Source organism: Scomber japonicus, chromosome 1, assembly GCF_027409825.1.
Source record: "Scomber japonicus isolate fScoJap1 chromosome 1, fScoJap1.pri, whole genome shotgun sequence".
NCBI classification, from domain to species: domain Eukaryota; kingdom Metazoa; phylum Chordata; class Actinopteri; order Scombriformes; family Scombridae; genus Scomber; species Scomber japonicus.
The window spans coordinates 9,941,708-10,230,065 of NC_070578.1; the positions used below are offsets into that span (position 1 = coordinate 9,941,708).

General features: G+C 39.3%; 1 protein-coding gene across 4 annotated transcripts; it reads left to right on the forward strand.

The window, feature by feature from the left end:
• Positions 1 to 52,183: 52,183 nt before the first annotated feature.
• ntrk3b (neurotrophic tyrosine kinase, receptor, type 3b) lies at positions 52,184 to 229,942 on the forward strand. Of its 4 annotated transcripts, none has more exons than XM_053316269.1 (17): positions 52,184 to 52,425; positions 90,815 to 90,889; positions 94,021 to 94,092; positions 128,765 to 128,833; positions 139,779 to 139,933; positions 140,575 to 140,717; positions 142,639 to 142,780; positions 151,826 to 152,128; positions 152,785 to 152,799; positions 155,829 to 155,884; positions 157,323 to 157,425; positions 191,840 to 192,028; positions 203,593 to 203,723; positions 209,573 to 209,745; positions 211,282 to 211,525; positions 227,010 to 227,168; positions 229,757 to 229,942. In XM_053316269.1, the coding sequence occupies exons 1-17, from the start codon at positions 52,184 to 52,186 to the stop codon at positions 229,940 to 229,942; spliced, it is 2,457 nt and encodes an 818-aa protein (XP_053172244.1). The 4 variants fall into 4 exon arrangements, with proteins under 4 accessions (XP_053172244.1, XP_053172252.1, XP_053172228.1 ...); XM_053316277.1 differs by lacking the exon at positions 152,785 to 152,799 and adding an exon at positions 154,520 to 154,531; XM_053316253.1 differs by lacking the exon at positions 152,785 to 152,799 and having other exon boundaries at positions 151,826 to 152,164.
• The last annotated feature ends 58,416 nt before the right edge of the window (positions 229,943 to 288,358 follow it).

Sequence of the window (288,358 nt, forward strand, 5' to 3'; positions counted from 1 at the left end):
TTTTGAGAATTTGGAGGCAGGGATGAAATACACAGTTCACTCCTTTGATTGGCCACTTTGAATACTGACCATGACCTTTGATTGGCTGTTTGGTAAGACCACTGACAGAAAGACAGGTAGCTGCCTGAAAGAACAAATGGACACATTAAGAATGATTTTTAGCAGCTGATTCTGTTTTTTACCATCTACACTTATGAAGCAGTTTTAAGCATTGTAGCTAAATTTAAAAGCTGTTTAAACCCACGTCTACATTTGTGAAACCATTATTTTGCTCATGAAAACACTTCTAAATCAAAACCCATAGACTTGTCAAATCTAGACTAGATTACGAAGGAGACACCAGAGAGTCATTAAACCACAAGCCCCATGCTCACAGGATGCATTTGTGCACACAGAGCAGAAACACTCTCTCATGAGGATGTTTTTCTGCTTGCAGATACTGCTCTTTTGCTTATATCATGTGTACATGCTGAGTTTTGAAACTAATTAATCAGAGATTCAGGTGTTATGCTAGTAGCAGCTATTATAGCCTCAAACCACTAGCCTCAAGCAGAGATGAGCAGCGGCCTGCAGAGGCCTGGTAACCTCACATCTTTCTAACGCTATAGATTTTTTAGCTATAAATATTCTTCTTTTTTTATCCTGTATTCTTCAACCCCCACAATGCTGGAAGTGTTTTTTGTGCAGCTCCTTCTGGAGCCACAAAGGACTTTACACGTTTTTCACATACTCAGTATTTCATCCCAAGACCTCTTAAGTGACTTTGATGTGTAAAATGGGTAAGATCAGTTGAGTTCCCCTTTAATTATCATCTCTGTGAATTAGTTAATTTGTTGGAGACATTCTTCCCATGTAGTCTCACTTCCATTTTTTTTTGGGTGCACTCTTGCTTGATAATACAACTTCCCAAATCCCATGATCACTGTATTTTTTTGTATGTCATATTGCTCAGCATGTCATGTATGTTTGAGTAAAGCAGTAAGAAACATTTACCTAATGTACACGTATTATCTGCATGATGAAGTTATGTATGTAATGTCTGATTCAGTGACACATTATGTGTGTGTATGTAAGGTATGTGCATTACAAAATATAAGGCATGATAAATGCACTGCAAATATATCTCTGCTATTTATAACAAAAAAGTGTCATATTCTAAGAAAAGCAGTCATTGACACGTTTCCATTATTGACTCAGACTTGTGACAGTTTGGATCATCACCAACATCATCAACACCAAGCCAATGTGTATGGTATGGTTTATTTCCATACTGGTAAGTTAACATCACATTAGCTAATGTTATTTGTGGCTATTTTATCAGAATTAAATTACATAATTTGAATATTAAGTGAATTCAAGTAATCTGCAATTTTGACTTCTGCGACTTATTCCAATGTTGATCAACCACATTAAATTAAAACATCATACCTTTCTGAAATCCTTGAGATGTTTTCTAACCAGACTAGAAGAAGGATTGTGGATATCATATCTATGATAGAAGACATGCCACACCTGTTAGTGTTCTTTGTGCCAAACAAATCTGCTTGAAATTGATAATTTGGGACAGGGATCTGTGGCACTTGTCTCAAGCTTTAAAAAAAGATAAACCACCCAGGTCATTAGCATCTTGTGGCAGTGTCAGTGGGAACTGACAATGATAATGCTGAAAAGGGGCATGAAGGGGGTTTGGCCTCAGGAACAAGGTGAGCCAGCCATGGCATTTGAACCAGACCTTTGAGAAGACTGGCAAACACATGGTTCTGTCTAGCCTTTTTTCCCTGCTGTTCCTAGTCATTGTCCTCCTCTCCAGCCTCCAATGATGCTTGAGGCTCTTGAAGACGGCCTTGTCTCCTGGCTGCAGGTGGTGTGTGATGGCGACCAAGGACATAGCCATCGTTGTCTTTCATAAGGTTTTAAGAACTCCATGTTATAAACATGGGAGTTGTGTCCATCAAGCAGAGAGAAGCAGTGGCATAAATATCGACGGTGCATTGTTTTTGTGAATGAAATAGCTCCGGGCTCGTCAGTAAGGTAGGCTAACGCTGAGTGGCTGGTATGGGAGGAGGAAATGACAGTTTGTCCAATCACCTTGATAGCTGTCAGTCATGATGACGTGACATGAGTTGTTTCTCCTTTCAGCAGGAAAAAAAAGAAAGTGGATAAAAGTTGACTAGAAAAGGTAGTGTCATGTTTAGCAAGCCCAAACAAAAGAACAGCGCACAAAAGAGGAAGGAAAGAAAGAAGCAGGATGAGGGTAAAGCTAAAATGACCAAATTAGACACACTTTTTACTCAAACCCAGGCAACCCAGGCAAAAGCTAACGTCCTACCGGAGGCTAGCGGTAGCTTACCAGCTAGCTGCATAAATGAAGCGCCATTGACCCTACCGCAGCATCCCGCGTCCCTCTTCTTCTGACTCAGTGGCTGTGGCTGTGCGTGATGCCATGATGTTGCACTGCTGGAGAGAAGAATATATGGCTAGAAGTTTAACTGAGTTGCTATTGTTAACTAAGTGCCAGATAATAGGCTAGCTGGCTAGCTAACCATACCATCACTTTAAACAGGCAGGAAAACTGCAGACTATAGGCTATGCTCCTACATCTTTTTAGTTTTTTATTTTATAACTGTATACAACTTCAGATGTCCCTAAATGCACATTTTCCCCATTTTAAGGACTTAAATGACTGTCTCAGTTTACCCAAAGCATGCTGTCCCTCATTAGTAATCATATTTGATAAAGTGGGACAAAAAAACAACCTAAGACAGGAGTTATGGCACTGTATGATGTGGGTTGTAATATAATGCACTGACAAAATGTTCAGTTTCTTAAAAGAAATTACTATCCTGGAAAACTTTATCATTTATATTTTTTAATAAAAAAACGTATCTATAAATTATGATTTCTATGGTACGTGATCACTGATGCTGTTTGTATTATTAATCCGCACTTGGATGTCTGCAGCAGACACACTGGTAGAGTGCAGTAATGGGAAATGTATAATAATGTAAAATACAACACAGCATAACAGTGGTAACTAACTGGATTTAAAGATTTTCAAGCTTTTTCACACTTGCAAAAGGGTTTACTCTGGTGTTAAATATAAAATGAATGAAAAAAAGAGAGATGTTGAGTGCTAACAGCAACTGACATGCATCTCGTCTCGGTTTGCAAGGTGATGTAGGCCGATGAATAATTGAAACTGTGGATGTACAGCCACAAAGTGTAGCACTGGGCCGGCTGTGATAGAGCCTGGCTGAACAAACCGAGAACAGCAGGAGTGTTTTAGCAGGCTGGCTGCCGCTCTGTGATGCCACCTCTAGTCTGGCAGGGACAGATCGCTGTGTAACGAGCCTCATTAGAACACAACTCCATCGCCACATCAAAGGTTTCCCTTTTTATACCAGGAGTGGGATCACAATCCTTGGGATATTTCAGCACCTACTCCATCCCCAAACCTTCACATCTCCCTCTCTGAGAGCAGGAGGAGGCAAAGTCAAAGTTTTGGGTCATTTTCAGATCTCTGCTGCTGAGTAGCGGAGGCGGCGCTGATTAATACAGAATTATGATAATGATCTGGAGGATAGAGAAAGGGCAGATGAGGCTTCTTATTATCTCTCTTGCTCAGGTGATGATGGATCCAGGCTCCGCTGCTCTCTGACATTGGGAGGAGACACAGACAGACGTTTTCATTTTGTCAAGTCAGCAGCAGGCCCAAAATCAGGTGCCTGTGTTTCTTTCTTTTTTCTTTTTTTTTTTTTCCAGGTCGCCACCGTCCATTTTTTGGTCAGGGCATTCATGCTGGGTTGTAAATATCTCAGGGAGGAGAGTGTGACCTCGTTTCCACCTGATCTCCCCCAAATACACACACACACACACACACACACACACACACACACACACACACACACCTCCTCCTCTGTTCTGCATTACTCTAATTGGAGCGCAGCATATGCAGGCATTGCCAGACACCCCCTTCTTTCTCTCTGCCTGTCTCGATCAGTCTCTCTCCTTCTTTTCATGTCAAAGTCACATTTTTGTCTCTCAGTCATGTCTCTGTCTCTCTTTTTCTGACAGTTTTCAGTTGAATTGAACTGAATTCTACTTAACGAGCTGATTTATCCGGCAATTTGTTTAAGATTTTTGTAGGATTCTGTAGGGGTGGTTTGCTCGTAGTGAATATCTATTTGTGACACAGATTCTTTTCCCTCAGATCGGAGATAATGCTTTGCAACAGGATGTCAACCAGATGGATTTTCTTCCTCCAAACAATTATGTATACTATGTTAATACTATGTTGTCAGGCACTATGTTTTTTTTAGTGTATCCATGATCATTTATTAAGTAAGTTCCACAAAAACAGCTTGAATATAATACGAGTTCATGAAGCTCCGAAACATCAATGCAAACTTTTCAGAGTGATCGAGCTGCCTTGGTCACCCAATTCATTTTTTTTCTGACTATTAGGTAAGGTCCAAAGTACATATCAAAATTCTTGAACCTTCAAATATGAAAAGAATTGTAACTACACATCTAACCTCACATCTTGTTATGTTACTCCTGCCTCTCCTTTCTCTTCTCTCTGCTCACACTATCAAACCTTTTTTTGCACCTCTGGATGAAGCGAAAATAATAGAAAACCAAGCAAAACCACTACTAACTCTCCAGCATTTAGGCTTACACACTACACTCACCACAAACTTTCCTACATACAAATACTATAGAGAATATTACAGGGAACACTATGTATGGAAAGCCTTAAGAAGTACTTCCACCACCAGAATCAAGAAATGCTCTAGATAACCTCAGTGCAGATATAGAAGTATATTCAAGTTCAGTTTATGCTGTGGTCAAACACTGCTCATTTCCACATGAAAACAGGAAAAAGGTCAAAAGGTCGATCAATGTCGGTCAATGGCAGTAAAACTCCCATTGGCCCAAACAATGTGGGTTTGTTAATATTTCTTCTTAAATCAATCACAACTGTCAAATAGGACCACTAGGTTCACCAGACCCCTTAAAAATATAGTTCCACTGGGGAAATCATATTGCATTTTGGTTAATGAAACTTGCTGTAGTTGATGATAATACTTATATAATATATATTTTACTTTATATTGTAGCTGTTCTAAACATTAACCTGGAATGTGTTTAAAATACAACAACAAATACATTGAAGCTATAACTTTGATTGGGTGTGATTGATGACCACTACTGTTTTACTCTGCCTGGCCTGTCTGCTTGCCTTTTATCTCCTCTGTTTTAGGAGGTAACCAAGCAGAGTGGAGGTCATCAGTCAGATGTAGTTCATATGGGCTGTGGGCTGGGCCACCTTTTAAAAGCTGGCCTGCTCAGTCTGTCTCTCTCTCCCCCACCAGCAACATTCCTTTCTTTGTCTGTTTTATTTGTTTGGTTACTTTTTTAGAACACTTTTTTAACATTTAGTTATTTGGACGTGACTATTTCATACCAATGAGGTAGCAGCCATCAGCCAGTTGTCGAACTAAGCAACTAGCAAGAAAGCTATGGATATTCAATACGCCTGTGGATGGAGTCAGGATGAGACCAAATATCGGTTTCTTTCCCCACTTTGAAAAGCAAGCAATAGTCCATGCAATAGGGCAACTTCACATTTGACTACCAAACAAGAGGAGGATGTGATGTTTGGTTGTTACATCTCAATGTGGACACTGTAGATGCATATTAATATCAGGTATAAATATAATCCCCACTGCTTTAAACTACTAAGAACATATATATTTTGGGTGTGCAACATCATTATCCAATATTACAGTGAAATATGTTGAGGAAAAAAAGGAAGAAAATATCCACAATCATATATAATTATAATCATAATATAATTCTTCCTAAAATACAACCAATAACTAAAACCAATGAAAATTTTGCAAGACAAAATGAACTTTTTTTTAAATGATAAAGATCCTCTATGCTCTGTCTCACTCTTTCTACATCTCTCCCCCTCTCTTTCCAGATGAAAGTAGTTGCTGTAGTCATTTCGTTGCTGTTTAATGAACATATTTCCAGTCCACCCACATGCTTATTCAGAGCTGCCCACATCAAAGAACCTAGGAAGAACCTTGACTGGTGCTGTGATGAAGACGAGGCCTACCACTCCGTTATGCAGTTCTGCCTCGGGCTTCAGTTTCAGTACCTGGGAGTTCCTCCTCTTAATGTCCTTCTTCCTGACAGAGAAGAGGTCCTCGGCCACAATTACGATGGTATGCTAAGAATTTAGTAGCTCAGCAAATACAAATTTAAAACTAGAGGTCAAGTAAACTGTTGTAGTTGATATTTGTGGTGCTGGTTATAGAAAGGGCAGAACCTCTACCTTGGACTAAAGTACACTGTGCATAAATGTAAAGCAGATATAAAATATGTGCACACCCACTCCAATTTTCTAGTTTACAATGTTCTGATGCCTACCTTACCATGAACCCTCCAAAACAGAGCAGTTCTCCACTACGTTCAAGTTTTAACCTGTGACATTTTTCTATCAGTACATACTTGTAATTATATTTGCTGTTCGCTCTATTCTGAACAGGTACCAAAAAAATCAGTGGTACGCAGTAACAGCAATGAAGTTTAATCCCAATACAACAGCAAGAACTGAAGTGAAGTCCATACCTGGCTTAATCAAGGAGAACTCTAAGAACTTACCTTTATCCCCAGATGTCCCAGGGGGAAAAAATAATGGAATAATCACTGAGAGGAAATCAAGCAAACTAAAAAATTTAAGTGACTGTCTCAGAACTAAACCCACACTTTGACATAGCCATTGTCTTTCCAATATGAGAAGCACTTAAAAACTAGATGGGACTGAAGAAGCTGCAGATGCTGCTCTTAATCAGCTCAAGACAGTCTGATTATGCTCAGCTCAATCACTAGAAACATCAAACATTGACTCCAAACTGACCTGTGTAGTCACAAGCCTACCTGCTGATTTTTCTTCTTTTTGCTTGTAAATGAATACTGATCTGATAAAATGAATTCTTCTGACACAAAGCTGCACATTTAATATCAGCGGAACTGGTTACAGTGCCGTCTTGCGAGTTTGCTGTGGATATGACGGCTGTCAGAATTGTCATCAGCAGAGCTCAGGATTTTAAGTGAGGAGGTGGTAGGAAACTCACACGTTCCTCAGGAGTCTGTCATGCTTAGCGCTGATTTCAGAAATAGGAATAAAATACCGTCTGTCTAAAGCACCAGAGGGGCAGATGGCATTTTTTATGAATCACCTTTCCAACATGTTCATGACCAGATGGTCCAGTGGCTCCATAAATTCCACAACAGGAATGGTAAAACTGATCTAGTGTGATTCTTGTGAATTTCACAATATTATGTAGCCGATAAATCTTCTACAGTAAAATGAGTGCTGTCTGTCTGTCTGTCTCCCAAGCAGTTGGTGGGAATGCATAGGGGGATCAAGAGCTACACAGTAAATACGATAGAAGTGTGACACCCTCTGTTATAGATACTGTGCTGTTTTCATCTCAGCACTGATCACTTATTCATTGATACAACTGTCTTAGATATTGTTTCAGATATCAGTTCGTCAGTTGCCTACTCAGGTAACTCCAACATCATGTTCAGCACATCTGGTTTGCACACAGTCAAATGTAGCGCATCTTGTACAAGACAGCAGTGTTCCGTGTTGACATTCACTTCAGTTGCTTTGCCAAATTAGCTTCAAGGATAGTTAGTGAGCTAATAAAGCCAAAAACCAACTGCTTGTTCAGGTTAACTGAAGAAACTCCAGCTACAACTGAAAGTGTTGCAGAGTACAGAGGCTCAGAGAAAGGGGGTTAAACTGTGCATGATCCTGCCTAGGCTATTTGTCCTTCACATTGTTAATTCTGTAACTGCAAGATTAAAGATGGATGAATGTCTGCACACTGCACCCCTGCAATGTAATGCCCCCCCTTTTCTACTCCCTTTTTTTTTTTTTTTTTTTTTTTTACATTTTTTCTTTGGTCCAGCACCTGATTTTATTGGATATGTGCCTTCCACACTTTTTGATAACTGTAAGATTAAAAACAAAATGAAAATCCAGCAGCTAGTACCTCCAAAAAAGCTCACAAATCAACGTGTTATATCTCGTGTTGTATCCCGTACAACAACCAAAGTGTAAAAACTTACTATGGAGAGTCATTTCTACTTGTTTTTTGTTCTTTAGGTGGATTGTCAACTTCAAATACATCCATCCACATTCGAGCCTGAATCTCGAAGACATGGAGAACCTTTAGCAACAACATTAGCGGGGAAAAAATGGCAACACAAATGATGGCTGTTGCAAATGTAACATTCAGAGCAGGTGGAAGCATTTTAGAACTTGACCATGCTTAACATATAATATGCATAATATGTCCTCTTTAAGGTACAAATAAATATTTTGGATTTAGTTATTCTGCTCAGAATCCATAATATATTTTCCAACACCCACTTCCCCCTACCTGCCGAGACAAAAACCTAGCCAAGGACAGTCTGAAACTCTGTTAGCTGTCATCCTCGGCTCTGCTGGCAATTGCTTATCCCCACGAGCAATGCCTCAAGTGCCTCAGCACTAAACATATGTGTAGTGGACAAACCAGGGTGCTCTTTCTGCAGTGAGGCACCAGCAGTTTTACAAGTATTTCGGTTACTCTCGGAAGCTGTAGTTAGAACATGATGATAGTGACAACCTTTCGTGCCAAAAAGGGTGGATTCAGAACCAGCCCTCCCACCCCTGACGAAAGAGGATGACACAAACAATGATGCTCTCTTGTCCATTTATGCTCAGGCAAAGTTATTTTGTTACTCCAGCTCTGCTGATAAGACATGATTTTCCCTGCTAAAACTGCAGGAGCTGAAGACTGTGATAAAAGCACCTGCAGCTTGTTTTCCTGCTACCCTCCATGCCTCAGCTGTTGATAGGGGGGCCTAAAGACAGGCGATAGGAGGGAGACCTGTCTTCTGTATCCCAACTAACATTTGGGAGAGGTTGGAACCCCTGGAACTGAGTTATGTTTTATTCTTTAGGTGTTCTAGTGGTCATGCCATGTAGGGTTTATTTACATTTAGATTCTTAGTTTGGGATTGAAATAAAAGTAAGGTCTGAGGTAGAAATGGAACTGTCAAATACACAAACACAAATTTGTCCAGCATTATTAAAAAGGAGATTACTGATCTTTCCTTCAACCTGTTAGGAGAGAACAGGGTTGGTAGTCACACTTTTATTTTACATGGAATTCCTCATAAACTGTATCTTTAATAGATTCCCTTTTAATGTGTAAAGGAAGCCTTAAGTGTCAGGTAGGAATTGAGTGGTCTTACTGTCCTTAAGCTGATTCTGTCCAGAAGATGTGGTCCGTCAAATATGTCTTGTGCACTTGTGACAACCGTCCCCATCGTGAGGGTTGATAATCACACACTACGGGGTTGGTTGTCCAAGGGACTGACATCTACTGTGACAACCAATCCTGTCTCCCCTACATATTGTCTTGGTTGGATAGTGCAAGGTCTCCCCCAGGAAATTGGTTTGAAGATGTTGTAATTGGCTTATTTATTAGGCCACTACTGTGTGTTTTGCAGTTTTATTTGATACTTGAGAAATTCCAGTAGTTTGATTATCATAATTGTGCAATACATAACTCAAATATTTGTAGATATTTGGGAAAGGAGATCCTGCAAAACAACATTACACTATCTTTGTAGTATATGTTTACCTTTGTTGAAGAAGAATTCTGCTTTATATGACCTGATAAATAATAAATGTTTATTACTGCACGTGAATAGGTTGTTTGCTAGTTAGGTAATGAAATAGCTAGCTTAGTTAGCTAGCAGGTTGTCCTGTAAATGGGTCTATGTGGGGTTAGCAAAAAAATAGCTTAACCACATGACTATTTTCACTTTTGGTTTGACTGAGTGTTTGAAAGGATTTATGTAAAATGTGAATTGATTGGGAAAGAGTTAAGAGGCTTGCACTGCTTGCCCCAGTATTGTTTCAGAGTCACATTTTCCCAAAATGCAACAATATAAGTGATGAGGACAAATTCAGAATGTTGATGAGAATAAGACCCAGACTGAAAATGGCAATCAATTATCAAATGCTGCAGGAAACTAAAGCTAGAAACATGGCAGCATAAATAGTAGACAAATGAAAGATGAAGATTAGGTGTCTCGCATTGTAGAAAAGTTTACAAAGCTCACTTTGATTGTATCCACTGTCTGGGTCTGCTATGTGCGGCTTTGTATGACTCTCTTTCAACATAAAACAAGGAAAGTATTTGAATATTCAGCTAATTGGATGTACAATAGTTGTCTGCTATAAGAAAACACTTTTTTGTGAGAAGATAAGACAATGATGTTGAAATTTAAAGATTTTAATTTTGTTGCCATTCTTCTTGTCTAGCCGGTGAAAATTATTCAGCAAGTGTTAACAGACAGGCATCTTTTAATTTGTGTAGGAGCTTCTTAATGTTTGGATTATTCCTCCCACCTCACATCTCAGAGGAGAAGCATAATTAAGTAAGTTGCTGCACACAGTACATGCAAAACTGCACGTTGTTCCTGTGCAATTGTGTGATTAAAATTTAAAATTTGACACTTGCTTGACACAAATCAGGAGCACAAAGTAACTCTGGTTGTAATGATGCTCTATTACAAATACAATGTTTTGTTGTGAAAAAAGAAAAGCCTGTAAAGAACGTGTAGAGTCAGACACTGACACTGACTACATGGAAAAGAGGGCAGTAAAACTCTAATCTGTTAACACTCATACTTAAAAACATTCATTTTGTCGTTAATGAAAAGATGGGTGTAGCATGACTTATAGTTGGTGATATTTTGTCCTGCCATGCTGGCTGCCAACAAATGTGAGGTGAGACCACACATACACCTCCACACTCATGCACAAGCATAATTTCTGATTCCTTGGAGCCTTCATTTGGTTATTATATTCCTTAGTCTCTATAAAGCACATGTTTTGCCAACCTTAAAGACTTACAATATTTCAGTCAGAATGCCTTATTATCACACTGGACAATGTAGCCAGCTGTGCATGTATAACAACTTTGTATTTTGCACAAATTATGATATCTTATAGGGAGACAGCAGACACACAGCAGACAAACAATATCAAGATTTGATATTGTCCTGGATTTAACCTCATAGCTGTGCAGGTTTTGCATGAGCAATCACTTCTATACAAGTTTTAAAGCTCTCTTAGCATTTCAGTTATCAGATGGATTTTGCTCTCAGAACTGTTTACTTGTGTGTGTTTGTGTATGTGTGTGTGTGTGTGTGTGTGTGTGCGTGCATGTGTGTGTGCGTGCGTGTGTGCATGTGTGTGTGTGTGCATCAATGAGTCCATTCAAGCTGAAATTAGCTGCCTGAAAAATATGATTTCAATCACATTGCGTTGAAATTAAATCAGTGTTTCAACCTCTATGTGTGTCTGTGAGCACTCTCCCTTATTAACATCTGTATTCCCTAATGCCTGGTATTGCAGAACAACTTGTTTTGTTTTCTCCTTTCAACCCATGGCATCCAATAGTACTGCAGTGTTCTAGGCTGGATATTAGCAGCCGTGCAGATAACATCCGCTGACACAGTTACCATGACCTAAGTAATGACATTCACAAAAAAGCCAAGGCCTCTGCACTCTCTCTACACTTATCAGGCATGAATTAAAGTAGTTTCCAAGTACTTTTCAATGATGGTGCAAATTGGAGTTGTGAGGTCTCTGTGTGTGAGTCAGCAGTGCTGCACGCACTTTAGCCCAAGCCAGTCCTACTGAGTTGGCTGCCATACAATCCCTCCTAATATAATAGAAACCAATTAACTGAGTGGGTGGCTTTACCCAAATCTTGATTTAAAATGGAGCTTTATTAAAAAGAGTTACAATGTGGCAGCATGCTTAACCTGACTTGTGGCAGAGATATGATAAGGAATGTAATCCCTGAGGCGAGAGCTGATTAGCTTATCCAGTCAGAGTCACAGCTAGTGCAGAATGAAAATGGCTGCCATCTTGGGAAAAGTAAAATCTGTTATTTAATGTCTTGACAATATATATATATATATATATATATATGTGTGTGTGTGTGTGTGTGTGTGTGTGTGTGTGTGTATATATACATATAAAAACAACAAAAAAACAAATATATATGTGTATATATATATAATTATTATTTTTTTGTTGTTTTTTTTCAAGGGCCTGGAGAAAGACAAGTAGCGTGAGAAAGAGAAGAGAAGTCTTCTGAATGAGAATATATTATTAATTCATTAAATCATTCTGTCTGTTGTGTCTCTCACCTGATTTCTCTTCTAAAAGCACAACAGGTTCCAGCCTGCAAATCTGAGATGGGCTTCCTTTTATACAATCTCTTTTTCTCTTCTTTAAGCACTGCTGATTAACCACAACATGACCAGCAGCAGTAGAGTTCAACTGAACTCCACATGTACTCTTTTCACTGAGATTAAGCCACATGCTAACAGCATTCCTGTCAACACTGGGCTTTGAAAATAAGGGAGATTACAATTTTTACATTACATAAAGGGTTTCCTCTCTCGCCTCCAGAGATGGAATCATCAGGTGCCTGCACTGCCTGTTCTGCTGTAAACCAATGTGTTCTTTGTGGCTTCTTGGAACACTTTAGTTAAACAGTCCCAGCATGGTTACATCATGTTTCCCCACCATAACCAACACTTAGAGTCCAGTTACTGAGGTCAAAAACCTTTTAACAGCTTAAGAAAACATCATGTTAATGTTGTTGAGTATTGGTAGTACCTGCACACTTTATAGTTTCAATCTTGTGCTTTGACTTGCTGTTTAGTTTACATTTGGATAACAGATGGTGTCTTTAAAACTATTTACCAGAAGAGTAATTGATCTAGATACACGTGTTTAAGTTCATTAAAAGTTTAACTGCTTTAAATTTGTTCACGTCTCTCCATCACCGGACAGCTGTTTCTCTTTCCTTCTTAAACTTTTCCTTTCAATTTAGTTATTTATTTTTTTCACATTGTTTTTTCTTTCACCAACATTACACCATGCAACTTCTTCCTCGCCTCTGTCTCCTCCCGTCCTAATTCCTTCACTCAGAGTGAAAATGTTAGACACTTTTCTTTTTAAAAATCAGAGATTGAGCATGAAGCAGAACTGTAACATGTATGGTGTTAATTAATTACAGTAGTTGTGGACAAACTACACACAGTGAGAATGAATCAGCAGTCAAACTATCCAAACTATTGAGCAACGCTAACCGGAGAGTTAAAACAATATTGTCAGTTATGTTAAAAAAAAAAGACTAGCTCCACTTAATGCTGCAGAGTTTTTGTTTGCTACTTACTCTGTGATTCTTTTTTTGACTTTATAATTTGAAGCCGCACATGTCAGTTAATGCCTCAGTTGCCTCAGTGTCTCAGACAATGATACAATGAAACTGCAGTAAGAAGCTAGTTTTAGACTGCATATTGAAAGACTGCACTCTTGGCCTATATCTTCCTTCAGCTCTCCGCTCACCAGCTTCATACTGCCAACTGTCTCTGAAATAAGTGGTCTCATTCATAAATCCAAGTCATCTGGTCACCTGTCAGTTAGACCCTCTACCTAGCCACCTGGTCAAAATCTGTCTACCTGCCCTGTCCGTGTTAATTATTGACATCATTCATTCCTCACTGACTTCTGGTGTTGTTCCATCATCACTAAAGACTGCTGCAATAACACCAACACTCAAGAAACCTGGCGCTGATCCGAATGACTTGAACAACTTCCGTCCCATCTCAAACTTGCCATTTCTCTCCAAAATACTTGAAAGAAATGTTGCAGCTCAGGTCCACACTCATCTGTCTGATAACAACCTCTATGAACAATTTCAGTCAGGCTTCCGTCCCCTCCACAGCTCTGAGACAGCCCTAGTGAAAATCACAAACGACCTCCTGATGGCATCTGACTCTGGAATTCTCTCCATTCTGGTTCTCCTCGACCTGAGTGCAGCTTTTGACACCGTTTCTCATCCTCCTGGACAGATCAGCCTCCATTGGAATCACCAACATCCCTCTGGCTTGGTTCAGATCATATCTCTCTGGCTGCACACAGTTTGTTCAAATCAAGAACCTGAGATCCGGCTCCTCTCCAGTCTCTAGTGGTGTTCCCCAGGGCTCTGTCCTTGGCCCCCTCCTGTTCATTATTTATCTTCTGCCTCTTGGTCACATTCTCAGGAAATCTGACATACAATTCCACTGTTACGCTGATGATACCCAACTCTATCTTTCCACTAAGCCTACTTCCACTCTGCCACCCATAGCTTTATCCGACTGCTTACTGGAAATTACTCACTCAATTTTCTTAAACTCAACGGCGAAAAAACTGAGGTCCTCCTCATCGGTACCAGATCAACCTTAGCAACACTCAACACTTTCTCCATGTCCATTGACAATTCCACTGTTCCTCCATCCCCCCAAGTAAAGAGCCTGGGTGTCATCCTGGACAGCACACTATCTTTCGAAGCCCACATCAACAACGTTACTCGGTCTGCATACTTCCATTAACGTAACATCAATCATCTACGTCCCTCACTTTCAACAACCTGCACCGCTATCCTGATAAACACCCTGATCACATCCCTTCTGGACTGCGGTAACTCTCCTCTTTGGTCTTCCGCGGAAATCTCTCCACAAACTCCAACTGGTCCAGAACGCAGCCGCTCGTATCATCACCAGAACTCCCTCTATTGAACACATCACTCCTGCCCTGCAGCAGCTTCACTGGCTCCCTATCAAATCCTGCATTGACTTTAAGATTCTACTCCTCACGTTCAAGATCCTTCACAACCTGGCACCATCATATCTCTCTGAACTTATTCACATCTACACACCTTCTCGAACTCTCCGATCCTCCTCTGCCAACCAGCTCTTCGCCCCATCTGCCAACTTAACCACCATGGGGTCCAGAGCCTTCAGCCGATCTGCCCCCCGCCTATGGAACTCTCTCCTACCAGACATTTGCACTTCAGACTCTGTCTCCAATTTTAAATCCCGCCTAAAAACGCAGCTATTCAGACTCTGTCTCTCACTAACTATGCAAATCTTCATTCTTGTTTATTTATTGTACTAATGCACTTTGTAGTCACATTCATATTTATTCCTTATCTTTGCACTAAATGTTACCTGATTTATATTGTTTGATGTACTGTTGTTGTGTTATATGTGCCTTGTAAGGTGACCTTGAGTGCTTTGAAAGGCGCCTTTAAATAAAATACATTATTATTATTATTATTATTAATGTATAATAATTTATAATACATTATGTTTGTTGCTATGAAACATGCCCTTGCTTTTCACACAGTGCGGGCCCTTTATTTTATCCTTGCCAGATCCCTCAATGTCAATCAAACAGTGAATGTAAAATGTAATGTAAATGGAGCTGTGGTAGCAACCTCCAGCTGGCTTGTTTGACTTGGCTAGCCAGCGCTATGTATTGTAGGTACAGCCATCTTTTACTTTTACTCCTGCAGGCTTCCTGTTTGCCTGCTCCTTGTCAGTGTTTATCTATGGATTACACCTTGTCTGCTAGTCTGCATGTCGCACTCCAATTGCTGCCTCCTCTTCTTGCTGAACAAGCATCTCTCTTGGACGGGCACTGCGGTGCAAATGAGGAAACAACATCTTTTTACACAGAGTAGGATTTATAGGAAAGGTGTTATGGATTTAGACCTTTTTTTCCTCCTAAAATATAATTGTGTTCCCAGAAATTGGCAGTATTATGTTAAACCTCTTCTCTCAAGCTGGAAATTGAAATGTGTGCTTTGGAAAAGGATGTGTGGCTCCTTCTGCAATGTATAGATTTCTGTTGTAGAGGATACCGGAAGAGGGCTGATGTCACTTGGAGTGGTGTTGCTTTAACCTACCAGCTCAGAATCCCTTGGAATTACATATTGGATGTTTCTGCACCTCATGTTTGCTTTTGTATTAATATTAATCATGTTAATAAATGTCTCTAATATCAATGATACCGTACTTGCTTTATCACAGATATTGCCGAAAAAGGTTTAATTTTGTAGAATCAGTGAACAGCGAAGGCCACATTTTCAATCCCTGGAACTGTGTCCAGCTACATGTTAAAGTGCCCTTGGGCACATAATTAAACCATAAACCATACTTCTTCATTGATTATTAGCTGCCCTGGCCATGAACTTGTTATATTGAACAGATCACAACTACACAATGTGCCCTGTAACATCGTCTGACCTGTGGTTGCTTACCGTAAATGAAATCACCATTTTTTTGTCTTTAATTCTGGGTTCTTTTAAACATAAGTCTTTGCTTTTTTAGTTGTATTTATTTATTTGTCACAGAACGTGTACAGAAAATAAATTAAAATAAGATACAATCACAGTAGAAGAAGCGATATTGCAACAGATTTAGCTTAGATATTTCACTCAAAACCATGAATGCCAACCTCATGGTGGTGTTAGATGAAGAGTCAGTTATTTGGATTAATAACTTGGGACCCCAAATATTTGCACCACATTTTATTGCACTACAATCTTTGTTGATATTTAATTAAAAAAAGAAAAAAGAAAAAAGAAAGTATAACAATATAACTATCTCTGAGGATATTTTCACTTGTCAAAATGGGAAAATCACAGATGTGAAGGTTGAATGCCATTTTGATGCTTGAGTTCCAGGATCTAGGTATACATGGTGTCTCACTATCACACTGTCATGACTTACTGGGACATCTGAGTAGAACTGAACCATTATTTGTATTATTAGTAACGCCTGTGCTTTTTAGTAACGCCTGTGCTTTTCCTACTATATGAAAAATCAGACACAGTGGTATTGCTTTCCCTTGAGCTAAAAATGCAGCAGAGATATATCATGGACCTCTGCAATGTATCCCTTGAATATTACAGTATGCTAATTGGGTGCATATTATTACTTCCAATAAAGCCTATCCAACAAGCTACCATGACATCCTTTGTCACTTCTGCTGGTCAAGAAAAAAAATCAAGCAATTGCTTCTGGCGATGTTTAAAATGTGCAGCAAGCACTCAGTAAAAATGCTACATGTACATGTCATCTTCACATCTAGAAAGTGTTTCTCGAGTCAATTCACTGAGCTAATATCTTCATCTAAGGCAAGAGAGTTTGGGCTAGCAGTTACTAATGATTTTAAGGACTCACTAATTATGAGACCACACACACAGAGAGACAGGCAAAATAGTTCAGTCTTTGATTCTGCTGCTACTCCTCCAATATGGTGCAAATGTATCTTATACCTATTAGTTAAATACCTTCTGAACACACCTTGACAAGCCACCATTAGACTCCAATTTCAGTTATCTATGTAACAAGAAGTCATGTCACCTCTGAATGGGTACGGTCATGACTTTCTCATTCCAAGCTGTAATGTCTATTTATTCTCCTCTTTCCATTTGGTCAGATTCATTTTGTGAACACGCACCTAGCCCGCACTGGATAATTGATCAGTGGCTGATATAGGACAGGATAATGACAGACTGTCTGATAGAAATCAGTCTCTCCTGTTATTTATATTTTTTCTCCTTGATACGTTCTGATAGGAATCTACTAACATTGTCTGGTTGGTGTAGATAAAAGAGAAATACACACATCCACACAATTCTCTCAAAGGAAAAAATAAAACACTTCTTCAAAATCAAACTGTGTCAAATAATAGTTCACATTTACAGACTGGCAGCCCATTACTTGATGAGACTTCTATTTGACAGAGGCTTTATGCTGCTGACATGCACCTTGATGCACAGGGGGCTAATTGCAGAGAAACACGGTGAAAGTTGCATTTAGACCACCTGCTACAATGTAACTATACAGAAGTATCACATGCCAGCTTTCTGAACATACCAACTGCCAGAGTAGCAGGCCACTGCTTTATTTTGACACTTCTCCTCCAAGACAGCCATCCATTAGCAGACTTGCCATGACAGCTCTTTGATCTGGAGGTGCAAGAAATATTTAATATTTAAAATTGGTCATTAAGCTGACGCTGTGAATGAGCTTGACCTCTACATTACAAGACAGCTGTGAGTGCAACAATAATGAAAAGAATAAGCTTCACTTTCTGGATAATCAACATGAAAGGGAAACAGTATGAGGTTTTAAGGGTCTAAGACATACAAGTGTTTTGTTAAATGTAATAAATATCTTTATATGATCAAAAGCTGTGAAACAGACAGAGAAATAGAAGTTAAGCAGGGAGGTTAGACATCTGTTTGCACAGTTGATGTCTCATATATGAGTCTAATAAATATACTGACACAAGAACTTCATTTTACCCTGAAGCAAAACACTGGTTATAACATGAAGTAAATTAGCAATGGTGTGGTTGCCCAGGGGTAAGAGGAACAGTGCTGTGAATGCTGAAATTCTCTGATGAAGCTGCACATGGGCCAAAAAGATTGCATAATGTTAAATATTAGTTGAGTGATAAACACTGAATCTAATTCACTGTAGTCTTGAGCTTTTATTTTATTGTCTGCATATTTAGTTGTTAAAGGGATTTGAAATTTGAAATGTATTACTATGATCTAAAATCACAATTGTCTGTCTGTCTGACTCTGTTGAGATGCCTCATACAAGATTCTCAGGGATTATTATTGATGAGAGTTTGACTTGGAGATCAAATTGACTTGGCAACCTGATCCCTTCGGCCCTGTGCCCAGTAGGCCAGTTGGGAAAACCATCCGATGGTTCTTTGAAGTCACACCAGGACTGACAAAAGCTTGCTGGTAACAGAAGAGATGCACTGTGTGAGAATTGCAGGCATGGGCTTATTGCTAAAATATTCTTCTCATTTAAATCTTTTCTACACAATAAGGTTTTAATAATACTTAACTCTAGATTTAATAATAATTAAAAAAAAGAAATACATATCGGCTACCATATTTCCTCTGATAGTGGTGGTCGATTCAAATGAGATGTGACTGGTTGGTGGTATGATCCTCAGCTCATCCTTGGGCAAGATGCTGAATCCCAAATTGCTTCTGTTGGCAGATAACATGACAGCCTCTGTATAACTGCACTTTAGTGTATGAACGTGTGTGTGACAGGGTGAATGATGACTTGTGTCATCAAATGCTTTGAGTGGTTAGTAGACTAGAATAGTGCCATATAAATGCAGTCCATTTACCATTTAAAGCTGGGTCTCTACTAACAGCAGGGGGTGTGGTCGACAACCCCAAAAACGAGTTTGAGAAAAAAATGGATAAATCCTTGGTGCTTGTTATACAATGTGCTTGCCAGTTAAATAGTTACCTGGCTGTAACTCCAGTTCTCTTCTAAGTATGTGTAGAACCCTCTAAGATAGGCTACATTTCCAGTGTTTTAATTTAATAAAATCAACAATATACATGCTATTTCACTCATGACTCATGACACGGTATCATTTAAAGATAGAGATGAAGACACATTTTAATAAGAGCATATATCCATTAGCATACTACCTGCATGCTACAGCTAAGTGGTGCACTGCCAAAATGTTTTGGGTTGAACTCAAGTGGCAGAATTATTATTCCATCAGAGTAAGTGGATTACCGTAATTACCAGTAACACAGCCAACAGAAGCAGATCTGAAAACAAGGAGGCTGTGCACTAAAATATGAACAATATACTTATAAAACAGCATTATTTAAAGAAAAAGGCATCTTTAATCCATTGCAGTTGAGGTAAATGAAGGGCTCGACAACTATTAGAAGAAATACGGTATATATTGGATACACAGACTTTTATTGCTGGAAACAAAAAGAAACAAACAACACAGAACAAAAAACTCATCTGAAGGAAGCCTGACTTACATGACAATAGTGATTCTTTGAAAGCAGGTATCATACACTAGCTGTACAATGATGGACATCTCATTTTGTAAAAGTTGCCCCACCCTTGCCGGTTTGTCCTGTCGCTCTCTGTGTTGAAGTGTAGCAAAGATGATGGAAACCACATTCTTACCTCCACACCTGTCTTACTAACGACTCTCAAGTTGTTATTTCACGATGCCTCTTTCTTTTCCATGACTCTTCCTGACTTTAGTTTTGTAGAAATCACTGCATCATCTGAAAAAAGTGCCATTTTTCACCAGACATTTGCTGAATTTCTTTTCCACTTTGGCTTGATCCCCAAGAGAAAAAACATTTTATTCACTTTCCACCAGCAGAAATGTACAAGAAATATCAATGGGTAACTTATGGTTTGAGAGACTTTATAATATCCAGTATTCAAACATTCAAGAGAAAATATCAATAAATGTGCAAATGCAAACACCCCTTAAACACACTGGAACACTCTATTTGCTTGTCTCCTTAAAAAGACAAAGGCCTATTCTGGGTCTTTGGCCTTTATAATGCTCCCTCTCATTTCTCCACACTGTTGTTTGTCCTCTCAGCTTCCTCCCTGCCAGCGAGCGCTGCCTCTTCCACTCCCCTGTTCCTCCTGCTATTCTGGCCAAGCTAAGCCACAACTGTCCCACATGCCATGTCTGCTGGATGTGTGAAGAAAGCTCGGAGGGAGCGAGGCGAAAACGGACCTCTTAAGTGAGTCGGACCCAGTCAAGCGGGACGGCTGGAAATGTCTTCCTCTTTGATTCCCCAGGGAACGGAGACGGAAAACAAATGGAGTCTGACTCGCTTATTTTCTCAAGGTCCTGGAAGTGACCTGCCGCTGCTGCGGAACACGGGCTGGAGCGCTGATGTGCGCCGCCTGGCCGCCGAGCTGTCCAGCAGTCTGTCAGCCAGATACAATGGAAAGGGCCCCTCAACCCTCACCCCTCCTCTATTCAATCCCAGCCACAGACCACAGCACAGCCTGCTCAGTGGCACTGCTGACAACTCAGTCGCCCTGCTCACACAGTGACGACCTGGTGAGTAATTGGTCGATAGAAGTCGTCAAGAATCGACTTGTGTGGCTTTGCAGGCAGTGATGACTCACTGTGTACTCGCAGTTACTCGCCATGCAGTGGATATAGGTGCCAGAAAAAATATGAGATCCTGAGGGAAGAAACTGATTTTCACAGAGACGTAATAGCCAATGAATAATTAATCCAACAATAACAGCACACATGAACTCACATTTATCTAATCATACCACAGTGGGAATGTGTACATAATAACAATATTATCTGTCTGCGGTGAGGCTGCCAGCAGGCTCGGCCCATTTGGCTGGAAGCTAACAGAGGAGTTTGGCAACCAGTTATCGCACCGCTGCATCTCACAAACTGGATAGCTGATTCTGGCAGATGAATACAGGATTTTAACACGTCAGAGCTTTAAGTCTGAATTCAGCATTGTGCTAATAATCCAGATCCTAAGGGAGACTGAGAAAAAAGGGAACAAGAGTTACTGATATAGGTTCAAACATGCTGTTCATGTTGTATGTACATAAGTGGAAACAAATTTTTGCACTACATACTACATAAGACGCAATATTTGGTACATCAATACACGCATCAATACTGACAACAAAATGTTTTTTTGTCAAACTTGTCACCTCATTCACAGACAGATGCTTCAGTGTCTTGTTCAAGGACACTTTGATGTGACACATGGCCATGAATCAACAAAGACTGGCTCAAGACACTATTGAACATGTGTTTTTCAGGTCACTGTGCTGCCTTGCCAACTTTGCCTAAGAAACTTTGAAATTTAGGAATGAACAGATACTTAAGCCAAAATTTAGTAGGCAACTAAAGCATACACAACGCAGTAATTGTTCAACATTTAATCAAACTAACAAACATCCTATTTTCAAACCCACATTGGCTGATTTTTGGCCACTTGGGGGCAGCAGAGAGAAATTGTGAACATAAAATCACCTTTTATATTGGTATGGACATGTTAACCAACAGCTGGCTATTGGCATTTTTTTTGTAAATAATCACAATTTTAGTTTTTGTTCACAGTTTAGGGTAGTTAATGTCAAAAATGCATATATGGTTTACAGAAATCAGGTGTAAACACAAAAACAAAGAACACCACAAAAAACTAGCTCTACGTGGAGAACAAAGTTTAGAAAAAAACAGAAAATAACACTATTCACCTGGAGTCATGTTTTTGCCCACCTGGTTGAAAGTCCAATATTTACACTTCTTTGGCTTTGTTTCTGCCACATCTTGAGGAATATGTCTGGTGTATTAGCTGCTAAATGCGGCACTGTTAGCTATTTGCTAACCTTGTTCCGTTTTTTTTTAAAGCTAAAAATGTGTTTGCTGCATCTGGAAACAACACAGATGAAAGCAGTGAGAGTGAACCAAAACAGTGAAGTTGTGCCCATAAAAATCAAAACAATGAGCTGAAAAGACACTGAAACACTGAGGAGAGCTGAGGACTGCAGAGTTAAGTAATAGTTATCTTTACTATGAACCAACCTACTGTTCACTTACATATAGTAATTTGATCCATTGTTAATGAAGATGTTTTAGCATTTTTAGACCTACAGAGGACTCAAAACCTCTCTGGTATCAACATCCTGCGCTAATACCCACTGTTCCCCTTAAACACCTCTCCCTACAATATTTGTGTGGTGAATGCTAGTGAACATATTCCAGGAACAAATTTGGTAAACACATGCATCACCATATGAACCTATTTTTTTGTGACAGTGTTTATTAAAACCTTAACTGCAAAAAACAACATAACAATGCCAACTAAAAAGCTAGCAGCCAAGCTACCAAACCTTTATATCTCACCAGGTCACCTTAAGCACAGTGCTTTTTTCCAACTCCATCCTTCATCCTTTTATACAGATACAAATCAACTGTTTCACCTCTGGAGCTGCCGGATGTGACCACAGTTTTATTTGTGACTGTGGAGAGGTTTACCATTTCACTGCTGGCTGCAGAGCAGCTCTACTGACTCACTTAGATGTTAAATACATTGCTTAATGGCACCTTGACAAGAGATGGGTGCTTGATGAGAGCATTTTGCTCTCATTTTTCCAGCCCAAATTATCCCAGCAGGTCACATCTAATACAAAACCTTATGCTCACAAACCCCAACCATTTCCAAAAGCTTTCCACTCAAATTACACAGCCAGCGAGTTAATTGCCATCTAGAAATAACCTTTTTTTTTTTTTTTAATTTCTTTCCGCAGTAGCCTCCAGGAAGCATGAAAAGCAGTGCAAATCCTGCAGTGACAGGAAGTGTATGAGGAGAGTTTTGACTACAGCGTCAGCAACACTCAAAGTGATGTTAGTTTGATAGAAAAAGAGTTTTTCAGGTGTACAACACCACTCAGCCACTATGGACATCTGCCCATTCTCCAAATACATCAGAAATCAGGATTGCACTATTAAAGATTCCCCATGTTGCCATGAGCTCGCTGCTCAACATTTTTTGAAAGATGAGGCATGTCTAATGATCTACACGATCTGGTCCTAAAATATAACAAACTCTTCAAAGTACAGAGTCTCAGTGGCAGGATGGACGGCTGGGAAACTGAATAATTTTTAAAAGAGCTTTCAAGACCTTCTTTTGATCAGCAGTTCATTTTCTGAGTCTGTTCACTGTTTACACAGCTGTGTTTGTAGTCACATTCCTAATCCAAATTTAGCAGCATCATCAAAATTCAAAACACAGGATGCTCACTTTCAAATTGACTGACAGGTCTTTCAATACTGAATCTAAGTTATTTCATTATTATTCATCAACACTGTACTATTATTCAACTATTTCTTCTCTAGAAACCTGTTGAAATCTTTTTTTTTTGTTCCTCTGAGACTGTCAGTCCAGGCAAAGACACTGCTGCTGTCACTGGCTTAAACAGAGTGAATGAAGCTGTGGTGTCAGGGCTCTGCTAATTTGAAACATCTAAAAAACCTTTGTGCCTTATTCAAATCTATCAATGCCTGTGATGTAATTACATTTAAATAGGCTTGAGTGATAAATTGAATCTCTATACTGTTCTGCCCCTAACCAAACTTGATTAATCTATTTTTAATCAGTTGGTGGCAGGGAGGTGCCTTGATGTTTCATTTAACCGAGGCTGACGGCTGCCTTTGTCAGATGAGTCTTGCTCAGACACCTAGTATTGTCTGTGCAGGGATACTAGTTAGTGGTGGTAGCAATGGGAATTGTGGTGTTGTGTGTGAGGGTGTAAGGGTGTCCAACATACAGTGACAGGGCAGATCTTGTTCCCCCAAGATCTGCCAGATCTTTAAGGATGATGGCAGTAAAGCAGCTGCTCCTTTCAGTTACTTAAAGTAGGCGGGTGAGATAAAAGTCCAGCTAAGTAGAATTGCTTCTAATTATAGACAATAGACACAGACTCATTCCCCCAGCGTCTTCCTCCTCCCAGTGGCCATGCTGGGAAGAGGAACACTTAATGCTGCCAAGTAAATAGCAAAGTAAAGTAAAGCCCATTGAATATATGTCTCGAGATGTGGCAATGCTGTGCAACACCAACAATAAATAATACTTACATTATCAAATAAAGCCTTCTGTTTGAAATCAAACCCACTATTTCACATCCTGAACTAAAACTGAAAGCACCCATGTCCCTGTTTCAGTAATAGTGATGATCAACCATTCAGCACATGCAGTAGATCACTGGAAATACCAGGGGTACTCATCTGTATTTTTGGAAGATGTCAGCATTGCGTTCTGTGTATTTGCAAAACTCTGATCGGGGTCGGCCCATGGTTGAGGAGCAAATAAGTGTATAAATATATTCAATTTACTACTGTATTATTGAAGACTAACCCAGAAAATATTCACATTTTAAGAGGCTGAAACCAGTGAATTATGGTTTAATAGAAAAGTTTGACATTTTAGGGAATCAAGTCAATTTGTCAAGTCAAGTCAATTTTATTGCTGACAGCAGCAAGGTAAAACTTCCCTTTAATAGGAGGAAACCTTGAGCTGAACCAGGCTCTATGTGGAGAAATCTGCTTTGACTGGTTGGGTTGAGAGAGATAGAGGGAGGAGGAGAGGGGAGGGAGAGACACAGCAAAAACAATAAAAACAATAATAATAGAAATATGACTAATAATTATGGAGTCAATAATAGAGACAAGAAAGCACACAACTACAGGGAAGATGCTGAGTTAGAAACATACATTAATGGTACATGAATGTGTACAGATGGACATAAACACACTCCATTAGACACAGCTGGTGTGTCTGTTGCTAGCTAGCTTATAGCTAGAACAGTTGGTACTTTGGCTGTTTGGGATACATAAACACAAATGGTCCAGGGGTCAAATATGTGTGAATAGGGTGGAAATGTGTTTGCTTTCTGTCTACACATCTTTAAGGTCACCGATTAATGCGTGTCATTTTTGTTTAGTCTGTACAAGACCGAAAGATTAAGTTGTGGTATTAGGCTGCCTTGGAAAATGTGCAGGATTACTTACTCTGCCAGATGCAGAGGACAGATGATGGACACTTTTTTGTACAGTTTAAACAAACAGAATACAATTGTGTTAATTTGTGTGCTTTAAAGGTGCTGGTTGGTGGATTATTTTTCATTTTGGCCGTGGGCAGGTATTGAACTACCTAAATAATTTTTGCAGCTCTACCATTGTAATTGCATTCACTTCCACTTATTTAAATGTTTAGATGAGAATGTTGATGCTAAGTGAGAAATCTGATAAATATCCTGCCTAACATGATTATGTGAATATGTCAGCGGATAATTATAAATTGCGGTTGTTTCTATGTGAACCTGGGTCTTTTGAAGAAGATATTTTTGATTTTAAGACTACAGCTGGTCCACATGACTGTAGTGTACTGTAATAGTCCTTAATGATATAAATCCACGTACAAGACATAAAAAAATCCGACAATTCCTCCAAGAATCATGAACTGTCATCACTCTGAGAGGATTACATCCTTCTCCTGCGTGACAGAGGCACTGAGGGGTATAAATCTCAGGTCAGGATGACAATGTGTAATGCACCATAACTAATTGACTGTAGCATTTTGAATGGCAGGAGCTGAATGGGTTTGAAAACAGGAAACTATAGAAACTGTTGTGGAGGGATGTAGGATGTATTTAGCTTCTCAACTGCTGGACGTGTTGGCTGCATCCAACAGAGCTGGAGTGGCTGGAAAATCACACCAACAGATGAGTTGTGGGGGGGGGGGGGGGGGGGGGGAGAAAAAAACATTCATCCCATTCTGTCATTGTGAAGTTCTTCTCTCCTTTTTGTTCTATCTTATTCATCTTTCCTCTCACTTGCCTCCTTTTCAATTCTCCTTTGTCTATCTGTTGGTCCTTGCTTTCATTTCTTCCCCTCTTTTGTCAAATGAACATTTTCATTGGCTCTTCTTCATTGACTCTGATAGTATAGTGTACAAATATTTGTCAGTAAACAGAGCATCTTCCAAAAAACAATTCATACAGTAGGGTATAAATTCATATTTTTTCTGATCGTACAATAAAACATCATTAAATTTCTGCTCTACTCTATGCCGACGTGGGCAGTACACTAAATTCTTGAAAGAAAGGACAGCATGATCTGTCCTTCAAAACTAGAATTAAAATATAAATGAATATATTAGAAATTTGTATCAAGGGCAGATGTGTTGTACCTCCAACCATTCATATCAGACCAACGGTAAATTGAAGACATTTTTGACAGAAATGCTGCCGCTCCATGCTTGTGTATGCTGCCCTTTCTTATTGTAAATTAAACAAGATACAATAGAGTGGAGGACAACAAGAACTGAATGAATGACATCAGCCACACTTGAGAAATTGCTCTGGACTCAAAACATTTCTGTCTTGTGCATAGATCAGACTTTGCACTGATTGAATGTGATGAGTTCCTCCATTAGTCTTGAGAAGCACAGAGGAAAATGGACTCCTTTAAGTCTTTAAACAAATTATGATCTTGCTAATGCAATATTTAAATCAACTTTATCTTTGATGGAAACATGAACTTGACCAGATGGAACTATTCCTTACTTCCTGCTCAACACAAGTTCAAGTAGTGAGTCAACAGAACCTTCCTGATCTACCTTGTGGTTTTATAACTCTTTTATTATTGCTTTTTGTCACCATTGTTTAAGTGATCCTTTCAAAGCTGTGACACTGCCAATTACGTCCAGTCTTGAGGTGTTATCCATTGGGAGCAGCCTGCTACAACAGTCATCTTCTACTTGTGGCCGCAGAGCAGCTCCCTAACTAGCAGCTAGAGGTTAAATACCTTGCTGATGGGTGTGTCGGTGGTAGTTCAATGAGAAAAGAGTGCTTCTCAATCTCAAAGAAAGAAAGAAAAAACAAAAATGAAAGAAAGGAAGACAGTGAATACTTAATTAACGTCCATGGTAAGTGTCAGGAATATTCACCTCATTTGCCCCCACTACATGTTCTCATCAGCTTCATTATTTAATGCTATAAAGCCTCTTTAACACAGAGTCCAGTCATTTTCTATTTATACGGTGCCAAATCACAACAGAAGTTATCTTAGGGCACTTTTCACATTGAGTAGGTCTAGACTGTACTCTTTAAATTATAGAGACCTAACATTCCCCCATGAGCAAGTACTTGGCAACAGTAGAGAGGAAAAACTCCCCTTTTAATGGGGCGAAACCTTGAGGAGAAACAGGCTCTAGGTGAGAGGCCATCTGGCTTGACTGGTTGGATTGACAGAGAAAGAAAGAAGAAGAGAGACACACAGAGAAGCACAGCAACAACAACAATAACAATAATAGAATATGACTAATAATAATAATAGCAGGTGTGGGCGTCAAATAGGACCATGGTGGCACATGGTCCATAGCCACTCTCCATGGAAGCCTGCGATCCATAACCAGTCTTTGTCGGTCTACAACCATTATCCATAGAGACCTGCGAGACGATAAAGTACAAGATCAATATGGAGCTTTTCCACTATACAGTTCTAGTACTACTCGGCTCGGCTCGACTTGACTCGGTACGGTACCAGGAACGATCTTTTCCATTACTTCATAGTACCTACTCAACGTGGACGGGGTCGTCATAGCACGGCTGCGCGAAACTGCCGTGACTTTGTTTTATACGCAAAACAAACACATAAACAATGGAGGACATGGAGGCAGTGGTATACTTGGTGCTCGGCCTGTGCCTTTTGTCTCACACAAAGCAAGAGAAGAGAGCAGAATCTCTGTAATGCTGTTACCGGTATATAAAAATTGCTGGTTTGATTCTTGTGTGGTATGTCTCGCCCATGACTCTTCCAGTGACTCTCTGACCAATCAGTGGCCCTGATCATGTGTGTTGACGACACATTTTAGTATCGGCTCGGCTCGCTTAGAACCTCACCAGAGCAGTTACTAAAAAAGTACCAGGTACTATCCCTAATGGAAAAGCAAAAAAAACAAATCGAGTCGAGTAGCGCTAGATCTGTATCGTGGAAAAGCGCCAATACTGAAACCCTTGCTCTCTAGGCAGAGCCCTCTACAAGACTCTATGGGTAATCGCAGTTGCCTAGTGAAATGTGCATGTACATAGCAGGCCAGCAGGACATGTTGCTGATTATGTGTGTTTCAAACAGTATAAAAGGCTCTGCTCTGGTTGCCAAAGTTACACTGTAACAATACAGTTAGTTTGTCAATAAACACAATGTCCCCAGTCTGATAATGGTGATTTTTATTTGAGGGTTACTGTCTCTTTTCAGTAGGTAGTTAATTTGTTTACCTCCCCTATATATTTATATATATATTTTTCTTTCCTAAGATGCTGAATCATACCTACAAAATAATGAGAATGGCAAGACCAACATTCTTAGTCTCAGTTGTTCACAGCAGATAATATATATTAACTAGAAATTTTCAGAGTCCTCACAAAGATAGAACTCCCTCACACATACACACAGGTGTAAAACTCAAATTGGTCCTTTATATATGTATGTGTGTGTGTGTGTGTGTGTGTGTGTGTGTGTGTGTGTGTGTGTGACGGAGTACACATACACACACACGCACTCATAAACATAAATGCCTATCAATAGGTTCATGGGCCACACACAGGGAGAGATGACACAATGATTGAGCAGAAGCCATTACTGCAGGTATAAAGGTACTGTCAGTCTCATTTATAACACCACTGCAAAATGAAAAAAGTACAAACAGCAAGGAAAATAAGTTTATTGGCTATTCCGTATAGTTGTGGTAATGTAGGCAATAGCTTATATTTTTTCAGAATGAATGCTCAAGCAGATACTGAAAGTTTGTATACTTGTATTATTATATTTTTTTACATTATTTTTATAACTTTCAGGGCCAAATAGTCTTGCCAAAATAAACAATATAAAAACAGCAGGATCTTAGTAAAAAATAACACAAGGTCCCAGTGTTTTATCAAATTAATGTCACATAGGGAAGAAACAAAAGACAGAACTCAAACACATTCAGGTGCATTACTGAATGAGCACAGGTTTGCATTTTGAGTTTGAACATGAACCAAATTGTATTATGTTATAACTTATATGCTTTGAAAATGGCATACAATACAGTTATAGCAGAATAAACAATATAACATATTAGTGTAATTCACTAAGCTACATAAATCAATAAAGTTTTACTAAAGCTTCTTCTAGTGGTCTAGAAGACTGTTGTCATTCCAAAACATTCACACATCGCAACATGACAATTGCCATTTTCTAAAATGCTACCATGCATATAAACTACAGCTTCTTCTCAAAACTCATGAAATAAATTACTTTGGATCTCATATTATATACTGGATCTGGTACTGACAAGACTGCCGAAGCTTTGAATACGGTGGATTCTTTCACCCAGTTTTGCATGTACAGTACAGTATGTGGCTCATACACCTGTTGACTGTCTGTACTGTTAGAATAAGCCTGTGCAAAAGCTGCCTGCTTGTTGCTGTAAGAATTCATGCCTATAGAAAACAAGAGTGAGTAAGTCATGCATTTCATACAGACAATGGTACTTTATGATTTGGATGAAAACTCTAAAAATATATGCTAAGTAAATAAGTGTAAATCGTGTATGTATATAATTGTATGTGCATAGTTTCTTTTGGATAAGAACATACATATGGTATCTATCATAGTTTTCTAATCATAGTTTTAATTCTATCTCATAGTTTTAATAAAATTACATGTTATCATACTCATTTCTTTATCATGACTTGACTTCTGACTCCACTGCTATTAAAAGTGCTTAATTTCACACGTTTCCTTAATTGTGATAAATGTGTGGGTCACAAAATGATTAAAAGGGATTTTTCTTTCTCTGCTCTTGGGAAATGTTGTCACCTTTTCAGGGCTCAACAAAGTTACAAACAACCATAATTAGTCTTATTAGTGACAATTTGTATTTATGGATATATTTAAGGATATATCAGCTATTTTAGAGTTGTGAATTTAAAAAATACAAGGGCCCCTCTTCCCGGTCTGTGCTGAGAGTCTAGCTCAGAAGCTCCTCTGAAATAACATGTTTCTCTTTTAAATAATCTAGCAGTGATTTATCAGTTTGTTTTTGGCATTTCTCAGCTGCCTCTGCAACTCCTCAACTCTAGCTTGAACCTCAGCTGTTGAATATTTCACTTGATCAGGGTCAAGGCCATAATGACTGCAGCTCACCCACTCACTTCTCATTTTACAGTTTGTTATGGTATAACTTGTAACATCTTATAACACCTGTGCATGGGAGGTAAATTGATGAGTTTCTACCAAAGTTTAAAATTAGGATGTGTCTACAGTAAGTCATCTTATTTTTAACACTATACTGTTATTGTGGTGTATTGCAATAACGAAGCAGCTGCACACGTTTAACAACCTTTACTAGCAGACCGGGGCGTCAAGTACAACACAGTTAACATGTGGGTCTCAGATACCTTACTGAGCATGCGCGGCACAACAACTCAAAAGTACGGCAAGTCTATTAGGCCAATCAGTAACAAGTGAATATTATATTACTGTAATATATCACAGTTATGGTGAGCTTAACCCTCCCATGCATCATACTTCCTTTTTTTCCACATGAATCACTTTACTATCAAATATGAATAATTATCAAACCACTAAGACTTGAATACAATAATAGAAAACATATTTATTTCAAAGGCTACGTTCACACCACAGGCCTTAATGCTCAATTCCAATTTATTGCTCAAATCCGATTTTTTTTGTTTGGGTGTTCATATTACACTTTTAAATGTGGCCTCCTGAAGTGACCCGCATGCTCAGTTGATCATTAATGACGTCACTCACAGAACGGTGCTTACGGGAGCGAACATGGCAACAGCTGGTGAAGTTACTGGTAGTCTCATTTATGGTCCAATGTTAAAAACGGCAGCCGGCAAATTTGTGAGCGGGAGATGTTAAAAAGGAAGAAGAGGAGAAAGAAAATTAATACTTTAATGATGTCTTTATGCGGAGCATTAGCTGTGTGTTGCTGTGTGTTGCTCCAGAGTAACATTAAAGTCACATTAAATGCGACCTGACTGTTCAGATTGCGGTCGCATTCAAAAAAATCCGATATGTATCTGATTCAGTACCACATTTGAAAGTGGCCTGAATCGGATTTGGAAATGTCAGATTCAATGCAACTTGTGCTGTTCACATTGTCAGAAACAAATCAGATATGGGTCACATTTGAGCGAACAAATCGTAGCCTAACTGAGGATTTCCACCGGGTCCGTCCGCGGCGTGGAACAGCTGCGCTACGATTTAGCTTCGTCCTCTGCCTGGTGTCAACTCACACTGGGAGCATTACAGCAGCGCAGTGGAGCATACTCTGGGAGGAAAATCTGCCTTTTAAAATGACGTTGCACTGTTAATACAGTAATTACGGCAGCCCAATCAAATCCGAACGAGTGTCTTTAGTCTACCGTAATTACTGTAGTAGCAGCACAACTAAACGATTTTGTAAACTTGCTCAATTTTGGTTGATTTGGTAATTTTCTTTGATTGTTGTGCTTATCTCATGTGTCAGTAGCTACGTAGCTAGATGGAGTTTTTATCTGTCTGTTTTATTCCTGTTTGTTGCTGAAATACGATCGGGAGGCTGCACAGGTTGTTTTATTTTGAAAGACGGAAGTTTTATTATGCCAATTCTGTGTCTGACTTCCTGTCTGGTGCGAGATAGAAACGGTTCCGTCAAAAATAGAAATGCTGCATATTGATAGCGCTGTGGCGCGGAGAGCCGCTGCTGGGACGCTGCTGAGACGCTCCCGGTGGAAACACTCTCATTGATTATAGTGGTACCTATCAGCTCCGGTGACCGTGGCACAGCTGTAACGCTCCATTGACGGACCTGGTGGAAATTGGGCTTAAGAACCCGAGGTTAAAACACTTGTCTCCTGATTAGCACTGATTGCTTCTACCAACTGCACACCTGGTGACCCAATAATCACCAGAAGAAAAAATGACCTGAGGGGTTCAAGGGCTACTCAAGACAGAGGACATTTCAACAGCTTACCAATCTTAACATTTCTCTGTAATGCAATAGTTATGACATACCAGCAATATTTTAGCCACTCAAGACTCAAAGACTAAATACACTCAAAGAAACAATAAGTGAACACCACATAGCAGGGTACATAATGTTCCTATGAAATCCAACACTTGGCAGGTAAGTGCAACACAACACAATCCAAAGTATATTGCTAAAGTGCTGTGGATAAGAACTGCCTTGTTGCACTTACTGAGGTTGATGAGTTTAGTGGTTCAGGAGATCCAGACACAGGAACAGGACCATCACTCGCTTCGCCAGCTTGTGTTGATGTCCTAGTTGTTATGGCTTTATCGGGCACCTTCAAATTAAGCATGAAATCAATACTACAAAGATCTAAAATGGACACTTACTTTCAATGTCTGGTTTAGTGGTAATTCCAGTTATGCCAGCAGGAAATCATTTGTATACTCATTACTCAGTTTCCACTATATCAGACGTTTTCAAAGTGCACTGTAACACTAATAATCTTACGACTTGAAAATACATTAACCTTGTTCAGATGGTCTAGAAAAGATGCAAAAACTGAAGGGATCACCCAACATGCACAATTTGCCCACTTCTGTCAAAATATAGCTGAATGTGGCAGCCAGTGCATTTAGGTAGCAGCACAAATGAGTCAGTGCTAGCTCCTTGCACATCACCCAATATGATCTTAAAATGTAAAGGCCACTGTATGGTAAGATCATATTTAAGAAATGGGTGAAATTAGTGACCTAAGTGGCTTGCTGTAGTCGAGGAACTGAGAAATAGAGAAACATATTGTTGGTCCCCTGTTGTGCTTAAAGTTAAGAAGAAAGTTCCATAAAGCTCCATAAAAGCTTTTCTTCAAATCCTGCGGTGTTCTGTGCAGTTGTCTGAACCAAGAGCTAAGAAATATTATCATTACCTTAGAGTAACATAAAAATGAAACAGGGTTGCGGAATCAATAATTCTGCTATGAGCAAAAACACATGATATGATGACAGAGCCAGAGAGCGAAGGATAATCAATGAATAGCCACAGAAGCCAAGGAGAAGAGCTCCCACATGTTGAGTGACTGTAGTTTGGCGGTTTTTCTCATGCTGCCACTAACTGCTCCTCTATGACACATCCCTCTCACAATTTTTGTCATTGTGATTGATTTACTTCAAGTCGGCTCTCATTTAAACATTTGAATGATTTTTGCCTCCTCTGGAGATTTGCAACCTCTTTTGCACAAAGGCCAGTCCAGGAAGAAATTAGAAATGTGACAAACACAAAATAATTCAATGTGTAAGCGCTGAAAAGACATCAGTCTAATAGTCAGCCAGCAGGGTCAAGATGGCATGCCAACAGAGATCTCGTATACAGTCATTTTGGAGTCTGGAGTTTATTCTGCTAACAGCCACAGTCCAGAAAAGGGTTTTCTCTAGCCACATAGGACTCTCTACTCAATATAACAACACATTTCTCAGCTGTGGGTGAGCCATTGGGATTTAAATGGTTGTACTACTAGTTGTAAGGAAGAATCTTTATCTTAAACATCACTCATGAGAGCAAATAAAACAGAACGCACATTGCTGTAAAGACCAAGCACTAACATGAGCGTGATATAGAAACCACTGTTAAAGCATTGTCTGCACTTACAGTATGGGCTATTTTTAACCACTACTTGTCTTGGCGTCCTGTGGCTTTCTTCATTTCCTGCATCATGATGACTGCATGCTACTGTATGTTATCAGGGTTCCATGTCAGAAACTCTCAAGTACTAATCAACTCCTGCTTCCACTACATCACCTACGACTGTAAACCTTATTCCATCAAACACTCTTAAGACAATAATATCTGTAAAAAGCGAACTTGTTTCCAGTATCTTGTTAGGAGATATCAAAGTTGCCAAAGAATATGTTACTATGTATTTTGGGGCTACTAAAACGAAAGGAAATTTAACCTGACCACTGCTGCGATTTCAGTTACTGTCAGTCAGGATGTGTCTTTTAAAGAATAGTTTGATATGACAGAAAACAGGGTGAAACTCCTAGTCTGGTTCTTTCCAAAGACAACATTTTCGCATACCAACATTTTTTGTTTCACAGGGATAAATAAATAGTGTAGGACTATTTAATGGACAGTCACACACTGTCAAAATGGTATTTCATTGGTAATTAAAATAACACAATAATTTGAATGAGTCTCATTCAGATTTATGTGTCTACTTTGTGGATCATGTCAACTTGAAATTACACTTTTATTTCCATAACCTGCTGTTCTTATTCCAGTGCAACTGTATATATATATATATATATATATATATATATATATATATATATATATATATGTACCCACGCCTATATATGTACCCACGCCTTTATGTACCCACGCCTATATATGTACCTATATGTACCCACGCCTTTTCTATGAGGCTAGAAGAGCAACATTTTGCCATTGACTGTAAAATTTGGCATCGAAAACAAATCCTGGACAGAAAAAAGAAACACTGGCATTGAAATACTTGTATTGAAAAAAAAAATACAGACATAAAAAAATACAGTCTCACAATTTTATTATCTATTATTGTTATTATTATAATTATTATTATTATTATTTTTTGTGTGTTTTTCAATGTCAATCTTCAGATTTTTTTTCTTCATGTCTGTTGTTTTTCAGCCTATTTTATGCTGTCTTTTTTCACTGTCACTGGTGTTCAGTCTTAGTTTTATGTTTTTCTGTTTCACCTGTCAGTCACTGTTTTGGCATACAGGCCTACATTGCCCAGTATGCACTTTGGTCCAATGAAGATTTCTACAGGCCTTGGCATCATAGCGGTATTTTTGAGTCACACTTGTAATTTTTGCTCAAGGACTGTACATTTTTTTATTTAAGTTTCAATATTTTTTTAAGGCAAAAAAGTACCCATAGAGATTCCCAGTATGTGATCAGTTTGTGCTAACCCTAACCCTAACCTCAACCCAAATCTAATGTCTGTTTGTAAATCAGCTGAAAAGTTTTTAGAGTTGTGAGGAGCCTGTCTGGTCCCGTGTACAACATGATCTGATGAATTGATCTGTGCAGCTCTTTGGTTATTTTCTGCTGGCTCTAAATTCTCTGTTGCATTTAGATGAATAATGTGATGAAAATCTAACACATGAGTTTGTCTGAATGTAAAGTGAATCTTCATGTTTTTACTAGACAGATAATCAGCCCTGCTCAGTGTCCCCCAGCTAGCCCCCCTCTCTCTGTAGATCCAACTGGAGTATCAACCCCTGGGTTGTTATTCAGGTTAAAGTGGGAAGAAGCAGCAGGTCTGTTTGGCAGCTGAGTGAAGTGGAGCCTGCAGAGGAAGTACTAGGACCGTCTGGGTGAAACAGTCCACAGAGGGAATCAGCCAGGTGGCCATATTGGCAGAAATGTTCATTTCTGGTCGATGCTGATATATTATTTTAAAGCCTTTATTGACTGATACTGATGATGTGCCGATATTATCACGCATCCCTCCAAATTAGTAATCCATCCCAGTTTGAACTGCCTTTAAATTGGACAAATCTATTTTAAAAATTAGGGCATTGATTAAAGAAACTAACAAATTAATTACATCATTTGCTGTGATTCATCAGGATTAATTGTTTTTTTTTTCTTATAATTTAAACTTGGATATTTAAGTTAATTGATATTAAAATGTAAAATAAACAATGTAGAATCAACACCAAGGAACTAATTCAAATATTCTTATTTGAAAGCATCTTTTCAACGAAACACAGATTCTCTCCTGTGAACTACATATTTTCAATACAACCATCAAGGCCATTGACTGTCAGCTTGAAAGGCAGATTTCTTTCTTCATTATTTCTAACAGAAATAAAACAAAACTCAGGCCTTTAAAGTGCCAGTTGAATTTCAAAACCATAAAGCCCATTAAAAAGATATCAGCTTAGAAGTCAAAGCACTAATATAAATGATAATTAACAGTAATAAATGTATTTCATGTTCAGGTGCCAGTTGAATTTCAATAAGGTCCACAATAGTTCATGCAAATATGAAAAAAGAACAAAGATCTATTTTGATTCACTGTGGAAGATAGAGAGAGAGAAAGAGAGAGAGAGAGAGAGAGAGAGAGAGAGAGAGAGAGAGAGAGAGAGAGAGAGAGAGAGAGAGAGAGAGAGAGAGAGAGAGCGAGCTCACAGAGACCTCTTTTCCCTTGCTAAAATGTAGCCATTGCTATTTAGCCCCCTTCCTGACATGCTACCATGACATGGTACCAATGGATGCCTTTGGTCACCTAGAGTCATATGATACCAGTATCTTCACTCTAACTTTAAAACTGAACCTACTACAGCCTCTGAAAGACAGTAATGCATTAATTGTGTTAGTATTTATCTGTTAAATACAGTATAAACCGGTGTATAAGTCACACTGGTGTATCAGACACAGTCTATTTAGTGGGGTGTGATGCTGGGAAAAACGCTTTTCTATTAAAGACTGGTTTATTAGAATGCATCAGTAGCTATTCATTTATAAACACATGTATACTTTTTACTTTTATTTGAAACACAATCAAAACACACATATTACACCTGAAACAGTGTGTTGGGTTAATGGTTAATGATCCGGTAATGATTTGCTTAACTGAACTGCACTGGTATATTAACTCCCGAAATACTTCTGATCAACACACAATCATTTTTCTATATAACATACAGCAGTAATGGATCTATTTTCATTAGCTGTTGAAACAGTTGGAGTAAACAGTGTGTGCTTGACACTGCTGTATATATCCAGGCACTCCAAAGAACAGTGACAGCGAGGAACAGATAAATTAAAAAGCCTATATATATATAATATGCCTACTGGAAATACTCTCTTTTCAACCAGTATTCACAGATGACATTGCAGCAACCAATAATGCTGTCAATGTACATATGGGCATGTTTGTTTTGCTTTAAGGTAGACTTGAAAAATGATCCACAAAATATAAAAATATTAATATTTATACAAACACAGTGCCACAGTGATGATGATGTTTGAGCAGCACACCTCATTGCTCGGTGTGAGTATCCCAAAACAATGGAAAATAAATAAATAAATAATAATAAATAAACTGTGTGTGGACCAGATGACCATATAACAAAATTCATCACAAGCTGATGTCAGCTCGGGCTGAAAATAGAGAAAAATCATTGGACAATAAGTGTTAAGAGCAGTCCTAAGTAGGTGTTTGGCTCACAGGGATTACTCCTACATACTATTTACCGTCTTATTTGACACATCAGCTACTGAACATCTGACATTATGGCATTATATATATGAATGAATATAAGAAAAAGCCCAATTGGTCCTCTTTAAATAATTGACTCTTGATTTTTCCCAAATCATTTCGATACGACCAGTAAAGCCCTGTCCTTGTTTTTCCAGTGTTGTGCTTCATTTGGAGATGCAAGGACTATGGGAGGGTGTTTACAAGAAGATATAAGGTGCTGAAGCATTACAACCTGAATCATACATACTACAGATGGGGCCATTCGTATCCCTGCATTTATTTAAATTGTACATGTCGATGAGACTTGGATTACCCTACTGAGTCATTCATCAAGGACTCCAAAGCAGCATCCACATTCATATGTTGCATTTTTGATTATAATCATCTCCCTACAGAAAGGGAATATTTTCAACACATGTTTCAGCATCTTCAAAATAAGTACACTTCAAAAGTCTTAAATACAGAAAACACTGTTACAGAGAATATCTTGTGCCAGTGTTGCCAGTGCTATTTCAGATGCAGAAAGTGCAGAGAGCAATGTATTCTTAAATTCTGCTTTCCACAACAGGATCCTGAAAACTTGGAAAAGAATATTGACCTTAAAATTGCTTCTATCCATATGTTAGAATTGACTATTGCAGCTGTAGTTGAGCTTTTGTAGGAGTTAAACTATTTGATTGGTTCTCTTTCTCTGCTATTTATTCAAAAGACTATTAGCCAAGTATTACAAGCTAATGGATGCCAGTTTGACCAGTCAGTTGTTGAAAAGCTAGGTAGTGCACTCTATGAGATAAACACTGTTAAAAAAGCAATTGAAAATATAAGTCCACTTTCCAGTGCTTGGAGGTGCACAGCTTACTGTAAGAGCCACTTTAATGTAGTGGAACCATGTACTTGACCGAAAGTATAGTAAGTAATTCAAATATATTTCAATTTTAAATTCTTTGAAGCAAATTCTTCACTGCTAGACAATCTCAGATTAACTGGGTACTGTAGATATACAGCCACGGAGAATTTGTCCACTCATAAACAAATCTTTCTTTTATGGTGCCTTCTTCAAAGGAAATATACTGTTGTCTAAGCAGGAAAGCACTTCATTGATATTATACACTGATAAGTTTGAAATATGAAATCCCCCTGGGAAGAGGAAGCAAAAAAATTGTGGTTTGAATTGGATGCTGGATAATTTACCACCAGGCTGTAACTCCACTTTGTCCTGGCTGCTTTAATCAATTTTTTGCTATGGGTATGAGAAAGTGTTAGAACCTGTAATTAATGATCTTGTAATTTTGGAACAGAGTGGGATATTGGTGACAAAGTTGGGCAGAAGAGTAAAAGGTACAGTTAAGTGTGTGGTTGCTGACAACCTTGGTGCACAACCTTGGATTTGTTGAAAATGTCTTAGAGTCATACATATGTAGATTTTGCACTGCAGAAAGATCAGAGTTCCAGACTAGAGACATTAGAAGTAAAGTCTTTACTTTGGGAGCCAAAAACATTCATGCAGATCATTTAGGAATCCTTGAGGAAATGTATTGCCCAGTTATTATGATGTGAAATCAAAGTGTATTTTGTCAAAGCACCTCTCATATTTTGATATTACCACTAGGTTTCCTTCAGATATCCTGCACCACCTTTTTGAAGGAGTTGCTCTTTTTGAACTTACACTTTGCCTCAGTGTATTCATAAAAAACAGTATTTCACAATATATACATTGAATGAAGGAATATCATCTTTTAACTGGGCTCACAAAACTAAAACATGTTGTAGCCCTCAGGTTTGGATCCAAAAAAACCTTTTTTGGGGGGATACGCACATGAGAACTGAATCTAATCAGATTATTGCCTGATTTGATTGGGTGGAGAGTTTAACACATTTAACAGCAGATTTAAAAAGGCCCGAAGAACATTGTTGGTTTTGTTGTCAGTCCCGTTCATATCGATGACTCCACTGCATAACTTTATTTTAAGTTCTGTGAGCACAGAATTAGATTTCCCAGACTGACCTTAAACCATGTTAAACCGTGTTTTGAAGCACTATGAGCGAGTAGAGGAATTCTTTACTTCCTGTTTCCCTCCTGTAGGTTTTCGTAAGAGTCATAATATTAAGGAGGCATATAACAACTTCTAGTGTTTGTTTTTGATTGATATCTTTAATATCATTTGTATTTTGTTTTTGAATTCATATGTGAAATTCAAGATGTTTATTTGTTGGCTTCAAAACATCTTATTTCACTCAATGGCCTTTGTGTCCTAAATGTCCAACCACACAGCCTTGGCCCTAAAATGACAAAATGTTCAAGTGTTGCTATTTACAGTTGCCTTTGAGTACCTTATTGTGTTTCAGTACAGGTCTTAGAGAGCTTTGATTACCCAAAGAACAGAATAGCAGATGCAATTACCATTACAATATGCAAATGTATTATGTGGTGTATTATGTACTATTCTGAATACATTTGTATGCATCAACAGCACATGACCTTTGTTATAGCTTGATCACTCAGTGAAAGATGCAATGGCAGCAGAACAGAACACAGACGACCCAGATGACATGTCAGTGATGTCTGGCAACACTGCAGGGAACCTTTCAGCTACTGCATCTGAAACATATACCCGAGAAAATGATGGTGAACATTGCTCTCCTCTCAAGTCCAAACTGCTGTTCCCTTTGCAAAGAGAGATGCCTGTTGTGATCCGGTTTTGTTCCAGAAAGCAGGTTCAATAAAGTCTCAACTGTGTGTATGTTACCAAAGCCATCATCAATTAAGCTCCAATACTATGATTCACCATGGCAACAGGTAAATAAAAGGCAGAACATCCATCATGGATGTAGAGATATTAATGCATGTGAATGTGAACTGTGCACATTTATCTGGAGTCAGAGTGAAGGAAAATGTCAACACTTTCACACAAATAACATTTTATTCAGTTGTATTCATTAGTTCATCATTTACCAGCCTTACATATTCTAAATGGATGATAAAATGGTGGAATCTGACTGTGTATCAGGCTGTAGCTACATCTGATGGAGGACAAAACACAGGAAGCAGCAATTGAAAATAAAAACTAGACATTCAAATTTAAAGAAATATAAAAATCCAAGACAGAGACATGACTGTAAGCTCACAATCTGATACAGTATTAATGTATTTGGTGATTTGCATTTGAAAAGACTTCAAGGTTAAAAGACGCAGCATTCAATAACTATTTCTGCTGCTTCAACAAATGTAGTAATTTAAACATTATCACTGAAATGCTTTTAAAACATATTAAGACTATGCACCATATTTAAAAAAAACTTACTTTCAAGCTACATTCTGCAATTGCACCACAATCCTGCTCACTCAGAATTATTAACATATAATCTCTGGTATTGTAGGAAGGATGTTCCATCAGTGCGATCAATCATGTCAAGGGTGATAGAGATAATTATTCATTGATCCTACGTGTTTAAAGCTTCGTACTGGCTCTGTAAGTTTAAACTTAGATCACACGTGCAATAAAGATTTCAGTGCAGGAGCTGCTCTAACAAACTGACAGCTGTCTTGTGTGCATAGAGTCACAGTGTTATAAAAAAGAACTTTCACTCATAAAAAGCACATGCAGAGGTTTTATTCTGAGCTGAGAGTGAATTCACGCTGTGTAATATTTGAATGTGAGAGCGAAAACTGCTGTTCATAGACATGATTAATGTTCATAAAAGCAGTAACTGTAGATAGTCTTTGAGTGACAAACTAATATCCAACCAGGATTTTGATTCTCACCTCTGCTAATTAATGTGCTTGAATACATGCTTTGATACAGACTGAATTAACAAGGAAATTAAACTCTGTAAAAGGAAGGAAACAGAGAAAAAGTCAAGGTTTATAGAAGAAAATCAGGTTAAAGTCACAGAGTCAGTTACCATGGAAACTAACCCAGAGTTTAAGTTAGCTGTCTTTCAGTAACTGAAAGCTCAGAGTTGCCAGTTGCCAGAGCTGCTTGCATGTTTGGGAATCAAGTAGCAGAGGAACTGAGGTTGATTGAGACCAGACAGACAGACAGATAAGATTCAGGAATGTGACCAGCCAGTTTCAATGCCATTCTCATACCTGCCATCACTACTATGTGTAGGTGTGTCCCACTGCCCTATTTACAGGCTCCTCCTACACATATGCCTTCACTGTCACTAACTCACCACCACCAGTACAAACCTAGCTCCTTAGCTTTTATGGAAATGTTAGATGACTAGATGTTAGATGATAAACGACTCTGCTTCTTTAAAAAAAAAAAGTAATTTATTTTCTGATTTGCAGTATTTTTCACTCAGTCTGAAAAAAAAAGTGTAGTCTGAAGCTGCAGCTTACAAGGCCTAACACATTATATTTCAACTAAAAAAGTAACTTCAAACCCCAAGCTTACATATCCTATACCCTGTCCTTCTATGCCAGTCTCTCCTTCTGATTGTCCATTTCATATTTGTTCAATTTCACAATGTTATTTTTAAAATTAATTTAAACCTGTCACAGATTCTGCTAGTGCTTCCTGCTCCTCTTAACCCCCACCATCCTGCTTGCACACACCCCTCTGCCCATTGTCCAATCAGCAACTGCCAGTTGTTCCCGCCATTACACCGTCCACACCTATTTACAGTACATTGTCCGTCAGCCTATCAGTTGCCAGCCTGCTTATTGTGCAGCACACCTGTGTCCTGTTTGCTCATTTAGTCCTCAGTATTTACACCAGTCAAGTATGCCGATGCTGTTTGGCAGATTGGTGTTTGAGGTCCTGCCTGCTTTGTATCCAGCTTGAGTATATGTATAATAATGATGTTTTGGGCTCTTGAACATACGATCATGGTCAGGTGGTCCAGACATCATTATTATATAAATAATCCTATGGGTCTTGAGAGATTATAGCTCCTTCCCTATTCTTTAAATCTTCATTACCTTGTCAGGGCTGAACATTTAGTGGTGCAGAATATTTTCCACCAGTTGGCAACAATGCCAAAACCATTCTCCAACACTCTGCAGGCTTGGGAGAGTCTGTAGTTGAATATCCTCTGATCATGGTCCATTTGGCACAAAGGAAATAGTTTCATTTGGTCACAACTGAGAGGGTACACGTCATCCGTGACCATCAAATATGGAGCTTCAATGGCTGAACCTGGCAGTGGTTCTACAGAGGGGGTGTTGAGAAGACCATGGTCAGATGCTTAAATTCAACTGGGCATAGATTCCGATACCTAGATTGATATGTTGCATCAACAATAACCATCATCTGCATGGAGAACTGACATCTGTAATTGAGGAAGATGGCTCCGCTGTGTGCTGTTGGCTATATGTTGATGTGTTTACCATCAATGGGACCAAAGCAATGGGGAAACTGCCACTTTTGGAAGAAATGTTCATCAATTTGCCTCCACTCTTCCTCTGGTTTTAGAATCTGAAACTAAACTCACAAAAGTGGCCTGATGTTAAGTCACATTTTAAGTAACAACTAATACTCCTTCCATGGTCACAGCTATATATTGAAATGGGCTTCATATTGGTAATGTGAAGTAAAAGGTTAGTTGTAACTATTTCATTGAATTAAAAACTTCAACATCAGGTTACCAAAGGGGCCAATGATGTTGGACATATACGACTTATAAATGCTGGAGGATATATGACAAAATGCAGTAGCTTTATAGGGTTAGGTTTGTATGGTCATAATCAAGCTTACCCTTAAAAACTTCTCCTTAAGGGTCTGGAGGATGGGATGATTCTCCCGAAAGAAAAAGGAGAACAAAAAAGACATTCATTACAATTGATTACAAATGAGTGATTCAAGTTCAGTCAGGAAACTCCCTGGCTGATTGGACTACTCAATAGTTCACATTTACAAGTGAACGCATGATCATTTACATACCCTACTGTGGCGCCATGTATCATCAGGATTTTATAGCTTTATTCATACATTCCCCAACTCCACTTGCTCAGATCTGCCTTCATGTATGATTGTGGGATTATCTTAATACTGACTAAAGACTATGCACACATATGCAGTAATAATCCTATTATATCAGTATCCAAGTTATCCTGACTGAAGTAAAGATACAGAGAGTAATGCCAGTCATAAACCTGTTGCCAAAAATTTCAGTGTCATGGCAAGTCTCTTCTTGGCAGCGATGCTGAGCCTCATTTTTGTAACCTTCTTGGTTATCGGGTGCAACTCCTCTGAGCAGGACCTCAAATTCCTTGGCAGTCATTCTGAGGAGAGACCCTGAATCCCATTCTGTCCTCTACCTGTCAACACTGTAATACAAATAAAGGCGAGGAAATTTAAGGCAGGGCAGTGAAAGAGTGCATGACGCATATGCTGTTCTTCTGGCCAGGACTTGACAGTAACCTTCGTACAAGCCCGTACAAGTAAATTTAATGTGGAACAGCATCTCCAGTGGAAGGTCAGAGAATGTATAACAATGACATTTCTAATGATCATAAGTTTCACTTCCCCCTCCAATTGTGTACAAATAACAACACATTAGCTTGTAGCTGTAGCTTGCACTAGCCCTGTTTAAGAATAAAACTTTATTTCCGATTAACCTCCAGCTTGCAATGCAAAATGTATAAGCCACACACACACTGGTTTTGTTTTCTGAAGTCACGTTTGATCACGTGAGTTTCTATGACATACCAAGAACCTCAAGTCCCTTTTGACTGAATCATCTGGTGTGTGCGTTCTTATGACTCAAATCTAAAAAAATCTGTCGTTATGACTGTGATCTCCACATTTTAAAAATGAATTGGGGCTTGACAACGCTCTAGTGCGCACCAGGCATAATTCAATCTAAAACAACAGTCCTACAATAATTTCCCCTTATATTATTATCCTACATCAGGGAAGTAGACAGCCCAATCAGAAATTAGTCATTGGAACTCCTTGAGGGTATTTGCTTCACATGTTGAACCTTACTATCTGTGCTTGAGCGCTCTTCCCAGACTGCTATGGCTGGTACAATGCCTGCAAGACTGAAGGTGATTTTGGGGGAGAGCAAAACTGAAAAACTGACTCAACCAAGTCACTAGATGACCTTCTTGGCAAAGACTAGTTTTGGGCATTACACTGACCCAGATTTTGGCAACATCTTCTTCAATCTGAATCCTACCAATCAACTTGAGGATTTGGAGACAATCAAGGTGATCCACCGGTAAAAAGACTGAGACCAAATCATTTCTTTTTTTTTTCACTTGAGTCTTATGACTGTGTGTCTTTGGCATCAAATCACACAGTAATCCTCTCATCCCCTGAGAATGTGTCATCTGGAACACAACAGTGGCCAACACTTTCCAATTCCCCGATTTTCATGACATGGAGCTGCAGCTAGTGAGGGGGAATTCTAAGCTCCCGAATGAGGTCTCATATCCTGAATAGATAGACTTTTACCGATACAAGGCCTACTCAGAGGATAGTTGTCAGATATTTCTGTACAGTTGCAGAGGCCTTAATCAAAATGCAGCCTTGTTTAAAAGAACCTGGCTCATTCAGTGGCTACTACACTTGGAAACAGCGACTGAAGTGCGAGATGAGAAGCTGCAGGTCTCAGCTCAAATTGCAGAGATGTCCAGAGCTCGCAGTAAAATCCCTGAAATGTTAAGATGCTTTCCCTGCTAAAGAAGTGAGGAGCCAAAAGGAGCTGAAACTAACTTTTATCCATTCTTCCCTACTAATGACACTCTGGAAAGCCTGGAAAAAGAGGCGAGAACTTCTAACAGAGATTGGGATAAGTAACAACGAAAGGGTCACTGCAGACAAAATGGCTCGTATGTTTGCCTACAGATGACAGGAGGTGGTAGAGTAAGATCCCAGCATGAAGGACAGATGGCCTGCACTGTTCCAACAGAAAGAGGTCATGATGGAACTGAAGTGATTAAAGTCTGTATCTCAGGTTTTGTTACAGTGAGCTTTTATGAATTGGTCATTATTTAGTATGGTTGAGATTAAATGTGCTCATTGAAAGAATTTACATTTTCGGTTTCCATATTTGTTATACTTTTTGGTATATTGACATTTTTGCCATTGTACAAGTATGCTTCAGTGGCTACTTTGTTAAAACTGAGATTGCATACACGATGAGGCCAGGTGCATTTTCTTTCATTCAGGATACCATATCTACTTTCATTGTTTTCTGTTTTAAATCAATGCAGATTTACAGTACAGAGTCTCATGGCTGTTCCTCTTAAAGAGACATTCATTGCCAAAGGAGGAGCAGCATGCCCCAAAGACTGCTGACACCATGGACACTTTAGACCAGGTAGATCAGTATAACCAAACAAGACCATGAATTTCCTTGGTGGCTCAGAGGGGTGTCACAATTTATTTGTATGCTTTATAGATACATTAACATGGGCAGACCAATACTGATTGTGTCTTTCATATGCTGGGAATATTTTCCAACTATCACACAGGCTACACTGAGCACACATCCCTTTTTCTTTTGTATGAAATTCTTGCATGTGAATGTCCATAAGTTTTCAAATAAAGTAAGTGTTGGAGTTTAGCTGTGACAGTAAGGACATCTGTCTTCAGAGATTTGGAAGAATAAAATTAATCAAGATGATGTCGTCCTAGACTGAGGACATTCATCTTCGGAGGGAGTGTGTCCTTAAAGTCCTCATCATCTTATCGGGAGAAGAGGCAGACTTCCTGATCAAGGAATATCTTTTAAATTTTGACAGTAATTTGCATCTCAGCACATTTTGTTAAATGGACACACACAAACAATTGTCTAAGATTCATAGTAATGCTGTTCTCAACTGTAGTAACATAACACTGTAACACCTGAAGCCTGGTTGGACTGATTATATGTTATATTTATAATCTTGGCCTTAATGGACATAATGTATAGCCTAGCAACAATACACAACATACTTGATCAAATACATTTTTTGTAAAGTAATAAGAATTTGCCTGGCCGAGGTGATTATACAGATGTAAGGGACCAGTTTGACATTTTATGGAAATCTTTGTCTCGCATACTGTTAGATGATCAGATTGATGCACCTTTCCCTGCTGGATGTGGTGTGTGGTAAAACACAGCCAAGAAATAGTTCAGCACATAATTGGCACATCAACCAAAAACTAGCACATTGTGGCTAAATTACCCAAACACAAAGTACAGCGATGACCAATCATGAGATGTGACGCCAAACGTGTATGAAATTAATGAAGTGTGATCCCTTTTGGTATTATTCAGTAAAATCACAATGAGTTTGTAGTCATTGACTTCAGTAATTGTGCAGCCTTTGAAAAACTCTTTCATAAACTGCGGTGGTACATATTATTTTTGTATTCTGTTTAAGGTAAAGCATCAAAATAATCAGTGAGGAATCACAGATTAGGACTCAGCAGGCCATTGATGTTCTGGTCCAATGGTTAGTGTATAGTTATTACATAAGTGCAATGGGGTGCCAGTGATGTTTGTGTTTGTGTCATTTACCCTTCAGTGGGACTCTGTAGCAGATGATGCTCAGAGGGACAAGGACCGGCTCACCATGGCAATGTTTGTCATTTTCAAGGAGGGGGATGGACTGCAGGATCCACCTGAAGACATTGGCATTGTCATTGAGAGCATAGAAGTGTTGCAAGAACTGATTCAGTTGCCTCAGCTTGTGCCCTGCTTCTAGGTTTAAAATCTGCACTCAACCTAGCTTATCCAAAACCTCTTCATTTCACATTTGAAGTGCTCCAGAAAATCAACATGCAGATTGAGCAGCACAAAATGTCCCCCAAAGTCCAAAATCTGTATGGCAGACTTCAAAGCTGGCAGTAATGACACAATACAGTGTACTTCTCCTCTGGGCCAAAATTGGCCTAGTGCCACTTTGTGGAAGCACAATGGTGTTTAGACATGGAGCATGTAAAAATTAAGCCTCTTCTGGATGTTGGGTCTTTGTGGTGCTCCAAGAGAAAATCAAGAGATACAAAAATAAATTCTGCATACCACAATGAGAAGTGCTGTTATTCTGATTTTGTTATTGGTTTTTCCAAACAGGGTTGCTTCTATTTGTAGGGAAATGTTACATTTCAGTTTTGATGTGCTACAGAAAACAGTTACAGTAACACAGTGTCTATAGAACAGAAGCTATGTTAATGGTTAGAGCTCACAAGGGTTAGGGTTAGTGTGCAGTTAACATCACTGCTGACAATTTACAAGAGCATACTATACTGTAGCATGTAGTATGTACGTTTTCCTTTCTTCCAGGAAGCCATTCATTCCAGTGAGTTTAGTATTAATATAGTAGTATGAAACATGAAGGGGCTTGAAAATTACTGGAAGTAGACATGCAATTTTTTTTCTTCTCGATTAACCATTTCAACTATGAAATATCAAAATTTATAAATAAATAAATATAAATAAATATTTCCCAGCAGTAATAAGCAGTAGATTAATCAATAATGAAAATGATCCCTAGTTGCTGTACAAACATTAGGGCAACAACTCCAGTCATTTTCATTCACAATTATTCTGCTAATTATTATTTTTTAATTATTCTGTATATAAAATGTCAAAATATTGAAAAAAGTCCACCACAGTTCCCAGAGCCCAAGATGACTTCAAATATTCGGTTTTGTCCAATAAGCAGTCTAAATCCAAACACATTCAGTTTATTATCAGAGAAGACTCATAGAAGTAAAAAGTATTCATGTGAGAAGCTGAAACCAGATTGTTTTTGGTAGTTTTGGTTACAAAATATGAACAATTACTCAGTTATCAAAATAGGTGTTAGATCATTTTTCTGCCAGTTGAGTAACTGATTAATTGTCTAATCCTTACTGCTTTACATTGAAGAATGATCCAAATATAAAGCCAACAGGTTCCGTAGAGTCACTTTCTGTTGCAGTATATTGACTGTATTGCCATGAAGTGAAGGTGGAAGTCTAACTTACATTACACACTATGATTATCAGATTTGTTTCAGCTGATTTAAAACTATAAAAGAAGTACATTTTATATTTTTCCTCTCCAATGTTCCACTGCATAATATTCCCTGCTGTAGCTGGTGAAAGGAGTTTCTGTACAGGTATAGGAACGACTCTAAAGTTGCAAAAATTGGAAAGTTGATATTCTTTAATTGTTAGATTAATGCAAACTGCTGATTTAAAATCTAAATGAATTAGTACATGTTACTTAAAGCATTTATGTTAATCTAATGTGTTAACTTTATTTGAAAAAAACACTGAAGTAATTACAAACAATAGTTGTCTAAATGTATTCAAAATAACATTTTGTCAGCATCCTTCTATCTGTATAATGAAGTAGATGACATGACACTAAAAGACAAACATACACATAAAACCACAAAAGAAAGCATCATGGTGTGGTGCACCATGATAAAATCATTCATTTATTCACAATTTTGCATTACCATTTTTCAGATTTGACTATTGACGCTCTATTGAAAAGCATTTCTAGTATTTCAGGCCTGTGAACATGAACATGAACATGCAAAAATGCTTCTCTCTTCTATCTACAGAAGCAATTTGTTGGGAAAGTCGGGAGCTTTCAGTCTGAGTCTGTGCTGTGGCTCTGTGACGCAGACTTGCCTATTGCTCCTTTCTCTGGTGTACAAGAGATCTGAGAGTGTGTCGTCTTTTAAGTCGCTCAGTTTGGAGAGATGGCAGAACACTCCCTCCACATAATTAGCCCTCAACAACTCCATGCTCCGCTCATGCAGCCCTTCATCTTCACCTAGACCCTTTGAAGGCTGTACAGTTATATTGGGTGTTCCTGCCTGACTCTAGCAGACCAGCAGAGCTGAAGGAAGGTGGATGTCATGGCAAACAGGTATTTCCAATTGGACGATCAATGAAGGATGATAATTGAAAAAATATGATGGAGGCTCCAGGGCAGATGGTTTGGTTTCAGGTTGGTCTTCCCAGAGAGAGGTGCAGTGACGAATGGCAGCCAAAGCAATGGCAGCCTGTTTGAAAGGGTAAGTAAAGATAGCCTGGAAGATCTGAAAGGTGTCATGCTCAATGAGATGTTTCATGACTTTTTCAAATTTCATTAATGGAAATATTTCAAAGACAAGGACGAATAGAATGTCACAATAGGATGTAGGGACCTGTGGAATCTGAAGAACCGATCACATTTAATATTGCTCGGGGACGACACTTGAAAAGACCATCACTGAAGGGTTTCATACCAGTTTAGTTTTTAAAAACTGAAACTTCAGCTCAAATTAGGCCCAGAGGACTGTGGCAGGTGGTTCTTACTATTAGCCAGCTCCCAAAAGAATCTGTGTTAAAGGCAGAACTGAACTTACAGAAGAACTTTACAGAATATTACATGTGAGAAAATTATTTTAATAAATTAATTTATAATTCTTTTAAAGTACATTTTCTTATTAGTAATAATTAGGAAATATATTTAAAAACAATGGGTGAAATAATCCAAAATGGCTCCTACAAAATTGAAACATCTGTAACCAGCACAATTTGATTATTTAAGTTTAAATGCAGTTTAAAAAATAGATGTATTTCATGGGATATTGATGTATATACAGTAACTGAACTCTGAAATAAGTTTCTTAATGTTTTTCTCAACTAGATTGATTTAATTTCTTACTGCTTTTGTCACATCTAGTCTTTACCATCTTGAGTCCTTTTGTGATTTCATTATCTTGTGAATCCAGATGCCTCATAAAGTAACTGATATTAAGCAGTGGCTCATAATGGGACATGGAAAAGAATATTTAAATTGAGTGAGAATCCAACTAGTCGTATCTTAACAACATTATAGCATTGGCTCATATATTCACTCCACTGACTGCTATCTACTCAAGTGTTTCATTTTTTACTGGCATTCAGGTGTTATTAGCTTTATTTCTATTAAAAATTGAATAAGCATACTGCAGGAATTTGCATAATGGCCTACTTTCAGTGCAGAAAAATGGTCATTATAACTAAGTTACTCACAGCAAATAAAAAGACAACAGCGAGAGGCCAGTGGGAATTTGAAGGGAAATAAAAACAGTTTTTAAATACAGTGAACAAAGTATATGAAAGGTTACCAGCAACAGTTATGCACAGTACTGTTTAGTACCTGCACATTGATGTGAATGTTATACATTAATTTAATGGAGAATTTAATGTTCAAATTAAAATAATGTGTTAAACATACTTTATTAAAATATAAAAGCATAACTGCAGGTGCTTGCCGGGTCTTCCAGATAACCAATATAGGAACAACATCAATTTAATCTGATGACAGGTAGCCTCAAACTGTCTTGACATTAAATCACATTCCTAGAGCTTCCCAATGAAACTGAATTTCCATCATTGTCTGAACCTTACAGAATAATGCTTACAGAACCTGCACTTTAATGTGAAAATATACTGTACATACATCATTCTGCACACTGAAGCTCAAACATCCAGCTGACGTGACAGTAAGCAAAAAACATTTTGAAGTGTAGGAGACTTTAAAAGGGTTGGATCGATACTTTTACACCACTGATTCCAACTCTAATAGTTAAATGTATAAATAGTTGGGGTGAGCATCATTATGAACGGCCTATATTCATGTTAAATAATGTTCTCCCATTTTTCCACCACTGGTTCCAGCTCTGATTCAACATATAGAAAAATTCTGTGAAACACAAATATATTAAATCAGCAATTAAAAACACAACATTAATATTTATACTGAATTTAATTAGTGCTCCAACCATCTGTCAAAACCTGTAATAGTGAGAAAACATACAATATACTGTCATATGGAATGCAGGTTATTAGACTACAATGATTTCACAGTGGACATGACCACACATTTTCATTTACCTAATGGCATTTTAGTTTTTATTACTACTATATTTATCTTAATGTATATTATTATATTATGGTATTACTAGTTTGCTCTCGATTTTAATCACTTAACTTTAATATTCTTTTCCCCCTTTCTTTCTTTAATTATGTTTGCATTTGAATCTTTTGTCGTGCATTTGATCGTGCAGTACAGCAGCCAGCACACAGTATACATGAGTAGAGTTGTAATCACTGTTGATTGCATGCAGTTTCCGCAGGTGTCAGTATGACAGTAGCCGGTAGGAGGGACTTGATGCTCCAACTTCTCATTTTGTGTCTCTCTGCTCTCCAGCCAGTCGTCCTGGTCCTGCTTGGAGAGAGACGACGACATCAGCAGCAGCAGCAGCAGCAGCAGCACGGCATTCCGGGGGAACACCATGCATCTTAGGCTGAAAAGACGAGCGGAGCCTCGCATTACTTCACGTTCTCATTTTTGATTTACGTTTTTCCTTTTTGTTACGTCTTTTCCCTTTCTTTTCTTTTTTCTCCCCCCTCACCTCTCTTTTCCACCCAATCTCTGACGCGCAAGGACACTACTGCATCCATCCACGGCAGAAACGCTCACATAGAGCATCCTCTGTACAGACGCACCACCGTCCTCCTCCTCCTTCCTTCCTTCCTTCCTCCTATACTCCTCCTCTCTCCTCTCCTGTTCTATTCTAACCCAGAGGACACCGGGACCTCTTCTATCCCCCTTTTTACCCGGAGACATGGATCTATGGTTTTATTCGATCCGGATTTGCTGGTGGAGGGTTTTGTTACTGATGAGTGTTTTCCAGGACTATCTGAGCTCCATGCTGGACTGCCCGCCGACCTGCAGCTGCTCTCAAACAGAGATCTATTGCAATAAGTCCGACAACGGCAGATTTTTCCCTTTACTCGCCCTGCAAGATACTGGGAGCAATGGGACGAATGTTGACATAGCAGAGTTATCCAAAAACATCTCCTCTATGTAAGTAGATGCGGATTATTCCGTGCGTTTTTTCCTTCATAAGTAATTGATCACATCCTCAGTGAGGCAGCGGCTGTTGCTTTCATGGCACTGATCTGACTTGTTGGTTAATTAAAAAAAAAAAAAAAAAAAAAAAATCTTTTCACTTTTTGTACTTCTATCAGTGTGTTAAGTGGCCCTGTATGATAACACTGTCTTTTATTAGATGTGTTATGGGCTGGTAAATGCGCTTATCCTCTCTCATGTTCATCCCCTGCACTATAAGGCGAACCCCTTTGCAAAAGCTGCCAAACGTCGAGACCAACAACTTGATCTTGAAATGTGGGATTCTTATTATTATTATTTTTCTTCTTCTAGTTGGTGCGTGTGCGTGCGTGCGTGTGCGTGTGTGTGCGTGTGTCCCCATAAAGTTGCTCCTCCGCAGCGGCACCGCAGGCCTTACATGACCAAAATGACAGAAGGATGTTGCGGAGAACCTCAAATCACCCATTCACTTGATTCCTGTCTCCAACTGTTTCCGACAGATTGTGCTAAATGAAACAGAAAGAAATGGTGCAGTAAGGTCAACCAGCTACACCTCAGCCCCGCATCCTCAGAGACCGATGCGACCCGACAAACTTTATTATGCCCAGATGATGCATTGCGTGGTGTGAAAGCGAGAGAAGGGGTGGAGGGAGGGGGGTGGGGGTTGGGGTTGATGGTAAAATTAAAAAAAAAAAAACGTCACTTGTGGCTTTCCTCTTTTTTTATTCCTACAGAATTGGACGTGTATAGCAGGATGCTTGGGTTTTTATAGCATAAAGGGCTTGCTTAAAACAGAGGAGCTGTGATGACGGCAGGCTCTCCAACCCCCTCCTCCTCACCCACACACCCACACACCCCCAGAAGTACATTTTCATTCTGCATCCTCTCTCTCTCTCTCTCTCTCTCTCTCTCTCTCTCTCTCTGGCATCGATCCTTCCTGCCAACAACATCAAAGGTTTCTTTCTTGAAAAGTCAGAAAAAGCAAAGCTCGGGCCTTAAAATAAGACCAGTGGTCTCGATGAGGCTGATTTGCATATAAAGTAAACATCTCCCATGAAGCGCTGGAATTCCCTGCACGGCTTCCTCTGCCGGCTTACGCCACAAAGGACTTTTCCTCCCATCAGCTTTTGGTATCCCGTTTACCCTTTATCCATTCGAGGGAGACAACAACTTATTTGGTGATACGGTTCATCGCTTTGCCGTGCCACTAGAGGGTAGCCTGGTACCCTTTATACACTGGGAGCCAAGCGCTCCTTACAACACTGGAGTCATTTACGTGACTGTTTTATGAGAGAGACTTCTCAGTCCAGTCAGGCACAGAATGAGCTCCAGTTTAAAGCAAACAACATTAAAAGCAAAGGTCGTTAAGGAGATGAAGGGTCACAGGTCACAGCACCTTGTTAGTGATTAGAGTGACCCCATGATGACTCTAGGATTAAGATTTCCTCTGTTCAACATGTTCCATCCACATGTACATTTATCTCTCCTCTGATCCAGTGACATCCATATGTACATTTTCTACTTTATTCAAACTCACTAAAATAGTGTGTTTGTAAGAAGCGTACAGTCGTCCATTGATTGCCTTTTTGCCTTTGAGAAAATCCTAATGCAATTGACCCGGGACTAATTGTGCATTTCATGGCCCCTCGCCAGCAGGCTGGTTGTTTTCTTGCTGCTCAGCATGGACAGCGACCTCCACCCAGCACCACCAGCAGCTCAATGACAGCCTATCAGAGACAAAACCTCCCAATGTCACATCAGCTGACACATTTGATACTGTTTCAGTCATTCAAACCACACAGAGATGATCAATTATTTGCCTACAATCTGATTGACTACACATTTTCAGTTTTGAATATAGCAATTATGTAGCTTAAAAGCTGTACTGTGGCACATAATTAGCAATATTTACAAAAATGCCTCAATACAACAGAGAAAGGTTTAAGCATGTGTCTCTGTAATTATATATTGTATAAATTGCTTTTTCAAGTCTGATTAATAATAGTTGTTCTGTACCTGTATCCATAGAGATGTAGAGGAGTTCATCATTGACGATACACACAGTACAAATCGTCCTTGGTCCCCTCAGTAAGGCGTTTTTACTAACAAGAAGTCTATTTCATTCATCACATGGGAAACAGAATGAGATGGGGACAATTTGTGGAGACAGCAAACTAGAGCGAGGGCTCCTAGCAGGAACTGTGGGAGGATTGGCCAGCCAAAGAAATCTGCCAAGTCCAGATAATAGTTTTCCAGTTCTCTCACATTAGAGATTCATCGCAAGAGGCATCACTGTTTGAAGTGGATAAGATAAGGCCTTGCTGTGATACTTGAAGAAAAAACGGTTTTCTAAGAGCAGCTGAAGCATTTGACAGGTTTGTGTAAGTGCGGCTCTGACTGCAGGTGCAGGCTTGTTTGCAGAATCCAATCAGCATCTCCACCTCTGGTGGTGACGTTTGGCCTCATTTTCTTTTCCTTTTTTTTTTTTGGACCTTTGAGAGCCTGGTTTGTAAGGAGAGAGTGAAGTGTCAGGACAATCTGTACTGTCATCACTGTGTTGTAAATAGCTCAATGCCCTCAATATGTATCCTCATCTTCACTACTCTTAAGTACAACCATCCATTCAAACCTTGTGTATATGTATTCAGTAGCATACAGTGCATGCATTCATTGTGTGAAACTGGTGCAAAACATTGAACTATTTAATCAGATTGTGAGGCTGCAGAAGGTATATCTTTGATGTTGATAGTAATAGTCAATCTGTAACTTGGCTTTATTTCCTATGGCAATATAGCAATAAAATGGTAAAATAATGTTATATTGTTTCAACTTGAGACTTGTCTGTAGTCAGTTTTTTTATTAACAAAAAATTGGAAACTACTGAGCTCCAGTCGTGCAGAAAGATGATTTTTTTTTTTTTTTTTAAATCTTGTGCGCACAAGATTAAAAAAGAAATCTTTGGGGAGTTGCAAACACCAGACCAGCCATCAGCCAAGAATTTGGTAGAATCTGTGCTAAGCATTTCTAGAGAGTTACAACATCGCTTATACACATCCACAGAATAAATGTATGTTACATTTCATAATGTCTGTTCCACTTATATTCACACTTTGTACATCTGACATGAAATCAGTTTAAGCACAAGTTTACAAGAGCCATATTTCCCCAGGAAAGCTGCACTTATTCATGTACTGTTAGTGCTTATATTGACATTATTGGTGCTTTAAGCTGAATGTCATGCCCACATAATCATTCTGTATTTATAGTCTGTCAGTTATATTTAAAGATCCCAACCAGACCAGATATGTTTTAAGACCTATAGAATACTCTTCTTTGATAAGTATTTGTGTCTAATATGTTTTTTCTCCACAAATGTCTTGAAGTCTGATCTTGAAGTAAACAACAACAGATTAATTGACTTTATACTGTCAAACTCTGTACATGCATATGTCTACACAATGCTCATGCAAGTGAAGTACCAATAAGCAAAAACATGTTGGAGTGGAGGCAGACTGTAAAGATACAAGCCTCAATTTCCTTCTCAGTAAATAGTTTTGATATTCTAGTTATGTGTGGTGTTTGTCTTTGCTGTTGCAGTCATTAGGAGACACTACTCTATGCCTGTGAATTTGAAAATTAGGAGTCTTCTATTTGCCTTTGAAAAGAGAAGCCTCTTCCCAAAGTATCAGAATTCTGATCATCTTTAATGTCAAACGTTCCTTCAATCAAAGAGATTTATATGAACTTGTAAAACTGCCATCTGTTTATCCGCAAACTAACTGAGAGCTCCACACTTCAAAATGGTTCACTGTTTATCTACTTTGCCAAATACTGCTTGAAGTTTATCGTTTAATATCTTTAAAATCTTGATCATCCAGTCTATAAAAGTCCAAGGACTTAAGCCATCCTTTAAAATACATCATAATATCACATTTACCATGAAAACTGTGTTTGTATATATATCCTTCCCAATGTCACAAACAACATAACGTTCCTGGTTATATTTCAGTAATGCTGAATCAGACACTTTTTTAATAAAGGAATGCTGACCATGCTATCTGAACACAGTTTCTATTGTACTATGCCATTAAATATAATCATAGAATGGAGGCTTATATGATCTTATAGGATAGGGTGTTGTGAAAAGGAACAAAAGAAAATGAAATCCATCCATCCATCCATTCATCCATCCATCCATCCATCCATCCTCTCTTTTGTCATTGTATATTTCACCTTTAATTACACTCAAAAATGACCTGAACATTTTGTGCCTATACAAGCTACTTTCCTTCCTTAAAATGTTGTTAGAGAAGTTTGTTTTCCTCTCTTTTCTTGGTCAAATTTTAAAACAGCTGCTCCACTTGAAAGTATCGATCCTTGGACAACTTGAACTACACATTTTATTTGAAACCTGCCAGCTTGCTGATGCTGCCAAAGAAACCTGTTTCATACAGGAATGTTTCCAAGGTCTGCTTAGGTGACTTGTGTGGGCTGCGAGTGTCCACCAGGTTCAGACACTGAGCATTACTGCATTACATAAATTCAGTGTTTTCTCTACCTCTTAAAACTGTGCAGCCCACACACTGTGTGACTGTGACCAATAGCAACCTCAAACTCCAAGTATCTGCTTTATACTGTAGTCCTTGCATAAGGCTTCTGAATGGGAATAGGCATTTTTCACCGCAAACAATTTTAACGTCATACCGGAGAAAAACAGGAGTATAATTAATAACATGACTCACGCCTGCTTTCTGTTTACGTGTGCAGGTTTCAGGGCCATCATATTGTGCATGCTGGCTCGCTGGCTTTGCTTACTGGGGAATCTAAATGGAACAGAGCCATTGTTCATGTTATTAATAACACCTGTGATGTAAATGCAGTGACAAGTCAAAATGTCTGCTGTGTAAAAGGTGGACAGATAATATAGTGATTGTGTTTAGGTGTCTTTTAATTACCAGGTGGGGACGGTGTCTAAATACTCATATATGTATGAATCCTGGTTTCCATGCAGGTTGTGTTAGCCAATGTGACATACCTATTTTTCCCTATTTTTCTCCTGATTGGTCATTGCTGTTAGTTTGATAGTCTATTTATGTCTCGTGAATTATGTGCTCAAGTGCTGACCTTCGACTGTAACCTTCACTCTTTTTCACTGTGGCACTTTTTTGCTCTTGAAATCATTCTTTTTGTAGGTTAAGAGCCTTTTTGACACCCATGACTCCTCACAAGCAAATTCTGAGACACAACGTCGTCAGGGTTACCCTTCTAAGAGTTTACAGCCATTGTACAACTGCCCCAACTTTGTCTGGACTTTCATAGGCAGTGTAGTTGTCCATATGATGAGTAAAAAGATTGACATGAGCCTCTAGAGCGCCTGAATGGAATATGAAGACAAAACATAGACCTAAAAAAAAAGCTAAAGGCATTAATTTAATTGCATCAAGGATCTTTTTTTTTTTTTTTTTTTTTGCTAAATGTGCTGTAAAATATGTTTATTGCACAGCCTTGGGACTCTGTTTTAAGAAACATTCATCAAATAAATTGCTGATTAAAGACGCATTTGAGGAGACATACAGTGTTCTAACAAAAGAGACAATCCAAACACATGTTCATCATTTTTATAGTGTAATCTGGTTTATTTTTTGCAATAACACACTTGCAGACAGATTCTTAAGAATAATGATTTAATGTCTATGTTTGTGGAAAATAACAGATACCTTCCAGGGTTTTTCCAGGCCCAGTCATCTTGAACACAGTCAGAGGAGTTTGTTCCAGCCCGTATAATCTGAGATGTCAGATGGATGTATAGAGTGGTGTATTCTCTCCATACACACGCATTTATACACATTCATTCTCACTTGAAACCCCCCCCCCCCACCCCCCATCCTCTCTGTGGGTACAGCATATTTATTTATTTCACCATCACCTCCCTCTCCCTGTTCTTTATCCATTTCTTTGTCTTTGTTCTTTTCTCCGCTGTGTGAAGTTTTGATGTCTGTGTTTCTGATGCCCGGCTCACCTGTATCTGTTTGTCATCTTGATTTATTTTTCTTTGTCACCTTGATATTTCTCTTTTGTCATTGCCATTTTATTTCTTTCTTTGTTTTTTCCTTTTAAGGGTGAGATGTTTTTACAAGCCTGTTGGGGTTTCTGCATGTGATCTGCAGTTTTCAGCATGTTTGTATCATTTGAAAGAGCATGTAAATTATACCTAAACCTCACTTACCCTCTGTTAGCTGATCATGAAGAATATAGCTCAGAGCTTTACTCCTGCCTGACATCAGTGTTGGTTATCTGCTTTGTATCTAAGCAGATATGAAGCAAAAATCACACTTGCTTATTTTCTTACTACATTACTGCTGCGCTCTTATTGTTGGAAACGAGTCTGTCTATTGATTTTTTGAATAAAGCTGGGTATTGTTTAAATTGGTTTGATATTACACATACACACTATCTGAGTTATGGTATAATGATAAGAAAATAATACCATTGAGAAATATCAACTCAAAATAAAAACATTTTTCAATGTCCTCTTACCCATTTAACAAAAAATTAAACTTTCCTAATGGTAAAAGCCTAAATACAAGCAGCTGTACAATACATTTACTTATGTAAAATTGTCAAAAACTGGGCAAAATGTAGATTTCAATTAGGAGCTGTCTCATAAAACACATAATAAGCAACAACATTTGGAATGTGGCCAGATATGCTCTGCCAATTTTCAGCACTTGACAGTTTTTCCATGCACACAATAGTTTAATACAGACAGAATTAGTCTGTACCAAAACAAGTGTTGAGGTTTGACAGCCAGCTTTATTTTGTAGCTTTTAGAAGTTGCAAAGAATAATTTGGTTAGAGGCAACAGGTTAGATCAGACAATATCCCAAATTGCTAAACCAGATACTAAAATAACAACAATATTTCACAAAGTCTATGTGTACAGCCATGGGTGCCTTGTTATGTACAAACAGGGGAGCGAACTTGAAAAGACATTTTATACCATACCATTTTCTGCTTTTCTACCTTACCAAACCTTTTGAATGAACCTAAACTGTAAGCACATTATTGGAAACCAGAGGGACTGTTTGAATAACTAGCTGTTGCGCTGTGCTGCTCTGTCCTGTCTGTCTGTGTGCTGTCAGTGTCCTCTTTTCACGCTGCGACGTTTTCAGTTATGAATTTGTGGTGTAACAGTTTGAACATGTGGCATGAAAGCATGCGAAAAATGTCAATTGCTTGAATGGGTGTGCAATTGCTCCACTTGCTCCATTGCTGAGGTGCCTATGTTGCTACAGGACAGAGGCAAAAGGAAGTGCATTTTTGATGATTACCATTTAATGAAGTGACTTTTGGTGGAGAGCTTGATAACATGAAAATTCTTCTCGTGCTCTGATATTCTCAAATGTTATATATTGTCTAAACCAAAGTTTGACATTGCTCTATCATTACCGCAGGAGGGAGATGGAGAGGCAGATAAGGAGAGAGATACATTACTTATATGTTTTTAAAAGCATGACAGATGGTACAAATGGTTTCAATGGCCTCATTTAGGTGATAACTGCATTGAGTAAAATAAAGCATGTTGTGTTGTACAAATACCAAGGTTTAATCTTACCATCAAAATTCAAAACACTAACTTGGAAGTTAGTATCACAATAAAACTGACCAAAAAGCATTTTAACACATAGAGTGAGCAGCAGCAGGAAACCACTAACGAGTAAAACAAGGTGACATATTATAATATAAATATTATAATTATATATAATATTATATTATTATGTTTTTGACTAGGATCAGGCAAAACATACATAAATCATGACTGTCAGTTTTATATATATATATATATATATATATATATATATATATATATATATATATATATATATATATATATATATAAGTACACATATGGTCAATTTACCCTTTTAAAACAACTAGAAAGCACAGAGTGGATACTGCCAATGCTGCACAATGCTTAATTAGCTATTTGTAAATGTTTTAATCTGCATCTGGCTCTACATCAAAAATACACAGAGATAGACCATTTTGAGACAAGATTTTTTATTTAATAATCATGATTAAATAGTGAAAATGTTTGGAAATACCCCATCGCTCAGTAACTCATGATCCAGTCCCCCCCCCCCCCCCCAAATTGCATATTATTACCAGGCTTCAAAACTAAATAAACCACAAAACAATTGAGTCTGAAAATGTAACCCCTTGTAACATTTGTGCAGGTTTTCACACTAAAGGCTGCTTTAAACCATCAATGCTGTGCAAGTTACAAGTCAGCTGTCTCGTGTTTCGTGATCTTCTGGCACAATTTAGTAAAGGGCCCCTGGTGCAGTGGAGGAAAGGGAAGCATAGAGTCTTTGGTGAAGTGGAGTAGTCCTCCCTCAGAGACGCCATTAGGGCTAATGCATATGCTATGGGAGATGGAAATATTTAGATCACATTCAGTTCTGTAATATTTTAGACATGCACTGACTTTAATAGTAATTTATATTAAATGACTGACTAAAACTTTTGTGATGGCTTCCCTTTGATTGGCTGGTGGACTTTCATGGAACCTTTGCAGAACCTTATGTAAGAAACTGCAGAACATACCTCATGTTCACTGGTGCTAGTTACCTCTCAGCAACCATTTTGGTTGTCATGCAGTGCTGCCAGGAGAAGCAGCAGATGATGATGCAGGCTGTAACATTCAGTTTTATTGAAATTGTTTTAGTCCCAGCTTTACTATCATTGTGGAGGCTGTAGTTTGTGTTGCTGCTGATTAGTAATGCTTTATACTGAGAGGTGTTTCTAATATTTCGTCCACCACATGTCAATTACTGCAGGGTTTCTTTGTTAGTGGCTCTAATTCTTAAAAAAGATCACAAAATAGTTACCTGCTGTACATCTGGAGGAAGGAGAAGTCAGTGTGTTAAAGTGCAAAGTGGAGGATGAGGGAGTGAAACGCCTACAGTGAGAAGCTCTGATGCTGTGAGGACAACAGCCAAGTATCCTTCACTGATGCTGTAGCTATGATCTCCAGTTTAATGGCTCCCTTAGATCCTGCATAAACAAATATTTTATAATATTTATTTGTAACATTACTTATTCATGCGTGATGGAGCTGCAGAGTTTGCTGTACTTCAATACCAACTTTGGTGTCTTCACAAAATAACACAAGTGATTCATTGCACATGCCACTGAACCTCCATCATATCTGGATTTCCTCGAGGAGTGGAAGATGTAGTCCAGTACAAGTGGTTGACAATGTCTGGCCTCCAAAGCTTCAGATCCTCCACTCCAGCTCCTTCATGCCTGTATCCAACTTAAACTACAATAAGAATAAGAATAGTATTACTACTACTACTACTACTAATAATAATAATATTAATAATAATAATGATGATGATATTAATAGTAGTAGTAGTAGCAGTAGTAGTAGTAATAGTAATGATAGTCTTTATTTATATAGCACTTTTCAAACACACAAAGTGCTTCACAAGGCAAAAACAGAACACATTATATAAGAGTAGAGACAGCGAGAACAGAACAGTGCTAAGGCAGAAGCAGTAAAATAATAGATTACAGAGATCAAATTAAGTGTTAAAATCAATTAAAAAGAAATAAAAACAACATGAATCCTGTAAAAACAGTATGTAAATGTAAAATATATGTGTAGAAACACACACACACACACACACACACACACACACACACTCCACATTAGTAGAGTCCAGAGTTTGGGAGCCCTGATGGCAAAAGTTGTATCTGGGACCAATGATCACATACAGGCTCATAGAATATTAAGATGTCTATTATAGTCTTGGGATATAACAGTATAACAGTGCAATGTCATATACACACTGCTATGCTGGAGAATATGGCAAAGGACAATCATTAATAACTGTGGTACAAAACAAATGCAACCCAGGTTAGGTATGAGAGGACCTCAGAGACACCACTGCTCATTACTGCAACATCTCCCAAAACCTTCTGTCACAGCTACATAACAACACGTGAGAATAAAAATTACAAATGTTTTAGCTGAGCAAACAAAGTCACCGAGCTATGTAACTAGACACCAGGATCCTGCGTTAGATAAGCAAAGTTAATAATTAACATCATGCTGTGTCAAACAATAACCGTGTTTACAAAATAGTATTATCCCTCATCAACTGGTGTTTTCACAGGTTCATTTTGTACATCAAACACTACTTCTGAATTCAAGATGGCATGGTGACTGATTCTGAGGACCTTTTATGTTTTCAAAATCTTCAAAATCTCCAGTGATGTACAACTGGTGCAGAGGTGCTGCTGGAAGGTGAAGCAGTTGAACTAAACCAGATATCAGCCTCACATGGTCCTGGGTCATCAACATCTAGTCCTCAACTTCATCATATTGCAAATAACACAACCCTCCTGTCTATAATGAGTCTGCACACAACTGAGTTCTTCTGTCACAGAGGCACCAGTGTAGGGAGAGCCATTTCATTGAAAACTCCACCCAAACTACACACCACCTATCCACTTATCTTGTGTCTCAACCAAGTGGACATAGCACACAACCATACTAGCTAGAGGTTCACAAATAATGTTATTTTGCACTGTTCCTTTTTTCTTGTTCATATTCTACCTACTACTTCCTGCTTCTATCTTCTTCTTCTTCTTCTTCTTCTTCTTCTTCTTCTTCTTCTTATTCTTCTTCTTCTTCTCTAGTAATGTTTGATATAGATGTTCCTTTTGACAGTTATATATAGCAAAATCTTTTCTTAAGTAGTCCAATACGATACAAATATCCCATCAGCTGTTTTTATTTTAGTCCATTTATCCAGGTTGAGTAAAGTGTGCAGAGTAAAAAGTGTTTCTCCAGCATCTCCCAGGTCTCCGAACAGGTTCTTTCTTTTGCAGTGAGTAATACCTTCACTGGATGAGGATGGCTCTGTCTCTGAGTCTCCACAGTTACATTTGCCATCTGGATGTTTCCAATCAGAGCCAGCCCACCTCTAAGACCTCAATGCTCAAGACTGGACAACTGAAATCTTTTCTTTTGTAGGCAAAATTGCAGTTTGCTTTTACCACTCTTTTCTGTATGGCAAAGTAAGACCTTCCCTTATTTTCTTTTTCCAATGTAGTCTGCCACATTTCTTTGACTGACTATGATTGAACTGTATTCTGACAGTCCGTGTAGAGCAGTGTCTACTCTGTCCTTATGAGCAGCGGCCTTTGCCAAGTAATCTGCTTCGTTTCCTCGTTTCCCTCTGCACTCATGCGTACTGGTACCCAAATAAAATCCACCTCACACCCTGCATTGTGAATTCTGGATAATGTTTGATATCTGGTCTAGACTAGGATTTGATTTCTCTTGTTGTAGTTAAAGCTGCTGGTGCTGCTGCTGAATCACTGCATGAGACTGAGTTATGTGGTTTATTGTCCTCTACTGTCACAATATTGCCAGCATCTGAGATTCTATGTCTGCTTTTAATTCTTAATTCAAGAATGGTTACTCTCTCTCTCTCTCTGATCCTTTGATCCATCTGTATAAATCTGTAAAAATGAACTCCATTCTTGTTACAGATGAGATTTAACTTCCTTGACTCTATTTCCTGATTTATTTCTTTTGTTATGACCAACAGACTGGAGGGCACACATTAATATTAATAACACCAATTTCCTCTGCCTTAGATGATTGGATTGGTGGTATCTTGTACCTAGATAGATGGTGTGCAGTTTGGGTGGAGTTTTGAACAAAATGGTTCTCCATAGGAATAAAGTTCATCTATTCAACCTGCATATAAACTGTATGAATAGCTGCTACTTCTTACTGTTGAAACCATGCCCTAGCCTGAAATTTGTGTGACCTGTACAAACATAATTACGATGATGCAAAACTATAGAAAAAAAATTCAAATTCACTAAATGAGAAGCGCTCAGACTCATTACACTAATTACTTATTATAGCGTACTGCAGCTGTGATGGGGAGAGCAACTCCCTTATGTTACGTAATATGACGTTGTGAAAAGAAAAAAAAAAGCTTAAGGTCACTGCTCAAAATACAATATAATACATATACTGTACATATATATATATCTCATACATTAACATTTCACAGTATAATTTTCATGCTACATAAACTGTAAATCCAGTAAGAAATTCAACCTGCAAGAGCTCTCTAAAAGGAAATGTCTTCAGGGGCTGCAGTACTTTCTAATGCAGGATAGATGCAACAGGGAACAGTATTTTCATGGCAGCCATTGTAGTTTAAGAGCTATTTAGATTAATTAATTAATTATTGGTTTGTCCTAGGCTATAGATATGCATGAGACTTTGAAATGAAGCCGTCTGCTTTTGGGTTGCAGGTGATCTTGACAGCCTTCAAAAACCCTCACTGAATCTCCACTCCCATGCTGCATCAGTGTCATCAACACTAATGTCATTTAGCCACCCAAGACAGAGTTGCTAACACATGTCCTACCAGTTGGCCGTTACCATACAGACCCCCTGCTGCCTCCGCATTGCGAGGCTCACCTCAGGCAGTGCACGACGGGCTCCTCTGTTATAAGCATATCATCAAGTTTGCATGAGCCTGTCTTTGTGGAAAGTAGGTCATGGCTGCCATCTGAGAATTAGAAGGAGAGAGCGGCGCTTCGTTCAGATCCTTCTGTATGCAGGGATGCTGTGAGAAGTCCCGGCCATGTGACTGACCCAGCTTCTCCCACGCCCCCACCACCTCAACTCCTGCATCTGCAGGCAGCCCTCGCGCCTTTAAGATGCATACTAATGAAGCACCTTCCCCCCCTTTAACAATCAAAAGATGCATTGAGGATCGAGGGGTGAAAAATACTGAAGGCTCTGCTGTTTTAGCCAGGATTAGAAAAACCCTTTAAAGCCTTGCAGTGGCATTCCAGGGGCTTTCTGTTGACATTTTGTTGAGCTTCTGCTTTTATATAGCAGATTACGAGTCAATGTCGCTACTGGTTGCAATAATTTATCATGTCAAATTTTGGAGATTGAAGGGAACAGAAAAAAATCATGTATCTACCTATTTAAACTGCAATTTGTTCCATGGTTGCATGACAAACATAAAATAAATCTGACTGAATCTGACTGAAATGTTTGCCTTGTGCATAGTAAATCAGTTTACATCTATTTACATGGATTGCCTTTTGCTGTTTTTTTTTTCTTTAAATAATTCATCACCAGTAAGTAACAGTTATCAAGTACTGTACTGCTATCAGATACGTATTGGAGAGCTCAAGGCAGACCATTTTATGTCTAATCGGGAAGCATGAGCTTTACTGAAGGTTTAATACAGTCAATCATGTTTTAACATGGTATCTGTTGGCTTAATGAAGCCACTCTGAAGCAGCATTATAGCTAATTCCTTCCTCTGTATGATATTGATGGATGATGCACAGTGTCAGGCGTCTGTGTGATGGTGGCGGCTCGGGACCGTTCTTCCTCTCTTGATCTCTCTCTCTCCCTGTGTGTTCCTCTCCGTCGGCCCATCTCTCACTTGCACACTTTTAATTTCCTCAGTGATAACCTCTCCCCAGGTGAGGATGTATATGTCTGGCTCTCACAGGGTCCATCACTGCCGCTGACTCCCACTAGACATAACCAACACAAAACCCCACCTTCCTCCTTTATCTCCCAGCCCTAATAAAGCTCCTGATTATTATTCATGTGGGATGTTTTGTGTTTCAAAAAACATCAATCATCATGTATTATCAAGTAGGATGAGTCACCCCACTGTCCTCCATGTCAGCGATGACTGGCAGAGCTGTGTGAATAATGCAGCACTCTCAGTTCTCACCGAGGTTCAGCCATGTTCTCCTACACGGCATGCATTTTGATGAATGCTATTTAACGTATTCTCTCTTCTCTTTTGTGTAAAAGGAAGCGCTTATTTTTAAATCAAAGTACAAAGTTCTACCTCAGAGATTGTTGTTCATGTCTGTGCATTTTTTCATTCATCTGTAGTTCCTGTGTTGTCTGTTATTGCATGCATCAAAATCTCTGCTTCAACATGTCTCACTGTGGCCTCACATGGCTTCTGCTGTCTGATTAGTTCAGGGTCACTGGGGGGATAGTGCTGATCCCAGCCTCGCAGTTGACTATTACTCTCATTTTGTCATTCATTTTGTAATTTTTTGACCAGAATGCAACAACATTTGGGCAGCTCCTAAATAGAAAAACACTTTCTTGAAAAAAATGACAATTATGTTTTTGGTATTTTTCTTCTGCCAAAGCAAAGCACTACATCACCCAGATAACATCTGCCCTCTCTTGGCCTCATCCGTCCATCGGTTTTCTATCTGTACAAGCGAGTGAGATCTGTTTGAGGCAATATGTGTGCTGATGTTTGGGCAGTAAACATTCATGATGAATTCATGGCTATACAATCCTGGCTGTTTAGATTTGACTGCCAACACCATCAGGGTTGAGGACAGAATAAAGCAACATGGCACAAATGTACCTTCATATTTCCCAGAAAGCAGAATGATATATATATTGGCCCTGAGCGCCATTGCATCCTGTATTTATTGATTACCTCAGATGGTCTGATATCTGTATTTGCTCTGTTCTGAGGACTATTGGTGCGTATTGCACTACATCAAAACATTATAGACCTGGCAGGCCATTCAGCTATACTCACCGATCATTCTCAGTGAACCGAGGACTCTTGGTGGCCGTGCAGGAGTAGAAGGCACTGGCAGGGATTTTTAAGACCCCGACAGGGCTTTGTGTGGAGGCAGATGAGAACACATTAAAAGTAAATGGTCCACCGGGACTCAGCTCTCTTTCCTACTGGCTCCCTGTTGGTGCAACGACCTTGCTGCTCCAGTCAGAATATCAGAGTCACTTTCCATCTCCAAAAAACTCATCATTTTAAGAAGTACCTGACATCATCCTCTTCCTGCTGAATCACATCCTCGTCATTCATATCTCCCTCCTCCAAACCTTTTTTATTTATTTTTTTAAACAACTGTACCCTTTCATAGTGATTTAATTTTTGTCCCCATCCATTCATGTGTACTCCACTTATGAAGGAGTACACATGAAGGAGAGCCATGAAATTTCTGAAACATGGCAGCAATAGATAAAGGAGACCTATTATGCTCATTTCCTGCTCTATATTTTTATTCTGGGGCTCCACTAGAGTAGCTTTGAATGATTCACAGTTCAAAAAACTCTTTATTTATCTTATACTGGCCCTTTCTGTAGCCGCTCAGTACAGACTTTGTTTCTAACAGGCAGTTTTAGGTCCTGTGCCCTTAAGGCCCCCCTCCTGACTGTGTTCTGATTGGCCAACTTTCTGAAAGCTGTAGCAGAGTTGTGTTAAGTTGCAGCTGATGCAAACCCAACAATTCCTGCTTTCTCGCTTCATATTAAAAGCTTTTAAATGACTAAATAATAGGAGACTTTTATTCTGAAGAATTTACAGGAAATTAAACACTCACTGAATTAGAAGAGCTTTGTTCGCAGACATATTGACATCATCATATTGAAATATATATGTTTAGCATATGAATAAATCAAGTAGGAACAGCCACAGCGATGATGTTGTTTGATGAAGATCTGCAGACAACCAGCACACCTCCAACAGGTAAACAACTTATTTTACTTTGTCCTGCTGTGAAATGGAAAAACACTCACAGCGTGCTAGCTCGACTCGAGTTACGCGTGACTACCCTAAAAACAATAGAAAAATACTGGAGCAATGAACTTTAGGGCTGTGTGTTGAGCACATGACCATATAAAGAAATCTGTCACGAGCTGACATCAGCTTGGGCTAAAAGTAGAAAAACAGTGTTCAGAAGAGTCTGGAGCTGGTGCTTTTTAATCACAGGAATTACTACAACATACATTCACCTCATTTGGCCAAACCCCATGTTTCTTTAAACATGAACATCCGACTTTGTTACATTATATATGACTAAAAATAAGGCATAACAGGTCCCCTTTAAGTGAAATAAACATAAATATTATTAATAATATAAACATAAATATAGTAGTTTTCCTGCCATGAGTTGGTACCACCCTCTATATTTCTGTTCACTATCTATCTATCTATCTATCTATCTATCTATCTATATATCTATCTATCTGTCTGTCTATCTGTCTATCTATCTATCTATCTATCTATCTATCTATCTATCTATCTATCTATCTATATATCTGTCTATCTGTCTATCTGTCTGTCTGTCTATTGAACTGTATTGCAAAAGGCTAATATTGGCTAATTGGTTAGCCTATTTGTTTTGTTCCAGGTTATTCAATAGTAAAATTTGCTTACAGTTTAGTTTTTTAAGGGCAAGAAAAAATACATTTGTGCCATGCATTGATCTCTTGCTTGAAGTACTCAATATCTTTGCTTGATGAATAGGGATGTTTTGTTTTGAGATCTATTTCTTGAGCTGACTTGGCATTATTGCTGTTTGTGACATTTCCCCCCTGAAGATGAGGTATCCTCTCCACAAAGACTATGCATATCCTGTCTGTTTCTTTTCCTTTGGTCTATGTCCAGCCCTCTAGTTGCTATTTAAGCTCTGTACCTGGAAAATGTGTGTGCTGGGAAAGCATGTTGTGTTACTATGACAACCGCCAACCTGAAGAATAATCATCTCAAGATATACATCTATACAGGTCTGCACATTTCTTCTCTCATTTACACCTGGCAGTACTACAGTACTTGATCCAATGACTATGTATCCTTGCATATATACTGTATGCACCAATTTGGGAGGAACTGATCCAATTCTTCAGCAGCTTTCTTTTGTTATTTTTGTATTCTGGTTGTGTGGTTGTGGATTCTTGTTCTGGGGAGATCTTAATCTCAACAAGACAATCTGATCACAAAAAAATGAAATGCATGTGCTATAGCTACTAGTTTTAGCTGTGGTGCATTTAACAGTGTTTTTTTTCATATTTTCAAAGTTTACTTCCATTTTGATGGTGTTGAAACATCATATACAAATATAGCCAATGTTGTGTCTTGGTTTTTAATTCGTAAGGGGTTTTATTTAGGGAGCTGTAGCTCTGAAATCTGCACTTTGTAATATGCTATTTTTAATGTCTGTGTTAGTAATCTGGGAATCACAGTAGTTATCCCACTGCATACTAAAAATATGAGGTGAAAAGGGAGTGAGCGTAGTGCTGATGAAGCCGAATGGACACATTGTTGTATCTGCTGCTCATGACTCAAATATTCTTCAGGGATGAAAGAGGCTGTGAGAGAAGTGGCTTCAACATGAGGATGTCTAAATTGTTAGACTAAATTAGCCTGCTTTTCACAAGATATGTTACTAGGGGACTTGGGACATTTGCATTTACAGCTTAGATTGTTCATACATTTTTAACTAAAAATTCCAGCACAAATTACCTTCCAGACAGAGGTCGCTAATGTGGTGCCAACTGAACCATCATAATATGTTTTAAGCATTCATTTGCTTTCTTTTTCTGTCTTTTGGGGGAGAATTGATACTGAAATGTTAGAGAGATGGTTTTACTGCAAAATTCTGCATTGCTAAATAAGTAACAGACACATTTTGACCTTATTCGGCCATAATCGGGACATGGGAGATTTCAGCATATTTCATCATCCTGTATTTCATGCACTTCACGAAACACTGAGTATAGTGTATAATTTATTAATCACACAACGTCCCCACATTATATGAGTCAATGTCAACAGTCAACAGGGCTAAACAACAACAGCGGTGAGTACGTCATCAGGAGAGACACCTTTGGGAGTCAAACTAATTTGACTCTTTGGGAAAAATTAGCCTCCAATGTGGCTAATTGTGTTTGATGGAGAAACTGTTGAGGTGATTAAAGTGAGTGTAATGGTGTCTACATTTGACACTGTGAACTATAGAGGAAGCCGTCACCTGTCAAGCATTACTAATGAGTTTATTGTTACTGCAGATTGGCTTTTGGAGTGGATGTTTAAGGGTTTTCATTTATTTTCTAAACAATTACTCCACTTTCAATACACTCTGATGTATGTGTATATAGTTATGACTCATGGTATGTTGGAAAAATATGAACAAGAAGGTGATGAGCAGCTGCAGTGGTTTTTGTCTTGAGGTAAACTAATGAGACAAAAAGGATATGTGTCCTCAGGTTATTCTGTCTGGCTGGATGGATTAGGAATGGTCTCACGGACCTTCATTTTGATAAAAATCCAGTGTGTGTATGAGATGAAAAAAAGTGTGTGTGTGTGTGTGTGTGTGTGTGTGTGTGTGTGTTAGAGAGAGAGAGAGAGAGAGACAGAGAGAAAAGCAGTTACCTAAATGGAAGCTGGATGAAAAATAGCAAACAAATCAAATATTCAACAACATTGAGCTCTATCTCTCTCCTGTCTTTCCTACTGGAGGTAATTGGTTGACACTGTAGACTTGTGTGAGAGCTGGAGTATGTGAGGACTAGATGTTATTACATTTCACATCTCAGTCAGTAAACAAGGAGACAAATTTGTTAGAAATTTAACAAGAACATTCGAAGACTTCCCTTTCTCCTTGCGTGTCAGTAAATCTGAGAAAGCTGATATTTATTGATTTGCCGAGACAGAGAGAGAGAGAGAGAGAGAGAGAGAGAGAGAGAGAGAGAGAGAGAGAGAGTATTGTGAAGGTGTAGCTTTTCATCTCTTCTATATTGTGTAATAAAAGGTTTCCTCTGACAAACAGTGACGATGTCAACTGCATCAATTTTTTTTAACCCTTTATAGCATCAACCTCTATTTTTTGGCGTGATTCACCTAGATGAAACACATCGCTGACAATTTTCGATGTTTTTCTTATTGTCAACAAATCCAACAATGAATTGAGTGAATTGTGAGTGCATCTAAAGCCTGATATATCTTATTCCTCTGTGCTGTAGACTTCTGTTGTCCAAAAACTATCAAAAACATGTCAGTGAGCCACACAGCTACACTGTTTTCTTTCTAAGGAAGATTTCGGTCATGATTTCAGTCTCAGGAGAGAGGTTCCTTGTACAGCAGATGCTACAGACTATGTGCAAGAATGCTCCACAAGCTTTTTACTACATATCATGACCTCTTTAGTATGTGCTACATTGTAAACTTCTCAAAGAACTTCAGCACAATGTCAGGAAATTGTGAAATGTAGCAACACAAGGTAGCAGGAAATGCAGGAGGTAACTTTCATTGAACTTAACAAATAAAAGCACTAAATTACTGTTTTGGAAAGTTACATTATACAGCAGGCAGTAAAAGGTTAACAAAGCAGCTCGTCAGATGATCGATACATCATCTTGCAGAGGGTCCTCCTGCATAATAAATAAATCCATCTCTTTAAAAAGTGAACCTTAGCATGGCAAATAAAGTCTGCATATACCTCTGATCTTAACCATCTATCCTTAGGGTGAAATTTGAAATAGATTAAACCTTTGAACAAAATACGCTTTGATCCTTTGTTTTGAAGAGAAGACTGCGCTGATGATGTCTGGCTGTCTCTCGTCTTCTACCACCACGATGTTTTACCCCCGAAAACATTACATCTTCACTCACTGTCACCCGTGTTAACCCGTGTTTGTGTGCTCATAAGAAAAACACAACAAAAATAACTTGCTTTATTTTGACACCTGGCTAAATATCACTGCGCCTGAATCTAATTCCAACTGTGAGCCTCGTTCCTTTGCTGCAGGTGTAAATTCCTCCTGTCAGAGTCCCCGCTCGACGCGGAAATGCTAATTTATCGGGAGCTCTAATTAGCACGAGACTCAGGTGAAGTGTCACACACATGATTCAGCTTAACCTTTTGCTTTGATTTCCCTCAGGCCTGATTTCTGGTGTTCACAGGAAAACAACTCTGTTTGCCCTTTTGGTGCTGCAGCTGTGTTGAGTATTGTTTTGACTTCATGTTCTCCGTTTTCATGAGCTTCAACTTCCACACGTTTGTATTGAGATCTTTTCTAAATGAGTGTGTGTGTTGTTTCTCAGCATCACTGCTCTCTGACTAACTGAACGATATCTTTCTTAAAACCCTGATTGCTTTTAAATCGACTCCTTTCTCCTTTCTGAATCACATCCTTTTTCACTCTGTCCTGTTATGCTGTGGTCACACCAAACTCAAAGTGAATTTTCGCCTATTGTTACTCGTGCAAGTTTGACTGTGGGATCATTTGTGTTTATTCGCCCGAAACAGCCATAAGCTAGCGAGCAGCAGCAGGCAAGGACTATGTCTCTGTGTGTGTGTGTGTGTGTGTGTGTGTGTGTGCATTTGTGTTCAGTTCAGACTCTGACAGAAACTCAGGAACTCTGGGTCTTTTTGTTATTTCCCTCCAGACTCTCTCCTTTCCCTCTGTCTGTACTTCCATGAAATACACACTTCCCCTCCAGTCAGCAGTCAACATGGACGAAAAGAGACTAATTACATTATAACACCCGACAGTGGAGGTTGGCACCTCTATGCTTGCTGCTGTAGACGGGTTGAGAGGTGAGAGTAAAGATCAATCCACTTTTTAATCCAAAAAGTTTAAAAAATAAACTCTGAGCTGTCCTCCCTGCTGGTAAACGGCTCCGGATCAGAGCCGCATCCCAATGCTATTCCTCCAGACGCTCCGGCTCTGCTCCCGGCTCTCTCCTCCACAGCTCCCCGGCTCTCAGCAGCTGTCTGTCAGTGAACAGCAGCTCCATCCTTCTGGTCCTCCACCCATTACACACTGCAAAGCCCCACAATATGTTCAAATCTTTCACTCAAGTTGGATATTTTCATATGCCAATGACGTGAATTTTATGTAATTCACATCACCTGTGCAATGACTTTGTATTTGAACGTACTATTACACTCACCACAACAGGAAAATCTGTGAATATTACTACTTTAAACTTCTTTAAACTAGGTCAACTATCAAGTAGAAATGTACAATTATTTTTGAATTTTGTAGATTCCACATATTTCTCATATGGAAGTACCAAAAATAAAGTTAGTGAGCAACAGTATTATCTTATTTTATTTATAAAATCTTTTTCTTCAAACCTGGATAAATGGATGCACCCACTTTCAAAAGATCATAAAACAAACCAGCATTCTGGAGTCAGTTACATTTTGTGGATCATTTTAATTTAATTTCTGTCAGTCTCCCTGATGATCCCGGTCATCCCAGCGGTCATGCTGTCTCAGCCTCCCCTGGCTGCAGGCTCGTCTCTCCTGGGTGAGGCAGTTACATCTCTCATGGTCATTCTCCCCTCTATACTGTTTTGTCTGATTCCACAGCACTGTATTCAGCTTCATAAGTTCTAATAGTGGCACCACATCCCTGCTCTGACATTATATTGTAAAGCTAGTTGTTTGTTTGTGTTTTCACAAAGAAAGTTTGTGTGGCAGGCTGCTCGAGGTGTTGTTGATTCGACTGCACAATATTCAGTCTTGTATCATGAAACTAGTTTTCTTCCAAATATACTGAAATTTTGAATTATTTATTAGTATGAAATTTTGTGTCTGCTTTTCCCTGTTGGTAAGGTAACATGGGATGGGAGTGTTTTGGGAGACCCACGCTTTACCGTCCTTGAAGGCACCACTGCTGAAAATAAGAAAATGTAGTTCATAATCTGACGCAGATCTCCATTGTTGGACTGTTGAATGATACGATTTGCGTCACCCAGCAGATGTTTGCTGGTAAATGAGCAGGAAGCTCTGGGTGCAAGCAACATGGAGGGAAATTAAACATTATTAATTTTCATCCATCATCTGAAAAAAATTGTTATGCACACAGGCCTTGTACTAGTCTGAGTCTTGATGCATTTTTATTTTTACTTCCTGGCAGTTGTTTGCATATTACTGTAAATGCAGCTCACTTCTGAGAAGAAAATAAAGTGTCAAAAGCAGGCAAACACCCAACTCCCCCACAAACCAAGTGGACTTATGTTTTTGTAGAATATTAAACAGGAATATAAATAGGGTTTTGGGATGATTCATATATATAATTTTACCAGCCCTCTATTCCAAAAAATTACATTCATATTCAACAATTCATCATCACAGCTTATCAATGGCCAGTGCCAATGCAGGAAGTAGAGTACAGCAAAGAAGAAAGTAAGGATGTGGAGGTCATCTCAATAGCTGGGTGTGGCTCTGCTGTTTGGTGGAGCTCTCAGTACAGAGTAACCCATATGAACATAATATCTCATTTAACATCAACAATATGTGATAACACATTAAGGAGGAAGGTTAGCGTGGTGGAGGGACACTGTCAGGTTAAATTGTCTGTGGTGTACTCCTGCATGAATCTGATAGGATGTTACCAGTCATTTAGCTGTAGATGAGTCAGCTAACTAATGCTATGCTCCAAAAGGAAAGCAAAAGCTAGCATTAAATGGTAAAAAATGTAATCTGGGGTTTTGCCAAATTGTCTGATATCAATGTTCTTGTGTGGCTCATACAATCTGGCAACTTGAAGATCACAGTTTGTATTGCTCATATTATTTCACATACAATTCAATTTCCAAAGCTGAAATGGCATTTTATCAGATTTGCTTGGTCACAAATTATGCACAACACAATCAGTCTATCATAGGCATGATGGCATGTAGAAGGTAGACTACCAGTCAGCAAGGGTAAAAAATATGAGATCCTGAGCCGCGAGGAACTCACACACAACTGGCTGTAGCAGACTGTGAATTTGAGCAAGCTGTAATATCTGGCAGTCTGTCTGCATTATAGTGATTCAGTTCATTTTAAAAAAGGGGGCAAAGAAGTTTTTTTTAAAACTAGCAGTAAAATCCTAACTATTGTATTCTGGATGTGTTCTCACAATTAAACCATTGACCTTGTTGGGACTCCCAGGGTAAAAGTGACATCACATCTCTTAAACATACCTTTAATTTGAGCTGGGTTTAGAGCTGGATCATTACATTTCAGTCTTGTTGCTACAAGAATGTAAGTATTAATGTTGTCTGAGTTAGTTTAACACAGTACCATCCTGTAGGGCATGCATAAGGTAGTCTAATTAATTTCTGTGCTCAGTTTTCTCCTACAAAGCGAAGGAAAAAAAATAATTATGATATTTTAATGAATCAATTATACTCCTCTGGGATGCACGGAGGGATGACTTGGTGAGGAGCTGCAAAGCGAACATAAACATTCAAAGGAAAAAGAAGGTCATTATAAATTCACTACAATCTTCTTATTTTAGTACTTAGTAATAAAGTTGCCAAGTTAGAGTCATGTTTATATTTTATATTTTAGATGTGTAGCTAGTTATGCTGAGAAGGTTTAAAAGGCAACAATAAAACAGGATCACAAACACAGTAAACATCCAGTTCTAAAGAGGTCAAAGGTCAGAGCAATGGGTGACAAAACAAAGCAGATAATGGAATACTGATAGGTACAGAAATAAGAACTGAACAGAGAAATGAAAGAATCTTTAAATGTCAGTTTTCACAGTGACATGGAAGATAGAGACTCATTTCTTCCTGGCAGAGTGCAGCGGAGTGTATCTCAACCCAGTCCCAGTAATTAGTTTCTTTTTTTCTTGTGATGGGACTGACTGGACTTGATAAGGAAGGTGAAAATGTTTCATGTCACCAAATGTCTGAGTGTATATCAAAATGGGACTTCAGAATAAAAAAAAACAATGCAGAAAATTGGTAGAATCCCGAAGTATAGTTTTAAGGACCAGTGGGATATCCTGGCAGGAATGGAACATAATATTAATACGTATGTTTTTAATTAGTGTATAATAACCCAAAAATAAGAACCATTGTGTTTTGTTACCTTAGAATGAGCACTTAATATCTACATAGGTAGCGGGTCCTCTTCCACAGAGTCCACCATGTTGTATCACCATGTTTTACGGTAGCCCAGAATGGACAAACCAAACACTCGCTCAAGAGAGGATATTTTGCCTTTTTTGCAAGTGTTAGAGCCTCTGTAGGTTCTCCTCCATGCTTAGGCAACTTCCACCACTAGATTCCACTAAATCCTGCACCTTGGTAAAACTTTTAGCAATGCATAATGACAGCGGGCTTGAATGCTAGACTGTTTGTTGAACTTTTGCTTTTTGTAAGAGGTTGTTAGACGTTACATTGTTGCTGGGTTACAATTTAATTGTGATAATGGTTCTTTGTGTGACAGGATCATAAATGAAACCTGGTTACATAAGCTGTCCTGAGAATAACCTGGTGCTATTAAAGAGAGGAAGATAGCAACTTTGAATCATATTTGAACATTAGTGATTGCTCAAATAGCTTCCTCTCTGAGTGCAGGACATGCTGAATACAGATAAACTCCAGAAGTGTTAAAGACACACACATCTAACCCAGATAATTTCTCTGTTTCATAATTGTGATTGTAGTAGTGCCTATGTCACATAGTCTCATACAGTAAAAGAGATTCTTATCAGATGCTATTAAAGCTAATTATACTATTTATACCCGCAGGATTAGGTACATCCTTGAGACTCTCTTTCAGGACTGTGAATTGATCTCAGTGTTAGATGGAGAATCTGGACATGAGCAGAATACGTATATCATGAAACCACTACAGTGCTTAAAATACTAAGACTTTTAGTATAGCCACTTCACTGGTGTTTATTTACCTGCAGTTGAGATGGCGCTGTATTCATGAATAAATCCCCTCTGACGTTAAGCAAAGTCAGGACATTTAGAGTACATTTAACTGATAATTGAGAGGTGAGGTAATTACAGAGCAGGGTTATTGATCGGGGGTGGGGACTAACGAATCTGTCAAGCCTGGCCTGGTTTGAAAAGATCAGATGAAGATCTAAAGTTGCTTAAAGGTTATCTCAGCGCGTTGGCAGGTGTCTGGAGCATACAGGCACTTCACTCCCCGGCCCTCAATCCAAACCTTCACTCATATTTCAATTCAATTCTAAATTTCAAACTTCTCCCCCTCCACAATGACACCCAGCCTTTTGAGAGTGACTTTAAAAAGAGGATGAACTCTGAGCTTGGCTAGTCAAATCAATCTAGTCACGGTAGCGGTTCATTACTGGGAGGGCTGAGGAGCTCTCCGATCAGCCTTCTAATATCACTGTGATCCTCTTCTCTTTTCTTACCTAATTGAATTCTCCAGGAGAGATGCCCCTCAGCTGCAGATTTATCATATTCTGAAATTGGAGGAGACTAGCTCCATGAAGGACGTGCACAGAACATTTAATCCACTCCTCATGCTTTAAGCCTGGTGCCATGATCTCTGCCAGGACATGAGTTATCCCACTGTAGACCACTGGCCTTCAGAGAGGTGTCTTTATTCAGAGTTGCCCAAGATGAAGAGGAACAGCATCTGCAGGAGGTGCAAGCGTCCCATTTCAAATATGCTGCCTGTCATGTACAGTATGACCACTATTCGCAACAGATGGCATCATAATCTGTAATCAAAGCCCCTTAAATGCAGCTCAGTGCACAATATGTCTCTCTTCCACATTCTCATCACCACATCTTTCTTTCTCGTCACCTAACTTTCACTCTGCTTGTCTACTTGCCATCAGAATAATCTGCCCTCAAATCTGAAATTGAGTGTACTGTACCATGTAGCAATTTTTTTATAATCAGGAAAACATGAGCATTTATATTGCTTTTTATATGTTGATTGTATTGTCTTCACTTGTTGTCTTGTTGTTGTTTTGCTTTAATCGTGTGATGTGTTAAACTAGAGGACCGCAATGGAAATAAGCCTTCAGGCTTTATTGCGTTTTCATGCCCTGTGATTCTTGGTGTACATAATGACTGCTGTGCAGTGTTATATGTGGTTTTTAAATAATCAAATAAATCAATTAATTAATTCATTCTAGCAGTGTTTATCACTGAGCCTTTTCCTTTTCCTCTCTACTTTGTAGTAATGAATGGTTTTGACATCAAAGAAAAGATAACAGGGAGGATTGTTTTTCAAAGCCACCTCATCACCAAGGTGGATGAATGTAGGATGTGGTCTTTTTAACATAAAGATTGAGTGTGGATCAGTAGGTGAGTCATAAAGAGGAGAATGTTATAGAAGATAGTTGCAGGCGATGGAAATCTACAGCCGACATTTTAAAACGTTGAGCATCATGCTGCAACAGCACACCTACAACTTCTCATGTTGACAAAACTGTCTCTATAATTTAACTTTATGGCAATAAAATCCTGCCCTGTCCTGTCCCTTCCTGGCCTTTCCTGTCCTGCTCTGTCAAGTGCTGTCCAATTTTGTGCTTTCTTTCCTGCCCTGTTGTAACCTTTAGTATCATATTGTACCCTATCCTGTCCTATCCTATAACCAATGCCCAATCCTATATCATGTCCTACACTATTTTATCCTAAATCTTATAACCATTATCCCATCCCATCCATTCCTATCCTATGTCCTATACTAAATACTATCCTATATTAGATTGTGTATCCTATCCCATCCTATCCCTTAACTTATCATATTATAACTTGTATCCTATCCCATCCCATCCTATCCTACATCATATTTCTTGTCCTGCATCCTGTCTCCTATACTATCCTACTTCCTATGTTCTGTCCTAAATCTCATCCTATCCTATAACCTGTTTTGTCATATCATATACTCCCCTGTAGGGGGCGCAAGAGAACATAAGGGGGAGGTGCAGCGTGAGAAAAAACAAAGCAGAGCAAGTCACTGTAATCATCTGCTAAGCAAACTTCAGCGATGTGGCGGTCTAAATGGATTTTAGTAGCTTCAGTGAGAGAGGAGACAGTCTGGGTGAGCAGAAAATGGAGAGTATGACCATGATTTAAGTAATTGAGACATTTAGAACCGTAAATACCATGACAACCAAAGCTTCTTCACTGCTGCTAAACAGTGTTCAGTACTCTGAAGTCTAGCTCAAGCTCAGGATATTTAAAAGATAAAAATGTTTGAAACGGTTTTAAAAGGTATAAAGATAAAGATAAAATGTTTTTAAAAGGTGTTCAAAATAAAGATAAAAATGTTTAAATTGTTTAAAAAATGAAGATGTTTATAAAATAAAAACTTTAAAATATTTAAAAAGGGCAACTATAGATGTTTAAAAACTAGATGTTAAAAATGTTTTTAGAATATATATAATGATAATACTAACAATATTAATTAGTGTGTGGGGGTGACTGGGGGGGACGGCTGTTTAAAATGATGTTCTCTGAAGGGAGGCCCACCTTCCCACACTTTGAAAACCCCTGCTATTAACTATCCCATCCTACCTTCTTTATCTTATCCTATCCTACAGTATGTCCTATATCCTACACCATCCTGTCATATCCCCAGTTCTATTCACTCCTTCTTTGTCCTACTTTTCTTCACTGCACAATACCTTCCATATTATAGTATGAAATTTAACCATATATACTTTACCTTTTATAGTCTTGCTTTGAGATTGTATTGGAACCAGATCAGATGTATATCACTCCGATAATTATGCATGTCTCCAGATGGGATGCATTTTAAGAGCACCAAATATCTCTGTGCTAAAGGTCTCCCACATTTGCATGCAGTATGGTGTTTCTGGCAGAAACCCAGTGCTATACGATCACTTATTTGATTAAACATTATCATGCTCAGCAGGACAGTGGAGCTCTAAAAAGAGTTGAGAGATAACTGCTGACTGTAGCAGAAAGCTGCATGTGTCTAACCTCCATCGTCTTGTTTCTCATGGGCAGTAGACTTGAACCTGATAACTCCTGTGATCAGGATTGCTTTGTATGTTTAATATGTTTTCCTGTTTCACCTTAGGTTTTGGATTTTCTTCATTCTTTTTCACTCATTAACAGATGTAAATCTAAGAAGCTGTGCTGTGGAATAGTTTCATTTATGATTATTTTTGTACACAATGGTAACAAACAGTCGCTATTCACATTACATTACTTTATTAACACTCGTGTTCTCGTGTTTTTTTGCAGTTTCACCAAAATGAGATATCCCACTGTTTGACAAATAGCAAAAATGAATTGTTTAACAGCAGGAATTGTAAATTAATTGATATGCTTTTATGATAATATTTCATCAACAGTTCAGTGGCTCAAATTAATGTATCAGGAGACGTTTGTGAGAGTTTTCATCAGGTTTTTCAGTCTCCCTCCTCAAATAAACACCTTTTTTTTTAGTAACTTTTAACAAATTAGTTTGGGTGTGACATCCCACAAAGTAATAGTTTTGATTCACTCTCGCCATTCTCATCGAGTACTAATCTTGCAGAGGCTGTAGTCAGCGTGAATATTCTGATAAACCTACTGCCCAAATCAATGCTAATGTTGCTCTGTGTGTGTTACTTGTAGATCCAGTTCGCTATATTGGTTGACCGATATTATCAGCCGATATTGGTCTATCACAGATATGTCGGTATCCGTAAATATATGTTGTCGGATATGCACCAATATTCTTTTAAAGTTATATAGAACACATTTAATGAATATGTATAATTTTTCTTAATTTAAGTTTAATGTGTATACAATTTTGATTGTTATTAATTATTTTTAATGATTCAATTCCCAGTGAGGTTTAGTGTTTCAGTCATTTTATATAATGAATATTGTTAAACTGTAAAATATCATGCCCCCAGCCTGTTGGTCGAGCCCTAGTTACTTGTTCTGCTGACCTCAAGTGGCAAAAGGAAAAAAAGAATATTGCTGCTTTAATTTCCCTGCTGTCATGAAGACAAAGCTTTCACAGCCTCCTCTAAATGACACACAGCACATACATTTTAAAATGAATTAATGTGACACTTTAAGGGTGTTGCAGCAGTTTGAAAATGGCCTGCATTTAAGATTTAAATGGTGTAATGATAAGTGTGGGTTGACAGTGTTGATGAATGCTGCTTATTATCCAGCACAGATGGAGGTGTGCGGTGTTGAACGTGGCATCCGTTGATCTGCAGATCCATTGCCTTCTGAGCTACAGCTGAGTAACTCCAGCACGGAGTCAGCTGAATCTGGAGAGGATCATAGCCTAATGACACTTGGCAAAATGGCACGCTCATTATAGTCATTTTCATTTTGGGCAGAAATGTTTGAGCTTAGTCATGTGCGAAGCGTTGATACCTTTCAGAGCACGGACCAGTGCTCCCACGACGTTTAGCCCTGCCAAATCTCTGCTGTGGATTGGCTGAGCCTAGGAGCGAACAGTGACACTCAGAAGCTTAGTTTCTACCCAAGGCTGGATCGGTAAACCGGTGACACAGAACAGTCTGGGGGCAGCCGTGGGACGGTATCCTGGCTGGGAATATTAGCAGTGTTAAAACACTCTGAGCTGATGGCGCTGGCACAGCTTCAGAACAGCATAGCTCTCACTCACACAAGAAGTGAACTGAATGGTAAACTGGCAGAGAGTCATTTTCACTCTGCACATACTGTTTAGTTTTAGTGAGGAGATAAAAGAATTAAATCACACTTAGTAGAAAGGTGGTAGTAATGCTGAGAATATGCAAAGCTCTCTTAACAGAATGAATAGTCAAACATAGCTTGACTTTGTTTGTTTGTTTGTGTGTGTGTGTGTGTGTGTGTGTGTGTGTGTGTGTGTGTCTCATGGTTTAACTTGTGTCACATAGTGTCACATAGTGAGCCTGCAGACCCATGATTGCCTCATAATGATAACAACATTAAGGAATACAGGTTGTTTTGGAGAATAAAGACTAAAAGTGCTGGCAGATATTAATAAAAGCCACTGTGCTCTCTTAATATACATTCAAGATACAGTTACTACCCACACAGTCCTCATAGTGCTCTGTTAAAAGGACTGCATGGTGGTGGAGCCTGAGTAATGGCCATGATTACAGAGTCCAGCGCTTAGTAGAAGCAACTGTTTTTGCTGATCTGTCCATAACTCGGGCCATCCCTTCCCTTGAGCATCACTCCCTGGAAAAAACCTCTGATAACTAAAAGCAATCAATTGAAATTTCATTCCCGCTATTTTTTTCATTTTGCTTTGGTATCGAGCTGAAGTCCCTTTGCGAGACGACTCTCTTCTCCTTTCTCCATTTATCTGCTCCCCGTGTCCCAGTTGCTGGCAAGAATAAAAAAAAAAAAAATTGGGCTTCATCCTTTAGTATTGAATCCATCGTTTCTATGCGGGGGGAATCATTTTTAATAAAGCTGTAATTTGGTCAATTTTGCCTGTCACTTTTATATCGATATCATATTCTCTAGCTCGCAGTCTCTGCTGTTAATGTAATTGAGACAAATTGTCACAATTTGCCAGTTTTTCATATTTTTTCTCAGTAAAAAGTGAGCGCTGGAGAAGAGCACTGAGCCCATCTGTTTCTATGATGTCTCTTGCTGCCAATATGAACACTGAGTCATTATTTTATTTAAACCTTTATTTATCAAAGGTAGACTCACTGAGCATGCATGCTCCTTTAATGTCTTGCGACCAATGGGGAAAATGTGAGAGGAAAGCAAAGGGAGCAATTCCTTTTTCTGCTCATATGTTTCCATGTACAGCACCCAGTGTTAAAAGTGCTCTTGAGCAAGGCACTCCACGAGCTTCCTGACATTCATCATGGCGTCCAACTGCCTGAATGCGAAGGGCGGGGCTCCAAAATATCTCTCTCTGGAGGAATAAGGTTGAAGATGAGGGAACGAACCACCCCAGTCTGCTTTTGCATATTAATACTGTTGTTGGACGCCATTTTGTAAATCAGATTCTGATCAACAGATTGAAGGTGGATATGATTTCATAGGCTCATGCATTAGGAAGGAAGCTGGTACATCTGTTTGCCTGTGCGTGTGATTGCATTTGCATAGAAGTAACAGGCGTGGGTTTGTCTTAGCGAGTGAAGCTGGGGAGAGAGAGAGATCTCGATACTTGAGTCCCATTTACAAGCTCTGAATGCCAAATGTCCCCTATGATCGGTTTGGAGGATGATTTGTTCCAGCCTACCAGATGCAGCAAATGTTGAAGAAAATAGCCTCCTTTCCTGTTTTTTTCCTCATTCTCTACTTCCTCTGTGTCCTTTTCCAATACATTCTTGGTTTATTCTTAATAATGCTGGAAACACTTATGAGTCAAGCATTTAAAAAAAAAAAGAAAAAAAAGCACACAAAGAAAAACAGGTTATCTGATTGATGTTAGGTGTGTGCTTTAATCTAGAGGAGTGCTACTTCACCATTGCGTCCCCACTCTGAAGTGTTTGGGCCGTAGAGGAGTGCTGCTCTGCCTCTATAAAAACAGAGAGGGAAGCAGAATGTAGATCAATATCCCGGGAACACACCAGAGACATTCTATTTTATTAAACATTTTCCCATTAAGGTGGCGGCGCGAGTGTTGTAGATCATCCCAACAAAGTCGTAAATCACACACAGACAGCGGTATTGGAAACAATGGGCAGAATCACAGAAGATTACCAAGAAACAGAAGATATTCAGTGTTTTTGTGCTACTGGGGCTCCCATGTATCTTGTTCATATTACCACACATTTCAGTCAATGGAATGGTTCAGAGGGAGCATCAAAGTCATATTCGTCACACCTACAGCACATCTTCATGTTACAGGTGTGATTTTGTGCTGTTGACTTTTACCATCTGTTTCTAATCTTTTTCATAAACAATGAGTGTCTGGTCTTCATGTATCATATAGCGACCCCTTAAAACCATGTTTGTTGTTGGTGGTGAGTCCAAGTGATCTATGGAAGCAATATTTGTATTTTAATGACTGTGTGTGTAATGTGAAAGCAGTCGTTCTTGTGGTACATCAACAGGAAGTGTTTGTTTTTGGTGTGAAAATGCCCCCCAAAAAAGCTACTTGTCCAACAAAGTTAGCAATTAGCCTCCAGATTGTCTACAGCGCAACATGCTAACGTTATCTTCAGCTATCTTGTAGTTCACTTCAAAAAAAGCAGCAGTTACAAAAAGTAATGACTAAATAATTATCTTTTGTGACATAAACATGAATTAAATTAACTTTCTGTACCGTCACTTAACGTTAGCATAGCGGTGCAGCTAACCCCAGCAGTAACAAACGGCACTGGCTGCCTAACACACACTGCAGCACTAAACAACACTAAACCAACTCTGATGTGAAGAAAATAACTTGGTGCTCAATATGTCCCACCTCAACAACCCTGTGTCTGCTCAACGTGTTGGACAGTGATGTACAAGGCACTACAAACAGAGCTAACAATGGAGCAGACAGGCTACTCTCCACTGCTGGAGATATAATGCTAACGTCAATAACAACGGAGCACTCTGCTTACACCCCCCGTTTTCCACCCCCACGCAGGAGACTGTGAGATTACATCATTTACTAATTAATTAAAGCAGTCAATTTTTGGCTCTGGACAATTTATTTTACATACCAGTTATGTTTCATATACAGCATGCAAGGCCATTGATAAACAGTGGAGATAATACAAAAACAGTAGTGGTTACTGAAAACCTTTTTCCCCACACAGAAATGAATTGATGGAAGAGAATCAGAACAATAAGCAGAATTGATAATGGCATTGATATCAATAAAATCTTATCAATTCCTTTCCCTAATGAAGAGCAGGGTGTTTCCCTCTGGAGCTGGTGGAGACCAAACCAGAGCTAAAAGGATATGAATATGTGACTTAAAACAAATGTGTTCCTAAATAGACTCAAATTCAGACTTGTGTTTTGCTTGCTCAAAAGTTTTGTAACCAATAGACTTCCCTACATTAATAACAGCTGCTGAAAAAGAACAGAGTGGTGCTTCTTGCTGGTTCTTTATTTTGTCTTATAGTTTGTGATGTTCAAATTGGCACCCTCCTCTTATTTCATATTTGATTTCTGTACTGTTTGTATCTGTGCTCACATATTAAGTAATGAAAAAGTGGAGTTTTTGTCACATACTCACAGAAGCTCAGAACAAGATAGCAGGTAGGGGTTCAGTGCGTAGCCCAGGGCCACTTTGACACAACAGATGGCTGTTGCTGGGATCGAATCTGTTACTGTTTGGTTCCAGGGTGTTCTCCTCAAGCACTGAACCACCCTGCCACCCAGTTCAGATTGTACTTTGTTGGAGGCCATTTTCGAAAGCAGATGGAAGGTGGCTGTAATTTCATAGGCTGGTATGCTAGAGAGCAAGCTGGCAAATCTGAGTGTACAATTTGTTCGGATCATATCCTCTATATCCTGTGTACTTCCCAGTTATTAATCAAGTCATGTTATGGCGAATCTATTACGAAAAAGCACTTTAAGAGAACTGTCATTTCACAAAATAGTGTACAGAGAACAAACAATTTAAAGACAGATAAAAGAGAACAGACATAAATAAGACCTTAATTCTAATCAGGTTGTCAAGAAAAAAAGACTAACACCCCATGTTTGCCTCCGCTCAGATCTTCTCACTTCTGTGTAGTATTTATTTTGACAAAGTAGTGATTTACAATTATTGTACTGTCTCACTCATTTTAAGTCTGGATGAAAGAGTGTGTTTGAATGCCTGGAATGAAAAATGTTAGCGTCTCTATTACTTTTCAAATTAGGTTGATTTTATTTTTGCACCATTTCATTTGTGCATCCTCCAAGGATCGAGGTAGAACAGGACAGATTGAATGCTTATCATAGCATCTTTGTTATTCATATCCATCTTTTCACAGCAGTCTAATCCACATGCATATTCAATGTGGCGCGGACAATCAGAGGTTCAGAGCAGACGACGTGCTCGGGTCCACGGGGAGGTGTTGCCTGCTTCCTCCGTGCTGTTTGTTGACAGCAGCTTGATGCAAATTGCGATAGTGCAAAATGATATCACGTACGCACAGAGTGGTGCTGCAAATGAAAACATTTTGTGCTAAATTATACTTTTTCATATCACAATATTGCATCAATATTTGACCAGGGTATACAATGTAATTGAAATGATGTCTCATTGATGCAGGCTGATCAAATAGCTTTCAATATTTAATTATAATTGATGCCAAATTCCTGTTAACTCTCCAGATGAGGGAAGAAACAATGTAATACTTACAAAATAATTCAGTGCATCAGGTGTGAATCAAACTAAACTGTTAACATTTTACATGGACAAGGTCTGATTCTGCACATTAGCTCTTTTAGATTGTAAAGTGCTTAGCTGATTCATTTTTAGACATTATTTGTTGTGGCTCTTGACAACAGCTTCGTAACTCGAATTGTAACATTTTAATCGCTAGTCTTTTATTGTTTCCTTTGAATTCTGTGTCTGTATACTTTTTTTTTGCAAAATGCTGAATTCTTTTATTGGGAATTCTCTCTTAAAATAGATCCATTGTTCAGCCCATGAACTAACTTGTCAGCTTTTATAGTTTGTGTTTGTCTTGTTTTTATGCTTCTTTACTGTTTTTTTATCCTCGTTGTGGGACGGCAAAAACCCTACTGGAAAGCACTTTCTAAACTGAGCATGGCCCAGAGCTGCTAATGCTTTACAATGTGCTGCTGTATTTGTTTTCTAGTTAAAAATAAAAATAGAATGAAAAAAAAGTTGTGGAAACGGAGGCATCTGAAGCTCCACACTGAGATCTTTATCGTTGTAAAAGAACTATGCGATTGAACAATATAATGGTATCTGTATTGTTTCTTAACAATTTCTCAGTTTATTGATTTGTTTTTCCTGTCAAAAAGTGTGAAACCATCTTATTTAATAACCGTAAAACTCTCCAATTCTAAAATTCATCTCTCTCAGGTGCTTCTGGAATTCTAAATCCAGTGAGCCGCTTTCTGTTTCCTCAGGAAGTTTATCTTCCTTATACCAGATTGATTCATCCTGATCAGGTCAATCTGAGGGGCTGATGTATCAGAGAGGCATGAAGGAGATCAAGAGACAGACATTCAAAGATATTCAGCCAGACACCAACTGGTGACATTACATTTCATGGCCGTATCTTAACCCAAAACCACAAGCGTGACTTGCATTATCAGTATTCAATAAAAGAGAGTTTTATAGTTTTTTGAGAAAACTACAACAAAACTTTAGCTTTTAAATTACTTCTGTGACTAGTCTATGACAATGTGTGTTGTAGTTTCCACTGTTTACAACATTTTGATCATAAACTATTATGAACAGTATAATGGTAACAAATAATATGAACAAAATATGGTGCAACATCCTTAGAGGCTGGATAATTAAAGACTCCTCCGTATTGTGCTGTCTATGAAGACTCTGTATTGAAATATGTTGTTTGAACATTTTTCACTTTTCATGCTACTTAATCTAGGTTTAATTCATTTGTGTTACACTTACAAAAGATGGATGGATGATACTTTTTAAAATGATAGATGTGTTTATTTCACTCAAGTCAGAAGTTCATAATAAAATCTAATGTTTAACAGCATTAAATATATAGCCCTACATGTATGACCAGCATGAACAGGTTTCCATCACAATGTAAGATCCAATGCTGATTCTGACTATAAAAACAAACTGATTGAGTATGAAGAAGTTCTACTACAATAGGTTAAATCACAGCTGTGCCTGCCCCTCTTCTTTCGAGTAAAGACAGAGCCAATAGGAACATATTCTGCTGATGACTGGCACTTCAAATAGCCAGTGATAGTTTCCACAACATGGACATTATGTCAATTTATATAGTTTGTTGTGCTGTACTTTTAACATAAACTGATTTTCCACCATAGCATTTGTTGTGACCTTTTTATATGCACAAAGTTTAGTTTCAAGAAAGGATCAAAGCACTATAAATTGTCTATGCTTCAGTTACTCCAAAGCAGTGGTTATTTGATGTCTCTAAATGGCCTTTTTTGCAAGACGCCTGGAAATTCCCTTCTATAAACATGTATAAAATATTCATTTTCTGTGGTATTATTATTGAATTTGAACTTGGACTAGGTAAAGCTCTATGCTGCGTTTTCCAGCTAATATATCACAGCTATAGGTCATCTGCAGGCATCTGTTTGCAAAAACATATTCAGGTGGAAATAAAATCCTTCCACTTCACTGTGTTCAAACCTCTATTAGTCAATGCCAGAACTACTGGGATTCTGCCTATTGGGGAAAAAGTAGAGTGTTACTTTCCAAAAGACACCAAAACCATGCATGTACCCCTGTTTCAAGAACACCTTTCACTTTACTTTATGCCTTAGATAGGTGTTTTAGGCTAATTTACAGGAATTTAAAGGAATGTTGAGTTAGGTTTACAGTCTTGCACACTCGGCCATTGTTTAATGCCCACTTGAGGGCTGAAAATGTCAATCACCTAACACCATCTTCACAAAATAAATCAGCAACCCTGTTTCTTGGATAGAATAACCTCACTCCATTTGCCATTTTTTTGGAAGTGCCATGCAGAACATTAAACCTCTGTGTGCTGACTTCCCAAACACTCTGAGTCTGTCCTCTCTGTCTGTCGCTGGGGCAACACAGCAGTGCTGTGAATAAGCAGTCCATCCTGTTTGCTATCAGGTCGCATTAATGACTCAGCTCCCAGCCTTCAGTATGAGCTGCCATCAGTTCAACATCAGCTATGTTACTCTGTTGGCATGAAGCAGTTACAGCCGCCACACATTTTCTGGAACACATTTGTTGACACTCAGATGCATTTTTGTATGAATGATTGTATGATTGTGTCTGTGATTGAGTGGTATTATGTAACACTGATGCACTCCCTGATTTTGCTGTATTCACCAGTAGTGTCTGCAGTTTGTTTATGCATCTTGGGCGGATTGGGTACTATCCAATCTTGAAAAAGCTAAGTGTAAATGCATCCATGAAACATTTGAGATGTACTGAAATCTAATTTCTCAGATGCATTCACCAAGATGTTTAAAGGATGTAAATTGATGAAAATGCATGTTAGTTGGCTAGCTGTTATTGCTCATTGGTAATTGTTGCATTATCTCAACCTTCTGTCTGAACTGGAGTAGGCCTGGTACTTATTTCCATGTAGCCTGTGAAGACAGATGGCAATCAGATCTGTGATCTTGTCAACAGAGACTCACATACTGTATGTGGCTGAGTGTAAATGAAAGTAATCTCATCTGAAATACTTGAAATCACAAGCGTGAATGGGCGCAAATGTTGTTTCCTGGCAATGGTAGCAAATAGGTGCATTTTGACAAAATGACTATACAAGGTAAACAGCAGCAAAATGTGTGAAATCAGACCAGCAGGGGAGGGGAACAACTGAATCTCGTTAGGGTTAGGTTTAAGACTAAAACAAACAAAGCTAGTGTAAAAATGCTCTCAGTCAGTGGTCCACCTGGACAAATCGTGTTTATTTTGCACCGATTTCCAATCTCCCAAACCATTTGGCATATCCAAGCTCAATTTTACCGTGACTCAGCTCACATTACGGTCACAGTCGCTGGTATTCTGAATATAATCAGAACTCTTAAAATCATTTACTGGAAAAAAAAAACATCCCCAAACAGCCACACTCAGTGTTCTCTTACCGCTAACTGCTTCCACCTGCCAGCCTTCATAAAAAATAATTGACAACCCAGTAGCCACCAATAAAGAAACGCACAGCAGAGTTTCAACACTGCTGGTTACATTTGGCAAACCTGTTTTCTCCTCTCCACCAAAGCAGATGATGCACCCTGGAGCACAGCGCTCAGATAAACAGAAAGTCTCAGATGCTCCCTCATCATTGTACATTAGATGCACAAAAGCCAACAGATATGGTAGATGAGCGCACAGTTTGCCAATACCAGTTGCAGGAATATAAACCTCTGATCACAGAGCCAGTACTGAAACATGAAAGTATTTTAAGTCTTACACAGCAAGACTGTGTATGTATTCCTCTGTGCATGTAAATAGATTAGTTTCTCCATGTGTCTATGTGTACATAGGTTATCTCCTTCCAGATGAACAGCCAGCTGTCATCCTGCCACATAGAACACCTCTGTATGTGTCTCGCTGATTGTTTGGTTCTTAGCATTGATTCAAAATGCGACATTTTGAGTGAAGTTCTCTTTAGCGTTTAATCATATTTCCCTCCTCCCAAAACAAAGCAATAAAGTCTTTGCCATGTCCTCTGCTACGTCTCCTCATTTCCTCGGCTTAATTGAAACCGGTGTGCCCTGTGTGTGCGCCTATTTCATTTCCAAACCATAACAAACAAATCATTGACAAATGCTCTTTTTCCTAAAGCTAATTTAAAGCACCAGCTTTCTGAATTTTATCCCACCACAGAGAGGAGTTTTTTCCCTACGAGTTAAACAGTCTGCAGTATTTATTTGGTTTGTCCCCCCGCACACTTCCCCTCACATAGATTAAGCTCCAGAAGCTGCCTCTTGGCAATTAAATCTATCAGAGGGCAGCAGAGAGTGCTCTGTCAGAACTGTTCCAATAATTGCAATTTAAATGAATATGGATTCAAAAAACTTTGACAACACACAGGCAGCTTCAGTTTTGAAACTTGGGACTGGAAAAAAAAATCTCGGCATGTCTCCTGGTTTGTTTTTCTTCTTGGATGAACAGGAGCCTCTCATTTACTATTCTCTTTCTATCTTGTTTACAGACACATAGAGAACTGGACAGGATTGCAGACTCTGAGAGACGTGGATATGGAGCTCTATACTGGACTACAGAGACTGTGAGTATTGACACTGTTATCTGGCAGGGAGTGAGGGGATACCAGTGACAGACACTTCACTGTATTTCAGTCCAACTGTGTCTCCAGATCTAGAAAATGACAGTGTAACCTGCACCGCTGTTAATCCCTGTTTTCCATTAGGCCATTGGTTTTTCTCGTAGAGATGAGGGCAGTAATTCAGCTTACAACACAAGTGGCTGCAGCTGCAGCATCACCAGCAACACATCAGGATTTAGTGTCCGATACCTCTCGGAAAGTGACACAATCCCAGCTAATTCTCTGAGGAGATGACAAGGTGTTAGTTGGGCTGTGTAGAGAGAAGAGGGAGTGAAGGGTATGTTTCTGATCCTAACACAAGCTGATGTTTAAACAAGCTTTTAATTCTCGACAGTCACACGCCAGTGGAACATCCCCTTCGCTTTGCTTAGCCACTGATCAAATAATGCTAAAAAGCAGCAGGGAAAATTGAATTAGGGGTCCCTGCTGTAGCGTTGTGGGTTTTTTTAATTCTCATCTCTTCACTTCTTAGAGCAATGTTACGCTCCTTTCCTGCTTTGCTACCCTTCACTATGAGGCCACATCCTTTACATTCCTCTCGCCCCCGCCACTCCTCTCTCAGCTGCTGCCTCCAGACCTCCTGTTATTTTTTTGTTGTTTTTTTTTCCCCTCTCTGCAGAGAACCGTATTCTCCTTTGCCCTCCAAAGTCAGAGCTGGCCTCTCCCCTGATCCCCTTGATCCCTCATCAGGGAGGCCAAGTGCAATATCTCCACCACCAAATTAGCATTTTTCTCATTACCACCGCCTCTCTCCTGCTGCCTTGTCTGGGGACTCTGGCTCCTCCCGACTGGAGTCGTGCCTTCCCAGGGAAGCCTGTTACCTTGTGGGGTTGTTAGCAGTATGGAGGGATAAGTGAGCCATAGTTACTCTAGGATAGCTTACATTACCTCATTTTACATTTTAGCTCATTCTTCTGTGTTTGATGGTGATTATTAACTGCAGTAATCCATGAAAATAAATATTGAATTGTTAAATATATTATATAACATTATATAACATTACATTCATCTCCACAGAAAGAAGCACACTAGGCATTCACTATGTTTATTCTTATATCTAATTAAGTTCAAAATAGAGAATCTGCACCTTTGTAGTCATAAGTTTAATATAATTACTGTTTATTTTGTGCTATTATACACAGATTGTAGAAGTAATAGGCTAACTACTCAAACAGTAAATACACGTTCATTTCAAGTAAAATGAGGCTGCATTTTAAAATGAAATAAGGATCATATTGGGCCTTAGATCATTCCTATTTTCTGTGGCTTCAGTTTGGATTTGAGTGGATATATTTGCTCTACAGATTTGTGCTTTGCCTGCAGTGGCACTTCACAATCGCCACAGTCTCAGAGCAGATAGATGAGACAAACAGATTTTGAACTGCCTGTGGAAACATTTCCTTCATTTCACATTTAGCTACAGTCATTGTGTTTTGGGCTCTGAGCACTTCCAAAACGTGGGTGACCTACACTTAACCATGTACCTGAACGCCTCCTGTGTAGACACTCTCTGTTGATCTTCTAAACATGCTGCTAACACTACGCTTTCTGTCTAGACACAGGGTCATAGCGTCCATTTTTGATTAAAAGCTCTGTTTTCTCCATCTACTTTTCTCTCTTTAGAGCACTTTTCTCTGACTCCTGTCAAGCCTCGTCTCTCCTCTCTCTCTGACATGCTGCTGGAGTCAGTCAGCAGAGCCCTGAACCTCACAGTTTATTAATATTAAATCTTTTGTATAATTAAATGTAATATTAATTAGAAGCATTAATCAGACAAGGCAGACAAATAGTTGTAGTAGCAGGAAATGAACTTATTTGCTTACATGGGGAATGACATGCAACTGCATCTACTACATCTAACATTTTACATTCATAACAGGTGAATATTTTATTTCTTCCTATCAAAATGAATTGTCAGGGAAGATGAATAGTTCAGTTAGTTGGATTTTTAAAGTTTGGAGTTCAGAAGCACCACTCGGGTAAAATATATGCTTTAATGAAGAGTTCTGACCTTTCTTTTGACTCTGTGAGAGTTTTGGAAAACTAAATGACACAAAGACATTATTTTTTCATGTACCATAACTACTTTAATCAAATGTGATTGGATCCAGGCTTTTCTAACTTTAACATAGAATTTAACATAGTTTCCCATTTTTCTGGCGAACTCCTCCGATAGTTCTCAAGGACTCTCGGAGATCCCAGAGTCCCACTTTGGGAACCTTTTGGGGTGATGAAACGCCACATCACTAGTCAAACACTGCAGTGGCGTGATCAGACTCCTGGAAGCTAATCGGCACCAACAGCTGGGTATAATCAGCACACTGTGTTATGAGGCGCTCACCGATGATGTCAATGACTTCTTTATAGAGAGACATCTGTGATTACACGATTAGAAGTCATTACTATTGTAGCTTCGAACAGTGGTTCCCAAACTGGGGCAGTGGGAATTCCAGGACTCCTTGAGAGGATTCCACGTGGTCCCCTGCAAAATGAGGATTAGTTTAATTTCACAGTTATTTTACTCCATACAAGTTAACACAATGTAGGGATGTGAAAGAATGCACGGCATAATCAGTGGTTTCACTCGCTTTACAGTAAAGACACACAAGTTCACAAATCTTTCATCAAATGGCGGTTCAAAGTGAATTTCTATTTCAAGCTGAGCTCCGGGGTGTCTACATGAGGATTGAAGTAAAAGTTGGAATTAAAGTTGGAATTGGAAGAGACAGAAACTATCCTGACTCGTTGCAGTAGATTAATGAAATGTACCAGTTCTGCATTCTTTCCTTACTGTGAAACCACCATTTTGTGTATTTTAAACTGGTGTATTTTTTTTTTTATTTTTTTTGCCCTATGGATAAACATTTTCTAACTGCCAAAGACTAAAGAGAAGAACCCTTAATATTGAAAGAAGGGAAATGTAAAAAAAGTCCCTACATGCAGTTATATGATCATAAGGCTGTGCTGCTATGTGCATGTGTTTGTATGTGCCCACGCCAGGAAGAAAAGACATGTCTTTGTTGTGTCGATCTGTTCACGGTTTCATCTGTGTTTTTTTATCGTTTTTTTTTCAGAACAATCATGAATTGCAACCTGAAGGTGATCCAGGCTCGAGCTTTTGCTCAGAACCAACACCTACGCTACATGTGAGTAAATATTCTATCTTTAACAGCCATGTTTCCAATGCCTTCAAAAGATTTATTATGATCTCTAATACTTGACAGCGTGCAGTATATGCTATAGATGAGTTACTGTTGAGCAGAAGATGATGTCGTTGATAGAGAGTGGCTTCAGGAAAATTGTGGCGGTGCCATTACTGTCGCAACAGCCGCACATCTTAAATGAGACATCCATTATTTGCCTTGGATAATTGGATTCCTATCTGCCCCGGTTCTTTGTGCTTCAGAGCAACATGCCGAAGACGCAGTTCCATTTAGACTGCACTCGCCAAATGGACAATTTGTCCAGGAGGCCGCGCATCAGAGAGCTGGGCGAAGAGCAAAGTAATTTCTTTAACAAAGGCTGATGTGTCACCGTATGACAGCCTGTTATTCCCCAATTTTCCAGGAGTAAACACGGTGAGGAACTCAGTCACAGTCTTTTACCTGAACACGCTGCCATTTGCAATTTCCAGTTGTCGACTGAGAGGCATTTTAGTCTCTCTCTTCTACCGCAGATGACTGCTGTTAGGCTTGAATCTGTGCATTTTGCACTGTGTGTGTGTGTGTATCTTTGTGTGTGTGTGTGTGTGTGTGTGTGGGAGGCGATAGCAAGTAATAGCTCATAATGGCAATATTAAAGTAAATGCAGTGTTTGTTGACTGAGTCCGTCCGAGAGAAAGAAAAGAGTATACTGATTATCAGATTAACTGTACTGTGTGTTGTCTTACAAGTTGACTTTTTGTGAGCCTGTGTGTGTGTGTGTGTGTGTGTGTATGTGTGTGTTCGTTCGTTCGTGTAACTCTTTAAAAAATGTGGTGTTGCTCATCTCTTCTTTTTTTAGTTGGGTGAATGGAAAAGCTAATCAACTCATCACGATTTAATGAAAGTTATTGAAATCCTTTCTTAGCTTTAATTTTCTCTCCTGATGATGGATTTGCTAATACATTACTGAAAACACATAAAATGATTTTAAAGTTCTCACCTCATCCTGCTGCTTAAGATACATAATTGCTGTGCTGTCATCGGGTGCTCAAAGTAGACTTTTGAAATATGAAAACGATATGAGGAAAGATCAGAGGTGGAGATGGATGGATCCCCCTTTTTCCTTTTGTACTTACCTGTTGTGTAACACTAAATAAGAGTGCAATGTTCAGACCTCCGGTTAGCAATTAATATAAGTATATATTATATAAGTCTTTAAATTAAGTTTGAAATAAAATTGTGTAAATTGAGTTTCAGTGGATTTAGCCTCCGCTGCATTTTCACTCTTCCGACATCAAGGCACCCCGCCCCCGACAGCCAAAGACAGACCTCTATTGTGGTGTCGTTAAGGCAGGTGGACGGTTGCTAGGTGACGCTGAGGATGATGATGTCAAACAAGATTAATTATTGTACCTAAGTCTAGCCTTAGAAGACCGACCTCATTGATGTCTGTGTCAGACAGGTCTGCTCAAAGCCCGTGCGCCATCAGACGCTGAACCGGTCGGCCCTTTTGTGAGGAGAATTGAAGCTATTCTCTTCATCACACACTCAGGTCAAAACAGGCTCAATCACACGCGGTAAAGATATTATTAATCCCATGTGCTCTAAATGTGTTGACTGTAATTACAGCGACGTCCTCCCTAATTACACTCTTTTCAGTTAATATTCCTCTGCTCTGTGTTTTATGGCATGTGTCGTGCATGTTTTGTGCTCTTTTGATTTGTGACATTTTTTGGTGTAGCTCGCCATGCTATCAAATATTGATACGAGGTAATACTGCAATAATTCAACCAAAAAAAAAAAGCTTTTGCATTAACTATTCAGTGCACCATTTTAGACCTTTCCTTCAGTAAAAAACAGAATGCTGTGTAAAACATGCTAAAACAAACAAACACAAGTGCAGCTTACAAGCTCTGAGACTAAATCATGTACCTGATTCATTAGAAATGAACCCAGCTATATTTAATCTATTTTTAAAGCTTTGTGTATCTACTTAAATACACTAATCAAGGAATCAATGCTGTCATCATAGGGTGACCTCTAAGGGCACGTTATATTTTATTTGAGCCCAAAATAAACCTGATTTACAGTTTACCGTAGCCTCAGAGATGTAATAATCAGCAGGAGATTGGTGCATAAAGCCCCATAAAAAAACCCACTGTGCTGTTGTTATGTCCTAAATTAAGTTTGGTGTCTTAACTCTCTGTTGAGACAACAGAGACGAGATCATCTAATTGACATGAAGGTAAATATAAATTGTGCAAGGCAATACAAATACTCCAGCGTTCAATCTGTGTCAAATACACTCATGCCACAAATATTTGATCAACACTCGGAATTAATTTGCTTGCAAGAAGCAAACATGAAATCAACGCCGTATTTACTTTTTAAACACCTAGATAATGCTTTTCTGTTGTGTTATATAAGCAGCATGCAGCATATCCAAGACTGCAGCTGCTACAACTGCTGCTACTAGCAGCAGCCAGTAATCAGAGTCAGAGGTCACTGCACCCAGACACACTCAGACAGTAAAACATAACCCTAAGATGATGACAGTTCATCAGGGTAACACCAGTTCATCTATATATTATCACCACTCGTTTACCGCCTTGCCTCTTTTCCATGACTGCCTCTGCTGTTCCATTCTCACCTCCTAAGTGGAAACAGAGACTGTCGTGGACTATCTGGGAATTCATTGATTTTCTGCATTATTCCTCTCCCTCATCTTCACCACTGCACTATGCTGTTATGTTGTTATATAGGCTAGTAAAGGTGAGTGAAGGTTCTTAATAACATAACATGTCCAATAGCTCCAAAGAGAGCTCCTTGATACTGCCCAAATAAAACCACATTTGTATACTTAAACCTGTATTTATTGACCTTTTTGTTGTGCTGTCAAGAAACACAGCATTGATATACCATCACCTTATAAAGCTGACGTGGTGAACATGTTAGCAGATATTAACATATCCAGCAGACACGGAACAATATCGACATTCATTAAGAGTCGTGTTTGTGTCTGCCTGATGAATGTAAGTCCAATATTCAACCAGCAACTCCTGGGAAAAATACCTGGCCTTTTAGCTAAATGCTCCACTTTGATCAAAGGGAGTTGCTAACAGGGCAGGCAGCCTATAATGAGTTTATCAGAGCTTTTTTTCCCCCCACTAAAAACAGCTGCCTTCATATGGAAATGGAAGTGATTAGAGCCATCAAAACAGTGAAGTTGCAGGTCAGTAAACCAAAGCAGTGAACTGAAAGACATTATAAGGCTTTGTAGAGCTGCAGAGGAACACCTTTTGCATTGGATTATTGGTAGAATAAAGATATTGATGAGAACAGTTTGAAGGTTAAGCCTTTTCACTCTTATTTGCTTATTTTTTATGAATAGTCTCCAGAATAAGTAAATATAAGTAAATATTAACATGTTCATTGTGTATGTAAACAGTTTTTTTTTCTCAGAAGGTTGTTACTGTACTTTCTTTCAAAAGATAGTTGGTTCAATATGGTCAGAAAAAATGTGCTTGCTAATGTAACCGACAAATTATTGACTGGAAAGTTATTTTATTGAAGTTAATAGAAAAACTTTTCTGTAGTCAGGCAATTTAGAAGCATCTCAGTGGGATATCTGTCTTAAGGAAGACACACTCATCAAGTAAACATATTACTGTGTTTGTCTCAGTGGCCCCAGAGCCTCAGCAGCAAATCCCTCCTCACCAATTGTTGTGGCTGGAGAAACGGATGAAACAGCATACGTACAACCTCTTAAGTACCATAATGGGACATTAAAGGAGCAAGCAGTAATATTTCGCAACATCACCGCTACTGAGTGCCAGTGAGTTTACATTTAGTTCATGGGCTGCTGAGATTTTAAGACTTCTAAACAAACAGTATTGTCTATACACCATATTTCAATGCATGCCCAACTCTCATCTCCCTGAACTACATTTAATGAGTGTTTAACTTTGTTGACTTCTATTTGCACGCGTGTGAAATAACAGCCACCAGAGAGTAACGGAAATGGTTTCCTTAGCAGTTCCACGTCTTAATTCGACACAAAAGAACTTATAAGTATGTTTCCAGTGATAGCTTTTCTCATCTAGAGATTTTATTTTATTAGAGGAGTCAGTCTGTGCTAGTGCTCTAGTGTGTTTTCTGCTGTTTTCCATTAAATTATACTAAAGAGCCCAATTTACTGATTGTTCATGCAGTGGACATTTTGTAATGTGGCAGTATAGTATATAGAGCCGTGTATAATTACTTTAAAGAACCAGTGAGGAACGTTTATGTGTGTATGTGTTAAGACAACAGTATTATAGGCTGTTTTGAATTTCAGTTAAAGTCAGTTATCAGTAGCTATTAGTGAGGGTTGAACTGGATTATCTGGTTGCGGCCTTATTACATCACTGCTTCTGTGGCCTGGACCAGCTGAAGGGTGTAGACAGACATAATTAACTTGTTTTAATGTGACTGAGTGGGTATAATTAATATGGTTGTTTATCATTTCTTTATCATTTCTGTTTGTCCTTTACTTTTAGTACAGGTAAATTGAAATTGCTTGAGTGACTTGACAGAAACAAAACATTAAAAAGGACCAGATGGCTGTTAAATATAAATGCTCATTTAGATAGTTTTACATTCAGTTGAAATATGAGCAAAGCTGATAATGATCTACTTGTTGAACACATGACTTTCTTTTCGTTGTGTATTTCTGTTTTTGGCATTATCAGCTACATTGTATGATGAATGCTCTAGCTTCCCAAGTCCTCCTTGGTTTAGTCCAGGCAAATAGAAAGGATTCGGTTGCAAAGCAGAGTAGCTCTTACCCCACAATTTCTCTCGCCTACACTCCTTCATCTCCTTTAATAGTCGCTGTGTCTGCAGATGTAGCTCAGTTTTCCGCAGTCATTGTATCAAAAATTCGTTCTCTATGACATTTGATCGGTAGTGGGAATTCACTTCTATTGCTGAATGTGATGATGGAGATAGAAAGGACAAGAGCTCTTATGAAACATCTTTAGATAATAGTAATTGTATGAAAGCTTTAATTCCCCTGAGAAGGTTCTTAACTGAGGTCACACACACACACACACACGTCATATTTCTAACACTTGAGAGGACAATACATTCACTTACATTCATTTCTTAGAGGTGTCTTTTGTTTTTTCAACCCAGTTTAAATGAAACCACGCCCACGTCCGTATGTTGAAAGCCTTGAAGGAACCTCAGATGTCTGAATGTCTGGGTGCATAGTGTTACATTCAAGTTTCACACAGGGAATAATGTACAAAAACAAACTCATACAGTAAGTTAATGCCATCACATCCGTAACCCAGATACAATAGAGTAGAACAACTACACATATTGTATACAAGTGGCATTTTTTTTATTGCAAATGCTTCTTTATCTAGCTTGTTTTCAGTCATTTAGGTTGTAGAAGGTCAGCATAGCTCTGGTGGATGGCACATACAGCACAATGTCTGCATTTCTAAACTGTTTAGGTTTTGGTTGACCTTTACTGCAGGATCATAATGCTGAAAATACAAAACATGCTAAATGTTGTGAGAAAATATGGTAGAATGATGATTGTGACCTGAGAAAAATAACAAATGAACATAACAATAACTTGGAATGACTTGAAATTAGATTTCATAACAAGCTGACATAATGCATTAGGATAGCATATATCATATTAAAATGTTCATCAATGAAAGATTGAAGATCTTTAGTGGGGCACACCCTTATAGAAACAGCCGGCACCTATAAAATATACAAGATGGGTGTACAATTTATTTGAATAGTTTCAACCCCATTGCCAGTTTCTATCAAAAACAATGACTTTGGCAGCATTAGACAACCTGTACTTCATGAGTGATACGATTGACACAATTAACAGATAGTGAATTAAGTCCTTTCATTTGCTGCCATGCAAAGTAGCTAACATTTCTAAAGGCCTTTTAACTGACTGCATTCCACAGTTAGGAAATAGTACGCTAGCTAGCTTGTTCTTGTGTCATATTATGGCCTGATAAACAGTAAATTCATTGAATTCAGAGCCCCATGTCACTATTTTCCAAGCTACATATACTATAGCCTCAATGCTTGGCTCAGCCTAGTTCATCAGAATTAATGTTTCCCATTACTGAACACCAGGCACCCACTGAGCATACAGTTAAGAAATAGCAGGCTAGTTAATTCTTGGTCTGATAAACAGTAAATGTATCTGCTGGAACTGTATTAGCGCAGATTCCGTGGCAACGTAGTCGTTGAGGCTTCAGTCATATAGAAGTGGGCATGGTTTCATCTAAACTGGGTTGGATGATGCTTCCTGGAGCCTTACCTTAACCTCAACCATAACCACCACATGCTTAACCTTCTCTTATCCTAACCTTAACATACCCCTAAAATTATCTCAACTTTAAACCAAGCTGTCACCCTAAAATTAGTGATTTAGGTTGAGGGGACTTTTTGACCCCATTAGTAAGGCGAGTCAGTATGACATGACTCTGTGAAATTAATATGAGGGGCACCACACACACACCTGTTATCATTGAAAGGTCTATGTTGCATTATAAAAGTAAAGGGGTCATTAAGGGGTCTGGTGGTTGTCTGGTTCTTAACCTGTGATAAGATAAGGTAAAGGTTCAGGGTCTTGGAAAGGGCAGTACATGTTTAAGTGTTAGTTGATCATTTGTGGTTCAAGACTCCACTTTCTTGAGTCCAGGGGGATGTATGACCCTTGTGTGACATGTAATGCATGTTGGGTAATAAGTATGTATATATGCAAATGTTTTTTTTTGTAGCAATTTGGGTTAGGGTTAGGGTTAATTTCGCTTGTTGAGATGAGCTGATATCACTTTGTGTGTTTTCTGTCTCCTTATTGTACAATATATTTTTTTAATCGTCAACCTGGTAGTGTTTTGTGTATTATTTCATCTTTGTGTTAAGTTTTTTCAGACAATTTCCATGACAGCATCTCTCATATTCTGCACTCACAAAGTAATTGAACTGCTGGGCATCATCTTTTTGTACTGCTGTGGAGATTCATTTAACAGGAATTAAGTGTGTTATCTCAGCGTGGCAATGGGACAGTACTAGGTTAGCTATTATTTATTGCTCATTGTAGCCTACTCCATTTCAGTCTTACTTGTCACAAACGCCTGAGAAGAAATGATAGGACCTTGCTTTGCTTGGTCAGGCAGAGGAGTCAGGTTAAAATATTGTCACACAATGCAGGTGTTAGGGTGTGCCAGCAGTTTAAAATGTATCACTCCCTCCCAGCATCCAATGTTTTTCTCTTCTTATGTGTATTTGGCCTTTAACCTTTCCCACAACCTGACCTGCTTCACTGATAGTCATATCAAGCTTGTGGCTTTGACCTTAAATATATAGTTTGACACATTAGGTACACAACCCACTGAACATTAGTACATTTATTGGCTTTCTTGCTGAGAAGTAGAGTTAGCTTAGCTTAGCATTAACAGTGGAAGCAAGGAGAACCAGCGCATGTACTGTAGCTCTGTCCAAACATAACAAAATCAATGTACCAGCATCTCTAAAGCTGTTATACCTGATTTGTTTAATTTGTTAAGTAATGATATGTAAAGATGACAAGTTATGGTTTGGGAGTTGGGGAGTTATTGCCAGAACTATTTCTTGGCGAGGTGCAGTGACTTTCTGGAGTCTTGTCTTACACAAAGTTTTCCTGCCCCTCTTAAAAACTACAACTTGATATATTTTACAAAATAAAATTATACAAACAAGATATCACATGTTAATTCATTAGCATTAGAGTTGCTGGAAGGTGCATTTTATTTACTTTTGAACAGAGCCAGGCTAGCTGGTCCTCCGTGCTCGTTATGCAAAGCTAACTGTCCTTGCTGTAGCTTCATATTTAGCATCTAGACAGAGAATGGTATTGATTTTTTCATTAAGGATCACATTTTCCAAATATATAACTACACCTTTCAGACTTGCTACTTGTTTCCAACATGAGGTAAGGTGACTTGTACCTGTGATTAACACTATAAGACAATAGCCAACTGCTGGCTAGGTGGAGACCTGTCAGTGTAATTCCAATAATCACTTCCTGTTCTGTTACTCACTTTGATCTCTCCATGTGTCTGGGTGTGAATACCCAGTGTTCATGCTTTGCCTCTATGACATTCACTTCACACACATTTATCCTGCACACAAAGCACCTGGTGGAAATGAAGTCTATCAACAAAGACGCCACTACAAGGTCTTCGGCTTTCAACTCATTTCTGCCACTGCTAGGTCCAGTTTTCTATTTGATGCTTCTGGTCGGCCGGGGCGTCGTGCCTCGTGCTTGTCCCCGCCTGTGTCAAATTAAAGGTCAGCGTCTGGATGGTGAGGCAACTCTTCTCTTTATTCCAGTGCAGCCGAGGGAGAGGCCCAATAAATCTGGAGGGAACGTTGTCACTGGGGAGTCGCAAAGGTCACTCCCCACAGGGAGAGGGAAGTGGAGAGACTCTCTCTCATTAAATCTTCCCGGCTACGTTTTTTTTTTCTTTTCTTTTTTTCCTAAATGTCACTTTCATACTCGGGTCAGCTGGCTGGCTAGCCTGAAACCACCTTTAATTAGAAGTCAGATTATTCGCTGTTTACCTTGTCAAGGTTTTTAAATTCTCCGCTATCCTGTCAGCATTCCTTTAAAATAGACTTCCTTTCATTCCTCCTCCACTATGTACTTTTGAAAGACTTACTCCTGCAGTCTTGAGGTAGCCTACTCACTTCAGGCGGTGGCTGACTGGGAGATGAAACGGAAGCGGTTACCCAGATGACACCTGCAGTCTCGGAACTGATCCGGCTGGCGCTTCCACAGGCACATAAAAATAGAACGGTGATCTCCAAGGTGTAAATGAATGCTAAACCCTGTTATATTGTCTGTGTCAAGCATCTCACATTAATGCTCAAGGCAGTCAGCTGAAGTTTTTACCCAAAGAGAGCACGTTCGGTTCAGTGTAATGCTCGAGGTCATCTCAACCAAACATGACTGTCTTGACTCGTCAGCTGAACTTTTGACCTTTTTCGAGTCCTGCAGTCATAATGCTACCCTGACTAAGTTAGACAGGTGCATTTGTCAAATGGGCATCAAAAATGTATTTTTTACCTGGAAAAACTGGAGGGCCCAGTTTATCACAATTGAGGTAGTTAGAAAAGTCTGGAGAATTGCCTTCTGAAACCTAGACAAGCTGGTGAGATTGGTGAGGAAGTAATGACAAAGATTATATCTTAATCTACACAAGAGCTTAATACGCTCAATTGTACTGAAGAGCTTTTATGGCGAATATACTATATGTAACAGTCTGAAAATGAAGTAGCGAAAGAGCATCCATGTTGAACTAAATAGCCTTTATTAACAACTACTGTACCTACTATTACTTGAGTTGTTTCAGTCTGTCAGTTAGTGTCTTGGAGTGTTTACTTTCATTTTACAATGTTTGACTGCAGAACCAAAGTCGTACGATGTCAGTTTCTGATTAAACACCTCTTGGGGTACAGCTATAGAGTGAAACCCAGGTGATCTTTTTTGATAGACAGCACACATTAACTTCTCTAACATTATCAGGTAATTACACTTCCCGAAATCGTAATTCATCAGTGTGATTAATTACTCACAGAAATTCTTGTCATTTACGATTACTACTACTTTATTCAAAATCTACTACTATTCTCCCAAGGGGAGAATATTTCTATCTCTCTGTTGGGATTCCTGAAATTATACTAATATAGAATACATTAAAATATATTTTTAGCTGCGTATGCTAAGCTGTAATGGTGAATCTAGTAGTGTGGGCTAACTTAAATGTTTTCTTCTGTGGGAGTCCTCACATGACTTTTGATCCCTTAAGAAATGCATAGCCACTGTTTATTTCTCCTCATCCTGTCTTTTCTCAATTTAGCATTGCTCTGGAGGAGTTCCTCCTACACTCAGGCTGTACCCTTTAGAGACCAACGCCGTTCATTCCAGTGAGCTTCTTTTTCCATCAGATAATACAAATGCATGATTAAGTAGGGTGCACACTCTACAGTATATACAGTACAGGTGCTGGATGCACATAGTTGCATTTGCATTGCTTAGCAGAATCCATCTTTGAATCAACAGTAATTCAGTGGAGAATGTTTCTTGCCCACTGTGCTCTGTGTGGGCGCTTTCCGAGTGTTAAATTGGAAGTTGGCGTTGCTCCGCGGGTAAAGGTTGTGTGGACCTGATTCCCTCCCACAGGCCGGCCTGCAGCTTTGCTCTGCCAGGGCTGAAGCCATGTGACTGCTAGAGATAGCTGATGGGGAGGTGAAGGGTACTTCAGGATCTCCCTCTAACATTAGATTCCGTAGTAGACCGCCCCCGCCATTTTTCAAACCTCACCACCCACAATGCACCACATGAAATCACTCTTCAATGTGGGAAACAGACCATAGGACGTGCTGTTTCTGCTATAGCAGGTAAACGTCACTGTCACTGTTTGATAACAGTGACAGTTTAGCTCTCTGGTTGCCATTATGCAGCAGGGGTAATGTGTTTTTCCAAGAGGGAAAAAAGGGACTTTTTGATGAAAAAAAACAACTCACTAACAGATTAGACGTGCCAGTTAAACAGGGCACATAGCAAGCCTTATTTCCCAGACGTAGATGTTTGGGAGAGCAAACAAGCAGTTCAAATTGAATCAGCACATTCATAAATTCATACTGAGTTCAAATTTACATTCCATCCTTATGCTCTGGTGCTTGGATGTGCATGTGGTTAATCTCACTGTAAACACTAACACGGAGGCTTGCTACCCTCTGATAGTAGTGTCATGGAGCATGGTATCTGCTGGCTGTGTAGACTGCAGGGAGAAACGCTCCGCTGCTCACCGGCCGACTATCTGCCACGGCTTGACCACTGGGACCCTCGCTGGTTGTGAATGGAGCACATCAGTCCATGGTCTGGGGCTATAGTGGTTGTATTTATCTATAGAATGAGCTCTGAGACCAGGCAGAGATTGTACACAATTTAGATTGGATAGTGTTCAGGGAGTAAAGCTCAGAATACAGCAAGGTTGTAAAGCGTGTTGGCATGCCCACCGTAATACATATACTGTACTTCAAATTATATTTCATCTCGTCTAACCCTAATCTATAGGCGTGAGGTTTTCTTATGAAATTACCGCTGTCTGTCCTCCAGTCCAAGTTGAAACATATTAGGGCTTTTACCGTGTGGGCGTGATGTGTCTGTACTCTGTATTCTGCAAATAGATTCATTTAGCACACTTATAGTATAACTTGATATGTGTTAGTCTGTCATTATTGTTAGAAATTCTAAGGTGCTAGCCACAAAATATACCATTTTTTTGCACAATTGGTTTCTTCCTATTTCCTTTGAATTTAGACTTCGGCACAATAAATTGCCACATTTGTTCCAGAGAGAGGAACTTTTCTTTTTGTATTGTATTGTGGTTGTTCAAATTGAGACTTTTTCTTCTTTTTTTGGGGAGAAATTGTTCAATAACTACTCATGTACTCAGATACTCAAATACACTCTACACCAGTATAACATGCAGTGATTGTCTGCTGTCTGTGACTTTTAAAAGACCCTGATATTTTTCTCAGTAGCTGGCTAACCTTACCTTCTCTTGCGACACAATAAGATTTGTACTTGAGGTGCAGAATAGAGAACTTCAAGAACCTCTTTAATAAAGCCTTTTGCCATAAGATGTTAAAGGTAGAGTTAGTCAGTCTGAAAAAAGATTGTTGACATTTGAACTTTACCACTCCAAGTAAAAATATGGTGGAAACTAGAGCTATGTGTCAGTTGCAGTCACTTCTGTATCCCTCAAACGTTATCATGAAAAAAATAAAAAAGACAGTGGCTGGACAAACTAGCTGGACGAGCTGACTGACAGCAGAAATTTACTGAAGCAAAATAGATGGGAAGTTGGCTCCACTGGAAGAAATCGACAGTGTTTGTATTTATTGATTCATTGATGCAGTTCAGTAAGTCCAAAACATATACAGCTGGATATTTGTGTGATTTAAACAGCTGCCTGGTCAGATTACGCTCCACTACACATGACAGAAACAGACTTAGAGTGGGGCGTCTGTCTTGGATTCATTGTTGTTGGATACATTTAATAAAAAGCTGAATTTGACAAAAAATAGTGTATTGAACAAGCTTTCTCCAGAATCACTGACTCTACCTTTAGTGGATAATTTTGTGTTTTAAAAACTAGATCTTATTTTCATCGGTTTGGCCATCCTTTTTATTGGTTATGACAACACTCTATTCGCCAAATTAATTGCTGAGATACATATCTGGGAACATAACGTTGCTAAAATTAAATATGATAGCACAAAAACTCGATGTATACTCGCCAACAGTTGAAGCATATAATTTACTTAATTTTGAGGTAAAAAAAAAAAAGTGAGCACATATTTAATGTCACTAATATCTGCTCTTGGAAAGTTTGCACAGCTAAAGCATACAGTAGTTCAACCCAAACGTTCTGTCAGGAAACTGTGATGATAATTCTACTGTTTGCCTTTGTTTTCTCTTCCACATAGGTCTAGATAACTAGGGGGTTTGTTTAAAGCTGATATGACCACTTGTGTTTCTTGCACTGCTCAGAACACAAGAACTACTTCAGTGAGTACAGTGAGACTGCTGAAGCGATGTCCAAACCTTTGAAAATAAGATCCAAGCCATAAGAAACTGCAATCCTTTAATAAGCTCAAGATTTATTGCTGTGGGTTTGTTTCGGGGGGGGGGGGGGGGGGGGGGGTTCTACCTTGTTTTGCTCAAAATTCACTTAATGCATTTTTAAGGCCAAATTACTAGATGGAAGTAAGCTACCAGTGTGTATTTCAGTGTGTGCGTTTCTCAGTGTTGCTTTGTAGTCTTAATTACTCTTCTAGCTTCACTCAGTCAACGTCCTGACAAATTGATGTGGGAGTGATGTATGGCTATGAAATGCCCGGGCATATTTTGCATGAACATTGTATAGCAATGCATTGCTCATGATGCACTGTCCTCTAATGACAGATTGTTATATGACACCAAGTCAAATTTTGATACGAGATTGCAGGACTGAGCTAATGAGAGAAAATCACAGAGAGAAGAAACCTGCTCAAAAGACACAGCCCTGAAAAGTGGGTGACAAAAAGAAGGGTGTGAAAGAAGACAGACAGGTAGAGAGAGAGAGATGGGAAAGTCAGAAATAGAAACTGTGAGACATTGGCTGCTGAAGATAACGACAGGGAGAGCGAGAAAGAGAAATTAGGCATGAAAGCACTACTAAGGGAGAAGGAGGCCTTCACCTCGAGGCCCATTCTGAGAGACAGAGTAGCTGGGCCGTGCGGGCGATCTTTACATCCATAATCACAGCAATCTAACAGAGCCTAATGCTTTATGACGGCTGTGCTGGTCCTGAGACGGCGGTGGGTGGTTGTGGGTCGTGGTGAGCCACAGGAATAATGGCCTCAGTTAATCTGCAGTGCAGGACATTCAGTCTCAAGGGACACCATGTCAACTGGCGTCACTGGATCGATAGCGATTGTAACACTGAGCTTTCTCCTACCGCCTCAAGTTCAAACCTCCCACCGACAGTTCACTGCATCCTCACCTCGCTGCCTTTGCTTTCCTGATGTCGCTTTTGATCTCTTGAGTGTTGAGGAACCAAAGGGAGGAAGAAAAAAAAATGATCGAGGTGAGACAACATTTTCTTTACCTGAGTTGACAGAGCAGCTAAAAATAGTTGCTTTCATCTCAGTGAAGGATTGGTTTTAGGCAGTGTGCAAGAGCTTGTCTGCGGTGCTCGGTCCTCTTAGCCAAGATGCTGGAGTGCTTTCAAGTTGCGGTGTAGGGGTCGAACATGCAGTGTCATCATGCTCCACTCTCCCAGTGTTAGCTAGCTGTGTGTCTGTCAGTGCCTGAGACTAAAAGCTGGAGCAGCAGCAGCAACAGCAGCTTTTCTTTGAGGCAGCCAAATCCCGCAGGCCAGATGAGGTTCTCTGATTCCTGAGGCAGCACTTTTCCCTGGCCTCCCTCCCCTCCGCTCGCTTCCATCTTCTTCCCTCCTCTCTCCACTCCTCCCTCAGCGCTCACTACTCACTCAGCAACCTGTGAGCTGACAGACAGTTGTCTGGCTGAGGCCTGACATTCGGTGTACACAGAGCCAAGCCCTCCGACACAGATGCTGTCAATCAAACGACACTGGTGAGAAACCCTCAGATATATTTGGACAATGGGATGAGGATTTCAACAGCACAGATTGCTGTTTACTGTGCCACAGGGGTCTGAGGATCGGGCCTTTTCTCCCCAGCCTTGTGGCTCTGCCGCCTGGCCTCTGGATGGAGCCTCTGGCCTCTCGCGCACTGTTGCTGTGTGGTGCTGTGTGAGTGTGGCGAAGGGCTGATTTCCCTGTGACAGAGACAGATAGAGGAGACTGACAATGATAATGTGAAAAAGGAAATACGTTTTCTTTTCCCCCTATGTATCCAGGGAGGATGATAAGATGGCTGTTTGGAGCAGTGGAGTTACAGTCTGTTTTTCATCTTCACACTACTGCTCTGAAGATTCACAGAAATCACAGATTTCAGGTTTTAATGATGCAAAGTGCGAAAACATTATTTGTTCTTAATAGAGGTAAAATAATCTATTGTTTAGTTAATGATGGAAAATGAATTCAGAACAAATTTAGTAATCAATCGATCCTTGAAGTGATTTATTTCTAACAACTTTATTTGCTGCTTATGTGATAATTAACTTTAATATCTTTGGGTTTTTGACTTTTAGTAGAACAAAACAAACAATCTGAAGATGGCACCTTGGGCTTTAGAAAATTAGAACAGGCATTCACTATCTTCAGACATTTTATACGCTGAATAATTGATTAATTAAGAAGATAATTGGCAGATAAATTGATAGTGGAAATAAGCGATAGTTGCAGTCCTGAGTCCTTGAATTTCACAGCTTCAGTAATGATCTTCCTGTGCAACATGCCATATTAAAAGGTGTTTTTGCAAATTGTTTATGGTTGATTAGTGATAGCGTGTGTGTATGTTATCATAATGACAACATTTAAAATGCGATAAAGAGGAGTGTGTCCTCAAAGCCAGCAGAGCGTGTACAGATTATTGAGAACCCACATCAAACAGTTTTACAGTCTAGATGGCTATTGATCTTCAAACTAGCTTGTACATTTCAGAGAAAAAAAATCCTGCATTTGAGCTTGATATCCCGGACACTGAGATGAGATAGCTCGAGTGAGTGATAATTTTCAGAGGTGCTAACTCCCTGCTTCTCTCCAAATGTCTAAAAGACTCTGAAGTGATGTTAGCAATCACAGCTTAAGACTCACTGAACCCTTTGATAATCAGTAGGGCCTTCTCTCATAAATGTCACCATCAGTGCTGCACACATACACACACATACGCAGACACAACCTCTGTGCTGTCGTTATCATTGTCCACATCAGACCTTTTTAATTCATTTCATTTGCTTTACTTCTGTGTTCTGATTTTATTTATTTATTCAAAAAAAGTGCTTGGGGTGTCAAACAATTTATATATATATCTCAAATATACAACTTTAGGTACAGTTTAGACATGACAGGAAATGAAGGGAGAGAATAGAGAGTGACATCCAATGCCAATGATTTGAACAGTGAATATGTTGCTTCTGTCTTAACTAGCAGGCTACGAGAGCATGCCTAAATACACAAACTCAGAAAAAAAAAGCTGAAGATGTGAGTGAAAGCAGATTTGCTTCAATTCAATTCAGCCGTGATAAGAATATTTATTTCATAGGCTACACTGAATCAGAAATGCCTTTGGAAAAAATGGCTTCTGAACAAACAGCATTAAAGATGGTGGGTGATGAACTGTATAACTTTTTAGTTGGTCCCTAAGGAGGATGAATTTTTCTCTAAAATGTTGTTGACTGCTTGTTGTTTACCTCAATTCTGGAGTCAATATCATTTTTTGTATTTTTTGTAACTGTGTGGATGCTTGTCGATGTAAATAAAACAGCAAATGTAGCTTCAGTAACCAGGAGGAGTAGGGCCCATCTGAAATAATATTAACATTCTCCACTACTGCTAGTGTGACTTAGCTTTGTGTTGCGTTAGCCTTGTATTGGCTGCTGCTATTTGTAACTTTAATCACAGTGCTCAACTTCTTAAATGAGTAGTGAGGTTTGAGATGCCACCAGCACATGTGTGTTAATGCACGATAAAAGTTTCACGCAGTGTTATATGTGATAGTCCTTACATTTTTTCAGTGTGGACAGCTTGAAGCTGATAGTTGATTGGGGAACGTAGCTAGCTAGCATGAAATGACTCACTGACCCGCATAAGAAGTGGAAGTTATAACCAGTTTGCTGATTGATTAGAATAATTCAGTTCAGTTCAAATATTCTAAGACTGACTGTGAAGGTTTTATCTCTAAGCTAAGCTATCACGTAGCTATCACCTACTAAGTTTAGCTAGGCCTGTACAAGCACCGTTTATAAGGTAAATAGCTTAGCAGCCTTCTATTAGCTACATGGTTATCACTTCATAATACTTTCTGTGATTTTGCAGCTTTTTACTAATCTCTTAAGCAGACAGTAACATACTGTGTATCATGGCTGAGCTGCTGACAAAAATGCTCTCAGTCACTAGCGAAAGGAGACCTACTGCTAAAAGCTACTGATTCAGTCACCACCTACTGGTTTCAGGATTCAGTAGGCTATAATCAGGTCAGTTGGAAGATTCAGTGTTAAAGATGTGTTTGTGCTGAATGCATCTGACACACATAAACGAGACACAGGCGTGCAGAGACAGGCCTATTTGCAAAGATCAGTCTTTGACAGCTATATCATTTATTTTCTGAATTTCATTCAACACAGATGCAAATCTGGGGCTGTGTATCATTGAAATTGAAGCTCTGAATCTTATGTTTTTTTAACCACTTTGATGTGAGTTTTACTGGAAAATATAGATTTGTTGTTGTTACATATATGCATACATTTACATGTTACAAATAAACTCACTCAGGACTTGCGTATGAGGACCAGTCCTCTGCATCTCCTCTGGACAATCTGCTCTGTCTTCATTCAGCTTTTGATACTGGACCAAATTTTCCAGGTGCAGATTTAATGCAAACCATTCGGCTTTGGCTGTAATTAAATCTGTTCTGCTAATGATCCAATTAAATCTGAAGAAGTTAAAGAAAGGCTATGGCACTTTAATTAAGTCATGTCAGTGGAGAGTAAAACATTGGCATAGCCCTGCCTGGCTTCACAGTTGGCTTATTGGCTAACTCAGACTGAAGAGGATTGCTCTGGCCTCTGGTTTGAATGGTGTTCCTGTGTGATAATACACACCAGCTTCACAGTCCCTCCCCCACAGCTTGAAGCCTCTTGCTTCCACGCTCTTTTCCACTAATCCTATAGATGCTCAACACATTCATTCCTATTTTTATTTTTATTTTTTTGACTGTCCTCTGTTTGACACCATGAATGCTGTGTTATGGCTTACACTATCCAAGAAAAAGAAAAAAACAGGTCACTATAATATATAACATTAGATACTGAATGGACCTTTTCTCCTAATTTCCTGTTTTCATTAATTCCTCAAGAAATTCACCCAAAAGGAGATGAAGCACCAATGTTGTCGTGACCTGCATGTTTTAAAGATGTATTAACTGCTTTTAGTGAAGGAAAATAACAGAAATTGAGGTTACAGTACTGTACAGGTTACAAGTGTGGTTTTTCACCAAACTCACAATATTTGGCTAATTAAATCAACTCAGGCATTGATTCTGCACTTGTTCAAAAATCATTTTGTAGTTTTTTGGGTTATTTTGGAAAATGAACAAAATTTGAGATCTCTTCCAAAATCAATTTCTATGTCTGTTACCTTGTAGTCTCTCAGTTCCCTCCCTCTCTCTCTTTCTCTTAGCTTCCTCTAAATCGAAAAATCCATTAGTGAGCTCATAGTTATCAGTGAGATTGTTGCATTTAGTGGCACAGAAAATCAACTTAGCCAAGACACACAAAATTATGCCTAATAAGGTATTTGGCAGAGTGCTAGCCAATGACCTAGGGGCTGCTGGGAGGCTGTGCTGTCTGAGCTGTCTTCACCGGGCCCGGTTCTGCATGGCCCCTGGCCGTCTGTCTCCAGTGGGGTGATGGGAATTAAGGTCTGGCAGCCCCGGCTGGGTCAAGGTGGCTTCCTGCTGTCTGAGACTCGCAGGGATGCCCGGCTCAGTGCCAGCCACGTCACCACTGCCAGTTTAACAGTACCATCTGCCCCTGCTCCTCCTTCCGCTCAGCCAGCCTCGTCAAAACAAGTCAAGATGGCAGCCCCAGGTGGCTGTGTATGACAGCTACGGCATAGGGGATGCTGGGAGTTGCTGAGAGCTGCTGTGCGGTAGTGGCAATCATCCAGGCAGGCCCAGGCTGATGTTATACCATATAAACACCTCAACACCTTCTCAGCTGCGAGACAGCAATGTATCAACCTGCTGCCCCTCCAACAGACAGATCCCTGGTTGGGGATTACAACTTAGCTTTGGATCAGCTCAAAGGGCTGGCACACTGCCTGCACTCTGCAACTTGGGGGTAGCCACAGTTTGATTTCTAAGCTGCTGTTTGTCTGTTACAGTGTTCCTGTTTCCTGGTGTTTAAAATATTAAGCCCTGGAAAAACCTCAATGATCTCTGATCTTAAAGCAGCAGATCTCAAGCTGGGGAGAGTAAACCTTCAATCCATGATGAGATAACTCTGGAGCTCCTGTGACATGGTGACAGAACCATACGATCTATATACGATGTGTGTGTATATATATATATATATATATATATATATATATATATATATATATATATAATGTATAAAAATGCATCAATGTAAATATTTATTTATGGCACTGCATTTAGAATTCATTCCTCAACGTGTTCTCAAACTAATCTTTATTTAGCATTATATATTTCTGTATGTTTCTTTCATATCTGCTTAATAGTTGAATGCTCCCTATGGACTATATTTAATAGGGAGCATGCTTAACATGAACCATATGGTTAACTTTAATGCTGCGATCCCACCGGGCGCATGTATGCCACCTTTTAGCTCCAACATGGTTTTGTTCCATCCTCCACATGGCGGCCTACCACCAGGGGGGCCTTACGTAAGCAGAACGTTTTGACTGCCAGCAAGCCATCCGCCTTTTAAATTCATCTGCACTGTTACTACAGTAATTACAACAGCCTAGTCAAAGCAAAACGAGTACCTCTAGGCTACCGTAAGTACTGCAGTAGCAGCGAAACTAAATGTCTCAATTTTGGTCCTTTGCTCAGATGTTGTGGATTTGGTCATTTTCCTTCCATTCCTTGGAGTCAGCACAGAGTATTTATTTTGAAAATTGACTGAATGCTCTATGCTGTTCATGTGTTTGACTTTGTGCCCAGCTCGATCTGCTGTTTGCAGCTTGACGCAACTTCTGTTGAAAATAGTGTATGTTTAGTGGAGCAGACCAGAAAATGCGCCTGGTGGGATCGCAAGCATTGACTAGAGTGGCGGCAATCAGCTACAGCGGAAATGTCAGAGAACTTAACACAGATGCGTCTGGTGGGATCAAGCCGTAGGGTTCATAGCTGGCTCCGGTTGAGGGATTCATTTACTAAGAAACTGTATTCAGATCAGATTAAATTAAATTGTCTGGTGCGAGAATACAATAGTGGTAGTGCAGTTTAATTAACACTGTGTATTTGCTCCAGTTTGACCATTGTGAACCACTGCACCAGACAATTAAGAAGAAGAGGAAAATGAAATAAGTCATATTTAATTTGAATTAAATAAGTAATATAATCCATAATAGGTCATTAATACAGCTGTTAGCTTTCATTACCTGAACAGGTGGAAATCAATATGCCTTTTACTACACTGAGTGAAATTGATACATCACTTCCATTATGACCTGGCACAAGATGTATTATGCACAGTACAGTATCACTTCTTTTAACAATTGCATGCACTGAATAATAATAGTTTTTTTTTGTGTCTTAGACCTTGTAATAAATCTTGTGATAGATTAATTTTTTCCCACAGAGTTTTGGCATATTTACGATAATTAGCTATTGTAGTGATATGAACAATGAAAGTAGGCAGCTGCCTCCATATTTGCATTAAACAATCTTAATAGTTGTAAAGCTGTAAAAAATACATATTGAGCACAGCAGTACAAAATCTTCACCCAGCACTAACCAAGTGACCATCATCTAATTTGAAGAAAGTGCAGTTGGTGGTGCAGTGTGCTTCCTAATGACCATATTTGTGGATATTTATGTTTATTACTTTTTCATTATTCAGTTTGCAGTTTCATGACTGATCCATGTTTCTCAGATGTTTGCAGGTAGAGAAAATTCAACATTTTGACATAAAATAGAGAATTAAAAGTGGTCGCCAAAGTTGTGAAGAAGTCAATTATCCTCATAGCTTGTGAAATAATTGTGTTAATACTGAATTGTCAGGTTTATAACTTCCAGTCATAACTTAAAGTAAAACAGTTCCAAAGAATAATGATAAATAACCTTATTCTTGTGATAGTTCTGCTGTTTTAGTCTGCACAAAGGGGGGTGTGAAGTTGACAGCTTCAGGTGTGAGATAAAAAGGCTGAACCGCTGCCGTAAAATGCTAAATTTCCTCACAGGTGATGTCATCATTGTCTGCTCTTTTCATCTCACATCCCCTCCGTCTTTCACCCTTTCTGTACTCCCGTCGAGCTCAGGTGGAGTTTAAACCCTGCGCACCTGAGTCAATGTGATTAGCTCCACTTCCCATCATCTATAAACCATCGCTCATTACCGGGAAACGCTGAGGAGACGCCACTTGGCCAAAGCCGTCTTGATGTGTGATGCATGGCAAGGTGATGGTGTTATTGTTGCAGGAGTGCAGTGTGATGAAAGGATAAATGGATCCTCCAGGCTAATGGAGGGAGGCGGCCCAACCTGCAGCCCACTGAGTGGAGCCAGCTGTAACTGAACTGGGAGGAATCTCTCCGGCTGGGCGGCAGAGCTGTTTTTCATGTTCTGAATGTCGCCGGGCTCATTTCTGCCGCCGAGAGCGGGAATGATTTGGATGTCACCTGCTAAGGTTATGTTTCTGAAACACGAGGTCCTTCCACCTGAATTTATCATTGTCATTCAGCTCACAGTCTCTGTGCCTCACTCCCTCTGCAGAGAGGCTGCCGGCTGTGCAGATGTTAGACATGACAACACGCGATGTGCTGACAAACAGCTGCTGTTCACCAAATCTCTGCCTACATTTGATTTTTTTATCATTTTTAAAAAATCTACTCTATTATCCTTTTATGACCAATTCTCAGTATTATGTATTATGGGAGCTGGTCAAGTAATTACTTCCAACTGACTGCCTCTGGAATATTATTCATTTAGATGCAGTTCCTTGGTGAGTTTTGTAAAAATGCCTCCCGTTGGATTAGTATGATTATTTCTCTTAAATAGAATTCCAGGAGTGCTGCCTCACTTAAAATACCTGACACTATCTCATTTTCAGTCAGCTGTGTGTTTCTCACAGTGGGTTAAATTAACAGTACCGCTACCAACAGTGCCTCCGCTTGTGACGTTTCATTTTAATTTTATCACTTGTCCATCAACTTTAACCTCAATGTCAAGCCTCCCTAACCTGAGCTCCCCCCTTATAATTTAATGTGTATGCAGTCGCTGTCAAGGTGCAGGTGGCAGCCTTAACTTTAAGATAACAACACATTATGTGAGGTTGCTTAGACAGTAAATCTTCATTCCCCAACACTCTTACCTGCATTTCCATAAATTTGCATCATTGTTGTGTTAGTAAGTAGGGCATTGGAAAGTTGAGTGTCCTTGAGGCCAGTGTTTTTGAGCTGTCAAGGAGAAACTGCTCTTCGGATTTAGCTCTTTTTATTTCTTTTTCTTCTTTTTTTTTAATGAAACAGGAAGGAAAGGAGACAGTCCTTATTTCATGCATCAGATTCTACTTGAAGGCGCTAAAGCATGTCCACTTGACAACCTTGGGTCACTGTTTTTCTAGCGGTCTTGCTCTTGCATGTTATATGCAGTTAACAAGCTGTTTGAACGCCATATATTGTAAGACGTGTGCATTGAGCAGATGCTTTTGAAAAACACAAATACGCTTTCGGGCATCACTATAGGACCAATCTAATATTGAAAGCCACTTGAGCCTGGAATAAATACAGCTACCTTGTGAAGAAATGTGAAGTGTCATTCATGACCCACACCTTTATATAATGACTAACATCTTATTTATGTGATGTCTGTCTGTCTGTCTGGCTGCGTCTCTCAGTCTGAAATCCGTGTTTTGTTTCCCGGAAATGCTTCAACAAATTTAATTAAAAAACTCTGTATTTCAGTATTTGCTGCAGTTGGGCTTCTGGTTTCCACAGTAACCGACACACACACATGGGATCTTGAGGTGCACACTCAGAGGCTAAACTTCACTACAGCTATGGAAAGAAAGCTTCTTTTGAAATTAATGAAAGCTTCTCCATTACTACAAAGTGCTGGCAGTATGCTGCACTGGTAATGTGCTACACTGACACTACATTTCTGACCGAGCACAAGCCTCAATAGTTGACGCATGCATTCATCTTCTTACAGTACTTTTAAATAACTAGATAGAAGTTGCTTTTAGTGTGTTGATGATGGACACAAGTCATAAAATTAACACAGGCTTTGATGTCAATTTGACTAAAGCTGACATATTTTCAGAATGACAGACTCCAGAAAGGTGGATCATTTACAAGCTATTGCTGTATTATATATTAGTGTCTGAGATTTGGAATATCCTCTCTAAAATAAAAACATAGTTTGTTCTACTAAATACAGCAGTAATAGAGTGAATTTAAGTAGGCTACACTATTAATTTCTAGTCCTTTATTAATAATATTTTTATTTTTACCTACTTTCTTCTTCTACATAATAACTTTTCAGTTGGAAAATTGTACTTATCTGTCATGACTAGTTACTTATTCTACATCAAATACGAACATGATAAACATATAAAATAAGACGCACTGTTGTGGATTAAACTCAACAGTTATGAAGTAGGAGAGTCTGGCTTCACTACATCAAATTCTCTACTTGACTGTTTTGAGTGAAATAGCAGACAGGAAAACGTAACAATTAGCTAATGAACATTGCTAAGCATTTAGCAGCTGGAGAACCAGATATTTTAGTTGCAATTTTAAAAAAAACCCAGAGCTTTAAGGAAAATAAATACTAGACATTCTGTACATATCCAGGTGGACAGAAACATGACCCCAAATAAATGCTAATGTTGCTTTTATCTGCTGGATGTGTAAATAAGCAACTTTTGGCTAAGTTCACCATATTAGCTTAAAATGTGCTACTATGTTAGTCAGCTATTACAAGTTTAAGTAGGTTTTTCTGATGAGACTTTGGTATCTTTATGTAAGCAGCATTTTAAATGCATGATTTTTAATTCCTGTGGTGTAATTCCACAGTGGGATTTTGTTATTTTTATTCCCGTCATCACATTTATGTAATAAATGCCCAATCACGTAATAACTTGCTAATAAAGTGTTAAAATTTCTGAACCAATAACGTAAAACCTTGTTACGTTATTGGCTGGTTATTGTTCCTTATTATGTTATTGGCTGCTACAGACCATATGTTTACTGATATATGCAGATAGAAACAGATGAAAGGAACATTAGCATGTCCACCCAGGTGTCATTTTTAAATCACTGGAGATCAGAGAGGGAGCCGATAAATACCTGAGACTACTGCAGTCATTCTTTTCCACTGAAGACAAAAGCCAGATGTTAGTGGGTATTAGTGGGGTTTTTTTGTCAGTGGGAAAGGGGCTTGAGTTACCCCCCAATGACAAACAAAGCTACAAAATTAGATTTCTCCAAGCCAGTCCTCTCGAGGAAGTGTATTATTAGTTCAGCAACTCTGCAGTGAAAACTTGGGTTTCTTCAGTAGTTCACCCTGCAGCTTCTGACAGCACTGGATTCCCCTGCTTCACATCTAGATGATAAACACTTTGATTGCTCAATCCTTCAGTGCTCAAAAGACTTGTGTCCATTTTCTTGCAGCTCCCAAGGCTGCCGTCTGCGTTATTGGTGGGGAGAAACAATCATTGTGGAGACAGAAACAAAGACTGGGCCTGTGGCTCAGTAGTAATGTTTTAATTATCTGAAACAATGTTTAATCCAGTCCTTGGGACAGTGGAAGTACAAATGGGCACAGCAGAAGCCCAGTGTTACACTCTGGTCTGTCTGTCTGCTTTAGGCAGCAGTGGATTTGGATCCAGGTCCGCCTCATATGAATGCCTCGATCACTTCTCAGAAACCTCTGGATTATGACTAAAAAGCACTCAACTGGTCAGGCTCACAGCTAGGGATTTATGGAGTCCTGCTTTGGGGAAAGGTGCCAAAAACACACAGTCATCTTAAATTTATTCCCCTTGACTACGCTCAGTCTTTATTTTCTGGAAGGAAATTACTGAAACCCATTACCAACATTTAAGTAATTAGAGGACAGAGGCTTCAGCTTCATTATTACCTCTGTCTGAAGACATTGGAGAGTACTTTTCCATTACGGATGCTGACGCTTTACAGTGTAGCAAACAAATACGAATATGGAATGTATTTACAATGATCATGCTCTGTTGACTTGCCTGCTTGCGAGAAAAGCACTCTCGGAAAAACAAGGCTGGAAGAGAGGCTGAAAATGTTTCTTGCAGTTGTCTGAAGAAAAACACTCCCGGGTGTCTTTATTGGTGTTTTAATCAACTCTAACATTTTATCGATTTGAGCAAGAGGCATTTCATAAAGCAGGAGGCCAGAACAGGTTGGCAGTGTGTGCCTTCAGCTGAACAAGCATCAAACTTTTCTCCATGGGAACCTTGAGCCCCCGGTTCACTGTCAGAAAACTCCACCGTGGCCCACGACTCCATCTCTTCCATCTGTGCCATCTATTCACTCTGCTTCTGCTTGTTTCTCTCTTCGCTCTTCATTGTATTTCGTGTAAAACTCGGTGCATATTTCATCTCCGTAATTAACAAACGCAATAAAAATCGTGGCTAAAAGGTTCGAGTCTACCTGTGGCAATGCTGTCAGCCCGGTGGCAGTTGTGTCTGCTTGTCTAATTAGATTGATGACAGTTTTCATTACATTACTCAGTCTTTATTAACATCTCCATCCCTATCTGGAAAAATAATCAGAATCATGGCTTAAAGGCTTAGTTCTCTGGTGTCTTGGAACATTGACTCACATCTCTCCCTTGCAATCAGCAGCGTAGATGGATGACTGTGCACAATATTGTTTTGCATTAATTACCACTGACAAACTGAAACCACAAATGATATTGCAGGGATGTACTAGAGTTACTAATGTCCGTACCGTAACTGTGGCTAACCTAACTTAAGGGATCAGTGAGCCTTCAGTTCTGGCTCGCAACCCTTGTTACACCATTACATGGAGACTAATTTGTTGGTACTATTAAGGTGATAGAGGGATTCATAAAAAGATACTGGAAAGACAGGATTAAAGCTTTATTAAAAGTTATCTTTCTAAGTCACTCGCAGCTGTTGCGGGAATGAAAGTAAGAGATATTATGGGTATGTTATTAATGTTGAGTCACCAAAACGCCAGTGTTTACAGAATCATTATGGGGCTGGAGATTAACTTGTTTATTTTCAGATACTGAATCACTCAGGTAGCTTTTTTTTCCAAAATGAACACACAGTTTACCAATTTTGAATGAGGAATATGCATTATTGAGTCCTTTTTTCATATCAATGAGGGTCGGTCAATGTGTCCTTTTGGTTGAAACTGAAATATCTTAATTACTGGATAGATTGCCATGAAATAACTGTGCCCAGAGGATGAACTCTACTGGTACAAGATGTGGTACACACATCCATGTTCCCATCAGGATCAATTTTAATAATTACATTTGAAATCTTGGTCCATTATCAGGCCTTTGCTGCATGTTCCACCCCCCTCTCTCCCATGTTTCCTGTCGGTGTACTGCTAAATAAAAGCGTCTATGCTAACAAAATCTTTAAAAAAAAAGAAAAACATGCTAAACTACAGTAAGACAGTTATCATTGTGAAAATAAATACTATCAGATAACAGTAAGCATGTTAGTGGCACTATTATGTTCACATTAGCATTTAGCCCCGAGCACCGTTGTGCCAAAAGTAGGCTACAGCCCCACAGAGCCGCTATTCTGCTATTTGAGACAAAGAGTTGCATCCGTGTGAAATGCAATCCGAGTGAAAAATTCAGGGGGGCTTTATGAACCCACTTCGTACAGAGTCAAGAGGAAAAATGAAAGGGAATGGATGGAAATAGGAGAAAGAACTAGCTTCTGTGGTGCTCTGAGATCAATCAGAGGCTCAGCTGTCATACAAATACAAAGAGTCAATGCCTCTGTTTCTACCCGACATCTGTGCAGTTGGTCCATCGGTTACATTTTTCAAGTGTTCTGTGTGAACATACCTATAGTCTTGCTGAAAATTGCCTCCAAAAGGTTTTATTGAGCTTCTGCACCACTTCACACTGAGTTACATCCACTGTAGAAGTTGTGCAGCACAACCACTGCGCAGTCTGCTATGCTGTTTAACATCAAGAGCTGCTATTATACTTTTTGACAAGCAGTTAGGATCATTCTAGCAGCTGAGGGGTGTGTGCCTTGCTCAAGGGCATTCTAATAGTAGCTAGGTGCTGCATGTTATTTAACCGGTTTTGGATGTGGAGGAGGAATAAACAGGTTTAAAAGCAGATGAGAAGAATTCTGCTGCAAGATTAACACGACACATGCATACACATACCACAACCAAAGGATTTCTCTGAGATTAAAGAATCGACTATTTTTATCCCCCCTTTTCCCCAGAGCCAACCTTACCTATGCTTGATGCAGATTTGGGGCGAATAATATTCTCGATTATAATGAAGTGGTGGCTGTTTGAAGTTTCTCCTTGGCTGTTTTGATGAAATGAATCCCACACAGTACCTCCAACGCAATTTATGAGGCTCACTCCCCTACTTTGTATTTCCAGTGATTGAACTGCTTAAGGAGGGAGATTTGGAGCACATTCATTATAATTCGTTTATCAATAATACTATACAAGCTCACTGGCTCACTGAAAGACATCCATCACTGCATCATGAGATATATATATCTTTTTCTTTTTTCATAAATGATTCAGATTGGTTCAGATGTTTTGATAGGACACAAGGCTTAAAGAAGAAGATGAATACCTGGTATATGTTTTTGATGCTGTTGAGAAGAGGGCAGCCAGTAACAGAGGGTATACTGGTTTGATCCCCAGCTATGACAGGTGATTGTTTTCTACCTGTAAGCAAGCCCTCAATCTTCTCCAGAGGCAGAACTGTGGTTGGCGCTGCACTCTTTTTTTTTTCTTTCTTTTTTTTGCTTCCCGTGTCTGCAGCACATGTGCTGAATGTGTAATTAGAGGGGGTAAGCGAGAAGACAAACTCCATTTGCTTTGTGCAAATTATTCATTTTTAAAATGATGTCCCATGTTTTTAACATTAATAAATCATTACCTCATTGATGTTAAGACATTTGTGTTTAATTACTGTAAACAAACGAGAGCAGCGGCCTGCCAGCTTTTGCACAGCGTTTTACACAATGTGTCCCCCAGTTTGACAAAGTCATCTGGATTTTCTTGCAACATAAAACAGTGCTGCTTCGTAGCACAATCAGGAATGAGAAATGTTTTGTAGATAGTGAAGTGAAAAGCTGGTCCTCTTCTGTAAGGCAAAAGAAAAAGAAAAAAGAAAACCCTGAGGAGATGAGTTGGCGAGGGGCTTCCTATCACATCAAATAAGCTTGCATCTTATGCAACTTTATGCAACCCTGTGGGCAGACAGCCACACCTGGCAACTGTGGTGTGGGTGAGGTTACGGTTTATAAGAAGATGAATGTTAATTGCTCTACACTCTTGCAATCCACCGCACTTCAAATACGGCACACTACTGAATGCAGTGACACTGAACCTTTGCATTGGACATACTGTACATTGTGAGGCGCAGAACTGTACAATATCAATTTCTTATTACTGAATTTTTGATTGTTTGATTATAAATGTATAATCAAGTTAATGAAGTAGTAAAAGCAGTAAAAAATCATTACATATAAAAAGGTTGTACGGTTAAAGACAATTAATTATAGGTACAATAATTATAAGTACAACAATCAACAGTGACTAAAAAAAACAGAATGAATTCACTGTGATTAAACAATCCTTCATTTAAGCAGTGAGTCATGATAACTGGCAGTGAGTGTATGTAGGCTATAGGTCAGGTATAGTCAGCCGTTTACACTGGAGGTCTTCCTTCCAATAAAGCACAGTGGTAGCTCATTTCTTTAATTTCAGGTGTAGTACTCGGTGCAGACACTCAAGTCATTATAGGATGTGTTCGAGAACCATCAGTGTAACTTTTGTAGCGCACTATTGTCTCCTATGACAGTATATATGTAGGGGATGATTATTATAGTTAATAACAACTAATGGTTATATGTATACAATAAATATTACATTTCTGACCTTGACGAAGTGGTTCAGTTGCTAACTTAAAGAGGACATATTGTATTTTGTATACACTGTTATGATATTGCATTGCCAAAGGTCCAAAACATGAAGTTATTGTAGATGTTCTTCCAGCCAGTCAAAAGCTCAGGCTTCAGCCCTGAATGCTTTGCCTTTTCGATGGTGTTATTAACTTGCAGACGAGCTGACTTTTTTGCTAAAGTTATTATTATTTTCCATGACTTGTTTGAAATATGTTTGTATTGGAGTTGTTGACATTTTGAAAAAAGAAAAAGAACAAGTAGTGAAATCCTTCTACTAAGGTTTGTGTCATGGTTTGTTGATGTGGCCTCCTGAGATATCTATACTACAGCGCAGAGATACACCAGTACACTACCAAATTAAAAATAGACACGGAAAGACCTGGCAATGTGTATATTATATCCTCTGTAACCAAACCATCACCATGGTTACGTGTGAGACATTTACATCAAGGAATTGATCATTTATTGCGAGTGATAAAAAGAGACAGATGCAGTTGACATGTGACTGCTCTTTTACGGACTTCTCAGTGAATCTGAACAACTGTATTGTAATGAGAGTGCATATCCTCCACATAAATATCAATTAAAATGTTGTATATAGAAATCAGAGAGAAATAAACAGTATGCACACATACATCACCATACACCAACACTTACAGTACATGCAGTAGCTCCAATAAAAGATGTGTAAAAGGTCATAGCCTCCAGGTAACACCTTAAAGCACTAGAAAAGTTGCCCAAAAATGACTAAAATATTGCACATATGCATTCCCAGCCTGTAACAGAGTCAGAATATGCATTTCAACGTACAGTTAGTTCTCATATCACCATATGTATTCAGGCAGGATGCATGCGGTGGGTTTCGGCTGCAGAGATGATGGCGCATTGGACTAGTGGACCGTGAGATACATACTGTAGTTACGCTGGGTGGGATGAAAAGCATGAAATAAGTTCTGAGCATTATCAGGCAGAGACATGCAGGAAGCTGGAGTGCTGCAGACTCACGCAGACCTCCTAGTACTGTAGCTTATACACTGTATTTTCCACTGTTGAGTAACCTTTTCTTCGTGACCTTCCAGCTATAGGACGGGCTCGAGGTTGCGGTAAGTTGTACTTCGGCAAATTAGAGGAGAATACCTTTGGTGATGAGCGGAGACAGCTTTGATGTTGTCAGGCACCGGATAGTAAACATAAATACACACACTTGCTGTAAGAGAAGTTACAGAATAATATGTGGCAAAATTCGCCAACCCTCCTCATAATAAGAAATATACATGCATTACTCCTCACCCCTCCTCTCTGTTGGAGAACTTTTTCCTCTTTGATGCTCAAGGTTTTTTGGAGAGTGAGTTTCCAGGTAAAGGTGTTCTTTTTTTGGCTGTTTGGATGTACAAAAGAACCCTAAATGAGAAGTGAGAACTGCAGGATGAATCACCATTGTGTTGTATCAGTCAGCAATAGAGGGAAAAAAAAGGCTCGGATTATTAAGAGTCTATTTCTCTTTTAACTATTCTAAAACATACCATTGTCTTATTTTTTACATACTTTACTGCTAATTAGTTTTCCATTCCAGACAAGAGATGGCCTCGATCAAAGCAATTCCTTCTCTCTTTATGTTATTATTGCATTTTTTTTTGGTTGAAAAAATGTGCGTGGCTGTTGTATGAGAAAACCCTTCCTTTTTTTAAAATGTCAGCCTTTTTCAGGAGTGAAGAAAAAAAACGATTTCTTTATAGAGTGACACGGGTGATATATTAAAGTGAGACATCATTATTTGAAAGCTGTATTTTTTGGAGCCAAAGGTTCTCTGAGACATTTCAGGAAAAAGAGACAATAAAAGTTACAAGTGACAAAATACTGCAAAAGAAACAACAGAAATTAGTTAGTCGTTGCACCAAATATTAGCCGTCTCTCCTCAGCCTTGACAGATGATGACTCGATTTCACAACGTCCACATTGCTGATCCGTTGCGACACCTCCGCTCAGTGGCTGTCTGTTTTTTTTTTTTCCTCGGCATGGTCCTGAATGTCAATCTGCAGCGCTCCCCCGCACTCAGACAGTAGCTACCAGTGATGCTGCACTAATTAGCCAACCCTCTCGAGTAGCCAAGCCTTCCCAATGGCATCTGTGCCAAACAGAATTATTAAAGAAGGAGAGAGGGAGGGAAGGAGGTGGGGGGGTTGCACCTCCTCTGCAGAGGAGCAAACACCCAACTTCAATTTTAGCATTCACTTCGTCGCCCTCTGGCTGAGGAGCCGATGCTGTCATCAATATTAACACCTAGATACATCCGTCGGTGTAGCGCGCTTTTTTTTTTTTCCTTTTTTTTTTTGTACCCCCAACCTAATGAAAATTTCATGTGAATCACATAATTATAATTCCTTATTCAAATGAGCACTGTCTGAGGAACGGAGATGATTTGTGGCTCAGTGACTGAAAAGCTATTGTGTGGATGCTGATGCTGGATCTGTTTTACAATGTGGTCAAAGTAGAGGAGGTCTGGAGGTGTGTGTGTCAATATATATGTGTGTGTGTGTGTGTGTGTGTATGTGTGTGTGCAGCAGTAGTATATGTCCTTCCAGTCCTGGACAAACGGAGCCGTCGAGCTTATAAATAGATTCAATTTCTACACCGCTAATTTTTTTAATTTAATAATCATTGCCCCCCCTGGCCCCCCTCCCTTTTCCACAGCACTTGGCCTTCTTCACCTCCTGTCTTTTGGCATTCTGTTAGCTTTGATGGCTTATTTGCTGATTTGTTTATATATTTATTAATTCATTTACCCCCCCACCCCCCCCCCCCCCCAAATCCAGACCCCCTCTCAATCCAATTTTAGCTGACATTTCTTGTCGAGATGCGAAGGATGACCTTTGAAAACAGAACACTTCCTACCAGAGATGTGAAGAAGGTCTCACTCTCAGGCTCAGAAAACACTCCTCCTCTACTCTTCACGTATCTCTGTGCAAGGGCAGAGGGAGGAAAACAGATTCACATTTGTCAATTAATTGAAAGGCTTATGAGGATTAGCACTGTTACGACTGTGTATGAAATAGATAAGTATACGCTACTTTCTTTATGTACATGTATTTTGTTAGCTATTTGCAATATACTCACATACTCACATATTTCAGACATCTCCAAAAAGCAATAATCTGATGATTATTTATCATTACTAACATCTCAGTCAAACAAGCATGTCAGTGATGAAGGGAGCGGTAAATAATTATGAAGTTAAAGGAATCGCTTGATATTCAGATAAATAGGCTCATCCAATTTCTTGCTAGGAGTCAGATGAGAAGATCGATACGGCTCTCCTGAGAGCGGTATCAGTCTTCTCATCTAAATCTGGGGCCAGAGAGTGAATGAGCCCGTTTCCCAAAATGTCAAACTATTCCTTTAGATGTATCTGTGTGGCTTAGTTAACACAAATTAACCAGTTTCATTAGTGTTCTTTGATGTTTTTACGGCTACTGTTTGTATTCTAGCCAGCTGTAGTAGGCTACTGAATAAAGAGGATGTAGAATTTCAATATTTTCATGAGTGAATGTCACAAAACATCACATACTGGTGTGATGAACATATCACATAATAAATTCCTACTACGATTCTTACATGTAGTATCAAACTAATGATCTCCTATTTAAAAGAAACCTTCAGGAGCAGCTTGGGGTTCGGAAGTTTGCCCAAGGACACTCAATCTTCCGATTAGTTGATGGCTCGCTCTACCGCTCTACAGCTGCCCCATTAAAAAAAAGTGTAAATACTCAGCAACAAAACATAGTTGAACAGTACATTTGATAGTGTTATGGTCTTTTCTGTTGAGGGTTAGCATTTTTCATTCTTCTTTTGGGGCTCCAGCTGCTGGCGCACAGTCAAGAAACACTTCAGGGCTCTTTGAAATAGTTCTAAGAGTCCTCAAGGTGGCTCTAAGGGACTGTGTGGTGTTCGGGGTCTCTCTCTTTTTCTTTTGGGATTAAACTGCACAGAAATGATCCTACTTGATTGACTATACTAATTGAAGGATTAATGGAAGCTTTCACTTTGATTATTCGACACAAAATCAACAACAAAACCTTCAGTGGAGGTTCTGTGGTCTGATTAGTGTCTATTTGAGTGAACTCTGAGGTCTAATGTATGTGTATTTGGAGATCTGTGGTCTAACGCTTGCCTATTTCAGGGTTTTGTCATTTGACGTGTGTCTATTTGGAGATCTGTGGTCTAAATGTGCGTCTATTCTTGGGGATTTGACGTAAATGTTAAGTGCCCTGCTCCACATCACCTAATGAGCTGCTGTTTGCTCGCCCACCTTCTCTCTCTCTCTCTCTCTCTCTCTCTCTCTCTCTCTCTCTCTCTCTCTCTCTCTCTCTCTCTCTCTCTCTCTCTCTCTCTCTCTCTCTCTCTCCTTCCGGTAATGTCATTCTTTCAGTGTATAATACAGTCCCTTTGGGACCGCAGGTTTTCTTTGGGAGGGGAAATTTCATGCAGCATCTTTACATATTCTCACTGAGAGTATTCACACATTTCAAGGTGACAATATTTAACCAGTGTGTGTGACTTCATGCAAGCAAGTGGTTGCTCCAGTGAGAGTTTTTACCTGTGCGTGTGTGTCTGTGTGTGCATGGTTTCGTGAGTGTGCATGAGTGTGTGTTCCTGCAAGTGTGTGGGGTGTGTGTGTGTGTGTGTGTGTGTGTGTGTGTTTGTGTTTGTGTGTGCATGTGGGATTGTATGTGTGCGATATCACAGGAAATAAGAGAAACCTGCAACAGCCTTAGCTCCTTGTTGCCATGGCGACACTTCTGGTTACAGGAGTATCTAATAGGTCTTCCATACAAATTAACGTACTTCTGCGTGTGTGTGTGTGTATACTGAATATGCATTATATGAATATAGTCATATTCATTTTAAAAATATACTATGAAACAACTATTATGTTTCTAATAATAACATATTGCATAGATCAGTATTATTAATTGTATTTTTGTTTTTATCTCTACCACATCTTTCTTTACACATTTCATACATATATAAATTAAACATGTAGTCTGCCATGTTTAATATGCCCATATGTCATATTCTTATATGTATTACTGTATTCTTTAGGGATTGGTAGTGTTTCATTGTCTGCATTAAAAGCCAGTCTTATCTCACTACATGTTTATTATCTTTTGTGTCATTTAAAGACATTAGTATGCTCGAGTAGATGATTCCTTGCTGCTATAATAAACTGTGAGGTGTGATTTTAGGTGGTGTGTTCAAAGTGACAGTAATGTGTGAAGAGTGAGTCATTTAGTAAGTGTCATCCATATCAAAGAACACGAACGGTCGTCTTCTCATGATGTTATGCATTAAATTGATGCCATATGGGCTGATAATAGGACTTGATGGTGCACTTCTTGACAAACTGCTTTGTTATTGCCCCGGCAGAGATGTTGTATTTCTCAATAAACGTATAGACAGATGCCTCATGTTCATATTTAAACTGATTCAAGGTTCTGGTCAAATCGCTTGTAAGTCTCTGGCTATTTACTATTGAATTTAATGGCTTTCTGAGCCGGAGGGGTTCCTTAAGTCAATTGAATTATTTGACTTGAAAGCGGTCAACTTTCTTTTATTGAGTTGGCTGAGCCCTGAAGCTCCACACAGCCTGGTCTGTTTCCCTTTCTTTGTCAATTGTACTTTGCTTAGTTCCATCCATTAATGCAGGCCTGTGAATTCACTTCCTTATTTCGCTCCTTATTTCATTTTACTACAGTTATAGATTCATATCATACTGCAAATATAAGTGCGCAGTGATGCAGGCTGCGACAAATAAACGCGAAGATACCGAAAATTAAATTTTACCTCGAAAGGAAGAAGAAAAAGTATCAGAATGACCCACAGAAAGATTTGCTAATTGGGTTTCTGAAACAGAATGACATCAAACCACAAGCGAGGAAATGGTTGGAAAAAAACAGAGCAGAAATGACGTCAAGCGAGAGACATGAAGCAATTGATGTAAAATAATTCACTTTAACTTGTCTTTGTTTTCTCTTTCCCCTACAGAAACTTGTCAAAGAATCCTCTCACCACTCTGTCATGGCAACTCTTCCAGCACCTCCAACTCTCAGAGCTGTAAGTCTTTCTTTTCCCTGTCTGATCTCTCTCGCTGGCTTTTGTTTGTATTTTATTAGAGCAATTTATCATCGCTCCCTGTGCACTATCTGCCTCAATACAAATAGTCTTCTCTGGATTCCATTATAATTCCTGTCTTTGTTGTACAAAACCTCTAATTTGTCTGAGCCATGTAAAAGACTGAACCTATAGGCAGCATAGTGGCACTGTGATCTTATAAGTCATTTGTTGACTCAATTAACACACACAAAGGAAACGTAATGGGCTGTTAGGAGGAGGGAGTGTGACCCCATTTTCTTGTTTGTCATGAATATTTTAGCAATCATTTTGTTTATGAAAAGAGTTTGCTCTTTCACGACCAGTGGAAACATTGCAACGTCGACCCGCTTGTAATTTACACATCATTACGCCTGTCAGCACTGTCCATCATTTGAACCTTCACTAAGCTCTGAACGCAGACGCCGCTTCCTTTACGCCTCCCGGCATACGAAGCCGATGTATAGCAGGATGTGACTATTTCAAGCAGGCCTCCTTATTGTGCTATTTTCAGAGGTAGAAGCAGGGCAAGTCTTCTGAGAGCACGGCACAATGCTGATCTGGGGTAGTCCTGCTTCTGTAGCACTCCAAGCAGCGGAGTGGAGGGAAAGCCCCGCTGACATTGACAGCATAGTTTTGCATTTTGGGCACTTAGCTTCCGCTGTCATCCCGAGCAAAACTAATCCCTCGCACATGCAGGACCCACTGATAACACAGAAAGCTCATTCTTATCCATCCTGTGTAGGAAGTAATTCACACCAGACCCCATACCAGCGTTACACAAGTGTCATCTCACTATGGGCCCTCATCAGAGGCAGATGGGTCTCTGAATCCCTCATTGTGTCTGTTATTGGGTTGTGAATTTCATTATTCACTGGAATGTAAAAACTTTTGTACTTTTGTTGTCTTACCAGCTGTCCAATTCGCCTTTTTTTAGAAGCTAGTTTGGCATTTAGTTTCTCTTATTGCTGCCACTGCTGCTGTAGTGTTTCGGCTTTGCATCACATGCCTCAATATGAACTGCAATATACTAAGAGGTGGACAAAAAAACTGATCTTTTATACTGATGTTAAGTAAGATTAGTATTCCAAATTAAAACAAAATATATTTCTGTACTTCACTCATTTGCAGTGTGGCTGAGTTAGAAAAAGGTTACATCTCATGTACTTCAATGCACCAATCAGGATTTAGCAGTATCTAAATCAGAATCTGATGGTGGGTTGTTTGGTTACTTTCATTAAAATCCAATCAAACTACACCCACTCTGTCCTGCTGAAACACAGCACTCAAACAGAGTTTCTGAGGGTTTAACTGTTAATAATATTCATTTAGTCTTAGAGAATATTCTCAAGTTTTGAAGTTTTGAAAGTTTTAAAGGTGCAGTGTGTAGAATTTAATAGCATCTAGCAGAACAGACTTGTCAGAAATGGAATATGATATTCATAAGTATTTTTTAATTAGTGTAATAATCTCATGGAAATAAGAATCATTGTCTCTTTAACAGAGGCCACCATGTTGCACCACCATGTCTCTATAGTAGCCCAGAAGGGACAAACCAAACACTGACTCTAGAGATGACCGTACCCCTTTTTTCACCGTAGGTTCTCCTACATGCTTGGAAGGGGAAGGTGAGGGGAAGTGGATTCATTTGGTTTAAATAACTACAAACTACAAAGTAAAGACAAGCTATAGCTGCCAAATAGAAGAAGAATTTTAGAGAAGTCTCTCAAATGTGATGAAGCAGAGTAATATTATACATAGAAATACTCTAATACTAATACTATTTGTAAATTACAAATACATTAAAATGTTAGTACAGTACTCAAGCTCATTTACTTCCCTTTTCATCGAGATTATTGTATAATGCAGCTTTAAATCACACTTTTATACAAGTAAAACAAGATGAAAAGTAGAATTAAATGACCTTAAATTCCTCGACAGACTACATCACATTCAACACACTAAAATAACCAGTGCAGATCCTTCCCTAAACAAATCACCCTCACAGCTCACAGAGCAGGATTTGCTCAGATGTGCAATCCTCGTTCTTCTTAAGCAACCATTTTAGATGCGTACAAATGGTGTCTTTGTTGTTCTACATGAAGAGCACGACCAAGGCCGTGCCAGTGTTTCCATAGTGAATGCTGATGAGGAGCGAGGGTTTATGTCTATTCCATTTGGTGTGTTTGGTTAAGAGGTGTCAGTTGGAGTGGCGTGGCGGCACAGACGTGGGCCGAGGCGTTATGCAAGAGGGAAGCCATGTGGAATCAGGCCTCGCTAATAGGAAATGAGTCACTCTATCATGGGCAGAGTCTGCAAACGTGGTCCTGACATCATTACTCTCCTCACTGTCTACGTGCTCACCCAAAACCATATTAGCTCGGTGAGTGCCAATCATTCAATCATGCCAAATGAAGCATGCTCACTGGGTGGCTATAGCCTTTTAATTATTAGAATAGTACACAATGTAGTATCAATGATAAGTGCTCGCCCGTACTGCTGAACCACGCTGATATTATGTAAATACAGAAAGATCAAACCAGCTGAAATAATTTCCGTTTTATGTGACGAAAGGAAAGCATGGCCCTTTGCCATGACACTGCCGCTACACCGTGTTATCTCAACCACTCTAGGCACTGTTATTGAAATTCTATTTATTTGTGTTGAACAATGAAAGAGTACAATTTTCAAAAGCGCAACACGGTGACAGTGACCTGAAATGGATAGGAAAATTCACAAATTGTCTTCTTTTTTTTTTTTTAAAGCCTGGAATTACAGCCATAAGCATTAAAATAACAACGTTCTCATTGATGAATTCATTGAATATTTCATTAAGGTCCATTGCATCCACGCTACCCTTTAATTGCTTTTATAACTTTTTTTGTGAAAATGAAATGAAAATATTATCACAGGGGAGGGAAAAACTGTGTGTGTGTGTGTGTGTGTGTGTGTGTGTGTGTGTGTGTGTGTGTGTGTGTGTGTGTGTGTGTGTGTGTGTGTGCGTATGCAGAAATTACAATTAAGAAAGGAGGCAACACACATCAAACTGTTAAGGCAAGACAGAAAAGTGAAGCCAGGATTGATTCCCTGCTTGAATCACCATTTAACAACATCTAGTTTCAGGGTCTTATTTGCCAAGTTTGGACTGAAATGCTATATTTGCTGCGTCTAAGTACAACTTTAAAACGAATTAATTAGGTGTAAAAAAAACAAAAAAAAACGTGTTTGACTCAATCAGGAGAGTCGTATCACCTCTAAAGAATCACTGGACCATTTATTCAGCTTACTTTAACATGAAGGCAGGAGTTTTGTCTTCACATCTAACTGGATCAGCCTCTGAGTGTGTAGTCCGATGATCACTCCAATCAAATCACAATTACAATCAGTCAACCTGTATGATGAGGCAACACTTTAATGGGAGGGGAAAAGTGAGTCTGTGTGTTTTCTTTCCAAACCAGGCACTTCTTATCAAGCCTGGTAAAGTGTAACAACAAAACAGTTTGCTTTGTTTTGCAGGTTGGTTGCACAGATCTTTCACACTCTCCTGCAATATCTTAATATCAGTAACAATGGCAATACTATCAGTAAAATCTCAATAATCTCACGTCTTTTGTGGCTCCTGTGAAAAGGCCCCACCATCACATTGAAGCTTTACAATAGAAGTCTGCTGTGTGCTGCCACTGGATGAGACATAGATAATCGGCTCTGCCTCTTTGTCTATGTGCCCTTTAGCCAAAGGACCGGAGCTGCTGCAGTGTGGTGCACAGCCCAGCCAATCATGAGCCTGAGAACAGCAGCGGGGTGAAAGGGGCGGCTAAATGCTGAATCTGCCGCTGAGGCTTCCAGGCTGATATTATTAGAGATTATTTGAAGGGGAGTTAGCGGCAGTCACTGATACTTCTGTGTTGGAGGAAGCTCATTCTATCTGGACCACAAAAACAGGAAAATATTCTCCTTCTTTAGCAACTAAAGCGATCTGCCTGAGGCAGTGTGCATCCCAAATCCCTTTATTCTGTTAGTGCTTCTTTAATCCCAGCTCTCTGGGAAGCAGGGGCCGACGCAAAGTCAAACATGTACGCCTCTCACTGCAAAATGGATTTTTCTTTGAAAATATAAGAAATATGAATAGATCAAACCTGTAATCTTTTGATATGACTGCCAATGGATTAGGATGAATTAAACATTGCATTTCTAAGGGGTGCATGACAGGTAAATTACAAAATTTTAACCTTCATTTTATTAGGGTCCAATGGAACTCAGGGCAAACTCTTACTGAAATACATGACATTTACACAGAGTCTTCAAAAACATCAAAGACTGACTAGCGACAGGAACAGAGTGGATTAAAATATTAAATGTGGTAGAATAGACTGGGTTGGGAGCAGCACACACGCTTAGACAATAAAGAGGTCACTAGTTTAAAACCCAGAAATAAAGAAGAAACCCTCACTTATCAGCACTGTTGTCATGGAAGCAACCACATATATCAATGCAAATACAATACAAGGTCAGGGCAGATTTTGGGGGGTAAAGGGCACTCTGTCAGTCATTTTGAAGGAGGCAGACACAGATGAAGCAGACACAGATTCCTTTTTGTCCTCTGTCCCCTAAATACTACACTTCCTCCTGTGAAAGTCTTAACCTAAAATAATAATGATCAGTTTCTTTTCAGATACCAATAATCACATAACTAAGTAGTGTTTCAGTGAAGAAATGACTAAACATTTTGCTATGATTGTTGTTTCTTACAGTAGTTTATTCTTGGAGCCTTTAAGATGAGCTCTGGTGTCAGCAGAAGTTTAAAACCAGAATATATAAGTTTATTTAATATGCAAATGAATTGATTAATTGAATCCCTGCAAGATAATATGTGTGCTGTAACATCAAGTACAACATCACGTCTTTCTGTTATTTTTGTATGTTGTGTATATTTTTGTTCACAAAATAATCTGCCATATTTGATGAGGTTTACATACTTGTACGTTCATAGTTTATAATAATTACACTACTCCAAGTACTGTAGGGGATACAATATGCACAGTGTATCAAATGAGAAAGTACAGAGGGAACACACACACACATACACATACACACCATGTACAGCGTTTCTGTTGCAGTATGATGCTACAGTGATTTCATCAGCTGAAAGCAGCTGTAGATGGCTTAATGGTTAAGACCTCTCTGTTATTGTAACATAACTCAAGCTCTGCCTTAATCACACTACAAGTAATATGTGTCGAATCCGTGTCTTTTATACTAAACTCTCTAACTCTGATAATATAACTGCTAACTTTTTTTGAGTCATTTTGAATGCAGCCATCTAACGACTTCTATAAATGTAGCTAAAGCTGCAGCACCGCCTCTGTGCATTTGTGATAAGAAGCTGCAGCAGGGCAGGAACACAGACTTCAATTAACACCAAAACGGACACCAAAGTTTCACTGCCCCACAACTGCATCAACACAGCCACCAGTGCACCGCTTCACACACTTCAACTCCAGCAGGGCTTGCTTGGAGTCACAAAATGACCAAACCATCAAAAGTACAAAAAGAAACAACCGACTAACATGCAGCCAAGTTTGTGCTTTTGCCTGCTGCACTGGTGTGAAAGTATAGCTTTTTGGCTCATATTTGACCATATTTGAGAACCAGCATTGGCATTCATTTGGAGTTGTATTTTTTTTTCCACATGAGGAATGTGAGATCAATATTTACTCTCTTTTCTAGTTCTGTTTTTGGTGTTGAAACATGAATAAAACATTACAGAGAGCTGTGAGACGGAGCCAAAGTACATTTGAAGGCCGTCAAACAAAAACAATGAGCTGAAACACGCAAAATCACATTAATACACGCTTTATTAAGACACTTCACCTTAAATCTTGAATGGAAAATTAGAAATGGGAACAAACCTAATCCTCTTTATACCTACTCCATACTATACAGTAGCAGAGGCTCATGTATAGGGTACATTGACAAATTCACAGCATAAGAATATACCATAAATGTCAGACTGTGAATAGATATACACCCATCACTCTTCATATTATCAGACATTGTGCACATAGAGTATGAATAAATACACAAAGCACCTTTCAAAACATCTATCCTTTAAAAATAAGCAAAAAAATATATATCTGAAGAGTTCTTGAAAAAAGAGAGGAAAAAAAGCCTTAAGCCTCTGCTCACTTTGTCCATTTTTCTTACCCGGAGCCTTCCATGACCTGACTCGGGTGTCCCCTATCCTCTACATGATTGCAGTGCAGGTGGTTGTTGTCGATAAGCCAAAGTCAGGTCTGGCTCCTCAGACAAATTATGCCATAGTGGTTTGGAGAAAAAAAAAAGAAATAAAAAGTCAGCCAGTGAGAGAGCCTGGAGGGGACGCTGACTGGCCAAGTGGCTGCAGTCTCGCTCAAATGCAACAACGGGACAAAAAAATGGTGATTTATATATTCTCCTGCGTGCCCCGCTTTATCCATGACACAAGCAGAGAAGATATAGCATGAGGAACGATGGAGCTGGTCCAGGAGACAACCAGGAGTGTGGTGAAGCGATGATGCACACTTAGTACAGTGTGGTAAAAGCAACTGTTTAGCAAATTTAGCTGGATCAGGAAAGGGGGGAAAATGCTTATGTTGTAAAAGCTCCTGCTGACGAGAGGAGTGTTAAATTTGACATCGGTTTGAGTCGACTCTTGGTCCCCCCCCCTGCATTTATCCCCACTGATTGAGACATAATATTCTTTCTCAAAACTGTAATCTCTCTGACTCCCACAGTTCAAAAAAAAAAAAAAAAAAAAAGGCATAATTTGACGATTCTGAGAGGTAAAGCAGCAGTGATGTACAGTAGCAAACATGCAGTATATAAAACAAGACCGGTTCATGACTACATCTGCTCACTCAGCCTCGTCGCCTATGAATAGATATCCAGCTGTCAATCAGCTGCTTTGAGACTCTAGGAGCCAATCTGATGGTGTGACAGCTACATTATCTTTTTCCCACACTAAAATAATGATGATGACAGTAGTGGCCGCACTGTTTGATTGACAAGTGGTCTTTGGGAAGTGCGATGCCGGGGAAAAACAGCAGCGATGAATGTACGGCATGAAAGATGGAGACAGAAAATAGAGTGATGTGAGAAAAAAAAAAGATAAAATAATAACAAAAAGGCAATGAAATGCCATTTAACATCTGGATGTGTCGTACAATGTGACAAACGGGGTGCTTACAGTAGAACCACCAGCTACACATCTTCTCACTGACACACACACACACACACACACACACACACACACACACAGACAAAGCCAGGCATCACAGGCTACACAACACACAAGTCGCAGCCGAGATCAGGAGCACCGTGGTATAAATAAGCCAAATAAGGCGATTTATTAAACACACAGGATTTAAAAAAGCTAAAATAATTCCCGACAACTGTATAAGGAGAGGAAGCGGTGCATTCAAGCTGAGATCAAAGTGTGTGAGCAACAATGCAGTATAGCTTATCGTTGCTTGTGATCCGCAGCTCCTCAGCCAAAGCACCTGTGTGTACATTTCCCAGAAAAACAGCCTCCGGTGGTGATCATTACCTCTCCTCTGGAGTAGCGGGGTGGATCGTTAGCCAGCTTCAAGGAAACATCACGCTGTTAGCTCTCTGTATGTGGGGTCACACTGCTGTTTGCTTTTGTTCTTTTCGAAGTCTAATCTGCTCTCCTCCAGACATTTATCAACTTCCAGCCGTCAGTTTTTCCTCTTGTTGCTTTACAGCTTGTTTAGATGGAGCTGTAAAATCTGTCTGCGTACTCATTTCAAAAGCAGCGCTGTAGCTTCCTTATGAGAGTACTTTATCAAGTGCTGTAGCTGTATAGATGAATAGTGGGTAATGTATGGGAAAGGTGGTGTTTTTCTTTTATTAACAATTACCATAATTAGAGTATAAAGGGGGAAAGCCTGGGCCACCTTATAGTAGTGAGCTTTGATCCCTCGTGGTTCAACTTGCTCAGCATAAAACGAAAAGCTATAAGAGCAAAATTCTCCTCGGCACTGGCATGTATGGAGCCACCTGCGCATACATACATACTGTACATGTAGAGATTTCACAGTGCACATGAACGTTAATACATGTATTTCAGAAGTCGTCTGATGCTCTTTATTGTGTAAAATGACATTTCTAATTGCAAATACATCATGTATTGTTATTGTCTGACCTTATAGATGAACAGCTACATTCTGTAAGAGATTATACCTGAAAATGAGTCATGTTCTGAGCAACATATTGCTGCTTTTGTTCACAATAAAAGGTACATGGGTGCATTAATATGTTATGGTGTCCCAAGGCCACATTTTTCTGTTTCACTGCTGCTGGATGCAAAAATATTGCAACATCTGTGCCTGTAGCCTCCAAGTTCCCATTAAGCACAGTACAAATAATAGTACAAATAATGCATAGGCTGTGGTGATTTGATTACATGTAATTTAATTGAGGATATTGCATCATGTAAGAAGAAAAGTAGATCTTAAAAAGGAGCCCCTCTACAAAACATGGCCAAAAAATGAGCAGTTAATACAGAGCCCTGCTTTACTTGATAGTGTACTTCAGTGGTGCACATTCCATAATATTCAATAATTAATCACATTACCAAAAACCAGCTGATATGCAGTGAAGCTTTGGTTTTTGTCAGGCTGGGATGTGCAATGGTTAAATGTCTCCTCCTCCTCTCAATTTCCTGCAGTTAAAATTACCACCTGCTTTATTCTTCTATTATTTTAGGTGGAGAGGATTTTTTATTGCCTTTTCAAGAGACTATATTTAAAACAATGCAAATATGCCTAGACACAATTACTGTAGCGTGTTCACTTTTAGAGTTTACCTTATTGAGTGTTTCCCCTATGCAATTCAATGAAAAATAAACACACCTAAAAGATAGTTGTGGTAAACTGCAGCTGGAAATGTTATAATAAATTCAAGTTAGCCTGAAATAGAAACTAGACTTTCTCTTACTGATGAATTTATTTGAGGTTTGGCTATGATCATTAGACAACATTTGCATGATTGACTGCAATCATAGTGCATCTGTGCAAAATAATTGGTAATAATAATAACGATTAAGATAAATAGCTTTTCTGCAGTAATTAAAGACAAAAGCAGTTCCTAATGGACAGATGTGGTGTTTCTCTTTCTTGTAGCAGAACGAGATGCTCAATAAGGAAGCTGTCACATATGAAAAAGGCTCTGCCCTAACTACAGTATCGGATCCAGTGAGCTCTTCATAATAAGCCAGATCCACCTGCGGGAATCTATTCTCATTACTTCATACAGCATGATGGAAGTAGCGCATACATTATTCATGCCTTCTGCAAAATCTTATTGACCTCTGTCAAGGACAATTGGACAGGCATTCATCTTGACAAAATTGGCCAATCACAGCCTCCAAATTGTACATATGCAAAAATGCAGAGGTGGAGTACAATGTTGAATAATGTGACTCTGGGTTTCTCACTCTGCTGTGAGAGTGAAATGTATGCACAGAGGAGCTTCATGGCGTCTGAGCCTAATAGCACCTGCCTGCTGCTAACACTGCCTGAGACTGATTGCCCCAACACTGATTCGACCTTTGACCTATTCACATTTGAGCTATAGAGCTAGAACACATCTGAGGAGACTGTCATATATGCCAGATTGTTATACATGAGCTTCCACTATCATTATATTCCTGTTTTTTCTTGGTTATTATTCACACTGTTAAGCATATACAGTATATTGTCATTGCTAACATTGTCAATACGTTGCAGGTAATGGTGATACTTAACATAATGTCTACGCAGCAACAGATTAGCAGAGGAGTAGCTTCAGTCCTCTGTTAGTGTCTACATGTGATGCGTTCAGGCACATATTGAGTGTAGGTCCCCTGTGTTTTGGCAGTGCTCAGAGCCCAATAATCACTTTATCCTTCTTATCATGGTCAGTTTCATTATATCCAAGTGGTTACAAGGGAGTGTACAACAATCCTTATTGTGCTGATCTGAGGTTACTACTTTATTATGACAAAAATATAATAATTATTGTATCATTACTTTTTGCATTGCTGAAAAACTCATCATTGCTGTTTAGCTGCAATGTTAGAGATATCTATGCATACAATGCTCCACCTGTTAAACACCATCCTCCAGTATGATTTGGGGATGGAGCCTCCATCCTATATGCCTTACTTAGGCTCCTGCACCACTTCATCTCCACTTCATTCACACTTACACTTCAAAATTTTGCCATATAACGGCAGACTGCCATTTGAACCACTGCAGCTAAAACAGTCCTATTATATTAACATAATGGCATTTCAAGGTCAGACTATAGTCGGGATATAACAGTTTTGGAGGAGGCGTATTTGTTTATCTCTATAATAATATTCTATACTGTGAACACACAGGTGCACACATGCAGACAAATATGCCAAATAAGCTGAATTCCTGTATGAGTTCTGTTTTTGTTTTTTTGGTGACAAATGGAACAAATGTAGATCAGAATTCCCGGTAAATACCAGGATATCAATTCCTGCTCTCTGCTGTGTAAAAGGTTTGCTGTCATGTTGAATATTAATATTGGCTGCTACAGGTGAAGAGGCTTATATTGGTTGTCAGCCTCAGAAGAATGCTACGGCACTGCTGATATTGATTTTTTTTTTGTATGTTTTGTTTGTTATTATTAAAGCTGTTTATGTTGCAGAAGATATGAACTGAATTGTTTTAGTAATACTGGTGTCACTGCTTCTATTATTCCTGTGTTTTCTCCAGATAACAGTGTGGAGAGTGTTGTTTGTATCTTAAGTCGGGCAGTCTGGTTTGTCAGTGTAATTGCTGATTTTGTTGGGGTTTTTTTCTAATTACTTGATTTAAAACGTGTGTTTTTTTTCAAGGCGTCTGGACGGCGTGGTGTTTGACTGCGGCTGTGATATCCGCTGGATCCAGCTGTGGCAGCAGAGAGGAGAGGCTGGGCTCCACACGCAGGAGTTGTACTGCAGGAACGGTGCCTCCAAGATACGACTGCACAACATGTACATCCACAACTGCGGTAAGAGGAGGAGGAGGGAGGAGGAGGAGGAGGAGGGGAGGGCAGGAAAGAGCGGAGCGCAGTGTGTTTTTAAAAGGAGGAGAAGGAAAATAAAATTAAAAAAAAAAAGGTGGAAGGGTAAAAAAGGGAGAGGAATCAGCAGAGGGGAGAGCAAAGAAAGTGAAGAGGCGTTAAAAAAAACAGAGAGCAAAGAGACAGGAAAAAGCATGAAGGAAAGGGTTAAAGGTGAAATAGAGAAAAGAGGAGAGGAGTTGGAAGATGAGTTGAAGCGGGGAAGGGAAGAGGTGTGACAGAGTTCGTAGGGTGAATCTGATGTGAGGAGCTGTGTGTTGATTCTGACAGAGGCTGTAGACTCTGCAGTACTATCTCCCAGTGGTGACTCATCCCTGTGACATCTTGTGTGTGTGTGTGTGTGTGTGTGTGGGAGTTTGTGACTGTGGCTGTGTATGCCACTGACTCTTTTGTTCTCGTTTAATTACATTAATGAAAAGTGATTAATTGATTTGGTGTGAAAGTATGTCGACACAGGCAGTGACAGGCATGTACTAATATGAACATACACTGTATCTGCATGTGTGTGTGTGTGTGTGTGTGTGTGTGTGTGTGTGTGTGTGTGTGTGTGTGTGTGTGTGTGTTTACAGACTTGCCGGAGATCAGCGTGAGCCACAGCAGCGCGTTAGTGATGGAGGGCGACAATGTGACGGTGAGCTGCAATGGATCCGGGTCACCGCTGCCTGAAGTGGACTGGACTGTCAGCGGCCTGCACTCCATCAACACACACCTGGTTAGACACACACACACACACACACACAACAAAACACAACAGCATGTGTTTGTGTGCAATGTATTGTCACTCAACTGTTTTTTTGTGTCCAGATCCTTTCTAAATGTCCTCTTTACTATTGAGCTGATTAGCTAGAAGGCCCATTTTGATCCATAATCTTAATCAGAGAAGAAGAGGAGGGGGAGGGGGTGGGGTCTCATAAAGTATACCAAGAAAAGCAGGGCTTATTGTGTAAAGCTTGTCTTGAATGAGCCTAATAAGATAAAGCTAACTCAGAGGCACAGTAATGAGATCAGACTAAATCGAGTCTGATTTAAGAATGGCTCGTTGACGACTTTGAAACACAGACCTAAGACATCAAGCAACGGTCAAATCCATTCACAGTGAGGGGAACTGACATGTAAAGCCTTCATGTTCGAGGCTATACATTAACATAAGGAACATATATTATAGAAGCCAAAATAATGAGACAAAAACCACTGCAGCTGGCAAAGTAAAGGAGAACTTTTGGCACTTTTGCAGATCTTAGTTAGCTCAGATCTCAGAACTCAAAGACTCTACTCTAGCTCACTCTGTTAGAGCACTCTGTTTGTACTGGTGCCTTTATTGGACTGAGTCACGTGTCAATGATGTGAACTTTCTAGGTATCATTAAGTGCTGGAGGCTGATTCATAAAATGCAGTCTGAAATAAAATACATTTATTTTACAGGACACACATGAAATACGTGGGATTATCACTTTAATGGGTCTTGGTTTGCACAAGTGACATAACAGCCTTCACAGTGTGGACATATTTTTATTAAGTGACATTTAAAGAGAGGATAGTGGAAATGCTACTAGCTTTGATACAGCAGTCACGTGTAAGTGGTTCCTTAACTTTATGTTAATTTGCAGTGCGTTTAAATGCATATAGTGTGTGGTGACTGTACTGTGAAGTTACTGTAGAGGAGGAAAAAGATATGAGTGCATGTTTTAATTGCTCAGTACTGTAAGTTAGTGCAGCTTTTGCCAAAAGATGACAAATATGACAAAACTGACTCATGCACAGAGCAGCACTTTGAAGAACAGTGTTTCATTGATGCAGGTTGATTATTTTCATGATGAGACTTATTTAAACCTGCTTTATGAAACATTATATCCTGAAAATAAGCTTGAATTAATTGAAATAAGCCTAGTTTAACCAGCTATCTTGCTCTTTGGGGATCATAACTGATTTCTAATTAGCATCATGGTGATCTTGCTCTGTTCAAATATAAACCATTTTAGCAAAAGGCCTGGGTCAAACTAGAAGTGTCCAATGTCTGGCTCTCTGAGACAAGCTCCAGGGATGTCAGAGCAATAAGACAGCAGGGATAAACAACAAGAAGGGAGGAACATCATTTAATGAAATTGCTGTCTATATTTGTCATCTGTGTCTTTTAAAGTTTGCAGCGACTTTACAGATGAGAGTTAGTTCAGCCTCAGGCTCGATGTTTAAAGGTAGGGTTAGATACTCTAGCTCATTCAGATGAGTGAAGCGTTGGGGAACCTGGCCAACTTAAGGCAAGAGTGGAAGAACAAGTCTTGTGTTTGGCTACTTGAGGTGAAAAGTTGTAAATGTGTTAGTCCTGTCTCTATTCCAATTAGCGCCACAATTCACAATATATCACTCTCAGGCTTTAAGACTTATTAGCTAGCTTTTTTCTCCTAACACAGCTGCTGCGATTGTAGCCCAGATCACTAAAGTGATTAATTCTCACTGGTAGTGTACAGTTATTCAGTCTATTCTGTTTCTTTGTGGAATGAAATCAATTAATAATGAACTGATTCTTTTAATTAAGTGATTAAATATTGAAACACCAGTAATTTCATTGCATGTGATGTATATCTATCATGTACCTAAACATGTTGTATTATATTTCTGTGTCTGTCTCTTTATAGTCTAACGTGTACTGGCCAAACATCCACTCCATCAACCTGACTCTTTTCAACATCAGCCGAGATGACAACAACTTCCAGCTGACCTGCATTGCAGAGAACGTGGTGGGGATGACCAACTACTCCATTCAGCTCAACGTACAGTGTGAGTTGGATTCTGTTTCTGTGATTAAACCGTAAGGGGAAACACTGCAGAGGTGGGAGGAGCGAGGTGACATTCAAGAACAGAGTGGACACAGTAACTTATGAACAATGGCAGAGATTTTAATCTTACACTACAGGTTCTCAAGGGGAACGACCTACTTTCACCTCGTGTACCTTGATATATAAATGTATGCGTAAATATTGATGAAAAGACATGCTCTGATTTTATATTAATGGTATCTGTGTGTTATGTGAAGGTAAGAATGTTGACATAAAATATTTTCTAATTATGATCTAATTTAACCTCCTTATTTGTATTAGCTATTTATGTTTATTATTATGAAATATTTTGGCAGGTTGGCCATTAGTTTGTATCTACTGTAGAGTAATATCACCAAGACAATATTATGAAAGTATAAATAAAAGTCATATAAGCTCCAGTATAAATGTAACTCTTTTTCTTGTTTTAATATCCCTGGATCTAATTAATGTCACAGTTTTACACTAGTTTTATTTAAATCCTGGTTTAACAGTCAGTTGCAGGTCTTTGTTTTTGTTTAATGACCTTAACATATTTCTGTATATAAAAATAACCAAGGCAACACAACATCTGTTGCCTTGAGGACCAAGACCAGAGTTTATTAACTGACTGTTAACAAAGGTACTGATCCTCTTTCGAAAATGCTAGAGTGGCCTCTTGCTTAGTTCAGGGTGAAATGTAGTTTGAAAATCTGTGCTGAGTAACAGTTGCAATCACTTGCACTATAACAGAAATATCACAATTATGATATGATTAATAGTCATGTGTCTCAGGGTTTAGATCTTGTTTACTCAGTTATTGTGGAGCAAGGAAACCAGCCAGCTTGGTATGAATCAGTCTTATTACCATATGATGGTGATCATATGGAAATTAGATCTCCATATGATCACATGGAGATATCATAGCTGCTTGCTTTCACAAACCAGAATGAACGAGTGCTGTTCGCTTGACTTCTCATTCATGCTTATATCCTGGTCATTGGGAATAACAGCATTTACATTCTTCTGTGGTCTACAAAACAACATGGTGTGTGATTCATTTTCTCTCTCCAAACGCTGTACAACAACAAGCTTCTCAAAGCCATAAGCACTGGTTATTAATAACAGATTAATTATATGCATACCTCTATGATGGGACATCTCCAACAATATAACTGCAGTCAGCAAGAAACAACAATGTCGTTTGCTCTGAAGGATGTAGGTATAATCACAACTTAATGTATACAGGCTGCCCCTGAGTCTCCTCTCATCATCCAAAGAACAAATCCAGTTCCCTTTCTGTTCAGAACCACTTCAACCTATAGAAAAATGAACACAGTAAATGTGAGGTGTGAATGAGTACAGTATATACACCAACACCAGGAAATAAACTAACACTCTATTCATATTATACATAGTACTGTAATAGTGAATATTTTCTCATTTCAAGTCTCATGAGGGCTGCATTTAGAAATCGAAATACATAACAGAGAGCTTTTAAAGAAATATGCATCCTGAAATAAAGTGGGTGGATCATGTTGGTCTTTAAGATGGTTTATTTTCTATGGCTTCAGCTCGGATCATTTGAGTGGGTACGTTTGCTCAAAAGATTTGTGTTCATATGAGACATACTGCTTTTGAACTGCCAGTGGGAAGTAGCCTAAGAGTCTGTCCATTCTTGATTAAGAGCTCTGTTTTTACTGTCTACTTCACTTGTGAAATTAATTTTCTGTAGCTGAGCTGATACTATAAGGTTACGTGAAAACACTGCAGACCACTGATTGGTCTCTCTCTCTCTCTCTCTCTCTCTCTCTCTCCCTCTCTCTCTCTCGCTCTCGCTATTGTGCGCTCCTCAGCGGCTGTGCTTAAAACCCAGCATCCACACATAAGGGGAAAAACAACACACATTTGTCCTGTTGTTCTTTGTATTTACTGTTGCATTTTCTGGATGGAATGAATGAATGGAAAGGAGAAATGCAGAGGAGGAAAATGTAGCAGAAACTAACAGCGTCTGTCTCCACAGTAAATCATCTGTTGAGTGTTTGATGGTTGTTTATTTGTGCTTTAGAATGTAACCGCTGTAAAAACAATCAGAAAAGAACATTGTGTTTCTGTCATTCACAGCCTTTCTTTCTCCCTCTCTCGCTCTCTCTCTCTCTCTCTCTCTCTCTCTCTCTCTCTGAGAGAAAGCTTTCCACTGCTGTTTCTCCTCACCAGGGCTGTTTCTCTGTTGTTTGCTCACACAGTCACAGAAACCAGAAGCCTAGAAGCAACGTAGCTCGCTTATTGCTCATTTATTTAAAGTTTATTAATATTGATCGTGTTGGATGTCCAAATTGCACCAAATTTTACACTGCACTTCCTTGGGTCCCTAGTAATATACATCTGCCAATTATGAAATAGATAGGATGAAGGTTCTCAAGATATGCAAAGGACATACATACATACATACATACATACATACATACAGTGATTCCTTGCTGTATAGTTTGTTTTCAGACTTGCGTAAATATCACAAATAATTGGATGTAGCTCAATGCTGTGTTGCTGTAATGCTTAAACTGCTAGCCAAAGCTGACCTCCTTTGAAAAATGAATTTTATTGACCAGTGGACAAAGCAACTACACATAGTAATGCAGGCAGCAGGGGGTGCTGTGTCACTTGCTTCACCAACTAAAGGAGAAAACTATTATGATTTGATAAAAAGCCATAGGCATACATGACCTTACAGATGCTCTTGGTAAAACTCAAATGTGTAAAATGTATAATGATGTTTCTCTGTTGTTAATGGTGCAGTTGATGAATCCTGCTGTTGAACTGACAACTTTGAATAACCCTTGCTTCAGACCGATCAGTTAGTAGCTTATCCTCATTAGAGGCCGTCATCGCGTCTGAGGCCTACTCTATCATGATTCGGTCTGCTTAAGTAGAGGCTGTGTGATTAATAATCCAGTACAACAAAAGACAGCACCATTTCTTAATTTGACATTTGTGACAGTTGGTAACTTGATGGTCAGTCATCAGCAGGTTAATCATTTTGTGAAATGGACATCTGTGTTATAAAACTACTTTAACTGTTTGGTCAGAGCCAAATCAAGCTGGCCAAGGTTTAAATACAGTACATCTGCAGGCTGTATATTTGATACACCATAGTGAGGTGCCAACACTAGTCAGGGTGATAAGATATGATAGTCTGAAACAACCGTGTCTGCTAAAAATTAAACTGATATAGAACTCATCATGGGCTTTAGCAAATACCTTTACATTTGGCAGTTAAAGTAATATTGACATAAAAGTCATATTTTATGCCAACATAACAAATTGAATGTATTTTATGTGTCGTCTCTAAAATTTCAATTCCTAACATATCCACTAGGTTGGCCAGACATCCCCAAAAAATCAGGACAGTCCCGAATTGCAAGCAGTTATGATTGTTAAAACATTAAATACTGATTGTTGTGACACATTCTTTTGCTGTTGCCCACAGGTGGGCGCTGTTGTAGTTGTAGTTTTTATTTATATTTTATTTTATTTCATTTATTTTTTAGCATTGTACATTGGTGCTGCAAATTGATGAACAGCTACACATAGCTACTTGGACATTGTATCAATAGCATTGGTATAGCCACAAAGTAACACTTGTGCATGTTCTTTTCCCCTTTTTGTTTTCTAGTGTAGATGAAGATAGGTAAGCTGTAGTCATGAGGACAGGGGAAGTGAAGCTGCTGGCAGCCCCAGAGAAGGAGTGATCTGATGGATAGCCACCACACTGATGAAATTAATGAAATCAAATGAATTGTTACATAAAACCAGGCAGGGAGTTCCAGTCCTCTGAAATGAGGCCAACACGGAAGTAACTTAGACTTGCATTCTAGCAAAAGGCCACCAGGGGGCGACCGTTTTGGTGGCAAAATGACTTCCGTCTCGATACAAGTCAGTGGGGAACTTCTCACTTGATTTCTAACCTCAGTAAATGTTTTCAAAATGTGTTTATGGTCTCAATCGCTAGTTTAAAGCCTTCTTCAATGCAGTATGATGTTCATTTGTGACATTTTGGCCTCCCTGATTTTATATTTGACGATAAAGCAGGGTATGCATTAGGGCGTGGCTACATCGTGATTGCCCAATGTCCTCGAGATCCAGCCCTCGCAACCTCCCCGCTCCGCCCATGGCTCCGCCTCATGCCCATATAAGTAGAATCCGTGTTTTTATTTTTCCCAGCATGCACCGGAAATTTTCAAGATGGCGCTGCCTAGATTCGAAACTATTGGCTTCCGAGCATCAGTCCACAAACCAATGGGTGATGTCACGGATGTTACGTCCATTTCTTTTATACAGTCTATGCATACAACGTAGTCAGTGTTCCTTTTTCCTAATGGCAGACAATTGATTTTCACATGTTTTACAGTATTTGTTGACACACCCACATAGCCTTGTGAACTCACCCACTGCCATACATTCATGCCTGTCCTGAATTTCACCCATAGTAATGCTAGTAATGCGAGTATCAGCATATGTATGTTTATGTAATCATAGCATTTACATAGGAAAATGTTAAGACTGACAAGTAAATGCGGGACGTGTGTACATTTTCAATATTTAACCAAACCTTTCTCATTAACATTGATCAAATAACGAGTTACAATCTGAAAAAGGGTCGCAGCAAAAAACAGTCGGTCAGAAAAGAAGATAACGCTCTAAAATACTTAAAATATTAACTACATAAGATTACTGTCTTTTGCATAAGATGGCGGCTTTGATGGACAAATTAGAATACATTGGGCATTGAAATATATCTCTTAATAATGACGCTGACAGTCTAAGAGAATAATTTACAACAGGTAAAAAAAAACTCCTTTATCAAGCAGAACATCCAAATTATGCAGGTACATTTAGAATGCAATGAGCTGTTACGCACTTACAAACTAAGTGAAATTGATGTAGCCGATTAGCAAGAATATACCCTCCAGCTCACATAAAAACCCAACCTTGATCTGTGCGGAAAGAGAAGCGGAAAATAAAATATATTACCCTCAGCTATGATAAAGCAGTGATTTGGTAACCATCAGGAGGCGTATATCTCTAATATTCAGACCATGAATTACATGATATAGCTCACATCTTACATAAGTTTACCCTGTGGATTGGCCCCTGAGCTGATTTGAGACCGACTGTATTCAATGCTGTTATTTATCAAAGGTTCCTGACATTTTTTCTCTTTGTAGCAAGCTTGCTGTTGTAGTACACAATCTATTGTGGTTGTTTGCAATGCATCACACTACAGGACAGGGGAGATTTGTCACCAATTCAAACACTCCCAACTGGAGCAGAGCTGCTAAGGACCATGCTGGAATGACAGATTGACTTTGCAACATCTAGTCTTCAGGGCTTCCTCCACATGGACACTCTATGGATGTACGTCTCCAGGCATTTTTTTTTCTTTTTTTTGTTGACACTCTCTGCTGGTGCTGCAAATTAACTTATTAATTTTTCACCACATGCTCTGATGGTAATTACATTTCCTCCCCTGTGCAGCCTATTGTCTCTGAAAATGTCATAAAATAGCTTAAACTGCTGCTCTGATTAGGGAGTAATCTGATTGACAGCGACATTACCAGCCATCAAGTAACGTTCTCTGCATTCAAAGATGAATGCAGAGAATGTATTTTAGTGAAACTGTAATTAACCACAATGCAAATTCTACAGACGCATTGTTCTGCCACTTTCTGGAAAATTAGCAGCACTGCAGCACTGTGGAAACATAACAAACTGTGTTTTTCCCCTTTATTCCTATAGGCTTCTTGTAGCTCTCTATAGATAGAAGAACAAAACGCTAACTTATACCAGGGTTAGTAGTTCTGTTCCCTGCATAGTCTACAGGTATAGAAAGGCATTAACACAACTCTGATTATGGCTAATTACTGAGGAAGTGCTGTAGGGGATGGTATCCCTCCAGAGACTCTACACAGTGTGACAATGCTGCTTCTTACAGGTTCAAATCTTAATCCCAGTGTGGTTCAGCCTGGAGGGAATATGTGGCGGTATCTGTTCCATGAAACTCTTGCCTCCCTGTCACTGGCAGCCATGATGTCCTATCTCTATAGTCTGGCTGGAACATGGCATTTGAAATATGCCACCAGTGTTACCACTAGATAACACTGCACAACTTGGCTTGTATTCATTGTCCTCTCTGATCAAAGCCATGTAGTTATCAAAGCTTGTCATCTGTATGCGCACCACGAGGGCGCCATGTTGTTGTAGACCAGTATGGAACCCCTTAATAACTTGTATTGTATTGACTGGGACTGAGCTGACAGCTAGGCTGAAGGGAAAATAGATCAGTCCCTAAATGTTCATCAACAAGAGAATTTTGGTTTCCTTTATTCTCTTTTTTTCTCTTTCTTTCTATAGGTTACGAGGCTTTATGCCACCCTCACTTCTTTATGACTATCTTCCCCCTCCCCTTTCTTTCTTTCTTCTTCAACTCTTTCTTCCTGCACTCAACATCACAATTCTGTGCCAGCCCCCACACTAGCGCATTCGCATATACACATGCCTAAGCCTTTAGTTCAATTGAATGCTTTCATTGTCACTATTGTCTGGCAGAAACAATATCTCCAAAGCAATTTATAAAATGCCGGCTTTTCAAACACCAATAAACAGTTCATTCGTCTCTTTACTGGATGATTATTTGGTTTGAAAACATGAAGTATCCACTGGTGCACAATTGACAATCAAGTTATAACAACTGAGTTATTTTTAACTGTAAGTCAATTTTGATTTACTGTCCACAATTACTGTGCTTGCAATTATAATTTCGCTTTTTGCAGGATTAACAACTAGATAAACAACCAGTGAGGCTGATAGAAATTTGAATTGGAAGAGTTTTATAAGAATTTCCACCACAAAAATACCATATCAACTGCAGTGCGTCCTTCATTATCACCTAACTGTGTAGAGGGGGCATGTTTAAAATCTAGTTTTAAGACTTTGATCCCTTTTTTAAAGTTGTGCTCACATTGTGAATTCATCTAAATAAAACAGTGTTTGATCAAACTACCTCACACAGTTCGACACGCAGAAATCCTAGACTCAATAATAAGTTGGTTTCAGGGCAAATAATGAAGCAGCCATGAGTTGTTGTACTATTCATAATAAGAACTTAATGATACGGTACATGCACAAGATGTAGGGGACTGAATAGGGGCCGCACAAGAAATTCTGCCCCAGGGGCTTCTGTAAGGGTTTATCTGGCCATGAAATAACCCAGTTTTGTGCCTACAGTAATCATCTTTTTTTAGCCATGCTGATGGCGTGGCTCTAGGCTCACCAGCTATTCGATAGATTACCATGTAAATTGGTACAAAGATCTATGTCTCTTCAGGATGAATAGTCATCGCTGTGGTGATCCTTTAACTTTTCATAGTGTCATCATTGAGTCAATCTCTTTTTATGAAATACGTTGCTTTGTGATCAATACCTGCAAAACTAATGACATTCCCATCAGCCTCAGTTGTACATTGTGTATAGTGTAATTAGCATATGCTAAAAACCTAAACTAAGATGTTAAACAGTATACTGTAGTTGCTGAACATGAGCACTGCTGTTCCCAAAGCCTGGGTGAAATGAGACTGTATGATATGTTGTCAGTTTATAGCTTCTCTGAACTTCCACATATGAAGACATGGTGAAAAGCAGGCATTTATAGAAGGGGTGGCAGGCCGCGATAATCATGGCACGCACTTTCAGATAGTCCCTCTTGGAAGGCTTTCATTTGTATACAAACAGAGACAGAAGCAGTTGTCTAAAGAATGAGACTAAGAGAGCTTGAGAGAACAGTACAAACTCTGCTTCTATCTCGCCTTTGGCCAATCATCACGCTAAGTAGGTGTGAATGTTGGACTGTCAGTTTCGGAAAGTCACAGAGTTGCCTTCCTACAATCCTTATGTGGGAAAGGAGTGAGGGGAGGAGGTTTCAGACGCTGTTTGACCATCCAACAACATTTTCTGTGGGAGAATACTTTGCCTTTACAACTGCTGTAGACTAAAAATTATTTAACTTACATCAGCCCTAGTTATTGAAGATCCAAATTATAACCAGTAAACTTGTATTGTTTAGTAGCACAATATTAATTACATGAAACTGCAGGATGAGAGTCACTAGGTCAACTGTAGGTTTGTGAAAATAAAAGGCCAGGATGGAAATGGTACACCATAAACACACACAGCAACAGGGATCAAGTTATATAAATAGGATTACTCACACATGCCTATAGAAATTGCAGGGGTTCATTGATACCCAGTGACAGAAGAAGTCATGGTGTATTATGAGTGTGTATGCGTGTGTGTGTGTGTTTTTGTGTGTGAGCGGTGGAGTGGGTGGGTAGATTTGGTGGTGGGGCGGCTGGTATGTAGAACAGACAGAGAAAGAGACTGCCAGGTAATGCCGTCTGCCAAATATTTCCTTTTGATGATGTAGCTGTGAGAGTGACTCATTGCAAAGACAAATCAGTGGATGAATTGTTTATGAAATGTATCTGATGGTATTAAAGTGATAAATTGCCTCTCAGCTTGGCGGCGTTGTGGATTCAGAGGTGTGTTGCTGGATGTCACAAAAAAAAGAGAGAGAGATGCTCCGTGGTTGCTTATGCAGAGGAGATTCCTCTGTCAGTTTTCGAGGAAGAGGGGTTCCTCTATCTGTTTGTTTTTCCACGCGTCCCGTGTATTGCTGCAATATGTTACACACAGTAGAAGGCTCATTGCCTCTGCCAGGCAAGAAAACTGCCTCCTAAATGTCAAGAACAAATCAAAACAGCTTTGCGTTTAGTCTGCTTCCGCATTTTTTTGAGGTTATCCAAAATATCATGAAAGGTTTCCATGAGCCCAGGGGTTGTGGAACTTTGTCGACTCGTAAAGGTCTTTAAGTAATACTTTAACACAAAAATCTGGCAAACTGATGTGGAGAAATCTGTAGGGGATTGCCCTTCTGCCTTCTAAGTAACACATTTTCTTTCCTTCCTCCCTGCAGTTCCTCCAGTCATCCTGAGACTGGCTGAACCCGAACAGCGCCACGATACCTGCATCGAGTTCACGGTTCGGGGTTACCCACACCCCAAGCTACGCTGGTTCCACAAGCAGAAGGAGATCCTCCAGAATGATTACATCCGAACTGAGATGGACTTCTATCAGGACTATCTAGAGGGCTGTCTGACTTTCCAGAACCCAACGCACATCAACAATGGCAACTACACCCTGGAGGCCAGCAACCCTCTGGGAACGGTCACCAAGACGGTGTACGGTCACTTCCTCTTTGCACCAGAAATCGATGAGGGTGAGACGATCTTTTCTGCTTGGTATCTGTTTCTCTGTGCTCTTTGTGATGGGTGATGATCTTCTTTTTTTTTTTCTTTTTTTTTTTTGGCAGCACTGATGCACCCATAATCACAACTGAAAGTATACTCATGGGTAAAATGGCATTTATCCAGGGGTTACTAACACATTTTTACTGCCTGAACATAACCTTCATTCCTCTAGATTTAAAGAAGCATAAAAAGCAGAGGAGGAAAGAAGAACACTGCCAAGTAACTGTCTGATTCCCACAAGGGCCACCATGGCCCAGTTTTTGGGAACAAGCACTGTGATTGGAACAAGTGCTCGACCAGTTGAATTTCTTGTTTAAAGTGCCTTTTGTGTGAATTACAGGTTCCATTCTGGGTGGAAGAACGATTGGGGGCTTTTAGTTTTTATTAAAATCTGCATTCACAGGGGGTTGGTTGTGGAGCTGATCCCCACTGGCTGGAAAGCAGCCAGGGTTCATCCACAGTTCAGTCAGGTAGATTGTTAGCTTGCAGTTCATCCTCAGTTCACCGGGAGGGGGAACAAACCCACAAAGGCTGGCAAATTTCTCCCCATGGTCAATATTCCAAGGTTAATACCTTGTGTCAATTTATTGACATAGCGTGACTTTCTCTGTCTTCTCTTTTGCAGACATAGTGGAACTAGGTGAGTGTTTCCATTTTCAAATTTGAACCTGCTTATTTTGTTTTTAGTTTTGTTTTGGGTTTTTTTACTACTTGTTTTGGCGTGGTTATGCACAGACACACACACTACTTGGTGGACTATTGATGTTAAAACGCTGTAGTAACCATGGAGAAATTTGTTCACTTTGTGTTGCCATTAATTCATGAAAAAGCTGCTAGCATTGCTGCTTAGTTTTCTGGACCTTGACAGTATTATTAATCTCTAGGAAAGCTTCTCTAAAATTACTGAGCATACATAATACTCCCTGCCCTGCTAAAGGGCACCCAGGTTGTTGAGAGAGAGAGGGGTCGGCATTTACCATCCCTGCTTGGATCACCACTGACAGTCATGAGACCCGAAAACATAATATTACAACAACTATTTACATACATCACCCCGAATACGCTGATAGCCAGAGACAAAATGGTTTTATCAGTTAAATTTATAATAATTACAAAAAATGCAAATTCCTGCACTGGTGTTATGATGGGTGTATCTCATCACAGTAACTTATGCTACAATACATTTTGTTTTCATTGGTAATACTTGTTGTTATTTATAATGACAGGCTGCAGCAAGCATATGAAAATATATCCATGCACATTATGTATGCATGTGTAGTACTGCAAATATTGTGAGCATATACTGTAAGCAGGAAAACTGAAAATTCACCATAATAAACTTTGCATGATTCCCCCCCACACACACACATTTCAGGGGAAATGAGATTTATTGACAGTTAAATAAAAATGTCTCTTCCCCTCTGCTGGAGCTCACGACTCAACCTGTGGACGGCTGCTTTATACACCAGATAATATGGCTGCATAAACCTGGAACCCTGTGTGTAACATCTTGCCTGTCGTTCAGAAAAAAAGAATATGAACTCAATTTAATTTGGATCCTGACCTGTCCTGTCTCCATGTCGGGATAATTAATAATTATGAATATTTAATAAATGCACACAGTTCCTGTCCCACTTCAGAGACACGCATATTGATCCTGCTGCTGGGTGATGACTGGAGATTTTCTATTAATCACAGAGGAAAGAATCCTACATACAAACAGACACCTGTTACAAACACTCCCTTCCTCGCATTAAAAGTTGTATTTTCATAGACGTTCCCATCTGTATTAAATACAAAAATTATAGAGAAAAGTGAAGGAGGCAAGAGTTAAAAATGCATATGAAATGTTTTTACCTTGACAGGTCTGATGTACCTATTTACAATTGTTAAACTCAAATTGGATGATTCCTGTTTGAGTTAGGGGCCAGTTATTTAGGGAGGGTTAAGTTTTAGATATTCTCTGTGACAAAAATGTAACCTCCAACTAACCAGCCACTGTGTAAACAAGCTACTCTCACTCCCTGTTAGTGGATGATGTGTGAATGCTTGTGAAGCGGTTAGTGCAGTCAAGCTGCTGGAACGCTGCTCTGGGCCGTTCTTACACTCTGTCGTAAATCTCTTGTGTATGATGCATGGTTTGGCCTCAGGCTGTTGTGGCAGCCTCGCCATTGACAGCTTAAACAAAGTGGGCCGGTCTGGTCTCTGACCTTCATCAGAGTCTTCGTCCATCTCCATATGAGGTCATTCATTCTAATCATCCATGATTACAAAGCTGCAGCACGGCCAGGGATGCATTAGGCAGGCAACGACTTCATGTGGCCACACATACACACACACACACACACACGCAGCTTGAGGGAGTGAGGAAGGTGAGGGAGGGGTGTTTCGGTGATGAGAGTGTGAAACATTATAGCAGAGGTGTGTGTGTGAGAGGGAGTTCAGCTGCGGAGGGGAGACAGACAGGCTGACGGATACTAATAGTGCTGAGGAGAGAGGAGGGCCGAAGGAGGAGAGGAGAGATGAAGGAGGGACAGGGAGAGGGTAGCGAGGGCACACACACATTCACACATGGAGCGATGCACTTTAGTGTACTTTGTGTGTCTGAGCCACTGGCAGCCAGTCTACCATGTGGCCATTAATTTGCCCACAATTACTCTCTGATGTCCTGGCTGGAGGCCTCAGACTGGAGTTTCCCTGACACCAGTTCATTTTATTTCATGGCTCTGTCTCTGTGCTCTCCTTTACTACCCAAAACCAAAATGATAGATTTTTCAGGGTGTGACCTGTTGCATTTGAACATTAAAAATCTATATTTGGGGATAATTCACATTCATGATATTATGTTTCTACTATCACACCTGCGCCAAAAGGGTTGGGACAGATTTTGTCGATGAAAACATCAAGTTTGAGTTGGTTTGGTGCATTTTTCAGCTCTTATAATTTTACCTCATTTAAAATTGGGCGCTCCAGGCAATATGAGCTTCTTTTCTGTTTTTCTGCTTGTATAACTGTGGATAATTCTCAAGCAACTTGGTTTAATTATTCTGTGTCTTTGTCTGTGTACGAGCACAAGCATGCATTTGTGCAATTTTGATGAAAAGGACTCCACTATGTCTTTTTCTGTTACATTTATACATGCAAGCCTATACAGTCCTCTTTGTGTGCGTTTTATGCCGTACAATACAATAATGACCATATGTGCTCATACAATGACTGGATTCACTTCCTGGCAGAAAGGGCAATATCACTCCAAATCAAGAGATGTTTATTCAAGGTCAACAAACACAAACGAGAAAAAGCACAGAAGAATAGTTCCAATGAACTAGACCTTTCACAAAACACTCATAAAACCACATAGCACAATAGCACATTGCACATCAGGTTGCTTTTTCCTGTGGATTAACACATACTAGTATATACTTATATTAAAACTTGCATTTAGAGGCGTTTGTATGTATTTAATGTGAAATAGGAGCACACATATGTTCCCTACTGTATTTTCCATTGACCAGTGAATGTGAATATACTGCAATAATTATAGGATGAAATCTTGGCATAAAAAGTGTGAACAATACTCTGTTTATTTACTGTAAACAAGCGTGAGCGCAAACCGCAGCCACTAAAGCTGGCCGCCACTGACGCCTGCTTTGTGCTCTTGTGTTGTAGTTACTACGACGCCGTCAGATGGTGGTTCAGGCCGACCAGATGAAGACTCGTTCGGGGTGAGTTTTTCTCTCATGATGTTGATGAAACAGCTGTTGAAGATGTTGCCTCTGGACTCAGTAAAGATCTGTAAATCAAACTTCTTTTTTTTTTTTTTTAAACTTTGTCAAAGAACCCCAGTAGAGGGTTTGTACTGCGTGTTGACATGCAGCACTGAGGCAAAGAGATGACAACACACAAAACAATGTTACTGCCACTTCTCAAAGTTGTATGCTTGGACACTAATGATGTTGATGATGGTAACGCTGTCATGTGGTGGCAGTAGCTGGTTTTGAATTGTTGTGCAATGCAATTCACTGTACAGTATCTGAAACTAAAGCTGGCCAGTTATTTACTGTAGGTTTATACACAGAAAGAGATGCCAGTGCTGCTGTTTTACCACTTTCATGGCCGTCGTTTTGACTTGTCATAGCAGGAAAAGCACAGATGCATTTAATTCTGGATCACTGGCTTTGCTTACTGGGACACCTGATGGAACTGAGCCATAGTGTTATTAACCCTTTCATGCATGATTTATGATAACCTCAGTCAGGATTTTTTCCTCAGTGTTTTTACTTCTCTTTAGGAATGAAAAAAATATTTGAACTTTTTTTTTCTTCAATCAAATTACATGAAATTCCATTATCATAACATAAATCAGCTGATTTACAACCAAAAAAAAGTACTGCAGATGATTTGGCAGTGCACAGGATGCTGCATTTGTCTCCACTCTAGTGGCTGAAGTGCAAGGTATAAATAAAGGTAAATAATTCATTCATAAATGAAAAGATTTACAATAACATAAACATTCACATCACTGTAATGTGCTGTGGATAAAACATTTCATTTACAGTAACTGACTGTTTGTTAAGGCCCATCTCCCCTAGATACTGTTGCTACGTTGGCCAAGCTTTCTGTTCTTACACAGCATGTATGCAGTCTGCAATCATGACAGTCATGGATTAACCACTTGAGAATGTAATCATTTATGAAACAATGGGTCCTTGCTGTTCGAGCAGAGGAAGACAAAAGCAGATGTTATCCAGATTAGCTGGATTCATATCAGAAATAATTGGTTGTAATAATGATGATGATGATGATGATAATGATGAGCAGGGCTCTTCAGAGGCAGCGCACACGTCTTTAAATTCACATGGTACGCACAAGCTTGAAAAAGCTGCTGCCTTTTTTTCCTCCAAACTGCACTGAGAGTAAGTCTGTCTCTAGATGAGGATCATATTTCTAAATGATCTCCTTTCAGCTGATACTCATCACAGCTAAGACAGGTGTTTAACTTTCTTTTTTCTCCAGACTGTTGTAATCTATGAGAAAGCAGTAGTCTCAATCCTGAGGATTAAAACTCTGATTTTCAGTATTTAAAGTAATCATGAATGTGTAAAGGATTATGATGTCCTCTGATGGCTGCTCCAGTCTGACGCATCGTTTAATGTCTCTCAGGTTTCCATCGCCGTGGGTTTGGCGGGCTTCGCTTGCGTCCTCCTCCTCGTTCTTTTTGTTCTCATCAACAAATACGGCCGGCGCTCCAAATTCGGTATGAAAGGTAAGTCTACACAAATAGTCAGACAAGCAGATAGGCAGGCAGACAATTAGCTTTGTTAGGGTGGCTTTTTTTCACTTTCTGCCAGTTGCATCATTGTGCAGATTTTTTTCCCCAGTTAATCTTCTCTTAACCACAAAATATACAGATGCAGCTACTGTGGAAGTCCTACTTTTTTACTGCGTGTTTACTGTACAGCATTTAAGCCATATCCCCAAGAGGACTCATTTGGAAAATAGTTTTTTCCCTTTTGGAAAGTACAATTAGTGGTCTTGGTGTTGTGTTGCATGATGCTACATGTAGAGGAGTTCTGCTCAAGTTTCTACATATGCAATCACCCATCAGATGCATACATACAGACAACAAGATCAATATGAAAGATGCAGTGCACATGCAGACAAGGTCAATGCACTGCACATACACCTCACACTCTCACTGTGTCTGCTGTGTAGAACAATCCCAGAAGGAATCCTGAATTAATTAGCGGACTCGGTGCTGTCGATCATGCTGTGGAATTCAGAAGGATTAATATGGCTTTTGTGCATGCTGAGCTTTCATTTTGGGTCAGCTCCAGGTTTTTTTATGCTTATCTCTGTGGCGTCAGCGTTGTGGAAAAGGCACAAGCTTTCAGAGCAGAGCTGATCTAGGAAGAGAGGATGGTGGCAGCCTGGGGTCTTGTGATTCAGGTTCAAGTGTTTGCCCACATGGACGCAGGCTCTGGCTCTCTTATTGTGTGGCAAGCTGAGTAGTGGCGTCATGCTCATGTTTTGCTGCGTTTGTGTGTCACTCATGACAAGCTGCATGGATTCAATCTTCATGTGTAATTCCTCTCTATCTGCTTGTCTATGCACTTTTATCTATACACTCTATTTCTACCCTTTGCCTTTTGTTTTCTTTTTCTTTTTTTTAATAAAAATACATTATGTTACCGCCATGTCCCATCACCTCAAACTGTGCATGTTCTTCATTTCATACTGTAAGCATGGTCTAAAGTGGCATTAGCCGCCACCACCCCTTAATTACCTACTTTACAGGATTAGAGTTAGTTACTTACCTCGGTAAAGAACTCTCTGCTGTAATTATTTAGGGGGCGGCAATTATTGCATTGGCTTACAGCTGGCTCTAATCAAGGATGAGTCTTATAGTTAATGAGGCTTTACAGACGTGCTTGTAATGTCATGGCAACTCATGAATTTAAGCTGTCCGACAAACTGGTTGGACACAAAGAAAACAAAAGTCACAAATCCTGATGGGGATAAAAAAAAAAAAAAAGATTAAATAAAACAAAAACAACAAACCAACCAGATGACATGACGGGCAGTGTTTGTACATATGTGATAAGATTTAATTGGTGCCACAGCCGCTTGCTAATGATGCATCATTTTACACAACGGTAGTTTAATATTTATGATACCCACCTGCAACCAGTGTTGAGAGTGTGGTTTGTATTTAACTCGCAAGTCCACCTGGAACCGGTGTTACATCACCTGCCTGACATGCTCTCACATTGCCGGCAGCGTCGGGGAGCTTAGCATGTTTTACCGCTCAGAGTAGCCGGTGTTACTGTAAGAGTTATTTCAACTCTTAGCACAAGGGTGCTTCAAATTCTGCTTCAGTACACTCCAAGCAGGAGCGGAGGAGAAGGTAATTTATCTCCCTGATGGCAAGGTCCAAAGTTCTCCTGGACACTGTAGGGCTTTTTTTTTTCTTCTTCTCTCAAAATTGCATTGTGGGGGTATCTCACAGAGCGCCACGCGGGTCTTTCAGTAACACTCGCTGCTTCCTACAATGTGTTAAGATTAGCTGCTTTGCTCAAGGGCGCCTCAACATGTTCTGTCAACTGGCTAAAATGCATTTTTCAGCATTTTTCTCCGCTCGTATTTTTCCTAGAGTAATTTAAACTAAACTGCCATACAAATAGTTTTTGAGATTACTGTAATAGCTCAGTAAAAGGAGGGATGTTGAAGGTTGGGCAAACTACCGGGTTGAGATATTACAGCTTCTGGATTTTAGTCTTTTTTTCCCTAAGTTTTCACATAAAGGCCAGTGTTATGAGCAGCATGTACTTGAGCTTATGGTGTGTGCAGGATGAATATTCAGATTCATGAATATTCAGAACAGCTTTGTTCTACCTTATTGTTTCCATAATGCTAAGCTTTATGTCTTCATGCAATAATTGACAACTAACTGCATTATTATCATGTAACGCTGCTGTGGTTTCCTTTTTTTATAAGGTAGTAACTTGTAGCACAGTTTAAATAGAGATGCTGCTATCTCCACTGTCACTGTGAGTGATTGGAGGTATAAAAGACTTAAAGGGAGGTGATATCAGTGTGGGCTCTTTCAGGACCTCAAACTGTTCTGTACAAAGAACTGATTTGTTCAGTGTGTGTGTGTGTCTGTGTCTGTTTTCCCCACCCACTCTTGTTCTGGAGAATCAGCTGGAAGGCCTGAAGAAGTCATTACCTTTGGATGGAGCCATAATGGATTTTCGCTCCACTAAATCACTGTGGCTCTTTTGGTTGTTGGAGTTTGATCACCAACCGTTTCTGGGCATCCAATAAAAACTCGTTTTTTCTTTTTTTTTTTTTCTTTTTTTCTTATGTGGTTGGAGTGTGTATGTATGTGTGTGTGTGTGTGTGTGCTCAAGCATTTGTGTGTGTGTGTGTGTGTGTGTGTGTGTGTGTGTGTGTGAACTACATTCAATTGATTTGCTAGTATTTCAAGGCCCGCTGCCAGGTCTGTCCACTAGCTGCCCTGCATTTACAGCTCTCACTGATACATAGCTGCTCAGTTTATGTGCTTGTAATTGTGGTTATTATGAAAGATACTTTTCCTGTCTGCGTGCGTTTTCAGGTGTGTGTGTGTGTGTGTGTGTTTTGTTTTGTTTTTTTGTGCACATGTAAACGCCCTCGTACTGTAGATAACCTGTTGCTGTGATCAATATGTTGTCAACTTAGCTCCAAGCTAAAATATTTTGCACTCTAAGCAGCAGGCTCATCTTTCACATTGTGATTCACACCAGTGGGTTTTGAAGTGTCTTTGACAGAGAGTTTTGTCAGCAGGGAATCAATATTGCTTCTTTAAAAAAAGACACTCAGCATGTCAGTAATAAGTATTATGCTCCCCTGTCATCTTTTCTTATGTTCTGGTAGAAAATTACCCTGCCCCTGCTGCTGTGAGTTCAGCTGCTAAAGTAAGTATAAGTAGGAACAGAAGTATATCATTTTGTCACCTTACCAATCTCCTCGATAAAACTTTCTCAAAATGGAGATCCAGCCCAGGAATCGACATACATTTTCTATTCAAACATGTTTGGGTACATCATCTATTGTCAGAGAGTGCAGCACTCCATTTTCTAAACTGTTATTGACTGCTGCAATTGAATTTCTATGAGGAGAGAACAGATAATGAAGCAAAAAGAGTTAATTATTATACAGATGATAGTGATGATTAGGTATTGTTAAAAAGTCTTTGGTGCTTGGACTCTACAGAGAGATTTTGAATCCTGAGCAGTAGGAAGATAGGCTATTACATCTATATCTTACAAATCAAACCATGACAGGTTTTTTTTTATCTCTAGTGTGGGTGCTCACATTGTCAGAAAGGAGTGGATGAGGAGTCATTCACACACCTGAAAGTGATTAAAATAATTATGTTATCAAGAGAAAACAATCGTAAAAAAAGCAACGAATTAAAACTTGATAAGGTCCTGTGTATTCTCATTTCACATTCTGACTCAAAGATTTTTTTGTATTTGTTCATCAGTACAATACAGCAACTTAGCCAGATCTGATTTTTTTTTTGGAAATAAAACCGTTTTTTTTGATCTAATCCTGAGGGTCCTGATAGTGCTCGGGAATCAATGCCACATTTTGCAGCATTCTGGGTATTTCTGGGGCTCATCCACAATAGTTGTTGGCAGCTGCTATGTGTTTACATAAGGAGCAGATGATACAGGCACTATTTTTGGCTACGTTTCATTACGAGTTTAGACTCAAAAAAATTGAGTGAATAAATAAAGGCAGAGGTAACATTTCAGGAGGAGCTGACAAATGATGGAGGAGAAAAAAAGAAGTGAATTGTGAGGCATTAATGTTAGCTGGCTGTTATCAATCAGAAGTTTAAAGATGGATCTTTGTTGAACTCGTTAAAACTTGACGTATTTCTTTCTATCTTTCTTTCTTTCTCTGTATAGTGGTGCTATTTTTAGTGTGTGACCTGAAGTGCATCAGCGCAACTTTCATGTACACTTTCTTGTGGCGCCCTCAACCTTTGCTGTCATTTAGATTTTAGTGGAGTAGATCATAGATAGTCCTTCCCACCAAAACTCCTTTTAGAGTGATGTTAGAGGTGCAGAGTTTAAAACTAATCCTCCAAATGTGGTTAATGTTTGTAAATCAAGCGTAAAATTATATGAAATTAAAGCTGCAACCATTAGTCAATGTATTGATTAGTCAAATGTCAGAACAGTAGTCTAATCTGTAATCATTTTTATATTTTATTCTTTTGTTTTTATTGATTTTATGAGCAAAAGTGCCAAAAACTCACTGATTCCAACTACTGACCTAGTCTAGCAATAATTGATAATGAAAATAACAATTAGTTGCAGCCACACAATCAATCATACTGACTGTATTTCCATTTGTTTGTCTTTTTTTTTTTTCTATGTGGCCTTGCAACAAACTGTACTTCTTGGCCGGTGTGCCTGTTAGATAAATAACACAAAGTGTGTAGTTGCAGAATGCATCTGAATCAAATGTGGCCCCGAGTCTTTAACCCTATTAAAACTATGAGATTGGAAATGCTGACTGAAGTAATTGACTGACCCATAAATGCTGAGACACCAAGAAGTCAGGGACAAATGAGGCAGAGTTCGAGGGACAAGGCAGCAGATTACATATGAGTCAAGGTGAGCAGCCACTGTTCAGATTTAATCACATTTATCCATCTAACCATTTAGTGTTTTTCTCCACAGTGACAGTGACAGTAAGGGTGTACAGGTAGAGGTCTCGCTCAGTGATCAGTGGAGCACACTGGTTGCCGTGGCAATTGAACTTGACCAGTCCACTCTCATTACAATGTTTGATTAATCCACACTGACAGTTTTCAGGTTTTTTGACACACAGATAAACATGTAGGTGATTGAAAGAGATGCCTACTACCACAAACCCGTACACACACACCTACACTGACACACTTACACACAAACCCTGCGGCGGCCTGCCAGCCTCTGTGATCCAGGCGTGTGTGTCAGGGCGGCTTACCCTCCTCTCCGCTACATTACCTGAACCAGGCCTGGGGATGATCAGACCACACACACACACACACACACACACACACACACACACTCAAGCACACACACTGCAGTATTTACTGCATCACTGCCCGGCTTGTCCTCCAGTGGCCAGAGTGAGCTTTGCCGCCAAGCAGTGAAACATGACAGACAGACAGACAGACAGACAGACAGACAGACAGACAGACAGACAGACAGACAGACAGACAGACAGACAGACAGACAGACACTTTGACTGTTGTTTCTATTCTCAGTCGTGCACATTTTCTGCAAGAATCTCTCAATTAAAAGTGCCTTACTAAATGGTCCAACTGTTAGAAAAACAAGTCTTTGTAAAAAAAAAAGGCTGCATTCATTATTTTCAAAACCATAACAGAAAAGTGTCTTTTACAATATGAAAGTGGCATAACTTGTATTTCAGGGTTTTGCATAAAATGTCATGCACTGATTTTAGATAATACAGCTTTAAATTTAATCACTTACAGTAGCTCTAACAGTCAATATAAGACATTTTTGTCTTGAATGTTAGATCCAAGTATGACTTTATAACTTGAATTTATTGTAATGTTTATCATAAAATACATTTTTCACAAAAATATGTATGCTCTAACTGAAAATGACCATTTCAAGTAGTGCATTTTCATCCATATGTATTTAAAATATGTATTGATGTATTTATTTTCAATTCATCTTAAATCACAGAGGGCATTAAAGTGTTAACAGATTAACATTCTTACTAATCTTGTGTCGGTGGAGACATTTACATGCAGAAAACAACATACTGTATTTGGCTTCTCTCATCCTGGACAGATGTTTTATAGATGTTAAGAATACTCTATTGAAGTATGGCATATAAGACTTTACTGCTCCATAATTGTTAAAAATAATACTTTTAAAAAGTTTTTCCTTTGCTGTTTAAATAGCAAAGGCAGCATAGCATAGATTTAACACATCACACATAAAAATGCTCTGTTTCATCAGCAGACACGGATCACAAACCTCTTGTCTTTCCTGCACAAATGGTGTTTACCCTTTGCTCAGTTGCTACAGCACCAGCCATCTTAATTGGCTGTAATTCATTCCTCTGAACGCATGCGACAGATGGGGACTGCCAAGAAAACAGCAACAGGCACACCGGGAAGTGCTTTCTTTTTCTTTTTTAAAAGTCTTTCTTGTCAAAGCTCTTCTCAGAAAAGACAGCAGTTTTCAGAAAAAGGGGGGGGTCCATTTTCCTCCATCTGCGTCGTCATATTCTGTTGTTTTTCACGTTATATCTGCTGCTGATGCGGCAGGCCGTCTGTGCTTTTAGCGGACCCCTAAAAGGAATTAGATGCTGCCTGCAACCTCTAAGGCACAGCGCAATGGCACGTGTCTTTCCTTGGCTCTCTTTGCACCTTGTATGTAAAAATGACAATACAAAAAAGGGTTGTTTACTTATTTATCTTACTTAAAAGTTGCATGAGAGTCTTCCTGAGGAGTTTGGCAGCGGTGCTGTCTATCCCTGGATGGATGCAGAGTGCAGGGTGGCCTGGGGTTGTTGCTATGGACATGGTGTTCCTGGTACAAATAGGATTGCTATTTTTTGTTTTATTTTATTTTGGACTTCGAACTGTCAGCACTAGACTACTAATAGCTAAGTGCTTTCTGTCCTCTTGGTGTCTTTCTGCAGAGCTGTACACTGCACCACTGTGCCTCGCATTGTAAAGTGACTCCCAGTAAAAGGCCAGGCTTGCTGAGTGGTCTTGTTGAATGCACTTTGACTGGGGGTTTGGAAGCAGTTTTTCCTATCAATAGTTCAGTAGGATGTCTATGGTCTTCTGAGTTGTACAGCTTAATATAGAAACTTTAAAATGTCAGGATATGATAGAATACAGATGTAGGAGTACTGTAGGGGAAGAAGCAGCACTTTTTCTGCTGCAGTCTTTCTGAACTACTGCAGCAATTTGGCTCCATCCCCGAGGGGAAACTGCTCAGAAAATATCATGTTTGCTCTTTTTTTTTTCTTTTTCAGCCATGTAAAGATACAAGGACTAACTGTGTGAAAGACACAAGCATTTTGTTTTATAATGAATACAAATGCGGTTACACTGTAAACCATTTAAGAGGCAGAACTGTCTTCTGCACAGCTGAACAATAAGTCCATAAAAATACATCAAGGATAACAACTACATTGTATTTCAATGTTTCTAATTAATATTGATTTGGACAACTCTCAATGCTATCCAATCTAGCGTACTGGTATACTAAAATTAGTAGAATGCATTGTCACTTTTGAATTTTCACACCCTTTTAAACCTTTATTTCGCTTGTGGTAGTGCCACAGTTCTTAATATGTATCCTGCACAATGCATACACAGTCTTTTGTCAGCCATTTACCAGAGGCCAATTTTCCTTTGAGGACCTGAGTTTTGACTTCGATTCTTATTGATAGCAGGCTAACAAGGGGGGGAATTTGTAGAATTAACTTCTTGACTGGAATTCGAGATAAATGATTCACAATGTACATCACGTAACGGACACATAATGGATAGAGATGCATTCATGCGGTATGTTTTTGTTTTGCGGCCTGAGAGATTCTCCATCAGCTCTGCAAGTAATCATAAACACATTGATTTCTGCCTTGAACTCTCATTCAACCTCCCAACCATACAGTATATTCACTATCCTGGAGGACTTTGCTAATGATTATTGCACTCATATTTTTCTGCAATTTACATGAGGCCTTGAAATAGACTCATGCCATATAGTGCTGATGAGTTTCCTTCAAGTTAATGAACATTAAGGGACTGAGTCTCACTAGACAAACCTCTTGGAGTACAGTGAACTCAGCTTGGACAGCACTCCCCACATCCTGGAATACAGGATTCAATTTTGGCTACACAGTGTCAGCAGATGCCAAATTCTAAGCGCTTCCCCTGTTGTTACCATTAAACCAGCCATATTAAAGGCTGGTTGTAACTAAATTTGCTTTTGACAGCAACTTGCACTGTAAAAGTAGCCCCACAAACAGGCAGAATGAAGAGGTGTAGATCAATTATAAACCCTCCAGCTCACACAGCTCAACATTTCGGCCCTTTGTTCATCTCCTGAAAAATTTGGCAAGGCTCCAGTTTTGATTTTCAGCTCGCGGAAGGGGGACGTTTTGCTCATTAAAACCTCACGAGAGAGCATCCACTGAGAGGTGGGAAGGTGATTTCCGGATTCTGAGATGTTATTCCTGCATACGATGTTTCCAAGACTAAAAGAGAGAGGCATGCTGTGATGGTGTTTAAACCCACCTCGAACTGCTACTTAATTCAGTGTGAATTTTAGCCACTGGCCCAGCAAGCAGCTCATATTATGTAACAGCCAAATGTAGGGTGCCGCATGCTCACTCCTACGCTGGATCGGATTGTGATTCTTTTATACTGACAGATACAAAATACCAGCTATTGCACTGCAATTAATTTATTTGCTAAATCAGTGATGATGTGACTGTTAATAATGTTCAATACTGACATGACTCTCTCTATGGTATATATATATATATAAATATAAATATAAATATATGATATATATCATATATTTAAGATTGACAGAAGTCTATTATATGTGTGCCAGCAGCATATCCTCATAAGTGTTTAATGCTGACATATATATTATATGACAGTAAAAGTAATCTATTATATGCATACATTAGCATGACAATATTGGATCATAGGTTTAGTAGTGACAGTAGTCCTCCACAGTGTACATTTGACAGGATTCTTATACTCTTATCGCTCTACTATATGTTTGATAGTAGCACATTCAAGATTCAAAGGCTCAAGATTCAAAGGTTGTATTTGTGACATGCTTATAAAATATGTGCAGTAAAATGTAGGGTGGTACACTCTTGAGGCTGTACTTAAAAGGCTAGTGTGTAAAAAGAAAGTTTGCTATCCCAAAAGCCTGAGGAAAAAAGCTTTTCCCCCTTATTCTACTATATTTTTAACACTGACAAATGTTTGACTATGTCAGTAAAATAAGCTTAAGACTGATGCTATAGTACAATACTAAATATAGTGACAGCTTTCTACTGTTACATAACAGTAAAGGTAGAAGGTAGAAGAATTACAGTATTGTACCATAGATTTATTACACAGTTCAATATTGTGCTATGATTATATGCACTGTATATATTAATAATAATAATATTAGAACAATTAACAGTATAACATGATTCCACTATACAACACAGAGTTTTACTATACCCACTGTGTGTACATTGCATAACAGCAGTGGACTATATAATGTACACACACACATTTCTTTATATAATTTGCTATTAAACACCTCTTATAAAGTGGTCTCTGGCAGGGTGGTGCTCACAACTCAAGAGGCCTCACAGGTAAATACTGCTATACTGCTTCAATAGAAGTCTGTCCACAAGCCAAAAAGGTTGAGAACCAATGTTCTAAAATATTCTTGGGTACAAATTAGAGCCCAACTAATATGTCAATTGATAATGGTGGACCACAGATATACAGATATATTTTATTAAAGTTATATGGGTACAATTTGATGTATATTTTATTGTTTTTTTCTTAATTCCAGTTTTAACATCTTTTTTGTTCTATGCATCTTTTTTCATTGATAGTCATTTATAATTATTAAATTCCCAGTGAAGTTTCAGTGCACTGATGTCATTTTGGACAATAAGTAAATAATATTGTTAAGCTGTAAATATGTAATGCCTCAAGTACATATATTTATATATAAGTGTTTGACATTTGATGGATCATTGGACTAATGTGTGTTTATGTATATGATGTGTAAATATTAGATTACTGCCCAATATATAGCTAGACAGTCGGGCCCTAGTACAAAGTGCACTTTCAGATTGACTGTGCACCATGCATCTTTCTATAGTAACTCTGAATTCATCAGGCAGCTTTCATTCTGTTAAATATGCAGCTGTCCTTCCATCAGCTGCACTTCCCATCTACCCATATTCCCCACGGCCCATGTTTCCATCAGCCTCTCCCCGGTTTGCATTAGCACACCTCTGGGCCCGGTAAACCACAGCCTCTCTGTTATAGATAGAGAAGAAGCCTCCATCTTTCATAAGGGTGGTTAAAGTTTTAGCTCTAGAAAGTAATTGTTGTGTAATCACAACTAGGGAATTAATTATTCATAGAAGCATGCACACACATACAGACACATACACACAAAGTATATCTCCTTGAATCTCTTTTTGCATCTCACCGTCTTTCTGTTCTGTTCCTCTATTTGTGTCTCGCTTGCGCTCTCTCTCTCTCTTTCTCTCTCTCTCTCTCTGTCTCTCTCTCTTTCTCTTTCTCTTTCTCTTTCTCTCTCTCTCCCCCATGCACCTTTCTCCCCATATGTCTCACGATTACTGCAGCTCATCTTTTCCTCTCTTGCTCTTTTTCTCCCACTCCCTCTTTCCACTTTAATGGAGTTAGTGAGCACCAAGGATAAAACAATTAAAACCAAATTCATTTGAATGAATTAAAGAGTAGGGAGCTGCAGTTGCTGACACTTCTGAGGCAAGACGAATTATCCTGCATGGCTGGTTTAGTAGCATTTTACAGTGGCCTTGTCCTACCTCATTAACCTGTGTATTAACCCGTGGAAAAGCGTTGTTAGTACACAATAATGCAAAGAAGATGGGGGATAAATACTAGAGGAAGGAAACAGTTTCTGCTCCGTGTTAATGTTGCTCTGGACCCTTCTGGTGGACTTGGTTGGGTGGTGTACAGCTGTTACCTTTTGAGTCTTGAAGAACAAGTCACCTTCCCTTCATCTCCATACATTTTCCATATTTTCCAGTTAGCAACAACAGGTGATGCACGTGATTTGTAGTCTGGCTTACAAAAGACTTCAGAGGCTGTTAAGGAAATGCCAAGGCCATCTGTGCTGCTCTAAAAGGGTGTGAAATGAAGATGGAGAGTGTGTCACACAGCGATGAGAGGTCATTACTGGCTCCTCAAAGGCAGCAGATTATGTCAATTTTACAGGTCACAGTCTTGTGGGTCACCACATTTTTTCATGCGCTTCGTCTCTGCGACACCTTACCACTTGATAATGAGTCCAGAAGTGTCTGGAGTTCAAATGTGCATTAAGAGCTGTGATGCTCAGGAGCAGCAGCTAAACGGGTGTCGCTGGCGATGATTAGATGCAGCCAGATGGCATCAGGATGTTGCTTCATGTGCTCGGAGTCACTGCAACAATCACTCTCTCTCTCTCCTGGCAGATTGTCACTTTATGTGTTTATATGTGGCGTAATGACTGAATACACCCTGCAGGGTGTACATCTTGCTACCTCAATAGCACCATTTGCATTTGACTGGGCTATCTGATCCAGAACAGTTTGCCATGCCGTTGAAGGGTTCTTCCTTGTGTCGCCCTGCTGAAGTGTTCTTAAGAAACCATTTCCAGTTCATACTCTGTTCTGCTGCCGACCCTGACCTCTGACCTGTGTGTTGAAAGGAGCATGAGAAAACAGGAATTCCCTGCAGGGACCCATAGAGTATTACTAAATAAGCCAGTAAGCACTTAGGCTCTGGACAGGATTTTTACTAGACAGGACTGCACTTTGATTTTGTGCGATTGCAAAAGCAAGTGGATGCGTAAATGGAGGTGAAATTCCTTTTTCGTCAAGTCTTTTTAAAAATGATGTTTGTAATGGTTAAAAGGGTCTCAGATGAAATGATATGGAAACTGATTTGCCATGAAGTTACATGCATGTTTCATTTATGCGTCATGATTTTGATTGCAAACACAAGTACACAGAGTTTTAGTTGCCCAGAATGACATACACACTTTCCATATAGGTTAAATAGCCCTTTTACACAGACATAAATGTTTCATTTAGTGCAAATTTTAAGCCACATTTAAATTAAATTTGTATGCGAGCAGGGCTAGCTCTGATTACATTTAGCTGTAATTTCATCCTCAACGTAGGCTGTATTTTTCTCATTTCCTGTATAGTTTAAAAATAACCATGCTATTCAACACAAATTCAAAGTTGATTGTGGAAATCACTGGGATTTGTTCATCTTTTTTTCAGGGAAACACGGCATAATGTATTTTAGAACTGAAACATTTTTGTTACATGTCTGTCCCTCCATTAAATACATGCCTGTTCAGTAGCCATCGTTTGATTTTAAAAAAAGAAAGAAAAAAAGCCCACACTCCCAGACGAACTACTTTCTTTCAGTTCCATTTACAATGCTTTTGATCAGTCTGACAATTCAATAGTGTCTGTAAAACTGTATTGTGGCAGTAATAATGCATTTCAGTTGCTTGGCAAAGAGCCTTCATTTCTGTGTTTGGGCTTCATGGCAGCTAACTGGCAGGGATATAAACTCTGTGTAGCCCAGGGGAGCACCGTGATGATGAGCTAAACAAACAGGCTAACAGGCTAACAGTACGACAGCACATCAGAGTCTGCTGAACGCAGCATGTTCCTTATGCATGCAGAGGAAAGGCAGGGGCGGAGCTGGGAGATACGGGTAGGGAGAAAAAGAGGAGAGGGGGAGAGAAAATATGGGGCAGAAACAGTAGGGGGGGTGTTCAGGGATCTCTGACAGGCTGGCTCAGCTGTGTTTTAGCTAATGGCTGAACCGGCTACTCTGCTGACACTCCTTTGTGACTGTGGGGATGAACATTTCACTGTAGTAGGTTTAATTCTTTTTACCCCGAGGCAGCGCTAAAACAATTCTCCTTGCTCCTGATTGATATAAGGTTTCCATAGGTTTAAAGAGCCAAGAATATTATGGTTATGATTACGGCCAAAAAATATATGAGTAAGTAAAACTGGCAGTGAAATTATCATTCAGTACTGACAATTTCATTACACCACCACAAACTGGACCATGTAAATGACATCATATCATATGAATTATTTACAAATAGCACTTTTGTTCATATCATGTTTAAATAATGTTACATATGTATAGGTCTAGAGTGTCTTGGGTTGCATGTGTGTACACATGTGTGTCTGTGTGGGCGCACTTGATTTAATACCACCTCCAGGGACTGAGCTGTGATTTAAGAGCATCTTCACAGCGACCACAGCAATAGGCACTTTCTGGCTCATGTAAGAGCTTGCATCCTTTAGATTTATATATCTACCCCTCTAATCCATACACACACACACACACACACACACACACACACACACACACACACACACACACACGTATTTGAGGTCCTGTTCATACCTGGCGTCTCGGGTGATCTAAGCACTAGTGGACTGCTCTAAGTACAAGTGTGAATGCACCCAACATCACCACCACAGACCACCACATTCGGAGGTGGTCTGAGACAGATGGCTGACAGTTATTAACCACTGAACCTCTTCACTATCCGCTTTTGTGTGGATTACACTAATTACTTAATTATTGGCTTTTTACTCACACAGCTTTTCTTGCCCTTACAGTAATGTAACACGTGTAGTTGTCACTGTCTGTGGAGGAGAGGTGAGTAACCTAGTGGGACCATGAACTAACATGAACACTGCAAAACAAAGCAGAGACTGAGAGTTTATTTATGTGCGCTTGTTTCATTTTTAGCTCAGTGTGAGAGTCTCTACTGCATTTTAGATGGAAATGCAAATGCTGTCGTATGCTCATTCGCATATGGATCATATGTGGTCACTGGAGGTGGAGGTGAACATGCATTCTAATGTACAGGGCCATAGAGAGAAAAGGGGAAATAGACAGGATGTAGTTTGTGTGTATGTATATGTGTGTGTTTGTGTGTTTGTGTGTGTCCAGTACCTTTGCTCTGTCAACAGTAAAGCACAGTTGAAGCCTATTTCCACTGAGAGAGGGGCAGCAATATGTTTTGGACCAATGCTGCAGCTAAGATAAGATCCACGCTACTGCAGCCCCACAATCTGATCCTACGGTTGTGCCACAGGGCAAAATCCAATTTCCTCTACACTGCAAAAAAAAAGAAAAAAAAAAAGAAAATGCAAAACAAGAAAAGCAAAACATATTTTTTAATCAATGATTAATGCTTTGTGGGAGATGACTATTTATCTTTTGCATATTCTAGTAGGAGAAAATGTAGCAGCTAATATATTTTTTGTACTCTCAGGAGGTTTTTGACAGAATAATTGTATGATAAGGCCTGGCACATCTTTAACCTGAGCTTTTGTCTGTCCCTGGCCTTCCTCCACCAGGCCATGTTTGCCTTTTCACAACATGACATTTGGAGCGCAAATTGTCTGGCCTTTCAGATGGCTGGACTGTCTAGCTCATACTGACAAGACAGACAAAACAGTCTCTCAGATAACTGCTCCATCCTCAATTATTAGACGTCTTTGAACTGAATGTTTCTCCGCGCTGTGCATGTCTGTCATCTGCTGTAGATAAGCAGCGGGGCCCACAGTGTGCAGCTACAACTCTGCTGTTGATTTGCTACTGGACTCTACACTGTGCCACTCTGGATGGGGGTGAAACACTTGCTCATAGGTCAGCATGAAACCCCACCCCTGAACAGCAATTATCCAGTGGTGGCGCAGCAACCGTAACTAGGCGCAGCAGGACGAGCTTTTGGATTTCTCCACATGTTGAAGTGTGCACGAGGCTTTAGAAGGAATGATAGTCTGGATTCAAAAGCTTTGGATGGTGGTTCCTGCAAATAGAAAAATACAAGAACAAACATCAGTGGCTGTTTGTCTAATCTATTGTGGCCAATATTGTGGCTACATGTTACATTAAAAAAGCCCAGCTGCCTTACAATACCAATACTAATCTAAACTAGAACTAGTACTAATGTTAAAAGGGAAACATGCTGTTTGAAAAGACAGATTATGGTAGATGGACTGTACTTATATAGTACTTTTCTAGTCTTTTTTGACCACTCAAAGCACTTTTACACTATATGTCACATTCATCCATTCACACACACATTCATACACTGATGACAGGTGCTACTATGCAGGGTCAGGTTAAGCATCTTGCCCAAGGACACGTCAACATGTGGATTGAAGGAGCCAGGAATCGAACCGCCGACCTTCTGATTGGTGTGCAACCGCTCTACCTCCTCACCCACAGCCACCCATTAACCAATCAATCATCAATCAATCTTTATTTATATAGTTCCAAATCACAACAAAAGTCGCCTGAAGGCACTTTACACATAGAGCAGGTCTCAACCGTACTCTTTAATTTAATTAAAAGAGACCCAACATTCTCCCATTAGCAAGCATTAAAGCTAAACAGCTAAACAGCTAAACATGGTTATGTTAGCATGAAATGGTCTGATATTACGTTTTTCTTTAACACATCTATAAGACCAGGAGTAACTACAAGACTGCAATACCAGAACAAAACTTTTTTTCCCTTTATTATTACTTCCACATCACATAGATCTTAAATTGGTGGTGAGCATGAGTTTTTATGTCCTCAGGGTTTACACCTTTAGCTTCAGCCTTTTAGCACAATGTCATGTGCATATTTAACACTCATTTGCAGCATTCTCGTATTAAAAACCAGTCAGCTGGAAATGTGAAGTCCACTGCAGACACCGTTTTCAACCAACTCATGAAGCTAATGCTTGATTAAACCTAATTGCAGCTGATAAAATATTCCGGCAATAGTTGTCACTTCAACCAACAACACTGATGGTGCTAAAAATGGAAAAACTGCTTTTGTTTACCTCCGTCTGAAGTCGAGGACCCTTTGTTTCAAGAGTGATTGAGAATATCGAGTGGTAAATCTGCCAGAGTTACAAGTGTAAACTGCATGTGTGAGAATGGAAAGCTTGACAGACATAGTGGCGGTAAATAATGGGGTGTGGGTCTTAGCAAAGGGTCAATAGTTCAGTATTTTTTATACACAATAGGAGATTAGCATGTTGTGGTTAGCGTAGTATTAATTTTAGATAAACTCCATCATTTATTTAGCAAACATACACATGATGATTATGCAAAATGAGAAGAAACAAACAAACTTGAATTTAAATGATGCTCTCTTCTGTACACAGCCAAAGTGCATCAGTAGTTCATCAGGAATGCAGCGAGGAGAGGCAGCGCTACAGTAGCACCATCTGTATGTAATCCTCTGTTGATTAGCATGTAGCACTACTGTATCTCTCAGCTAGCCAGCCCCTCCTGTTGCCCCCAGAGTCTTAATCCTTCCTCCGCCTGTTGTGTTTCTGCTCCACTGGGGACCAATCGCGCCAATTCCACTCATCGGGCTTGATAATTAGTGACAATTGTAAAAGTAATTTACAAACTCAAGCGATGCCATTGAGCAAATGGTGCCAATTAACTGGAGATGCTAATGTGGGCAGAAACGTGGAAAAGCAACATCCGACCTCCATTACAGTGAGAGAAGGAGGGCCAGAAAGCTGTCCTCCATGTGTCAGGGAGAATTGTGTACGGAGGAGAGGGGAGGAGATGCACATTGTGGGGACTGAGCTTGTCACCATGTTGCAGATTAATCCCCACAATATGTCGTGACCGGAGCAACAACATTTTAATATTGAAGGCTATTAACTGATGCCTGTATTTAGAGTCACCGGGACTGAGTCCAGAAAAAGAATATGGTTCAATTCCTTCATCATCAACATAATAACCAAGTCAGGCTAGGTTTTTGGAAATAATACACTCATCTTGTCAGTTAAAATTAAAGGCATGTGTGGACAAGAAAAGGTCGAACTGAGATGCTAGATATTACCACAAACTACTATTAGTGTCAGATGTTACTGGTTGAAAATTTTCTTCCTCTGCAGACCTTGCCAATAGAGTAGTGGGTACTTAGCCCACTGAGACCATTTATCCAATGTGAAATTGTACAGATATGTGAACCACATATCTGCAGCCTGCAGGTTTTTCTTTCTTCCTTTAATTAAAGTAAAATAGCCTGGAAACGGAAAACAAGAATCATTAAGTTTAAAGGTCTGCCCTTTGACTAGTAGATGTGTCTTAAGCCCCCAGCAGGCGGTCATGAACTGAGTTAAAATGTTTTCAAACCACTGCTGTGCTGAACTGGATAAGTTCAAGACACTATGAAGGTATTTTTATGAGTAAAAATATTATATTTTATCCATGGTTGCTAAGAAACTATTAGATAGACTGTCGTATTTTTTGTTACAAACATTCATATCCTCCCCTCAGTTTGAATTGTACCTTTTGTGATCCCTTCACTTTTCATCCAGCATCATCATCACGTTTTAATTTAACCTTTCCAACTATGGTTTAACTAATGAGCTCCACATCAGTTGTACTTTGTGCTTTACCATGTTCTAAGATGGTGACCATGGTAAAGATTATACCTGCTAAACATTGTTATTGTGATTTTTGTCATTTGGCAGACAGCATGCCTCACAGACCCTTGGTCTTGCTTATTGTTAATACTATTAATACTTTTTTTTTTTTTTTGGTTGGATGATTACAGCTATTTTTTTAAATTATGATTTTTCAAAGTTCAAACTCATCGCACTACATTGCTCATAGGTCATCATAGGCAGTGTTTAAATAAATGGGAGAATAATTCTCTATTTTTTCCCCATCCATATTGGCCCTTCCTGCTTTGCCTGATTTTCCATTCTCTGTCTGGGATTTGAACTGACAAACTTTCACTCCCAAGGTTGCCTTCTTATCTTTTAGGCCCTTTGATCTCAGGATAATCCAAGCTTCAGGGCTCTACAAAACTGCTGCCGTGCAGATTCATATAATGCAGATGACGTGGACAGATTAAATTTAGGCCTATTTGTGTTTGAGCAGAGACAATGTCTCGTAAAGGCTTGTTATTTTAAGTCAAGGCCCCACTGTCTCATTATGAGTCGTGTAATTGTTGCTCGGTTCAATGCTCCCAGCTTTCCCAGACCTGAAAAAGAATTGGTAATGTGAATAATCCACTGTAAGCAGGAGGGAGCCTTCTGGTTAATGGTACTGTTTGCCCTCTGTAGAAACTCCTCCCCTCTCCTCTTCTCTCCTCTCCTATCCCACCCCATCCTATCCTATCCAATCCATCTTCTCTAGGATAGAAAAAAAAAAACGCAGGAGTTATATTCCCATTCTGTCAGTCACAACCACTCTGCCTCCTAGGCCTCAGCCTCTATCAGTGTAAACAGAAGAGGGGAAGTAGTGTCTGGTGTTTTCTCCTGTCTAAAAACCTCCTTTTGGTGTCTCTTTGATCCCGGGTGCTGGAATAGTAATTGCTATCACTTATGAGACAAAATGACAAGCGCTGCCAACAGTTTAGCAATGCAAATACAAAAGAGGAGAGAACAGCAAGAGTAGCAGGGATGGTGATGGTCTATGAAGAGACGGTGATGCAGTCAGCTCAGGCTGTGCGAGGGTGCAGAGTTTGTAGCTACGTGCTTTCAATTGGTTTGGGGAAGGGCATGCAATGATTTATATATAGTTCTTATACATAAATTCTTTTAAAGTGGTAATCCACAGGACACGTGCTTTTTTGTCTTTTTTTCCCGTGCACCATTTCAAAGTAAAGCCATAGGCAACTCTGGATGCTTTGGACAGAATCTGCCTTTTGCACAAACAGTATTGCTTTGAATATAGCTTTGAATATAACGATATCTTTTAGAATAACAATTAACCAAGAGTCAGCCATGGCACGTAGCCCGTAAGTGAACATTGAAAGAAATGTCTATATTGTAAGAAACCCCTTCCAGAAGAGCAGAGAGCCAGCCCCACTGGGAGCCAGAGTCTGGCCTTTCTGGCTTACATAAGGAGGACGTGGCCGAAGCAGCGATGGCTCGGATGGTGGTTATTCAAACAGAATACAGAAAGGGAGAAATGAAGGAATTGGATGGTTCCTTTTTCCCCTATTTTAAAGCTGTGGAAGTGGATAAGCCTCTGGTGTTATTCACAGGCTCCTTCTGACATCCTCTGTTGATGTTTATTTAAATGGCACTCAGATTGGTGTGGAAATCATCCCTTTGCGAATGCCCAGCAGGACACAAAACAGCTGGGCTCTGGAACGTAAACAGAGAAAGAGAGCGATAGAAAAATTTTCTGCAAGGACACAAGGAAGAAAAAAAAAAGAAGGGAGAAAACTTAGGGGGGTGGTTTATGTAAAGTAAGGGATTTGTGTGAAATGTATTTTGTGTAATGAGACGCCCCAATTCTGCTCTTTGAAATAGTGTTACCTGAAGCCGGAAAAATAAAAATCTCTTCTTTTGCCTGTCCCCCCACAGAGCCGGCTGTTCTCAGCTTACAGTGGACCTATCCTCCATTTCACAAAAAAAACAAAAAAAACACCACCCGAGTTCCTTATTTTCTTCGATTTAGTTGTCAGTAGAGGGTGTCATTTCAGTGCTCCTGCTGGGAGATTGCTCTTTCTTCTAGGACATTCTGACACAACGTTAATATGGCAGCCTTCCTTTCATAGTGCTCGCAAACACAGCCATCGACCCCAATGGTCATCAGGAGAACAGAAATGTCCATTCACTTGAATGACCTGCTACTCTCTGATGTATTTGTGGGTGTATTTCTCCCGAGCTTTAGTGGGCAATCGCTACTTCCACTTGGAATTTGTCGGACCCCCCGCCCCCCGGTTTTGCTTGTACAACACAGGGAACTCTGTTTTCTCAGTGTGATGAGCATCGTTTTAAAGTCCCCTGCCTCAGCATCCTCAGCATCCAAGCCCGTTTACAGCCAGCTCATTCATTTTATTGCCATTCGCTGATGGCAGTACTTTGAAGTGTTTGCAGAGGGAGGGTGGGGGTAGGGTTTGGGGTTTGGAGGTGGTGTGGGGGCAGGGGGAGCTTTAATTGGCTGCATTAGTTGGTTTGCTTCTCTTCTTCTTTCTTGATGCCCCCAGTCACAGTGAGCCGCATTAGACGACCTACATTTAGGTCATTACACAGTTTTGCTTTTCCACCCCTCCCAATCTTGATTCAGTACAACCAGTCTTCCCCGTGTCGTGTTTAGGTGTCTTTGAACAATCCCGGTTCATCTCTACTAGCTCTTTGCAAAAATGAGCACGGGTTGCATTTGTGGTCTGTGGTGCTCTGTGTTTACGTTGACACGGATGCGTTCACACGGACTACAGGGAGAGTTAAATTTAGCAACTTCATCGCTATGCACATGACACTGATTGACAGCCCGCTGTGGGTAATGATGTGTTCCGTTTCACAACTTGTCGCCCACAGCAGTCGCCCTCAGAGAAGTTTTGATGTTTGTTTTGTTTGAAATGCCTATACGCTCTTGTACATCCAGCGCAACATCTCCTGCAGTATGTTTGGGCTGGATGAAGCATCCATGTGGAGAGAGAGAGAGAGAGAAAGAGAGACAAATCAATCCTTTTAAGGGCTTGAAATTTAGGGGAACAAACTATTGATTGGCCCCAGTGCTTATACACTGTGTTGCATTTTCCCCGCTATCTCTTGTGTTTTATTTCTACTTACACTGTAACTAGTGTGCTGTGTTGGCCAGGGCTGCATTGGAAAAGAGGTTTTTTCATCTCAAGGGACCTCCTGGTTAAATTAAGGTTGAATTAAAAGAAAATCAGTCAGGGTGCTTTTTAACTACATGTTTGTCTCTCAGAGCTGCTTCTTACAGTATGACATTTTTTATCATTGTTCTGAAAGGCTTCACTCAAAGACGACCATTACAAAGAGGGGAGGGGGCGCAGTAACCTTTCACTAACAGAGCATATTTTAATAATAGTATTGTACTGTGTCTGGGTCAGGTATAGCTAAGTGGTGCGCTACCAATACGTCCCTGGTGGAACTGGTGCTGTAAAATCATTGTTTGGACAATGTTTGGACATTGTTTTGGAATTATTTGGACAGTAGTTGTTTAGATTATGGAGCATATTCTTCATACGACTGCATGCAGCAAAAGCATGACGTCTGTAGGGGTTTGGGACGAATACACCAGGATGAAACACTTCTCAAATGAACGTCATTATACAAGATAATAAGACAGTAACTAGTTTTCATTGTATCTTCTATTAATACCAAGTGCTATTTTGTACAAATGTGGAACCGCTTTGATAAAAGGGAAGTTGCATAGTGTTATATTCAGCCCTGTCAGTCAGGATAAAACTAAAACGCAGGTGGTTCAAAAGTAATGCAACAGTATAAAACTGAATTGTTCATATTATTCATGTTTTTATTAAAAGGGTCCGACAGTGTCCTTGTTAGTTTATAATTGCAAACATATTACGCCCTTTATCTTAATAGAAACGTATTAAATTTAATTTTCAATTTCAGTTTTCAATGTTCAACCGTACGAACAGTATAACTTTTCAAGAAAATGTAACAGTATAACAGTGTAAAAGTAAGACATTTCATTTGCGGTATTACTAAGATAAATCCTCTTTTATTCATTGTCAGAATTGTGACAGATATAGTGCTCTGTGCCTTCAGTACATGCCTCATGGGACCAGTGCAGACAAAAGAGACACTGCACTCACACTTCCCCAGGCAAGGATGTGCTGAATGTCTCCCCACACAAGACATTGCTCATCCTTGTCCTGGGAAACTGTAGGTGTGGTGGTTTGATCGGAGTAGAGTCTGCCGTCACACACACACACACACACATTAGCAGCAGGACGAAGTGAACAGCTGTTACAATCATCCCGACAATGACACCTGACAGTTTAACCTGACTTGCTTCTATACTGAAATCCTCTGATATGGCAAACATCAGAATGTGTTAAAGTACCAATCTGTCAAATGATCATAACTTTGACACATGATACAATAAACACAACTTGTCATTCAAAAAAAAAAAAAGATTACAGCATAAGTGAATTTACTTACCATGGTTGAAAACAGCTTTTTGGGTAAATCTCTGCAATAGGTTGATATATCTCTGCCATTTTTTGAGGCTCTGTCAACACATAAAACACACATCACCTACCACAGTTAGACATATATACCAGCTTTCCCCCTACCGTTACATCTCTAGATGTAGTATAACGTATATTGTACTATATACAATCTAACCCAAACTCTTAAAAAACATAATAAAAACAAATACCATAGAGATAAATGGTGTATTATGGTTTAATTACTTGATGCAAATGAATTACATGCTTTTCATATCTCTAATCCTGGATAATTGGATGGAATGTGCATTTTTAAAATCTAAATTACACTGAAATGTAGGGTGTACATTAATGTTATTTTTGGCACAACCGTGGAAAAGATAACACTTAAATTAATACTTCATCTTCTTAATTGCAGTTTGTCACACATCGTATAGCGCCATGCAAAAATTGATCCACATATATCCCCTATAGTGCTGTCAAAACCCATTTAATAGAAGGTTTTCTAATAAACACACACTGTAGACTACTTCATCCTAAATGTATCACTTCTGTATTATATTTGAGGCATTGTGCGATACAGAACTTTCACTGGAAGCAAAGAAGCTGTGAGGGGAGAGCCGTCCTTTCTGCCGGTGTAGTTGTACAGTGTTCAGGTTCAAATGAAGAGAGGTTGATGTTACAGCTAACCTTGGCTATGCGCCCTGCATGGCTGGCTCTGTAAGCCATCAGTCTGCTGGGAGTCTGACTGAAATATTAAAGAGCCTGTCTGCTTGCCCGGCGTAGCACCTCACCACAGAGCAGCCACAGAGTAGAGTGTAGTGCAGTATCGTATATGTCAAAGCAAGTAGTAGATATGTAATGGATGGAGACCGAAGGGAAGATTATTCTCACTTTAATTGACACTCATATTGCTATCAGTTCTTTGATGCATTTATCCATCTTTGTATGTATTCATGAGTGACATGACCTGCATGTGGTGCATAATATTTGTTGCTGACAGAGGACTGAACCAAAAAACTGTGGAGTTATAAATCTGTCCTGTTATTATGAATATGACGCCCTTGCAGCAGTAAAAAATAGATGGAAGTCACCTCTCTGTGCTGTAGATCACCTTACAGCACACCAGACCCTGTGAGTGGCAGCTCTGATTTTGTTCATGCTGGTACATGCCTGTATTGGTTGATTGGTGGTCTGTACTGCTGCATAGTCATATTTACACATTTCAGGAACAGCCCAGTATCCAATGGAGTTACTGAACCATTCTTCATCTCACAATTTCCATCCAAACCCAGCGTTCAAGTAGCAGGGCAAGAAATAGTGTGGACTGTAAGTAGAGAGGTGGAAAGGTAACGATGTGAGACTGAAGTTTACCACTCTTCACAGACTGTGCATTTACGTTGGCTTCTTTCAGATACTCTCTAACTATACCATACTTTATTTGCCCACACTTAAACCGGACTGTAGGTGTCATGTGCAGATATCGTAGAAAGCCAGAAATTTAAAATGGTTTGACATCAGATGGGTATAAATTACAGAAAGAGAAAATGTGTAGATATTGTGTTTATATACACTAATTGGTTATGACAGTGTTTCTTCAAGTGATGGAAGAACTATATATATATATATATATATACATATATATAGATATATATACACATACTGTGGGAAATTCATAGGAAGTTGTTCAGGGGTGACGCTACAAAGAGCAGGAGACCAGCTTTGTAGTGCCAGGAGTCCTGTGTATTGTCAGGTGTTGTAATGACAACAGGTTAAGGTTAGTGAAGAATTGTGGTTTTGTAAAGATGTTCTGTCTTGTGTTTTTCCAAGTCACTTTAGACTTTTTTAGAATAACATACATGAAGATCTTTCACTGACCTTGATCCTGTGCTGCGTCTAAATATAACATTAAACTGGTAGAGGTTATCATGCTTTTGTCAGAAATTAAATGAAATATGTTGTCAGTGCTTACATTTTCAGTGTCAAGCTTTTGCGGCTTGACAAATACGATAATTGATAATTGATATTCATTATGTTGGAGAAAATGTCATGCGGGTTGCATAATGTTTCTGTTAAAACATAAACAAGCAAATGAGTTGTGTATAAATGTAATTTCCAGGATTGGTTGTAATGTTTTTCAGTCAATTAGCTGATAATGAATGAATGCAATCTGTTTGCACAGAAGTTCATATGCTAATCTGAGTGTCTGTCTCTGATGGCCTTTCACAGCCACATCACAGTCTTTTATATTGTAGAGCAGAGGTGATGTCCAGTATTCATGTAATACTGTCAAAGTTACTGTGAAGGCTGGTGTAATTCATGGGTGTCGGTTAGATGTATAATTATAATGACCTTATACATTCATGCATGTACGCACACACATGTATACACACACATACCGCCTCCTCCTCCTCCTCCTTCATTCCCTTCTCCGCCTCCCAGGCCAACAAATCAGTTTGGTCCTGAACCCTCCAACAGAGGGAGGCAGTTGTGAAAGAACTGAAGCAGAAATAAGACCCGGGGGGCTGGAAACAAGAAAGAGGAAGAGAGAGAGAAGCAGGGACAAAGATACAGCGGAGAGAGATGAAATAAATGATGGTCTTTTAAAAACTGCTTTTGAGTTGTGATGAAACAGCAGTTACTCAAGTCAAACATGCTGATGGAAGAATTTAGGTTTTGATCAATTGCTCTCTGCTGTCATTCTGTAGTCATGTTGTTTGCACATCATTATTGCTCGTATTCTGATTCACTTTGGCAACATGTTCAACACACAAGAAAGTGAAAGAGGGTGAAACACCAGGATAAAGGAGAGCATTGACACCCGATTGGCTGATACCCTACAGTGGGTCAGTGATTGAATACTCTGTGCGTTTCTGTGTAACTGAGCCTGAGTGAACGTTCAGGAAATACGACCTGAATGCACTAAACTGCAGAAAATGTAGTTAACATTGACCCTAATGTGCTTGCTCCAATTCATTTTAGGCCAACATAGAGTGCTCGCTTCTGTTAGTGTTACCAGCTTGAAAAAACCTCTGATTAAAAATGAATCACTGGTGTATTCTAAACTTCCATTGCCTCGTTCACTTTAGCATTACAAGAGTGTAATGTTACTCTCATGGGACGGCAGCGTTTTAGCCACGCTAGAGGCATGGCAATGCTGCTCTGGCAGTCGGTCAGTCCACCACTTTGGTTCAAAGTGAAATATCTCTTAAACTACAGGATGGATAGCTGCTGGATTTTACACAGGCATTCACCATCACCAGAGGGTGAAGCCTACTGAGTTTGGAGATCCCATGAGTAGCACCACCATTGGTTTGAAACTTTTGTTTTTAAGTGAAATGTTTCCACAGCCGTTGGATTGATTGCTACTAAATTTGGTACAGGTCTCCATACACTTTTCCTCTAGGCAGGTAAAAGTTTTCACCCATCTAGTGGACTATCTAAACCTGCAATGAACTGTGTATAACCCATTTAATGAGACACAAATAAGACAAAACACTAATAAACAAGATATAACGAAAATGTTCATACTGTTAAAGTACAGGGCTACCATCTTGTATTTTGGGGTTGGGGCTGGTGAGGTTCGTCCGACTTTCAAAGTTGGAAATTTCGACCTCATTGGGCGTTCCAGTTGAAATGTCTGACTGGTAACTTGAAAATTCTGAGTATAACTGGAACGCACCATTACATTCTTGTTACCAGCAAGTTGACATTTGTAGTTTTGGGTGAGATATCCATAAAGACATTGGATGAATTGTCATCATTAACAACTTGCCCCAGACTACATTCCCACCAGCCTCAGCAGTTATTTGTATTTACTACTAATTAGAAAATGTACACGCTAAATTAAGAAACCACACATAGTAAACAATATTCCTGCTAAACCTCACTATATTGGCATGCTGACATTAGCATTTAGCTCAAATCACCACAGTACACATCCTCACAGAGACGCTAGATTGGCTGTACAGTGAAGAGATCACTGTTCCTCAGGTCCTGTTGGGTAAAATCAAATTTTTATAGGGACACACTGGTTTGGGTCCTTCTGTTTTCAGCTACCTTTTTAGCTACTCAGCTAGACTCATACTGTGTGTCTGTGTGTGCATTGAACTGTTCATGTTCCATGTGCAGACTGAAAAATGTTTTTCTCTCGGGAGCACAATGAAGTAGCTGTCTATCTAGCTACCCAGCCAGCTATAAATATTTATAAATAGGGAATCATTCAGGTTCAATGCTGACTTTGAACCGATTCATTCCAGTTTGGTGATATATGCCTATTATGTAAAACCTTGGCCAAATATTCACCACGTTTTATCTCAATTTATCGCAGTGAATGAATTATATCTCATCAGCCCCAGTGACTAATAATGTACCTTTCTGCCAACCCCTACCAGTGCTAAAACACTTGTTGCCTCCCAGTATGATGGTGGGTCACATTAGTATGCAGTGGTGTCACTCATAGCACTGATGTACACAATCATCAAGCCGTTCTGTGGGCTGCAGTGGCTGAATGTGGCTCTCGGTCTCCTTTTGTGATTTACATGCAAACTCTGCCAGATGCTCAACATTGGGGAATCGTTTCATATTCTAATGCCATGACAAGAAATATAGCCCTTGAGCATTTGGCTGCTGCTGTGCATATGTTTGTACAGTATGTGTGTATGTGTGTGCTGTGTTGCTTTTACTGCTGAGTTTATGATGCAAACTACTTTCTGTAACAATGCCACCGCAAGCTTTTTATTTAGCCTCCCTGATTACATTTCCCTAAGAAGAATGAAACCCCAAACAGAGTGGAGACTTGTACAGCCCCGAATATATTCTCAGATTGCGGCATGCTTTGTTTTCAATTTGTGTTTGGGCACATAACAGGTAATAAAATGTGGGTCCTGATTTTTTGGTAAAGATCCTGACTCTGTCATAGTCATAAATCAAAAAATAGAGCCGGGACAGCTCGGCTGTTGGATGATGTCGTTTTCCATCACTTTTCAGACTTGTGTAAAATTGCTTCGTCTGTCTTCAGGGAGCTTACAGGGTAATGTGTTGTCAAAGATATAAAAGCTGATAGGGCACTGTGGGAACAGAGTCAGAATAACAATCTCGGTGTTTTGTTTTATTATCATTCCGAACATCAAGACCACAGATATACAGCAGCACAAACTGTAATTGGTTCAGTGCTGTGTCATTGCAGATAATGTTCGGCGTGCTGTAGATGCTTGATTTTAGAGGACATACAAGTGGCTTCAGATACAATGACTGATAGGTTTACAGCAGATTTCAAATATGTGTTTATTCCCGTCTCGACTCGGCCGTCCTTCCCCTCAGTGTTCGCCATTGTTTATACCACAATAAAGAGAGAGCACATTGAGCTGTGCGAGGCGGCTGTAAATTGTCGATAGCCTACGTTGCAAAGGACCATAAATATCAGCTGTCCTATAGTGCTCAGTATTTGTCACGGTTGGTCACCATCAACTGGAGAGGACACGAAATACAGTCCAGGGGAGTGTTTCACTGTGTAGAGACTGCTATTTGAAAGAAATAGCAGAGAAAAGGGGGTTAGCGTGGGTTTGCTGCTGGCTTGCATGGCAGTCACGTGTGCTCATCTGTGTGTGTGTGTGTGTGTGTGTAGGGTGGGGGGGGGGGTTGAATGAGCAGGTTGAGGCCATTTGTCAGGAAAGCTATTTACATGTCTTCTTCAGTGCAGTGAGGGGAGTTGTCATCTGAGCTTTGCACATAACCTCAAGGCTTCTGCACACAATATTGGCATTTGGCAATTAACTGGCCTTTATTATAGTACTAATGCGGCCCCCATCCCGTGTATGTACGTACGCAGCGGCTGCTACTAAACCGGCAGCCGCAGCGCCTACACAGCTTTCAGTAATCATGTGAGGTAACTCTTTATGCACATATTTACACCAGGGTTCTCATTTTAAGGTTCACGCTTAGAAGTGCTGGCTTAGCGATTCTGTCCACTTGCAGAGGCTGGTGTTAAGAAGTTACATCACACGTTTGCTTGCTTCAATTAATGTTGAATTTCAACTACAGAGCTTAAAGGCAAATGACTACCTTTAATAGATTTATGAAAAAAAGCATGTATGACAGTTAGTCACCCACAAGCACGATGTTTGCCTTGATTTCCCACACACACACATACACACACACACACACACACACACACACTTGGGAACTTAATTCACTTCACATCCATCATTAACTAGAAGCTTGAGCCCTGCCTCAGTAAGTTATCCTTCCTGTGTTCTCTTGTTCATTTTACATGTCCTCAAGTTAATTCCACTCCTAATTAACTACCTTTGAAAGGAATCTGTGCAATAATTACCACAAGGAGGTGGAACGGAAGCAATCACACTTTGCACAATTTATTCCAGACCACAGGGAAAACCCTACAGAGTCACTTGCTGCCTTGCTACCTACTTTTCTTTTCTTTTTTTTTTTGGTCACCTTCAGCTCCCACTTTAAAAGCAGAGACAAAAACAATCAGGGGCAGCACAGGCCCCCGCTGCTTTATTTTCTGTCTGGTCTGGTGTATTTTCAGAAATAATTATTCTAATAAAAAACAAAAAAGAGAAATGAGAGCTTGAATAAATAAACTGTGCAGGTGAGGCTGGAACAGCCTGGAGGGTGTTGTTAAAAAAAAAAAAAAAAAAAAAAAAAAGAGCAGGGAGAATTAGGAGCAGACGTATAATGATACCTGACGTCACCAATGAGGGGAATAGCACATAAACAAAGACAGATTGATGCAAAGCTCCCAGAACCAAACTCAGCCAATATCCTCCAGTTTCTGAGACAACACCAGCAGTTCCCGTCCAATATCACAAATCACAAATTTGCCTCGGGGGCTTTACAATCTGTACAGGAAATACAACATCCTCTATTCTCAGACCCTTCCACACAACAGCACGGCACAGTCAAATGTCGGCTGCCACGTGGAGAAGTTGGACGTGTGCAGTTTTTCATCCGGTAGCTCAATGTAGCTGCTGCCTCCTGTTTCATTACCTCATTGCAAATATGAAAAATGATCTTCAGATTTTAAAAAAATGTCTAGTGGAGATTTTTCTGATGAACAATTAGCAGTAGTTTAATTTTGCTTTGATGTGGCGGAATAGAGCGAACAGTAAACAGTGAAGATGTTATTAACAGGATCAAAAAGGAGATTGTATTTCAAGAAAATATGAATAATAATGAACTTGAATCCCAAGAAAAGTCTCATTCCAACAGTGTGTTCCTAATATTTCCCTATGCTCTGTCTGTGGCACTCAACCCCTCATTTATATACTGATGACTTTAGGGAAGGAGTGAGAGGATCCTCGCTAGGTTTACTGTCTGAAAGCAAAAAGAGAAGGGAAAAAAACAGAGGTCAAGTTCAAGTGTCTGAAAAAAGCTTCATGCTGTATCATAAATGTTTAGACAGAGAAATAAATTATTTATAAAATTGTATAATCTTTGGCATTTGGCATTTTACAGCCACATCATAAATTGCACCTGTAGTGTGACACAGTGCGCACACACACACATACAACACTCACTTCCATTCAAATGTGTTGAAATTGCAGAAGCCGTTACTTTTCTTTTTGTAGGTGGCGACATTAAGATTAGAAATTAGCTGGTTATAAATTACGGTTGCTATTACTTATCTTACCTGTAGGTGGAGCAGGTGAGCATGTCTGCATTGACCAACACTTTCTCATTGTGGCTCATCTGCAGCCTGTAAACATGACTTTATGAGGCTCCATGAGGCCTGAGGTGCAAGTGTATGGTAGGGCTGTTTGCCAGAGAAATAAAACGGTTGCTTTTCACACTTGCAGTGACATTTACTTCTTTTTTTTTTAGCTTTGTTTAAAAGCTTTTGATTTTAATTCAGTGTCATTACGCTTATAAGCCTAGAGATAAAAGACAGCGTTTGTCTGAAAGGTGGCTAGCTCAAAGGTTCGAGTGCTCTTTCAATCCATCACTGAGGCCTGGTCCGGCACTTTGACAATACCCTAATGAATGAGTCTATTTTAAAACCCGGGAGGGGAAGGCTGCGCTGTCTCTGCTCCTGTAGAGTAAATTAGATTGACTTCTAAACTCTGAGGAACAGATGATGCAAATGTCACACTTGATCAATTGATTTGGCTGAATTAGCTAATGCACCTGAGAACTGCACCTTACATAAACATAAAACATTTACTGGAACGCCACGAGCCGGGATTGCGGAACGTTAAAAGTGAAAGAGCATTGAGTGATGCCGACCGGAGTGGCATGTCTGCAAAACAGTCACGGAGGAATTTCAGCCGGAGTGACATATTTCTCACAGAGAAATAGAAGGGTGCTGGCAAAACAGAATGTGAGCAGTCAGATTTAACTAATCTTCAAAAGGCGGCACGCCACAGTGATCTAGGCCCTTTCCAGAAGAAAACATGAGACATACAGGTGTCTGTTACTCTGAGTGTGTTAAATAAAGGATTTCTCTCCCTGTAGTGCCATGTCCTTTGATGATCAATTACATGCTTGCCAAATTGTGTGTCAGATGCAGCTGCGTACGATTGAGGGAACCAGTCTGCATAAATCCACTTTCCAACAGCATATGCTGAAGTATTTCATGTACAGAGATCAGAGCGGGTTTTTAAATTTCATGATGTGGATCCATTTCATGTTAAAAGTTATTGTTTTTAGTTACTGTGACTCAACAGGTTGTCCTTTATTCATTCATAAGTTACTGATTACTTTCTTTACATCATGCAATTGACCAGAGTGTCAGAAATATTGCCTCTGAGTTGAATTTAGATGCATTAAAAACAGACAAATGGTCTTGAACGACTGTCAAGTCATGTCCACAGGATCATGGCTGTGAAAGGTTCTGGCTCGGTTCCAGCTCCATTGTGTGTCCAATGTCTGCTGGAAATGTTTGAGAAGTGGAGCATCTGTTCTCCAGCAACCACTTTTCCCCCCCCTTAATTTGCATTTTAAGAAATTATATAACAACATTATGCTGGAGTTACATAGCATGGTAAAGCAACTAACAACAACGAGTAAGATATAAAAGGCAGAAAAACAAAAAAAAGGTGATTTATTTATTATTGTATTGTTAGGTAATCTTCCACATTTAGGGTCAAGCATGGGCCCAGAGGTCACAGTTAAGGCTGCGCTATCATCTTGGCAGAGAGACATACTGTCTCTCTCCTTAAGACAATAAAGGCAATTGTCTGTGGTGTTTTGGGTAATGTAGGAGTCACTTTGATATCAGTGGTGCAGCGTTGCTGTGGCACCCAGGGTCAGAGGATATGACGATGTCTTACTCTCTAAACTCAGGGATGGGTAACTATGTTTCCTTGTTTGTAGAACAATGAACCAAATTCCATTACTGTAGATGCATTTAGTATGACCATATATGGGCATAGAGTATTCCTGTGAATTCTTAGAGACTACCCATGGAGGACAGTTTCCTCAGAATCATGGTGGCATCATGCATCAGACAGGTGTATTGATAATACTTTGATTCTCCTTGGCCAAGCTTCAATAAACATTTTCAGCATAAGACATCCTGGACTCCTGGACACTTTCTCCATTGATGAGGTTAACCATGACAATCAAATTCTCCATAACAAATATATTAGGAAATGTGGTTGCTTAAAGTATTAGTTTAAGCAACCATATTTCTTAATATAGTTAAGAGTTGTTTTTCTGACATGTTTGTGTTTTATAAGTATATTTTGTACATGTGTGCGGCTCATTTATAGGAGACAAACTATATTTACTATATTTTTGCCTCCTTCTTTCCCAGTCACCACTCATTTTAAAAATCAGTATAGCTCATCACATCTGTTTGGCTGTTGTTGCTATTATACATCTGAATTTTTTTCAGATGATGTTACAATAATAAAACAATAACTTTTTCAGCCCTGCAGGGCAGCATCTTGGAAATGACTGCTAGTTAACAAATAGACTATGTGAGCTGCCGTTATATAACTGTTTCATTCTTGTTTTGTTGTCTGATAACGAAAACATGTAAAACAACTAAATGGTGATTTTGGCTGCATCAACACAGTATGTGATCACAGCTGAGAATATCCTTCTCTCTGTCTCTTAGTTTCCTGCTTTATTCTCTTTCTCTCTCACTAATTACTTTATTGTGTAGGTGTTCAGATAACAATCGAAATCATTAAATATAAATCATTAAATATTAATTTGAAGTCAACTGCCAATTACTGTCTGCATTCATGTGCAATCGTGAGTGTTTTTATGCTTCTGGGACGCGAACGGCTCCAGCAAAAATAGACTCAGCACGTAAAGATAGTGCAGCGTGTGAGATACACACGTTAGGATTTGTCTAATCTGATTTCAAGGTAGATGTTGCATTGTTTACATTTTATCATCAGACTTCTTTTACCCAAAGACTGTCATATTTACAAGTATAGAAATATTAAGAGTCAGAAGATTATCCAAAGCCCAGCTGTATGATCATTATCCAAAATCTGACTCAGCACAGTTGAAATGAGTCTTTGACAGGTCAGAGTGCATGACTGAATGTGCAGGCCGTATAAACCATGTACCAAAAATGAGGAGGATGAGACATGAAAAGAATGGAGAAATAGACGTCGGCTCACTTCATTTCCCACTTCTCTTGAATAAATCAAACTCGGTTTAATAGAGAGGAACTTTACCCTCAGGTTGATGTTTCAGGGGTTGGAGGGGGGAGGGAGGGGAGAGGGAGGAGGGGAGGTGGGTAGGTGTCCAGTCCTGAATTTCATTCTGTGCACAGGCAACATCTCAGATGACAAAAACTCTCTTAGAAGCTGCCGGAGTCTTTTCATCACTCAGGTAACATAAATGCAATTTTTAGGAAGTTCTGAAAAAGACCAATTTCCCTTCACTCCTCGGGAAAACCTTCATCTCCCAAGAAATCAAGAGGTAGTTTTTGTGTGTGTGTGTGCGTGTGCGTGTGCGTGTGTGTGTGTGTGTGTGTGTGTGTGTGTGTGTGTGTGTGTGTCGCTGCGGTTTTGGAGAGAAGCCAGGCGCTCCCAGAGGCCTCATCGATCTGGCACCGGAGTCTGATCAGATGGCTTTTCATTCCATTTCATATATTGTATTATAGACAGAGTATAATACTAGCATCCTTTTGAGGTATCTTGTTTCATTTTTTTTGAAGACTTTTAACCATGACTCATCATTCTATGCAATGATTTTGTCTCAAGTGTAGTGATGTTTGAAGTTTTTCTAGTATACAGTACTATACATATATCTTTGTATGCTTTCTTAGTAGTGGAGGGTCAGAGGCATCAGCAGAGATTTAGAGCTTTAGCGTGCTAGTAGTCCCCAGTGGTCGCCCCGGTGAGGACCTTTGCTCTGCTGTGCACATCTCTCCAATAAAGCGGGTGCTCAGGTATGAAAGTGCTGCATAACGGCAAATGTTGTAAATAAATTGCCGCTCACATGTGTCACTTCATCACGTCCCACCTCCTCCCGCCCCACTGCGGCTGAGGGTCTATAATTTGATATGACTGGATCTTGATTACTATTTACTGTGTTGTCAAGGTGAGGGAGAGACTCAGCTTTGTGGGTAAACAGATTCCCTGTCACTGCTTCACTGAATCAGCTACTGTTGGTTGTTGACACTATATCCACTTGCCACTGTATTTCCCCATCCCTCTCGTCTCGCTTTCATCCCCTCTGAAGATTGCAGTTGTCAGGGCTCTGTGTTGCTTTTGACACAGCAGTGATAAAACTGTAAACTGGATCACACTGGCTGACAGTAAATCATGTCAGGGACTTTTTGAATTTTGATTAGAGAAAGGAATTTATGGCGGTTATTGACAGGTATGTGTTGTATGACGCCATAAATCCAACCAGCAGAGACTCCAGACTCACTGCTCAGGGGGAATGCCTGCACTGATAATGATTTAAGTGTATGTTGATATTTGAATGTGGGTGGGTGTATTAATGAATTCAAGAATCAATCAATATTTTTTAACGGTTGGATGGCTTTTCGGTTCAGTAAGCATATTGAATGTGTGTTTCACTATTATATCGCTTTAATTACTTATTTTGATGTACCCAGACTAGTCTCTTATGTGTAATATATCAGTGTTCAATATGTCAAGTCTTTTAGACATAAGTTAATTAGTGTGTGAGGTTTCTACATAACAAGTGCTATTATTGTACATTTAAGTTAAGTTGTTCTGTATCAGTTCATCTTTACGCAAAAATGCTGTTATCTTTTGGTTGTGGACTGTTAGTCAAACAAAGAAAAACATTTGTAGACATTTTTCCCTATTTTATTACATTTTAATCTAACGCACTATTAATCCATTATTTGAGACAATAAACATAAAGATAATTGATACTTAGCTTGTAGCCCTAAACTCATTCTTCTGTCTCCTTCCAGGTCCAGTAGCTGTGATCAGTGGTGAAGAAGACTCTGCCAGCCCTCTTCATCATGTCAACCATGGGATTATTACCCCCTGTACTCTGGACGCGGGTCCTGATGCGGTTGTCATAGGGATGACTCGCATTCCTGTGGTGGAAAATCCTCAGTACTTTAGACATGGACACAACTGCAACAAGCCAACCACCCGTAAGTACTTTTCAGTCATTTCGGTGGCACTTTATAGCAGTGGAAATGTGTCCCTCATTACCACTGGTACACATCGTTCAACCTTGCTTTATGGAGATTTAAATGGAGAATGGGGCTGAGCGTAATAAAGCTGTATGAAGTCATTGTACTGTCAGACACTTCACGTGAGAAGCCCAAACAGCCACCAACTGTTGTGCAGTATAAAGAAAAGTGGTGGCGTCTGGTCAGAGATATATCTAATAGCACCATGTTCACTGTTGCATCTCTTTTTGCTGTTTATCTTTACAATGAGAAGTGCTGGGGCCCCCGGGACTATCGTATAATTTAGTGTCATCTACAGAGTTAGTGTGATCATATGGTGTTAGCATCTGGTGGCACAGTTCCATTCGCCTTATATGGGATCTATTTAGACAAAAGCAGCCTTCTGTATCCCAGCTTCTGGTATTCAGACAGCCCCCACCCCCTCCCCACCTCCCTCGCTCTCCCTTGAGACTCATGTCCCAGGTTGGGGGAAAGACAAGACTACTTTAAGGCCTAATTACTCACAATTACATCAACTGCTCAAGAGAATCAGCAGAAAACAACTTTGCCAGCAGCCAACCGCAGCCTGGCGCCTACTGCTTCCCTTTCAGATCATACCAGTCAAATCAACCAGATTTAGTCAGAGAGAAGACTCCCTTCCTGTCTCACACTAGATCAGGCGTCTCCCCAATCCCTCACTCCAGCGCAGCTCCGTTATGCTTTGTTTACATCTTGGCTCGCTCTCAAAATGGCCGTCGGTCAGGCTACAGAAGTTGACTTCTGAGTGGGAGCCAATGAGAAGGAAGGAAATCCCATTTAGAGGTGATGAATAAATGACGGGTCTTATGTATTATGAATCGCATGAATTGTTAATGGCCCGACGGTGACTGATTTATAACCTCTCATGCCTGGCACAGGAGATCGGATTGCGGGCTAATGAATAAATGACAGTGGGCACAAATGAAACTTTTTTTCCCTGATCAACGTGCTGCACCTGGAATTGAAAGCCAGACCTCGCATGTGCGGCGTAACGGAGATTTTAAAGATAACAGCTCGACTAAACAGCCCCCACATCAGAACGCAGTGTTCCTTTGCCTTTTTAGATTGAATTCTACATGAAAAAGGACAAAGTCAACAGCCACCGCAGGAAATGAACCCTAAATTCATCACAAGGTCATAATGGCCACTGCTTTCTGCCGTCGGCTGGAAAAACAAAATGGCTCTGAACGGCTTCTGTCTGTGCCGATCATTTCACTGAATATGGATGTATTGTTTACCCCCAGGACACACACACGGGGAGAGGAAATGTGTATCTGTGTGTATAGCTGCAGTGCATGTGTAGGTGTACGATAGTGAAAATGAATATGTGCATGCACGTGGATATAGACATACTGGTGTAGGTAGAATCATATTTCACCCTATTTTTCTATACCTTCTCTGTGATTTGGTAAGTGTCTTCGGTCAGGGAGCCTTTTGGTGTCCCTGGGGCCTCTTTGGTCCCTGTTGTCCTGCTTGCCTTGCTCAGCATGATTGTTTTGCAGCTTCATGTGTTAACCACAGAGCTCCACTCAGCTCAGATACCGTATGGCTGCTTTATTGATGGTCGGCCACCAATCCATAATATATTCATTCATTTACTTGAAAGCTTCTTATCCAGGTCGCTGCCAGGGTGTCTCACACACATGCACACGCGCGCCCACACACACACACACACACACACATAGACAAACACACATCTCTCCTTAGTCCAGTCCAGCAGCAGTCACACCAGAACACACACATCCATAAATTTAAACACACCCACACTTCTCCTTACCTAACAGTATGTCCATCAGGAGTTTACTAATGTGATGGTCAGTCCCAGTCTGCTTCTACCACCAGCCCCCTGGGTAATTTATAGTGTTCCTCCCTGTCGGGCTCTGTGTGCATTCTCAAATCAGCTCCACCAACAACAGTGAGGAGGAGGAACAGTCTGCTGCTGCTGCTGCTGCTGTCTGCTGTGCTGGCTTCTGTTAAAACAGCTGCATGTGATTGGAAATCGCCTGCTGCATGGCTCACACCAGTGATTCCAGTGCGCCTTACCAGCTGTTGATCTTCAAGTCAATCGTAGCAAAAAATATAAATATACTGTATTGGTTAAATCTGTCTCGTCCCACAGATCAGTATTGGAGAGAGAACAGACTGAGCACACATTATCTCAGCTGTGAGGTCATGGCACCTTAGAACAGTGAAACTGTGGCCAGCATTCCCACACTGCAGAGAAATCTTATTTTTTTTAAATTACATTAATATCATCCAATAGTAGCTGCCCTCCAGTTGAACCGGCGACCTGCGCACATGCAGTTGCGCAGAGGCTGGCGTGTGAATTGAAGGCATTACGAGAAAAAAGTTGTCGCTCTGACGCCAATTTAAAAACATGAAGTGCCACCACGGAATTGGTTCATCTTCTGGATGAACCGGTGGCCTCGACTTTGGCTGCGGTAAACAGGCGAGCCGTGACTGATTAGAACGCTCATTGAGATCAGGATTTTTTTTTTTTTCACGCCAAGCTGAAAAAGGCCAATCCTGGGGAAATGTAGCCGCATTAGCGAGATAAAGGCAGAAAGGCAAAGGACAATTCTTTAACCTAATGACAGATCCATATCTAGTCGGATCCGCTGTCTCCCAGCAAGTGGCTTTGTTTTATCACTCAGCTTGCTATTTTAATTACGGATTTGTCACATCCCGCTGGCCAAAATTAGACAATTGCTTTTGATGTTTGAGTATGGCGCATAGCCTTTCATTATATCCATGCTATTAGCAATATCACACGTGGGCACAGCTCGGACAACCCCTTCTCTGTCCCCTCAGCTTTTGGTGTAACAGAGACATAATTATGCTCAAGGTGATGTTTTTGAAGATGAAAATGTTTCCAGTAGAGACAAGGAGTGACTAATTTGGCAGCTTGAAAGCTCAGAAAATGAATAGAAATGCAGAGCAGATTGATTGAAAGGCAGTTATCATGTACCAAGGCTATGATTCTATGAATTATAGTCTGAAACAGAACAGCCCCACAGGCTAACCAGTTGTGAATTCAAACAACCTACTTTAATTTGTTACTCAAAAGGTCTCCGTTCTTTCAGTTCATTCCAGAAAAGGAGCCAAATAGAAACTTTTCAGGAAAAGAAGGGTTTGAAATAGATGCATGTTAATGCCCGGTGCAATCCTATGACAAAAAACAACAACAAACTATCAAGATAGTCAAGGCTTAATCCGCATTAAAATTCATGGATGATCCCATCAGCAAAACCACCAGATATAGCCAAAGAAGCAATAAGATGAATGAATGCAGTTGCCTTTGTCAGTCTTCACACAACACAAGGAGGCAGACTAAGTACACAGTAAGCAATGAAAATGAGAGAAATTAAAGTGTAAATTAAAAACGTCTGCTCCTGCAAAGGCATTTAATTGGTTTGCAAACCAGAGAAGTGACGAGAAGCTCAGAACCCAGCGAGTCAAACAAACATCTTTAGCCTCCTACCATCTTAGAAAAAAGTGCCAGCGACGATGTGGTTTGTCGTTTTATTACAAATATTGGACATGTTGGTGAGAGCATGTTTTATACCACCAAACATGACCAATTTGTCTTCAGCATCAACGCTGAACCGAACAGCTTCGCATTAAAGTTAAATGTTAAAGCACTGCACCCTCATCAGCTCAATCCCACCGCGGAGGAAGTGGCCCACTAAAAAACCTCTCAATAAATTATAAATGTACTTTTTTTTATTGTATAGGAACATATCCTACTTTGTCAGTGGGGATCAGCAGCTCAGGGTGCATAACATGCCTCTCCTCAAAGATTTTGTGCTATTAACTATTTTGTGTTGGTAGTCTAGACTTTAAGGAACATCCCCTGGGCAGCAAGTGCAAAGTACTTAGTGCTTAAGTGTACTTAATGCTTACATTTTAATCCAGAAATAACACCAGAGTTGAGCTCAGGGAGAAGCTATTGTCAAAAAGAAATCAATCACAACTTCATTTCTCTGTATATTCACTTTGTGTAGCAGGACTGCACTTTGTGGATGTCTCATAAATGGAACCAAAAGTATTCCATTTTTGTCCCTTTAGGAAAATGTAGTCAGAGTGATGGTAAAGGTGATGTATTTTTATAGAAAAGACAGGAATAGGAACTTATTCACATGAGTAAGAGTACACCAAGGCCAGGCAGCAGCAGCAGCAGCAGCAGCAGTAGATACACAGGCCGGCAGTCAGCCAGCTGCAGCAGGTTAGGAGGAGATACCCACTGAGAGTCAACAGTAAATGCTGGCGTTCACGTCACAGTCAGCCCAACGATGCCAACAGACACAGAGGCCCTGTGCTGTACTGAATTTAATGATGGAAAGCTTTTTGTATGCCATTAGCAGCTGGATGAGTACCTCTCACCTAACTATTAGCATGCTGGGCCACTCCTGTTGTAGTCAGGTTAAACGATAAGTATGTCACAGTGATCTTGGTAAATTTATGTCCCTTTTGAATTCTTTGTGAATGGCAGTGAAAATGTGAGTAATTAGTGGGAGTGAAGAGTGTTAATTTAGCATGATATTGTTCTCATCTTCTCTCTTTGTGTTTGCAGAGTTAATCTGACATTTAATGATTGATGACCAGTCATAAACATTCATAAGATGCTTGAGTTTTAATAAGATTTCATTATAAATTTCATGTCATAATGTTTTATGACCACTCACCTTTTCTCCTTGTAAGAGGTTCCTGTGTGAAAATACTGTACGAGTGAATTACAATTCCTGACAAGTAAACTTTATGTGCAAAGTAAGTAAATGCAGAGCGGATGAAGGAAATGAGGCTTGCCGAGGATGAGGATGCATTTTTGATTGAGCCACCCATTCTCAATGTTAAAGCATTCACCCTGCAAAAGACATGTTGTCAATGACCAGGAGACACGCATCGATCGACACACTACACACACTGAGGAGAGCTGTCAGGCGGAAAAATCCCCCCACACACACACACACACACACACGCACACCTCACATACACACACACCTGTGAGACAGAAACACACACACGAATGCACAAAGTTGGCAGGTAGTTGGAGAAAAACACACTCCAAAAGCGCACACACACAAACACATACACTGGGGGAAAGTTGGCAGGTAGTTGTGGTGCAATGCACACAAACACGCATGCATGGGCAAACACACACACACACACACACACACAGTCACAGAACAAAGCCTTCCAAACATCTGTGCTCCCCCAGCAGTCTGACCTGACTAGCTGACTAAATCTCGGTGCTTCGTCGTCTCTCGGCCTTCAGGGAGAATGTTTGCTGCCGTCGAGGCCTCAGGTGAGCCAGGACAAATGAATGATGCTGAGCTGTGGGATAGAGATTTAATCTCAGGGCTTTTCAGCGTGCGACTCTGGGTAAATAGAGTCCGCCTGCAGAAGAAACCGAAGGTTAACGTAACTTGTCCTCACTGCTGTCAGTCGGCACGTGCCATAATAGCTCCTTCATTGCCATCAGTGCTGAGGACACAGTGGTCAGCGGCTGTTAGCAGCTGAATAAAACAAACCTAGATGGAATATATGCATCCAGGAAATAAAGATGAGGGGGCATCTGGTACAAATACAAAGTTAAACATGTTTTCAATGTTGCTGCATTAGTAATGGATATATTGGCATCCTCTGTAGAATTCCCTATTTTCTATTAATTTGTACAAATGCTAATTTTCTGTCTTACAGTTAGACTAAACCAGGCCAGTGTAATACAAATCTGTAATCTCTTCACGCTCCCACATGGCTAATGGCTGTGATGATAATGTTCTGTTCATATTTAAGTAGTATTATCATTACAGTCAAAATGAGGCCAAGCTGCAAAAGTGGAAGAAGAAATTATGACTGTTGTCACACAGGATTCAAAATATTTTAATCCCATATTAAAGAAATTATTGGTAAAACAGAGTAATTGCAAAGTATTCAAAAACGAGGTGATGAGAGTGATGATAAGTAACATTTTGCCTTTTTTTAAAAATGCAGTTTAATCACAGAGAAGTAAACATTTGAAATCTGTCTATAAAGTGCCGGGTGCCATAACTAAATGCTGACACCAGTATCAGTCTTCTTCTTACAGTATATCAATATAACCTAGTATTATGTTGTTGTCAGCAATGTACAGGAATCTGTCAGTATGGTTCACTGCATCAGTAAGTTACAATAGATGTGTTGATAGGAAATAAAGTTACTGAATGGATCTGAAGAGCTGCCAAATCTAGTGACAAAGTTGTTGCACTGGAAGCGATTTTCGTCTTACAGGCAAAAAAGTGACTACCAGTGTTTTGAGACCTGATGAACAGCCCGTTTAGCTTTTAAAACATCACTGACTCACCAGTTACTTGACTGAATAACATTAACATGCACATTAACATTAATTGACATTTCTGACCAAAGCGCTTCCTGGAGTACATCAGACCACACTTTGTCACTTCCAAAGTCTTAAAGAGAGTAAAACTGGATTTTTATAAACAAGTTCTGGAGTAAAAGTGCAACAAGAGTTAATCTAGCATCCAGTGCAGGTGGATGTAATCAGTGAAAATGGGCTAGTCTTATTAATGTCGTTTAATAAATGAGTGTACTTCAGTTTATTTAACACATGCACAATGTCAAAGAGAAGCAAATACATCCTGAGAAAACAGATAAAATGTCCTATTTGCACTTTTATGAGATAAGAAATCCATATATGAAATATCACATCACCTCATTGCAAAGGAGAAAATAAATAACATAAAAGTCAAGATAACAATCCAATGATAACTTCTGCAGAAAAGATAGAAAAATAAATATATTACGCTCCGGCCTACACCTGCTGATAGATGACAACCTTCACATTTTTACATTTTTGGCATTTCTCATGTAGAGAAGCTTAATGACGGGTGCAGCAATAGAATAAGCTTCGATAGCTGGCTGTGGCAAGCGGCAGTAAGGCCAACACTGATCTTTGAATGATTATGAAAGATGGAGGGGTGCAAAGTCAGAGATAAAAAGAACATTTCTTCATGTTTTTTTAATATTTCTCAAAGAAAGTACAATAGTAGAGAAGTAGGATTCAGTGGGGAATACATGTGAGGTAAGTCTGGAAGCTCCTCAAGATTGAGAATGTATTTTACACTGTTCCTATCTGCTGAGTGTCACAGACATTTGCACCCACAAAATGCAGTCAAAACACATTTTGAATTTAAATGTATGTGTATTGACTTAAGGATGTTTTTCTCAACTCTTGGAAAGCAGATTTTTAGAGGATGGGACTTTGACAGAAGTTATGCGTTTGTGTCACTGGTGGGGCTCTCACCCGGCAAACTGGCCAACCCTTGCAGACACTTGTGATCTACTTTGAAATTGGGACATTTCTTCATATTTCTGAAATCCCACTGATTTCAGAAATAATGTTTTAGATACTGTCTGATGGAAACACCAAAGCAGCAGGTGACATTTTTTATGAATCACCTTCTCAACATGTTCGTGACCAGATGGTCTGGTAATTCTGGACAAATGACAAAAATCAGTCAGATCAGACTTGTAGTCTGTGTCTATGATTCAGGAAGCATTTCAGAGATTGCACCATTTGGTGAACTACTTTTGGGTGATGCCATGACAAACAATGAGTCAGGTGGAGCCTCTGCCTCCCATTCAATTTCTATGAGAAGCAGTACAAAGTATTCAATATAAGGAAGTGTGACTGTAACGGTGAAAAACTTTAGGAACCAATGAAAGGTATCCTAAGATAAATTGTAGGCTAAAGTTATCCCATGGAGTTTTGGAGTTACCATTATTAGTGCCATGAGCAGTGTTTACAAGAGAGTCCCCATTAAGTTTGCATCGTTCATAGGTGTAAGGACGCACATATACGTGGGCAGTACAACGTAGTGCAACAGTATGCTATACTACAGGCCAAGAAATGTAGCGATACACCAAGAAACTCAGTGAAGAAGATGACCGCTAGCAGGCAAACATGGATGTAAACAATGAATGATTTTAAATATTTCAATAAAACCGGCTTTGCAGATGTTTTCTGAGGAAGGATATGCATTCATTTGGAAGACCTTGAGGATAAACACAATGCTTTTTGGTGGGAGAAACTATAAACTAGAAAACAGTTAAGGGCACCTTTAACCATGCAGAATTCTCTATTTTTGGTTTGCTGATCAGTTTGAATTGGCAAAAGATGCAACAGCTGATGAGCTCTAGTCGCTGTCACATCTGTGTTCACTCAGCATGTTGCATAAAGTCTTGTGTGTTCCTAAGTCCTCAATGACACATGTAACCACCAAGTGTGGTATAAATAACATAAAGAATTCACAGATGGAGGATGGATAAAGATTCAAGAAGTTTACTTGTTAATCAAGAATGTTTTTGACTTGGCTAACAAGATGTGAGAAATATGCTTTAGCAGCATTGTAGCCTACAGTCAAGAGCGTTGTGAAACCGGAAAAAAGACATTTTAAAAAAGTAAAAAATTGTCCAAGGACATTCAGTCAATACCTGCCAATATAAAAGTATAACACCTTTTCTTGAGATAAAATAAAGCCTTGAATTTGTGATGCCACTTTCAAATGTGACTGTTCTTCTTAAACCCAATAGATTGAGCTTCATTTTCCATGAGATTTAATAATTCATTTATATTATCTCATGGTACCCCATTCATGTATTGTCAATGGTGTGGACTCTGGTACAGTAAAACTTTCCAGTGAAAATCATACATTCATAAAAACATTGGTAAGATTACACTTGATAATCTGTCCATATTTAAATTGTTGCCTTTGTGCTCTATAAGTCATTATGGTTCAGCAAACGTTGGACACTGATTGCATCCCTTAGAATATAATTCAATTTCCAAGGTTCCCATATACTGACACTTCTAATTTATTTTCATATTTCATAACATTGTTTTGATTCCTGAGCAATAAAATAGTTCCCTGTAATTAAGCTAGCTTCATTTCATTCACACGTCAAAGCAGAGAGTTCGACAAGGTTCACACCCAACTTTGTATTTTGTGGTTTTGAGCAGTCATGGAGTGCCTTTCATTTTATAGAAATTTCACCAACAAAGATCACCCTATTCGTACAGAGGGTTCGGGAAGGATTGGATGAGGATTGTGTATGGTGGCATGATTGGGGGTTTAGGAAAGTGATGAAAGGGGTCAATTGCCTTGGGATAAACGGGAGCCGGAGGTTGGTCGGGGTCTTGTACGGTGGGGTGATTGGTTTCGAGGAGAGGGATGAAGAGGATTGATGACATGGGGATGAACAGGGGCAGAATGGAGTTGTGATAGTCCTGGAGGAACCTGGGTGTCGAGACTCTGGATGGGTGGCATGTATTGATGTGCTTTCTGCTTCCTAAAATAGAAGAAAAAGAAGAAGAGGAACTCAGATGGAAGTATTAACACTAACACACATATTTGGATGGTGGGAGGAAAGCGGAGTACTCAACGGAAACCTACGCAAACACAGTGAGAACAAGCAAACTCCACACAGAAAGGATCTGGGGTGGCCAATGTTGGAGCCCAGGACCATCTTGCTGTGAGGCAAAAGTGCGAACCACTGAACCGCCCATTGAGAAGGGGGAGAGAGGAGAGGAACATGGTTTGGGGGTGGGTCATGAGAACTGAGACCAAGGAGAAAAAGGGGTTAGACATGCCTATGTAGGTAAGCACAGGTTTCCAGTAGCAGTTAGTGATTGAATTTAGTGAGAAAGAGGGATGTGGTCTTTGTCCTGAAGCTTACTTATAATAATGATTTGTTGGAAATTATGTTTTTTTTTTCCGATTGTTTCCAGTAGGGGTCACCACAGTGGATCATCTGTTTCCATCCCTTGTTGTACTTAATGGAAACTATTTATAAAAACTGTATATAAGTGTGTGCACACTGATAGATTCAGTGTAGTTATCATGGTAAACCTCCAAGCTGTCATGTTTTATTCAGCAGTGACAAGTCAACAACTCCTACACCTCACCAACTCTCACTCTACTCTAACACCAGTCTCTCTCGAGTATTTCACTTCTTAATATCATGACTTAGTCATCTTGCTAGACTTGCTTGACTTATCAGTGTCGGAATAAGATTAAGTATAGTTTCTTCACACAAACATTGCAAGTAATCAAAAGAGGGAAGAAAAGAGGGTCTAATGTTACAACATCCCAACAGTAGACAAACTTTACTGTCATTCAGCTTCAAATAATCCTGTCAGAATGAGTTATTAGCTGGTGGGATCATTATCCTCACCACGCTTTCATGCAGGAGGGCCTTTAACAATTCTGCATGCATTAGAAAATGTCCCCTTGTGTTGTTTTAATGCAAACAGTAAAACCAAGAAATCCAGAAGAGATTTACAGCTCAGCAGGTCCAGTGTCATCTCCCGGTTTATTTGCACTTTGGAGATTTAAAAGCACTTGAACCCTGATGTTCCCAGTATTCTCTCTTAAGTATCTTCAAAGTCAGATAAAACATATTTTTACACAGTGTGACAACATCACATATTTGGTAACGGCTTTGTTCAGAGTTCCACTGAAGCTCTATCACATACATATTGAGAGAAATATTCAAGATGTTTTTTTTTTTGTTTTTTTTTAAAAAACTTATTCACCATTACATTAAACAGAGTATTTCAGATGTATTGTGCATCATTTTTTAAACACTTCCTTTTAATGTAGTATGACATATTTGGCACTGTATCTGTAGAAACCTAGACTAGAATTTGAAATACTACAAAGTAGCTTCACCCACAGTGCAAAACTTAGCCTACAGCTGAATTTACACTGTATCTCTCTTTCTCTTTGATTGCATTCTGTCTCAGTCAGTCTTCCCCTGCTTGATATTCTCTCCTTTTTGCCTATATTTTCCTCTTTTGTGTTTGTTCCCATGTTTTTGAGATCATGACAAGATATAAGATGTCGTGTCTTTAAACAAGGCAAACAGTGAGGTGAGAGGTATGAAGACACTAGCACACAGTTCTCACTTTCACTTGTCTGTATTAAGTAAGGGAGATCAGTGTGATTCCCTCTGGTTGGTGATAGATCAGATGGGCTGAAGGGTTGATTTTAGAAACTCTCGCAAGATTTGTACACTAACCTTTACCTTAACCTAACCTTAATGAGAGTTTGTTCCTCCGGATCATACAATCAAATGTTTACTATTCCCCCTACTGGAGCCCTAAGCCATTACCAATAGATCGATACACAATTAACCCAGACAGGAAACTGCATTACCTATTTATGTTATTTACACTCTGGCTGCATATTCCTCATAGTAATAACTTCAGCAACATAGCTGAAATAACAGTACAATTATGTGTTATGCAAATGGAATATGAGGAATACAGTTGCATAACTCTGAAACCAATGAAATGATGTTTCTGAAAATTTAAATCTTTTTTAAATTCTTATCTGCCGCACATATAGAAGGTTTCATGTATAATATCCACTGAAAGGTTCTAAACAATTACTTATCACTGTCTCCCTCTCTCTCTTTTCTCTCTCTCCCTGTCTGTGTTTTAGTTGTCCAGCACATAAAGCGGAGAGACATCATCCTGAAAAGGGAGTTGGGTGAAGGAGCGTTTGGTAAAGTCTTCCTGGCAGAGTGTTACAACCTCTGTCCCACCAAGGACAAGATGCTGGTGGCTGTCAAGGTACATCACTATGTGTATATATATGTATGTGTGTGTGTGTGTGTTAAAACAGCATCAAAAAGGTATAGTTTTTTTGAGAGTTAGATGAGAAGATCAATATCACTCATACTTGTATAGTATAGTATAGTATAGTATACACAAAGCTACTGCCAGCAGCTGGTTAGCTTGGCTTAGCATAAAGATTTGATGCAGGGGGAAACGGCTACTCTCACTCTGTAGGGTTAAAACTTGGCTCACCAGAACCTTTATATCTCACTAGGTAACACATTATATCTTTTGTTTAATCTGCACAAAAAAGTGTAAAAAAATGACAATTTGCTGGTTTGAGGGATTATGTTCTGGACAGTTTCTCAGCCAGCAGCAGAGAAGAAATTGTCATTTTCACACCTTTTTTTTTTTCAAAAGTTTCCCCGTTTCCCATCTTTATACTAGGCTAACCAGCTATTGACTCCAGCCACATATTCACCGTACAGAGAGTGGTATCAATCTTCTCATATAACTCAGATTGGTACATTTCCTAAAATGTCAAGCTATTCCTTTAAATTACAGTAAGGGAAAACATAACTCAAGGGTCATTTGTGGACCTTGGGATATCTCTCTCTTTTCATGCAAGGTTGAATCACTGTCATGTTATGTTTGTCAGTGATAGCAATGATCAAAATTGACATTTACTAGTTTTTTTCTGGGTGAAGGCTCTCCCATCTATCTCTGTCTATCTAGAACTTGTCCTCATATGCACGAAGGGACCAGTAGTTATGGCCAAAAAGAATTTTGTGAGTGCTTCGCAGATGTAAAAAGTCATTCTATTTCTCCAGTGAACTTGATGCTTTGTTTTAAAGATGGATTCCAACATCTACACATCTCAGTCTGAAAAAGTTGTATGAAGCCTTTTGTTTCCAGAGAAAGCTGTGCAAATTGGATAAATCAAGTGACTTCACTTGAGGCGGCGACGGTTGGGGCTGAGAACTACAAGCCTCAAAAGAAAATAAAAACATCTGGGGGTGTAGAGTTAGAAATAAGTGGGGTTACCAGACCTGCTCCTCATCTCAGCAGCTTGAGGCTACATTAGCCACAACTTGCATAACACGCCCACATCTCCAACCAAACTTTTCATTGTGCATTGAGTTGCATTGCGGTATAGGCAGCATTTTAAATAGGATGATATCTCTGGTTCTGATCGATTGATTTTTATACTTTTTTGTCCTTCATCCATTGTAAGTCCAACAATGTTATAGGAGTGCGGTGCTGAATCGGTTCAGTACTCTTTGAAGAACGCTAAAGCATTTAGAACCATTTCCCCTGTGTGGCGGCTCTCAAAGCCTTCACAGTGCTCAACATTAAGTTGTGCCTGGCAGCTCCACAGTGAATATGGGGAAGTGTATGAATGTGAAGCAGGATGATACTGAATAAAAGGTTGCAGATTCAGCAGTCCTACCATGGATAAAATTGCAGTCAGAAAAGCACCTTGACCTTGACAGCAGAAGTTAGTGGAAGAGATACAGATGAAAATGATGATATAGTGCACGGGTATTCAATTGAAATTCAAAGTGGTCTGGTTAGAGAACATTTCTTCACGTAAAGGCGCAGAACATTGTAATGTCTAACTTACATTATGATTGAGTGCCACCTATATTGAAATAGCCTAGTAGTGGTATCAATGTCTGTATTTAATAAAGAAAGTCAATATTAGTTCAAAGATCTTTACATTCACATGGTAGGGATTATAGATAATGAGAATGCTAATAATAATACTCTGCATTTAAAAGAATTACATATAATACATATTCATATAATAACAGTGTCAGGAAGCAGCAGGAGATGAACCCTAATGTAGGACGCAGGAGCAGCAGGAAGTGAAGAACAACTCTTTGTCAATTAACCTGCATATTAATGCTGCATGTAACAACAAAAATAGGCCTGAAAGAAAAATGTCATTCTTCATTCGCACCTAATTTCTACGAGGGTCAGTGCGTAGCAAGCAACAGGGTATAGTCGTATTTTCTTAAGAAAACAGCTAGTGTGAAAGCAAACTTCAATTTAATCTTCAGGGGCCTACTGTCGCTTAGTCCAGCTCAGCAAACAGGGAAAATGTCAAAGGGTATTTGGGTGGTGGAGGGACATACAGCCAGACTTGGACAGAACAATGTCAAACAGAGAGCTTTTGAAAAATGTGCATTTTAAAATAAAGTGCTTAGTTTTCAAAAAATGAAATAAAAAGTGTAGCTTGAGTTCCATCTTTTTTTGTATTTTTTGTAAACTTCACATCTTCACAGTGTCAACTACTGTAATGCTCGACACATCTTAAAAATGGAACACATTAACACCTCCTTACAGTATATCCCACTCCTCCACTTTCTCTTGTGCACTGAGAGGAGTGAGCTCTAGCTTATCCTGCCAGGATTTTAAATCTGAAATGTGTTCGGATTCTGCTGGATCGATCACATTTGGCTCTTAAATTGTTTATTTTCTGTGCCCTCAGTTCGGATTAGAGTGGGTATGTTTGCTCAAAAGATTTGTGCTTTGTCTCATAGTGGCACTTCACAGTCACCACAGTCTTAGAACATATGAGACATGCTGGTTTTGAGCTGCCTGTGGGAAGAATGAACATGTGAGGGTCCGTTCTTGATTAAAAGCTCTGTTTTCACTGTCAACTTTTCTCTTTTTAGAGCACGCCATGTGAAATTACTTTTCTCAGTCGCTTATTTCTCCATCTTGACAGTCTCTTGTCTCGTCTCTCCCGTGTGCTTATTGGAATGCACAGATTTGATTGGCTGAGTAGCATCATGGAAGATTATTTACAATGGATGTAGTTGGTCTGTGAGTTTCCTGGGCTGGTAAAGCAGTGCAGTAAAGACTAGAAAAGCAGTGCCGGTTAAAATAGAAAGGCTCCGTCAATATTTAATAATTCTCAATCATTTATCAGTTATAGGTCCAGGTCCAGAAAAGATGCCATCTGGGTGTGGACCTCTATTCGTGGTCCGCCTATTAGTAACCTCAGATCTAGTGCCTGTCACTTTCTATTGTTAATATTACTGGATTATCAAAAAAGAATGTTTCCTCCTTTAAAGTAAGCTCTTTATTTTTAAAACACAATGCAATGCACATTTTCATCTGAACATGTCCATATCTCTGATAAGGAAGAAAAGGCTCTCTGAATACACTTAAAGGTCAACAAAGGGAAAATTCATTGCAACGTTTTCCTTCAGTTTATTGTAGTCAAGCACTTGAAGGTATTGTTTTGGAGGGATGCCCAGACAAGAAACATTTCCTTAAGAGTGTGGTTTGATTTGGTAATAGAATTTTATGGGCATTTTTCCTACTCTGCTGTACATCTTAACCACTTCCAGCACTTCTCTGCAAGAGGAGAACATATCTTTGCATCTGTAATAACATCAGCAGCAGGCTGGAAAAGCAGGACTAAAGGACAAGGAGATATGAGGCCTATCCTATGAAGCAGGGTTTGGGGTTAGTGAGGTACCTTCAGGTTTAACCCTTGGTTTTCATCATTATGACAGCGGTTCACTTCTTACAGGGGTACGTCACCATGTTAAATTATGCTGAACAGCTAACCAGCTAATCACTGGGGAAAAAGAGTCATCATTCCAACAGGATCCTGACATGGACACAAAGTCCTGAGTATAGTAAAAAAGATCATATATATATTTTTTATGGGTTAGGTGAAACAGTTTATTGCCCCAGGCTTTCTGTTTCCACTTTAAACAGACCTTCTAACAAACAGAGATTGTTTATGACAGTAAACACATAATGAAGATTTTAGCTGCATCTTAATTGTGCAAAGTTGATTTTGTCCCCAGAGTGACAGCTGACAGTTTGGATGATTTTACACTCTGGTTCCATCACTGCAGCTCAGAATAAAATGAGAGAACTGTGTGATGATAATTGGAAAGAAAAAACGAAATGTCTTATATTAGAAAAATAATCCACACACTGTTAATTGGCTCCAATGATTATAAATGCAACATTTGGGTCAGACAGACCTCATCAGTCTTTAACAATTTTTCCACTCTTTGCTTCAGTAGCAGAAACAGTCTGGGATTACTTAAGTTAAATTACTTACTTTAAGTTTTTTATGTGACATATTTAGATGGTTTCTTCATCCAAATAAATAACAAAAACTACACTATACTACTCTATACTTCAGCCATATATAGTCATACCTACATGTATTTTAAGCCTGGGCCTACTTGTAATATTTGGAAATAATTTTACTTTTTACATCATGTTGTGTACAGTTGTTGCAAAGCCAACTGCACCAGCACTTTCCCGGTAGAGATCACTGGCCTAAAAACAATGCAAGAATATGGATTGGATATACAAGTATATAATGCATATCCACCTACTGTGTATAATAAATAATAGAGAACATAGAGTTCAGTCAGGGCAGGACAGACTAGTTTACATTTTCACAGAAAAACAAGAGAATTTGGTGGAGACTCAGTGTTGTGTTTACCTCAGACTATGAGGAGAACGCAGTAACTAAACAGCAACTGATTTAGTGATTCATTATCGTCCCTGTTTCCGTGGAGTCTTGGTGCTGGTGGTGGAGATGGAAGTGAAAGTGGGCAAAAAGCTAATCAACAGAGTGACAAAGAGCAGTGACAAAAGGGAGCACACATTTGGGCATGAAAGGGGTGGATGGTGGGTTGGGGTGGGGGGGAGGGGGGGCACTAATTAGATTACAGAAGAAAGTAGGAGAAAGAAAAAGAGTCTGGTACATAAGTTAGCATAAGAGGGAGAGTGGTAAATGAAAAAAGATGTCAGTCTATGCAGCATAATTCAGGAGCCAGACACCATGAAGGACTCGACTTACAAAGATGTGTTCACGGATATTCTGGAAGTCTAGACTGAAACAGTTAGAGTTGCAGACAAAGGTTTGATCTTGAGCTTCACAGAGACTAAAACTAATGTTTTGTTCAAAGTTATTAAAATATTAAGTATCCATGAAGTTTCTCTCAAATAGCCAACAAAGTGGTAAACCTTGGTGGCTATTTATGAATGAACAGCTAATCATTAATGTACAAATCTTAATGTTAACATCACTGCCATTTATGCCTGGCTTCCATAAATAACGGAATCACAGGTTTTACCATCAAACAACCGACTGACACAATGGATTGTCAGATACTTAGGGCTTCAAAGGATATACTGACTGATTCTTCCAAAGTCAGACAATAGGAGGCTGCATTTTCTGAGCCTTTGGACAGGAACAGCTCATTAAGAGTGCCCCAACAAACCTTTAGGCTGTATTCACATCAAATCAGTTATTGCAGAGGTGTGTGGAGATGTGGGCGTTTTTTATTTGTAACCACCGTGAAACAATCCAAAAATAACATTTTATTTCTTTCATTCACCAGTTTTCTCACTACCGCCGATTGCTCTCTTCATTCACTCTCTAGCTTGCTCAACTGCTGCTCTCTCTCTCTCTCTCTCTCTCTCTCTCTCTCTCTCTCTCTTTCTTTCTTAGTTTTCGGGAAGCCCACAGCAAAGCGCCTAACTTTACTTTTAACATTATGAAACAAGGAGAAATGTCCACCCCTCTTCCTAGTAACATCTTTGTAGTCCCTCAATGCAGGGTTGCATCGTTGTACAGCTCTGATCTGTCCGATGACTGGCTATGATTGGCCACCGCAACATGACGTTGTTGAGTTTTTCCAAAAGTTGATTTTGGTTGAACTTTCTTCCTGCAGGCTACTGCGGCACCCCTGCGGCCATCACTCCCGCAGTCTAAATGTACTACCCCCATTCAAATGGATGGGAGGGCTGGCATTTTCGCTGCAACGCCTGATTTGATGTGAATTCAACCTTACATATGTGACTTTCCCTTTCAGACACTGAAAGATCCCAACCTGTCAGCAAGAAAGGACTTCCAGAGGGAGGCTGAGCTGCTGACCAACCTGCAGCACGACCACATCGTTAAATTTTACGGAGTGTGTGTAGATGGAGACCCTCTCATCATGGTGTTTGAATACATGAAGCATGGAGACCTCAACAAATTCCTCAGGTCAGTTTTTCCCTGAGGGTAAAGTCAATTTAAGCGTAATATACCAGATTTGTCCTGGCTGAGTGAGAGAAATTCATATTATGAGCAGCCAGTAGCAACATGTGCTCAATTCATGCTAAACTTATGTAAGACACCTAAAGTGAGTCCAAGAAAACTCTTCTGTTCACAGTGCGTCAGATTCATGCAGCTGGTACAATACCCATCCAACTACACAGTTTTAGCAAATGTGAGTGCTTTACTGCTTTAGTTCCATAATGTCAGACTGTACCGAGGGAAGTGACCTCTGATAAGCCTCAACAAAAGCGACACGATGCATGTACAGCGAGTAATGGGAATCTTTACTGGAGTTGATTTCAGTGTGCACAGGAGGAGTCTGGGATAGAAGTGTGATATTTCAAGTGCGCTGACAGCAAGCAGTACGTGTGTGTGTGTGTGTGTGTGTGTGTGTGGTCTATCTTATTTTTGAAGTTTGAGCACTAGTTGAAAAGATGACATGTTACGATTGAATGTGAGTGTGTGCATGTGTGTGGATTCAAGAGTGCGTGAAGACTTTCTGTTGGGAAATCATTCTTGAAATGAAAGGCAATGTCGCGAATGATGAAATTCTTTCATGCAAGGTGCAAGACGTAGCTGATTTTTGGTCTGTTGGTCCTGTTGGTCACATTTAACAGATGCAATGTGTATGGAATCAATAGGAATGAATAAGGGGATCTTATGTGCAGGTCCAGATCAACCTTTAGATAAATGTAAGATGGCTTGTACTCATTCAGCCACTACTAGATGTCTGTGAAGTCAAATAAAAGTAGAGACACAAAAAGTGGGAAGAGGACAGCTAATCCCCCTACAGTGGAGCTGCACACTTACTGCAAAGATCACTGAATTGAACTAAAACAGAGAAATGGAAGAAGACAGACAGCCTGCGAGACAGAGAGAGAGAGAGAGAGAGAGAGAGAGAGAGAGAGAGAGAGAGCGAGGGAGCTGTAGCCAGTCCTCCCCACATGGTGCCTGGTCTGTAATCACAGTGACGAGAAGGTGATGAGAACAGCAGGAACTTCTGACAGGGAATGAGTTCTTCATCCACATCCAGAAATGCAAAGTGCTCTTGACCTGTAGTCAACTTGTACTGTTAAATGTACAAATTACAGTACCTTGATGAAATTCCCTTGGTGATAACTCCTGACAGGCTGGAATACATGAAAATGTAGCAAAACCTGCTCTGAAGCCACAAAGTGACAAAATTAATAACAACAGTGCAGATACTTAATGTAGCAGGTTATTGACGCAATTAAAGCTGCATGAGTGCTTGCGGGTTATATGGTAATTTATTAATATTTCAAACAGCCTCTCTTTATTGTGTTGATTACCCTAAATGTCTGGATAAGGGTTTATTAGTAATGTAAGGAGCTTGAGGTTACTTGTTAAAGGGGCAGTCAGGTTAGAGTCTGTCATGCTGAAAAGCCATTGTAGGTTCCTCATCCAGACTATCAATATCACTTTGTCACATCAATAATGTTTACATTATTCTTTTTAATTCAGAGCCCATGGCCCAGACGCCATGATCCTGGTAGACGGCCAGCCACTGCAGTCCAATGGAGAGCTGGGCCTTTCCCAGATGCTGCACATCGCCACTCAGATTGCCTCGGGTATGGTCTACCTGGGCTCCCAGCACTTTGTCCACAGAGATCTGGCAACCCGCAATTGTCTCGTGGGCAATGGCCTTCTGGTCAAGATTGGAGACTTTGGCATGTCCAGGGACATCTACAGCAGCGACTACTACAGGGTAAGGCATTGGCTATCGTGCTTCTTCCTGTATGTACACTAGGAACAGATAAGCATTAGTAGATTCCACCTAGAACAGACTTGACATAGCAAAGTCACAAAAGGTATGTTTTAGTTGTAGATGTTCAAGATACCAAAACAACCTTGAGAAAATCCTCCTGGGCTGCTAACTAAGGAAGATATTTCTTAGGGTTGAACACTGCTGCTCTCTCTTGTGACATTTTTTGTTTTTATTTTCACGTTTTTTGTTTTTATTTCTAAGAGAGAGATAACAGCTCTCCCTCCACAGCGCAGCCCCAGGCCCCCCACACCAGCCCAGATACATTCAAGGATGGAGAGGTTTAGCAGTATGGAAGGAGATGAGCCTGCTGAGCCTCCAGCCCGATGCTTAAAGGCTTGTTTATATAGCTTCCGATTCATGTCCTCTCTAGTGTTTAACACGATTAGCAACTCTGAATGCCGCAAACCAAGCGGCAACTGCTGGGCTGAAGAATTTAGCATTTTGCTGAACAAATAAATGGATATTATGGAGTGATGGCTGCTACATGTCTGGCTCTGTTAAACAGCCTGGACTTGTGAAATGACTTTAGGTGCGCCTGATTCCGTTTGCTCAGCGTGACAGCTGGGCCGGTTCGGATTTTGCTGTGGGCAACGCCAGCAGTTATGAAGTACTTGCCTGCTGGGTGAACAGTCCTGCACACATAAAATAATTTGTAAGGAAATTTGAGCGGGATGTCTTTGGTGTTTGGTACATGGTTCCTCCATGCACGCCATCTGTGTAGTTATTAAAATCTGAATATTTAGTTTGAGTTGTTAAACAATTACAGCAGGATTTCGTGCGTGTGTGTGTGTGCATGTGTGTGTATGTGTATTGTTTGGGGATATAGTTGAGTGTGTGTCAGTATCAGCTAATTTACTAACTGTTCTAGCCCTCAGTGGATATAAAAGTGTCAGGTTTGCAATGGGGTAAGCAGATGTCAGAGGGAACAGAAAATCACTAAACTGACTAATAAAAACAGTCAGGCATATTTCTGTGTAAAAAGCACAGAGAAGCTGTGGCTGAGGCAATCAAGACCAAATACGACACAGAATTAAAACAATATAAACATTATGTAACAATGTAAATTTCATTATTGTCTCAAAAACAGTGTCAAAGCTACAAATAGCTTTCATGTGCTCTGTGACAAAGTGTAACGGTGGATTCATTTTCTAGCCACACTTCTGCAATATTCAAAGCTTATTGTGGGTGTCATATAAGTCTTTAGGTTTGTCTATACCATGTCATATTCATGTCAAAAGACAACAACAAGGAGCTATTTATTCTGCACAGACAAAGAGACTGATAAGACACACCCAAATCCATCTTTTATAGGTGAAGTTAAATTATGCCAAATCACATCACCCATTACAGATGTTTCCTGTTTTTCTGTTTATCTTACTCTCACCTATCAAACCATGCTTCCAAACCCATCCTCGATTTCCTCCACTCCCACGCCACACCTACACGATACTACTCCTGTGCCACGCCCACATGATATCCTGCTCTTAGGTGTATTTCTGCACAGTATCTGTGTTCCTTAATCTTTCACCAGAATTTAACCTTTGTACACCATATAATCCCCCCTGTGTGGGTCTTACGCATGAATGTTTAGACACTGGTGGTTTCATGCAGGGCTGTTTTAAAGTACAGCCTGGCAACCATGGCAGCTATTATGTGTCTTGCATGTAGCTTGTGCTATTTGCCATGAGTTTCCCTGTTAAGAGGAATATACATACATAGATGTTGTGTGCCATCCATATTCTGAGTCTTTACACATCACAGTCCTTCCATAGCTGCCTCTTCGTTTATCTTTCTGCTCATTATAGTTGCCTAAACTAAACATAGCAAGCAGTTTTTAAATAGTGAGTCTATTATTTCTAAATTGAGTTAATTTAGATCAATAATAGAGGGACAATGAGTGTACAGTAATACAGTGCCAGATTCTCATAGTATTTTAACATTTATGGAGGTGAAATGTAATTTTTTTTGCCGATTATGTCATTCTTCTGTTCACTTCTATTCCACTGTCTCCAAATACAGCTTATAACTGAGCCCCAACAGACTTTTCAGATTCTGTGAAACATGGAAACTCTTAGGGCCCTATTGTTTTGTTGGTGCATAGTGTGACATGCACTGGTGCACCTGCGAACTGCAATTTTCCTGCAGCACATTGAGGTCATTTCCTTGACTGCACCGGGTTGGTATCTATATATGCGCTACAATGGGAGAAGAACAGGCAAAAAGGGAATGACGCTGTATCAATGATGAAACCAGAAGTTTCTTAAAAGAAGAGTCAATAAAAACTATGCTCTGTAAAACTGGAACTTAAGTTATGTGACACAGACAGGATTAAATATAGTATGCTGCTCTGAAGCCAAACTGAAGCTCATACAATAAATGTGTCTGACTAAATACTACTCTACCTGCTCCAACACAAGACGTTCAAAAACTGATAACTTGATACTGGCATGTAATTCCCAACATCTGATTTTACTATTCTTCTGAAATCGGGGAACAACACTACAACTCTTTTTCAGTTCACATGGGAATTTAAAAAGATCATTTAATAGATAACGTTACTATACTGTATGAGTAAACTAGAAATTTCACTGGCACTATCCCTCAGAGCAGATAGAAGGTAATGGAGATACACACACGTTTTTACCCTTTCAGATGAAACAAAAATGATCTCAAATACATTAGGAACAACATTTTTGTCTCGTTAAAAAGAATACACTAATGATAGGCCATATCTCCCTGAACCACATGGTAATTTAACAACCAGACTAGCAGCGATAGTTGTAAATAAAAAAATCACCTAGCAACCTTCCATTTATCAAAACACATTTTATCCTCACTGACTTCCACTATCGCCCACATTATCCGAAATTGCCAGATTTTGCTTTGTAGCCTACTCACCATAATTTTCTGGGCTGATGTGAGTTTTCAGCAGTAGCATCAACATAAATGTAGGACTCTGATGTCTATGTCTTATATCAGGCTTGATTTCTAAAATGAATATATTTATCATAATCAGTAGGCAACTTTTACTTATTAAACTTTCTAAAATATAAATCTTGTTGTCTAATAAGATCTAAAATCTCTGTAGTCATCCAATTTGCTCTTCTCCATTTAATTTTAGTCTCATTAAAAGCTCTTTAAAAGCCTTATCAACATCCTTACTATTGAAAACATCAGCCCGATCACTCTCAGAAAGTCTGTTTAAACCCTTATTGATCATTGTGCATTGTGGATTGTGGGTCATTGTGATGCCAAGTAAAACGGCAAAGTATTGCGAACGGAAACGATGGTGATTACTGGATCATTAAGGCGTCTAGAAAAGTGAATTCCACTTACAAAGAGTTATTGTCTGCTCTGCTCAACATACATTAGCTGCTGTAATCATATTTGAAACTTTTTTACAACAGCAACAGATTTCCACTGCGGAAAGTTCTCCACAGGATTCCTAAACTATCAGTGTGTCATGATGGAGAAAGCCCTGTGGATAAAGGTAGTGAAGGTAGTATTGTAACAGCGTCTAACACGCCCACCTATAATGTATGATAATGAATTCCTTTTGATCCCACTCCATATCCATGTGAGCCATGGCATCACAGTGCACATCTGGAAAATACCAAAGGTGTGCTGGGTGTGCCTCTGGTGTGCTTGTCATTATTAGGTTCATGAAAATTGGGCTCGTAATCACTTTTTTTGACCCCATAAAGAATCTCCAAAGATGTTTCACCTCTTACAAAAAGAAAGTCTTGGGGACATGTTCAGATTTGGGCAGCAGTCCTTTTGGATATGTTTGCTTTGCTCTCCCTCTGTACATGTGTGTCTAATTAAATGTATTTTCCACTAGAGTTTTGAAGCATCATGCAGTATATTAATATAAATCATTCCAATAAAACTTGTCGAAATTGGAAAAAATGTTGAGCTGCTCAGTGACAATCATTTTTTCTATGGGTGTACTGGGCAGCTTCCATTTAGCAGAGCAGGGAGAGCACATGTGTCTTTCTTATAATTGTACAGGTCTGGCAGGCCGCCACACTGACCAGAACCCCCAACAGGCCAATATCTTTTTAAAGCTGAAAATAATACCAAATATACATTTATTTGAAAATCAGTAGCGTTTGGGGGCCTCTCTATGCAGCTCTGTTCTGAAACATGAATCAACCTCTGTTTCGTTGCCTGGGAAACTCGCAGTGTAGCTCCTTTTAAGAAAAAGTTAGAATTTCGTTTTGAATCTAGCTTTAAATGTACAGTAAAGGCTACAGTGTGTCAGTTAATAAATGCTGCAGCAACTCAAGACCAAGAAAACTCACATTTGTTTATTCCCCAGTTGTTGGAAAAGTGAAGGGAGTGAACTCCAAAATGGTTAGCCTAACCTGACAGCACTAAACAGAGAAACAGGCTGCTGAATCTCCCCCGCCGGACACCTCTGCCACCGCCACCACCCAAAAGCAAGTAAAGGATAAAGTGTTTCCTTGTTTTGGCCCAACGAACATTTCATCTAATTGTCGCTAAAGGCCAAGTCACAGCCGATTTAGCAGGCACATACTGTTCTACTAGAAGATTAAATGGTTCGGTTGATCGTTCTTGTCTGAACAATTATAAGGCTAATATATAAGTGCTGTGAGTTAACAGACGGTCAGACAAAGAGAAGCACTGCAAGAGACCTAACAGGGAAATACGTGCTGGGGATGCAGTATTTTTTTATTCTATTCACATCTGTGTCTATACACTTGTGACTGTCTGTGAGAGAGAGAGAGTCAAATGCACCATGTTAATAAGTGAGTGTCAGAGTGAAAGTGGTTGGAAGTACTCACCCACCAAGAAAGGAGCCCAATCCCAGAGTGCAGTGCCCCGCACAGGCAATATTCATAGGCCGGAAGCCAGTGAGGGATCATGTCCTTGACACAATACTACAGACTTTTTCTAGCTGGTCAGAGTGTCTGCGCAGATTGGAGCCGACCAAGAGATGATAAGTGGAACCTTGGAGCAAATTATTGTGAGCAAGTGGTGACTCCATATGTAACCCTGCACACAGTAAAGCTGGAGTAAGCAGTGTAAAGTAAAAAGAGGAAGTGCCCAATCCAAACTGGAAGAAAAGGGGAAGATACAGAGTAAAAAGATGTGAAACATAACTTCAGTTGCCTGTGTGTTTGTCTGTGTGTGTGTGTACCCAATGTTAAAAAATGAGTACCAATGATAACAGGTTACTAAGTATGCATGAAGAGAAGAATGAAAAGAATGAATAGCTGTTGCTACAGTGTATTAGCCAGAGGTGTGCCAGGCTTAAGGGAACTTTTTCAGTCAAATGTTGGTTTCTTCTATCAAACTCAGGGGTGAATTTATTGAGGAAATTTCAAGCAGTTGAATAATTTATTGAATAATTTACAGAGTCAGCACACACACACACAATCACTGCAGTAAGAAGGGAAAGTATTCTTGCAAATCAGTGTGTTGGATTAGGCAAAAACCAGAGAAATGGTTTGTAAGAAAAAAGACCTGCGTCAGTTTAAATTCAGGGTGGTGTGTGTGTGTGTGTGTGTGTGTGTGTGTGTGTGTGTGTGTGTGTGTGTGTGTGTGTGTGTGTGTGTGTGTGTGTGTGTGTGTGTGTGGGGCATGCTTTGTGTAAAGCTGCACAGTGATGTTTGGTGTGTTGTGATAGCATCACTGCCCGCCTACACAGAGGAATATTGACAGAGCCCAGAGATAAGGAGCTCCTAACAGTATTGGACACTTTCCCTGTGTTGAGTGATTATAAATAGCAGCGTCGTGCCAAGAACACAATCCTCCCATCGCTGACTAGTCGTATTGACGCTTGTTGCCCTCTGGGACTCCCTAGACATTTGCAGCAGGAGAGAACAACTTCAAGAGAGAGATGAATATTGTCCCAAATCATACCCATCTGTCATATCCTTCTGCTCCTCCAACACCAAATACATTTTTGTGTTGTTTCAAAGGAGACAACAGCCAAACCTGCCCAGACCGACAGCAGCACATGTGCCTGCTATGTAGATGTTTTATAGCACTGCCTTACAGTATATCAGGTAATGTTTTCTTGAGTTCAGAGAGTGAGGCACTGAATAATGCATGTTCACGTAGGTATAAATGACAGTGAGTGCTCTGAAAGTACTTATGAATAAAAGGTGCAAAAAGTAAGACTGTGGAATATAGGTTTTTACCAGAGATGTATTAAGGACAGCATCTAGAGGACAGATGGAGAAGCCCGTGCAGGGTCTCAGTCAACCTGCAGAACTTGTCAAATATCATTATTAAATGTATTATTTTCCCACAGTTTAATGACAGGTTTCTTTGAATTGCATATTACCATTAATACAGAATGGAGTTGCTAGTACAATATGTATTGCAGTGAATTTGATGTCTGTTGACAGCTAATTTCCCTTTGTCATTTTTCTTATGATGCATGCAATTGTACATTATTCATCAGCCATGTCAAATCACAATCCAAGAAAGCTGCCGCCTGGTTTGTTGCAGTAAATATTTGTGTTTTTGTAATTTGCGTTATAGTTCCAGAAAGCTGTGGGTACTCTGCAACATGAGACGCTTGTTCAAAACAAGGAGAGGAATGGCTTCAAATCAGCTCATTACAGCCAAATTATGAACAGTGACATAGGTTTTTGTCTGAGGAGAAGATATAGACGCTCATATTCTCTACTTTTTTTGCTGGAGAATATTTTAAAAAATCCTCAGACTTTCCTCCAGAGGCTTGCTTGCAGCCTGAGTGTTTTCATTTTGCAATGGCCGAGTTTTCTTCTTCATTTCTATGTGTAACACTGGCTGAATGTAAAGCAGGATGGTGTTGGAGAAAAAAAACCCCTACGTGTCCAGTTAACCTCAGTTGGGTAAAAGAAGCCAACAACAGTCTTATTAATACATGACTTTAACATATGGGTGGAAAATATAAATAGTTTTCAAGCCAGAATATACATTTTTGAACTAATGATTAATGACTATCAAACAGTGTAAGAGTCTATTTAATGACTCAGTTTCAAGGACTTGGTGTTCTTTGTGCCAAGAAGCCTCTGCTTACCTGAGCTGCTTTGCTTTGAAGAAAAATGGTCCCCAGGTTTCTACTGTTTCAAGGATCAAACAGATGCTCCTCTGCTGCATTATTTATCAAGCACAAGCTCCTCAAAACTGTATGCAGCTTTGTGCTAATGAGTACACAGGCCATATTTATTACTGTTGCATGAAGGGATGAAAAAGTCTGTTTTGCCTCTCCCCTTGGGCCTTGATTTTTTTCTCTCTCTCCCAGCACTGCTGTCTTACATGATCATTCTCTTATGGAGTCATAAATCGTAAGGAATAACGGTTATGCTACTGTTGACATTGGAAAGTTTGTGGCTCTAGATGGACCATAAATCAGCAGTTTCCGCTATCTTTAAGGGAGATGTTCCCACTTTTTAAGTCTGTCATTCATATGGAGGATGTCCAACAGCAGCTGGGCAGGTTTAAACCTGATAAGGCCCCAAAGCCTGATGGCATCCCAGCTACAGTACGGTGCTCAAGCTCTGTGCCATGAAGCTCTTCCCCATCCTCTACTCCATCTTCTGGGAATACTACAGGACAGCATTAATACCCACACTCTGAAAAAAATCCACCATCAACCTAATAGCCATGAAATGCCTGGAAAAACTGGTACTGTGCACCACTCTACCTGCTGGACCAATATCAGTCTGCCTACGGGGCCCATTCCCTCCTCCAACATCTGGAATCACCTAGCAACTTTGGTTTATCAACTTCAGCTCCACCTTCAACATAATTCATACTCCATCATATTCCTCCACTCTTCATCCACTTGGTTTACAACTTCCTCAGCAACAGACCTCAGGCTGTAAAGATAGGCACAGTAACAGTCCTTAGTCTCATCTTTTACACCCTGCATCAGCCCTTCTCCCATCACATTAATACAAATACCCTGATGACACTGCTATATTGGGACTACTCAATAGCAGTTACTCCATCACAGCCTATCAGCACTCCATTCTGTATTTCACACAATGGTGCACTGACAACTACCTCCAACTGAATGTGGACAAAACAAAAGAACTGGTCTTTAACACATCAAACATACCCCACACTAGACTGAACCCCACCTCCATCCACAGCCAGACAGTAGAACAGGTCAAATTTTTTTAACCTTTAGACAGAGCCAACATTGCTAATTCCCCTTTCTTCCGATCGTTATTGCTAAGCTAAGCTACCCGGCTTAGAGAAGTATTGATCTTTCAGAAAGAAAGCCAATAAGCATACAGTATTTTCCAAAATATAAAACTATTATCCTGACTTGTTGATTTAACATGTGCAGAGGGATGTCCTTTCATGCTGGACAGTGAGGTGTTCTGCCAATAATTTCCTTTACAAAGTCAAAAGCAACACTGAGGAGCTACCTATTTACACATTGCATTACGCAAATCAGTCTGGAGAGCTAGGTGCTGAAAATGTGAATGTAAAATTGCATGATAGCAGTTGTGTTGTGTGTGTGTGTGTGTGTGTGTGTGTGTGTTTTGAAAACCTTAAGAAACTTTCACCACCCACCAGCATGCAGCGGCCGGAGTAGATACCACTTTATCTCCACTTGGCAGCAGCGCAGCAGGTAGAAACCTAATGGGCATCATAGCCTCTAAAAGTGAACTTGTGTTCGCTGCTGTTTGAGCTGGGGGAGCAGAGATAGCGTTGTGGTTAAAGCAGGGAAAGAGAGTGTCTAGATGGTTATCAGGGCCCTTTAAGATGTCTGGGGCCCTCCCAGGGCTCCCTGCAGGCCGCGGAGCGCCCATCGAAGAGCCCAACTGGGCCAGTAATCTTTCCCTCTGCTATGCTGCTGTGCTCTCCACGCCGTTAATCCAATCACTCCCCTGCCACGGTGGGACAGGCAGAGAACTAATCCAGTTTACAGAGCAACAAAAAAAGCCCCAGACTCATTCCTCACTCCCCGCAGAGCATTGCCAGCTTCTCGATGTGACATTGAGTGAGAAAGATGAGGATAATTACAGGGGCAATTATTTTATTTTTATTATGTGTTCAGCTTTTTTTTCCCCTTTTCCCCCCATGTTCCAAGCTAATTACCATGGCCTTGTCACGAAAACCCAAGGTGATAGCATGCAATCATTTGGGAAGCAGAGAGTCAGCCAGTTTTAATGCCCCTCGCCACGGCAGCGGCTGGATCATTAGTATGCATCTGATGAGGTTTAGCCTTGCGTGCAATGGGCAGGGTGGACCTCAGATAAGTCATTTAGACTAACAGGAACTTAATTAATTTCGTTTAATCTTTATAAAGCTCCACAGGGGGACAGATTGGTATACAGCCACTCGCCAACTCCTTCACCTCACTTTCAGCCCACCTAGCTTGGCTCAGCACAGAGGTTTTACACAACGGAGGCGACTGGTCTCGGCATCAATATTGGCTTAATGTTGTGTACAATACTAAAACGTGTCATGTCTAATGAGACCAGGTGGGGTATGAGTCAGTGTTCATTTGGCCATTAGCTGGCTGTGGAACCCTGGCAAATGAGGTTGAGGGTGAACGAGTGGGAGAACTCTTACAGCCAACTGTCCTCTCTGCCACCAAATCTACACTGGGGACCGATGTGTACGTTATGGATCAAGGTGTGCATAAAGGGCGCCACTCCTTATTATAATAGAATTTATGTTTACCCTAACCTGACATGGAAAAACATATCATCAATACCTACATAAAATAAGATTGTGAGATTGCAGTTTTTAATGCAAGTGCTTCAAAGCCAATTTTTCCTTTTTCCTTTTTCAGTTCAGGTTTTGTTTTCAATGCCACATTTTTATTTTTGATGCCAAATTTTACCATCACTGTTCTGGCACTGTATGAATCCCAGTAAGAGATTTACGTGACATTTGGAGGAAAGATTTAGATCATGAATGACTGAGTGATGGGGTGTTTATGAACATTTTCACTATTTAATCATAGATTGAGTACATGGAGAGTAAAACATTTTGAAAAAGCTAATTAAGCATTGTGCAGCTTTGGCAGTATCCACTCTGTGCTTTCTGGTTGTTTTAAATGGCTAAATTGGTATTTCTTCATTCAACCAAATAAGTTCAAGAAACATCCAGATACATCTTTTAAAAACTAACTCAGTTTGTATGTATGTATGTTTTACCTGATTGTAGTCCCATCTGACTGTGATTTGAGTCAAATCCATACAGTATTATTCATACCAGTGTTTCATAGGTAAGTGGTTTCCTGCTGCTCTGCACTCTGTGTGTTAAAACACTTGATCAGATTGACTGTGATAGTATCTTCCAAGTTTGTGTTTTGGGATTAAACCTTGATTTGCATTTGCACAACATAGCGTGCTTTATTTTACTCGGTGCACTTGGATAATTTTAGAATGCACTAATAGTTTTTATTTATGTAGGTTTGTTGTTAGTATTTGCTGCTGATGCCTGCAGGCCTAAGCAGTAATGCAGCATCTGTTTGGTAATCATGAAGCTGCTCTTAACAGCATACGATGTTTAATATATCCAAACACTTGGTTGTTATAGCGATAACTTATACTGTCACCTCAATGAGGCCATTGAAAGCCTTTTTAATGTCCTTTGTTGTCCCATTAAAAACTTAGATTAGAACACATCTCTCTCTTTATCTGCCACTCTCTCTCTGCTGTGCAGCAGTGCTGTAAATGTAGCGAGGAGTTAAATCAGACACTGCGACATATAACTGACTGAACAAGCTGATCTTTGCTCATTCGTTTCTGTTGTGGTTAAGTGTCTTGCCAGTAGACAATGACTACTAATGTTGGTGCTGCCTGATATGTGATAGCAGACAAAACAACACTGTGAGATGAAACAACACCGTGTGTTATCATGGTATAACTGCTCTAGTCTATTAGCTGCCTCTCTTAACAGTTCCAATGCCAAGCATCTAGCTGACAATGCCATTACAGCCCTCTACCCACTCCTTTTCAAATCAAAGCTTCTACTTAATAGCCTAGCCACCAGTGTGTGTGCGAGGATGTGTGTACTCTGATGTCGATCAACCAGTAGGCAAAAGGTTGACTTGACTTTGATTGAAATCCCCCACATCTGAGGCAATAAAAAAAAGGGGGGGGGGGGTGCAAACGGAAAACAACACACAAAGAAATACATGAATAAATAAATGCATTTAATAATTAATGAATTAAATGGAAAATTAATGGAGAAATGTATACAAAGGTAACTAAATACAGAAGCAACTTAAAACAGAACTATCAATTTATGTCATATTTTATCTTTAATGCCTACAAGTCAAGTCAAGGTAAGCCTGAGCCAGTCCTAACTATAAGCTTTATGAAAAAGAAAAGTTTTAAGCCTACTCTTAAATGTAGAGAGGTTGCTTCCCCCCAGTCCAAAACTGGAAGATGGTTCCACAAGAGTAGATCCAGATAGCTGAAGGCTCTGCCTCCCATTCTACTTTTGGAGACTTTAGAAACCAGTAAGTAGGCCTGCATGCCGGTAGTGCAGGGTTCTAGTGGAGTAATGGGATACTATGAGCTCTTTAAGATTATGATGGTGCCTGACCATTAAGGGGTTTGTTGATGAGATGGATTTTAAATTGTATTCTGGTTTTCACAGGGAGACAATGTAGAGGACCTAAAATGAGAGAAATATGATTCCCTTTTCTATTAGTTTTTTTCAGTAAACATGCATTCTGCTTTCTACATTTATTTTGAATGTTATGCATTTAATGGCATTAATTTATTTATTGAGTCATGTATTTATTTCTATATATATTTTTGATTTTGGCAGTTTCGGTCCTCCATAATCAACATCAACAGTTTGGATTGTCTTTCTGGTTGGCGGTGGATTATACGTGTTTAGGCTGGGAGCCACATACTGAGCTGGCAGGAAGGGGTTAGAAAAATCAGGAGGTGAAGGATGTTTATGTCTTTCAGATTCAGCTAATACCTCAGATGCCTTTTGGCAAGTTACAGATGCAGAATTGTGACTGGAGGATCATGACATAAAAATGTTTTTCCTAACTTTACAGCTCCACACTGAGATGCAGTTGAACAGATTACTTAACCCCTGGTGGGATTAATAGAAAACTGTGGTTGTTTTCTCTGTCTCTGAGATGTAAATGTATTCATGTAAAGCAGGATGGAGCTGAAAAATTAGTGTATGCTCAGTAAAAACCTCTCCGGACCTTTGGATAAATGTGAAAGAAAATGATTTTAAGGAGTAAAAAGATTCAACATAACCTTAAATTTTGTCAAAGTCTGTCATAACAAATAACATACATGTCTGAAGACTAAACTGTTTTAGCTCCTCATTCAAAGTCGGGAAAGAGTTAAAGACTGACTACAGACTTGTTCAGATTGACTTCTTTTAGTGAGGGGAGGAGTGGAAGTGAAATGATGCCCTCCATTTGCTCTGCTGAAGACCCAGTAAGACCAAATGTTGGAGAGTCTGGAAGTTAATGGAGTGTGATTTTGATTCAGAGTCAGCATATAGCTGTTGTTGCAGAAAACTCTTTCTATAATGGTCTTGTTGACCTCCAGGCCATGGGTACAAATATTGATTCGTGTTAAATGTGTGGAGGGCACACAGCATCTTGGTATCACTGAGCAGTAAACACTGAACACTACACAGTACCAGTTATTGACTTATTCAAGACACTCAAAACAACAGTTTTGCTGAGGAGCTCCGAAATACCTCGAACCATAGGGCAGATCCAATATATAGAGGACACAAAATGCCATGAGGTTGTTCGATGCAAGATAACAGGGTTCCTTGAAGAACTTTCATTTAGTAGGAGTCCTAGAAAGGACTATAAACTATTTATAAGGCACTTCTTCAAGGCACTATTTTGGGTTGTCTGAGTTTTACAGTAACACCAACACCTAAAAGTTTTTTAAAGCTGGTTCTTATGAGAGTGACTATAGATGAACTCCTGCAGCCTTCAGTAGTTGCAGCAGCTGTTTTCAAGTTCAATGGTTATAATGGAAGTGGTTACTACAGGAAGAGTTGTTTTTACTATAAATGTACCCCGGTCTATCTGCTGGGTATAACATGTTGCTATCTGAACTTACTTACCTAACCTATTGACACTGAAGACTAAAGCAGCTAATATGGAATATGGTCAACAGATGTGACCTGATAGTTGATCAAAATAATTATTAATGATGCAAACTGAGAAGATTTTTTTTCCATTACTCAAAAAATAATAATAACCTCATGACCAAATAAGAATCATTTAATGTCTCCTTCATTCAAAGCTACACACATACTTTTAACTGCAACACATACTTCTTCATGTACGCATATATACATAAAACAAAGACATCCCAACAATTACAAAGTGTTTGCAGTTCAATTTAAGTTGGTATTTGGCTTCCCAAAACTCCTGTGTTACTTATCATAATACTACAGTGACTTTTTATTTACATAGTTGATTACTTTTGATTTACGTGTTCCTAAAGTCTTAACATCTCAAGTCTTAATCAGATCCAACCTGGTTTAATAAATCACTAGTTTGAAAGTAGCTAGTTAAGAAGAACGTCACACACTTAGCATGGACTTACCAAATGCTGGTGAAACCCAATCCTGGACATGAGAGAAGGTCACACATGAAGGAGAAGTAAAGGCCGAGGCCTCGTACTCAGCGAGTAAATTTGATGAAGTGTACAAACTAGAGGGCATTCTGAATAAATGCCCAGGAAGGAAAAGCCTTTTGGCAGAATGACAAAACTCATGTTTCTTTAAACCATCCAGAAGATTCATCTTCTGCTTCAAGCTGACACGCAGAGTTCATGTTTGACTTTCAAAGGAAATGTGCAATGAGCGCGCTACAGAACTAGGAGGTAATTAGTAAGACTTGAGTTGATTTTTTAAATTTTTTATTTTTTCTCCACTACTTAAAATGCCACGCAGCACTCACAGCTGAAGGCACACAGATGTTGGAGCTGGTAAATGGAGTTGGGAGAAGAGCTTATTATGATAAAAATGAATCTGATTGTGTTGTAACCCAGAGGTGCAGTGAGGAGGATCCATGCGACGGTGAGTGCAACTACGAGCTAAGAGGTAGATGATTTCAGGGCTCGTGTGTTTGTGTTTTTAATTTTATTTTGTCTTTAACAGAAAATGAGCTCAGAAGGATGGTTGTGATGATGGATGGATGATGGATGTGTTTTTGATAAGCTGCAGGAGTGTTTCCACTGACTGAAAGATAAAAAAGAAAAAACTCAAAGGAGTTTCTAAAATTCAACTTATTATCTTGACAAAAATGTCAAGATAACAACAGCGGAGGCCAAAAACCTAACCAGATAAGAAAAAGTAAATGACATCAAAACCCACCAAGGAAGGAAGAAAGCATCAGAGCTACAAACTCCAAATGAGTCAAGACTTTTTTGTTGTGATGATTTTAATCGGTTGTACTATTGAACACGTCTCTTAGAGGTAGAAACAAAAGCTCAGCCGTAGGTCAGCGTGTAGTAACAACTGTAATGACTCCTCCACCCACAGGCTTCACAGCATGTTATTTATATCATCTGTCAATTGTGTACTTTGACTCCCGCTATGAGCCCCACAATAATCTCTGTAATTAATATTGTTCCAGGCTTCTGAGTTGAAACTTGCAATACTTTGCCGCTCTTCCCCACATCAGTCTTGTCCAGCTCATCACCGCCATGATTAAAGCACGGCCACTGACATGAATGGGAAATAGATTTTATAACCGTGCCTGCTAATGGAAGCTGAGAGCAAGGATGATTAATGGATGATTGTTTAATCGATTAATATCCAGCCTCAAAGGATTTACTGCAAGGGAGACTTTATTTCATGTTCTGCTGGTTTGAAGACATTAAACGGCTCATGTACTATAGCTGCCTCAAATGTTAGCCTGCTCTATGCAAACCTTCTCATGAATGCAGCAGGTTTAACGTGTTGATTTGAGCAAATGAGAACAGAATTATTTACATGTACACCAAAGGGGACTTCTTTACCATGAGGATCTATAAGCATGCATTATTCCACTGGCTGAAATGGATTTACTTTAAAACTGATTCAAACACATTCAATACCAGCTTTGACACTCTGCTTTATGCCGATACTTCCAGAGAAAGGGATTGCTTTTTCTTTTCTTTTTTTTTATCAAGAACAAAGGGGCAGTTTAATGCCATAACCCTAAAGAATTTCACATCATGCAATTCAGTTCATATAGAGCAGCTGTAGATAAGTCAGCATTTTCCTGTATTGCATCAGTGTCAACATCCAGCAGTACAGTACACATTCATGAGATGTTAAACCCATCGTATCAGTTACATGCGAGGACAGTTAATCCCCCTGACGCCTCGGAGTTGAGTTGATGACTGAATTTTCTAATCTGTGTTTTTAGACACAACATTTTCTATTTGCATTAAAGATCTCCTCTCCTCTCCTCTCTTTTCTTTTCTCTTCCCCTCAGGTTGGAGGACATACAATGCTACCTATTCGCTGGATGCCACCAGAGAGCATCATGTACAGGAAGTTCTCCACGGAAAGCGACGTCTGGAGCTTTGGAGTCATCTTGTGGGAGATCTTCACCTATGGGAAGCAGCCCTGGTTTCAGCTGGGTAACAATGAGGTACAAAGAGCCTGAGGGATTAAAGTTAAACCTCCACACAATACATACAGTATAACCATATTACAGTAGAGGCTGTACTGCAAGCTTTAATGCACATGTTGAAAATCATAGCCCTGGGTTATCCAGAGGTAAACACTGAAGTCTCCTATACATGAAATGAACATCTCATGGGTCGTGCGAGTGAGGATATTTATTGCAAAACATATAAAAACAGTATATTTAATTGATCACGGTATTTTTAAAAAGGGAGAGGCACAAGCGGAAAAGAATTGAATAAATTAGCCTTCCTTTACAAACCACCCTGGAGAGTACAGAAACACTGTGCTTTGTTTCACCTGGAGTGGAAGCACGAGCTGTCTAACAGCAGATTAAAAGAAACATTGCCATTTTGGATCTTAATCTACTAGCTCATGTTGTTTCTCCTCTTTTCTCTGAGACTCGCGCTTCTGTGGCCCAACGAGTTGATAAATTGATGCCGCTTCGCCACCAGACAAGATGCCGCATTACATAACACCCATGATTGGTTTGTTTTATCATTAGAGGCTCTGGTTTGAATCAATAAAATTCAATTAGGATTACTCTTGTAAAGCAGGCATATTGAGAAAATTAAATTGACCTAAAAGAATAACCTGGCATGTGGCATGCATTGCACTTATAAGTATTTCAATTGAAACATCAATATGTTCTTGGTCTTCACACAAATGGAAATTTCCACATTTCTATGTATCGTGGCGGGGGGGAAATTCACTCAACTGATTAGAATACATCGCCAAGACTTTATAACAACATAATGAGATGACCATAGTGTAAAATCACAGCCGGAAGATTAGTTTCTTTCATGTAACTTTGTCTTAAAGTGGTGTTAGATTCGAATGCTTGTACTTGTTATCCACTTATTCAGATTCTATTAACACAATGATACATCATGGTTACAGTTATAAATGGGTATCAGTGGCAATAATAAACAATAACCTGGTGAGGAAGTATATTTAGTTAGACAATGAGGGATGAAATCATTTTATCACTGTTAAACCTACTTAAGATATGCTGTATGCTGACATGTTACCATTACAAAACCACAAGGATGCACCTCTTCTATATAAAGCTGACCCTCCTACCTGGGCCTCTTTGAAGCATATGTTACATATTAGATTTTAATGGGGTCACAATGAAGAACATATATGTATTTAACACAAAAAAGATGTTTTTTGTATACACTGTAATGAGTTTTGTGTGAGACAGTAAGTAAACCAGTGTCAACAAAACACAAGGTTTAACCTCCATCCTCAACCTACAGTGATTTGGCATGTTTTAACTTGATGATCGATTTAAAAATGTCAGGAAACTTAATTATAATATTTCAAAATGGTAAGGACATAATAGGGAGTGAAGGAAAGTGAACTGCCACAGGACCATCAGGTTATAAATTAGCTGGATTATTTGTCGTTCCCGATTTCTCACAGGATGACAATGCTTGTTTTGCCACATCAGTTTTGTCGGATGCTGTCGTCATGACGTCTGCAGCTTTTACTGTTGGCTTTGTTTGTGATCTGGGAACTTATGCAAAGAGGCTCCATATTTCTTTGCATCAATGATTCCTCCACCCTCTCAGTCTCAGGGTAGCCTGTCTGTCAGGCCTCTTATGCTTTGGTGGCAAGATATGACATACACAATACACAACAAAAGGAAAGAGAGGAGTGCTTTACCTAGGTAAACAGATGCAACAGATGAAACAATAGGACAGGATTTCCCGACAGGTTTGTTCAAATATTGTGTATTGTTTTAGATTTCCACTGCTATTGACACTCTTGAGTATAAAACCACAGTGAAATCCTGTTTATTTAAACATAGATTAGTTTGGTCGTACCTTCTTTCCAGAAAATTAAGCTTCAGATGGCAGTAGATTATCTAATGCTTTGTTCTGGCACTGTGTTGTTGTGCTGATGGCTTGCGAGAGCATGAAATTGCATGATGCCATAATATGTCTTATGTGGAGAGTTTATATTCTTCCTCTTCAGCTGTGTTGGTAATTATTCAGCGCCTTTAAAACAAATTAAAAATGCAGAAAAAACACATAGTTCAGCTTAAATGTGACAAAATGTGCAAAAGAAATGTATGTTGTGACAATGTTAAAAGGGAAAAAAAAGCAAAAAACACTTTTACAGTGAAAATACAGTGATTACACAAAAATAGGCCCATATTGTCTTAAACTACAGTAGCTTAGAATTGACACAAATAATGAAGTCAAATTGTCACAACAGCAATTAGTAATGTGGCTAATTAGAGAACAAGTCCAATACAGAAAGGATCAATCACCCTTATTAGCAACATCACAAACATCCACTCCCACATATACTCTATATTATTGTTATTTATGTGCTGTGGGACAGGAAAAAATATTGCTTCCTGTTAATATTGCACAAATTTAAGACTGAATGCATTCTGTTTATTTTCTTTCATCTCAGTTTCATTAGCTCAAACCTCAAAGGACAGTATGCTCAGTGTCACCAGTTTCTCATTATGAACAAACAAAAGCAATCAGTGTGAGAAAATCGTCTGTCTCACTCCGCTGCCCCTCTCCTCTTCAGGTTATTGAGTGCATAACCCAGGGTCGGGTTCTGGAGAGGCCTCGGATTTGTCCTAAGGAGGTGTATGACATCATGCTCGGCTGCTGGCAGAGGGAACCGCAGCAGCGACTGAACATTAAGGACATGCAGAAGGTCCTGTTCGCCATGGGAAAAGCCACGCCAGTCTACTTGGACATCCTGGGCTAGCATTGGTTCCGGGATGGCCCGTTCCTCGCCAGACAGACAGATCGACAGAGACATACAGACAGACAGACCCACACGAATCCAGGAATAAACCAAACCAACCTGCTCCACTGTCGAAAAAACACCTACAAAGTTTGGGAAGGACTTAAGTGCCTGCAACACTTTTGGATATAGTGGATAAAACATATTCAAAAAAACACGCACTTTTACATTTTGTTTACTTGCGTATAAGATGTACAGGTTTGAAAAAGACTTTTTTTTTCCTCGAAAACTGCAAAAATACACAAAAATGGAGACAAAAATGGGAGTGATGTGGACTGGCAATAGGAAAATGGCCACAGTTTGATTATATTAATGGAGAGAACACATCAGAGTTAAAATCTATCCTGGGTTTGGTTTTATGAATATATATAGAAATATTACATATATTTTATATTTATTTCTTTTGTCAAGGTATTGAAGGGTCTGCCATGTGTGTTGCTAAGGGCTCGGCCCTGTCCGAAGACGTCACCAACAAACTATTGGCAGGGACTTGACGATGGAAGCCTTACTTGCAGTCTGATTGCCTGGCACTGAGCTCTAATGGGAACTTCCGTGGATTAACACTGGATGGTGGAAACAAAGGAGTGCTCTGTAGAGGACCTACCCAATCAGACAACTGACAAATCTATTTTAATTTAAAAAAATAATGTACATATTGTAAAATTCTATGTGTCAAAATTATGTTAACTTATTTTTTCTGATGTTATTTTGGTTCCTTTTCTGACTGTGATCTGGGTATAAAGCTATGGTATTTGTTTTCATCTTTATCTAGAGGAAATTTCTCTTGGGAATTATGTGTGTCAGTGCTGGTAAGTTGTCTATGTGCTGAAGGTGAATGGCAGTGAATACGGTGAGAAACGCCCTGCTGACACTGAATCACAAAGACTTTTAGAGAACGGTTCAGATCCACGGTTCAAACGCGACACTTTCCAAAGAGGTGATGAAACCTCGTGTCCACTTTCTAGTTCATTTGCTCTTCACGGCGAGAATAATACCTACATAGACAGATAATATCTTACACTGCACCCCTCAAAACACACATACATACACACACGCTTTGAAATACTGTTTTGTCATGTTCAGGCTTTTTGGTGTGAAACTGCTTTTCCACTCTAAAGAAAACATTTTTATAACAGAGTATAAATCATTGTTTTTAAGTCACGTACAGTCTAAGAAAATCTGTAAGTTAAAGGAACACGTCGACATTTTGGGAAATACATGTTGCTTTCTTGCTGACATTTAGCTGAGGAGTCTGATTACAGTAAATATGAATCTACAGCTAGGATTAGTTTAGGTTACCTAAAAGACATGAAACAGAGGGAAACAGCTAATCTGGCTCTTCCAGAGGTAACAACATCAGCATACATTCCCCATAAGCCCTAAACTATTGCAGGTTCAACATACAGAGTACGTAAATTACATTGACGTAAGTGGCAGCATTGTAACGCTGGTACATTTTCACGAGAGGTTTTTTTGGATGCTCAAAAAGTAATCACAATGGCTTCAACATCTAATAGCAAGAGCTCAAGTGGATGCCAATTTGTCCAGGAATATGGAAAGTAAACCCCAGGGACATGTTTAAGATTGATGAATGAAATGTTCAATGCGAGATTACAATGAGTGGAACAGAGGCCGGCTCCAACATGACGTCAGGCTTTTAGCTCTTTGTATCTCATTTCTTTAATCTGTACACAAATTGAAGTGTAGAATATTCCCTCCTTTTGTTTTGTCATCCCCATGAGGCTGCCAGCTCAGAACAAGTCCCATACTGTGACCCTTGTAATAATGTAACTTGTCATGTTATTGTTATATTATGTAGCGTGTTAATTAGCTAGCTTCAGAGGTGCTGGTAGACACATTTTGTTACCTTTGAACACAGGCAGGCTAGCTGTTTCTCTTTGTTTCCAGGCTTTATGCTAAGCTAAGCTAATCAGCTGCTGGTTGTAGCTTCATACTGAACAGACAGATATGAGAGTGCAACAATCTCCTATCCTTCATCATCTAAACATCTGCAAGATTTCCAAGAATGTCAAACTATCGCTTTAAAGACTTATCTTCACACCCAATGAAAAGAAACACAATGGCTTCCTCCTTCACATCTCATTTAGAAGAAGAGAATAAAAACACTTCTTTTTTTGAAATTACTCTGACTTATTTTTCATCAACTGTACATGAATCACAGTCACTCTCCTCTTCCTCGCACTCGTGGCCTTTGCATGTTTAGCAATGATGAGGTTTAACACCCGTCTATCGCTCTGATTAAAAAAAACCTCCTCTGCCTCGACCAGAGAGGAGCCACTGAAGCAGGTAGATTGTGTTCATTTATGGAGGGTGCATCAAAAATAATCACTGAAGTGGATCAGCTAATTGTGTTGTATTGTGTGTTCCATATTTTGGATAATTATTTAATGAACTGGAAAACATGAGGAGTTTTGTTTCAAATGTGATTTAAAAAATCAACGACAAATAACCCCAAAAAGAGCTTAACAGCAAAACTAGAAAATAAAAACCAAATGATATTACTTTGAAAACATAGTTGGTCATTACAAGTGCTCAGTTGACAAAATGAGCAAAGATAAAGCTCAGGCAACAGTTTGATTTTATATCGTATCTGGATAAATAGTGTTTTGGAGTGGAACTCTTCACATCTCTTCCTTATTATCTTGACATGAATTCTCACAGTATCACAGTGTTGTCTCTGTTCCCCCTTGGGACTATGTAAATCATTAATGAGCATTCAGTTATTTCAAGTATTTTATATGAAAGGCAGGATCAAATCCAATGAGTTACCCAAAACATTGAGTTTTTGTGTGTTCTCTTGTGGTAAAGATAAACGCTTAAAGACATTACGACACAGACCGTGATCATTTGCAGGGTATTGTAATCCTTTCATGGTGAGTTGAATATTGTTTAGAAGTTTTAAGTTTTTTTCTTTTCTTGGATGAACTAACTGAACACTTTTTGAAGCAAAGTTGGCATATTACCATGTACACATGTTACAGAATATAAAAATGTGGTATAACAACTGCAGTATATAAAATACTGGTATTCCATGATAGATCTTTGTATTAATGTGACTCTCTTAAGAAAATGTCTTCAAACAATCAGACTATCTCCTTTTTCCATTTTGTCCTGTCTTATAAAGATGTGTGAATTTGACAAAACCTTGTCTTCATCTAAATCTCTGAACAGCATGTGTTCAGTGTGCATCTATCCTATCTGCTAGTCTTTTATCCAGCCCTGGAGTGATGGAAACATTTCTTTTCTCAAGGTTCAGAGGTCAGGATCTGGCTTTGGATCAGCAGCTCCACAGCTCATACAGATTTAGTGTTTTTGTCAAAGACACTTCAGCTGGATGGACAACCTGATTAGCCACGAAGCTCCTGGTTCCAGAAGTAGAAGTCCCATTCACTTTTCCTATAGTGAATGTTATGAGAGTCACAGTTGGAGCACTTCTATGGTAAGGCTTGACATGATGGTTGAATCATCAGTACGAAACATTAACAGCTGTGTTAGGAAATAAGTTTAAAGCACAAGCCTGTGTGTGCGTGGAGGTGATAATTCATGTACGACTCCCAAGGTGCAAATTTGACATGAAGCATCTAATCACAGAGCTAAAAATTCAGTTATTTGCACCGCTAAAGATGCTAAAGATGAAGACTGTAAACACAATCTGCTGCTTATCTTGCTCACTTTTGGATTCTGAGTTATTTTTAATTAAATTGGCATCTACACTCTTGTATTTTGCTCACAAAATTCTGAACTTCATTCTTGAGCCTCTAACTGGCCTCTTCTCCATAGTAACAGTGGCCGAGCTTCATGGGTATTTCAGTACTCAGAGCCATCTGCCAAAACAAAAAACATGACCTTGGAATAATTAAAACTGGTGATCAATAGAATATTAATCCTGTCTTTTTAAGTTGAGTAACACTGGTGCATATTGTTAAAATTAAAACTGAAATCAGACAGGGGAAAATGTCTTCCAGACCTAACAGTCCTTCCATTTTGCATGAGAGCATCACACACTCTGAATCTGTGATGCTCTCACATGAAGAACCTGTTGTTGCCTCCAACCAATACAATTAAATAATGATCATTGTACCTCTACTGGTGCTCTGCTCATAAAAGTATCATTTCACTAGCATCATGAACCCAGCCAGCCAACTACACACACACACACACACACACACACACACACACACACACAGGCATCATTACAGCTTTAAGGCGAAGAAACTTATTCTCCTTTGAGGAAGAACTTGAACAACACCGAAAAGTTATGGCAGCAGCAATAATTTGACCTTCCGTCTGAACACTTGCCCGCTAAACAGCAGAATCAGCACAACGCAACACGCTACAAGGTGTTTTACTGTGAATGTGCACTTTCATATATTTGATTGGCCAGATCACATCAGATCAGAATGTGCTGCAGCAAAGTTTGAAACAGGAGAAAACTCTGCTGCTGTATGACCTTGTATTTCTTTTGCTAAAGGCCTTCTTTTACCTTTTGCCTCAGCGATGCAGTGGTCTCTGTTAAATAACACCAAGAGTTCCTGCTCCTTAAATTAATGATAAATTAAAAAAGAAACCTAGCTGTTCCAATCATCTGATCAGCCAGAGGATACACTGTCAAATCCTATAGCAGCTAACTAACTAACTAACTGAGGAAATGGAACAACTACAGATTAACTGGTGCTCAGAGGCACATCACTCTCTTTTTTATAAAGATCATGTTTTTGCCCTTATTGGTCTGTAGAGAGGTAGAGACAGATTGATTGGTAAATTAGAGACAGACAAAAAATGAAGACAGGGAATGCAACAAAAAACCACCAGCAGGAATTTAACAGAGGATGCTGCAGTCAGGTAATCTTCACCATTTGATACCAGGACACCAATCTGAGCTACTTCATGTTAAATCACACCATCATGTGAGACATACACATTCATGCTGATAGGTATGAACATATGGTCTGCAGTAAACATGAAATGTAAACAACATCACACACCAATGAGGCAGACATTTGATCTTAATAGTTTCACCTTGAAGCTTCATTGGTGTCCACATATCAGGTGACAGCCATCTCATTATTGTTTTACTGCCCTCTTACAAACTACAGGAAAACGGAGACGCAGCCGGCACCGAGGGATTTGAGGTCAGTAAGCAGTGCGTTATGATGGCGGTACTGTAATTGTTTATTGATTTACAATTACACAGTGTTTTGTGTGTTTAGGTTTTGGTGTCTGTGTTTGTGTGTGTGTGTGTGTGTGTGTGTGTGTGTGTGTGTGTGTGTGTGTGTGTGTGTGTGTGTGTGTGTGTGTTTGCGTCCTCATATTTGTGGTTTGGTGTCTCAAGTGTCCAGTTTCTGGCTGCTGCCAATAACATCATCTCGATAATCACATTGATTTCATTGTCAGACAACCAGCTGGGCTCCAAAAATAAATTGTGCGTGCCCAAACTGCTGTTGCATTTGTCAATAAAAAGGAGATTGCTATTTTATTTACTAACTAATGACATCACATGCCAAAACAAAAACACACACACACACACACACACACACACACAGTTGAAACTGATTGGGAGTAGGACACACATTGTATAACATGTGGGAAAATGTATTTATTTACAGTGTTATATAATCAGAATATTTAGATAATGATAATGATTCCTGGGGGGGGGGGGGGGGGGGGGGTTCATGACAAATAACATGCACTTGCATAAAATGTAGATATCATAGAGGATTGAATTGTTGGCAACCAGAATGTAAATGTTTTTGTGTATTAGTGTTGAAAACTATTGGGAAAAAGTGTCTAAATTCTATATTCTACGTATTATACATATTCTATAATAATTTGATGTGTGTGTGTGTGTGTGTGTGTGTGTGTGTGTGTGTGTATGTGCGCATGTGTGTTTCATTGCCTAGCAACAAGCCAAGTAGCTCATACACATCCTGTATATAAAATGCACACTCATGTTACTCATAAAAGGATCATACCTGCATTATTTAACCCATTGAATGCAAATCAAATCAGTTTTTCATTGCACACTATTTACTTCCATTCATTTTAATCTCGTTTTTAAAACAACCAACTTTCTGAGATTTTGAAACTCCATGACGTAGGTAATCCATCACTGTGATTGTTTAGCAGACTTCTCTCTCAGGTTTCATTACCACTGAAGGTTAATGCACTTTCAACTAGGCTGCCTTATTCTTAAGAAGAAGTCTCTGATGTTCATCCAGCTGCAGCACTGAAGTCAGAGATGATTCTTGGGACAATCCTCTCCTCGCATACAGTATGAGATAAGGAGACCAAAATAGCACCAGAGGAATTATACTACTTTAGTCCATTGATAAGACGTTTCTAGATTACTGTATCTTCCTAATTCCTAATTTTTTTTAGTACTGCAATTACTAAAAAAAAAAGAAGAAAAAAAGACATGAATATATATGAGGCACATATTCATTCATATGGAAAGGTGTGGGTGGTTCCTACTCCATGGCAATTAATCTGTTATTATCCTACAATACAGTACCTATATATAAATATTATGTAAAACAGAACCAGCTGGAAGAAGAGGTCACTCTATAGTCAATGCTGAGGCATATTGCACCTCTAAGACAGATGACGCAGTGACAGATTATTAAAGGTTAATATAGACCACAAAAACTCCAGCAACTGTGACAATTTATAGTAGCATTTTCCAAATTAGGATTAGGAATTGGGAAATCAAAAGTTGTTAATATTACCTATTCATCTGCAGTCACTGCTGAGTCTTCAATCACCAAGCAGTATTCATTCTCTGAACTGTGAGGTGAATAGTACCAGCTGCCTGCTGCAGTCTTCCATGCATATGACAAAAAGCCTTCAGCTGAAAAGGAGAATATATTGTTGCATTTTTCAGGCAGATTGCCTCTCTGTATTTCAGTATTGCTTGTCAGCATCGAGTGCTGTGGCAAAGCTAAGCCATTTGAGCGACAATACAAAGGTATACAAGAAAAGCATAATTTCTAAATTGCTTTTAAAAGTGCCACCTTCAAGTATTTCACTCGAAGTATCTGACTCACCCTCTACTGTCTTTTAAAAAACACAGAATGACTACAAGGAAATGATTCACTCTCCACACTGGTGACATTCTGTCTTATTTTGTCAAAAGAAATCCTGAACTGTATTGAGCTGTGTTAGCCCGCCTCGGATAAGCAGGTATTGAACTTCATTGATAACTGTGGCGGCTTTATAGAAAACACAAGGACAAGAAATGATGGCTGGTGCACGCTCTTTGGTGCAAAGATGAGGAGGTGAGCTCATTTGTGAGGAAGTGGTTGTACAAACAAAGACAGAAGCAACACTGGAGCTCTTTACATAATCCAATACTTCTCCTTATTCTTACCCTCAGACATGCAAATTTACTGACCTTGAATGCAAAATTGTCAACTGCTATTTGATCAAAACTCTGCATGATAAGTTGAGAAATCTTAATCTTCTACTCTGCCTGGAAGCAGTTTCCGGTGCTATCGTACTGTAAACAGTGTTTTTGTTGAATACCTGAACCGTCTCACCACCCAGGAAGAATGCCTTTGACTAATCCCCAAGGCTTTCTTATCAAGTGTGATTGAATAGAGCCTCCAGTCCCCAGAAGACGGACTAACCTTTATCTTTCCTATTTTCTATTTCTGCATCTCTTTCTTTTCTCTCAACAACAAGATGTTTATGGGAGAAAGAGACCTGTTAACTGTTTACCCCCTCGAATATGCACATCGTTTCCCCAGTGGGCGTGCTTTTGAAACATGAAAGGCTCCGAACAAAATGGAAAATTTCCACTCCATTTGCCGTGTAGCCAATCAGTGCGCAGTGACCCAGATAAGGAGTGTGATATTGATGATGACAGCAATAAAGACGTATTTTCACCACAAGCCTTCCTTCTAATTAGGTTGATCTGTGGAGAAAATAAATGAATTTTGACAAAATGCAAAAGAGTTGGTGTGCTGGGAGGATTAGACAAGAGAGTGTGACAGGCGGAAGAGGAGGTTGAGATTCAGAAGGTTTCTCGGGGTTAAGTGACTTCACTGTTGGGGAATGGGGTGACAATTACCACTGAAATGAGATTTTGTGGCTTCAGGTGCCTCCTAAATATGGTGTTTGGTCAAAGTCATTGTTGGAGATCAAGTGGGTGGTATTCATTGATGATGCTCTGGCTGTTTTTGCATCTCTTGAAGAGACTCTGCACTTCAAACAAGCCGTGTAAAGTATTAAAAGTGTTTTCATTACCTTTTCCAGGCTGAACAAAGCACATTAACTGCTGATGTAGTGTATTATCAACCCAGTTTTCTTTGAGATACTCAGCACGACTTTCAAACTAATGTATTTCAATTGGAATGTCTTTCATGCCTGCATTACGATTTTCTATTTATCAGTCGGAAGCTGTAATGTCTTTTGTCATTTATTAATTACTTTTTTTTCCATCTACCATGACATTACTCAGTATTTAACCACAAGACTTTATCCTTGTTTTTATTTATACTTTCATTTTAAAGTCACAGTCTGCATCTGTCTGGAAAGTGGACTGGAGGACCCGCCACCTTGAAGTATTTTCCTCACTGTCACCTTGTTTTTTTAAATGATGTCATTTCTCAACACAAACACAAAGTTGACCTTGATAACTCAGCAATACAACAGTTTAATATTAAGGCCATCTGTTATATTACTGTTCTATTTCTATCTTTCACCTACTATTCTGAGAAATAAAGTTATTATTGCAACACAATACCTGAGGCAATCGCTAATACTATTACGGCTGTGAGCAACCATATCATTTGTGAGTGGTCCTGAATGAATCAGGGCAATCTAAGCTTTCCAACAATGTACAGCATGAATATATATGTTTAAGGGTTGGTGTTTAAAACATTCAGAAGAACTTGTCGCTACCTCCCAACCTCCGACCCATCCCGTGGGCGGAACAGCGTGTTCTATTAACAGGTCAAACAAGTGGTGGAGCAGGCAGGAGAGGTATTAATATGCAAACAGATGATTGAGGACATTTCTTAATTCATTTATGACTAACTATGGAACTGGAAATGAGGCTTGTGCTTGCTCGTACAAGCAGTTCAACAATGACTGAGATTTATAACAGAATCATGCATACACACAGATCTATAAATCTGATGATAGAACCTGCATGCATATTTCTGCCTTCATGCATATGCAGTTTAGTGGTGAATGTACAGTTGTATGCACCCAGCTGCAGAAACTGAACAGCTAAAATGGAATCTAGCCATCATTAGTTTTGTTATTCACACCTGCAGCTTTCCTACTGTGACATGTCAAAATGTCTTCTGTGAAAAAGGAATTTGATTCAAACATTGACTTACCATGTCCACAGTTCCCTGCATGTTTATATACAATATGTTTTTATGTGAGGGATCAGATAATCAACTTCATGTGGTGATTTCTTTGTATTTTTTTTAAATTATTCATACCAATAAATGAAATCTTCAAATGCGTGTTAGAATATCATGGAGCAGGAGGAGTGTGTGGCCCGGGAAGCAGGAAGCAATCAAGCAAGGAAGTAAGCAGGTCAGCTACTAAAGTGCCAGGAGGAACAGTCATGCACAGAAGCAGTGAAATACCAACCTCCCCACTTCCTCCTGGAGGCAGGCTGGAATCAGCTGCCGCATTAAGTTTGCACAGCAGAGGGGAAGATAGGGGATGTCACCCCACAGCACACTCAGCAGGTGTTGACATCTAGATTAACCTTGGACTGCTGTGAGTCCAATTCCTCTGGAAGGCAGTGCCTTATTAGAATGCATACACAGAGCTCTCGTCCAATCACTGGCTTCTTGGGCTCCCAGGTACTGCCCCTTATTCACTGGCCTGTCAATCAAGGGGTCATCAGAGCATTGCTGCAGGGACGTGGGAAACTTGAAAGGGATTTTTAACCCAACAATGAGAGAGTGTGTCCTAATTCAGATTACCTTGACTGCTCCCACAGAAGTTTATCAAATTCATTCATAATGGAGCAAAAGCACAATGTAAGCTCTGTGTGAAGAATGTACAACTTAAACCTTACTGTATAAGCCTGGGCAAACAGCTTTCTTTAGGGTTATATAGTAATAGTGCTAGCATCACCATGTTAAGACGCTGACAATGACAGTGCTTGCAGGTAACATGTTTGACATTGTCACCCTCCAGATGATGGGAAAGTCATTAGTTTTTAAAGTATTTAATCATTACCCAAAAGTATAGGACAAATTAAATATTTGACCTGATCTTTACATTGGAGGAAAAGTCAGTGAATCACCAAAGTTATTGCATTTAATCCTGAGGGTGGCATGTGTGCCCACACCAAATTTCAGGGCAATCCATCCCATATTTGTAGAGATATTTCCTTGAAAACTAAATATCACCCAGCTGGAGGCACTGGAGAAAAAGTTTCGAGATTACAAAATTCATCTGGTAACCATGGCTGTGTGTACCATATTTGATGTTATATAAACTATAATTAATATAAAGCACAAAATAATGCTTAATAATGTAATTATACATGAACAACATAAATGATAAAGCTGTAGCTTCAAGTAGGAATGTATATTGTTTTCTTCCTCTGTACATAGATACAATAACAGAGGAAATATTAGCTGAGGTGAAATTGCTGTCATCCATCATTTCATCACTATGGTTCCTGAGTGGAAACATGTCACTAAGAGATGTTTATGAAGACTGAATGTATAGCTCGCTGCTGTTTTATTGTAAACAGCCTGCAGTACAGACAGGCATGGAGCTCTTTCTGTATCCCTCACCCACAACTGCAACAGGCCTGATGAGCAACAAGTATATCATTTCCATGGAGACTATCAGTTTTGTTTGTTTTTCCCCATAATGTAGCCATATGTCTGTTAATTAACCCATACACCATGAACCAAATAGCATTTAGCAGCAGTTGACAACATGCATGATATCTTACAAAACTGAATACATATTCTGCAGTATTCAAGTGACACAGTGGAAGTTACACAACATGTTGCTATAGCAACTTGGAGAAAAAGGCATTTCATATGGGATGGGATGTTGATCGATCCTGATAAATATGGACAACAATGTACATGAGGATGAATAAAATAAATTAGCAATAATATAATAAGGCTATGCATGTTTCAGTAGAAGCTAAAAGGTGTGTGCTACAGGTATGATAAAAAAATCTGAATTTTAAAAAATGCTTCTTGTAAGAAGAGTGGCTTATACAAACTAAAACTAGTTAAAAAGGCATCACCACACATTATCCTTAATTTTATTGCATTTTTGTGCTATTTTCTGTCCTTTTCACAAACTGCAGGGCCTGCCACCTCACTCCTCACAGCATGTGGCACTCTGCCTGTCATTGACACATTTAGATCATATCTTTTACAGACTGTCAGCTGAGTGCTGAGTGACACCTCGGTGGACATGGAGTCCTGCCCTCCTGCTGCCACAGACAATTATCCAGCATCTTCCTGTGGGCTGCAGCTACTGATTTAAAGCTACCCTTACCTTTGTTACATTTGTACACATTTTTTTGTTTAGGTTAAAATGCTATCAATAAGGTAATGGCACTCTAAAATGTTAGAGAGATCCACCAGGCATAGAAACTCATCATTATTCCATTATCATAATATTCTGTGAAAACTCTGACCAATCATATCATTCGGTCTGAATGATATGAGTGTCTGGAAGAGAGTCTGTTGTGAATCCACAGCATTACAGTATAATACATCCATGATCCACGGAGATAGCCGTAAACAGACAGTAGCGACTGACAGTGACAGACATAAGCGGCTTGGCTTCCACCTCCAGTCGCTCCCACGGGGAAAAAGAAAACTATATCAGAAAACTATTGTAGTGCGTGTTCGCAGAGGTGAAGGGGAAGTGGGTGCATGGGTGGGACACAGGAGGGAGGAGGGGTTGTTGCTGTTCAAGTTTTGTGTGAAATGCAAGAAAGGTAAGAGTTGCTTTAACTCCTTCATCCTATTTTCAAAGTTTATGATGTGGCATTTGACTTACTTTGTTACTGGTGTAAATAAAATACTTCATCAAAAGTTTTTTTTTTTTTAACAAAGCAAGTCAATTAAATGTGTTACTTTAATCCCTGCAATTTATGATCAAATTTACTGATGGATAGTAATTGAGAACATTTACTCAAGTTGTGAGGTACTGCCTGAGTATTTCCATTCCATGATTTGTTCATATTCCTCTACGGTTCAAAAGGAAATAATGAACTCCATGACATTTAGTTGACAGAAATTGAACACAGAATACATATGATGAGTTTACATTTAAATTGACAGCATTAAAATGCCACTTACACTCTTAACTTTTCATTTACTTGGAGTGCTATTTTTTTATCACCTGTTTTTTTCATACTTCAAATATCTATTTGAACCTTATTTTGCTATTTTTTATTGTATCTATTTCTAACCCTGCCTCTGGTGTTTCCTCAGTACAATGTCAGTTATTGCTTTGTGTGTCGATTGGAGGCAGTAACTATTATATTGTATGATGCATTTCATTTATATATACACAACAACAAGCGTACCCCCTCTGATATAAAGTCATTTACATTCATCATTAAAATTTGAGATGAGGTCATAAACAGAAATATTTTAAACATTATACTCTTTCTTTGTTGGCAATGGCACTTTTAAGCCAACTAACATCAATGTTGTAATTAAATAATCAGCATTGTTTTTATTTGTAGGTACTCATCTCATCTTATCGAGTTAATTAAATGTTGACACTTAGGCACCAAACACTTGATGCTGTCCAAACTCTGATTAGGTGTTTAAATGTAGAAATAATACTGTGCCAAAATACCGCAGGCGTACTGATAATACTCCCCTACCCTATGAGAGGTAGAGAAAATGGCATGGTTGAATATACAGCAGGATCATGAGGTGAGGATTTGTTGAGAAGTGACATATCAGATCCTCTCTCCAACATACGATAGCAACATTTCAAAACTCCCTGTGTCACCGAGTTAACTCCGCATTCCTGTTACTTCAAACATTTCTGTATCAGTGCACCTCTATTCTAATGCAAATTTGATATTTTGCAACAAAGTGGTGAATTTACTCAACTGTAAACCTGCTGACTGGCTGCTCACAGCCAGCGAATGACATGAAGCGGAAGTTTCACGCTAAATCCCTCCAGAAACTCTGAACCAATTTTAATAAAACAAAACCCCAAAAAAGTAGTTTTATAAAGCGAGTGTTACTCAGTTTGGTCATGAGGGAACAGAAGATCAAACAGCGTTAAGGATACTCTCCAGTAGTGGCTGAAGAGGAGGGTTTACAGGGTTAGACTTTATCACAACATACTGTAGATCAAATATCACTCTTGTAGCTCACAGATTGTATAGTGTTGATTTGTAGGGTCATGTCTAGACTTCTCTCTTTATTTTGGCCTCTAAAACATGTACCTGCACCAGACCTTGAAGTTTGGAGTCTAATTACACAAGTCTTAAAAGGACCACTCAACTTTATTGCTGTACAGAAGTCCAGGCCTTCAACCTATAAAGGCATTTTGATCTGGGATTATGGATGTGTGATGGAAGGATTAAGACCCAATTAACTTGCAGTCGGTGAATGATGATGATGTTTGAAGACTTTTCTTCCCTTTCTACTTGCTTCTTTGGAGAGAAGCACCATTGCCTGCAAGCCTTAGTGCAAATATTTTTAAGATCTATAGTCCATTAACAGTAGGATTTTCAACGAATCATTACTCAGATATCTCACAGGCATTTGTTAGATATTCTGCGTGTGTGTGTACGTGTGTGTGTTTGTGCGCAGCAGAACTGCCCACTCTGAACGGCTGTGAAGGCCCTGGTTTATATTTTGGGTGATAAACAGATTAGACATGCTCTAAATTCAAATAGCCTCACAGCTCAGTAATTCCAACATCTTACCCACATTCAATTTGTGTGTATGTGAGCGCGTGCGCAGCTGTGTGTGTGTGCATATTCTTATTTCAGTATAATAATACGATTTTGCATTAACTATAAATTTCTCTCTTTTTTTCCCATAACTCTCAGACTTTGCTATGACATTATTGTAAATCCTTCAGTAGCGATACAGTAACAGTACATCAGACACAGGGAGCCGGTCGCTCTCTTCAGAGCCAAAACACCCCCGCCACTCACACACAAAGACACAAACACACCAAGGCAGATTCTTTATCTTTTATCCTCAACTGCCCTCTTCTTTTAGAGACTGAAATTTACAATCCAGCTTTCCTTTTGTTAGCAAAGAAAATACTGCTTTCTGCCACTGCCAAAGTCAGCTGAATAAGAAAATATGCAACAACCTGACAGCACCTTCTGCAGTAGAAAAGAGCCTCTTTTTCCTTTTTGGACTGAATTATGTATAGAGGCTTAGAAGACACTCCCTGGCCACGGCGGTGTTACTTTCCCTATTACTTATTCAGCATGTCTAACCTTAGGCCCCATTAGCGTTGGAGAAGTAGAGCTATTTCCTCAGCTCTTCATGTTCAAACACAGGGCCAACATAGAGGCAGGAGGTGGAAACCCACTGTGAGTCATACGTCCTCCCTCTCTGTATGTTCTGTCTCCTGCTCTGCCCTCTTTTGGCAAATTAAGGCAAGATTTTATAGCTTTAAGCTACAGATAGCATGCACTGCCACAGGCAGTAGAGTCCTAGGGTTCGCCTTATTTGTCTACAGGATATGACATTGTAACTCTGCACGTCTTTGATCTACCTTGTCTTCTTAGCTTGTCTCACTGAATCAGGAATAGAGAAGAGAGCGTGTTTATTTCTCTGAAATGTGTAGTGCTCCAACAGTCACCTGGATGAGGTGATTTGTATGAGCGGCCACTGCACATATAAAGTCTAATACTTTGAGTGCTCATTTCATATCACGATCCCAAGTGTTGTAATGCAATTGAAATTGGGCATTTTTTCTTCTTTTGTGTCTGTCTGCCTCTGACATGTTGTCAGCGTGGAAATTCACAGCAACCTGCCACTCTTTCTCTAGCAACCTCTTGATGTGCCACACTGAAAGTCATGTCATGAATAAACATGCTGATGTACAAAGGGATGAGTGTTTTTTAGAGATGTGATAGACAGTTTACATGTGTTTGAAAGAGAGGGTCTGCAGAGAGGGAAGTGACAGGGTCATAGAGTCCAAATCTAAAAACCAAGCTGCATCCACCCAAATCTGTTGTTTTGTTTGTTTGTTTCATTTGAATGTCTAGCAATGGTTAAGACATGCTTGTGGAAAACTCTGTCTGTGGCTCCTGCTGTTGCTCTGTGATTACTGAAATCCTGTTTGTGGCAGTCTTTTTCCTGAAAGTTAAAATATTTTTAACTTCTAGAACTTGGCTCTCCAAGTGTTTAAGACATGCTGAGCTCTCAGAATTGTCAGGAACAAACAACAATACCTTCTTACATTCGGAAATAATCTGGGAAAAAAGCTGGTGCTTTTAAGTGAGAGGCTCATGCTGCTTGTCAACAACTTAGGCCATGTCAGACTGCAAGGCCAAGGACCTGCCTCAGACCACTGGCCACTTGTTAGAGTAACATACAGTGTAGAAAGCCTGGGATTGTCAGCAGTGACAAAGAGATTCTACATGAAGGCTTTGTATCAGTCTAACTTACCCTGAAGGAGGTCAGTCACTGGTCAATGAGCGACTGAGGAGTGATGTAAAACTTTCACAGCTGCAACCATCAATTCCCTGAAGACAATAATAATACAGACATTCCAGTCTGCGTGTAATGATAGACCTATCTGCTGAGGCAACCATCATGCAACAACCTATGTTGCAACAAAATGTTATTTTATTTAATGATTTTGTAAGATTTAGTTAGTTGAATAAAAATGTCCTCACTCTAACGCTCTGATGGTGCTGTGGAGTCATCCTGAGAAGGGCCATTTATTATTTATTATTATTATTCATTGTATAAACCTAGAATCTGTGTAAGAGCTGACCTGTTGGATATGTAGAAACAACAAAACATCAGATCCTGACCGCTCCACTGCTGTGCCTCGTGTGTAAATGCACACAGCACCACTCTTAACTCAAATGTAAGTATCACACTGACAGCTGTGGGCAACAAACAAAACATTAGCACTGACAGACATTAGCACATTACAGACCTGCCTGTATCCCATTAGTGGCTGTATTTTGACAGACATTTCAATAGGTTATGTAATTGCTGCAAAATACTAGAGAGCAATAAAAGAGGCAAAGTTTATTTGTGATTTTGGAGCGCTGTGTATGTGTGTGTGTGTGTGTGTGTGTGTGTGTGTGTGTGTGTGAGCACCTCTGCTGACTAATGACATGTAAATGGTTGCTTTGGCTGCAATTTCCTATTATGGACCAATCTCGGTGCTAAAACCTGGAGGAAAGCCTAAAACACTGGAGGTAGCAGTGGAAACCGCTCCATTCACTGTAAAAGTAACTTCACTGCCTGACTGCACCCATAATACATCAAGGGCCTGTATGCGTCTTGTTATGTGCTGCGCCATATTTCTCTCCCTCTGTCCGACACGACAAGTTCCGCTCTGTTACATTAAAGTATCAGTTTTTGGCGGACAAAATATTGGCTTGCTGAAGCCCCAGATGATCGGCCCTGATGACACCTCTGGTGTCACCTTCACTAAAAACATCAGTCAGTCATCCATATTTCAATGTTGTGAGTCCAAACTGAAGTGAAACATACTGTTAAAAAATATAGACAATAAGGTATAAATCTTGCTTGTCCATGTATCTAAGCAGCCAAAGAGGGTTTTTTTACATTTGTCTTAAAACAACAAGAACGGTGTTTCTTTATTTCCATCCTCTATCCATCTTCTGCATGGATCATTACCTAGTAATGATTCAGACTTTTTGCCTAGGACATCATCTTTTAACACAACAATAATGCCATCAAGTGCATATTTAAGACCCATGTGCAAGATTCTTGTTTTATAACTAGTCAACTGAGAAATGTGAAACCTGCAGAGGATGAAGAAGAAAGTAGAACCGGAAAAATCAATTCCGCCGAAGATAGTGATTCAACCAACTCATACAGCTAATATTAGCATATTTAGTTAACTACCACAGGTGCCAAGCTGTCAAAATTTACATTGCTGGCTACAAATGAAAAATCTGTTTTTTTTTACCTCTCATCAAGGACTCATAAGAGGGGTAAATCTGCCTCTTTTCCCCATTATAAACTTAATTTGTGCCCAAAAACAGAGAGCTTAGCAACAGTAACTAAAGGAAGACTGGGCTTATAATGAATGGCCAATTGTTTTATCATTTTTAATTTTATGCTGTCTCATGACAGTTTGGTTTATTTTCCCATATATAGTATTACCAAGTTTCATATTACCAGACATGACATATCCCTCACCATTTTGAGCAGATTATCAAAAATATCTTACTCTCCCATGCATGTGACACACACACTGTCTGTCCCTTATCCTCTGTGGTTTGTGAATGAATAGGATGGAGTGCTGAATAGTAGGTGCTGAATGCTATGGAGGCTAGCAAAGCGGCAGGGAGATGTTATCAGAGGGGGAAAAATAGTCTCTCCTGGTTGATTTCCTAGTCATGTAGTCTGCTTGTCTGACTGCAGCGTAGCAGATAGTGTCAGAGGGACATCAGACGGGGCCCGAGGGATTGGCTGCTAACAGATCAACCAGGAAAACATGTTCTCAATGACATGACGTCTAAGCATTTGCGAATACTGACTGTGTTTTCACTGTGTGAAACGTGTATTTGTTGTATATAAAGCTGCACCGAGGCAAATTAGTATGTATAGTAGCACTCATCTTGCTAAATCAAAAGTTTGGGCTGTAACAGAGACAAGCATTCCAATACCTCTGACTGAGATGCCATCGATTCAGTCTGCTTGCCTAAATTAAATTCAGGTATGGACACTGATACAGCAGGAAATCTTCCCCCCACAGGAGGCGACATTCAATAATTAAGAGTGAAATGCAAACTGTATTCTAATCAGCAGTAAGATACATGGCCAGAGAGAGCTTTAACCAACATAACTGCAGTTCCTCTTTAGAAGACATTTTTGGACACAGACTGTTCACCTGATGCATTACTATTAAACTTTGTGCACATGGGGGTAGGTAAGTGTAGAAAGACTAAACAAATGTTATGTTTGAGAAAAAGTGAGACCATGGTGATAATCCTGTATTGCTTTCCATATGTCTACACATGGGACAATCATTCCTTGTCCCAGGTCACTGATTCCTGTGAAGTGTGGAAGACTGACATGTGGCACAAAGACAGAACCAAAACAGCAGACACGGTGCTGTCCTTAATGAAACAGAAATAAGACTAAAGACCATAATCACCATCTTAGCTTAACATGTTGGCATGCACTTTGCACAAAGTACAGCAGACTGATAGTGATGTCATTAGTCTCGCAAGTATTTGATCATGAACTAAATTATTGCACAAATGGACATTTTGACCTGATGATGGTGCTAGATGAAAACTGAAGGGATCATCAGTTATTACAATTCAACTCATCTGTTTCACATTTCATGGCAATGCATCTAATAGTTTTTGAAATATTTCAGTCTTGAACAAAGTGGAGTGAACTGACTGACCAGCATTACCACAGAGCCATGCTGCTAGTGTCCTTCTTTATCAGTAATGGTGTCCATTTTTGACAATCTGTGTGTTCAATCTGAGGATATTTACTGAAAATTGTTGTTTATCATCACATGTCTACTTGAAGAAGTAGTATTAACATTATTTATTTAGTTTCATGTCCTTTATTTGCCTCTAAAATGAGTTACATTTTGTCTAATTTAATATTTTTTGCTGGATTGAATCCTATTATTTCCTGTCAAAATCAACATTAAAGTGAGCAATTTTGTATTGAAGCCACTATTCCTGAGAGCCTAAACCCTCTCACGCTGGTACCTAGACAGTGAAGTAAGTCTCTTCTATCTTTTCATTTTTATATTATGATAATATTTTTCTCAAAACAGAACATGGAACTGCCTCACTGCTAATTTGCCCACAGTTATACAGTTATACACACACTCTGCCTCCTCCAGTCATACACCTGTGTGCTGGATTTTGGAGTAATCCTAGATAAATATAGTGTTTATTGTGTTTTAGATATTGAGTATGCGGTCTCATCATTCATGAATGTGTCTATATACAGAACATGTTTAAAATGTTATTGTGTTACTGCTGCCGTTCTCCACAGGAACAATATTCATGTCAGTATTCATCAGGGCTTTTGCATCGACCATTTAAGGTTAATTGTGGGAGTGACCGGGGTGGGATATGAGGTTTTCCCCCGTGTGCATGTTTTCATGTTGATTATGATTTATAAAGGGACAAATATGTTAATTAATGCATGTGCACAGTTTTATCAATCAGAATTTTTTTTATGGCACTCACCATTTTCTGCTTTTGTGCGCACGTACACGTTTTGGTATAGATCCAATGCAGCATTTAATAAATGAGGCTCCTAATCAAGTCCTTCAGCAGTGCGATGCTAAAACCTAATGACATCATAAAGTCTTGTCGGTCCTGACAGCTTTCCAGGGGAAGATGGTCAAGTAAACAGCTAAAAGTCAATGTTGGCCTGAAGCATCCTGGGTACACGGGCCTCATTAATGTAAGACCTGGGTAGGACAGATGTCCAACCGGGAGATGCTTCATTCTCTCTCTGTGCTTAATCCAATATTTGTGATTGAAATACTCATAACATCCTGTATAGGGGGAATTTCTGGAAATTTATAGAAATTGAATTCCAAAACATTAAACCATATGTGATGGCATTTAAACACATTTAAAGATTGTTACAGTCCATAAACATATGAATGTGCATATAAACTAGTCTTCTCCCTTAATAATAATATGTAGGGGAAGTGTGAGCCTCAGACAAGGGCATAGTAACCCTTATACAAAATACTGCGGTATTAGAGATACAGTTTTCAGAATACAGAATTCATATATTTTAGGTAAGAAAAGTCCTTGCCACACAAGGAGGAGTAAAAAGGACCTGGAGGAAACCCACATGTTTCATGAACAGAACATCTAAGACTTACATAATTACTGGAGTTCAGCAAATCAGGATCCTACTTCATGTGGAGCTTCAAATAAGGGTGTAGTTTGTTAAGGAGCCCCATCAGAAACATTACAGATCTGCTGGGACTCAAAGAACCTTGTCTCTCCTTCACCAAGGCTTAAAAGACACACTTCACTCACTGTAAAACCAAAAACTCAGGTCGAGATTAAAGGGGGACAGCAAGATGAGAAGAAGCATAGCTGCAGATTCTTAACAGTGCTCTCTGGTGAGGGCAGAAACTACAGCGGTGTTAGGAACAGCACAACTCTGGTTAGACTACCACAGTCTGCATTTCAAGCCTATTTAACACACTTGAATCACAATGTTCTCTTTTGTGGTAATATCTTCTTTTATCGTAGCCACATGCACATGTTAAAATTCATTGCTGCACACAAATATCTGTGTAAGTCAGTTTTCATTGAGGGTTTCTTCCTGCCTCAGAGTCTAGTTTATACCATCATGACCATGATCTTCTTACAAAATCTGGAAAATATAGGGTTACATTTATTCGGAAATTGGAAATCCAGATTTAGATGAATAGGAATGAGTCTTCCTTATAATTTTCCATGCCTTTGATGTGTTCTGGAGGAGAAAAATGCCCTTTGCATTGTCTAAAATGCGCTTGTTTGAAACATACATAATATTACAAAGACAAATTGGGTCCAGAAAGGCGGCCTCCAACCTAAGCCATGTGGATCAAGGTTAATTTCTAAACCATTCCCAGAGACATCGACAGAGGCAAGCCAATTGGTAATATTTAATATTCAGCAAAGCCAACCCACCCTCTCCAAGATGGACTTGCAGCTTTTGTATTTTCAATCTGGGCCGTTTGTTTTTCCATAAGAAGATAGATAGTGAGTTATTTCCTAGTCAAAAGAACTGGGACCTTGGAAAACATAAACTAGTCAAGGAATTATGAAACATTTTTACTATACCAAGGTAATGTGAATTAGTCCAGCACACCAGATCATCTTTAGTTTAACGGATTTAAGATAAAAATGGCTTTATAAAGACCAAAAGGGGAAGGAGTTATATATACACCAAGGTAAATGAACCCAGAAAGTGACCATCAAAAAGGGGACAAGAGGTATTAAGTCTCTGACTTTGAGTAATTGATCTTGTAGCCTAAGAAGTGGCCATAAGTTTTAATAACATCAACTACTCTGGTAGAAGAGACATTGGAAAAATAGCAGAACGACATTACCATGAAGGGACATGTTATGATTTTAGGGACCCACATCATATCTGACACAAGATAATTACTCCTTATCACCCCTGTACAAAATGTAGGTGACTTCAAAACATTTGTGAGAACGGATCTATAATGGTAATTATACAAGAGAAAGAACACTTAGTAAATATGGCCACTCCACTCTGAAGGCCTTCTCTGCATCAGGTGATACTACAACAGGCACACTGAACAAGACTCAGCAGTCTCCTAACATTGTTACAGGAACTGCATCATAAAATAAAGTCTGTCTGGTCGACAGAGATAAGGTCTGGAAGAGCATATTCTAATCTTTTAGCTAATACATTTTCTGTTTACATCAAGCAGAGCAATTGGTCCGTATAAGGAACAGTCTTTTGGAAGTCTGCCCCTCTTTAGAATCAGTGAAATGTTGGTATCCATCATAGTGACTGGGAGATGGCCATAATCATTCATGGGATAACATTTTAAGCAGGGGTCAACTAGCACACTGAAAAGATTTTGAAAACTCAGGAGTCAGGCCGTGGGACCCAGGGGCCTGTTATTTTGCAGGTCATTTATAGCCACTATAAGTTCCTCTTGTAAAATAGGTCTTTTTAACAGGTCAGTTTGGATCTAGGAAGATCAACGGATGATAAAAAATGTTTGCATCAGGGCCTCAAACTGACACTTGGTTTCAGATTTATAAAGATTCATAAAACACCTGAAAGCATCTGTTGATCTCTTTACTATATTGTACCATTTTGTCTGACACATCATTTATCACTGAACTGGCCTATGAATCCACCTTTTTCCTAGCTAAGTCAATTATTTACTAGGCTTGTTCCCAAACTCTGACACTCTGTGTTTAGCAAAGGAAAGAGATTTCTGAGCCTCTGATGACATGAGTGTATGAAGGGCTGCTGAAGTGATATCAATTGGAGATCTTGAGTCATCCAAAGGATTGATATCAAATTCTCTCTGAAGCTTATTTAATTGTTGGGCAAGATTCTACAGTTCTGCCCTCTTCTTACACTTTAGATAAGCAGAAAAAGATATCGTAATACCATGTGAAACAGCCTTAGCAGTCTCCCATAGCACATTTGGAGAAACTGCTGGGGTGTCATTCTCATCCATACATACCTTAAACTTATCTGTAAAATACTGGATGAAATCAGGGATTTAAAAAAGGAAATGTTTAAAGTGTCACACTGTTCTTTACTAGGTATAACCAAAAACAATGAAGAATTATCTGAAGTAAAAATATTATCACTCTTTGGAGGCATGTTCAGGTGTAGAGAAATAACATTTGTGGACTTTAGAATAGAGTGTATTGTTTGTCTGTATGATGGAGGGTCCTCCATGTGTCAATGAAACATAAGTCTCTGCAGCAGCCTAATAATGACTAATTCTCACATTAAATCATGACAGCTGTTAAAGTCGCCTGCAATTGCAGAGGATTTCACAATCTAGTCTGAAAACGGAAGGGTTACTATGGAAATCAGCGGGACATATTGGTGGGGCATAGATATTTAAATAAGAGACATTGTCATCATACAGTGTCCATGTCATCACAAGATAACATCCCAAATGAAAGCTAACTGAACCTTGTGTTCAAAAAAAACATGTGCACATTGCATGAGCAGTTTAATTGTTCAGTTATCAACCATAGTCAAGCAGTTTTAGAGTAGACAGACATATCCCTCAAATGATCCTAGAAATACAGCATTTCAACCCCAAAGTCACTTCGGAGAAAGTACAAGAAGAAACAAAAAAGCTACAAAGAGAAACAGTTAAAAGCAAAAAGTACATGTGAAATAAACCCCTGAACAAAACTCAAACCAAGCCCCAGATGCTTCTCTAAATAAGGCAAAAAGGCCCTAAACTAGGACTGTGCATCTAAACAGCGCACTAGACCAGTGCTCCAGATGTGTTTGACACATGGAATGAGATCAAACAGCTGCAGTTTTTTTCATGTATTAAGACTGCAGGGGTATGGTAACAGGTTGTCGAACAGTTTAATTTGGCAAGCAAGACTTATTCAAAAGATATGACTTTCCACTAAACAGAGGTCTGTAGTGTGATACCAGTTGATACCTAACAATTCAACAAAGAATTCAGTTATAAATGAGGTTGCCTGTAGTCCTGCTGCATTTTCCATGATTGTAAAAACTCTCAGGTTTTGGCTTCTGCTTCTCAACTCCAGATCCTCTATTTTAGTCACAAGTATGACATTAGTTTTGTTCAATGTCTCATGCATTGGTAACTATGCTATCAATATCTTGAAATGAAATTCCAAATTCCATGAGACGAGAGAGAGGCGAATGAACCAACAGTTGACTGCAGAGTGCCCATGAATCTGTTTTAAGATGAGAAAACAAACATTTTTATATAAGAAAAAATATGACACAACATATATTTGCTACTAGAGTTGAAGTTCTGTGTTAAAATGAGAAGTACTGAACAGGTTTTAGTTTTGTTGTGCAATCATTTGTAAATCAGACTGTAGGGCCTCTTGAATTTGTGATATAGAAGCTTTTGATGTATATAGTATAGTGTTGTCTGCATATAGCCTAGTTGTACGCAATAAAAAAAGAGGGCGCTTAATAATAATAATAATAATAATAATAATGATAATAATGAAAAAAGTGGTTCTAAAGTTGAGCTTTTAGGCACACTTCTATGCTGAGTAAGTAAAGCCAGGTTTATAGTACTGCATCAACTTGACACTGTAGGTACGCTGTTGCCTCGACGCCATTGTGAACCTTTCTAAGTTCTGTGTCGGGGTTGAATGAAAAATGAATGAATGAAAAGCAAAAATGCGGAAATGATGTAGTGCGGACCAATCACAGCGGTCTGTGGTCTGTGTGGCCTCGACACGTAGTTACAGTTTTTTGGGGGTGCACGTCAGGCGATGTTAAGGGCTCTATGGGGGGTACACGGCAATGCAGAACTATAAACCTGGCTTAAATCTGAACTGCACCCTCTTAAAACAACACATTACTTTCTGTTTTGAAGATATGAATGAAACCACAGCAGTGCATGTTGTCAATTGAGTTATATATGTACATACACACATACTGTATATACATACCTACTGTAAATATACACATTTCATTTGGTCAGTCTTGACATTTTGGATGGCTTCCTATGCAGTTTGGGGAGAACTCAGTTTATAGTGACTGGAAATAATTTGTCGTTTAAAACTAATTATCATTGATTGAAACAATGAACTGTCATGAAAACAAGAGATTGGAGCAGATGAACCCAAATGCAAGAGACCAAAAGAAGGTATCTCTTCCTTGGATGTATGACAAAAACCAAAAGTACAGAGCTGAAAAAACTGATGAGAATTGGTGAAAACTTGGCAAAAACTAGATAAAGGATCCAACAAAAACCGCAAACCAAGATTTAATACTGACAGAACTAATTATGGAAAGGGGAACAGGTGACAAGACACAAATGCAGGCTGTGAGAGATTGGCTGGTAGAACACTGACGACAAGGAAGGGCTGATGAGACTGATACATGACAGGTGTGAAGGCTGGGGGAAAATGCTAAGGGCAAGGCAGGGCTAATTAACTGGATGCAGGGCAGGTGTGGAGAGGAGTTCATGAACAATGGAGGAAGTAACACAGACGGAAAACACTGAGCAAACCAAATGACCAACCAACAGTGAAAAAAACACAAAGAGACCACAAACATGAGTCTATGACTTGAAAAGCTGCCTGTTCAAATTATACTTCACAAAATATGACAGAAACAGACTTGGAATTGTAAAAAAACATGGGGGATCGCCATGAGACTATCACTGATTCAGAGTAGATGGATACGTTTAATAAAATGCAAGTGTATCTGTACCATGAGAAAACACTTTCTATGTGAATTGGCCATGGGCTCTCTCTAGTTCGCCAGCCCTCTCCCACTATTCAACAGGTGCTGGAGACAGGAGACTGTAATATCCTCACACACATAGCTGCTCTGATGACTTCCCCTTTTCCTGTTCCAACCATGAACACTCCCTGCTGATCAGCTGGAATAGTGTTGCGTGGCTTTGTCCAAGCCATGAAAACCAGTTTTTTTTTAAGCATACACACAGAATGAACACCTAGCAACCATGAAGACACACACACAATCTAGGTTCATCCAGTGAACTAGTTTGGGGTAAAGCAGCTGTCCTCCAGATAAATCCTGAGCCTTATCAGAGCTGTCTAAAAATGTTATTTCAGGAGCTAAAAGTTTAATTCTGTTTGCCCTGGAGAGTTTCCTCTGTCCTGTCAATTTTATAACTACAGTTTTTAGTTTTTGCTGCTTAAATGTCCCATATTTGCTGCTGTGACATTACTGTGCACACAAACACATTTAAAATCACTGAGAAAACATTCATACATTAATACAACAAACGAAAGAACTCACCTGGAAAGCTTGCACTGCTTGACATCGTTTAAACAGCAAAATAGCCTACAGGGACCGGTAGTGGTGGAATGTAATGTCCTCAGAAAGCGGCTGTGTCGTGTTCTGGCTCTGATGGGCTGCTGGAGACAATTCTTACCGGCATGTGTCAACCAGGTCCATGAGCTGCTCACTTCTTTTTTCTCCCTCCACTATCATTACGTGCAGTTTCTATTTTTGCCAGAAATAATTTCAACATATTAAAAGTAGGCTAAGCCTTAGAATACATGTATTATATATGATTTAGGAATTTAGGAATTGATTAAGTATTTTTGCTATTTAGTTGAATCTCAATATGTCACATTAAAAAATATAGCAAAATATTAGCAAATATTGCACTGCAAGATCAGAGAAAATGACAAAGAATAAATATGCTGTCACTGATCATTTCATAATGATATTACAGACACAAGTGGGATATTGATCTTGTCATTGCTCTCTTTGCAAGAAATGGAATTAGCATATTTCCTAAAGTGTTGATCTATTCCTTTAAACAACTTTAAAGTAAACATTTCAATGCATATGCCAAATGTTAACTTTCAGGTTCACTTGTTACATTACATTAGATATTAGTATTGATTGCTAAAAGTTAAAGCCATTATGCGTAGGATTTAAAGAAATGTTCTTATTTTGGTATCATCCATCTTTCTGCGTGTCAATCAAGACTGGCACTGTGGCAGACAGCGAAAAAGAGAGAATGTCTTTGTAGCTTTTGATTTTGATGAACTGATACCCAAACCACAGAAGCAGATGGGTTTAAAGCAATGTGGAAGTGGAAGTCCCCTTGATTGTGGACACTTTAATGACAGTATGTGGAAAAAAGGGGGTGGGAGTGCGCTGGGGGGTGGGGGGGTTGGCATTTGCTTTTGCTACCCATATTTTTCCAGCTGGTCTCTGGATTCTAATTGGCAACATCCTCTCAAGTCCAGCTCTTTAATGTAAAAGCCACCAACAGACCAAATACACCATAGTCGAGTTAATTTAATGTACCATCATCGTGCTCCACCAGCATGATGAAGTGTAAGGCACAGTGCCAAGACAACTGCATCTGCAGTTAGTCCTAACTGGGGATGGTGTTTCACTATGACAAATGAGCACAGACAGAGGATTGGGAACCCCCAAATTGAAGGCTAACCACAATAAAGGATGGCCCAGATTGATCCTATTTTCCCCTCCAGCATAAAAGCAGTATGTGTTTACTCTAGCATGAAAGCATTTGCATTAATTTATTTTCTCTTAGATTTCATTAAGTATATTCAGTTCCTAATCCAAACAAAGCCAATCAGACTAACACAGGTAATATATTCTTCTAGTTCTCTTGTTGTACTTGACTTTTTGTTTCACTTTTGCAAATGTTGAAACCTGAAAACTGAAGCAGCAGGAGATTGGCTGGAAGGCACAATATAAACAAATGCTGTAATGCACAGTATAAGGCAAACACCACGGTTAATTAAATATACAGTTATATAATATGCTGTATATCAACTTGTCTTTGCATTTGGCAAGTAAATGTCATGGAAAATGTAAATGTGACTTTTCATTTCAGTTATTCTAAATGTACAGACTTTGCCCGATTTAAAAATGGACATTGACACAAATTGAAAGGTAAGATTTTGATTTGCACGCTTGGAGGAAATGCAATTTTACCAAGATGGGGGAAATGTGGCTCAGTCAGAAAAATCTAATAATACAGAACCCATTCCCATTTCATCCTTCTCGATAAACATCAGTTGAAGACTCTTTGCTTTCCAGACAACATCTTATTCAATTAGGTGCTACCTTAGACCAGTAGCCAGGCATTAATTTACCTGGCTTTTTACTGTTTATTTTGTCGTAATGTGCATCAAACAACATGTGGAAGGAAAAACTTCATTCATTATGATTCATCTCTGCAATCCACTGCCTACTTTGTAATAAAAACCACTATACGTATATGCAGTAATAATAATAGAGACCCTCTTTATAGGAATATGTGCAGTTCCCATCCATCAACACAGAGAGCCCAGATGATACATGTGATGGCTGACCCACCTTCATTAACCATGCATGACGCATCCATGTCTTGTTTGATGGATAACTTCTTGGCATCTCAGTACATTTCACTGAGGCACTTGACCTTTATCGATACAGCTCACTTCAATATACTGAGCAATGAAGGGCTCCATCAATTTAATGCATGATTGGTTTCGTCCAAAGCCTGCAGTGGACATGAGTGGAGATCTGTTTAGATTTATGTGGCCTGCATTAGCATGTTGCTAAATGAGTGAAATGAAATGAACTCATAAGATGAATAGAATGTTAAACAGGAGAAGATGAATAAAAGATTAGCATTCACGCCCACAATAAAATGCAGGTCAATGATTTTAACCTATGCTTTTATTTAGACAAACCCTTATTTCCATTATGATACAATTTGAATGTTAAACCCAAGGATTCAAAATCTCTTTATTTGACAAGGAAATGTAAAGATATACCCTCTGTAGCATTTTGCACATATTTGATGATTGATGTGAGACAAAAAATACCTGGGATTCACCAGCCAGTGGCAATGGTGGGTTTACAGTCATACAGTGCATTGCATGAATACAGAGAGGTGTAGTTCTGTTATAATTGGTTGGCTTTGATCTCTGAACTCTGCAGGAGACTGCTTATGATCCGTCCCTGGAGAAAAAGCCTCTGTGGGCCTTCGACTGATCCGAAACCTCCTGGTTCTCATCGTTTTCCAGAATCGAACACCCGGCAGCTCAGTCTGATGTAAGGATTTCACTGATATTTGAAGGTCAATATCTGTGTTTTAGCGCCTGAAGCATACAGTAGCTGATCTGTTGCACGGGTATTTAATTTCTTTCCTTTCTTTCTAAGAAGGACATCCTTGTTAGAACCAAAGTGTTTTTTTCCTCCTAATGATAAAGTTCACTTTTTTCAGCTCAAGGTCTACAATACAGGAGGGCTGAATGGTATGAGGAAAAATTTCACCTAATATAAATTATTCTGGCCTGTATTGTGTTATAAATTATAATTAGTTTTTGAACATGGTGCATTTGTACAAAGTATAATCAAAAATGTATCTTGCTTCTTGCTCTACTGACAGCTCTACACTTTAGCTGCTTAAGCTAATGTTGACTCCCTCTATCGGCTAAGCTAATGTTGACTCCCTCTATCGGCTGTCTGTCATTTGCTTTTGACAACAAACAAAACACGTGCTAGCTACCTGTCTGAAATCACATCGTTAATTTGTCTAAATAAAGTTGGTTTTGAAAAAAATTCAGAGAAACAATGTTTGGCTGAGCATAAATGCTAGCTCTCCACCAGCATACAGCTATCGTAACCATGACTACACCTGAGAAGGTTTTTGCTAGTCAAGCTACTCACAGAATTAAGTTTAATTAGCTGCAACTGATTAAATATACCTGTAACAGTTGAGACACTTTTAATCATGTAAGCATCACATGACTTAAGATAGATATTGTATTTCCTTTGTTGTCTGAATGAGAAAACTAGAAGGTGTTCAATTTGAAATTGAATTGAAATGAAATGAAATGAGCAGAAAGCAAATACATACTTTAGAAGCCTCAAACAAATCATTACAGAACAGAACAATTCCAGTCAAACTCCTTTTCCAAAGTATAGCATTAATTATATGGTAAATAAGTGTCCAAACAAACAACACTATATCCCTGATATTGACCACTGAAGTCACTGATTGGACAATATCCTTTTTTCACAGACAGGCCACTAGTTAATGTCACTTCTGCCATGCTACTTGCTTCTGCTTTGGGGGATTGGTTTGCTGTCTGTCTCAGTATCCAAGAAAGACTGTCATTCCTAGCCCAACTGTTTATTTTTTGACCTTTGCATTCGTTGCATTCCTCTGTCCTTTGGTTGGCTTTGCGAGCGGAGCTGTGTCCTCGGAGGCGAGGCAAGGAGGATGAGATGAAAGATTCATACGGGCACACGCGGTATGAGAGAGGAAGAGGGAGATGTCCACCAGAGAGAGTTAATTAGGATCTCCCTTTCCTGGGCAATCACTCCGCTCTTGACATTTCATCTCACTTTTTCCTGAACAAATCTCCCTACGACTGGAGGAGACAGGCAGAGAGAGAGAGACAGACAGAGAGAAAGAGCTTGACCTTGGTTAGGTGTTGTGATGCATTGCTGGTTTTAGCCCACATCAGTCTGCCTGCCCATGATAACGTTCAACATGAAACAGTGCAATAATCCCACAGCTCTCCAAGCAACCTGTCTCTAACATCCTGCCTCCTTTCACTCAAAAGGAGGAGCCCTTTCTTTTGTCCTCCCTGCTGCAAATCCATTATTTTGTTGAAGAAGCGCACCTATTAATGTACCACAGACTAGTTTCAGAGGGCCCTGGGTTTTTCCTGCTGCAAAATTAAAACGGTGAAACAGAAAAACACATTCATACGCAAATCAGTCCCGGTGGTGAGGTTAGAGAGAGTGCAGCAATACAATAAAAGAACAAAACAGGCCATCAACACTTATGATTTCTTTTTTCTTCTCATGACAATAGCAATAGGAAACATAATCATAGCTCGACTAAATGGAAAACCTTCAATGTTCAATGTGAAAGAGATAGATCCGCTGATCAAACCGTAACAAGAGAAAGATTTGGTCTGAGAGAGACAGAGAGAGCGAGAGAGTGGTAAAATGTGTTTATTGTCCCCATCTCCCTGTCTGTCATTTGAAATTGGAGAAAGCAGACTGTATTATTGGACACCAGTGCCAGTCCCAGCCAATGATCTGGCTCTGTGATAGATCTGTTTAATGCACACTTTCTGGCTGGCAATCCACGGCCGAGGATATTTCAGAAAGCTGACAGAGTGGTTATAGGTAACTTGCTCGCAGAGAAAGGGCAAAATTACCGTTCTGAAATGACTTCAACCCAAAGCGCAAAGAGGTAGCATGTCTCACAGTTCCCAGAACCTTTTTGGCTGGGGTGAAATAGTTGACTGATTTTCCTCACCTCTCAAAGATTTCATCATGATAGGAAAGAAAAAAGACAAGTGGGAATGTTTGTGACACAATACGAAATAAGGTATGTGACTCACTGCTGGCCCTGTGACACTGGGATTTTACAGTCATTGATTCTCGTTTTTATGTCACACAGAGATATTTTCTATTGCAAGCTGGCTGAACACAAGTGTTACATTGCTCTATACTTTGTTTTACTCTATATCAAAGAAAAGATGTATGTACTATGTTGTTTTGAGGGCAAATGCATGTTGTCCTCATCTCAATATTCATATGTAATATAATAATAGCTTGAGCTTCCATTTTACGGTTCATCATAACAATGAACGCTTCTCTGACCATGGCCATCGCCTGATGATTACTGCTTTGAGCCATAGGTCACATGACAAAAGGTCTGAAGGGTCATCCAATCAGTGATGGGCATGCAGCAGCCCTTGGCAAAAGGTGGCCATATTATATTAATTTGCTCATTAAAACCTTTGTATGGGTGTAGGTCAGCTGGGTTCTGACAGGTGTCTGTGAGATGAATGAGTCTGTTGCAAACACTCGTTCACACACTCCCAACCTCCCCACCCAGTGAGATTAAGCGGTGCCAGTAGGAGCAGTAGTCATGGAAATGAGGGTCACTAACCTTGCCATGCTTAATTCATAAATCTGCTGCTGTGACCGCTGATGAATGCCATGTGTTTAGCTGCAGAGTTTTACAAACCGTTTCTTGTTTTTGACAAAAGCAATAATGATTTCAGTGAAATTATTAGATTTTACATTTCTGGTTCTGTGGGTCACACATCACACCAGCTCTGAATAAAACTTGTTATTTATCATTCCTTATTAATCTTTTTGCAACATGCAATATTGTTTTGTATTCACCCAGTTGATTTTGGCTGTTTTCATTTTACATGCTGGTATAGGCAGCAGAAATCATGATGAGTCCTAAAAGTCAAATGTCAAGTCATTGGATTATAGGTCTCCAAATAGAGCTTAGACGTTTGGCCTGATTATCTAATTATTTAGTAGTTAATGAGGGCCCACAGGATTCACAAGTACAGCATATGCTGACGTTAATGTACTTTAAAAATGAAGCAAAACACACAATACCCATGACATTTAAAATTTGTACTTTTTGTGCTAAATTATTTCACTTTTCTGTTGTTCAATTCTTTCCATCTGCTGAGGCGAAATCTTGGTTAGAGGGATGATCTGAATACACTCTGGACCATCTGAAGGCTGGTGATATCAGATCAACTGTGTATAATGATGAGGAGCAGCAGCATTTTAATTTTAAGAAATGAAAATGAAAAACATCTTTTGACATTTTGGGAAACACCCATTTGCTTTTTAGCTGAAAGTTCCATGAGTAGTGTAATGGAAAAAATAATATGTATACTTTATCTAAGTTATACTTATTGTGACACATTGTTGTTTACACCTACACGTTGGTGATGTTCTATAATCTGGTGTATGGAGAAACTACTTTTAACAGAGGCCAGCAGCACCTGTCTATTGAAAGGAGAGTGATTGACTGTGCGTATATTTAGAAATAGAAAACGGAGTCCGATGGCACTCTCCTGACAGAACAATAGCGAACTGTGTGTAGAGATAACTGAGGAGGCCAGCCATATCTATCTACTGAGGGTATAATAATGGACTGTTTAGAGCATAACTTTGTACATTACAAAAGACAGCTCTCTGTATCTGTTGCTGATATTGTACTCGCTTGCAAGTGTAATATTACACCCAGAAAAACACTTTGTGATTTGTGAGTCCTTTTATTACAGAAACTGCCAAAAGTACCACTCTCATGTTTGTACGCTACTGTTAATACGAAGCCACAGCCTGTTAGCTTAACACTCGACAAGAAATGTCAAAACTGTGACAAGCCAAAAGTAGTTCAGCTCATAATCCCCTGTAAAACCATAGTCTGTTGTTCTTAACGTCCAGTTTTATACAGATTTAACTACGTATAACATGGCAATTAAAGAGCTTCAGGCTGATCATTTTATTTTTGGGTAGAGCCAGGTTAGCTTGTTTCCAGTCTTTATGCTAAGGTAATCCAGCCAGCAGCTGGCTGCTTTAAACAAGGTTTCAGTTCTTCGCTACTAAAGTTTTGGTCATATAACAAAGGAATGGATTGACAGTGTTGTGCCATTAAACCAAGAACAGTGGCATTGCCGCTGAAGGCTAACAGGATGTCTGTTTAGTTATTTCCACATTCAGTACATGCTTCAATTGTTCTGCTTATTTTAGCTTCAGGGAAATGAAACTTATTGAAACTAAGTGTACAGTAGCTCTTGTGGAAGCTCCTTTGTTGCATGGTGCAGTGAAACATGTTGCAGGACAAGGAAGAGTAGTTGGAATCAAAATGCCTCCCCCTACTGAATCATGCTTTTAATTCATCCAAGACAAGGCTATTTCTGCACAACTGAAGTGATCCCTTTTGGTTGACATTATATTTAGCTCCTATATCTAAAGTGGTTGAGTGGGAGAATAGAGTACATTTTATTTCTACATCAAGCAGCATTGCAGTAATAAGCAACTTAATTTCACAACATGTTCCATTATTGTAGGGCTCTATGGCCTTTGTGAGGTCGTGAGAGGGGATGTTCCAGCAAATATGAATGGAAAAAGAAGGACAATTTAACTACTGAATAAGGTAGAAGAAGATAGGAGCTATGATTCAGTGAGAAGAGCAGCACAAAGCCCATGTGGTTTTACACAGCCTAGAAAAGATTGGATGTTTGCAACCAAGAGTTCCCAATCATAGTCCATGGGCCAGAGGCCAAAATTTCACTTGTCAGTACCACTCAAGGTGGCAAAGGTTACTTTTGCCACCTTAATTTTTGAAAACATCAATATCTGTAGATAATATTTTGGCATGATAACCCTTCCTGAGTCACAGCTATAATACAGTTATCAGCTGTTGAAGTTAACTTCCCCCTTGGAAAAAAATTATTTTAGATGTTGGTACATATCTTGGTTTTCAATGTTTAAAAATATTGTGTTTCGTATCATTTTAAAGGGGAGACTCTAAGCTTTCATTTAAGCCCTTTTGTAAATCTTTATGACAAGTACAGTAATCACTGGAGCTCATCAAACTTTTAGTCACACACGTTTTTCCACAATTTTCGCCTAAATCATTTACTTTCTTTTAGTCCTGTGACATCAAGGAACATCAGAGACACAAAACACTGACATAAGAATACTCACAGTGGTACCAACATCTGGTCTGGCCCATGGACTATCAGGTCCTTTAAGGTAAGCATTTATGCAATTTGTAAAGAAAGGCAATATGGTGGTTATATTATAATACTGAGTTCAACTTGAAGTAATAATTATTTTTCTCCCAACACAATTAAATTGAGTTTTTGTGTGAAATCCTTCAATTAAAGATCCCATTCTTTTTGATGCCACTTTCTCACCATTTATTTAGTCCTCAGATTTAGCCGCTCTTTCATCAGCACACAATGGATTATTTTCAGCCATAAAGCTCAGATATTGATAAGGCATCAAACGTTTGTCCAGAGACATTTCAAACAATCCCAATCATGAAAGAGACAAATTATTGTTATCAGCTTGCCTGCAATTAATTAGGATGTCATTTGTAGCGAAATGAACTCAAAGAGAAATAACTGACACATTATAAAAAGAGCTAATTGTCTCATATAATGCTTGGTTTGGTCCATGTATATTTCCCTCTTTTCTTAGTGCCTTTTACATCCCTCCCCACAGTAGTTAGTGTGTCCATCAACAGCCACGTGTTCTGACAGAGTGTCCTCAAGCAAAACACTGAGCCCCTGTCAGCTCGCTCTTGTAAATTTGTGCATTTTTTACTGCTTCCTCTGATAATATAAATCTCACCCAGTCCCAGCGAAGAGTCGAGTGGCTGGGCAGCTGTTTGTTTTGTTAAGTCAGCAGAGTTCTCCATCTTCCCTAATAACCTGGAAAATCAGTGTGATGTGATGTCCCATTCTCCCCTGAATTACATCTCATTACCATTGTCCTCTTCCTGTACTGACTAAATCTAATCATAATCCTGTTTTATTTACCAAGAACATATCCTTTCCAGTTTTTTCTCTCTGAATATTATGTGACCTCAAACCCATGACCTCCTTACTATGTCTAAAACGATCAGCAATCTAGTATACGAGGCTTTATTCTGTCCCAGAATAAATGGACATTAGTAGTACGTGGGAGACATACTGTACACTGACTCACTCCTGGACAGTAGGACAAGACTATGGTGGTATGGAGTTGTTAAACTTCTAGAGTTTAACCCTTGGTTTCTTTCCACACAAAAAATTATTAAAGTGAACCAAAATCCATCACTTGCCATGTAAGAATATTCACTCCTCTCATTGCCTTGTTGTTTCTGGGGCAGGAGTACGAACATAAACACACGAAGAAGGTCCCAAAGAAAGTCTTCTGGCCAACTAACAAGAATGCAACATACTTGGATGCTAATCCAGTTCAGATTTCTGGCTAGCTGTTTACAAGTGTTGGTTTCTCTCATCACCATCTCAGTATAAACATGAGCTGTTTAGCTTAAACTTGCAGAAGGTTACATTGAGATTGATTCACATAACCAACACAAACAAATCTCTCCAATATTTGTTTGGGAATGGACCAAAGCCATTTTTGGTGTCTCGGTACATTTGTTTTGGTCTGCTGAATACAGAGCTCCAAATATCTCCATATGTTGTTGTGTCAACAAGTTTTCAGTGCCAGTAATTAAGCTCTGCTAATTAAATAAGGAACTTATTCCTTACATGGTATATTTCCTGTACATTCTTCATAATAAAAGTCTCCCATGATTTTGTCATTTAAAAGCTTTCAATATCATTTGAATATAATAATAAACCTTACTGAAAAACTAAATTATTGAGCTGATGTTGGCGGTAGAGGAAAAGTCAGGACATTACCACAGTTAGGTTTTTCTGTCTGTGTGTCCAAAATTTAATTTTGCTAATTTTTCATTCAACCCGCTAGATTTTTCAGCCTGGACCAAAGTGACTGACCCAGTGACATCTCTCTGACAGTCATCTCAGGCCTGATCATTAAAATAGTTTCTCATGACTGTGTCAGGTACAGTAAATGTTCCTCCAATAAAAAAATGTATTTAAAAAAATATTCCTAATAATACTAGTCTTATTCTCTCTCTCACACAGTATCCCTGAATACCAAAAAGCTTCCTCCAATTTTGGATGATAATTTAGCACTATACCACGCCCTAATGATTATTGATGTATATTATCATTGAATGAAATGTGCTTAGTGTGCTTGAAATTGAATTGGGAGGCGTACATTTGCTTTGATGCTGTAGGGCATATACCAAGATTCATTAGACGCGCTTCTTAGATAAAAACGTAAACTCTCTTCCGCTGCAGATTCAACTCCCTCTGGCTGATAGAGAGCCTTATTAAGAAAATATTGTCTGACTTGTTCCTTTGCTCTGTTGTATAATTATTTCTATGAATGTAAGAAACAAAACACACAACAATGAACGTTTAGAATAGCTCCAAGTCAGATGAAACCGTTTGAAGACATTGTCTTGAACTCTTACTGTGAGATGCTTGTAATATCTAGACTTTGAAAGTCACTCATTCATCAAGAGTGTCAGAAGAATCATTAAAACAGACAAATTGTACATCAATCACCCAACCCCAACTCACAAACTTAATATGAGTTTTAAAAAAGGACTTTTCATTAAATAGGAATACATTATCATTGTGTGACTGTTGCAGATGAGTCTTAACCATGACCAACAAGTTTTTATCACAGAAACTGGCCTGCCGTTTAAAATTTATAAGTAATATTTGAATCCATTACAATACATGATATATTATAATTCCAATATTTATCACCTTGCCCTCTGCTGACATTTCATGCAACATTATTGAAAACATGCACAAAAACACCACATAAAGAAAAAAATGTAAATAAACCAGAAGTGCCTAGATATTTGCAGGTGTGAGCATTTGTGAGCATGACCAGAGAGACAAATATATAGGCCATACCCTCTAGTCCTAAGCAAACTACTTAACTTACCTCACAGGTAAGATTTAGACCAACATTAAATGGTAAGTGGACTACCATTATATAGTGCCTTAGTCTTCAGACCACTCAAAGCTCTTTACAATACATATCAACATACACACACACATTGATATGCTTTTGGCAAAGGATGCCCAGCAAGGTGCAAACCTGCTCATCAGGATTTGATCTCTTGCCCATTCACACAGACACCCACACATCCCTGGCGTAGCTATCAGGAGCAATTTGGGGTTCAGTTACTTGAAGACACTGGCAAGCAGACTGGAGGAGCCAGGGATCCAATTGCCTCTCTTCTGATCAGTGCACGACCCACTCTACCTCTTATGTCACAGCCAACTCATTTTTTGGTGGGAAACAAGCTGTGAACACATTAACATATCCCAACCTCATATACTTGATATTGCAAAATATGTTAGCAAACATTTATTTCAGCAGACATGCAGCAACGTTATGAGTCATGTGTGAGTCTGGCCATGTATGGCACCTAGCTCTGGTCTAGTCTCCACCTGACATGAGAGTGAACCAATACAGTAAAAATGCAAGTTTCACAACCAAAATGATTATAAAAAGTTCTGTAGGTGTTTGCATAGTCATTTAACATTAAGAGAAGAACGGCTGCTTTAAAGCCAGCATGCAATTGTCTGCTCCCACACTAATGTGAACATTAGTTATTGTAACTTTGGTACATACTGTATCATACAAATATTTTGTATTGTGTATGCATATTTTGTCTCAGTAGTTCATGCTCTGCTGTGGTCACTTAAATTCTACTTACAGTATATGCTGAAATTGATTATTACAGCTATTGCTACTATTTATTAATTTGATTTATTATTATTTTATAAATGTTCCTTTTATTAATAGTTTCTTGCTAATGACTTGCTATTGGTCAGTCATAAATTCATTCTCTTTGTTTAGCTCTTGTTTAAATTCCATATTTTACCTACCACTGAGGTCATTTAAGTTCTATCTTAATGTTTCCTATAACAGTTTCATGAGCATAAATTGCATATTTGATCATGTAAAATGTGGCCAGTTTTCCTGTGTACATAAGGCTACAATAAAAATAACAGTCCTTTTCTGTCCTCCTGATGCACCCTGCTGCACATAGTCTACATCAGCATGCTCCCCTCCTGCTGTGTCTGTTGTTGACCACAGACTATCTCATCATTTCTCCAATCCCAGGTGAACGGGAGCAGCTGACTAACTCTGAAAACTGTCAAGCTAAAGATGTTATTGCCTCTAATTGGGCTCTTCATGTAGTAGGCAAACACACACATCACGTAACCACAAAAAAATGCAGAAACAAACAATTCTGTAAAAACCCCCTGTGTTAAAATGTCTTCTCCTTCTCCTTTAATTCTTTCTCCCAAGGAGAGCACAGTGCAGTCTGACAACATGGGCGTCAAATTGGAAGAGAGATCTGCTCACCACATGGACCCACTGTCTGTTTCCTCATTGTGGAGGTCAGGGGTCTGACAGATGGGTTTACCTCACACACAAGGAGGCTCATATTTCAGCCACAAAATCCTTACCCTATCCACCTTGCTTTTGTTTATGTGTTCACATGGCGGGTTCAACGTAATATTCATGGCGATGTGGATGTGAGCATCCTACGCTTTGTAGTACCTATTCATTTATCGCCTTTATACTCTTACTGTAAAGAGCCCTCCACAGCTGAAAGTATAATATTATACAGTGTAAAGGGGGATCAATTTAAGAGAGGGCTGAGAAATAGGTCCAAGACATAGACACACATGCACGAGTACAGCATGCATAATACATACTGCAAACTGTGAATATATACATTTAAAATGCATCTGTTATGGATGTATTTTCCATTACAAATAACCTTTGTTGATCAATTATTCAGTCGGTGTACAGACTCAACAGTGTTCTATTCATAAATGTCAATAATAATAATAATAATAATAACAATGATAAATTACCATTTTCCAATTGGCTAGCAATTTGTTTTAATTTATTTTGCCAAAGTTAATGAGGTCCAATGCTTGTTGCACCTTGACCAGCTACTGCTTTTATACATGTAATGTACCAGTATACTGGAAATTGATGGGAAGTAACATGAATGAAGCTGAAGCTGAGTTACTGTAGACAACACAAAATTCAGTTTATTAAATTCTCAAACAAAGGAAAACAAGGAACAAATAATGTGATGTGATGGAGACTCTGCTGCTGCACACAGCTACAAAATCCTAAGCTGTCAAGTTTTGGACACCCACCACAACAGCTAAAGCCGGCTCCTGTCTCCCATGACAACACAAAGCACAGTGGAACAAAGCTATCATGTTTTTAAGAACCACAAAGTTTTCAATTGTAAACCCCAGTCCCTCACTATCCAAAATACTACCATATACCTAACTGTCTTCTTTGAGGTGTGCCAGGCTCAAGGCAACTTTAAACACTGCAATGCATGACCAGCCAGAATAGGCCAACAGTACAATGCAGCATAGACTAGTCTCCACCCAAGAATACAAAAAAACACAAAAAAGTAGTGAACCGATGGAAGAACTGAGAGATCAGTTCAGCTGGGTCACTCGGCATCTCACTTGCCAGGGTTTACTTCAAAACAAAGATAACTTGTACCACTGTAAAACACAAAAAACTGAGAGAAAGTCTTCTTACCACCACACTAGAAAACCAGATACAGCAAAAAACTACCAAAACCTAAGAAAATTAAAATAGACATAACACAGATAAATTGAATCTTGATCTCATCTCGGACGAGCCCCCATACATTGTGACCTGGCTCTGGGAAGTAACTTGAATGAAGGAAAACTAGATAACAAAACAGTCAGTTTATTAAATACTCAAACAAAGGAAAAATAAAGAACACATAATGGGGTGTGGGTGATATTCTAGCTGCAGAGTCTGCTGGCTGAGAGAGACACTGAAGATGTTGGAGAAAGGTCTTTTTTATGGGTTACTCACCTGACACTGATTGGACAGGACAAGTGATTGTGTCAGCTCCCTGAAACATAAGGGAAGGTACACAGAATACACACACATACAGGATGTAACAACAAGATTTAAATTATAGGGGGAACATAAAATTATAACTACTTCTTCCATTGGCTACATACAACATTATACACATGTATTTGTTCAGGAAGTGTACACAAAGAGATCAGTGCCATGGACCATGAACTTCTGAATTAACTTCTTTGAATATGTGAATTCAGTGTTCTGATTGCATGGCAGAGGTGAAAGATTTAGTTATAAAATGAACTGTATTACTCAATGGTCACAGAATATTATATATTTATATTATTTTTGCCCATTCACATTCATTTTTATTTAATCACTGAAGAATAAAAGATGTTGACTGTGGAAATGATTATCTTCTGTCACTTCCTGTAGGGTGTTCATTGTTCTTGTTAGGTATTCAGTAGACAAGCTTATCATCAGAAAAACATAGTATGATGTCAGTTAAGACAGTAATGTTAACAGAGAGTGTATGTAAACGGTACACGCTGCTATATCAATGGTGCTGATCATTATAAGGATGACTCCCACAGGTATTACAGACTATGAAGTCACAGTAGAACGCAAGAGGAGAGGTACATAATGTATCTGTAACAGACTGAAGGTTTGTCACCTAAAACACTGTTGCCACTAGTCATCTTCCATTTAATATCAGGTTACCACACATAGCCATAGAAATAAAGCATTTGATTGCTATATATGGCATCGACATTCACTGTAAACTATGTGTAATCTTGACTGTATTTGATTAAACTCCTTCCAGTCTGGAACACTGACATTATGAATGCCCACGCTTATATGATGATTCAAGAACATATAAGAGGCATATTAAGTTATATAAGTACTGCAGTCACTGTGTAATTTGAATCCTGTCTTACCATTTTTAGCACAACATTGCTACTTTTTAGTGTTGTGCTTTTCATTTTTATAGCTAAAATGAATAAATGGAACAATTCTACAATGAAAAAGTTCTAAGATGTTACATACTACAAAAATAATTAATTATTCATAATTATTCATATTAAAATTCTAGTACAATTTATTATCACTACCTACACTCATCGAGCCTGTAAAAATGGAAATGCGAGTGTCCCTGCCGCCTTAAAATGTGGGTTGACTGAACTCAAGCTTATAAAGTTTATAAATAGTTCAATGTCATCTCATGGGTTTTGAAAATGTAAAGTCAACTGAAAACTGTTAAATTAACCAGGGATAGTTTTAAAGTTTCAAGCAATGCATGACAGGAAGTCTGGTAATGCTGATCATGGTCCTTCAGCTTAACGAGTTTAGTAATCTCTCAACAATACACTCATTCAACTCATCATCAAATCATGTTTATCCATTCTGAGATGGTTGAAAAATAAAATAAAATAAAATAAGTTGATTTAACTTGAAAGTCATTTTACATTAATGATAATGATCTGTACAATGTATTATTATTTTATATATGTTATGTACATATATGAGGCTTGTTCAGGAGGAGCACTGACTGTCCTACCACACAACAGACCAGCCCATCCTGTTGGAGGTGCTTGTATTGTCAGGGTTGCTGCTATAATCCATTTGCTCCCTGTACAAGTAGAGTGACAGCTTTGTATTCACTCCAGCATGTTCAAGGAGGGCATACGTCTTTGACAAGGAGGCACTTTGTCTGCTCTCCTGTTATGATATTCACAGGCAGGGTATCAAGGTACGTCAGAGGTACTGAGACTGGCTGGTGAAATACGGCATATTTGACTTCTTTGTAGGTGATGCTGTGTTCATCATCAGATTGTGATCCCCACTTTGTACAGTAGTTTACAAATTCAGAGTTAATGCATCAAAACTGACAAGAAAGGCAATTTTAGACATGCAGCCTTAGTTTGCTTTTCAGATGTATAGCATGCAGCCCTAAGTATCCCATAATCAATTATATGCAAGTAAGATGTACTGTATAATGGAAATCCTCATAAACACATATGTTTGTGACATATTACATGACCACATCATATTTACAATGTATTTGCTTCCACATGATAAGTTGACATTGGTAGAGTAGTTCATGTTTATTGGACCAATGACAAAATCACTGCAGGATGCAAATGATAGATGTAAGATATAAACACTGTCATCTGAAAACCTGTTTCTTCAGAGAGTACTTACTATCATACTGCGCTTTCTCTCTTACAATCTTTCTCTTACTCCCTCTCTCTCATTTGTTATGCACTTGCATGTTACTTCATGCTCCTTTAGCATTGAGGCACTTACTCAGAGAGAATTCAGACCCCTTCTTTTTTCACATTTTGTTATTTTGCAGCCTTATGCTAAAATCAGCCTAAACTCAACACCTCATAATGACAAAGTGAAAACAGAATTTTAGATGTAACTATTCAGAGCCTTTGCTATGACACTTTGAAATGCTTCTACACACCTTGAGTGAGTCTACTTGTTTTAAATTCAATTAAGTCTCAAAGCTGACAGTGCACATCAGAGCAAAAACCATGAGGTCGAAGGAACTGCCTGTAGAGCTCAGAGACAGGATTTTGTCGAAGCACAGATCTGGGAATGGATACAAAAACATTTCTGCTGTGTTAAAGGTTCCCAGGAGCACAACCAGGACTCTTCCTAGAGCTTGCCAGATGGAAGCTTCTCCTCAATAAAATACAAAGGAAAGGCCATTTGCAATTTGCAACAACAAAAAAAAGTACCTAAAGGATTCTTAGAGTGTGAGAAACAGGATTTTCTAGCCTTAATGAAAACCTGGACCAGAATGCTCAGGACCTCACACTGGGCTTAAGGTTCAGCTTCCAACAGAACAATGACCCTTAGCACAAAGCCAAGACAGGTACAGCCAAGCACACAGCAGGTGCTAAGACACAACTCTGTGAATGTCCCAGTCAGAGCTGTGACTTGAACCCAATTGAAGCACTCTGGACAGACCTAAAAATGGCTGCCCTCTGATAGTCCCCATCCAACCTGTCAGAACATGAGAGGATCTGTGGAGAAGAATGGCAGAAAATCCCCATATCCAGGTGTGCAAAGCTTGTCACGTCATACCCAAGAAGACTTGAGGCTGTAAACGCTGGCAAAGGTGCTTCAACTAAGTACTGAGTAAAGGGTTTGAGTCTATACTGTATGTCAATGTGATATTTCAGTTTTTCCTTTTTAATAACTCTGCAAACATTTCTACTATCCTCACTTTGTCATTATTGGGCACTGAGTGTTAAGCTAAGTTTATTTGTATAGCGCCTTTCAAAGATACAAAACAAATATGTTGCTAATACAGAAAAATACAGTATCAGTCAAAAGTTTGGACACACTTTCCCAGTCGGTTGGACGAGAAAGTGTGTCCAAACCTTTTGACTGGCAGGCCTACTTATTAATTATTGACCTAGTTGAAATATCAAAGTTATCACAGGTTTATGAAAATATTGTTCAAACTACTCAAAATTGTAAACTTGTGTGACGAACCTGGCATTTTATAACGAGAGAGAGAGAGAGCGAGAGAAAAGAGAGAGAGAAAGAGAGAGAGAGTAATGTTGCGTGTGTGATCTCCATTAGCTGCTCTTCTCTGACAGCCAACCATGATCACTGCAGCTTTAAAAGCCCACAGGTGAAGCAGCCAATTTTATACCTAAAAAGGTTTTCAATATTTCATTGATGGCAATGTGCACATTACCTGTAGACTCACCATATTTATTTTACATGCCCATTTGAAGGAATTATGGTTTTTAAAATGGAAGTTGTCATCTGTGAAATGGGTGAGGCAGAGTGCTTTCTGCAAATAGGAACAGATACATACTCTTGGTATATTGCCATGAGTTACCATGAGAAATTCATGAGGACACAAAAAAGTCGTCTTTTTTTTCAGACTCTCCGTTTTAACACAAATGCTGAGAAAATTAATATGTATCCTGGCACACCTGTCAGCCAGACTGTTCTGGAGCAGGATTCTGATTTCAAAGCTCTGCAGAGACAGGAGCTACCCCCCAAAACACAGCAGCACATGTCATTTATTTCAATACATGCCGTAATCACATTACGTTGTTCCAATTGCTCATACAGAGGAAGTTTTGATAGACCAGTACAAGCAATTCTTTAGAGGTGCTCTGTATTTCCTCATGCAATAGGGAACTATGGGGAAAATAGATTTTCTTACTGGAGGTCCAAGATGCATTAAAAGGCCTGAGGTGAGGTCGGGTCTCTGGAAATGATACGTCAGATGACCCCTTGTCTCACCTGTAGTTTAGCCCTCTAGCATTAAGTCAGATGGCAACTAGTAAGGACCAATGGTTAAGAACAAGTTATTTTTAATGGCAAGTCCAGCTTCAAAGCCCTGTCAGGTCTACAAGACCAAAGTTATTAGTAGTTACATTAGTAGTTCATTTTGAACCACCAGAGTTACCAGCAAACCATACTTGATAGTGGGTGAGAGAAAACCATGGAGAACCCTACTGTATAAGCAACAAGGTTGGCTGCATTGTATAGTCCAGTTAACATTGTGTATGAGTTTCAGTGTGAAGTAATCTGGATTTGCATCCAACATCTGCACTTGAATCGAGAGACATCATATTGAGGATAGACAGCCTGTATAATGACCAAAAAGCGAAAAACTAATTTTCTTTCTTATACCGTCTTTCCATTGTCTCCTGCTCACTTTACATATTTTCTGTTTTATTTTGCATTATACGGTTTTTATCCCACAGCACACAGGATGTTTTTGTGAGCCTTTACTTTTCCCATGTGAGGTTGGACACAATTATATTGTGTGATTTGCTTTTGAAGTGAGGGATCCAGGGAGTGATCTTTAATCAGTACCAAAGTAATGGAACGTTTAGCTGGCCAACATGCCCATCTGTTGCCTGTTGAGCTTGAGTTTACCATAAGTATGATTTGAGCATTTTAAAAATGCTGCACCTGTCAGGGTTTCAGACAATCTTTGTCATTGTTTTGTGTTGTTGATTTCCAACACTGAATGCATACATTTGCATAAAGCAAGTATATCTTTTCCACGCTTGTGTTGATAAGAGTATTAACACTTAAAAAATGTCCCTTTATGGTCAATATTGAACAGATAAGAAATGTGTGATTAATTTGCAGTTAACTACACAAAGTGCAGTGTGATTAATTGTGATTAAATACAATTACAAATGTTTTAAGGCTGCCAGCATTCAAAAAGGTGGCAAATCAATGTTCTGTGCCGTCATCAAAGATGTCAATGTACCTAAACTTGATGGGCTTAAATTGGCTTGGGAGAGAGACATTAGGGAATATATTAACAACAACAACGTAATTAACCTTTATTGGGCCGGCACAGCCCTGCCCAAGTTATCCAAATGCAATTAACCAACTATAAGAAGAGTTAGAACTATGGGGGAAATCCCATTTTTATAAATAATGTGTTTAGTGTCTCCCTGCCCAAGATCCCAGCCTTGTATTATCACTAAAACAAACGTTCATGCCCTGTTTCTGAAAACATGGAACCCATTTTTGGACTGCACCAACAAAAGACAAGATCAATGATCTGATCTCACATCACGTACAGACATGTCAACAGATAAGGCCCATTGTCACTAGTGACATAACTAGTACATAACTTTTATTTTTTTTATTTTCCACTTACTTTTTTATTCACTTGTATATTTATTAATCTTTAATTAATAACAACAAATAAAGGAAACAGAAGGAGACATAGACATTAGGCTTTCAGGGAAATATGTTATAATTAACAGATCTTGCGAGACTTCCATGAACTTGTTTTGAAAGTTTCACAACAATCATGTGCTGCTAACTTTTGGAGAGCTTGGAGACCGAGTGCGTATCCTCACCCTCCTCCCTCCCCGTAGTTTGGCTCATAATGAGACCGTGATTTTATCCTGTGGAGAAAAAAGGCACAGGCATCTGAATGAGACACTAATTAAGAAATTCAGTCGTGTGTGAACGTAACCATGCTTGTCGCATTCAGATGAAGTCCTCCCCCACACACACACACACACACTCAAAACCGATTGCTTTATCAATCAGGTAAAGCTTTGCATCTGAAAGGATAGGATTGTCACAGTGAAGTGGGATGCTACTGACTTCCAATACGACTACAAAGAAGAGGAAAAGAGCAAAGAATTGTTATTTTTATAATACTTGTGTAAAGGTTTCAAAGGTCTACACTAGCCTTTTACAGTCTGGTGTACAACACTTGCCAGCACAAAATCAAAATTCAAATAAAAGCAAGTGTAGAGAAATAGGACAAGAAACATAAAAAGGAAGCCAGGTGTCATTGCACAACATGCATCTGATGACTCAACACCTTCATTATGTAGCCAGCTTCAGTTACAAGATCAACAACATTATGAGCAGGCAACAGTGAAGAAATAGAAGATCAGAGGTCACACCATTCTGATTTATTACTGTGGCGGTTGACTGATCATGGATGCTGGGGAAGTATAAGAAATAAGAATAAAGGGCAGAGGAGAGAGGATACATGTTTAACTAACACAAAATGAGTGTGATGCAAGACGATGTGAGGAAAGAGGATGCAATTTAACCCCTGTTTAGTGAAGAAATGCATTTTCGTGGTTGTGATGAAACATGAGGACTTCGCTGTGTGAGCGGAGTCCGTGTTTTGCTCAAGGACAGTTACACTGCTGTAGAAAGACTACAGCGGGGATTGAACCTTTAACCTTCCATTAACAAGATGGTCATGCTTGAAACCATTTTTTTACAGAAGGGTTCAATATGTGGCAGAAAGACACGTTGACAGGCCTCCTTGTTCGTTGTTGATATCAAAGCTGTAAGTTATACAAGATGGCTCCAAGGAATGTCCTGTTCCCCACGCTGACCCATTTTTCATAGATATTTCATGCTGAAACTCTTTTTCTTACTTGTTCTGCTTATTTCAAAGAATCCCTCTCCAATACATCTCTAGCTTATTGATATTTTTGTTGTTTTCTAACAGTAATGCAAACAGCTGGTAATACAAATTTGCAAACCTATTTCACACATTGTTTACCTCTGAAAACATTTGCTGAGGTCAATAATTATAAACATAATATAAATGTTCTATAATTGGATGTGATTAACTTCTTTGCCTGTACACAAATATGCAGTGTATGTTTGACCTTCTGTGGATATACTCAAATATTTCCATTATGTTTGTGTGCTTCTGTTTATTTATTTTGAATACTGTTTATTTCCCTGTTATGTATATACTGTATTTGCTGATGTTTTTTTGACTAATTGACTCTCTGACTGACTAATTGCCATTTACATGCAGAGCTCTGTGCAGCACTGAAATATCCCTGTAAACTATAATGAGTGTGCAGTGGTGTAAGCAGAGTGCTTGTGTGTGTGGAAGTTTGGGGTGGAAATGCATATGAACACACACTGAGAGGTTCCACTGGATGCTTTGCCGAGCAGAGAGGTCTGATGCGGAGGGTGAGAGTCTGAGGCTAAGCTGTAATTGAATACCAACAGGAGTGGTGTTTCTACTCAGACCTCTGAAGGAGGATCTGACCTTGAGACGCTGCTGCTGATAGACAGGCAACACAAAGACCCAGCTGGCTAATTAGATTAAAAAACATGGATCCCAAGGGATGGAGATGTGACAAGCACATTGATTCACTACATCTCCTCAATTTCCATCTCTCCCCTGCTCTCTCCCTCCTTTTCACTGCCCCCCTCCTCTCACCACATGCCTCATTGTATTCATCTCACTATGGTGTAGGGTATCTCTCAGTTCAATGTATTTCTCTTTCTTCTTTCCCTTTCTTTCACCACACATTCACATTCCTTCAAATGTGACATGAAATAAAAGTGTCATTTGGGGATTATTGCCATTTCATAACAATGAGTTTTTCTTTTTTTAAATTTCAGAAATGATTTTGATGATGTCATGTCCATTTAATTTATCTAACATTAAGTACTTTGGGGCTTCATAATATCAGGCTTTTTTAGGATGTGTTAGGCTTTAAATACCATCACGTTGCATGTAAGTTGTACTATACATGCTCCAGGAGAATTGTGTGGAGAAAGAACATTTTACACTTCCAGAAATTTACAATACAGCAAACGTATTCACATATGATGAGCTAGTGTATAGAAGATATGTCATATTTCCAAGGGTAAAATGACCATGTTAATGAGACATTCTGAGTTTAAGTAATCTCAAATGTATGTATTGTTGGTGCCAAAAAACTAAATATAGAAACCCCATTTTCATTCATTTTACATTTTTATTGTTTCATGTTATAATTTATTTCATACTGTGTCATGATTATATTTCGTGCTATCATTCTGATTGATGTCAAAACAATACACATAAAAGCTGCTCCACTGAATAACAGGTAACAGGTTTACTTTCAGGCACGGATATAGCTGTAAAAACATCAACTTTTATTGTAGAAAAACACATTAAGATGATCATTATGAACCAATCTTTCAAGTTATGAGGAGTGCTTTTTTCAATCCTCTCAAAGTGGATTTACAGATTTTTATCCATAAACAACCGAAGGGGTAAACCAGTTAGTGGAAAGGGTTTCCATGGTGGATTTCAAGGTATGTAGGTTCTGCTGATTTTTACTATGTGTGTTGTGTCTGGTTTGGATTTTGAGATTAAGTGGTATGGATTTTGATGAAAATTGCATCCCAAAGGTAGATCTCCTAATACTATAACTATATCTTATATATATCCAACCAGTAGAGTGCAGGGACTGTTTGAATTGAGCCTGGCATATGTGGAAGTAATATTAAGACTTTAGTTGGGGCAGAGCAGCCACACTGGCACTGGAAAGGGCAGAAGCATTAATTACGGGGAAAGGAGAGAGACAGAGGTAAATTCTAGGTAAAAAGAGCTGAAATGCATAATCATCACACTCCCTCTCTGGTCTTGCTCTCTAATTAAGCCATCTCCTGTTAACAAGGCTTCTTTGGAGGGATAGACTGAAAGGACAAATGCCTGACAGTTAATCACTACGCTCTTACACATCGATCACACACCAAAGAAACATGTCAAATGAGCAAACAGCTCCTGCTGAACAAACTGCTTCCCTTTCAGATTATATGGAGAGGCTTTGATAAACATATAGAGGATTATTTTCAAAATGCCATGACAACATTGACAGTTTATAAAATCTTATGCTGAATGAATAGCCATGAGAACAGGCTCAATAAAAAAAAAGAAAGAGGGTTTCAAGAGTATAATCCCGATAAAACATGCACGTTCTATGATCCTATTTAATACAGTGAGAGGACTGTAATTCTCTCATCAGCTTAGTACGTGCAGCATTCCTATCCATACTCAGAGGAAAGAGAAGGAGACATTCATCTGCCTGATTAACAACTTCAGTCATTGTCTTCTTTAATTACAACAAAGTCAACAGCTCCATTACTTCCCCTCCTATCTATCTTTCATCCTTGCACTCTCTGAGGAGTGTGATGTAGGAAAAAACAGGGCAGGCTTTAGTCTCATCTGTAGGCCTGCGAGAAGGTTTGCTCCCACACTGGAATGTAATCAGCATTCAGAGGAGGAAGAGAATTCCAGACGTCCAACCAAAACATGTATCCTCCACTCCTGATGGTAATTAGTGTTCCTTCTGCCAACTGGGCTTGATTCTTTACTGGAGCAACTGCTGCGCTCCTTGAAATTGATTTGCTATGCATCCAGCAAGCCAACCAACAGCCAGTCAGTCAGTAAACCAATCAGTCAGTCAGCAGTATGTCAGGAGGCGAAGCAGCAAGTCAGCTTCTAAGCAAGGAGGCAAGTTAAAAAGTTAGTCAGCCATGTATCCAGCAAAATAACAAGTCAGTTAGTTAGACAGTCTTCCAGTCAAGCATCCATCTACATGTCAACCAGTCAGTCAGAGAGTGATTTATCAAAGCTGTATCAGTCAGTGGTCTCCTTGTCTTGTGTTATACTGAAGCCAAGGCAGCCTGTGCTAATACTGTGTGGCTCTAGGAAGTGAGTGATTGATGAGATGATGAGCATAACAAATGATCTAGTTCGATCAACGCGGTTCTAAAGCAGCACAATGAGAGTTACGGCTTGTCATTAATGACTGTAACGTTTAACAACAGCTATAATATCACTCAGTAGTGTAGATGAAACCACATTGAGTACTGATAGAGATGATAGTGCTAATTTACTCCAGATTATATCCCAGCAGGGGACAATCTTAGACATTATGTTTTATTTAAATTGGGGCAGCTGTGCAGCAGAGGTTAGAGAAACAACTTATGATGAAGGGTCAAAGGTTTGAATGAGGTATAACAGATGGGGAGATCTGGACAGGGAAGTCAATGACAAGCACTCTCAATTTCTTGCATCAAAGTGCCCTTGAGCAAGGGCCCCATGCCAGGTGGTTAAACCTAAAGTGGTCTGGTGGAAGACTATAACACCAAGCTTCTGCTGTTCAAAAGGGATTTTGATGGGCATGAATAAAAATCTGCTTTAGCCTCAGCCATTTCCACATGATTCACTAGAAGGTGACAGATATACTCATAGTGTCAAAATGTGCCTCACTATAGTCCTGTAGAGACATGCACTTACAAAGCCAGGCCAGAAATGGATGCATGTCTCTATACTCCTAACCCTGAAAACACTAGACTTTTTTCCAGACATATTAGTTCATAACCCCAAAGCATGTGTAGAATGCTAATACACATAGGCAGATAACGTAGCCAAGTGTAATTATAACTTTGTATGCCATAACCACAATCTTGGTTATGTCCCTGAACCTAAAAACACAAATAATAGAATTGTCCAGTATATTACATTTCTGTGTGAAGACATTTCACTCTTTCAGATTTGTTAAACTGTTTCAGTAAAATAACATTGTACAGTATCATTACATATTACTACATTAAAAGGGACAGTCCAGTGATGTTGCCATGTAATTCTATGGAACTCACAAGGAAGAGAAAAAAACAAAGGTGAGCCAAATCAGGAGCTGAAGTTAGGGACTATCTCAAATGTGCATGTAAATACAGTTGCATGCTTTTTATGTCATAGATTGAAAAAAAACACAAAACATCATTGTGACATGTGCAAAAGTTTTGCCGCCCTAACAGTTCTGAAGTTTCAAATTCTTTTTACAAGTTTTCAGTCCTTAATCAGCTTGTTAGGACTGAGGCATGTCAACAATTGTCATTAGGAAATGTCAGCTGCTGCCCATTTCACAGCTTTACAAATACTCTGACTCTTCAAACCTTGTGCAAACACTCAGCAACCAAGGGTTCCTCTAAGCAGGTATGTAAGACTAAAATGAAAGTTATTGATGCCCACAATAAAGGGGAAGGCTACAAGAGGATAACAAAGTGTTAGTTAGTCAGCTTGCAGTTTCCGCATTACAAAATGTAATTAAGAGAAATGAAGTTCAGGGAAACTGTGGAGCTTAAGATGAGATCTGGAAGACCAAGAAATCTCTCAGGGGGAACTGCTCGTATGCTGGTCAGAAAGCCAAATCAAACCCCCCATTTGACTTAAAAAAAAAACAGTAAGATTTGGCAGACTTAGGGGTGGTGGTGCATCATTCCACAAACAAGACCTCAATGGAAAAGTCAGTAGGAAAAAAACCTTACCTACATCATCATCATAAAATCCAACGTCATAAGTATGCAACAGAATATCTACAGAAGCCTGATGTGTTTATGAAGTGCTGCAGAATATAACTTTTTGATACAATCAGCAAAGTATGTTAATCATGGGGGTGGATCTATCATGCTTTGGGGTTGTGCTGCAGACTGTGGCACAGGAAACATTGCATGGGTGGTGGGAATGAATGGATCGCACTAAATATCAGCAAATTCTGAAAGCAAACATCACACTGTTTGTAAAAAGCTGAAGCTGGAAAGAAGATGACTTCTCCAACAAGATAATGATCCTAAACATACCTTGAAATCCACCAAAGACTCCCTTCCCACCAACTGGAACCTGATGCTGTGCTGGTGCTGGTGCCAGTTCACAGTTGGATCAACTAGCAATCCTTCTAAGAACTGGCTTGCTTATCCATGGGCTGGAGAGCCAAGTTGTTATGTAACTGAACACGTTTCTGCTTTCCTCGTAACGCCAACTTCAAGCACTTCACATTCCAACATAGTACAGTAGGTGACAGTGATACACCACAATGCTGGTTGCCACGCACCATAAAATGGAAAAAAGAAGGAAAAGAAGAACTTCAAGCACAACAACAATGGTTGACATCAAATCTTTAGTTTTTCTTGTATGTACTGCATACTGCCTATGAAATGAACAATTAGAAGACTGATCACATTCAGGTAAGCAAGACAGTCATGTGATGTGAGGTGTCTCATAGCTGGAGATGACCACCTCCGGTACCCTGCCAGGAGCTTTTCACATCTCAGAAAACGTTGCGCCAAATTTCTAAACAGGTGTTTGGATAAACTGGCCAAATATTGAACATATATCAACACTTAAGAAACTGTTTCAAGATTGGTCACAGGCTCAGAACTGTTCTTGAACTGCCTTGGTCAAAACAGGTAGTAGTAAAAGGGGTAGCTCTTAAAAGGGCAGTGCATGCAAGGCAGCCCAAGAATATTGCAGACCTACAGTATAAGGGTGAAGAATAGTAGATAATCCCCAAAACAAGAACTGAAAGACTTACTGTCAACAAAGAGTATCTGCCAGATGGGGTGTAACTGAGTACCCACACTTTTGCATATGCCACAATGATGTTTTGTTTTCTTCTACTTATGAAATAAAAAGTAATTATGCATTAATGTTTGCTGAAAATATTGTATTTTATGTTCCATATACCTAAAGAAGCTGTGTTGAAAATGATGCAATATGATCCAAATGCAAAATACTTCCATTTTAACTATTGATTTCCATGTGGGCCATTGACAGTTACGCAGCATTTATTTAGACTGAAGGTGAAGTTCAAATACAAATTCTGTCTTATTTTTGATTAATTCAGGTATTTGATTAAAATATTATATTATTTAGTTGGAAGCTAAAATTATAGATGCATATAAGAAATATAAATGGGACTAGAAACAATTATGTAAATGCAGGAAATAAAGTTGATAGCAGTCTCTAACAACTAACAAAGACAGTTTTGTGACAGATACAGATACATAATATCAGATCAAGCTTTGCATTACGCCCATAGTACCTAATATAATTCAAGTTTGAAAACACAAAATTTCCTTACTCCAACTCACTAGTGTTTTTCATTACACGCTCCCAGCCTCCTATGTGCCTACACCTCTACTTTGTAACTATTTAAAGTCTCAAGCTCAAACCATGTTGATGACATGATCAAGGATATTTTTAGGACTTTGGAAAGCTCTCTGTGGAGCCACAGAGCTATGCTTTCATCAACTTGGTTGTACTCCTCATTATAAGTAAACTAAACTTCTTGTGTTAAATTGATGGGGTGCTTTAACATGATTGTATTTGAATTTCACATGGTGATTTTTACACAAACTAAGATATGAAACCTAGTGGAAGTTCAGTCAGGAAGACTCAGGACATGCTCAGGTCTATAGTTTTATTTCTCATCCCTCAGTCATTCTGATCCCTCTCACAGCTCATAATTTCCATACTGTCATTTCTGGGACATCAATTAATATGTCAGCTGTTCACATCAACTGGTCACATCTAACCAATAGCCAGGTGACACACCTTCATCATCAGCCTATCATATTGCAGCTGTCTTTTTAAATATGTTTTCTCCCTCTCTGCTTTAGTGCTTTGTCAATGTTGTTTTGTACAACCCACCACCTCCCTATCACTGCTAAATCTTTGCAGATTCATCAGTGCATCACTTCATCAACCCGATCAGTCTCAGCAGAAGTCATCAGCCACAACCAGCAGTGTCTGGACTCCATGTGGGGATCTATCTTGCTGCTGCTCACGACTGAGGTAGAGTCCAAACACCAAGAAGAATACCTAATCATCAATATCATCTGTATAATAAACAACTTTCTCCTGATTGAAATGTAAATATATATATAATATATGAAATGTTCATTTCTTCAACTTACGTTAGCATACAGGCATACAGGTACATGTTTTTCATGACATTGTATATGTACCCTGTTGTGTGTACTGCTTCAAAATGCAAAGTAACAATCAAAACCTGTTCAGTGTGTTGCTGAATCAACCAGTAAAAGGACTTTGTCGTCTGTTTCATTAAGTATATAAATGAGTCATTCATTACATTTGTTCATTTTGCAATCTCTAATTAAATTTAATAAAAAACAAAGTGAGGAAGTATGGCTAAAAGCAGTGGCACAGGCTAAACCAAACTAGGAAACAACAACGTGATTCAAAGGCCTCTGGTATGGAACAATTAATGAACTCTGCAGAGCCTCTGTGATAACTACAGAGCTAATGCTGTGCAGTGCTGCCAGAGCAAACACACAGAAACACTTTTGACTGCAAATCTTGGGTAAACATTGAAGTTTAGCACTTCTCAAAACAACACACTTTTCAACCCAATAAACAACTTTTTGAAAAACATGTTTCCCACCAACAGTAAAATGTGAAAAGGGTATGAGGCACTGGCAAAGATTTGGGTATGGATGGTAGGGATATGTCCCTGCCAATGTTTTCATCAATCTCAAACGATATTGCCAATTTAACTCCAAATAGGGTTCCCAGTAAGATCTATGCAGAGCTCTTTGCATTTACAAAATGTGGGTTGTTATTATTATGTAAAATGAAAGAGAGGGATATAGAGGGTGCCTGTAGTAGTGGTAGTGGTGGAGTCTGTGATGAGCCCTGGAGAATATGAAGCTGTTTGCATTTATAGCTTAAATGTTTCAAAAGTCAGGGAATGCTAATTAACATCTGTTATATTATATATACATTTCAGGTGTGAGGTGTTTGCGTGGTAGTTTCTCAGACATGTCTTTTCATTAAACAACTTCATTACTGCTGGAGACAGACATTCCTCCCAAAGCTAATTAAAGGGTGAGGTCAGGTCAGTGTATGCAACAGCTGAGATTTGATAATAAGGATGGTCTGTAATCAATCCAAACATTAATCTTTTAAAACTAGTTGGAGAAATACTTACTATTTAATGCTATCCTTCGCCTGTATTTGAGTGGATCAAGAACAGAATAAATGGTGGATAGTTGCTGTATCATTTATCATTTGGTCAATTAGCCACAGCTTGTTGATTGTTGCAGTTTGTTTGTGCGGACAAAGCAGCACCTGTAGGTTTTCATTTTCTTAAAACATTTGCTGTGGAAATCTATATGACAATTTAAAATATTTATTTCAGACTCAGATTTGTGTCAATAAGAAAAGTGAAATATCAGCAAAGACATTCAGTAAACGTATTGCAGTATCAAGCTCTTTATGTGTGTACTGTGTGTGTGTGTGTGTGTGCATATGACAGAGAAAGTAGAGATGGAGAGCAAATGCACACACACAAAAAATGTCATCACAAAAGATAAAACCAAATCTTCATATTTTATTTACAGCTAAACTTGTTTGACATTGATGAGATACTATCATTAACACTCACTGGTACAGTATACTAATCATCTTGTATTCAGTGTTTACCTTATTGGTTCTATGACTACTTGGACTGCCAGCAGCAGCTACTACTGATCACCATGCCTCCACTGCATCAAACATCTGTCTACTAGAACTGAGTGTCTGAACTTCTCCAACAACCATTTCACAGAACTTCCAAAAGTTAAAACTGTAAGTATAATATGGCTTTAAACATAATTCGTCCACAGTCTCTTTGTTCTTTTCTTTATTCTTCCCACTAAGCGTTGCTCAATGTGAACTCTTGAATCAGCAACCTCAGAAAGGTAATGAAATGTAATAGGAAATGAAATGGGAACCAAAGAAGCGGTGGTTCTCTGTATTCCAAATACAGTTCTGAATCCTAATGTTAAAATGGATTATGTGTCCTTTCACTACCTGAATTTTTGTATGGTCGAGGCTCCTGAGTCAGCTCTCTGGTCGATTTCTGACATTTTCTAAGGCAGTGAATGCAGATCATGTTTATCAATGAGCGATGCTCTACACAGGGCAGGAAGCACATTAACTCAGCTTCTCGTCTCCTCTGCCTTGCTCTGCTTAAACTCAGAGACCTGAACCAACACTACATGCCTCTAGGTCCCATTTCCTATTGGCACAATCTGTGCTGAATCACCCAAGCCTCAATTACAATTTCCCCTCAGAATTTGATGTTATTGTGATGCAGGTGGTTGTTTCTCTGCTGATGCTGCCCTTGTTTTTGGTGAATTGAATAGAATACTGTGTCTCAGACATCACACATAATAGAAAGTTAAAGTATGCAACAAGGTCACAAACAAGACAAAATGGCTGTTGTAGTCACTCTTTGATTTTAATATCAACGCCTGTGTTAAACCAGTTCCCAGCAGCCCTAGCGCTAGCCTGACTGATGTCCAGATTTTGTCATCACAAATGTTCTTGGCAACGTGGAGCACATTGATCAGGAGAAAAACAGCTCTGTTGTAGCTTTAGTACTCATTTCAGCTGGTGATGATATGGGGTCAAACATGGTGGTGAAATCATATGATTTGTATGATGCCAAATGGAGCATGGTGTTAGACTACAGCTCATTACTATTCATGATCTTTGATGTGGGTTATGTTGTGTCATGCCACATTAGGTTATAATGTATTCTTCACAGGACATGCTGATCTGTTGGAACCAGATCCGTTTGGGGAAAAGAGAACCGCATGAACGAACACAATTATTTGTAACTGCGATATGTTAGTATATTCATTACATGTATACAAGCATTATTTTTGATTTGTCATTACTTTTGGACGTTAGAATGAATGATTGTAAGAACATTAATACCTAGAATAAGTATGAAATGACAAATGACCTGTGGAAAGGTCATTTTAGCTCAACAAAAACTATCCAAAAAATATGCATTTTTTGAAAAACTAAACTAAACCGAGACTAACAAAATAACATTTTTAGGCAATGAATAAAAACTCAATGATAATGTGAAAAATGGACAAATGAATAAATTACAATTTGAATGCAAAGTCTTGTTCTAGCTCCTACAGTAACAAACAGTATCTTCCACCAGTCAATAATATCTCTTGTTCAGAAGTTGATTTAGCCGCTTGACCTCTTGCACTAGTGTTAATAAGAGGCATGTTGCATTCAGTAACATTATGTTTTTGTCAGTAATGTTATCTGAGGTTTCTGACTCTGAGAGCAAACAGATTTATGAAAAAAATGTATCTACACTCCAAGAAGCAGAAACAAAACAGCGCTGCAAACTACAAGAAAAAACCATGCAGGTTAGCACGCTGACATTTATAAAAGGGTATGGTTATGTGACATTATCAGGTGCTGTGGATGTGAACATTACTTTTAGTCAGCAATCTTTTGTGTTGCTATCAGAAGGAAGGAATAAATTGCAGGATTAATGTAATCTAAATCTCACTCTAGATGGTCATTATAGAAATATCCCTTTTAGCTTCTCCTGTCAGGCTAAAGGCAGACAATGAACAGTTTTCTCATGAACAAATGAGTGAATCCAGCATCTGAACGATCAGCTGCTCTGTGGTGGAGAGCACAGGGAGGAACAACGGAGAGCGAGCGCTTTCTGTTCAAACTTTTTGTACATTTCAACTGGATTTACTGAGGAGAGTCAGACTGTCAGAGTGGCATGGACAGGTGACAGATAAAGGCCAAAAGTCTTAGAAGCAATTAAAAATAAAAAATGACAAAAATGTCCCATATGAATACTAGACTAAACTGTCTTTTAGTTGACTTTTTTATTGTATTGTGTTTTACAATCTATTCTTCCGTAATAAGTACAAACTTCTTGTAAAGTATACTGAGACTCACTGTATGTGATTTTACAGTTGGAATAAACTTCATTACTTTACTGAAACAAACAGATTGAATAACTAAATTTGACTAAAACTAATACAAAAAGACTTAAACTTGATCACAGGTCTATAACACTAGAGTGGTTGAGGATGACCTGCCTTTCTAAATGTATTGTAATTAAAATTCACTCTAGTTGTGCTTCTACAGTTAGCAGTAAAGATTTGACACAGAAATGTACGCATGCTGTACTGAGCAAAGTCATGGCCATCATGTCACAAATGCAACATAAAAACAGACTCTTTTATAACCACAAGAACAGTACTATAAGCTTTCCCTCAGATTCAAACCTTTATACTGTACATACATGTTTGTACTGTGGATTTATTACACTGTCATGTACAACAATAATGTTTTTTAATCAGTCATTTCAATAGCTCCTTTCTTTTTCCTCTCATTGTGTGTTTGACCATCTGCTATATCTGAATTGATTGTGCAGCTTTTCATTTGCTGTCTCATTAAATGTTTTCAAAATGTGACTTGAGACTAATTTATTAGCTATTGATGTTATTACTGCAGAAAGGAGACAGTGAATAAAATATAGTGGGTTGAAATTCAATATTCACTTACTGCTATATATCCACTTAGTGCAGCTGAGCATTTCAGTCATCATTTCATCTCAGAAACAAACCATTTATCTTTGAACGGCCTCTGTAGATCCTGCTTAATGGATGCAAACCTGCTGACCTTGATGTCATGAAGCAAGTCATCTGTAAAGGCGATGGTGGTGTCAATTCAGCCTGCAGCGAAGTGTCCGAATTCAATATCCGTGGATATTTA

Excerpts from the sequence above, each read along its gene's own strand:
- ntrk3b (XM_053316253.1), top strand. The coding sequence starts at position 52,184 with ATGGATCTATGGTTTTATTCGATCCGGATTTGCTGGTGGAGGGTTTTG. Across the intron at positions 192,029-203,592 it reads CTGCAACAAGCCAACCACCC|TTGTCCAGCACATAAAGCGG; the intron begins GTAAGTACTTTT and ends TCTGTGTTTTAG. Across the intron at positions 209,746-211,281 it reads GACCTCAACAAATTCCTCAG|AGCCCATGGCCCAGACGCCA; the intron begins GTCAGTTTTTCC and ends TTTTTAATTCAG.